The 288,358-nt window shown below is 31.6% G+C and overlaps 12 protein-coding genes, 4 long non-coding RNA genes, 2 other non-coding genes and 2 pseudogenes across 31 annotated transcripts; 10 read left to right on the top strand and 10 right to left on the bottom strand.

Annotated features, from left to right (window-relative positions):
• The first annotated feature begins 16,648 nt into the window (after positions 1-16,648).
• LOC107916870 (uncharacterized protein YnbB) lies at positions 16,649-20,794 on the top strand. Its single transcript, XR_005900059.1, has 11 exons — positions 16,649-16,847; positions 17,472-17,585; positions 17,771-17,881; positions 17,964-18,026; positions 18,128-18,241; positions 18,318-18,474; positions 18,912-19,270; positions 19,372-19,458; positions 19,693-19,812; positions 19,980-20,072; positions 20,205-20,794. It is a non-coding gene; the product is annotated as an uncharacterized protein YnbB (transcript).
• A 390-nt stretch (positions 20,795-21,184) lies between these two features.
• Positions 21,185-23,873, top strand: LOC107916915 (uncharacterized). Its single transcript, XM_016846291.2, has 6 exons — positions 21,185-21,700; positions 22,179-22,256; positions 22,672-22,706; positions 22,792-22,847; positions 22,990-23,088; positions 23,470-23,873. The coding sequence occupies exons 1-6, from the start codon at positions 21,263-21,265 to the stop codon at positions 23,526-23,528; spliced, it is 765 nt and encodes a 254-aa protein (XP_016701780.1). The 5' UTR covers positions 21,185-21,262; the 3' UTR covers positions 23,529-23,873.
• Positions 23,874-39,692: 15,819 nt separating this feature from the next.
• Positions 39,693-39,799, bottom strand: LOC121207829 (small nucleolar RNA R71). The gene has a single exon (XR_005902944.1). It is a non-coding gene; the product is annotated as a small nucleolar RNA R71 (small nucleolar RNA).
• Positions 39,800-79,008: 39,209 nt separating this feature from the next.
• Positions 79,009-80,488, top strand: LOC107917726 (uncharacterized). Its single transcript, XM_016847012.2, has 2 exons — positions 79,009-79,619; positions 79,840-80,488. Exons 1-2 carry the CDS (start codon positions 79,103-79,105, stop codon positions 80,226-80,228), a joined length of 906 nt encoding a protein of 301 aa, XP_016702501.2. The 5' UTR covers positions 79,009-79,102; the 3' UTR covers positions 80,229-80,488.
• A 1,366-nt stretch (positions 80,489-81,854) lies between these two features.
• On the bottom strand, positions 81,855-92,425 carry LOC107944196 (B3 domain-containing protein Os07g0563300). Of its 6 annotated transcripts, none has more exons than XR_001696171.2 (12): positions 92,132-92,425; positions 88,775-88,856; positions 88,526-88,621; positions 88,244-88,343; positions 87,261-87,513; positions 86,956-87,055; positions 86,430-86,604; positions 86,179-86,258; positions 85,331-85,404; positions 82,574-82,774; positions 82,184-82,284; positions 81,855-82,103 (listed from the first exon to the last, which is right to left on the bottom strand). XR_001696171.2 is itself a non-coding variant. In XM_016878023.2 (9 exons), the coding sequence occupies exons 1-9, from the start codon at positions 92,248-92,250 to the stop codon at positions 85,393-85,395; spliced, it is 1,017 nt and encodes a 338-aa protein (XP_016733512.1). In that variant the 5' UTR covers positions 92,251-92,424; the 3' UTR covers positions 85,003-85,392. The 6 variants fall into 6 exon arrangements, 1 of the variants encoding a protein (XP_016733512.1); XR_001696172.2 differs by having other exon boundaries at positions 82,574-82,779; XR_001696168.2 differs by having other exon boundaries at positions 85,284-85,404; positions 92,132-92,424.
• A 3,963-nt stretch (positions 92,426-96,388) lies between these two features.
• LOC107944195 (uncharacterized) lies at positions 96,389-97,288 on the top strand. The gene is made up of 2 exons (XM_016878022.1): positions 96,389-96,454; positions 96,626-97,288. Exons 1-2 carry the CDS (start codon positions 96,389-96,391, stop codon positions 97,286-97,288), a joined length of 729 nt encoding a protein of 242 aa, XP_016733511.1.
• Positions 97,289-103,620: 6,332 nt separating this feature from the next.
• Positions 103,621-105,789, top strand: LOC121204928 (uncharacterized). The gene is made up of 3 exons (XR_005900068.1): positions 103,621-103,961; positions 104,201-104,371; positions 105,386-105,789. It is a non-coding gene; the product is annotated as an uncharacterized lncRNA (long non-coding RNA).
• Positions 104,828-111,458, bottom strand: LOC121204929 (uncharacterized). Of its 2 annotated transcripts, none has more exons than XR_005900070.1 (4): positions 111,291-111,458; positions 109,559-111,150; positions 108,521-108,941; positions 104,828-105,455 (listed from the first exon to the last, which is right to left on the bottom strand). It is a non-coding gene; the product is annotated as an uncharacterized lncRNA (long non-coding RNA). The 2 variants fall into 2 exon arrangements; XR_005900069.1 differs by having other exon boundaries at positions 108,521-108,916; positions 111,291-111,455.
• Positions 111,459-124,879: 13,421 nt separating this feature from the next.
• On the top strand, positions 124,880-136,779 carry LOC107917722 (myosin-2). Of its 4 annotated transcripts, none has more exons than XM_041075764.1 (25): positions 124,880-124,951; positions 127,815-128,787; positions 129,593-129,694; positions 129,797-129,940; positions 130,034-130,184; positions 130,308-130,335; positions 130,440-130,608; positions 130,776-130,839; positions 130,964-130,977; positions 131,074-131,158; positions 131,253-131,356; positions 131,461-131,599; positions 131,776-131,894; positions 132,013-132,165; positions 132,251-132,340; positions 132,480-132,557; positions 132,827-132,985; positions 133,204-133,389; positions 133,746-133,951; positions 134,055-134,190; positions 134,646-134,775; positions 135,001-135,114; positions 135,199-135,335; positions 135,476-135,691; positions 135,896-136,779. In XM_041075764.1, exons 2-25 carry the CDS (start codon positions 128,368-128,370, stop codon positions 136,337-136,339), a joined length of 3,588 nt encoding a protein of 1,195 aa, XP_040931698.1. In that variant the 5' UTR covers positions 124,880-124,951; positions 127,815-128,367; the 3' UTR covers positions 136,340-136,779. The 4 variants fall into 4 exon arrangements, with proteins under 4 accessions (XP_040931698.1, XP_040931706.1, XP_016702497.2 ...); XM_041075772.1 differs by having other exon boundaries at positions 124,887-124,951; positions 135,199-135,314; XM_016847008.2 differs by lacking the exon at positions 124,880-124,951 and having other exon boundaries at positions 127,803-128,787.
• On the bottom strand, positions 136,772-137,843 carry LOC121204934 (chlorophyll a-b binding protein 13, chloroplastic-like; annotated as a pseudogene).
• On the bottom strand, positions 136,772-143,449 carry LOC121208532 (double-strand break repair protein MRE11-like; annotated as a pseudogene).
• A 5,058-nt stretch (positions 143,450-148,507) lies between these two features.
• LOC121208534 (uncharacterized) lies at positions 148,508-149,305 on the bottom strand. The gene is made up of 2 exons (XM_041079457.1): positions 149,069-149,305; positions 148,508-148,915 (listed from the first exon to the last, which is right to left on the bottom strand). Exons 1-2 carry the CDS (start codon positions 149,303-149,305, stop codon positions 148,508-148,510), a joined length of 645 nt encoding a protein of 214 aa, XP_040935391.1.
• A 9,501-nt stretch (positions 149,306-158,806) lies between these two features.
• Positions 158,807-159,841, top strand: LOC121204936 (uncharacterized). The gene is made up of 2 exons (XR_005900079.1): positions 158,807-159,290; positions 159,553-159,841. It is a non-coding gene; the product is annotated as an uncharacterized lncRNA (long non-coding RNA).
• Positions 159,842-171,374: 11,533 nt separating this feature from the next.
• LOC107917769 (cyclic nucleotide-gated ion channel 4) lies at positions 171,375-178,939 on the top strand. 2 transcript variants are annotated; one of them, XM_016847070.2, is made up of 7 exons: positions 171,375-172,232; positions 172,907-173,122; positions 174,035-174,348; positions 174,443-174,551; positions 176,332-176,568; positions 178,033-178,119; positions 178,212-178,939. In XM_016847070.2, exons 1-7 carry the CDS (start codon positions 171,582-171,584, stop codon positions 178,725-178,727), a joined length of 2,130 nt encoding a protein of 709 aa, XP_016702559.2. In that variant the 5' UTR covers positions 171,375-171,581; the 3' UTR covers positions 178,728-178,939. The 2 variants fall into 2 exon arrangements, with proteins under 2 accessions (XP_016702559.2, XP_040931717.1); XM_041075783.1 differs by lacking the exons at positions 174,035-174,348; positions 174,443-174,551 and having other exon boundaries at positions 171,435-172,232.
• Positions 178,940-179,062: 123 nt separating this feature from the next.
• On the bottom strand, positions 179,063-179,710 carry LOC121204938 (dynein light chain 2, cytoplasmic). The gene is made up of 2 exons (XM_041075790.1): positions 179,410-179,710; positions 179,063-179,338 (listed from the first exon to the last, which is right to left on the bottom strand). Exons 1-2 carry the CDS (start codon positions 179,545-179,547, stop codon positions 179,147-179,149), a joined length of 330 nt encoding a protein of 109 aa, XP_040931724.1. The 5' UTR covers positions 179,548-179,710; the 3' UTR covers positions 179,063-179,146.
• Positions 179,711-184,559: 4,849 nt separating this feature from the next.
• On the bottom strand, positions 184,560-187,543 carry LOC107917844 (vesicle-associated protein 4-1). 2 transcript variants are annotated; one of them, XM_016847195.2, is made up of 7 exons: positions 187,018-187,543; positions 186,855-186,925; positions 186,489-186,570; positions 186,284-186,402; positions 185,356-185,433; positions 185,138-185,257; positions 184,560-185,055 (listed from the first exon to the last, which is right to left on the bottom strand). In XM_016847195.2, exons 1-7 carry the CDS (start codon positions 187,268-187,270, stop codon positions 184,996-184,998), a joined length of 783 nt encoding a protein of 260 aa, XP_016702684.2. In that variant the 5' UTR covers positions 187,271-187,543; the 3' UTR covers positions 184,560-184,995. The 2 variants fall into 2 exon arrangements, with proteins under 2 accessions (XP_016702684.2, XP_016702685.2); XM_016847196.2 differs by having other exon boundaries at positions 186,284-186,387; positions 187,018-187,464.
• A 10,025-nt stretch (positions 187,544-197,568) lies between these two features.
• LOC121204942 (uncharacterized) lies at positions 197,569-198,467 on the top strand. The gene is made up of 2 exons (XR_005900087.1): positions 197,569-197,871; positions 198,172-198,467. It is a non-coding gene; the product is annotated as an uncharacterized lncRNA (long non-coding RNA).
• A 7,388-nt stretch (positions 198,468-205,855) lies between these two features.
• On the bottom strand, positions 205,856-206,592 carry LOC121204943 (uncharacterized). The gene has a single exon (XM_041075798.1). It carries the CDS (start codon positions 206,350-206,352, stop codon positions 206,053-206,055), a length of 300 nt encoding a protein of 99 aa, XP_040931732.1. The 5' UTR covers positions 206,353-206,592; the 3' UTR covers positions 205,856-206,052.
• A 34,517-nt stretch (positions 206,593-241,109) lies between these two features.
• LOC107916662 (diacylglycerol kinase 5) lies at positions 241,110-248,208 on the bottom strand. Of its 3 annotated transcripts, none has more exons than XM_016845986.2 (13): positions 247,873-248,208; positions 246,478-246,685; positions 246,270-246,392; positions 245,980-246,108; positions 245,369-245,454; positions 244,557-244,680; positions 243,944-243,992; positions 243,225-243,307; positions 242,771-242,838; positions 242,236-242,310; positions 242,054-242,141; positions 241,849-241,965; positions 241,110-241,727 (listed from the first exon to the last, which is right to left on the bottom strand). In XM_016845986.2, the coding sequence occupies exons 2-13, from the start codon at positions 246,670-246,672 to the stop codon at positions 241,398-241,400; spliced, it is 1,467 nt and encodes a 488-aa protein (XP_016701475.1). In that variant the 5' UTR covers positions 246,673-246,685; positions 247,873-248,208; the 3' UTR covers positions 241,110-241,397. The 3 variants fall into 3 exon arrangements, with proteins under 3 accessions (XP_016701475.1, XP_016701474.1, XP_016701473.1); XM_016845985.2 differs by having other exon boundaries at positions 247,900-248,207; XM_016845984.2 differs by lacking the exon at positions 247,873-248,208 and having other exon boundaries at positions 246,478-247,807.
• A 30,602-nt stretch (positions 248,209-278,810) lies between these two features.
• LOC107917547 (transcription factor MYB102) lies at positions 278,811-280,552 on the top strand. Its single transcript, XM_016846877.2, has 3 exons — positions 278,811-279,062; positions 279,141-279,276; positions 279,705-280,552. Exons 1-3 carry the CDS (start codon positions 278,930-278,932, stop codon positions 280,417-280,419), a joined length of 984 nt encoding a protein of 327 aa, XP_016702366.1. The 5' UTR covers positions 278,811-278,929; the 3' UTR covers positions 280,420-280,552.
• Positions 280,553-288,358: the final 7,806 nt, after the last annotated feature.

Raw genomic sequence — 288,358 nt, forward strand, 5'->3', positions numbered from 1 at the left:
AGCGAAGAAGAATCAACTTTCGGGTTTAAAGAATGCTACACTGAAGAATTGTGCTCATTGTCTAGCAGGAAAGCAGAAAAGAGTTTCATTTAGAAGCCATCCTCCTCATAGGAAATCAGAGTTGCTAGAGTTGGTCCATTCAGATGTTTGTGGTCCGATAAAAGTAAGATCACATGGTGGTGCACTTTACTTTGTGACTTTCATTGATGATTGTTCAAGAAAGCTATGGGTTTACACTTTAAAGTCTAAAAATCAAGTCTTTGAGGTGTTTAAACAGTTTCAAGCATCAGTTGAAAGGGAAACTGGGAAGAAGTTGAAGTGCATTCGTACTGATAATGGTGGCGAGTACACAGGGTCGTTTCATGAGTATTGTCTGCGACAGGGAATCAGACATCAGAGAACACCACCAAAGACTCCACAGTTAAATGGGTTAGCTGAAAGAATGAACCGAACATTGATTGAGAGAGTCAGATGTTTGTTGTCAGATGCAAAGTTACCAAGATCGTTTTGGGCTGAAGCTTTGAATACAGTGACACATGTGATAAATCTGTCTCCTAGTGTTCCTTTGAAAGGTGATGTGCCAGATAGAGTTTGGTTTGGTAAAGACGTGTCATATGATCACCTACGTGTGTTCGGTTGTAAAGCATTTGTTCATGTTCCAAAGGATGAAAGATCCAAGTTGGATGCCAAGGCTCGACAATGCATTTTTATTGGTTATGGTCTAGATGGTGAGTTTGGTTATAGACTCTATGATCCAGTTCAGAAGAAACTCGTGAGAAGCAGAGATGTTGTCTTCATTGAGGATCAGACCATTGATGACATTGATAAAACGGAGAAAGTGGATTCACAAGGTAGTGGTGACTTGATCGATGTGAATCCGGTTCCCCTAGACTCTTCACCAGATCCTATCCAGGATGATGTGCATGGTGATGTTAGTGGTGACCATCAGACTATAGGTGACTTTGATACTCCCATGGATGATGTTGTGAATGATCAACAACAAGCACCTATAGCTCCACCAGCAGTTCCACTTCGAAGGTCTTCTAGAGATCGACGATCTTCTGTCAGGTATTCTCCTGATGAATATGTTCTTTTGACTGACGGGGGAGAACCTGAATGTTATGAAGAGGCTATGGAGAGTGAATGCAAAGATCAGTGGGTTGAAGCGATGAAAGGCGAACTTCAATCATTGCATGAGAACCATACTTTTGAATTGGTGAAACTGCCTAAGGGCAAAAGAGCTTTGAAGAATCGGTGGGTTTACAGGTTGAAGCAAGAAGAGAAGTCTTCATCTCCACGATACAAAGCTAGATTGGTCGTCAAGGGTTATACTCAGAAAAATGGGGTTGATTTTGAAGAAATATTTTCTCCGGTTGTGAAGATGTCCTCTATCAGAACTATACTGAGTTTGGCAGCTTGTTATGACCTAGAGGTTGAACAAATGGATGTGAAAACTACTTTTCTTCATGGTGACTTGGAAGAAGAGCTTTACATGGAGCAGCCAGAGGGTTTTGTTGCACAAGGGAAAGAGGACTATGTGTGCAGATTGAAGAAGAGCTTGTATGGTTTGAAGCAAGCTCCAAGGCAATGGTACAAGAAGTTTGAGTCTGTTATGGGGGAGCAAGGCTACAAGAAGACTACTTCTGATCATTGTGTGTTTGTTAAAAGATTCTCTGGTGATGATTTTATTATTCTTTTGCTCTATGTTGATGATATGCTTATTGTTGGTCAGAATGCTTCTAGAATTGAGAAGTTGAAACAAGAGTTGAGTAAATCCTTTGCAATGAAGGATTTGGGGCCAGCAAAGCAAATTCTTGGCATAAGACTGACACGTGATAGAAAGGCCAAGAAATTATGGTTATCACAAGAGAGGTACATTGAGAAAGTACTTCAAAGGTTTAGTATGGACAAAGCTAAAGCGGTGAATACTCCCTTTGCTATGCACTTTAGATTGAGTGTTAAGCATAGTCCTTCCACAGAAAAGGAGAAGGAAGAGATGCAGAAAATTCCTTACTCTTCAGCCGTGGGTAGTTTGATGTACGCAATGGTTTGCACGAGACCAGACTTGGCTTATGCCGTTGGTACAGTTAGTCGGTTTCTTTCTAATCCAGGCAGAGAGCATTGGAATGCAGTGAAGTGGATTATGAGATATCTTCGTGGCACTTCCAACATGAAACTTTGTTTCGGCAATGAGAAACCTGTTCTTGTTGGGTATACAGATTCAGACATGGCCGGAGACATTGACTCGAGGAGATCTACTTCAGGTTACTTAATCACTTATGCAGGGGGAGTTGTGGCATGGCAATCGAGACTGCAAAAGTGTGTTGCATTGTCCACCACCGAATCAGAGTTCATTGCAGCAACCGAAGCGTGTAAGGAGATGCTTTGGATGAAGAAGTTTGTGCATGAGCTTGGTTTTACTCAGGAGAAGTATGTCCTGTACTGTGATAGCCAGAGTGCTATTCATCTTGGTAAGAACTCAACTTTTCATGCTAGATCTAAGCATATTGATGTGAGGTACCATTGGATACGAGATGTTCTTGAAGCTAAGCTGTTAGAGCTTGAGAAGATACACACTAATGATAATGGTGCTGATATGTTGACGAAGGCCTTACCAAGAGGAAAGTTTGAAGCATGTTGTTTGACCTCCGGCATGGAGGCATTCCCCACATAGTTGGAGGGGGAGATTTGTTGGGTATGGGTCCCACTATGTGGGAAACCCATATTTTCTGGCACAAATGTTTTGCCTTCCTTTTTCTTTTGGTTTTGTCAAAAGCCAATTTTTTGGCTTATTAACGGGAGTGGGCAGAAATTTTTCTGCAGAGAGCTAAAGAAAAAATAGAGAGAAAGAGAATAGAAAAAAATCAGATTTTCAAGCTTGGTGCAGCAGTGATCAACTCTTCGTTCGAAGGTCCATCCGTGGTTCGATTGAGCTGATTTTTGGACAGCAGCTAGGTGATAAGGTGTTCTTGACTTTGTACGGTCGGATTTTTCATCCGAGTCTTGTAGCGTCGGAAATACCCATTTTTCAGCAGCTACGTTTTTGGTGATGTTCTCTCATTTTTCTCTCTTTTGCTAAAGATTACATGTTGTTAGCCTTGTCGGAGTTGAATGCTTGTTGTAGGCTTGATATTGTGATCTTGTAGTTGAACATTTGATGATAGTGGAGCTCTTTATCGGACTCTAAAGTCCCGTGGTTTTTACCCTTAATTTAGAGGGGTTTTCCACGTAAAAATATCGGTGTCTCTATTTATTTTTGTTGTGGTTGCATTAGTTGATTTGTGGTTGATTAAGGTTGCTAGAGAACATATCTTGTGCTATTGTGCTTGCCATAATTTTTACAGGAGTTATAAGGAGAGAAAGAACACCGGTTGTGCTTTCGCTTTGTTTCGGTTGTTCGGTTTCTTCCCAACAATTTCTTCATCAAATTTATGTTTAATTATATATAATATATATAAAAATATAATTTCTTGGACGGTATTGATACTTGTTGGGTTTAGTAGTTAGAAGTTGAATGCGTTTTTAGATTCGAATGCGTTTTTAGATTCAAATATTGTAGATAAAAGAATAATTTCAACAAAACTTTAACCTCCATTTAAGAATTCAACTTAATTCAACTTCATATTTAATTATCAAATATTGAAGGATCTCATGAAAAAAAATCTTGTTCAACAACAATTCTTTTAGAAAGAAAATAGACTTTTATTGTATAGTTGATATATCGATTTTAATTTCTAATGATTTGATTTTAATTTTTATTATAATATTTATAATACATGAAAATATGATTTGTCTGATGACATTGACACTTGTTAGGTCCAATAGTAAGGCGATCAATGTATTTTTAAGTCTTAATCTTGTGGATGAAGGAAATGATACTAAAAAATTAAACTTCACCATCCATTTAAAAACCCAACTTATTTCAACTTCAAATTTATTTATTAAATAATGAAGGATCTCAGGGAAAAAAGAAATCATTTTCTACGACAATTATTTTAGAAGGAAAATAGACTTCTATTATATTGTTGATGTATTAATTTCTAATTTGCAGTGATTTGATTTTAGTTACAATTCAATTTTGTTAATGGAAGATAGCAACATTAACCCTAAGTCTCAAATGACTTGTTAGGCCATAATAATAAGGACAAATATGCTAATTGTTAAGCATTACTAACTTGTACAATGTTGGATCATTTCTTACACCAACAACAAATAAAAAGGAAGCTTGAGGACCAATCATAGGACCATGAGGTATTGCTTGTCTCTCATCTTTGTCTCATCTTTTACTCTCTCCATAGTCATGGATCCTTAAACTTAAGTATCGAAGAACAATCAAAGTGTTAAATTTAATACCCCTTAACCTACCCTTGAGTCGTGCAAATCGAATCAAACCCCTCGAATACCCCTTAACCTACTCTTGAGTCGTGCAAATCGAATCAAACCCCTCGAAACACTTCAACAAGCTTAATCTACACCAACCTAGGAAAGACTAATATTTAGCGCTAGCTTTGGGAACTAAGCGAAAATCCATGGATTAATCTTCCCAAATCGTTAAGCTTTAATTTTTTTTTCTCAAGTTTTTGTCTAAGCTCCTACTTTTTCATTGGAGATTTCATAAAACTTTCATTTTTTGAGTTTCAAAAAGTTTTTCAAACACATTTATCTCCATTTTATTTAGTTTATCGAAGGTTCTACTTTTTCAATGCTAGTCAACGGTGAGTCAAAGTCAAAAGTTTTTTGTTAATATTTAAATATTATAACTTTTTAATTTAAATTTAAATTTAATGTTTTTATTTTAAATAACCTAATTGTCATGTGGCATTTTTTTCATTAACCATAACATGTCACATGGCACTTTTTTATTGACCAAAGTTGCCTAACAGTTTTTTTTAACGTTTATTGCAAAATGAACTAAAAATCGAGAAAATTAATATTTTATGTACCAAATTAAAATTAAAAAAATTAGATACTAAAATTAAAAAATAGATATACTTTTTTAAGAGCTAAATTCTAAACTAAGTTTTTTTTTTAATAATCGCAGAGAAAGCACAATTTTTTTTATCATATTGTATTATTGATCCCAATTAATCTTATATCAAATTTAAAAGATAAATAAAACAATAAGTGCTATAGTTTATATCCATATTAATCTGCATAGATTTTTTGGCTATTAATTAATTAGGTATAATTCTTCTCAAATGAAAGAGTATCGGTTGACCTCAAGTCCACTATAGTGCCATTAGATGTGGCATTAATTAATACATTTGTAAGACCATTTCAAAGTTATGCTAGTTGAAACATAACTGAAAGATTATGAAATTTTGGTAGTAAAAGCAATTAATGAGTGCATTAAAATTTAGGATCTCCTTTTCCACGTAAAGGAATTATAGCTCTTATCTTTTTCCTCTTTCCCTCACTTGGAAAATTTTATACAGAAAAAAATGTCATTAGATATGCCATTGTATGTTGAATTTGATGTAGTGTTTGGTCTCTCTTTTGTTCTAATCTCATCATTGATATCTCCAATTAACATTCTCTACTAAGTGATTTTTTTTATTCTTAAATAATAGTTGGAGTTGTTCAATATTTTTATCTAAGTCATCGTTTAAATCAATAATATCAGTTTCATGAATAACAATAGGCATTTTAAAATTATTTATAATCCCTCATCAACCCTTAAATGGTAGGATAAATGCGTTTCAACGTATTCAAACTCATGTCCTCATGCACTGATAATAATGACAATACCAATAACCAAACTAAGACTCAATTGACTTTTTTAATAATGTCTTTAATGCTTGATGCAATGGCGACTAAGTCAAACACTAGTGTAAGTAATGAATTATTATCTAATTTTCATATTGATATCTAATTTTCATAATTTTTTTGCTATTAATTAATTATTATATAATTATTCTCAAATGATAGAAATATTGATTGACATCAAGTCCATTAACTAATACATTTTTATTGATCATTTCAAAGTTATCATATGCTAGTTGAAAGAAAAGTATCAAAAATGAAAAATGAATGAGTGCATTAAAATTTACGACTTATTTTTCCACACAAAGGAATTATATATCTTTTTTTTATGCTCACTAGAAATGCTCATGTACAAGGTCGGATCAGGTTCAGATTGAACCTAAACATGATATTAATATATTTTATATTTGTTCAAGTCTAACTCGACTTGTAATGATTCAGTTTTCAGTGGTGTCGAAAAATATGGTTTCGGGACCTTATTTCCATCAACTAAGTCCGTAAATATTAAATAAATATATTTACAGAGTTAGTGTATAGATGAATTGAAATTTGGTTAAGTAATTTAGCTAAAATTCAAGTTAATTAAGTCCTAAGGACTAAATTGTAAATGTTTAATCGCTATAGATTTTTAATTAATAAAATGCTTGGAGACTTGGATAGAAATTATGTAAATGACTAAAATGGTTGATAGAACAATTTAAAACAGATGATAGTGGGATATGATGTTAAAATTTCATTAGATTAATAACTAATGGTTAATTTTTAATGTAACACCCTTAACCCGTATCCGCTGCCAGAACAGGGTTTCGGAGCATTACTACCATTTGCAGATTACTTAAAAAAAATTAAAATACTTATCGATTCAATGCATCATATAAAATAAATATATTACCATTCAATCTAACAGTTTGGCACTTGTATAAGCATCAAACAACAACATTGTTAGTATACTTGCACATATCTCATATAAATTCAACATTGGTATATCTATTTTCTCGACATATCGCACTTGAGTTTAATAATAGTCTCAATTACATAATTTCCTTGTATCAACATATCAAAGACAATCATATATGTACATGTCATGAAACATATCATGCTCTTACCGTTTCTTCACAAGCATATATCATTCATTTCATTATATCAATATTTTATGCTTCATCATTTCCATATATTTTATGTATATTTATTCTGGTAATAGCTTATATCAAACTTAACATAAATTATATTCCATGTACTTATACTTATTTCGTTTATCCATTTTCATAATTATTTCATACAACGCTTTTGTACATATATTTCCATATGACCAGTTCTTGTAAACATTTCACACAACCATTTCATATAACCATTCGTCATCTGATACATTTTACCTGAATATCAATTGTTCAACAGATGTTATAGCGTCTCCCATCCACGGTCTTATTTATCTTTAACGTGATGTCATAGTGTCTTTCAACTATGGTCTTACTTATTTTCTGTCATGTTGCCATGGTATCTTTCAACCATGGTCTTATTTTTTTCATGTCACGTTGCCATGGTATCTTTCAACCATGGTCTTACACATCTCATATCAGGTTGCCATGGTATCTTTCAACCATGGTCTTATTTTTTTCATGTCACGTTGCCATGGTATCTTTCAACCATGGTCTTACACATCTCATATCAGGTTGCCATGGTATCTTTCAACCATGGTCTTACACATTTCATATCAGGTTGCCATGATATCTTTCAATCATGGTCTTACACACAGGTTGCCATGGTATCTTTCAACCATGGTCTTACACACAGGTTGCCATGGTATCTTTCAACCATGGTCTTACACATTTCATATCAGAGAGCACACTCCCGCGAACCTCATCCTTACAGTGGGATTACCAATCCAGGCTAAATCCCCTGTAATATAAACTCATAGAGTATTGTCGGGATTACCAGTCCAGGCTAAATCTCCTGCAACGACAATTACTCTAATGAGCTTGGATCTAAATTACCAGTCCAGGCTAAATTCAGACCCTAATTCGGATTACCCGTCCGGGCTAAATCCGTTTTACACATATTCTTCGGGAGGGCTATATCAGGATAGGATCACCCGTCCAGGCTAGATCCTTTTTACCGTCAATTCCTTTTCAGAGATCCATCGAATTTTCCTTTCATTCAACCGGGATTTCTTCTCCTTTTATCAAATTTATCAATGTTTCATAAATTTTCATACAATGAACATTCAAATCATATTCACATAAATAACATACAATCTCAAGCATTTAAGAATATAATTCAAGTTACACGAACTTACCTCATTGCTTGTTTATGTTTATAATTTCATTAATCTGATATCTTTTCTTTTCCACGATCAAGTCTCATATTTGAGTCGTCCGGATCTTTATAAATAAATTTGATCATCATTTTCATTCATTTCATATTCTAATGCATTTAATTAATGCTCTAGGTAAAATTACCATTTTTCCCCTAAACTTTTAATTAATGACGATTTCATCCTTAGGGTCAGGAAAATAAAATTCTTGCAATTTAATCCTTATTTCCAGCTATTATTCTCATATATATTGATAACAATCCATGAATTCTATAAAATATTAGAATTTTTCATAATTTCAACACTTTTCAATTTAATCCCTAAAACATATTTTCCCCCGATCTTGAACTAAATTAATAATTTCATTCAATTTTGTAATTTAAATAATAGAATAATCCATTTCATGCAATTTTGTCATTTCTGACATGTTTACAAAATTGCCCATAAAGTTTTACTTTTATTCAATTTAGTCCCTGAGCCTAAAATATGCAAATTAGCCATGCTAGATGAATATTCATACATATTTTTTCCTCATCCTCCTCTCCATTCCACATCCTTAATGTAGATAACACACTTGTAAGTAACATTATCCATAATTTTTATTATTTACTTTTATGAATATTCAAACTGTCTATATGCATCATAGTCACTAAATTATTTATATCTGGATCTATAGAACTCAAAATTAATATCTGATAATTTTCCCTGAATCTAGACTCATATATATTCTTACCATACAAATTTAAAAAATTTTGGTTTAGCCAATAAGTACAGTTTATTCTTTAAAGTTACCCCTGTTCTGCTGTCTGACAGTTCTGACCCCTTTTCACAAAAAATTAATTATCTCCTCATACAGGATTCAAATGATGTTATTGTTTGTTTCTCTTAAAAATAGACTCATTCAGGATTTTATAAATATAAATTTAAGCCCCTAATTATTTTTATTCAATTTTTTATGATTTTTCAAAGTCAGAACAGGGGAACCCAAATTCATTCTGACCTTGTCTCACAAAATTCATTATATCTCAAAATTTACAAATCCGTTGCTTACAATATTTCTTCTATTAGAAACTATACTCAATAATATTTAATTTCATATTTTTTCATCTTCTAATTCGATTTCTAAAATTTATGGTGATTTTTTAAATTTAGTCTACTGCTGCTGTCCAAACTGTTTTTGTGCAAGCTATTAATTACCATGTTATAACACCCTTATTTTCTTTTTCTACACCATTTCTCATCACTTTCTCTTATTTTCTCTTCACTAACATATCAAAAACATAGGACCTTATGTAAGAAAACTCTACTATAACATTATTTCCATGCTTTGTCAATAATAACAAACTTAAAAACATATTGAAATCTTGATATAGTTACCTTGTTCTATTGATACTAATCTTTAACTTGATTTTCTCTCTCCTCCAGCTTCTATTTCTTGAATCCAACTTGATATTCTAACTCCCCATGCTCTCCTTAACATTTTTGTCTCTTGGTAGCTATGGAAATTCATCTGATTTTTGAGTGAAAATGGTGAATTTTTGGTAAAAGGACCAAATTGTAAAGAAAGCAAAACTTTCTTTCTTCCTCTCTTTCTCTCACGTTAGTGCATGGGAAAATATGGATGAGAATTTCTCTTCTTTCTTTCTTTATATACTAATAAATAATAATAAAATATCTTATTAAAGTATTAATAAAATAATATTTATCTAATTAAATAATTATAAAATATCAAAATATCTCTAGCATGATTATTACTTTCTAGATTTCTCTCTCTTCCAATTGACCATTTTGCCCTTCATTATCTTTTAAAATTCCATCCTTGAGTCATCATTTAATTTGGTAAAATTGCAATTTAGTCCCTCATAGTTCTTCATCTATTCAATTTGGTCCTAATTCATCCATTTTCCTTAGTTTCTAGATCATTCCACTCTTAAATTATTTACACTATTGGTCCTTCAACTTTTTCATATTTACACTTTAACCCCTCAAATTATGAATATTTACTCTTGTGCAATAAAACTTTTCTCACTTTTACAATTTAGTCCTTTCTTGAATTAATATATCATAATATACTTCTCAATATTGACATAACTCAAAATTTCCCTTTTTGTCACTTTATTTCCTTATTTTACTATATCAAGGATAATATCTTACTGTAAAAATTTTCAGGGTATTACATTTAATTAAGTATAATTAAGTTAATTAATTAAGTTTAATTATAAATTAACCTAACCATATAAGCCAAATAAGTGGAAAAAGATGGGAAAAAGAGTCATCATCTTCAACCTCATCACCCTCCACTATTTCTAAGAAAAAAACAAAAGCTTTTGAAACTTTTATACATTTGACTATCAATAAAAACAAAAGCTTTTGAAACTTTTATACATTTGACTATCAATTACAAGTAAGTTCTTAGCCATTTTTCTTTAATTTTTTTAGATTTGAGGTCATAAGAGTTTGATTTAACTAGTCCATGTACTTATTTCTGAAACTGTTAAAGTTTTTCTAAAGTTTCCATCATTAAGAAATGGATGAATTTGGTGTAAATTTGATAGAAATTAAGCTTAGTTTATAAAAATAACTAAATTGTAAGGCTTAATTGTTAGTTTCGTACATTAGGGACCAAATTGAATAAAATGTAAAAATGTTATGAAATTTCAGTAAGAGTGAAAATTAGAAGGTCTCTAATGAATATATGTGAAATCGGATTTTAATCTGAAGCTTTAGATTGAAAGTTATGCTAAATGTAGCGATGAAAAAATTTTGCTTTGGTTGCTAGTTGAGGCGATTTATTGGAAATTTGAAAACCGACTTTCGATTTAAAAAAAAGGGAGTCGCCACCGATCCTTTTTTCTAGATGTGATCGGACACCTAATAAATCCTCTTTTTTTAAAAGAAAAATTATTTTTTAAACAAAAAGAAGACCGAGTTTAGGTCTACGTTAAAAGCCAGAGAAAAATAGGCTTCGGGAGTCGGTTACGCACGAGGAAGGTATTAGCACCCTCGCGATGCCCAAAATTGGTATCTCGTTAAACATGTGTTGTCTTAATTTTCAAAAATGCGAGTTCAATGTAACCTTTAATCATGATCCAGTCAAAACACGAGAATTTTTATAATTTCGATTTCTTTTGAGAAGAATATTCCGCTTTTAACACAAGCCGATTGATATTCACCCAACATAGCGATGAAATCGACGACTTAATATTAAATCGGTACGTTGCCTTATTTATTGAAATAAAAAAAATGAATAAGAATAAAAAGAAAACTAATATCGATGTTGAAATAAGATGTGATCTAATAGGCTAAATTCGGAACAGGCAAATAATAATAAAAGTTAAGAATATACGAAGCAAATAATAAATATGACAATAATATTAAAAACAATAACAATGCATGCGATATTAAACATAATAATAGTATTAAACATGAAATAAAAAACAATGAATATATATATACATATAATAATAGTTAGAAAAGTGACGGAAACATGATGTTAAAAACACTAATAATGTTACCTATATACATACATATATATATTAAAATATAAACATAATAATAGTATTACAAAGTATATACATAGTATTAAAAATATATACATAATATATACATATTAGAAATAATAATAATATTAAAAACAACTATTAATAATACTACATAAATATACACATATATATTAAAATATATACATAATAATGATATTAAAAGTAGGTACGTAATATAGTGTTAAAAATACATAATATAATAAAATATATGAATAATACGATATTAAAAATATATTACATAATATATAAAAATATAATATTTAAAAAAAATAATATACATAATATAATATTAATATATATATATGCGTAATATGGAATATAATATATATATATATTAAAAGAATACATATATGACATACGAGAATATACGAACAAAAACGATAATATTAAAAACTATTAATAATACTATAATATATATATATAAGTATTAAGTAAAAATAATAATAATGAAAATAAAAGTAATACTCATAATACATTATATTACGATAGTAAAGTAATAATAATAGTGATAATGATAATAATAATTGATAAGTTAAATTAATTAATAATAAAGTGATAAATAAATAAACATAAAAAGGAAAGTGTATAATATAATAATAATATTAAAATAAGGTAATAAAAAATACTACTATATAAATGCATATATATATACATATATAACAAAAACATTTACTATATTAACAATGATAATAATAATAGTAATAATATTAAAATATAAAAAAGAACAATATAATATATAAAAATAATAAAGTAATTAAAAAATAATACTATATATAAATATATATACATATACATAGATAATAAAAAATATACACTACTATATAATAATAATAATAATAATAATAATAATATTGAAATACAAAAAAAATGTAGTATAATAAAAATATTTAAATAAAGTAATAAAAAAAATACTATGTATAAAAATATATACATATACATATATAGTAAAAAATACACTAATATATAATACTAATACTAATTCATTAATAAAAATAATAAGAATATGTTAATAATAATAAATAAATGAATAAATAAATACACAAAAATAAAATATAATTATAATAGTAATATTAACAAAATAATAATAATAATAATAATAAGTTAAAGTAATAATAGTATACGTTAATTTAATACCTATTATGGAAAATAACAAAAAAGGAGTAAATTAAATCTATAATGAAAGTTTGGGGCTAATTTGCAAGTAAATAAAGAAGAAAAGACCAAATTGAACATGCTAACAATAAAGAGGGACAGAAACCGAAAATAACCCTCCCTCTAAAACGCACAGCATTTGGTAGGACTCAATTGAAGTCCAAATACAAATTCGGGGCAACATTGAAAACAAAAAAAATCCTTGATTGCAAAGTAATAAAAAAACGGAAGGGCTAAAAGAGCAATTAGCCCTTCCGTTAAAAAAACACGCGGATCCTAGGCAGGTCGGGTCGGGTCGATCCGGTCCAAGTCAAAACGACGTCGTTTTGGGTTTAAAAGGCAGCCCCCAAAACGACGTTGTTTTGGAAGGCTATATAAGGCCAATTTTTTTGAAAAAAAATCATTTGTATCATTTGAAAGGAAAAAAAAAAGAGAGAGGAGGGGGAGAGGGGGGATTTCCGGCCACAGGGCCGGTTGCCGGACCGTCGCCCGGTGGCCGAAAAAGGTAAATTTTTTTTTAATTTTCCAATTCTTTAGTTTTCTATTTTTTTATTTTTTGATATATTTTTTATACATGTATATATATAAGGAAATAGATTCGAAAATAAAACTAAAATAAAAACTAAAATCACCTTAGGTCTTTGATTATGATATTGGCATTTTGGTTGCTTGACTTGGTGCTATTCACGTGCTATAATATTGCTAGAGTTGCTGTTTTTGCTCGAAAAAATCGAATGCTTTTTGTATTTTTCCAAAAGTTGCCGAAGAAGCCAAAATGGTTTTAGATTTAGCTTTTTATAGCCATTTACAATGCCCTAATCCTATTGCTTGCGTGTTTGCTCGATTTTGCAGGTCAGTTGGTGGCCGGTGGAAGTGACTGGTGGAGCAGGTGGCGCCAGGGGGTGGTGCTGGTGGCTGGTGTCAGAAGAAAGTGGCGCCGAAAGTTGAGGCTAGTGTTAGGTTTTTTCTTTTTTTTTTGTTTTCTAATTTGGGCTATATTATTGGGCTAGGGGATTTGGGTTTCTGTTGGGTTTATTTTGGATTGTATTGGGTTTTTAGTTGTAAATAGGTTTAATTGGTTGGGTTTTGAGGATGGGTTAATGGGTTTAAAATTGGCATACAACACTAAATATGGGTTTAATGACTAAATTCAATAAATTGCAAAATATGTTTGGCTTTATAATTGAATGTGATTTGGTATGGAATTTGATATTGTGTCATTATTGATTACTTTTCGTAACTAAAGACAACGTAGGGCCATCAAGAGGGAAATGAAAGACGAGAATCGACGAATGAAACGAGCTTTCGGATTGTATTTGTATGATTAAGGATCAATTTAATTGGTGTATATTTGATGTTTTGCATGATATGATATTGAGGTGAGTTGGCAATGAATTTTTTAATAGATTTGTTGTAATTGAGATTAGTTATCGAAATAGAAGACAAAATTGAATATAATAGAAAATAACGTAACTTGATGAATGTATGATATTGGCATTGAAATATGTTATGTTATATGATGAAATGATGAATTGGTTGATGAATTGAAAATGATGAAATGTGGATTGAACTATATGATAAATTGGATAATTGGTTACCCTATTAACTGTTCGGACAAATTTGGATATAGTTGACATGCCATATGATAGATTGAGTACATGTTACTTCAATTATATGTTAATGAGCGTTGGGTGCATTTTTCTTTGGATGTTTCGATGAGGCACTGGGTGCCAAATTGGTGTGTTGGTTGGGATCCGTGTATTCGTTTGAGTCTGCGTCATATTAATAAGGATATAAATTATGAATTGGTTACATTATGCTTGGAAATGATTAAATGTTACGAAATTGTACTATAAGTACACATATACGATAATTGATTATCGATAGCATGTAGAAGATCATGCGAACCGGTTAAATGAGCCTAAGGGCTGATATGAATAAATGATGAATGAATTCGATAATGAAATGTGTTATGATCAAATGTTGAACGTTGAATAGAATAGTAAACATTAATAACATCGAAATTTTGGTGTGATAAGTTCATTTAACTTAGTTAATTGAAGTAATTTAGATAGTTTAAATGATGCATTTGGTACTTTCGTGATATATTTATATATGTACCTATACGCTAATACATTGAATGAGATATGACATGCATTATATATATATATATATCTTAGTTAGAATTCAAATTGATCGTATGCAAATTAGTGTAACTTATGTTATATTGATTTGAATCATGAAAATACTACAGAGCATTATCACTCAGCGTATGGTTTGTTTTCCTGTGTGCAAGTATAGGTATATCTCGAGGTCCAGAGCAGTGACTCCAGCATCTAGCCAAAGATTCTATGACTCGTCAATGTTTGTAAATTCTCTTTTTGTTCGTTAGACAACATGTATCTAGGTTAAATTAATTGTTGGCATGATAAATAATCATGTTTATGTTTGAAGTTTGAAATGGTAATTTGGAAATGGTCAAACGGTTGATTTGCATATGTGAATATGATACCTTGATGAATTGTATGAAAGTTTGACATATTTGAGGTTTATGTGTGAAATGTATTTGCTAAATTGGTAAATGAATGTTGAATGGCACAAGTGTCTAAGTTAACATGTTAAGTAATGTATACATATATACATATATATATATATATATGATGAGATATGTTCAAAATTTATGTTGGAAATAGCTTCAATTGTTTTGGAGATTAATATATAGTATATTTGAATTGCTTTGATTGGTTGAATATGTACTCTAATTGGATTTTGTTGTAAAATAAAGGTCATGTTGTAACGTTGATCCTTTAACTTCGCAATGAGACTAAGTCAGTATGTTGCATTGCGATGAGGAATCCTTGACGTCATGACCTCTATTTAATATTTTAAAATTTTTACAATTTGGTCCTAATTCAGTTTCAGCTTAGCAATAGAGCTTTTGTAAGCTCGTATAAAATTTAGAAATAAATGTATATCATATTGTATGCATGTATTGTTGAAATTTAATCATTTAATGGTATAAATCGAGTGTAGTTTGATCGTAGTTGCTTCGGTAACGGATGTAACACCTTGTAGCTCGGACCCGACGATTGAGTTGAGTATCAGGGTGGTACACGACTTGAAATATGGGCCTAAAATTTTGTCCAAGCCCACCCATATTTGCACAAGACTAACCCAAACCCATTTTATATCCCCCATATTATTTTTAAAATTTTAAAATATATATATTAATTTAATTTAATATTTAATAACTTTATATTTTTTATTTATTGAATTTTTTTATATAGTCATCTTATCATTATTTTAAAGTTTATATTAGAGTAGTATTATATATATACTATAAATTTATCTTTTAATTTATTATAAATTAATTTATTATAAATTAAAATAATATTAATCAACAAATCGAAAATTGGTACTTTATTCTAACACTAGTTGAAATCCAGCACAAGACCATGTCGCATGATCTCCTGCAAACCAAAGATTATTGGCATAGCACAGTTAATCCCAATTTGCTTAAATTGCTCCCACTGCTATTTATCTCCTGAGCATTTTAATACAATAATATTAATCAACAAATCAAGTGTATCTCCTTTGCTTCTAAATTTTTTACAGAAAAAAAATAATTAAATTACTCAAAATGATAAAAAAATAGGTCTTAAATTTATAATTTAATATAAAATTTTTATTTAAAATAATAATTTAAAATATCACATCAACTTTTCATGGCACCATTAACTGTGGTTAACAATTTAGTGACTAAAATTTACAAATAGATAATATTAGTGACCATTTTGTAGCAAATTAAAATTTTGTGGCCAAAACATAATTTAAACTATATATAAGTGGCTTTTCTTTTTTTTTTTACTTAAAGAAAAATGAAAGAAAAGCCAGGTTAGAGTTGAGGGAAGATACAACACTTTAAATCCAATCTTCCTCCTACTGTCCAAATTCGTGTGAAGATGTTGGTCTTATCCTGCGCTAGACCAGTTTATCCTACGCTCTCTCTCTCACCTTCAAGACCCAAATGTACAGCAATTCGTTCAAGCTTGAGTAATGTTCACCCTTTTGTACCAGAGGTACGTATATATATTCCCATAAATCCTATTTTATTTTCTTGGATTGTTTATTTTAGTTGGCGTCCCCCACCCCCAAGACCCCTTTTTTCAATGCTAGAAACCATTATATGTGTAAATGCAAAAACCCATTCTTGTGAACTTGTCAAATGATAAAGTTCTTTGCTGGTTTAGTGAGAAAAGAAGAAACTTGGTTGAGGTTCGATTTTACTAGGAAACAGGAAAACAGAAAATTTGGGTTTTGTTCATAATCCATTATTGGACCATGCTTGTGCTTTTTGGTTTTTTGACATGGACTTTGAAGGAAATTTTTTGCTGGTCAAATATTTATAGAGATTGAATGAAATGTTAGCGCATATTCAAGTATTTATAGATATTGAAGTGTTAGCACGCAATCCTAGTTTTGATTGCTGTAAAACTATGCAACCTAGCATTTGTATGAAGCTTTTAAAGATTGATGGCAAATATCAACACTTAGGAATTGATGTGAATTCCCTTGCATCTTCTATAAGCACCGAAGTTTTCATGGACTTTTACGTGTCAACACTGGTTAAAGTTTTGATTGCTGTAGAACTGTAGAATTGGTAGTGTTAACACCTAGTGTTGCTTTATTTATCTGCACTTCAGGTTGCAAAAGCTGCAGATTCTTTGAGCTCTGAATTCAGAGGTGTGGATAATTTGGTCGCTTGCAATTCCTCCCGTGTTCTTAAAGCTTTTCAAAATGCTAGGGTTGGATCTCATGTAAGTTATACCTTCACTTACAGTTGAGAAACCATGACCTGCTTAAATATGTTACTATAATCTTTGAGGTATCTTATGGCATTGTACAGAAATATCTGTGTACATAAAAGTGTTTATCTGTGCGTGGATATGCATGGCCTTTTATAATTTTTAATCTGCTACTAATATGCTTATTTTCTGACCAGCACTTTGCTGGGTGTACTGGCTATGGGCATGATGAAGCTGGTGGACGAGAAGCACTGGACCAAGCATTTGCGGAAATTGTTGGGGCTGAGTCTGCAATAGTGCGTTCACAGGTTTGCTTTATGTGCCTTTATATCTTTGGATGTTATAAGTTCTTAATAGTTACCTCTAACCTCTTGACCCTTTGACCACCAGTTCTTCTCAGGTACTCATGCTATCACTTGTGCACTGTTTGCTTTTCTAAGGCCTGGGGATGAGGTAAGCTATCTCGATTGAATGTTCTGCACTATCTTGGAAGTTATATGATATCCAAGAGCTTTTGATCGGCCAAATATGCTCGGGATTAATTTGATTGTCAGCTTTTGGCAGTGGCTGGTGCACCTTATGACACATTAGAGGAAGTTATTGGAAAGAGGGATTCTCATGGATTGGGCTCCCTGAAAGATTTTGGAGTGATGTATCGGGAACTTCCTGTATGTTGCTAATAACCATACAGAATAAGTTTCATCTTCTGGTTGTAAATGTTCTCTCAGATTGATGTTATTGCAGCTTGCTGAAGATGGTGGACTTGACTGGGACGTGCTCACCAGTGCTTTGAGACCTTATACAAAATGTGCTCTCATACAGAGGTCATGTGGTTATTCATGGCGTCGGAGTTTAAGTGTAGAAGAGATAGGAAGAGCAATAAAGATAATTAAGGTAAACTGTTCATATTCAGAAAATATGATGGGAACTCTATTCAATTTAGTCACAGAAATGACCTTGCAGTAATAAAATCTCTGATGGTCCAGGCTTGGAATGACCTAACTACAACTTGCATATTTTCCTATTATAAATGTTTAGGCAAGTTTAAACCAATGACAAATTATATTGTTTTGCTTTGCATGAATGTTGATATTAGTTCATTAAACCACTGACAAGATGTGGGATATTATTATCTTGAAATTTCTATTTGCATTAGCATCCTGTTTAGCTCCAACCTTTTCATAGAAAAAGTAGATATGGGATATTATCTTGAAATTTCTTTATACATTAGCAGCTTGTTTAATTACAACCGTTTCTGTTTTTCATTTTAGTTCATAGATCGTAATACCTTCATCTGTTTAATGTTCCTCTTATTCTGTTTTGTTTGAACAGATGCAGAACCAAACTGCTTGTCATGTGGATATTGCTATGGTGAATTTGTTGAAGCATTGAGCTCAATGGTGTATTTCACATTGCTGATTTGCTTTTCTTTTCCCCCTGAAGAAGGGTCACAATGGTTTTAAATGGTGGGGCAGGGTGCAGATTTGATTGCTGGAAGTTTGATAAAGAATCCTGGTGGAACTGTCGCACCATGTGGTGGATATGTTGCCGGGAGAAAAAAATGGGTTGATGCTGCAGCAGCTCGTCTATCAGCACCGGGCCTAGGAGTTGACTGTGGCTCAACCCCTGGCGATATCATGCGTGCCTTTTTTCAGGGTTTGTTTCTTGCACCGCAAATGGTTGGTGAGGCAATTAAGGTGCATTTAGCATGTTCTTAGCCCACTGATTTCTTTTATTGATTATTTCCTTTAGCCCCTACTTTGTGGCAATCAAAATACCTATTCTTCTTTATTTCCAGGGAACCTTTCTGGTTGCTGAAGTTATGGCTTCAAAAGGGTATAAGGTGCAGCCTCTTCCTCGAGTCCCCCGCAGTGATACAGTACAGGTTTGCTTTCTTACTGTTCATTGTTCGGTTTGTTGTTCAAAAGCTGAGATATTGAAACCCATCTGGGTTACCCTTTCATTTTCTTGTTTCGATTGTAGATGTGTTATATGTTATAAGAGTATCATTGTTTTATCAAATGGTTTGACATTCAGATTAGTTCATCAGTATTTTTGGGTTCTTTTTTTTACAAAATGATAAAAACCATATGAAAAATCAAGCGTCTCTTCTTTACAGGCAGTGCAGCTTGGAAGCCGTGAACTTCTCCTTGCTTTCTGTGAAGCTGTCCAGAGAAGCTCCCCCGTAGGTTCGTTCACCAAGCCAGTTGCTGGTACAACTCCAGGTTATGCATCAGAGGTCTGGTTATGTTTTACCTCCACCTTTATCTTGTAATGCGTAGGAAAATATTTTATAGATCTAGTTCCCTAAAGCAAAGTATTGAGTTTTTTCTGATACAGTAAAAGTGCAAATTCTTTTTTTTTCTTTTGTATTACTTATAGAGAATTGGTTGTGTCTTTTATCAGGTTATTTTTGCTGATGGAACCTTCATTGATGGAAGTACAAGTGAACTCTCATGTGACAGTCCATTAAGAGAACCATACGCAGTGTTTTGCCAGGTTTGTATTTCAATGGTTTCAATTTCCATGCCTGGTGTGTTATATTTTCAATCACAAAACTGGGAAAACTATCAGGTAACATGTTTGCATCTGTTCTGAATCATAACCATGCTTGAATTGTCTAACATATAGGGTGGTACTCACTGGACTCAATGGGGATTAGTTCTGGGTGATGTTCTGAAATCTCTCTGATATGAAAATTGATTTTTTGAGCAAATACAAGGAAGATATCTCGGCATCGGACTTTGTACATTTGGTGGCATTATCAGCAGAATTTCTTGTCAGAATTTTTGCTTGAATATGGACTCCAGGTTCGATCGATCTGGAACTTTTGAGGTATTAAAAGAATTCTTTTTCATTCTTCACCATTTTATTGTCGTTGTTTCTTATTTATTTGAGCATCTTGACTTACTATTCGAGCTACTGGAACATTCCAAAGATGAACACAGGTAACTAATGATTTTGTGACGACCTCATGAGATCACTGGTACTTCTTTTTCCGGAGTAGGTTTATGGTTTATTATTCGGAGTTCTTCTCAAAACGCAAGGGAAAAAACCAAGAAGATTTTTAGTGCAAAACATCAGGAGATGGATGTTGGACGAACTTTAAATGTTCATTCGGTGTTCATGTATGTTTTATTGTGAAACAATGAATGTAAGACTAAATTTTGACAAATGGAATTAACAAATTCTGCTTTAATAAGATTATCATATTTTTGAAAGAATGTATTTATGTAATTTAAAAAGATAATATGGAGGTAAACTTTGATCAAACTAAGATCAATTCAATCGAGAATCAATATGAAATGGTTGAAGTAGATTTTTAAAATTTTTATAATAATTTTATTATATTTATATTTAGACATTAATAAGAAAATATAATCTCTTCCTCTCGGCAGAGAAAAACATATATTCAAGTTGAAATCAACCTATTGGTCGAAATAAATGAGAAAAACATCAGTCTGGAAACTATGATATTCACTAACATGCAAAAGTACAATCGCAGGACATCATAAAAATGGATATCAACGAGAACACACACGTGGCACACTTCCAAAGGATGAAAACTAGTCCAATTAAAATAAATGGAAAAATCTAGTCGAATTTGGAAACTATGATTACTACTATATAAGCCATGAAAATTATCTATAAAACACAATCCAAAAGCAGTTGTTTTCTAAAACGGGCCAATGACAACCATTCTGCAAATTACATTCAAGTTCTCACCCTTCACTTCATCAAATGAAGAATTTTGTGAAAAACCCATTTGCTGTTACCCAGTAAGGAGTCCGAGAACTGTTTCTTTGCAGCCAAACAGATTCAAGTTGGGAGCTTTTGGGAGTCAAAGATGGAGTTTTGGGGAAGTGGGTAGGTGCAAAGATGGGATTTTTTTGAAAGAAGAAGGGTGGAAGAGGAAGAAGAAGAGGAGAGTGGTTTTGGTGGTGTTTAGTCAAGGTTTTGGGTTTAATGGTGGTGGTGGTAGTGGAGGAGGTGGTGGTGGCGGCGGTGGGAAAATTGATAGTAACACAGCTAGGCTTCTTGGAAATATCGCTTTGGCTATTGGGTTAACTTATCTTTCAGCGACTGGACAGCTTGGATGGGTTTTAGATGCTATTGTCTCAATTTGGGTACTGATCCCCTCTCCTTTTATATACATGCATGTAAAATTTAGCTTTCTACAGTCTTTGTAATAATGAATTATAAGAATTACAGTAGATATAATTAGGGTTTATAATGAGAACCTTAGTTCCCCTTCACCTTGATTGTAGAGCAATGAATGAATGAGTGCTAGTTGACTATATGAAAATCAGTAAGATAAAATTGTTGTTTAAGGGTGCTTTTGAATTGGCTTGGATTGATTGCCTGTACATGTTATTTGATAATAATGTTTTGAATTGTTGCTTATAGAAGATATTGGATGTTGTTGTTAGATACCAGTTTTCCGGTTGTTGCGAAAACCGGTAGCATTAGCTAGTATCTTATGTAGCACCATTTTGTTTTGTGAAACCATCTTTGGTATTGTTTTTGCATCACTTAAGAGTAGTTCTCTCGATATCGATGTTAGTTCATCTAGTTGCATCTAATTGCCGGTGTTGTCGTCTCCAGCTCATTGCAGTGCTTGTTCCTATTGTTGGTGTGGGAGCCTTCCTCTGGTGGGCAGGCCGGGATATTGTTCAAAGCAGCGTAAGGCTTCTTTAACTTTCGGTTCATTCTTCAGCTTATATATATAGTTTTGTCAACCTTCTTTCTATGGTTTGTATATATCTTCCACAGCAGCTGTGGCAAGATCAACAGACCCGAATGCAAAATAAACAATGTGTGCCTAAATCAAAGCTCGAAGTCTTCTAGTTGCATATCTTAGTCAATATAGTCAATATAGAATCATATTAAAACCAGATAAATATAAAAATCATAGATTTGCCCAACATAAACCCTGTAATTGCAAGAGCCTAAACATCTGACTGTTCTGATAAGCATCGAGTATCTTCCTGTTTCTTGATATGCAGCCATGTTTTACTTGGTTTCTTTATAAGGTGAATAAATGTACAGAACTGCATCTACCACTGACTGCCTTTAATACTATCTTATATAATTGCAGTGCCCGAACTGTGGAAATGATTTTCAGATTTTCAAGTAAGCACAACAAACACCTCTTGGCTAAACTTGTGGACATTTATGAGATTTTTTTAAGTATTGGATGGTAATGACGATTTCTTAGGTCTTTTCTAAATGAGGAGTTGCAGCTGTGCCCTTACTGCAGTCAACCATTTTCAGGTGAATCTATTTATGTTCATTGATACTTCTAGTATGCAGGATAATCCGGCTAAAGTTGTAGCTAGCTGGACTTTCCTTATGCCCATTTCGTTATTACTTTGAGTAGGATTCACTCACTTTTTATGTGTTTTGTTGACTGTAGTGGTGAATGACAAGTTTGTCAAGGAACCTGTAAAGTTCTCCAACCAAACCTCGAAACAGAAGCAATCATTCAACGGCTTTTCTCCTGGTTTGAAGAAAGGTGCCCTCTTTATCCCCTTCTTACATTTTCAGGCTTCGGAATTAATTTCTTTACAGGATTTAGCATTAACTGTAATGTGTTGTGATACTATGACTGGATTTAGTATGTTTTTGACTTTGCAAAGTTCATTTCATCTAACGAAATCAACTTGAATTGTTTTCCAATTGTACAAATCTGGCATAAAACAAAGCTTAAAAACCGTACAATTCAATGAAAAACAGAGCATGATATTTTGCAACACAATGAAAGTAAATTGTGATTTTGCATATTGAAAAGGATTTTTTATGTAGACGGTTATGAACATCGGTCATATATCACAAGCATGTTAAATTAAGTTCATCGAATTCATTAATTCTGAGTATTCTTGCACGGTTTGTTCAGGAAGCGATTCTTCAGGAGCAGTTGTTGATATCGAAGCAGAAGTAAAAGATGCAGATTGATAGCTACAAAAGGGGATGCAATCTTGCAACTTATGCTCATTTATCTGTATCTTACACCATTGAACCCGAGATGACTGTGGCGAAGAGGAATCATGAATCTTCATGTTGTAGATGAAGATCGAGAATGTGACCTCGCGAATGATTGATCAGTGTCGATAAAATATGTAGGTGTTGCATAGCTCTAATACTTTCTTCATTCTTACTGGTAAATGTCGAAAGAATAGGTCACTTCCATGTTACTGCACAGCGTAACTTTGTATATAATAATCTGTTGTCAGCTACTATGTAGTCTTTTATATTCTTACATTCTCTTCATATTTATGGAACCTATAATCCAAATTTCCATTTGTAGGGTAATAAATTGGTTCAAACTCAGAGTTTTACTTCAATTGATTCATATAATCACGCAACAGTGCCATGTGCATATATTACGTAGTCAGCTTGACCTTATTAAGAGAGTTTTTATTTCTTGTTTAGGGATTTGATTGGATCACAAATTTAATCCAGATACTGTTAGATAAAAAAATAAAAATTAGTATATTCTTCTCTTGAAAAAGATTAGATAATATAATCACACAAATTATATATTTTTTTGGTTTTTTTTCCCTTCCTAGTGGACATAGAAAGAAAGCCATTTTTTTTTTCATACATGAGTTTGAAAAAGGATCCAGTGTAATAGTTGAGTTGAATTATTTAGCAAACTAAGTATGCAAAGGAGAGGTGAAGTCAACGCTAGAATTGTTTGTGGGTTGGGTTCGAGTTGGGCCTTAATAAAATTTTAAGCTCGATTGATAGGTTTGAGTTTCGACCAATCCGGCCTATATTAAAGCCTATAGTATCGATACAATAGGGAATGTATTGATACTTGCTACAAGGTATCGATACGTTGGGGAGAATATCGATACTTAGACATTTTCAAACCATCAAACCTTAAAATGGTATTGATACCATACAGGATATCGATACTTTTGTGAAAGGTACCATTACTTTGTTAAGCTATCTAGGCCGGGTTGGGGCCAAAAAAGCCTATTCGAGGCTGACCCGTTTAGAAAACGGGTTTCATTTTTTGTGTAAGCCCATATTTGAGCCTATATTTTTGCTCAAACTCTCAATTTTTTAGCAGGCTCTCAAATTTGGTCATGTGACCCGACCCATAGATAACTTTAATTAACCCCTCAAACTGTCAACTTCAATTTATTTCAACATACCCTATATGCAACAATGAAGGGCAGGAGCACGTGAAGGTGAAGGTTGAGAAATACAACTTTCTCGTGCATGTGTAAGAAGTTGAAAAATTATGAGGCAACTTCACAAGAAAATAGTTTGAAAAAGGTGGAACAAGGTAGAAAGTTGAGATGATAAAACAAGGTGGAAAGAAAGTTATTTGGAGAGATGATAGAATGAGGTGGAAGACTGTTTGGAGATCATGGAACAATGCAATGTATGAGTAATAATAATGGAAAAGGTGGAGGAGACTGAAAATTGTGTATATATACCTTGCCACCAAGACAAGTAGAGTAAGTTTATTCAACTTTTTTTTTTTTTGCTTGTTGAGCATTAATGTTAGTAGCTATTATCTTTTAAATATTCTATAATTTTCATCTATATTTTTTTCATGATATTATAATTTAGGTATTTATACATTAACATCTACTAAGTATTAGTGGTAAATATACAATAGTCTGTTGAGATTGTTGTTGAACATATTTTAGTTTATAACAATTTTGAATATATATTAATGTTGAACATAAACATACACTAAAAATTGATACTTATTAGTGTTGATTATTTATTTGTGTTAAATATACAATATGGTGTTTGTAAAATTAGAATGTCGGTAATGACAATATATATCGCAAAAAAAAGAGAAATAAAAATCAAGAACACACAGATTTTACGTAGAAACCCTTTCAAGAAAAAACCACAGACAGGAAAAGAAAATTCACTACGTCGTATTCGAATCATTATAAGAGGAATAGACTATGTCTATTTATAGGCTTGTAAAACCATATTCTAATAGGAGTGTAGTAAGATTGAAACAAAATAGATGAAGTTTAATAAGGTTTAAAAAAACCTTATTCTAAAATAAAATAAAATAAGTGTAGTTCTATATGGATTTTACTTTTATTTTATTTTACCACTGTATTTAAATAAGAATTCAGGTCACTTAATTCTAACAATCTCCACCTTGACACGAATTCTCAATAAACAAGTTCTTCATTGCGAACTCTCAACGAACAAGTTCTCCACCTCTTCCATAAAATCCCTTAAAGGTTTAACTTCAACAATGAACACCAGCTAAGTCTAAGCAATGCTCAAACTTGGTTATAAGAAGTGAAGTCATCATATTTGCAGGATTTTCATGAGTACTAATTTTGCTCACAACAATATGACCATGAGCAATAATATCACGAACAAAATGATACCGAACATCAATGTGTTTTGTTCTCTCATGAAACATTTGATCTTTTAAAAGGAAGATGGCACTCTGACTGTCACAAAATACTGTATTGATTTGAAGGTCTTCATTGAGTTCACTAAAGAGTCCCTTCAACCAAATAGCTTCTTGACAAGCCTTAGTAATTGCCATGTACTCAGCTTTAATGGTAGACAAAGCGATTGTAGTTTGCAAAGTAGCTTTCCAATTGATTGCACAACCTCCGATTGTAAAGACATAACCTGTGAGAGATCTTCTTCTATCAAGGTCTCCAGCAAAATCAACATCAACATACCTAATAACTCTATTTCTAGTTCTTCCAAAACGTAAGCAAACATCAGTAGTACCTTGTAAGTATCTTAAAATCCACTGAACTGCTTTCCAACGTTCTTTACTAGGATTTGCCATGTATCTGCTAACTACACTAACTGCATATGATAAATCTAGACGTGAACAAACCATACCATACATGAGAGATCCCGCTGCACTAGAGTATGAAACATGTGACATGTACTCAATCTCATCATCTGGTTGTGGAGTCAAAGCCGATGAAAGTCTGAAATAAGCTACTAAAGGAGTACTAACAGGTTTAGCACTCTGCATATTGAACCTGCAAAAAACATTCTCAATGCACCATTTTTGACTTAGGTACAATTTACTTCATTTTCTATCTCTGAGAATCTTCATACCAAGTATCTTCTTTGTTGGTCCCAAATATTTCATCTCAAATTCTTCACTTAGTTGGGCTTTAACCTTTCTTATCTCTCATTTATCTTTCGTTGCTATCAACATGTCATCAACATAAAGGAGTAGATACACAAAAGAACCATCACTGTTCTTCTTAAAGTAAACACAACTGTCAAAGCTAGTTCTTTTGAAATCATGAGAAGTCATAAAGGAATCTAACCTCTTGTACCACTGTCTTGGTGACTGTTTCAAACTGTAGAGGGACTTTTTCAGCAAGCAAACATAGTCCTCTTTTTCTGGGACTGTAAAACCCTCTGGTTGTTGCATGTAAATATCCTCCTCAAGTTCTCCATGCAAAAATACAGTTTTTACATCTAACTGCTCAAGCTCTAAATCATGCATGGGCACAATACCAAGCAAAGTTTGAATCAAACTATGCTTCAAAATTGGGGAGAACACATCTGTGAAGTCTACTCCTGGAATTTGACTGTAACCATTTGCAACAAACATTGCTTTATGTCTGAGTTCTTCAACTCCTAGAGTCCCTTCTTTCTTTTTAAACATTCATTTACAATGAACAGTCTTTTTACTTTTAGGAAGTTTCACAAGATTCCATGTTCTGTTTTTGTGGAGTGGTTCCATCTCCTATTGCATAGCAAACATCCACTTTTCTGAGTCTTCACAACTAACCGCCTCAGATTAATTAGATGGCTCTTGGTTTGCATCTATATCTTCAGCCACATTTAAAGCATAAGCAACTAGATCAACCTCGGCATATTTCTTTGGAGGTTTGATTTCTCTACTAGTTATGTTATTGATGATAGAGTATTATGGTGAAGAAGCAACTCTATTCTGAATTTCTGTACTGGCTTGAGGAGTCGACTCTGTTGTAGATTCTAGATTAATCTAATGCTCCACTTGCTTTTGATTTTCTTTATTGGAAGAGTATTTAAGAGATAAGTTACGTAGCATAGCAGTTTCATCAAAAAACATCTCTGCTAATCACAACTTTTCTATTTTCAGGACACCAGAACTTATACTATTTTACACCAGGTTTATAACCAAGAAAAACACATTTAATGGATCTCGGTTCTAATTTTTCATTATTAACATGAGCATACGCAGGACACCTAAAGATCTTTAAATCAGAATAGTCAGCAGGACACAAGCCAGTGTTACTTCTAATGTTACTCGATATGTTGCAACACTTATATTAGATTTGGTTGAATGTTTTAGCCTACTAGAAACATTTATTTGGTTTGTTATAATCTCTTATTACAGCCTATGTGGAATGACTCTCTTTTCATGAACCCCACACTAAACAGGCTATTCAGCTGTGGCTTTAATAGTTTTTTATTTTCATATTCCAATTTTGTCCATAAAATTTCTTGTCCATAAAATTTTAGATTTTCAATTTAAAACAGAAGGGGAATTAGGTGCTAGGAGTGGCAATGTGAGATCGGGTAGGGGAAAAGAGATATGGTTAAAATTTTAGGTTAAAATATTTAAGTTGGGTTCAGACTAAAAAAATTTTATCCAAAGCTCGAATATTTTTAAAACAGGTTTTATTTTTAAGTTCAAACTCATTTTTTATTTATAATTTTATTCAAACATTTTCATATTTTGAGCAAATTTTCCTGTTGTTTTCATATATGTATGTATGCACTTTAGTCATGGTAACTTTATTCATATATGTGATCTTATGGAAAGCTTGCATCTTTTTTGTAGTAATCAAATATTTGTGTGACATTATTTTATGTAGAAGGATCGTAATCAGGATCAAAATGCAATTGTCGGAGTCGTGGCTTCAGTTTTAGCTTTTGGGGCTCTTTGGATTAAAAATTAAAGACTAGGAAGGAAATTGCTTCTCACCCTCGTGTGAATCAGATTATGAAAGAGAAAATTATATTAATAGTATTTTATATAATGGTGACCAGTACTGTATTGATGTGATAAGGATAAGACCGATTGCTTTTTTTTTAATTTGTGTGATATTCTTAGTAGGAATAATTTGTTACAGTCAACTAAATCGGTGAATATTAGGGAACAAGTAGTTATATTTTTACACATAATTGGTCATAATGTAAGGTTTCGAGTAATTGGATCTAGATATTATAGATCAACTGAGACAATTCGCCGTTACTTTAGGGTTGTATTGAGAGCTATTTTGAAATTGTATAAGCTAGTTATTAGATTACCTGACGAGTCAACTCCTAGTGAAATCAGAAACAATCCAAAGTTTTATCCTTATTTTAAAGATTGTATTGGAGCATGAGATGGAACTCATGTTCATGCATCCATTCCACTTAGCATTCAAGGAAGGTTTCGTATCCGTAAAGGGGGACGACACAAAATGTATTGGCTGCCATTACATTTGATTTGAAATTTTCCTACGTTCTAGCTGGTTGGGAAGGTAGTGCACATGATTCTTGTATTTTAAGTGATGCACTTTCACGCCCAAGAGGATTAAGAGTTCTGGAAGGTAAGAATTATAAAACATTAAATACCAAATAGTTCTAGTAAGCTCATAATTTATTAATAATAATTATGTTTTGTCAAATTGTAGGTAAATATTATCTTGTTGATGCTGGATATGGCATCCGAAATAGATATATTACCCTATATCGTGGTGCCCGATACCATTTAAAAGAGTTTAGTGCTCAGGGGCCTAAAAATGCAAAGGAGCTTGTACACCCCTAACCCGTATCCGTCGCCAGACTAGGGTTACGAGGCATTACTGAGCAAAAACAGAATTCTAAATATTCACATATTCATACAAGTCATACTCATACATATATTAAGCACATGGCTAATTAAATATTTAACATACTTTATTTATCATATTGCATTTACGAATCGTACCTCAAAATTCAACCGAATCTATACCTTTCAAATAATCATATTTTCATTAGCAAATAAAAACATACGCATATACTTTCATTATATACCCAAACCATCATTTGAATTAACAATTAAAGTACATGTATATACGTACACATAATTATCAATTTTTAAAAAATGCATATAATGCTCATTGTGTACTATTACATAAAATCACTATTCAAATGGTCATTTATCAATAATTCACCATTAATAAACTTATAACTAATTATAGTACTTATACATATCTCCATACAAACCGAACGAAACTAATCTTTGCATATTCGAATATAGGCATGCCTCATATCATGCATTTCTAATATACATAAAACATGCTAACACTTGAGCTCACGTTTATAAATGAATAAACATACATCAAAATCAAATTATCAAACCATATTTATTTATATTTATACATATCAAAATCGAGTGACCAACCACAGCCAATTCCACCTATCATCTCAAGCTATTACCAACATATATAATATCATTCACATTTACTTTTCATTCACTTCACATATCATTATAATCAAATAGAATAAACCATTACCAAGCATAACTGAAATCAAGCTTTAAAGCTAAGCCATTTTCGCATGGCTCAATATTTACATATTCGAAGTTGAACATAATATGTATTAGCCTAGACATGCCAAAAGTTTGAAAATAAACTTTTAAGAGTACCGAAAGTTGACGATAGTGTGGATGACTTCGATAACGATCCCCGAGCTCGTAACTTACAACCAAAATCTATAAAATAGAGTAACAAAAACACACAAAGTAAGCTAATTTAGCTTAGTAAGCGTTAAGCAAATTAAACAACTCAATGAATAATTAAAACATTCAAACTAAACAAATTATATCAATAATATTATACTTTTACACAATAAGATACCTTGGCCGAATGTTCAATATCAAATACATATCACCACATAAATATTTCCTATATAACCGATTATACAACATCAAATATATCATCACATAGATACTTATATAGAAGTTAAATAAAACATCACATGTAACCTATAGTTCAACTTCAATAGAACATCACGAATGGCCAAATATGCACATTCAAAATAACTTCACATAAAACTGAATATATAAGTTCAATATAATTCACATGTAATCGAATAATCAAGTTCAATATAAGCTTACATATACTTACCTATGTGGCCGAACATATACAACGTCATTTAGCTCAATTATACTTGCTCAATATCCACAATAACTTGAACTCTTATAATCATGGACTTGAAAGCAAATCACCGGTATAAAACCTGCTAGCCATACGCCTGAATTTCACACCGGCACAAGGCCTGATAGACTCAAAGTCTGATATTTATTCATCGGCACTAAGCCTGCTAGGCATAAAGCCCGATCAAAGTCACCAGCACAAGGCTTGCTAGGCTCAAGGCCCGAATATCACAGACATGAAATCATTCCACAACATTTCATATATCGAATCATATAATATTCCATGTAACACATACACACTTTCAGAGATTTTGATATTATTCAAATACAACTCGATCACATTAATTCATTGATAATCCTCATTCGGCTAACATACTAATAGATTATAAAATTTTAACCATCATAGTAAATCATTCTATGTTCAAAATAAACCATGTTTAATTATTTAAAGACTTACCTCGGATATCGACAGACGTTACGAATCGACTATTCGACTATTTTTCTTTTTCCCCGATCCAAGTCCAATTTCCTTTGTTCTTGATCTATATAATTTCAAATTAACCTCATTCAAATACAATTTCATTCAATTTAATCCAACAAATCATAAATAGGCAAATTACCATTTTACCCCTGATATTTCATATTTTACAATTTAGTCCAAATTGCACAAAACACAAAATACACCAAATCTTACAACAACATAGTTGAGCCGAATTTTCAACATACTCATACTAGTCCATATATTTCATTTATTTTTCATTTTAGTCATTCAATTTATTATTTTTGCAATTTAGTCCTATTAACTCAAAATCATCAAAAACTTCAATAAAAAAACATGTTAATCTAAAACATATTTTTGATATTTCATCATTAAACATCACAAAACACAAATATTCATCAATGGAATAACAAAAAATATTCACCAAAATCAAAAATTCAAGCATGGGTCGGGTAGTACTCGAAGCAACGATCTCAAAAACGTAAAAATTATCAAAAATCGAAGTAAAAACATACCTTGATTTAGCTTGAGAAGTAGCCGAATGCCTAACTCTTTTCTTTTCTTTTTATTTTACTAGTTTCGGTCATGCAAAGATAAAAGAACCATAGCTTTTAAATTTTTTATGTTTTCTAATATAATAACCTTTTAATTCAATTACAAATTTAACCTTTATTAATTAATATAAAACCATCATATTACATGGTCACTACCGTCCATCTAATTAAACATGGTCAAATTACCACTTAAATACTTCAACTTACAAAGCCATCAACAATTTGGCCCTTATGCTTTTAACTATCAAGTTTTCATTTTACGCAATTAAGCCCTTTTATTTAATTAAGCACACAAACAATCAAATTTTCATACGAAACTTTCACACTTGCTAATTCACATTTAATAAACATAAAAAATAATATTTAAATATTTTTTTGACTTGGATTCATGGTCCCAAAACCACCATTTTGATTAGGGTCTAAATCGGACTGTTACAGATCTCTTTAATCTTCGTCATTCATCATTGCGAATCACTATTGAACGTGTTTTTGGGATTTTGAAGAAACGGTTACGTGTATTAGATGCTGAACCATTTTGGAGTTTTCAAACTCAAATAGATATAGTTTTGGCTTGTTGTATCTTTCTTAATCATATAATGGGAGTTGATCCTAGTGATTTACTTAATCAATGATTATACGAGGAGCCTGAGTCTAATTTGATAATACAACCTCTTACGGAGCGAGAAGAAAGAGAAGAAGCAAGAGAATGGTCTGCTAAGAGAGACAAAATTGCATAAACTATGTGGATTGATTATATGGCTAGAAATATTAGGTAGTTTTAGGGCTTAGGGTTCTTGTTTCTATGTTATGTATGTTTTAGTATTAAAATTATTATTATTTTGTTAATGTTGGTTGGATAATGATATTGAAAATTTAGTTCGTTGGATTTTGAAATTATTATGTCTTGAATTTGTTACATATTGAATTTATTATGTTTTAAGCTTGTTGGATATTGAAATGATTGACAATGACAATTATTAATGTAGAATGGGTAAGGGAAACAAAGAAGGGATCTCCAAGCAATTCAGGTGGACAAAACCGATGGAACATCTTTTTCTTGAAATTCTAGCAGAGGAGGCCCAGAATGGAAATAAGCCTTCTAACTATTTCAAAGCAGTTTCTATTAATCGAGTTGCCGAAGCTATTTCAAAAAAATTTCAGGTCCAATGCGATGCGAAGAATGTGGAAAATCATTTAAGGATTGTAAAAAACCAGTGGCAGATTATATGCACAATTCGAGGTGAAAGTGGTTTTGGATGGGATGATAACATGAAAATGATCACATGTGATAGAGCGACATATGATGCAGCAGTGATGGTAATATATGTATATATATGTTAAGTATATTTCAATTGTTTTTTTACTTGTTTTTCTAATTGTGTATAATATCCAATTGTTTTTCTAATTGGTTGTTGGCAAAGATATGGCAACAGGGAGTTTTGCCAGAACATTTGCTGACATAGATTTGGATGATGATAACCAAGATTCAGTGCCTATAGACTACGACTATGAAGAGATTAAAGAGGTAAAAACAAAAGTTTCTTCATCTGGCACATCCAAACGTAAAAGAAAAAATGCTCAAGAAAGTGTCGTTGATGAACAAATTAAATTTGTGGGTGAACAACTTGGCAAAATTGCTAATGCTTTGGAACAATTTACTGCGTATAAGACACCACATCTTTACGAAGAGGTCATGTCGATGGAGGTAGAAGGATTTAATGATGACTTTCTGTGTTCTGTATTTGATTATCTAGTGGGTCATGAATCCAAGGCCAAAGATTTTTTAGTTAAAAGTAAGAAGCATAGAAAAATTTGACTTCAAAAAATTTCTCAAGGTTGAAGATATTGATACTTTTAATGTGGTGCAATATTAGTTATGCACTTGGACAATCTTGTTGTTATTATGTGGTGTACAACTAATTATGTATTTGGATAATATTATTAATTTCTAGTATTAATTGTAGTTTGGAAGCTAATTTATAATTATTTAATCCTTGTGTTTTTGTTTTTTTATAACACAATTACAAATAATTTATTTGACTTTGGTTGTCTTCAATTTATGACGGTTAATATTCTAGCTTAATAATGGAGTATTATTATATATTTAATTTGATTTATTTATTTATAAATAAATTATTGCAATATATGTAAAAACAATTTAAAATATAAACTTATTAATATATATTTATTAATATATGTAAAAACAAATTTTTTGGAAAATATTTTCAAGAAATCTGCCAAACAACAGAAAATATTTTACACAGATTCATCCAAACACCAGAAAAGTAAATCATTTTCCAAAAATAATTTTCCGGAAAACATTTTACTTGAAAAAAAAATGGAGCCTTAGTTTCGAACGAACAAGGATGTCGTCCAACATCTCTTGCACCCGTTGGTCTCTTGCATCTCGCATTATGATGCCTCTACCGTCCAATCGGTGAGCATCAGATATGTTTTGTTGAATGACAAACTATTTTAAGACGCTACCCGGTTGATGCCACTCGATTATCGAAAAACATATGAGCGGACTAGTGTAACGCCCTCACGCCCAAGACCGTCGCCAGAGTCGAGCTTGAGGTGTTACTAAACTTAATTCATCAATTTAACAGCTCAAACAATTTATTTTTAAAATTTCCAGACAAGCTGACCAACTGCATCACAGTCGCTTAAAAATTCATATCTCGAGTTCCAAAACTCAAAATTAAGATCCATAAATTTTACCTGAAACTAGACTCATATATATATTTACTAATTTTTTTTCTAGAATTTTTGGTCAAGCCAATTAGTACAGTTTATTAGTTAAAGTCTCCCCTATTTCAGGGTTCGACTACTCTGACCCCTGTGTATTACGAATCAGATATCTCCATGTAAAGAGTTTCAATAACTATTTCGTTTGTTTCTTATAAAACTAGACTCAATAAGGATTTCATACATGTAAGATAAAACTCATGATTGTTTTTTTACAATTTTTAGTGAATTTTTAAAGCCAAAACAGGGGATACAGAGATCACTCTGACCCTATTCCACCAAAACTTAAATATCTCACAAAATATAACTCATATACCTTTTTTGTTCCATCCATATGAAAATAGACTCATCAAGCTTCAATTTCATAACTTACTCATCATTTAATTCCATTTATACTGTTTTTAGTGATTTTTCAAATTTACATCACTGCTGCTGTCAGATTCTGTTTTATGGCAAATTTTACTTTACTATAGATTTTCATGGACTAAATAGCATTTTAAACATACATAACATCAAATATGACTTAGATTGGCCATTCCAATGGGTAATCATTTACAAACCCTTTTCTTGCCAAACCATAGCCATATCATAAGATCATTTACACAAAGTGAGTATTTTGCCATACATGCCACATTCAAAACACACAAGCCATTTTACCAATTTAGGCCTTCGGATAGTGTGAACGAGTCTTCGACCTATCCCAATTCTCAAGCCGGCTTGTCGACAACTACAATGAAAGAAAAGAAGGGGGTAAGCATAAATGCTTAATAAGTTCACATGCAAATAGCAAGTAACATAATCATGCAATTCCACATAAAACATCATTTGTATAAACAACACCAAGACATTCATGTTTCATTTGCATTTAATATCTTTCTACGATTTCATCATACCAAGTTCTCAACCCGAGGATTTAAGCACATACCTGTCAAATTTTCTCATTCATCACACTTACCAATATGTCACCTTCGTTTTAGGCATCCTTCTCATTCACTTAAGATTCACCTGTTGAACATATCGGAATATAATTCGAATACGCGGATTTCATGAACGTAAGTGCCATACCCGCAGCTAGACAAACTCAATAGCCTGCGGAACTTATGTAGCCAAGCTACCATGTAACCCGCCCATAAGTGAACTCGGACTCAACTCAACGAGCTCGGGCGTTCGCATCCATAAGTGAACTCAGACTCAACTCAACGAGCTCAGATGCCTAGTTACATCTCACGAACTCGGACTCAACTCAACGAGTTCGGAACTCAAATATCCTAGTGACATGTCACTTGTATCCTAATCTATTCCCAAGGTTCAAACGGGCTTTTTCCTCGATTACACATCTTTTCCCTCTTCCACGGAATGTCAAAACCGATACCGGTAGCAATTCATATTTAACAAGTAGCACACATAATTTGCATATTACTCAATAATAACCACAAAGCATAATATTTCATAATATTAATTATCATATCATATAAATAACATTAAATTACTTAAAATGAAAATTATGTTACTACATTTACACATGAACTTACCTCGTATGCGAAAATGGTCATTTTTACCATTTTGTCCACAACTTGGTATTTTGTCGATTTTAACCCGAATTTCAATTTTCCTTGCTATATCATTTCAAATATAGCCTAAATAGGACTCATATTATTCAAATCAACCCAAAATCATATTTTGGAAAAATTAAAATTTTGCCCCTAAACTTTTACATATTTGCACTTTTGCCCCAATGCTCGTAAATTAAACTTCATCCTATTTTCTTATGTTTTATGACATGCTGATCATTTTTCCCTTCTATGAAAACATCAAATTCACACTCTAACATGTACTTATGATTATTAGGTATTTTTACCGATTAAGCCCTTTTACTCGTTTTCACTTAAAACCGAGTAGTACAAGTTGTCTAACATAATTTAAAACCTCATATTCTATCATAAAACACCAAAATACACAAATTTCACCTATGGGTACTTTTCCAAATATGAATCCTAGGTTGAATTATTGCAAGCATAAGCTTAATCGAGCTACCGGGATTCCAAAAACGTAAAGAACATTAAAAACGGGGCTTGGAATCACTTACTATGAAGCTTGAAAGTTGAAGAAACCCTAGCTATGGTGGAGAGAAAAATTTGGCAGCAACATATGGAGAAGATGACCATTTTTTTGTTATTTTTCCCATTTTATTTCATTTAATATCAAAATGACCAAAATACCCTTCCTTACTAAACTTTCAAAAATTCCATCCATGTCCAAGTTTTTGTCCATAAACTTAGAAATTGGTCAAATTGCTATTTAAGACCTCTTCATTAATTCCAAAGCAATTTCATACTAAAAACTCCTAGAATGCAAGTTTTGCAAATTATTCGATTTAGTCCCTAATCTCAACTTAAGCACTTTATGCATAGAATTTTGTCACGAAATTTTCACAAAATCATGAAATCATATCATAGACCTCAAAATAATTATAAAATAATTATTTCTATCTTGGATTTGTGGTCACGAAACCACTATTTTGATTAGGCCCTAATTCAGGATATTACAATTTACAACCAGTACCACACCATTTGTGCAGTTGTTAGTACACGTCATCCGATACGCTTCAACGACATCATATGTAGAGTAAGGCATCCTAATAAACTGCATTCAAATTATCAACATATTAGATTATGCAGTCAATATATACTCTAAAACAAATGTCATTTGTAATCCTCAAAATTTTGGTTTTTAAGAAAGGACAAATATTTTAAAGATGAATTAAGTATTTGGAGAGAAAGTATGAATAATGAAATTTAGTAAGGATTAATTGAAAATTTTTGAAAGCTAGAGGACTGAAAGTGTAAATTTACCTTTTTGTAGAAAGAGAGAATTTTAATAAACAATTTCCTAGGATGTGGCATGGATATGTATTGAGTATTGACCTATGAAGTTGGAAAATCGAGGTAATGATTAAATTGAATAAATTGGAAAAGTACAGGTATTAAAGTGCAATTTTAATTAGTTTTTTTTATCTTTGTGCTATGTCTGAAACTACTAGGTCTAATTGGCACTTCAAGTTGCTTGCTACATGACAAGCAATTGTAAGATTTTTCGTATAAACCAGCTACTAAATCCAAATTGTCTAACTGATAAGTCGGAATTTATACATATTTTTATCCCATGCTTAGCAGATTTTTGGATGAATTATCATTAGATTTATGGAATTTGATGCTCCTAATCCTTTAATTTCATGTTTTATACTTAGGTGAGCATAGAAGAGTAAAAAGAGCGAGAAACGGGCCGAAAACGGAGAAAATGGGCCAACGTGGGAAATCAACACGACCTGGACTTCCTCACATGGGTATACCACACGCCCGTGCCTATTTAACAGACTTTAACATGGTTTGAAGCACTAGCACACGGGCGTGGCACAATGCCGTGTCCTTGTCGAGCCCAAGTCTAGTTCCATTCGAAAAAGGCCACTTCTAAGGGTTCTGAGGCATTCTAAAGCCTATATAAACACCCTAGAGGAGGATTAAAAGGGACACGCAGAGGAGGGGGCAAGGAATTACTCGAAGAAAGCCGATTGATCCATCTCAGAAGTCAGATTCTCCTTCTAGACTGAAGATCTCCCTTCAATTTCCTTCAGAGGTTTTTGGGATTCTTTATGTTTTGTTATTATTATTCTTCTGAGATGTTTTCTTTTACACATATGAACTAAATTCCCTAAATACCTAAGAGGGATGAAACCTAAGATGGATCTTGTTACTATTTTCTGAATTATATGATAAATACTTGATTTGTTCTTAATTATTTGTTCTTAATTCTTGTTTTAATATTCCAGAATATTGATTCAAGTGTTGATGTGCTTATTCAGAAGAGCAAAAGTCCCTGTCTAATAGTAGATCTAGCATAATTAAGTGGAGTTGATTGCAACCCTAGACATAGGGCGACATAAATCTGTCGGATTAGGGTCAAACCTAATAAGGGAATCCATAGATTGAGTTAATGCAACACTAAGGGTTTTAATTCAAAAGAGATTTCAATTAATCAACCTAGAGTTAGATGTTGTTAGTCTCGAGAGAGATAATAATATAAATTAGGGATTTCTATGAATCGAGTCAAGTGAATAAATCGTCTAATTTAGAGTCAAATAACAAGTGAAGTCTAGGTGGATTCTTCCTTGGGTATTATCTAAATCAATCAGTTTTACCAAAAGTATTTCCCCAATTTACTTCATGTGCATTCTTAGTTTAGTTAATTATTTTAGTTAAAGCAAATCCCCTTATTTTTAGGCTAGATAATAAAAAGAAGGTTAATACTAGTACTTTTAGTTCCTGTGGGTTCGACATTCCGGTCTTGCTATAAGCTATACTATTGTTTGATAGGTGCACTTGCCTTTATCATGATAAAAGTTAGTCTTCAAGTACGATCAATCATAATTATAAAACTTATCACGCATATCAAGTTTTTGGCGCCGTTGCCGGGGAACTAAGATATTAGGAATGCTTAATTTTTATTACTTTAGCCATTTATTTTATTGCAATTTAATTTTTATCACTAAATTTTCTTTTATTTACTTCTGGCAAGTTTTTATAGTTTATGACTAGAAGAAACACATCAGGACCTCTACTTTTGATAGTGAGATCGAAAGCACAGCACACAGAAATCGAAAAGAGATAAGGCGAAGCCAACGATACATAGAGGAAGGGCAAGAGGACGATATTCAAACCACAACCGAGGAGATGGCTGATAATCATAATAATAATCCGCTACCTCATGTGGCTGTTGCGAACCCAGAAAGTCAGGATCCTGCTCCTCGTACTATGTATGATTATACTAAACCTAGTTTAACAGGAGCTAAATCGAGTATAGTTAGACCTACTATTGCTGCAAATAATTTTGAACTAAAACCTAACACGATTCAAATGATACAATAGTTTGTTCAGTTTGATGGTTTGCAGGATGAGGATCCAAACACTCATTCGGAAAATTTTCTGGAGTTCTGATATACTTTTAAGATCAATGGCATTTCTGAAGATGTCATATGCCTTCAGTTGTTTCCGTTTTCGTTGAGGAATACAGCTAAACAATGGTTGAACTCGTTAACACGAGGGTCAATCACTACTTGGGAACAAATTACTGAAAATTTCTTACTTAAATATTTTTCGCCAGCTAAAATTGCTAAATTGAGGAATGATATATCTTCTTTTGTACAGATGGATCTAGAAACTCTTTATGATGCATAGGAGAGATACAATGACCTATTGAGAAGGTGCCCTTACCATGGGTTACCTCTATGGTTATAGGTTCAGACTTTTTACAATGGTGTGAACCCCTCAACAAGGCAACTTATCGATGCAGCTGCCGGTGGAACTTTAAACAACAAAACACCTGAAGAGGCTTACGAATTTATTGAAGAGATGTCATTGAATAAATATCAGTGGCAATTCATGAGAACAAAACCGACAAAAGCAGCCGGTGTTTTCAACCTCGACGCGGTTACTATGCTATCTAACCAAGTAGAACTATTAAATAAAAAGATTGACGGTTTGTATGGTTCTACTCAGGTACATCCAGTGATTCAAATGGACAAAATATCAATCCTTCAACCCTAGCATCCAGGAGGAACAAATTCAATATATGGGTAATAATAATTCTAAACTTCAAAATAACCCATATAGTAACACTTATGATGCAGGTTGGAGGAACCATCCCAACTTCTCATGGGGTGGCCAGGGAAATCAAAGGCCACAACCTCCCCCAGGTTTTCAACAACCACCTTACCAGCAGGAAAAGAAGCCAAACTATGAAGAGATGCTAATGAAATTCATCTCGGTGTCAGAAACTCATTTTCAAAATACTGAAACAGGACTTAAGAATCAACAAGCGTCAATCCAAGGGCTCGAAACTCAGATAGGTCAGCTTGGTAAACTGATTTCTAAACGACCACAAGGTAATTTTTCGAGTAATATTGCAACTAACCCAAGGGAGCAGCTTAATGCGATTGCCGTTCAAGATGAGGAAGGGTTAGTTAAACCTGAATTAGAACCGAGACAAAGAATTATGGTAAGTAAAGGTAAAAGTAAGGTGGACAACAGTGTGCAAAAACCGGTAAGTAGAGAATACGAACCTCGTGTGCCATACCCCAGAGTGACAAGGAAAGACCACACGGACGAATAATTTGGTAAATTCCTTAAATTATTAAAGAAATTACATATTAACTTACCGTTTATTGAAGCTTTTTCGCAGATGCCATACGCAGTTAAATTTTTAAAAGAGCTTTTCGCAAATAACCGAAAGTTGGATGAGGCGTCGCATGTAGAGTTGAATGTAGTTTGCTCAGCTATTCTACAGAATATGCTACCCAACAAGTTGAAAGATCCAGGGAGATTTACAATTCCTTCTTTAATTGGTAGTTTAAACATTAACAATGCTTTGGCATATTTAGGGGCTAGTATTAATGTCATACCCTATAAAATGTTTAAACAACTAGGTCTTGGGAAACCCAAACAAACTAGAATGAGCATTCAATTGGTAGATAAAACAATTAGATTTCTTAAAGGTGTTATTGAAGATGTACTTGTTAAAATTGACAAATTTATATTCCCAATTGATTTTATTGTTTTAGATAGAGGAGAGGATAGTGACGTGTCTTTAATTTTAGGATAATCCTTTTTCTTGATGTTGGTACAAGTGAACTCACACTTCGTGTGGGTGATGAAACAATCATTCTTCAAGCTCATAATTCGAGTAACACATTGAATATTTAAGGTGGTATAAATTATGCTACTAATACTGATCATGTGGTGCAACCTTCTTTACAGGAAATACATTCGAAAAGCATACATAAGCCATGTTCAAGTAACAACAAAGGACCCATCTATGAAGAACGAAGACTTCAAATCGATGAACTAGATGAATGGCGGACACAGAAATTGAGAACACACGATAAACAAAAACCACGCCATGACGGACTCAATGTTTTATCAAATCAACTTAAGGTTGGAGACAAAGTACTATTAGATGCGGCAGACCCTCATATCACCACTTCTGAAACTAATGGAGGAATCCCTTTTACGGTACTTAACATTTTCCCATACGGTACAGTCGAGGTAACTCATTCCAAATTCGACACTTTTAAAGTAAATAGTACTCGTCTAAAACCTTATTTTGATAAAATTGATAGCAGGAATGAGGACTGTAAACTCCTCGCACCACCATGACCACACAACAGAGAGGTAAGTCGAGCTTAGACTCTAAATAAGTGCTTCCCGAGAGGCAATCCGAGCTCTAACGGTGTTGATTTCTTTAAATTCTAGTTTCTAACATTTAAACCATTAATTGAGTCCTTGGACACAGGTTCTCCAAATCCACACGGCTAGGTACACGGGCATGCCTTAGGCCGTGCTAATACCACAGGAGGCAACACGACCGTGTGAAAATAGAGTAAAATTTTTCCCCAAACACGGGATTCGATACATTGCCACGGTCGTGCGACATGGCCGTGGGCAATCCTGCCAAAACAACACGAGCGTGGGATGCGGCCGTGTCTATAAACCATGGTAGAAACTGAGAAATTAACACGGGCATGCGACACGCCCGTGCCCACCACCTATGGTCGAACCTATCAAAATAACACGGGTGTGCGCATATATACACAGGCGTGGGAGAAGTGAACGAAGCAGGACACGGTCGTGTGCACCAACACACCCAAAGAACATGGGCGTGCTCCAAATTTTAGATGTGCCCAAATTTGAAAACCACGAAACACACGAGCTGAAATAAGGGTACACGGGCGTGCCCCACGGTCGTGTGCCCTAATATCTATATAAACCCCACTATTCATCACCCCCTTTCTCTAATACCCTGACCATAACCACCGCAATCTCTCCCTCTCCCACCGCCCGGCCACCCCTAGCTCTCCTTTCTTCTTCCCTTTTCTTCCTCTCCATACTGCTTTTCCCCTTTCTTTTTCATTTTCTCCCATCTTCTCACCTTTGCGCGCCCCCACTGCGAATCACATAGCCTCACTGCCCACGCCAGTGATTGACCCACATCACCATCACAAAGCCTCACTGCCCACGCCAGTGGCTGACCCACATCACCATCCTCGACGATCGCACCACCTCCTACCAGCGACCCCGTCCACCGCCAACCACTGTTTGTGGCTTCCTCTTTTACCCTCAACCATTTTATTTATTTTCATTTTTATTTACTTCTTTGTTATTTCTTGGTTGTTTTTCCATTCTAATTTTAGTTTATTTTTCTTTACTTAGTTCCTTCTAACCTTCATTATTATTGTTTTTCATTTTATGTGTTAGCATTACTTTTTTTAATTTTTATATTTTTTATTATCCCTACTTTATTCTTATTCTCTGTTTTGTTTGCTTTATTTGAGTCTTTGTTATGTTTAATATTAGGGAATTCTTTTTAGGACAATATATTTTTTTTAGATTCTAATTCTTTTTTGACTCATGGTTCAATATTAGACAATATTTATCTTCTATTATTTCGCAGGCACACTATGACAAACACTAGAGGCAAGAAGACTGCCGTCCCCGCGTCGAAGAAGTTAAAAGGAGCAGCATCTTCCTCGGGTCCTACCACCGAAATCTGGCACCCATTCCTTCAATTTCCACCGGGACCCCAAGAGGAACTATTTCAGATACTACGGGTCAGACCCCTAGGTGTGGGCTGTTGCATTGATTGGACCGTTATGACAGAGTTCGATGATTCCGAAATGGTCCAGTTCTGTCTCGGTGGTTTAGTTCCCCAATTGAGCGTGCTTGAGTTCGGTGTCGCTTTAGGACTATATATGGAGGAGTTCATGGACGACGATGACTTCGACAGTCTCCATCGCCACATCCACTATTCTTCTTCAAATTGCTGAAAGGCCCTAGTCCCTGCTTCGGCCACTTATGACCCTAGCCGCTCCGAGGCATCGGCCCTCGCCCCATCACTGAGATACTTACATGCCATCCTAGCCCACACCCTGACAAGACGGCGAGAGAGTACCGACGTCGTCAACACTAACGACGCCTATTTTTTATGGAGCATGGTGCATGGGCACATACTCGATCTCGCTTATTTCATCGCTCTCGCCATTAGACATTAGACAGAGTAGCATAGGAAGAGAGTCATTTCCATCGGCCCTTATGTGACTCGTCTGGCGTGGTACTTCGGTCTCCTCAACATGGCGGCGCAATCATCCTCCCTCACCCTCATTGGACAGATGTCCCCATAGGGCATCTCGAGTATAATCCATATGAGGATGATCGAACGACGACATGGATTTTATCCTCCTCAATACCGCCTCATCCAGTCAATCAACAGGAGGACCCAGAGGACATTACTAATGATATTCCTCCACCTCACGAGGATCCACCATCTCAACCACCACCTATTTATCGTCCAGTTCATGTGGCTGCTTCACTCTCTGACATCTCTGAGCGTCCCACTCGATTCGAGCAGTAATGTTTTCAGCGCTTCGATCACATTGATGCAACCTTACATCAAATTTGTCAGCACATTCACATCTCATCGCCACCCCCACCTCGCGAACTGTCTGGCGATGAGGATTTTTGAAGACTTTTATTTATTACTTATTATTTTTTATCTTTATTTATCTTTTTTAAATTACTTTTCATTTTATTTCTCGTTAATACTATTTTTATTTCATCTTTAGGTTTTACAATATATATTATATAATTTATGTTTTCGGCCATTTCTTTTCGAGTAATCATGCTAATTTATATTTCCTAAAGAGTTATTGATTCTATCACAGTTATAAAGAGCTCCAAAGCTCACTATTACTTAAGAACGTGCAACTCCACGCGAAAAGGTCCTCCACGACTGCCATGCCATACTCGACCACGACCATAGCTACCACCAGCTATAATATTCTTTTGGCGCAGGACTTGTGGACTAACAACCTCTACCACCAGCGGAGTATCCTCCTCCAAATCTCACCCTTGCCTTAACCGAGTACTTTCTATAACTCCAATTCAAGAAGTTTCACTTCTCTCCCTATCTTATGATCTTATATCTATATTTTTCAGTAAATCTATCTTTGTTTATTGAGGACAATATACATCTTAAATGTGGGGGGGTTATTTAAATTATTATCAGAAATATCCCTGAATTTTGTCTTATTCTCACATGACTCACTCATATCACTATTAAAATGAATTTTGATTAATTTATGATTTTTATTAATATGTCTTGAATTAAAACATAGGCATTTATGCATTGATTGTTCAAACTTTAAGTAATTAGAGAATCAAACATGATAAGTTGATTTTTGAGAATTAAAAATTTTTAGGTTATTTCCCCAAGTTCAGGTATTATCTTGAATTTGAAATTCACAGAGTTAACATCAAAAAGCCATAATTTTTGTGAGATCTTGAGCCTTTAGAGCATATATTATTTCTTTCATGCTCACTTTTATTGTTGCTATGAGTGCGTCAATATTGATTTGTTATTCTAGAACTTGCTTCGATTATGCATGTCAAGACCACACCATTGATTTGATATGTCGAGATGATAAAGGCACTTAAGTTTAACCCACTCACTCCATAAAAATCTACATTCATAATTAACCCTTAGTGAACCCCCTTGAGCCTAACAAACCATTCATTGATTCACCTTCTATATTAACCCATAACCCATTATTGTTGAAATCCCCTCAATTAATTTGATCCCTACGTTTGTCGAGATTTGATTTGAATAAATTGCTTAGCTATGTTTTATTTTTTATAGTTAGCAAAATTCTATGTTACTTGATTTGTTCTTAAAATATATATATACATACATATTAGTAGTAGTTCTTTGTTTTTGAGCTTAAGTATTTAATTCCATATTCTGAGAAGAAAAGCTCAACTCTAGGATCATCTAATTAGGAATGAAATTTATCATTTTTAGTATTTTTCTAGTTAGGTAATTTTTCAATTCAATCTCGATTCTAACCTTCTCTTTCAGCTTGTGACCACACCCCCTAACCAAAGCCACGTTACAACCCTTTAAAGACCTTTTGATTGATGTATCATCTCAATATATAGTAGTGGTGATTTGATTTTCATGCAAGCCTATGGTAATAACTTTTCATATTGACTGTTGAGTGATAAATTTGTTGTCTTAAACACCTCTAGCAATTTGAGTGAATCTTTAGTGAGGATGTTAAACTCTGTGATATTTTAGATCAAAGGTGATTACTTAAGATGAGGGGAGACACCTATGTTTTCGTGATAAAATGCTCAACTTGGAATATTTGAAACTTTGATGTTCTTCTAGTTGAATTCTCAATGTATGATTACTTATGGATTATTTTGAGATATTATTGATAGGAATTATAAGTTGAGAAAAATGAATACTTAACTGTGAATTGAGGATTTTGCTTAAGGACAAGCAAACGCTTAAGTGTAGGGGTATTTGATAAGTCATAATTTATACATATTTTTATCCCATGCTTAGCACATTTTTGGATGAATTATCATTAGATTTATGGAATTCGATGCTCTTAATCCTTTAATTTCATTTTTTATACTTAAGTGAGCATAGGAGAGTAAAAAGAGCGAGAAATGGGCCGAAAACGGAGAAAATGGGCCAACGTGGGAAATTAACACGGCCTGGACTTCCTTACACGGGTATACCACACGTCCGTGACTATTTAACAGACTTTAACACAGTTTGAAGCACTGGCACACGGCCGTGTCCCTGTCGAGCCCAAGTCTAGTTCCATTCGAAAAAGGCCACTTCTAAGGGTTTTGAGGCATTCTAAAGCCTATATAAACACCCTAGAGGAGGATTAAAGGGGGCACACGGAGGAGAAGGCAAGGAATTACTCGAAGAAAGCCGATTGATCCATCTCAGAAGCCGGATTCTCCTTCAAGATTGAAGATCTCCCTTCAATTTCCTTCAGGGGTTTTTGGGATTCTTTATGTTTTGTTATTATTATTCTTCTAAGATGTTTTCTTACACATATGAACTAAATCCCCTAAATACCTAAGGGGGATGAAACCTAAGACGGATCTTGTTACTATTTTCTAAATTATATGATAAATACTTGATTTGTTCTTAATTATGTGTTCTTAATGCTTGTTTTAATATTCCAGGATATTGATTCAAGTGTTGATGTGCTTATTCATAGGAGAAAAAGTCACTGTCTAAGAGTAAATCTAGCATAATTAAGCGGATTTGATTGCACCCCTAAACATAGGGCGACATAAATCTGCCGGATTAGGGTCAAACCTAATAAGGAAATCCATAGATTGAGTTAATGCAACATTAGGGGTTTTAATTAGACTGAAATTTCAATTAATCAACCTAGGGTTAGACATTGTTAGTCTCAAAAGAGATAATAATATAAATTAGAGATTTCTATGGATCGAGTCAAGTGAATAAATCGTCTAATTCAGAGTCAAATAACAAGTGAAGTCTAAGTGGATTCTTTCTTGGGTATTGTCTAAATCAATCAGTTTTCCCAAAAGTATTTCCCCAATTTACTTCCTGTGCATTCTTAGTTTAGTTAATCAGTTTAGATAAAGCAAATCCGCTTATTTTTAGGCTAGATAATAAAAAGAAGGTTAATACTAGTACTTTTAGTTCCTGTGGGTTCGACATTCCCGTCTTGCTATAAGCTATACTACTGTTTGATAGGTGTGATTGCCTTTATCGTGATAATAGTTAGTCTTCAAGTACGATCAATTATAATTATAAAACTTATCACGCACATCACTAACACATTGGAAGCGCTAAGGCATAGAAATTGAAAAAAATAAAAGATTACTAATGTTTATTAATAATGGATTCAAGTCTGTTGTTGGCAGCTTAAAAGTCCAAAACCTAGTAAATTAATCTTGATTTGGAAGTCCCTGTTGCTCTAGATGGCATGATGTATCTTATAACAACTCATGTTTTGACAATAAACCTTTGCAGGTTAGTTTTCAAGAGTAGCAAACTGAAGGGATGATATTGATGTGGTACCAGTCAATGATCCCTTTATTGATTCTAATTACATGCCCATTTGAACTTCTTGGTTTGGTCAATATAGAAAAAATTCAAGCTTGTGTATATTTCTAATATAGTGATCTGTCAAGAGGAACAATCAAAGGAAGCAACTTTAACCATAAGCTCAGTGTCAGGGAGACTAGTAGAATCAGAGCTGGCCAATTGATAGATGGTAAGAACTAAGATTTTAAGGGACAATGTAAAAATTAAGTTCAAGTTTCAATTATTTAATCAACTCTTCTCTTTATTTCTTTAATGAGTGTTCTATTATTTTCTCAAACTATAATTATTTTGGCTGCCTAAGTTTTCTTTGTTGGCCGTAGGAAGAAATCAAAGATGTTTTAACTCCATTGTCTCTCTCTAAACAAGGGAAGAAGCAAATTAAGGCCATGAGATATTGCAGTGTAATTTATTTAGTTTCATACTCTTGCCTTTGTTAAGTTCCTAATGATTGTAATGTTCTTGTATGAGTAATTTTTAATGTATGTTGTATTTCATTTAATTGTATACGAACTTAATTCATTTGTATAAAATATTTTATATTTTTTCATTTGTGAATTATATATAATTTTATAAATAATAATGTGAAATTATACTAGGGAATGTTAAAAAAATTAAAAAATAGATTATGTATATTTCGCAACGTTTGTAGAGTATAATGCCGCAAAAGATCATAGAGGCTTTCTTTTTTAAAATTGTCTCAAAATGACTTATATGTAATGACATTTTATGAAAAGAAACATCAATAAATGCCTTATTTTTAATAGCGTTTGTCAAGTATATATATGAATACCTATAGTGACATTTTTAAAGAATCATTGTGCTTTTTGTGATATTTGTTATGGCACCTTTTGCTGCACTTTTCCTACTATAGTTTACGCATTTTTAAACGCCACAAAAACCTCGAGTAAACACTACTAAAGACATGAATCAAATAGTAAAAAAAAATTACCTTGCCGCTAAAGGATAATCAATGAAGGCTCTCATAAGTTGGTAATGAATGGTAGTCTATACCAAGTCCAAGACTACAGCAACATTATACAACCATCCATCTCACCTACCCATCTATCGAACCTCAACACATCTCTTGATATAGGAAAGCAAGGATGGCCGCATCCCAATTGTGGTCCCTACACTCTTGCAGATCAACTATCAATAGGAGATATGCCAAATGAACTAAATTATTGAATTTATCTAGCATCAGCATTCCTTCTATAAATCGCAAAATATATGCTTTTGCAGCAAGCATAATTTCATCTAGACTTAAATGATTGTTTATTACAAAATTTTGTTCCAACCATCACTACATCAAAACAAGTTTTTAGCGGCGTTTTTTTGGCCCTATAAGCGCTGCAAAAAATGCCGCTTTAGATAGCGCCGCTAAAATTTGCGACGTTTATGTGGGAAAACGCTGCAAGAGAGTCGAGCATGTTATGGTGTTTGTAGCTAGAAGCGTCGTAAAAAACCATGTTCTTTAGTGGTGTTTGTAGTAAAAGCACCGCTAAAGATTATGTTTTATAGTGGCATTTGCAGGAAAATGCTACTAACATTAATAGATTTTACCAACCCATTTTATTTCATATAGAACCCGAATTTTCAACATATTTTCCTATAACTTCAAATCCAACAACAAACTTCAAATCTAAATGATACTATCACGAAAGAAATATGTATATGAGCTAAATTAATAACTAAAATAACAAAATATATTCAAAAGTTATATTGTTAGGATATTCTCACAATAAGAAAACAAAAGTTTAAGATGGCGGATTCTGCGATTGATTATGCTGAAACACCTTCATCATATTTTGAAGTTGTAGCTGGAGTTCATCATATATTTTTTTGCCTCTGTTTCCCTTGCTGCTGCGTCTGCTTCCCTCGCTACTGCTTTTATTGTAGCCGGAGTTCATCATATATTCTTTTAGCCTTTGCTTCTCTCAATGCAGACTCTGCTTTAAGTTGAGCAATTTGCTCAACTGAGCTCGCTTGCATCTGAGCCATCTGGTCTCTTAACCTCTGAACTTCAGCTTGAGCCTGATTCGCCGAAGGCATGTACTGCTACGAGCTGGATCCAAAATATTGGGTTGGGCTAACGAAAGATCCTTAAAATCGAACCTGACCATACCTTTCAGGACCAAAACTTTAATAATAACTCAGTTATCAATGTCGTCCACATTAACAAAACTATCACTTGAAGCCGTAGCTTCATACTCCACCATTTTATCCTTTAGTTTCTCCTAATAAATCAATTAATGAGTTAGAAACGAAATATATAATCAAGAAAATGCAATATAACTTGGTAGTATTTGCATTACAAAGGACGAATTAAACCATTATAATTAAACATGATAAATATTTAAAATAATTCAAATTTTATTAAGTAAATATATCATAATTTCTGCAGCTTTAGTAGTTATAAAAGATCCATTTTTCTTTCTATGTGTAATATCAAAAAGCTGAAGGTGTCCAACTTTTTTATTAGACGGCAGTTCCTAGGAAAAATATTATTTAGTAGAAAGTAGTTAATATTTGACACACTTAATAAATTCAAAATACCTCGTCATCAGCTAAACAAGCAAAACTTTTCGACCCGGCTATGTGCGTGAATTTTTGTTTTTGCCTACTTGTAGTTTCAACTCACTCACGATCCTATATCATGAAATTATTATTACGTATATAGTAAATACTATAAACCGAAATAATTATAAGAGTTTGGATTCCAAAATCTAATTGCATATTCCTATTGGTGCCTCAGCATTCCCGGTAGGACATTTCGCAATTTCTCTTCAAGGCTTATATTTTTCTTAAAATATTCCTTTTTTAAAGTACTTTTATGGTCTTTCCATTTCTTTTCTAATGCTTTCTTCACATAATTATCCGATACCTCTAAAGCAAATCTCTCCTGTAAATAACACAAGCTTAGAAAGTAAATATAAATGAAAATTAAACCAAAGTATTATAAATTACATTCACGTTATTACCTTAATATTACCCAGAGCATGATTTTTGTTACTATTAGGCATATGATGCCATGACTCGTAGTTGATTGGCAATAGATTGGCATTCCGTGCTATATTGCCCAAGTATCTTGCTAAAACTCAAGCTTTGAATCCAATAGGCTAACTATAACTGTTTTGAGATACTTTGACACGCTCCATAGAATTTAGATTGTATAAATCATTTAATAGCGTATGTCCTCGAGTTTTGCGCCTCCCACCATTTTTAGCTAAAAAAATTGAATATGATAATATAAGAATTTGAAATAAAAATCAGTAATAAAACTCAACATGCATGTAAATTAAAGTTAACATTACTTTGAATTTCTACAGGTTCGTCAACAATATTCAGAACATCCGAAGACCCTATAGCAGTCTGTTGATCACTATTTGTGTCTTCCAAATTTGGAAGAATTTGTATAATATTTAGATTTTGCAATCTTCTTCTAGGTATATTATCTGCAATACATATAAAATAGTTGAAATATTAGTAACTAATTACAACAATAAGACTAATGGATACATTTAACAAGATCAAGATTTAAATTATAATATTACATATAATTAAAAAAATGTAAAATCTTACTACATCATGATTCGTAAATATCTTCATCCACATCTTGGCGAACCCATTGAAATTGTGTACTAGTACTAGGGATAGTTTCACTTAAGTTTTGTTTTGGAAAAGGCAATTTTTTTTTATCTTTCATCGATATCATTTCTACTTCCATTTCCCATGTCAAACAAGTCTCTAGGGGTGTACGGAGTACAACGTACCAACCCTCATCAGTTGGATCTTTCAAGTAAAAAACTCGTTTAACTTGAAAAGAAAATATATACGACTTGTCTATCAATTGTTATCCAGTGTGAATTAATCGAGAGAATTTCACCATTGTAAAACCAAATTGATCTTCTTTTATTCCGCAGTAGTATTAACATCAACCCAATCACATCGAAATAAGACAACCTTCTGTTTGCCATAGTAATCCAACTCAATAATGTCTGTAAGAAGTCCGTAATACTCTACATTTCCCTCAATAGGATTATTGTCCCTAGCACTAGCATAACTTGTAATTGAAGAGTTAACAACTATTCCTCAATTTTGAGTCCTCCTCAATCTTTCGCGAGATTTTGTATGAAACCTGAATCCATTAATGAAGAAGGTATTATATCTTTTTACTACTCTACTCAGATATTCGAAAAGCCATTTAACTTCTTCATTGACATCCTTTCTACTCCAAACCTATTGAATTGAAAGTAAATTGATTAATTATAATGTTATACATTATTATTTGTCATTGAAAGCTTTAGTTTCGTACCTTCTGCCCTAACCATTCATGAAAAGATTCTATTAATAACTTATGAATCTCTCGATGTTGTAATCTTCGGGAGCGTGAACGAGATCTCAAGACATGTTTAAACTCACTATGTTAAAAAGTGGATTACTTGGTTAGAAAATAAAAAATTGAAAAAGAAGAATATGTATCAAATTCTAAAACTTACTTGTGTAATGGTTCAATTGAATCGTGGTGAAAAAGAACATATCGATGTGCTTGTACCCAAGATCTATCACCTAAATTTGCAATTTCAACTCTACCGATTGATTGTCCATAACTTCAAAATAGATAAGTTTCAGCTAAGTTATGATTAGTGAGCCCGACATTTCTACTTGGTCAATTTTGTCTTGTTTCAACATCTTCTAAATATCTAGAGCAGAAATTCATAAACTCCTCTGCTAAGTAACCTTCAACAATTAATCCTTTTGGATAGCGATTATTACGACAATAAGACTTCAATTTGCATAGGAACCTAAACACGATATACAACATTATCAAAAGTTGTAATTAAAGGTATATTCATAAAAGAATGAAAACTTTGCAAATAAATTAGCACATCTCTATAGGATACATCCACCTATAGAAAATTAGTCTACCAAGTTTTGCTTCATGAGGGAGATGGATTAACAAGTGCACCATAATTGTGAAAAATCTTCTCCAAGTTGCATAAAGTCAAGGCAACTCGATCTTGCACTTTCTCAAGTTCTTCAACAATTAAAACTTTGCCACAAATAGCTTTCATTATATTGGATAGTTCAATTATACAAAACATCACATTTTGTTATGTACAGCAGCGTAAAGCAACTGGCAGTAAATCTTGCATCAAGATATGATAATCATGTGAATTTAGGAATACAGTTTTCAATCTTTAAGACTCACACATCGAGATATATTTGATGCAAACGCATTTGGGACCTTTATATCCTTCAACACAGTACAAAACAGTTCTTTTTCTTTCTTTGACATTGAAAAAATAGAAGGCGGCAACCAAGATTTTCCATTCGAAAGTAATTGGCTGAATTCCCATGTTAACTAGATCAAGTCGACTCTTAAGATTGTCTTTCGATTTTCTATCGACATTGAGAATTGTCCCGATGATGTTCTCACAAACATTCTTTTCAATATGTATGACATAAAGATTCTGTCGCAAAATGTGATGCTCCCAATAAGGCAACAAAAATACTTTTTTTCACAAGTCCGCCTCATTAGGATCATCCTCTTCATCAAATTCATCATCACTCTACCGGTCAACATCGCCAACATAAGTCTCACTCGGTCTTTTTTTTGTTTGCATGTTGGGTGGTTGATTCATCTTTCCATAACTGAAATTGATATCTTTTAACATAAACAAGATTTCAGATCCAATAGTTTACTCATGAACTTCTCTGAACTCTTCAGTACCATCAAATAGAGTCCTCTGAAATCTAAATCTATGATTTCCATCTAACCATCGACGATGCCCCATATAAGATAACTTCTTCCTATTATATAACCACTTCAAACATTCAGCATAACAAGTACAAGATAACGTCTTTTGGTACTCTAACCAGATAAATTGGCATAAGCCGGGAAATCATTAATAGTCCACAACAAAGTTGCACATAAATAAAAGTTCTCCTTTCTCAAGACATCATATGTTTCAACACCTGCCCCATAGCTGTTTCAACTCTTCAATAAGTGGTTGCATATAAATTTCAATATCATTCCCGGGGTCTTTCCCTCCAAGGATAATCATATATAAGATAAAAGAAGATTGTTTCATGCAAATCCATGGAGGCAAATTGTAAGGAACAAGTACTACAAGCCAAGTACTTTACAAAGTACTCATGATTTTAAAAGGATTAAATCCATCAGATGTTAACCCAAGCCTCACATTCCGAGGATCGCTTGCAAAGCTTAAAAATTTCCTGTCAAATGATTTCCAAGGTAAAGAATCCGCTGGATGCCTTAATAATCCATTATCTGTTCGTTCATCATTATGCTATCTCATAAACTCGGTTGTCTTTGACTGTAACACCCCTCACCCGTATCCGACGCCGGGATAGGGTTCGAGGCATTACCGAAACTTTACACTTTCAGTATACTAACTCGGTCACAAAATTTCACTCAAATTTAAAACCTTTCGATCATGAAATACTCGTCCCTTGTATAGGCCTTCGAGGCCTATAACATACCAAAAGGCCTTGCGAGACAAATTCAGGCACGTTCAGTTTCCCTTGGGCTCCTCAGAATATTTTCCTTAACTAAAAGGGACACACGCCCGTGCAGGTGGGCCGTGTGGACTCACACGCCCGTGTATTTCGGGGCACGCCCATGCCCTTCAACCGTGGGCAACACTGACTTATCAACACGGCCATGGAACATGCCCGTGCTGCAGGCCTGTGGACGAAACTGTCATTTTAACACGGCCATGGCACATGCCTGTGTGTCCTACCCGTGTACAACCTTGAGCCAAAATTTTAAGTGCAGGGGACACACGACCTTAGCACACGCCCATAGGAGAAAACCGTGTGTCACACACGGCCTAGACACACGCCCGTATGTCCAACCATGTGGACTCTATTAGGCTATTTTTCAAGCCTAAAGTCACCCCTTTCTACCTCTTATGCTTAGAAATTTCCAAGTTTGAGGGAAAACACAATTTTACACTTGTAAATAATCTTAATAAAACTCATTGTATGGAAACCTCATATCATTAGATTCACACGTGATAGGTTATTTCCCATTTAGTGTTTATGGGTTCCCATGTTGCATTAATCCATTCGAAATTGGCTCGTTCAAGTAACTCATTGCCAATTGATAGCAACCCATCGTTTGTAAATAAAACCATGCATAAAATCGTAGGTCATAGCCTACTTAAATTAAGCCAACTTTCATGGCTATATACAAGGAGATAAACATATTTCTACATGTCTTTATTTGGCGAATCAAATGACACATATAACAAAATACTCAAAAATACTATACATGCCATTGAACAAAATCAATAGAGTCTTTATACCCAAGCTTGTTTAGTTGATAGCATGTTGACTCTCCGATTGTCTTCCAGTCCTTATGAGTCCACGAGCTCTGCAAAACAGGAAAAAGAGAGGGAGTAAGCATTTTCATACTTAGTAAGCTCGAATAACCGGAAAGTAAACTTACCGAGTAATTAGCATACATCCATACTTAATTAATGAAATCATCCATTATGAAATGATTTCTTATCACATGTACTCAATCAATGAGTTAGTCACATAATCATGTATCATATAATTTAACTAGATGAGCTCATCATTCAACATTTTATTCATATATGTATATTCCATGTTAACCTCGTTGAGTTTCTAGGAAATCTCGATGGAATACCCATTATCCGTCAATTCATACGAATGATCATTCAATATATACACTCCCGCGAACCTCACATCTCATGGCAGGATTACCAGTCCAGGCTAAATCCCCCATATCATAAGCTCATAAGGTGATGTCAGGATTACCAGTTCAGACTAAATCCCTTATAGCGACAAACACCTTTAATGAGCTCGGATCTGAATTACCAGTCCAGGCTAAATTCAGACCCTAATAGGATTACCCGTCCAGGCTAAATCCTCAATGCACATATATTCTTCGGGAGGCTCGATCATTCAAGGAACTCCCGTCCGGGCTAGATTCCTTTCTATACCTGAGATCACAGATTACCCATCCGAGCTAAGTCCTTACTGCAACACATGCAGAATCTCAATTCACATGTAAAACATGGTTTATCCATCGAATCCTTTTTTTAACCTCAACCGAGATAGTTGTCATCAAGTCATTACCAAAGGTGCATTTCATGCATTTTCATACCATCGATAAATGAAAATATCATGCATTCATAATTCATACAATTATGCATATTAGTGGTTTACTTTAATTTATCCAAACTTACTTGGTATTCATTTCAGAGATATGTTTCGGTTATTCCGAAACTTTGCGTTTACCTCGATCGACTTTCGGAATCTGTTCCTCGGGGTCTATATCAACAAAATTAACTCATTAATACATTACATTATGCATTTTGAGTTTAATATCTACCCCCCGTCCAAATGACCATTTTTCCCCTAACCTTTCACATTTTTATGATTTAGTCCCTAGGTTCATATAATGAAACACATGTAATTTCTATTTCACCCAAGCCTAGCCGAACACTTTTCTCTCTTATGGTAGCCCAAATTTTCCATTAATTTCTCATTTCTACCACACATTTACATCTTTTGCAAAATGGTCCCTATAAAAGTTTCTCATTAAAATCAACTAGAAAAAGATATTTAACACACATTAATCTTTCATATTCCTCCATAATCTATCAAAATACAAGCAACTCATGCATGGGTAAATTTTTAAACATGAACCCTAGCATGAAATTTGGGTAGAAATGGAGAGATCAAGCTACAGGGATTTCAAAAATACAAAGAATATTAAAAATGGGGCTTGGGAGCACTTACTATTTAGCTTGGAAAGCTTGAAAACCCTAGCTATGGTGACAAGAGAATTTCGGCAGCTATGGGAAAGAAAATGGCTGATTTTGGCTTGATTTTTCCCATTTTAATTCATTAAACAGCCAAATGACCAAAATACCCTCATGTTCTTTATTTAAAATTTTAACCATGCAAGCCTATTTTTGTCCAAAATTTTAGAATTTGGGCAAATTACTCTCCAAGACCTTATAATTCATAATCTAAAGCAATTTCATACAAATTGCTTCTAGAAACCAAGTTTTGTAATTTATTCAATTTAGTCCCTAATTTCCAATTGAACACCTTATACTTAGAATTTCTTTATGAAACTTTAACACATGCATATACTCATACTCTAGGCCTCATAATAATCATAAAATAAATATTTTGATGTCAGATTTGTGGTCCCAAAACCACTATTCCGACTAGGCTCTATTTCGGGATGTTACATTGACAACATAAAAAGCTTTTGAAGCCTTGATATTAGTAGAAAATATCGCAAAATATTTATTGGCTTATTTCTTGACTGTGCCTCGCCTTCATCCTCATTCACATCTTCTACATTCCTATTCATCCAACAAGATTTACTGTAAACATGACAAGGCTGTTGGTTTTTTCGATCACCTCAATACAACATGCAATCATTTGGGCAACTATGAATTTTGTCGTACCCAAGGCCTAAATCCTTTATCAGTTTCTTCATATTTTTGCATGAATGAGGGATTTTCGCAAACGGAAACATATTTCTCAAAAACTCTAACAGCAGCGTAAAAAAGTTTCTGGTCCACCCTTCCAAACATTTTAAGTGAAAAGACGAATGCAAAAAGACAATTTTGAAAATTCTAATCCCTCATAAAGTTCTTCATTCATTTCATTAAGTAACTTGTAGAACTTTACCGCTTCTCCATTTGACTCTTGATCAAGTGCATTTCTTCCCGTTTCTGTAAAAGCATTTCCACCAATATCACAATCATCGGATGCAATAATTTCAAGTGGAAACAATTGCAAACCATGACTGTGCATATTAAGTGTATCCCACAACAAGCCTTTCAAACTCTAACAGACTGATGGTGAGCATTATGAAGGTAAGTCAGATTAATCGTTGAAAAGGTTCTACGAGGTGTATACTCTCCATGGAAAATCTATTTTTTTATACCCCTGAATAAATCCATCAACAATTAGATGTTCGTAGACAACTTCACGAATATGCCAATTGATATTACCACACTTCTTACATGGGTAAAAAATCATATTCTCTTGGCTTGCATTTTGAAAGGACAAATTTAAAAAAGTTTGTACTCCATTTCGATAGTAGTTGCTTACCCAAATCCATCCAACTCTTATCCATTTCGCAGTTCTTAAAGTCTAAAGTTGACGATAAATTACGGTTACTTAAGTGTTTTAAAAATATTTAAATCATGTCATTATACTAAAACATATAAGTAATAGATTTACCACAACCAAATCAAATAAACAAGCAATTTCAAATTTTAATTCAATTAAATTAAAACATGTAAGTAATAAGAGGTACTTACAAATGTAATTAAGGAAAGCTTAAAATGGAGTTATTTGATTAGGAAATTCAAATGAGTCTACCAAATACTTCTTCTGTAGGTATCCATCCAATTCACTGTTTCAATAAAAAAAACATAATAAATAAATGGAGTTGCCTTTTAAGTCTTTGCCTTTGTGTCTCCTTCCTAAGTACAGACACAATCTTTATATGAAACTAAGACAGACTAGAAACACTAATAAAGATCCTTATTATAGGTTGAAAATACAGGTTTAATCAAGGAGAATCTCATCCAAAATTCATGGAAGCTTTGTTAATCAAATAAAAACTCTCACAAAGGAAATGTTAATTATGATTAAATAACAAATAAAATAAAATCAACAAATCATAGTCCAAATCTCAAACATAAATTATAAAGCAAATCACCACAAAATGCCAACTAACCAGGTTATGTTTGCGTCTAAAAGATCTAACACTAATCAATCATACAACAAAACAGTAGCATACACCAACGTCAAAATAGTAAAGAAAACAACTACTAACAAACGCTAAAGTAGCAGTACAACCGACTCCAAACAACACTAAAGCAATGACCCAAAAACACGAAAAATAGCTGCTAAACTGACATCCAGCATAACAGGAAACCAAAGATATATGGAGATTGTTAATATTTTTCAATTAAATTATAGAGTTAAAATTCAAAGGTTTTAAAAGAACTGACCTGATTTGTTGAAACCCGAACGGATCGAGCAGCGATGGACAGAGCAAAGGACTGTTAAGCTTCGAAACAAGAGTCAGACGAGCAAAGGACTATCGAGCAGCAACGGATGGAGCAACCTAAAAGAAAAAGACAGAGATTGATGGCAATTGCATTGACGACAGAGATGCAGCAAATGGATGACCAGACAAATATCCAGCAATAGACGAATGGGAAAGAAAAAACTAAGTTAGGGATTTGGGGAAAACGATTTGGAGGAATAAGGGTTGGCGGGTCAGCTATCAAAAAGGCGCCATTTCAATAAAAATTAAAAAATATTTGCGACGTTTATGGGCAAAACGCCGCTATTGCTTTACCTTTAGTGGCGTTTATGATAAAAATGTTGCTATCGTTTTTAAACTTTTGCGGCGTTTATGGGAAAAATGCCACTATTGTTGTTATACCTCTAACAGCTTTTAAGGGAAAACGTTGCTATTTCTTTACCTTTCATAGCGTTTATGAGAAAACCAGCGCTAACACTGCTCCCATTTGTGTGTACCGTTGCGGCGCGTAGCATAAACGCCACTAAATATGTACTATTTGCGATACTATTTCCACAAACGCCACTATAGAATGACTTATTGTGGCGTTTTTCAGTTAGCGCCACGAATGGTATATATTTGTGGCGTTTTCCAATACAAACGACGTTAAAAGTTCAACCTTTGCGGCATATTCGATCCAAACGCCACTAAAAACTTAATTTGCTATAGTGCATGTCATTTTCAAATAGAGACCTTTTGTGTACTTGCTCTCTAGAACATTACCTAAGTACATTTCACAGATCTCATAAACGTCATTCCCAACAATATGATTTTCAATCACAACCCTACCTTCGGTCGGAAAGTCAAATTGTAACGTCATGTCTTCTAATGTGATAGTGCATTCTCCACACAGAAAGTTGAATAAGTGCGTAGGCCTCCAATGTTCAGCCAATGCAGGAATCATTTTCCAATGCTGAGTGTGGCTCACATTATAAAATCCGACATTATTAAGATATGATTCAATGATTGTATGAGGTTTCTCGAAATCCAAAATTTTAATGCCGAATGTTACGTCTTTGTACTTGTGCATATAATTAAATAGATATGTTAATTATTTTCAGTTCTTTAAAAATTATGAAGAAAAACATCTAATATATATATATTAATCAATTTTTGGCATACGAAGAAATCTTCAATTACGAGATTTTACCAATTCATCTTAAATGTCTATCGTCAAATCTCAACAAATTTCCACACAGTGTTCATTGTCCAAATATCTATCATTTATCACCAATTAATAACAATTGGCAAACCTGGCCAAACATGGGCTATCAAATTCCTGGAATGATGATGCCATTTGCTGGCAGGCTGAACTATAGAAACTTATGCAAGTTTGCTCAATAGTACAGTCGCAATACTAGTGCTTTTGCAGAAACATGTCTACCAAGTTCCTCATTCGTGCGTTTCTTTTTCCGCCGCATAAACAATGAAAATGGGACGGACATAAGGGGGAAACTCTGTTGAAGATCCGTTATCTAGGTACATATTACTCTCTTTATCCTCGGTTTTGTTACCTGTAATACTGTTGGCCTTGCCATGAGTTTGGTCAGTTATGCAACACCCTTGATCTGCTTGTGATTCAAAATGTCCTATAAATAACTATTCCATAAATTTCACCCATAACTTACTCCATACTCCTAATGTTCACTGTATCATATGTTACAGCTTTTATGCATTGGGGCAAGCTACCCCCGCAAATGGTGTTGTGTTGACCGGAGCTAGCAAGCCTCAATCAGCTTCCCCAGTTTCATTAGCTAATTCTTCAGAGATTATGATTTTTCGGCATTGACACAAGCGATGTTTACAAAAACACTGAGTTAGGTCTAGGTTAATGATTGGTGGCATTGTCATAGTATACCAAAATAATTATTTTGCAGGAAATTATAGCTTTGGAAGGGTTTTGGGAGGGGATTGTAAACTATTGTAGACGCAGTTTCAGTTTTTTTTTTTTTTTTTTTGTATTACCTATTTCTTTCCTTTCCGTATTTGGTAATGGCTTCAGTTGTGAGTAGTTTTATGCCAATCATTTAAAAAATGAGTTTAGGCCGAAATGGATTGATCATTCCTGCCCAAACTGGGTTTTATGAGCCTATGTTTTTCCAATTCCTGATGACTGTCATATATGAGTATGTAGGGAGATATTCAATGTATTTTAAAGTTTTTCCTATATTCAAAGGACTGTGTATATATACATATACATAAAGGTGTTAGAAATCAATATTTTTGTTAAAAAAGAATCCAGCATATCTTTGAACAGCATTAACATATATATATATTCAGTTAAGATTGGTTATGACCCTAAAATCATTGCCACAAACTTCTTTGAGCCCGAATGGTCCCGGATAGTCTTGGCCGTTTGGGAAGTTTCACGATATTCGATACGAATAAATATTTAATATGGGTATTGTTAAATCTATATTTATTTTAAAAATTTTTAATTAAGTTGGTGCTATAAGTTAATTGAATATCAATTCGGTAGAAAAAATATTAATATATTTTTATTTTAAATATTAATTAATATTATTATGATAATATTTTTCTTTTTCATATTTTTATATGTTCTTTAAATAAAACAACAAAAAGTCACATATTCAAGGGTTAAACTCATGTGTAATAAGATTTATGTAGAAATTTTTTACCATTTTACTTATAATAATTGTTAAATATCTTTTTTTTAAATAATTTTTATATAAAATGTTTTCAACAGTGTAACATAATATATATTTTTTAATTCTTTTATATTTTTGAAGGATTTCTAGAGAGTAATCCTCAAATCCATGTCATAAGCACGATTGTGATATGGATATTTCAAACAAAAACAAGACTACAAATTTAGAATCAAGAACGAAGCCAGAAAAACTTTTTTAAAAAGATCAAAATTAAATTATATATTTTATGATAATAAATATAATTTCATCATCTTAATAATCTATATTTTTATAATTTTTATAATTTTTAAAAGATTATATCAAATTTTTTTATTATTTTAGAAACAAAAATATAATTTTATTATTAGTAATTTAAAATTTATAAATTTTGAAATATCTAAATGAAAAATTTTTGTTTGTGGAGGTGCGGCCCCTAGTAGTGCCCCTGGTAAGAATGTTATCTCTGTATTGGGTGCAAGTCCTGAACTCTTGGTTGTGACTTTTTATACATTGTTCAAAACACTTCGCTTTTCTCTTTTTCCCTTTTTTTTTCTTCAATTTTATTTTTCAATAAATAACTTGACTTTGATATGTAGCCCACCGGTACCACATCTTTTACCCCCAAGGATAAGTGGTCATCTCGGGAAGAATGTCTAGTCAATTCCATTGCATTTTGATTTTTGGTAAAAAGAATTTACTTTTTAAAAAAATTATTACGAGTAAAATTTTGAAAATATATATAAAGGTTTTTTATGAAGTAATTTTTAAACATGTATTTTATAATATTTTAATTAATTAAAATATTTAAAACAATTAAAATCAAATTTTAAAAAGTTTGACTTTGACATTTTTATCAAATTCCAGAAGAATTTACTATCTCTTATTGTCACCTTTTTTTCAAAAAAAAAATGGTCACCTTTTTATCTCCAGTAGTAAGTGATTTTTGTAGCATCTTTAATATTTTATAAAGTGAAAGTGATAATATTCATTGAATATAGGAACATTTCTTTTTTATAAAAGAAATCAGAACTTTTAAAAAAAAAAAGTTGAAAAAAGGAAACTTATCATTTGTTTTTTAATTGAAAAAAATACACTTATCATATATTTATGAGAATATACTCAAATAGAACATATATAGTAAAAAATAAGTAAATAATTCGATTAAACCCGAAATTCAGTCAACAAAGTAGATTAAAACATATGATCAACAAAATTTTAACATGTAAAGGAGTTGGATCGAGTGAAAGATTTTTAAATTAACCGAGTTAATGAGTCTCATTTTATCATCTTAACTCGATTGTAATTTTTTTCAAATCGAGTCAAGTTGAATTGAGTGAAACTATTCAAGTTAAATTAAAAAATTAAACATGTCAAATTAAAATCTTATTACAATATAACTAATTCCATTATAAACCATATAAATTTGAAAGCATATATATTTGAAACTCTTTCAAAGCATAATAAGGGAAGAAATAAGATACTTTAACATAATAAACTTGAATTGTTAATTTACTTATTTAGGTCTCAAAATTATTATTTTAGAAATTTTAAAAAATAATTTTATTTATATATTTTTAGAATTTTTTTAGAGTTCTTAATCTTTTACTTCTTATTAAAAATATAAATTATGGGATTTTTATAAATATTTTAATTTTTTTTAAAAAGAGATCAATTTGTTTATTTTTTAAATTGTTAATAATCAAAAAAGTATATATATCAATTTATTATTTGAGTTACTCAAATTATAAGATTCAACTCAATTTAAACTTGAACTCAAAAAATCCATTAACTCATAATTCAATTCAATTAACTTAAAATTAAAAAAAAATTCAAACTCACGTGATGAAGAACCCTAGATGAAAACAAGTGTGAAGTTGGTGACCAATCAATCTCCAGAATTTTCCTTTTGTGTCAGGATAGAGATGAGATAGCCCACAACTTGGCAGATTTTTTTTCATCACCACCCATGCCCAAATTAAGTACAAAATCATTGGGACATTTATTGAAAAACCAAACAAAAACATTGCACAAAGTACGTGAAGAATCTGTTTTTTGGACAATACCACAAGTTCAGTGGGATTGTTGAATTACTGTGTACACGTGTCCACTCTATAATCATTCGTCGGTCGCTCCATCCATTTTTGGTATCTGTTTACAAGATTTATCTTCTTTTTATTTTTAATTTCGGTATCATACACCCATATTTATTGTTTTTGTCATTTTGCTTTTCCGATGACCCAATTGGCTAATATACAAATATAATATTCACTTTATTTTATCTTATTATTTACGAAATCAAAATTTATGAATTCATTTTTCATTTTTTATTATATGCTTTCGAGAAAATTATTTTCTAGAATATTCTTTTAAAGCTATCTTTACATCTATTGATATCGAGTTTGGCAGAGACGGAATTAAAAAATTTAAATTGTTGGGTCAAATTTGAAAAAATCAAAATGTTTATAAAAGTCATATAATACTAATCATTGATAAAATAATGTATAATATGGTTAGATGTAAGATGATTAAATATTTTTTATATTAAGAAATTGGAAATTTTCGATCCACTCTTGCAATTTTTGGAAAGAAATTTGATATTGCGAGGTTGAAAAATGTACTTTTTGCAAATATGTTCATCTTGTTGGGTATGGGTCCCACTATGTGGGAAACCCATATTTTCTGGCACAAATGTTTTGCCTTCCCTTTTTCTTTTGGTTTTGTCAAAAGCCAATTCTTTTTGGCTTATTAACGGGTTGGGCAAAAATTTTAGCAGAGAGCTAAAGAAAAAATAGAGAGAAAGAGAATAGAAAAAAATCAGATTTTCAAGCTTGGTGCAGCAGTGATCAACTCTTCGATCGAAGGTCCATCCGTGGTTCGATTGAGCTGATTTTTGGACAGCAGCTAGGTGATAAGGTGTTCTTGACTTTGTACGGTCGGATTTTTCATCCGAGTCTTGTAGCGTCGGAAATACCCATTTTTCAGCAGCTACGTTTTTGGTGATGTTCTCTCATTTTTCTCTCTTTTGCTAAAGATTACATGTTGTTAGCCTTGTCGGAGTTGAATGCTTGTTGTAGGCTTGATATTGTGATCTTGTAGTTGAACATTTGATGATAGTGGAGCTCTTTATCGGACTCTAAAGTCCCGTGGTTTTTACCCTTAATTTAGAGGGGTTTTCCACGTAAAAATATTGGTGTCTCTATTTATTTTTGTTGTGGTTGCATTAGTTGATTTGTGGTTGATTAAGGTTGCTAGAGAACATATCTTGTGCTATTGTGCTTGCCATAATTTTTACAGGAGTTATAAGGAGAGAAAGAACACCGGTTGTGCTTTCGCTTTGTTTCGGTTGTTCGGTTTCTTCCCAACAAACTGGTACCAGAGCTTGGTTATTGTGTCAGATAATTATGGAAATTAATACGAGCAAGATGATTATGTTGAATGGCACAAATTATCAACTTTGGCGGAATAAAATGAAGGACTTGTTGTTTGTGAAGGCTTTGCATCTTCCGGTCTTTACTACTCAAAAACCCGATTCGAAAAGTGATGAAGAATGGGAATTTGAGCATCAACAAGTGTGTGGCTTTATTCGGCAATTTGTTGAAGAAAATGTTTACAATCACATTGATCAGGAGACACATGCTCGAACATTGTGGGAGAAGCTTGAAAGCTTGTATGCTTCGAGGTCGGGCAATAACAAGTTATTTTTGCTGAAGAAAATGATGGCGCTGAAATATAAAGAAGGAATGTCTATAGCTGACCATGTTAGTGAATTTCAGAGTATGATGAATCAGTTGCTTGGTATGGGTGTCAAATTTGATGACGAGATTTTAGGACTTTGGTTGCTTGCTACTCTACCAGACTCTTGGGAGACCTTTCGAGTCTCACTCATTAATTCTGCCCCACAGGGTATTATTACTTTGAATTTGGCTAAGAGTGGTGTGTTGAATGAAGAGGTTAGAAGAAGATCTCAGGGTTCTACATCACAGTCCGAGGTGTTGGTTATCGAGAACAGGGGGAGAAACAGAGACAAAGATGGAAAGGGTAGAGATAAAAGCCGAAGCAAGTCAAGATCGAGATATAAGAATCTTGAGTGTCATCATTGTGGTAAGAAAGGTCATATCAAGAAATATTGCTTCAAGTGGAAGAAAGAGAACAAAGGTGGTGGTGATAAACACGACCGGAATGACGATGAAAAATCCGAGCGTGTTGCTACTGTTACTCGTGAAGATTTGTTAGTTATTTGTGATCAGAATTTGGTCAACCTAGCATGCGACGAGACTAGTTGGGTGATTGATACTGGTGCATCACTTCATGTCACGTCGAGGAAGGAATTCTTCACATCTTATACTCCTGGTGATTTTGGGGTATTGAAGATGGGTAATGATGGTTTGGTTTCGGTTATTGGTATGGGAGATGTTAGCTTGGTAAGTAACAATGGAACAAAGTTAACTCTCAAGGATGTCAGACATGCACCGGATGTCCGTTTGAATTTGATTTCTGCAGGAAAGCTTGATGATGAGGGATTCTGTAACACCTTCAGTGAAGGGCAGTGGAAGCTGACTAAAGGCTCCTTAGTTGTGGCTCGAGGAAAGAAGAGCTCAAATTTGTACTTGATGCAAGCTTTGACTTCTCGAGAGACGGTGAATGTGACACTGAATGACAACTCAACTGAGTTGTGGCATAAACGACTCAGTCACATGAGTGAGAAGGGGCTTAGCTGTTTAGCGAAGAAGAATTAACTTTCGGGTTTAAAGAATGCTACACTGAAGAATTGTGCTCATTGTCTAGCAGGAAAGCAGAGAAGAGTTTCATTTAGAAGCCATCCTCCTCATAGGAAATCAGAGTTGCTAGAGTTGGTCCATTCAGATGTTTGTGGTCCGATAAAAGTAAGATCACATGGTGGTGCACTTTACTTTGTGACTTTCATTGATGATTGTTCAAGAAAGCTATGGGTTTACACTTTGAAGTCTAAAAATCAAGTCTTTGAGGTGTTTAAACAGTTTCAAGCATCAGTTGAAAGGGAAACTGGGAAAAAGTTGAAGTGCATTCGTACTGACAATGGTGGCGAGTACACAGGGTCGTTTCATGAGTATTGTCTGCGACAGGGAATCAGACATCAGAGAACACCACCAAAGACTCCACAGTTAAATGGGTTAGCTGAAAGAATGAACCGAACATTGATTGAGAGAGTCAGATGTTTGTTGTCAGATGCAAAGTTACCAAGATCATTTTGGGCTGAAGCTTTGAATACAGTGACACATGTGATAAATCTGTCTCCTAGTGTTCCTTTGAAAGGTGATGTGCCAGATAGAGTTTGGTTTGGTAAAGACGTGTCATATGATCACCTACGTGTGTTCGGTTGTAAAGCATTTGTTCATGTTCCAAAGGATGAAAGATCCAAGTTGGATGCCAAGGCTCGACAATGCATTTTTATTGGTTATGGTCTAGATGGTGAGTTTGGTTATAGACTCTATGATCCAGTTCAGAAGAAACTCGTGAGAAGCAGAGATGTTGTCTTCATTGAGGATCAGACCATTGATGACATTGATAAGACGGAGAAAGTGGATTCACAAGGTAGTGGTGACTTGATCGATGTGAATCCGGTTCCCCTAGACTCTTCACCAGATCCTATCCAGGATGTTGTGCATGGTGATGTTAGTGGTGACCATCAGACTATAGGTGACTTTGATACTCCCATGGATGATGTTGTGAATGATCAACAACAAGCACCTATAGCTCCACCAGCAGTTCCACTTCGAAGGTCTTCCAGAGACCGACGATCTTCTGTCAGGTATTCTCCTGATGAATATGTTCTTTTGACTGATGGGGGAGAACCTGAATGTTATGAAGAGGCTATGGAGAGTGAATGCAAAGATCAGTGGGTTGAAGCGATGAAAGACGAACTTCAATCCTTGCATGAGAACCATACTTTTGAATTGGTGAAACTGCCTAAAGGCAAAAGAGCTTTGAAGAATCGGTGGGTTTACAGGTTGAAGCAAGAAGAGAAGTCTTCATCTCCACGATACAAAGCTAGATTGGTCGTCAAGGGTTATACTCAGAAAAAGGGGGTTGATTTTGAAGAAATATTTTCTCCGGTTGTGAAGATGTCCTCTATCAGAACTATACTGAGTTTGGTAGCTTGTTATGACCTAGAGGTTGAACAAATGGATGTGAAAACTGCTTTTCTTCATGGTGACTTGGAAGAAGAGCTTTACATGGAGCAGCCAGAGGGTTTTGTTGCACAAGGGAAAGAGGACTATGTGTGCAGATTGAAGAAGAGCTTGTATGGTTTGAAGCAAGCTCCAAGGCAATGGTACAAGAAGTTTGAGTCTGTTATGGGGGAGCAAGGCTACAAGAAGACTACTTCTGATCATTGTGTGTTTGTTAAGAGATTCTCTGGTGATGATTTTATTATTCTTTTGCTCTATGTTGATGATATGCTTATTGTTGGTCAGAATGCTTCTAGAATTGAGAAGTTGAAACAAGAGTTGAGTAAATCCTTTGCAATGAAGGATTTGGGGCCAGCAAAGCAAATTCTTGGCATAAGACTGACACGTGATAGAAAGGCCAAGAAATTATGGTTATCACAAGAGAGGTACATTGAGAAAGTACTTCAAAGGTTTAGTATGGACAAAGCTAAAGCGGTGAATACTCCCTTTGCTATGCACTTTAGATTGAGTGTTAAGCATAGTCCTTCCACAGAAAAGGAGAAGGAAGAGATGCAGAAAATTCCTTACTCTTCAGCCGTGGGTAGTTTGATGTACGCAATGGTTTGCACGAGACCAGACTTGGCTTATGCCGTTGGTACAGTTAGTCGGTTTCTTTCTAATCTAGGCAGAGAGCATTGGAATGCAGTGAAGTGGATTATGAGATATCTTCGTGGCACTTCCAACATGAAACTTTGTTTCGGCAATGAGAAACCTGTTCTTGTTGGGTATACAGATTCAGACATGGCCGGAGACATTAACTCGAGGAGATCTACTTCAGGTTACTTAATCACTTATGCAGGGGGAGCTGTAGCATGGCAATCGAGACTGCAAAAGTGTGTTGCATTGTCCACCACCGAATCAGAGTTCATTGCAGCAACCGAAGCGTGTAAGGAGATGCTTTGGATGAAGAAGTTTGTGCATGAGCTTGGTTTTACTCAAGAGAAGTATGTCCTGTACTGTGATAGCCAGAGTGCTATTCATCTTGGTAAGAACTCAACTTTTCATGCTAGATCTAAGCATATTGATGTGAGGTACCATTGGATACGAGATGTTCTTGAAGCTAAGTTGTTAGAGCTTGAGAAGATACACACTAATGATAATGGTGCTGATATGTTGACGAAGGCCTTACCAAGAGGAAAATTTGAAGCATGTTGTTTGACCTCCGGTATGGAGGCATTCCCCACATAGTTGGAGGGGGAGATTTTTTGGGTATGGGTCCCACTATGTGGGAAACCCATATTTTCTGGCACAAATGTTTTGCCTTCCCTTTTTCTTTTGGTTTTGTCAAAAGCCAATTCTTTTTGGCTTATTAACGGGTTGGGCAAAAATTTTAGCAGAGAGCTAAAGAAAAAATAGAGAGAAAGAGAATAGAAAAAAATCAGATTTTCAAGCTTGGTGCAGCAGTGATCAACTCTTCGATCGAAGGTCCATCCGTGGTTCGATTGAGCTGATTTTTGGACAGCAGCTAGGTGATAAGGTGTTCTTGACTTTGTACGGTCGGATTTTTCATCCGAGTCTTGTAGCGTCGGAAATACCCATTTTTCAGAAGCTACGTTTTTGGTGATGTTCTCTCATTTTTCTCTCTTTTGCTAAAGATTACATGTTGTTAGCCTTGTCGGAGTTGAATGCTTGTTGTAGGCTTGATATTGTGATCTTGTAGTTGAACATTTGATGATAGTGGAGCTCTTTATCGGACTCTAAAGTCCCGTGGTTTTTACCCTTAATTTAGAGGGGTTTTCCACGTAAAAATATTGGTGTCTCTATTTATTTTTGTTGTGGTTGCATTAGTTGATTTGTGGTTGATTAAGGTTGCTAGAGAACATATCTTGTGCTATTGTGCTTGCCATAATTTTTACAGGAGTTATAAGGAGAGAAAGAACACCGGTTGTGCTTTCGCTTTGTTTCGGTTGTTCGGTTTCTTCCCAACACATCTTATATTATTTCTATCGTTTGGATTATAATTTGTAATCTTAGCCATCAAACTTAGATCGATTAGAAGGCTTTAAAGGTTAAATTTGACTCTTTTGACCAGTTTTTCATATGGGTTTGTAATTCTTCTACTTCACTAGTAGACTTTCTTTTAAATATTTTTTTCACCCATGTTAAGCATTTAGAACAAATAAATCTACGCCTTAAATACAAAAGATTTCAAGACACTAACATGCAACTTGTAATTTTCTTTTACAAAAAAAATATCACTTTAATACTTTTTAGTGTCATGAAAATGCAACATAGGCTAATCTGTATTATGCATGGGAAGAAACAATATTGTTAAGTATATGTAAAGTTCCTCAACATGTGTGGAAGCTTAGTTCTAGGGTAGGAGGTTTGATTAGGGTATTTATTTTATCATTAACCCAACCAACTAAATTAATGTCGACTTCCACTCAATAAATACCCACGTCTTCCTATCCAAAATCTTTCTTAACCCTCTTAACCTCTCGAGCTCTTGAAAAAAACTTGTTACTTTTTACTTATTTTTCAGGAGAAAATCACAAGACACATTTCCAACTACATTGCCAATACGATGAAATCTCCAACTCAATTCTTTCTAATTTTTATTTCTTGTGGAAATAGTTTTTTATGATTTTCAAAATTTAATATTATTTTTTTGAGTTTTTTTAATAGTTGGTAAATCGAGTTCTTTAGATTGGAATTTTCATTTCCTTGAGTTTGACTGTCATATCAAAGAATGCTTGAAGGATACTAGTTTATATGTTTCATCTAAGATGATAAAGTTGAAAATCATTTTGAATTTGGTTATTGTCTTGGAAGAAGGATGAAGGCCAAAAATATTTACATCCCATTATCATGCGAGGAAGCGACCATTACGCTTAAAAATGTCAATTTAATAATTGACCTTCGAATCGACGAAGTATGAGAGTGGTGATAGTTGGATGTTGCGCCATAAAAGGAGAAACTAGATAATGATTTAGATGAATGTCAAGTGAAGTGGGCATGATGGGACAGTATCGTCAAATTGGCTTCTTCATCATATGCAACTATGGAGGAGATGAATGGATACGTCTAAACTTGAATGTTCTAAATGGTCAAAGGAATGTTGTTGCTAGATAAGTTTGGTAACAAGGTTGAAACCATGTTTCTTCTCCATTCGAGAATTTTAAGTGACCAATAAATTCTGTTGGAGTTTTGCTACTCTAGCTTATCTTTATAGAGCACTTGAAGGGTGGTTCATTGATCGTATGCAAATAGTGTATATAAATTTAGTGCAAAAATAGATATTCAAGTGGGCCTCAACATGATGATAAAATGGTGAAAATGCAATATGAAAAATAATAATATGCTATGATTACTATTCGACCTCAATTTACTAACGTAGTAGTTAAGGATCACTTTTAGTTAAGGGTGAGCACTCAACCGAATCAAGTCGAATCGAGTGAAGAAATTTTGAGTTACTCAAGTTAATGAGTCATGTTACATCATTCTAATTCAATTTAAAAATTTTTCAATTGAGTCGAGTGAAATTAAATTTAAGCCAAGTGGAATAAATTTGTTTGAGTTAAATTAAAATAATTAAACGAACCATATTGAAATCTTGTTGAGAGTATGACTAAAAGCGGAGGTAAAGAACATAAATACCATATATATATATAAACTCTTTTAAAACAAAATAAGGGGAAAAATCAAGATAATTAGTATGATAAACTTGATTTGATAATTTACTTGTTTAAAGGATTAAATACGTCAATTTAGAATTTTTTAAAAATAATTTAGCATTTTATATATTTTTTAGGATTTTCTAATAATTTTAATTTTTTGAATTTATTCATATTTTTTATAAAATTTTGGGGAAAATATTTATAAATATTTTGGATTTTAGAAGATTATTTTGAATTTTTTAGAGGGACCAATTTGTGCATTTACAAAATTATCAAGGACCCAAGAGGTATTTATATCAATTTGTTATTCGAGTTATTTAAGTTGTAAAACTCAAACTCAAAAAAATCAAATTACTTATTCGAGTTGATTTGAAAATCTTGATTTAATTAACTCAAAATTTGAAAAAAAATTGATTTTTTTCAAATTAGATTAATTACTTGTATCAAATTACATCTAATTTAGGACTAATGACATGGATGCGCCTCCAAGATTACGCTAAGTGCTAAAAGCAAAAGTATTACTGTCACACCTTTTCCAACGCATCCAAGTAGCTTAATTATCTACCAACCTCGTACAAAGTGCAATATGGTCCATAGTTAGTCGTTTTTCTTGAAACTACTATTTGGTAACGGTTTGAGTTAAGCAAGGGCGAAAATATGAGCCGAGGCAAATGTTCCTAAAGGAAGAACTACTCGATAGAGTGACTAGTTGGGAATCGACCGAGGCATTGAGACAGTTCTAAGACGAGTTAAACCAATGTAATTTCGAGGACGCAATGAGGGCGTCAAAAGAATGGATGGGGGAGAATGTCATGAGCCGCAAATCAAAGTCCGTGACGAATGCACATGAAACGTCCAATAGACATCAACTAATCAAATAGGGCTTATTTAATCCACTTAAACTGACTCGAGTCGTGAAATATATGGAGAAATTCATCTTCAATCTAAATTGCTAAGGTATAATAAGAAGTCTTCTTCACCTACTTTCCTTTTAGAATTTCTATTAACTTAATGTTAACTAGAATTAATTCATAAGCACAAATAAAAAAAATTAAATCGTAATTGTCTTTTCTAAATTCGATTGTATCTTATTTTAATTATTAAGTCATTATTCTACAAATCTTCTAATCATATAAATTGATTTATCTCAAAGCAATAAAAATAATCTTCATTTGAAAACATTGCTTGTGAGAGTTTTAGACAAATATCTTCATTTGTAAATGCGTTTTATTTAAACGAAATAAAAACATTACGATGGGGGAGTCAAAAGGAGACTCCATCAATTGAGCTGATGATAATTTCATTAAACTAAAAAATGCAAATAATTATTTTTTATAAAAAAAACTTAATTTACAAAGAAAAAATTACAAGAAGTGCCACATAACCTAAAAGTGCCTTTTACCTAAGCAAAAGGATAATATTTTATTGGGTAAATTAACTATAAAAGTAGTCACTTATGTTTGAAATGTTATGTTATCGTTTTGTTACGAAGTAGTCATTCTGCCGTTAAATTCCGTTACCAGCAATCCTATGTGGCAGTCCAAATGGGTTTTAAATGCTAACTTGATTGTCCAATTAGGATAATAATACTTTTTTTAGTCAAAATGGAAAAGAAAACTAAAAGAAAAATGAGACGAACGATTTGTCTTTTCCAGTTCAAAGCGTAATTAATTTAAATTTTTTAATTAATTAAATTTATTTAATTGAAACTTATTCTTGTCTCAATTGGACATTCAATTTAGCATTTAAAACTCATTTAGATTGCCGCATAGGATTGCCGTTAGGGAGGTAACGGAGCTTAATGACAGAGTGACCACTTCGTAACAAAATGATAACGTAAATGCTAAAATATGACATTTCAAACATAAAAAACTAAAATGTAATTGAGACAAATGAAAATAACTATTTTTATAATTTATCTTATTTTATTTTGAGAAAGAAAAAAACTCCTCATACCATAATAAATTATTTGGAGATATCAGCAATTGATTATCACCGAAATTTTCCCCCTATCTATTAATTTATCACAAATTACGTGTTCAATTGCTAAACATCACGCTTTGTATCTTTCTTTTTGCATGCTAGTTTAAAATTCATGCTATCTTTTATTTATCTATTTTGAAGTGCTGAAAATTCAAAGGTCAAATATTTTGTGTGGACTGCCCATCCTTAGCTTAATCAAAAATCACAACCAATTGTTTCACATTTCATAGTTAGGTCTTGTGGCTTTCCCCCCATGTCCAATGTCGGCACTTCTGAAAGGGACACTTCCTTTTTGAGGCTTGAAAAAAATTTACATTGTAAAAATTCTAAAAATATGAAATAAAAAAAATGGGTAAAAAGAAAGAAAAAGTAATTGAAAATTAGAGGCGAATTTGAGGTGTTCAAAATGAAAAATTTTATTTGAATATATAAATTAATGTAGTGAATTTACACTTTAGATCAGGAGCAAAGTTAGAAAAAAATTTTAGGGGTTGAAATTAAATTATAATTTTTACGATAGTAAAAATTTAATTTCACTATTTTATTTTAATAGCCTATATCTTTATAATCTTTAAAAGATTAAATCCAATTTTTATCATTTTTAAAGAGGGCAAAGTACAATTTTACCTTTACTAATTTAAATTTTTGAATGCCTAAATAGAGAATTTTTCATTTTAAAGAGGGGCAGGACCTGCTAGCCCCCTAACTATGCCCCTGCTTTGGATTTCAAAATGAAAATTCTTTAATTCAATTATCTTATAAATAAAGAAATTATAAATTAATACATAATAAACTTAGATTTTAATCTATAAAAAATTATAATTATATTTCGACCTCTATTATTAAAATTTCTGGATTCATTCCTATTGAAAACATTAATATAAAAGTTACACCAATAGCATCAAGTGAACCATGAGTAAAAGACCTAAGTTAACAATAATTTCAAATCTTTTTTTTAATATCTGTTTTTATTGACATAATGCCTAGAACTATCCATAGCTCATCCTTAACTCATAAATAGGAGGATAATACGTTTTAATACACTCGAATTTACGTCTTTTTACATTAACAATAATGTACACGTTCATCAAGTTAAAACTCAATCAACGATTTCAAACAATCTTATTTTACTATCAAATTGTTTACGTAATAAAATCATTAAAAATTATTGGAGTAAATTATAAACACAAGTATTTCTTGTGATTAGGCAATTGTCGTACAATAGCTTCCAAAAAGATTAATGGTCAAATCAAAATCTATATATTTAAAATAAGTTAATAATAACCACACTATTTGGTTGAAAGGTAATAGCACCACATTTATAAAGACACGTCCCTCTTAAGCAACTTGTTCATCGTCTATATATATATGTAACAGCTTGAAAATTATAGATGGCAATTCTGGAACGGCACAAAGATACAGATGAGTAGGAAGTAATACTGTTTTGTAGATAGGTTAAAGTCAAGGATGTTCTCATTGCATGTGAGAAAATTTTGTGCTTTAATTTCCTATCTTCCAAGTTACGCATTTTATCTTCTTAAATAATTAAATTTAGATTTATATCTAATTCATTAATAATATATAAGCTGTTAAAAAATTATAACTTAATGATAAATTTGGCCATTAACGTTTGTATGTTTTGTCAAAATGGTCTTAATTGTATTTTTGAGCTTTTTTTTACCATCAATTTTTATTTTTTTTTTCAATATGCTTTTTTCTAATAGATTTAATGAAAATATCATTAAAAAAGTTAATGAGGATGGTGTGGAATTTTTTTTAATGAGATATAATTTATTACGTAGATAACCCAATAAGATGATTAGAAGTGGAAAATAATACCTTAAATTAAAAAATAACTCTTAATTTAAAGAAAATAAACGTAATTATCTAAAAAAAATTAACTCAATAGAAAAACTTCTCAATAAACAAACATATGAAAGATTGAAACATTTTGAAAGAAAAAATTTTTTGAAACCTTGAATTTATTCATTAAATCTGTTAGAAAAGCGAATTGAAAAAAAAGAACAAATGTTGATGGATAAAAAGGCTCAAAAATACAATTAAGATTATTTTGACAGAACATGCAAACATATATCATTAAGCCAAAAACTATTATTGTGTTTATTTTCAATTATCGTACATTAAATACAAATGAATTAAATTTATTAATAAATGTTATGTATAATGATAAAGCACATTATATTTTTAAAAAGAGAACAGGACTCGAAATTACGACATTATTAAAAGATATAGCCATGAAACCATTATTCCTTTACGAGGTGCAAATGTTAATTAAGATTAAAGAAATTTTGGTTATTATTTAATTAAACTTCAAATATTCAGATCTTATTATATCATGTGTAGAGTTGAAAACATATCAAACATAATCTTCTTAACAATATATGATTTCTCCTGACAAAAAAAATTATTTTTTAAAATTTTTGTATATTAGAAAAATAAGTGAAGAGAGATTGCCTCATTTATGAGTCAAGAATTGTAGCATATCAATTTCAGTAAAACCTGTATAACGAGTTGTTTAATACAAAATCTGTCCTTAAATTGTATCACATTTTTCTGTTATTTTAATTAAAAAGAAATTTAGAGTATCATTTTTTATCTTCTTTTATCAAAATATATATATCATTCAATAAAAACATATCACATGTCACGTTTTTATTAGTCACTATCAAGGGCAAAATAAGAAAATTTTTAGGTAGTGAAATTAAATTGTAATTTTCACGAGAGTAAAAATGTAATTTTTAAATGATTAAATTAAAATTTTATCATTTTTAGGGGCCAAAGTGTAATTTTATCTAGACTAATTTAAAATTTTAAAAAAATTTAAAATGGCTAAATAGAAGATTTTCCATTTTAGGAGGGACTGAACCCTTACCGGCACCCTAAATCCGCCCCTGGTTACTATCATATTTTAATGTAAAATGAAATGAAATTATAAATTAAGTACTTTAAAAAAATTTAATAACCCGAATTGAAAAAAAATATAAGATGAATTTAACCAGTGGCAAAACTAGGGGCTGACAAAGGCCCAACCCCCTAAAATGAAAATTTTTTCATATGATCCCTTTAAAATTTTTGAAATTTTAAATTAATAAAGATAAAATTACACTTTTACCTCCTAAAAATATAAAAAATTAATTTAATTCTTTAAAAATTATGAAGATATAAACCATTAAAATAGTGAAATTATATTTTTTTCTATCATAAAAATTATAATTTAATTTCGCCCCTAAAAAATTTTTCTAATTTTTCCATGATTATTTAACATCTAAAGTTAAAATCTTTTTTAAGCAACCAAATTATATCTACTAATGAATAATGATTACAAATGTTGAGTACAGTAATAAAATATATTGCAACCGTAAAGAGAAAAATAGTGTTAAAATTTTAGAGACAGTCTAACATGTAATTAAATAAATAAGTATGAATAGTTTTGGTAAACGTTGTAGGCATGAAAACAAATAAAAGCATACTAACAATAACAAGCACATGGAAACTGTTAATGTCGGCGAGACGGTCACGCCCCACTCGTCCACTTGGTGCATGGTCGTGTAATAAAAAGTAACTGATAACTTGAATGTTTGTAACCTTACCAAATTTACCCCTGGAATATGGATCTAAAATCTTAATGAAGCATGGCATCTCATAATGTGTATAAAATGTTTGGTGTTCCATACACATATAATAATAAACAGATCTATACTCGTCGGAACTACCAAATTAAAAATTACTTATATATATATATTTACTTTATACATGAATATGGTCGGTGAAGGGTTGCACCACCCTGGCTGGACAGTGGACACACATGGTTGTCCCATTCCCCAATTGACCCACCTTTCATGGCTGCCGGAAATTCAGGATCCCCATTTTGTTTTCCAATTAATTAAACTAATCATTAATTACTTGTTTAAACGCATAAAACTCATTTTATCTTGGTTTGAAGATTCTCTTTTTGGTAGATTACTATCCTAAGTAAAGTCTTACTTAGAATATAGGTATCACATTGTTTTTTGGAATAATGTTAAATTTAGTCCTTAAAGTTTATATTTTTGTCAATTTAGTTTTTTTGAATTAAATTTGATCGTTAATTTTTTTAAAAAAAATTTTGACCATCAACTTTTTAAAAATAATTAAATTGTTACTTTTAACTGAAATATTAACTAAAACATTAAAATTTTAAACACGGTAGCTTGTATTTCATGCTAATTTTTTTGAATTTTTATAAATTTTTAAAAAATTAAATATTTTTATTTTTATATTTTTAGTTAGCATTTATATTCTTATCACTAATATTGTTAAAAATTAATGTTTTAATCATTATTTCTATTTTTTTTAAAATAATAATTTGATTTTTTTTTTAAAGTTGAAGATCAAATTTAACTCAAAAAAAATAAAGAACAAATCGATAAAAATATAAATGTTTGAAAGCTAAATTTGATATTATGATTGTTTATAAGATAAGGATGGATGGAAAAGGAAGAACCTTTTTGGTGGGCAAAGTAAGGCATACAATTGGGAAGAGTGAGCTGCAAAATTTGTTTGGTTTTTGTTGGAATTGTTTAGTACCTAAATTGGTTTTTGAGACAATGTTGTCCTTAACTACCCAATTTGATAATTGCAGTTTGGTCTTTGCTCTTACAAGCTTGTCTCCTTGTTTAATTATGATTAATGCATGGCTAATATTTTATTCCTTCCATATTCACTTAAGTTGTTTATTAAATACTAAAATCTTTTCTCCAGCTATTATTTAAGTTAACAATGTAAACCTAGAATTTATTTATTTCAATTTATTTTTACATTAAAAGAAAGGTCTTGTTGAGAATTGAATTTTAAGTTATTAATTAAATAGTTTTGATTATTTGTTTTTTTAAGTTGTTGATTTATTATACTAACGTTGATTTAAATAAAAATAATATATATATTAGATTTGTTATATTATTTAAATTTTAGAAAATTTTGAGTTAAAATTATTTAAGTTTGAGAGTCGAATTTTTTTAATCCAGTCATTATAGGTTTGGATTAGTTATATCTTTACCTCTCGAACACACCCTTTAAACACCTACTCCTCAGAAAGATCCCTAAATACAAATTTTTGAAAATACTCTTCAATTACACAACCACGTGGATCTTGTACATTAATCATCATATTTAATGTTAACCATCATGTCCTGTCTGAAATGATTAACAAGGTGTCCAATTATCACCCTATTTAGATCTATGGTGATAAGCTAATGATTAACAAGGTGTCCAATTATCACCCTATTTAGATCTATGGTGATAAGCTACTTGGCCAATTTGTTTTAAGACCATCAACAGAGGAATCACACGTGGCACCTTGAGATCATGGTTGACTCTTAGCCCCATCTGTAAAAAGAGATCTCTCTCTCCACTACTTACTCACTTAAACCTATAACCACCGTCATCTAACTATCACACGCAACGGATCTTTATCTTACCCTAAACAAGATAAACCAAGCTACATCACCATTATTTTTATTTTGTCGGATTAAGGTATCAATATAATTAATTTTAGTTCTAATTATTATAAATTTATTACATTTTAAATTCAAATTATTTCGGTTATTACCCATTTTGAATTAAGTTGATTTTTAGTTTAAGGTTGAAATAAAATCGAGTTTTATAATAATTAAATTAGGTTGTGTGGAGTTTTCGAAACCGTAAGGTCTATCTCCAAGTCAAACAAATACGTCGACTGTACGCCAAATGTGCACAGTACCACGTGGAAAATGAAAGCCCATGTCACCGCCTGCCAACGTGTCGCCTCTCTAAACCGTATCTCCTGGTCCCACGTCAACCTCCAATTCGACGGCCAAGATTTCATCACAAAAACCTTCTTCCGCTTCTCCTATATAAATAGCTTTCACCATCTTCAAATTTCAATCTCCACCCCTTTCCACCTACAAGTTTTGATTTTCTCACCTTATTTTCTCGAGAAATTTTTTTAGCTCTTTTGTTCTGTTATAACTAATGGCTACTCTAATGCTCTCTCTCAAAACAGCGCTAATATCAACTGGAGTCATATCCGTAGCGATTCTGCTTAAAGTTTCAGCTCCATCGGTGACTGAGTTTGTAACGTCTGGTATTCCTTCAATTTACGGTTTAATACTCTCTTTTCTTCGGCCTCCGTACCTTTACCTTCTTATCAACGGCATCATCATCTCTATCGTCGCCTCTTCCAAGCTACAGGCTCAGAAACCAGAGTCTACTCAACAAATTAATCCTTCGCCGGAGATAGTTTCGCAGGCGCTCAAGGTTCCAAGTGAAGTATTTAGAAATGAGTACAGTTACGGAACTCCTGCAGCAACAGTCTTGGTGGCGGAGGAGATTAAGGGAACGGTGGAAGAGGAGCAAGTTAAAGTGGTGACGGAGGCGGCACCGGCACCATTGAGGACTGAATCTATGGAGCTTATTAATTTGATGGCGGATAAGCCGCCGGTGGCGAGGAGATTCGGTCAGCGGAAAGCTGTGAAAGCGGCCATGGAAGGTAAAACTACTAAAACCACTAAACCTATCGCATGAGATTTCAAAATGAAACGATTATGAATATACGTGAAAAGCCGAAATTACCCTAATATTTACATCAAATTTCATTTTAAATCAAAGTAGAAATGCGAAAATTATTAGAAGTGTACAAATTTCATTAGATTTGTAACGGTAAGGATAGAACAGTAAATTTGATGGTGGTTGGTGCGAAAATTTTGCAGGGAAAGCCTTGAGAGTGTCGAAGCCAAAACGGCACGATACATTGGAGGCAACGTGGAAAACGATCACGGAGGGTCGTCCGATGCCGTTAACACGTCACCTGAAGAAATCCGACACTTGGGAACAACGCACTCAAAAGGACCATAATACCCCTCCCCCTCCTCTCCCCAACACCATGAAGAAATCTGATACATTCAACGAACACTCCAGGGAACCGCCACTGGCTCGATCCTCCGGCTCAGGAAAACTCAAGAAAGACCCTTCGTTGAGTCAGGACGAGTTGAACCGCCGAGTGGAAGCGTTCATTAAGAAGTTCAATGAGGAAATGAGGTTGCAAAGGCAGGAGTCTTTGAATCAGTATCAGGAAATGATTAGAAGAGGGGCACAGTAGAGAATTTACTGACCTCTTGGGGTTAAAAAGTAAAAGGACTCTCTTATTTTTTACTTTTTACCTTTTTTTTAAGTGGGGGTAAATAATTCCTGCTCTGTAAAGGTCCTTTTGACTTTCCTATCCTTCTAGTTTTGTTTTCCTGTAACGTTGATCATTGGAATTCCATGATTTTGTGTAATAGCTAAAATACAGCATATGCCATATTACGGTCTGCATGTCCTTCAAATATATATCAAAGAGAAATAACATTAGATTATGCATGGATTTTCTCAAATTTTATATAATACATATATTTAATTTCTCAAATTCCATTTAAATACATTATTTATCATTTTTTTAAAATAACAAATATTTTTTGAAAATATTTTTAAAATATATATATAAATATAATTGATTTGAATTTAATACAACAAATTTTTATTATTCCATTTTTTTACCAATTCCATCAAAATTACATTTAATTTATATTTTTTTTTTAAAAATTATTAGGTAAAATTTTTCACCGATAGTATTTCATAATCTATAGCATGCATAAGATTAGGCCAATGGCGTCCCCAACATGTCAGTAAAAAACCGCTTGCAATGCATTGCATTTATTAATGGTGAGGTTGCAGTGTTACCTTGTTTTTAGGTAAGTGGACATATTGAGTTGTTGTTACGTTGATGTCATTTCATTTGCATTATTTTAGAGTTGCCAAAAATCTTATACGGTGTTGGTTTCCTGCCATTAAATTATTGTAATGTCAAAATTTTGTCAAATATTTGGTCGAGTTTGGATGAATCTGGTTCACATATCTTCAGATTTAGCATCTCAAATATATACATATTTGTTGAAATTGCTACTGTTTTTTTTTTTTTCTCTTGGAAGGTGACACATTATTTAGTGATACTAAATAGAAATTTGTTAATTATTTTGAAAACTAACTGGAAGGAAACTTGTCACAATATGATGGATTTCTTTCGGTGGAAAATCCGTTTTTATTTTTTTTAGAAATTCGTAATTATTCTTTTCAAGTGATCTCTAATATTCAAACATGAATTTTTTTTTCTTTTTTGACTACTTAATCCTACACTCAAATCGGTAAAAATATTTTTTGAAGTATTAATGTATACCCAACATGTGTCCAAAATGGTTATCAATAAGGTTTATTGGGCCTGTTGGATCGGGCACAACAAGTTTTTGCTAGTTGGGAATGACCTATGTCGGCCCGGTCAACTTCCACTTCATATGAATTCTTAAAACATTCTGACCCAACTTGTAACTGAAATTAAGACATAGTTTTGCCATTGTGTAAGGAACACACAGCCTTTCAGGACCCCTAATTGACATAGTTTTGCCATTGTGTAAAGAACACAGCCTTTCAGGACCCCTAATTGACATAGTTTTGCCACTGTGTAAGGAACAGGACCCCTAATTGACATAGTTTTGCCACTGTGTAAGGAACACAGCCTTTCAGGAACCCTAATTGACATAGTTTTGCCATTGTGTAAGGAACACACAGCCTTTCAGGACCCCTAATTGACATAGTTTTGCCATTGTGCAAGGAACACAGCCTTTCAGGACCCCTAATTTTCCCATGGAAACCAACAAATAGACGGCAACAACAACAACGATCCACAAAAAAGGAGCTTAAAAAGTTCTCATCATAAGCTGTTTTTCTTTTTTCCAAATGCTACTCTTCTCAGAAAACTGAGTTCTTTTACAGTTCAAACACGACATAAAGAGAACATTTATATATGTATATATGCAGATACATTATTCATTTCCTCATGATTTGTGCTGTTATAGATAATTGCACGGAGCCAGCAGCACTCACTTCTTTGCTGTTGGACTGTGTTTTACAAAATTCTCTTTGAAGGAAAGATAATAACAATCTGGCCAAATCCAATAAGTCCCAAGTTACAATCTTCATCAGATTAAACAAATTGTGAATACAAAAAATTGTACATCTGACCTGAATTCCAAAACATTCCCAGTCAGGATACGGAAATCCATAATGGATTGAGCAAGGTACCTACTGCATTACATGTTTACTTTGATAGCAACTGCATCCCCCTACAATACCAGAAATTGTGCAAGATTAGCATCTGTGTTACCAAATCATAAATTTGGCCTTTTTGTCGTTTAAAACCATCCTCAATTAATCGTTTCTTATAGGTATGACCTGTGAACATAATAAAAAGAACCAACAGTATTACTGCAAACACTCCATTCTTGTAAGAACATTGATAGAATACAAGATACCAGCCAGAGACAAGGAATTTGTATAAATCTCATTATTTAAATTGTAGAACATGTCTATTTATTTATCTCAGCTTTAAGAAAAAAGAAGAAAGGAAGATACCTCAGTTTTTCAGGCTATATAGATAGAATGCAGTGTGGGGTAGGAATCGGAATTGAAATCTAGCCCGACAATTGTCAACCAGTCGAACAGCTTTTCTTGTTATGTCATCAAAGTGGAAAAACGTACGAGTGTTTGACATGCCAAGGATACTTCCTCTTTTTGTCCATTACGAAGCGAGGTATCTTTCATATGTCCTTGAACCTACTCTGACACAAAAATGCAACTGCCATATAAGAATCCACATTAAATCAACAAATGGCAAAAGGCTTAATACCTGACAAAGCTATTTGTAACTCCCATAGTCATACAAATGTGACCTTTATTTTGTTCTATATGACTTTTAGGATTTTTCCTAGTTATAGGGTTCAAAAACATGACCATCAAACACGATACATACACAAAGTAATAAACTTCCAGGTCCAAAAAACAATGTAATATGACCAAATATTATCTGGTTAAAGACTGTTTTTTCATTAGTTTGCAGGAAATGTCTTAGATATCATTAAGCAATGTAATATGACCAAATATTATGAATTTACGAGACAGATTATGATGTATGCATGTACAAGCATGTGTAGCTAAATAACTGATAAATATAGAAAAAAAATCCATTAATAGACTAAAGATGTCAAAATACTCTCTGTTAACAAATTTCCATATATGATATCAGATTATAGAAATCGCAGACAGATAAGGAACTTAATAATACTTCCAAACAAAGGCATTAATTAATGCAGTGTGAAGTTTATTACTAAATATAGCTTACTGAATTAATTGCAGAATAGATTCCTGAGTTTTTACATTTAAGTATAATAATGGTTAAACTTGATAGCATTACTAATTATAGATTCGAAACAAAAGAAGCCAACTCAGTATGTCCCACTACTAGAATTTTGATGGAAAATATCTCGGATTTAGATCATTCACAAGTAACAACTCAGTTTGAACTAGCTTAATTACGATGCAAGCGACATTTTTCAGTTGCCGATAATGAAGGTTTCCATCATCATTCTGACAGAATATAAGCTTTTGTCTTCTTATCATTCATGCCAATCACTTGCATCTTCCGTGACAGGAGCTACAAAATTTACGGCAGGACGAAGGCAACATCAAACATGAGTTGCACTTCGTCTTCAATAGGTTCATGTATTATTGTTCATAAGATATCTTAACATAATGCATTTTAAAGAAACTAAAACTAGAACGAAAGGTGAAAGGAAATTAGCAAATCATGACATGAAGGAAACTAGTGGAAGGGTTCCGGCAAGCAATCCTATGAATAAAACAATCCATATTTTTGACTCAATATATCTAGAAATTTGTTATGTTATATTCATAGTCCAAATAATCAGTGAAGTATTAATGTGAATTCCAATTTCTTCAAGCTTAAAAGATGAACCGAAGAATCCCTTTTGTATTAAAATCAACCACAAGACTTGAAAAGATCTTCACTTCAATCTCTTTCCATAGGATAAGAGAGATCCATGTTGGATTTTTCAGAAAATTGTATACAGAAGTTTCCTATATGACTGCAAAACTACAAATTAAGCCACACAAGGCTACGAGGTCTTCAACAAATATACATTTACTAAAAAACTTAATTCAAAACAAACTTAGAGATCTTTCTCATACTTGATTGGTGATTTTCTATATGACTGTAAAAGTACAAATTAAGCCACACAACGCTACGAGGTCTTCAACAAATAATACATTTTCTTAAAAGCTTAATTCAAAACAAACTTAGAGATACTCTCATACTCGATTGGTGATTCTTCGGGCCCTGACTAGTCTAGATTGACCCTACCTTCTTTTTATTGAACTGCTTACATACTAAAGGTAGTGAACTTTTTGCATTCTAATCATTGTAGTTAATATGGTTTTTTACCATTAGTTTTGATGATTCTAACACTTGAGATTTTAGATTTTATTCTAGACCAAAATTAAAACATCAGCTTTCATTTCCTTTCTGAAGATCAATCATCTTACATCAAGAACATATTGTTTGAATACATACACTGTAAGATTGTGATATTTTCAAGCTTTGTACTGATTTTTGTTTCTTTTTTCTAAAATTTTTCAAGACTAAGAATTAAAGCATACTCTTCTTTCCACACGAACATCATAAAGTAAGAAGACATATTCTTCAAAGTGTTATTAGTAATAGAGCTACAGTGAATTGCTCCGTTCTTTGTTGATTACTCCTAAGGTTTGAACACCAAATACATCATTCCAATTAAAAGAACTAAGATGCTGAAAAACCTTCAAAGAACCATCACATAAATTTTTTTTTTTCTTTGGGGGGAGGGCGTTGGTAAATTGCATAAATATAGCTCAGGGCATGAACCAGTACATCTTTTAATACTTATTGGTGTCAAGTTGCATGCAATTTGAGTTCATGGCAGAGTATCACGATTTTAGGACAAGGATTATTAATATAACTACTATGGTTCAATTTTCTAACATGCAAGCAAATTGTTTGAAAACAACCCTAGGGTACTGCAAAGTAGCATACCAAGCTTATTGCAACAGTCACTCTGAAGATAGACTAAAAACAAAAGAAACATAGTTTTCCAGCCACAAAGAAACATAATAATTTTTCAGCCACAAAGAAACATAATAGTTTTCCAGCCACAAAGAAACATAATAGTTTTCCAGAAACATAATAGTTTTCCAGCCACAAAGAAACAAACTTCCTTGATTTATAACATACTAGTTCGCTGACCGATGACAGCATGTATAAAAAGGAACTTCCAACACCTTTGATGAAAAGCACCAGATTCAGACTACTGGCCTTTGAACGGTAAAGTCGCTTTCAGACATCAAGTTGAGCTCTGCAAAAGAAAGTGTGAAATCTTAGGATGGTAAAACAACCTTTTCTTGACAAACATGAAACCCATAAACACATCATATATCAAGATTATAAACCATCAGCAGACAGGCAAACTACTATTCCCTACCCATGTTGAAATTGTTCGCATCATGAGAAATACAAACTATTCTACTGAGTTGAAAGATTGAAACAAAGAAGACATAGTGACAGCATTCTACACATCAAATAATACTCAAAAGACTGAAACAAAGAAGATATCCAGTCCTTTTCTTTTCTGAAGGTAATTAGTAAATGAATGTTAATGATTTGTATTAGGATGAACTTGAAGACAATATTCATGATATAAATTCTGGATAAAGGGGCCAATACATATGTCTAACTGCATTTCAATAATTTGCATTACCTTTTGTGGATTGATACCATCATTAAGGACCTACTGTGAAGTCAATACTAAAGAAATTTAGTCTTATTTTCTTTCCTTCTGATTAAAGCTGCCAACACTAAGTAATGCTTTATGCCATTCATTTGGAAACAGGAATTATGGTTTTTGTGTTGTTTCTTTTACTATTATTACCATCAATATCAAAGCTATCATATGATAATCCTATTTTCAGCCTTACCCTAGCATATAACTGACCTTGGAATGAACTGCATCAACCATTGAACAATTGACATATTATAGATTTGAAGCAGATGTATAAATGGATACCAGCAAATGCAATTACCAGGCACGGACACTCTAAGAAAAATAAGTTGACTGAATTAGCACGCATACCTTCTGAGCAGATTCGGGAGCCTGATATTTTTTGAATCCCATGAACAGCTTTTCATCTTCCTCTCTCTTATAAAATGTAACTGAAATTTTGATCACTCAAAGTCACTAACTAGTTAGCAACATCATATTTCTCAGGTGAAACAAATAAATCTTCAAGCTTTTTTTCTAATCAAGTAAATGTGGAGAATCTTTGATTATTTGATATTATCTGTTCCATGAAAAGGGGATCATTAGACACTTATATCATTTACCTGTATCACCTGCTTCCCATTCCATCATGATCATGTAATCCTTGAGGCCTTCAAGGACATACATCTTTCCATTAGTATTTGACCAATAGCGGTAGAAAACTTCCCAGTCATTTCCTTTTGTATCTTGCACAGTGAGGAAGATTCCTTGTTGCCCCGAAATCTTTGGGAAATAAGCCTGCAGTAGTCTCTTTCAATACAAGAAATACATCTATTCTTTACCAGGAAAAAAAAATTAAATATGGTGGATATGCTGTAGCCAGATTAGATCTCATATATAATGTATTTAATATATATACATATAAAGACCAAATTGCAGCTAATATATAGCTCAAATAGTTAAATGCAAATAGCAGCAGTACTACTAATAATAATAATAATAATAATAATAGAAACTTAAATTACAGTAAATGCAAATAATGCATTAAAAAACTGCTCAATCACAATCTCCATCAAGAAACTTAATTTATTTTCCAATGCATACAAATTGAAGAAATTAAAAGAAAAAAAATAATCTGCAAAAACTTACCTCTGCACATCTCTTTGGTAACACAAGGCGCCCATTCCTGGTGTCCACATCACTAGCAGTCAATTTTTTCTCAAACAAAGGGATAAGACTTGATTTGGCCCTGAAATATGATTAAGACTCAATTTCTAAGACATCAAATTCAATATCAACAGGATATTGCATTAAAGCTATATCAAGCTAAATATTAAAGTAACACAGTAAATAAATGTTAGACTACTACAAATATCATATGGTCAGACAACCAATAATCCTTCAAAAAATAAGGTAAACAGCACAATAGATATAAAGTCAAGGTTAGGAGTTACTGTCTGCATATTTCCCTAAGCTCCTCTGGGCTGGTCTTTGGCGAGTACCTCGCTTGGATTTGGTGCTGTTTAGAGGCATCTTTCCGATTCTTGCGACCCTTCTTCTTACAGGACTTTTTGGTTCCAGCAGGTGAATTCACGGAGGACTCTCCTTCAGTTTCTGCTGCAGGAACTGCTCCGGAAGTAGGAGTGCCTATCTTATCAGGTGAGGCATTGAGTGCAACAGAATCAGGTGATGCAATTGGATCAACCCCTAGTTTTAGTTCCAGCAACATGAGTGAAGGAGTCAGTTTTCCTTCCCACTGGAAACCATATAAATGACAAGCTATATTGCTGTAAATGCTGAAGGAGTAAGATAAAATTATGCAACTTCCACAAGCAGTCCTTGATTTCTTATGAATAAAAAGGATAACAAAAATACTCTTCCTATCAAGAACACTACCCACAATCAGTTGGACTTTCAACTTTAGGATGAATTAAGCAAATCATTTTAGCCTATATTACATTTGTTTGCCATGGGAGTTTTCCACAATTAGCATTTCATTTGATTGCATAAGAAAAGAGAAAAAGACAAATTTGTGCAGAACTAAGAGCCTTAAATTTCCCACAATCAGCTGGACTCCAACTTTAGGATGGATTAAGCACATCTTTTAGCCTATATTTTCCCCAACTAAGATTTCATTTGATTGCATAAGCAAGGCGAAAAAAAAAGGATAAACTTGTGCAGATCTAAGAGCCTTAAATTTTACAAGTGCTATGAAAATTGTAATATCTCATTCCCCACCTCCTCCCGTCCCCACCTTACAACCAAAAGTGAATACTTTGGATGAGTGTTGAAAACCTTTTTCCTATTCCTAGGAGAAATTTATGAACAATCTATATCAGACTTCATATTTTCATGTACGCCAGTCCATCCCCACTATGAACAGTATTTAAAAGAAAAAATAGTTCACTCCAAAAGGTAAGATATATTGAAAATTCACCAGTCACGGTTTCCTCTGTGTCATCCGATGCCTTTGGATGCGAGTCCGATGCCTGCATCTCCTCAGGGTTCGAGAAGGTTGGTGAGTTTCTGTGCAGCGCCTGAAATAGAAAATGTTTTTTAGACTTTGATAACTTCTATTTTTATATGCTCATTTTAAGTTTGAAACATTTATTTTAAGGATAATGGCATATTATATAGACTGTAATTCAGTATAAAATATTAGTTAAACACGAAAAGGGCATGAAAACAAAGATAGAATGGCCAGATAGTTGACTCTTACGAGAGCTTCATTCAAGCAACACTCCAGACATTTCACACCACCAAAGTCCAATATTGCATATGAATGAGCAGCCATGATACATCCACAATGAATTCCCTGCAGCAAATGGAAGAAAATTTACGCATTAGAGAATAAAGTTTGCAGACTCGAAAATCTAATTAAATATAAATAACCTGGAGAGAAGTTCTTTTCAATCACCTACATACCTGGGAAAAGAAAATGCAAAATTGATAAGAATTTTCATCTTACCTTGTTACAAGAATCACATTCTCTCCAACCAGAGGCTTCAGGATGAAAAGTCTCACAGAACCTTCCTTCGACAAAAGCAGAACTGAATTTGCAAAAGACAGAGTCAGTTTGTGTATGAACACTACAGAGAAAATGAACTCAAATTCTTTTTCCAGGCTTCCCAATGTTACTTTCTTGAGAAAATAAATGATGCTAAAATAAGGATACCATAATCAACAAAACCTAGCATAAAAAATTTCTAAGAACCAAGCAGATGCATGCGCAAAAATTTAACATAGAATCCATGATGTCAAAAGCAAAGCCTAAGCTCAAGCTTTAATATTGTAAAAACACGAAGAATCACAAGTAAACCAATGTGAAAAGAAACAAACTGCCACACAAAAATGAAATGCAGCAATCAGGCGGAAGATGTCCACTGCAGCAACCTTATTAACAATTAACAACCTGTTCTAGAAAATAGGCAAGCTATTACAAATAAAAAGTATTCTATGCCATCATTAGCATGCAAGAAAATTCAGCCAAAGAAATTTAAGATAATATTGATATATTTATCACTTTCATAAATGATGCGTTTTAGTTTACAGCATTAAATGTTGAAGCATGTGGCGCACATGCACAAATTCTAACGCATGAAGAGACAGTTCACAGAGTAAGTCAGTAGTGCAAGTAAGGGAAAATGATCAACATAATATAATAACTTTTATAGCAACAGCGTGTGTAACGCTACTAAAAGCAAAAGAAATACGACGTCGTTTCATTATCTAAAGCCCGCCTTGCTGCTCAATATAACCAAACATATATTTGACAACGCACCAAAAGATTCCAGAAAGAATGCTGAAAAGGACTTTTTCTTGGTTTTTTCTAGTAAGACAAAATTAAACCAACTATGACATACAATCATCATTTTTACCGAAAACATCATACTTTTGAATCAATTTTCCTAAATGTTTAGTCACTCTTAACGGTAAATAGCATTAATGTGTTGCCAAAAGACAATTCACATTATTCAGATTGCCAACATCTGTACTCAAGCAATAAACAGATCTGAACGCATCTCAAAGTGTTTACCTTCTCATGAGAGACTACTATCGATTGGGCCTCTTAGATTATACTTAATACAAGTAAAACGGTTACCGTTTTCTTGACACCATTAATTGTTCCATCATTTTCGAATGAATACCAACTTGATCTCAATATTCGAAAAGCCATTTAAGTCAAAACCAAATACTACATTTTTATCGCCTTAAAAGATGCATACTAAAATGGAATGTATCATTACAATGAAAAGCTTTCCTAATAATCATATGGTAAACAGCTATCTACTATTTGGCAAAGAAAGAGCACGAATAATAAAGAACATTCTATAAATTTATATGTATAGAAGTCCCAAAGATGTTCGGTGCCTCTTAACAATTCAACCTATAACATCAATATTTACTGGCCACACCTAAAGAAATTTCTAGTCCAAACACTGGTAAAGCCAGAATTGTGGTTCATCGTTAGACTAGCCCATTCTATTAAATCTTTAGTGAGCTTTACAAAAAGCTCCATATAGAAGGATCTCTTCTATATGATTACGTTTTAACATAGAAATGCAACCTACATGAAAGTAGCTTCTCAAGATATGAGAGACAGTCTTCTTTATCCAATTAGTTTATGAAATAAAGAAGATTATTATGAATAGAGTGAATTATCATCATGAATCAGTGCTTGATGTCCCATATTCTATGCAAATGCCTCAATTTATATTCAAAGTTATGAAGAAATTGTTTAAAATAAACTAAATTATTTAGGCTTTGCCACATTTTATGGTGTCCTTATCTTTACTAACAAATACCATTTAATTTCCCTGTGAATTGATGATTATAATTCATAGTCAATCTAGAAGAACTGTTTTCTTTATATTATTATTGTTTAAATTATGCATGCACGGACAAGACACATCATGAGAGGGAAACTAACCATCATGTCCTGCCTTCCTGAAATGCTTATCACAAACCAACTGTTCTATTAACAAATTTCTCAAATAAATAAACAAATGTAAATGAAATAAGGAAGGCTCACACCACCAAAAGGAAAGAGAAGCGCACTGATGAAAGTATCTTATTGTAACAAAGGAATTAGATGAATGAGTTACTTAGGATGAACATAACAATAATGGAATAGAAACAGAGCTTACTCCATAAATTTGTTATGTGATATCCTATTTACAACTTATTCTAGAATTTCCTGTTACTTTCTTTGGTAGTTGAATCTCCAATTCACCTTGGTCGCCGATATGCCAAGAAGCAATAGATAGTATGTGAAGACAAAGAATGGCAGCAAACACCAGGATTTCTTGACCATTTTTCTTCAGCTTGCTCTTTGAACATAATCCGCAAAAGGGGAAAAGAAAGGCAGAATTGACAAATGGAGGGTAAAAAGCCCCCGCAAAACAATACCAAACCTTACTATAGAATTTAGATTAACAAAAAGAAACACAAAAAGAATCCATGTCACCAAAAGGCATAGCAGATCTCAGCAATTAAAATAGGCCTAAACAGCAAAGAACAAGAAAGATAAGTTGTGAGCAACCTGAGGGGGGCTACACTTCAAGCAGGGGAAGAAATAACCTCTCTATGCATCATATTCCAAGAAAACAAAAACCATATTTAAGCACAAAGCAATCAGAGAACAGTTTATGCCACAAATTTAACTTCTTTTCTTCAGATCAATCAAAGTTAATGTGGCCAATTTGTTTTAAACAACAAATCAACATGAAAATTAGGGAACCATACGCCTCTTTCATCCCAAAAAAAGCTTTAAGCTTCATTGCTTCAAATCAAGTTGAAAATGAAACAATTTCATCTTCTTTTTCACATTGTATCCTCATGTACTAACACAACTTTCAAGTTCTCACATAGTAACACCAAAAAAACTCTCAAGCTTTTAATCCTGGCGACAAACAAGGAAAAATGTAAATATGTAAGTGTATTAATTATCCATCTTCCTGTTCCTGATATGTCATATGTCTGATAAATAAATACAATACTAAAAGATAAAAATTTTAACAATAGAGATTTACGTTGGAATTCCCTATGTTATAAACAACAAATAAACAAAACAGAAAAGGAGACAAACCCAATTTTAAGTCAGGAGGCTTGGTTGAAAATCTGTATTAAAGAGTTTTAAGCTGAACTTGAAGCCACAACAATCAAAAGTGAAAACCAAAAACAAAACACAAACTTTATCTAATCCAAATAGAAAACATCAAAACCCAACAAAAAGAAACAGACACAGTCAGAAGTGAAAAGAAAAACAACATGCATTGGAAGACAAGTGAGATTCAAAGTGAAAGAAAACGTAAAAAAAGCTTACCCACAGGGATGGCAGAGCAAGGCGAAACTGCCGTCACGAAGCTGCCAACCCGAGAAGAAGACATCAGATTGAGATTGACAATGGAAACAAGTTCCGATAAAAACTGTAGGAGCAGCCATTTCACTCAAACAAACAGTAAACCAAAAGAGAGCTTTTGAAAGGATTTCTTTGCGGTTTTCTTCTCTTTTACAATGATATGACACTTACAAGAGTGAACATAAAAAAGGGTATTTGAGATAATGACAGTTTTTTAAGACTACAAATATTTGTCAGAATTTTAGTCGCACTGACATCGACATAGATACGCCCTGGCTATGCTACTCTGCTCCTCTTCCTATCATTTTTCGGTTACTCTTCCACCCTTTCTGGACCGTTGGATTAATCTAATGGTTGAGAAATTTTTATTTTATTATAAAAATTTGACTCTTTTTTTGTCTATATTATACGTGTCTTCTTTTTTTGAATTTTGTTTCAGTAACGCTTCAGGAGACCAAGTGTGAACATAAAAAAATATAAATTAGTAAAAAGAACTACTTTGGTTAATACAGATGCAAAATATCTATTAACCTTAAATACATACAAGTACAGCTAGGATAAATGATGAATACAGATAATTAAAATGAACTATTTATAGTTAATACAGATTTACAATACCTGTTAACCTTAAAAAGATACAGGTACAGGTAAGATTTTAGGTGTATAGTGTATTGCCATATATGTAATGGTTAAGGGTACAGCTAGGCATGTTTGTAGTGGATTAAACCTTTGCTGGTTTTGAAGCTTTTTAAGAGACACGGATTCCTCTTCCTACGTCAAACAGGTGTTGGCCTCGACGGTTACATGCAAAAGATGCTTCAGCCCCTTTTCGGCCACCTATTTCCACAGCACCTAATTTTTGAACTTTTCTATACAAAGCAAATACGTTACGAAAATATGACATATACACTATGAAAATACAACATGACAAATTGTATATGACATTATAATATTGTTTGTGAAATTTAAAAATCACGTAAAGTTTATGTAGAACTAATGAGAGTAAAATCAAAAATCGAACTCAAACTCAGACAAAACCATGTGTTCCAAAACATTCTTCTATTGCAATGGAATACCCCAATCCTCAACAAATACTTTTAAGCTATAAATGACAGTGCAAGCAGTTGTAATTGCAAAATTTGTAACTATTATACATGAACCTAAGCGCAGCTAAATTATAAATGACAGCAAATTCAAGTTCATTTGGCAAATAAAATTCTTTAAACACACTCAGTCATATAGAAGTTTAGCTGATTGAGTTCTTGATTTCTTGCTTTCGGTCTTGGAGCTTTTCTCGGCGTACTTCTCGTTCTTAGCGATAGCTTTTTCCACGGCCTTCATCTTCCGAACATTTTTCGATCTCTTCATCGGTCGTCCCTTCTTCGTCTTTCTGTTTCAAGATAGATAGAAAGTTAGGGGTTTGGTGAAACGGAGAACGGAGATAACAATGACACAATAGACTTAAGTTAAAAAAAACGCGTACTGATGACGGCTTTTAAACTAGTATGTTCCGTAACGGCAACAGTGTTTTGGGCTTGGGCTCGTTCGTAAATTTAACGCACGCCACGAAGATAATCATTTCAAAAATGGAAATCCCTTTCGTGCATTGGCTCGTTCGTAAATTTATAAACATGATGTAATTAATGCACGCCACGAAGATCATTTCAAAAATGGAAATCCCTTTCGGGCTTGGGCTCGTTTGTAAATTTATAAACATGATGTAATTAACGCACGCCACAAAGATAATCATTTCAAAAATGGAAATCCTTTCGGGCATTGGCTCATTCGTAAATTAATAAACATGATGTAATTAACGCACGCCACGAAGAAAATCATTTCAAAAATGGATATCCCTTTCGGGCTTGGGCTCGTTCGTAAATTTATAAACATGATGTAATTAACACACGCCACGAAGAAAATCATTTCAAAAATGGAAATCCCTTTCGGGCATTGGCTCGTTCGTAAATTTATAAACATGATGTAATTAATGCACGCCACGAAGAAAATCATTTCAAAAATAGACATCCCTTTCAGGCTTGGGCTCGTTTGTAAATTTATAAACATGATGCAATTAACGCAAGCCACGAAGAAAATCATTTCAAAAATGGAAATCCCTTTCGGGCTTCGGCTCATTCGTAAACTTATAAACATGATGTAATTAAAGCACGCAACAAAGAAAATCATTTCAAAAATGGAAATCCTCTTCAAGCTTGGGCTCGTTCGTAAATTTATAAACATGATGTAATCAACACATGCCACGAAGAAAACCATTTCAAAAATGGAAATCCCTTTCAGGCTTGGGCTCATTCGTAAATTTATAAACATGATGTAATCAACACACGCCACAAAGAAAATCACTTCAAAAATGGAAATCCGGTTAATAGGCGTACGCAATGCGACCGTAACTTTTCTATGACAATAAAAAATTTGTTATGGTGAGTATTATTATCTAGAAAAACATCACTAAGAAACCAAACTAAAGAAAGCTTTGAATTCTGAGAATCTCAATAAAGTAAAACAAGCTTGCAAGATGAGAAGATGAAGCCAATAAATAGTTACAAACCACCAAAGAGAATCAAGGTCAAGCATAAACATTACACCATGTCACCATTAACAAACTAACAATCCCTGATAAACTCAGAAATGCACATATCCAGAGCTAAATGCAAGTGTAAAGGAATCCAAAACTCTTGTTCCGTTTATCCGCTGACCAGAAATACTAATTTAACAACTCTTACTACCAACCAAAATGCAGAAATCATTGATGAAAATACTCATCTAAACAAGAAGGCATCAATTTAGAATTAACTTCACAATCATGTTTTCGGTCCAGAATTGTGCTCGATATTTGCATTTGCCCTTAAATCATACTATCTCAAATCAATAAAACATTAACAATTCACCTCCACATGCTGTTATATCCCTAGAATTTTCAACCAAATACACCTGAAAGACTTCACCCACAATCCAATCTTATATATGATATATGTATGTGAGAAACAACCATTTTAATCATTAAGTAACTAATTCCTTCTTTAATCACTAATTCTTTCTTCTTCTTTTTTTGTAAAATTAACAAACAAAAAAAATAGTAGATAAAGTAACACTTACAATTTTGCAGTAGCAGAATCAGGCTTTTGAACTTCAGTCTCTGAAGTGTCCATTGCTGCATATAAACCAAAATTTATATAAAAATTTCAACTTTTTTTTTATAGAAAGCATAAGCAACAATGCTACCTTGAGGAAGATCAGAATCATATTACTATTAATAGATTGAATTTTAATATTTTAGGGGAAAAAAGTGAAAGCTACCTTGAGGAAGATCAGGAACAGTTCCTTCGTTGACGTCCATTGAAGAAACGCCGCTTCGCTTCTTCTTGTTTCTATTTTTGGCCATGTCTTCGGGGATATCAGATATCAGACAAATTGAAAACAACAGAATATTCAGAAATTGGACTTATAAACCCTAAACTTTCTTCAGAAACCCAATAAACCGGAAGAGAAACCCCATAAGACTTTCTTTATAAATAAACCCGACCATTGAATTGAAAATTCGGCCAGAAAGGTCCAGATTTGGGTCTAAAAACAATCTTTTAATTGGTTCACTCCTTTTGAGAAATCCAATAAGGCCTAAAACCCAAAGCTCAAAATTTGCCGAAAGCAAAATACCAGGCCCGATAATTGCTAGGAAAACAATTAATTTCCCATAACAAAGCTTTAAAAAAATACCTTCTGTTATAAAATATTTATGTAGATGTCATTATCAACCCCATAAGTTATAAAACTCTTTCTATACCCCATAAGTTATGAGACTTTTCTTATGCCCATTAATATGGGAAATAAAAGGTCATGACCCTTTACATGCCTTATAATAATTAGAGAGTTACTTTTAACCCCTATATATATGGGGCTCATGTACTCATGAAAAATAATATATAAAAAAAGAAGATACACTCTCTCTTCTACATTCTCTCTACACTCTTTCTTCTATCACATTTTAGTTTATTATTTCTTTATTATTTCACAACACGTTATCAGCACGAGTCTCTAATACAAGAAATCAAGGCCAACAAATTTTTCCTTAAAGATTGTCGAAGGACGCTTAAGTGAAGTAAGGGTAACAAGTTAATCTATTTCATTTGCATATGTGTTATTTCATTTGCATATTAACATGCTTTATTTTACATTATTGACTTGTATATTTTGTCTTATAGTTTTATAATGTCAAATCTTACAAAACTCGAATTTGTGGCTCTGGACATCACTGGAAATAGCTATTTATCATGGGTACTAGATGCTGAAATTCACTTAGATGCAAAGGGTCTTGGTGAGACTATTAAGGAGGGAAATGAAGAAAGTACATAAGATAAGGCCAAGGCCATGATTTTCCTTCGCCATCACCTCCATGAAGGTCTAAAGACCGAATATTTGACTGTTAAGGACCCTCAAATTCTTTAGGCCAATCTAAAGGAAAGATATGACCACCAGAAAACTGTGATTTTGCTTAAAGCTCGTTATGAGTGGCTGAATTTAAGATTGCAAGACTTTAAGTCTGTTAATGATTATAACTCGGCCATGTTCAGAATCAATTCACAATTGAATTTATCTGGAGAGAAGATTACTGATGCAGAAATGTTAGAAAAAACATACTCAACTTTCCATGCAAATAATGTTGTCCTGCAGACACAATATCGTGAAAAAGGCTTCCAAAAATATTCTGAATTAACTTCTTGTCTCCTAGTGGCGGAGCAAAACAACGAGCTGCTAATGAAAAACCATGAATTACGCCCAACTGGCTCTGTTCCATTCCCTGAAGCGAATGTGAGTTTACACCATGGGCAAGAATTAAAAGAAACACCCCATGCAAATAGTAGTGTGCGTGGCCATGGTCATGGCCGAGGGCGTGACCGCAGACATAGATATGGATATAGTCGAGGTGGTCGTTTTAAAAATTCACATTCCTACCAGAAGTGGGATCGGAAAAATGGTAACAGGGAAGAGAAAGAAAAATGTGAAAATGTGACTAATGTATGCTATCGTTGTGGAGGAAAAGGACATTGGTCTCGTGTGTGTCGCACACAAAAGCATCTAGTTGATCTTTATCAGCAGTCCATAAAATAGAAGGGAAAGAAAGTAGAAACCAATCTTGTGTATAAAGATGGCGAAGGTGATTTTGATGATGGCAATGTAACCCACTTAGAAGTGGTTGATTTTCTTTCTACCCCTGAAGGAAATTATTAAGGCCACAAATTTCAATAAATAATAAAATAAACCTCTACTACTCTATGTTTCATTCAGCAACTTTAATAATGATGTTATGACATTTACTAGTGCTATGTTTTATGTGATAATTTTGTTTTATAGACCTTTTTAGTAATTTGAACTTTGAATACCTGTTTTCACCATTATGTGTGACATTTTGTGGTTATTTTGTTTCTTTGAAGAACATTATCTCGCAAAGGCAATCAGTTATGAATGGTGAAAATATATGTCTAGCAGACAGTGCAACTACTCATTCCATATTGAAAGACAAGAGATATTTTTCTCATTTAATAATGAAAAAAGAAAGTGTGAGCACTATATCTGGTAGTACAACTATTACAGAAGGCTCCGGAAGAGCAATTATTTTATTACCAAGGAGAACAAAAATTGAAATTATTAATGCATTATACTCCCCTAAGTCTCAAAGAAATTTATTGAGTTTTAAAGATATTCGCCAAAATGGATATCATATTGAGACTTTAAACAAAGGAAATTGTGAATTCCTTCAAATTACGAGTATTGCTCAAGGCAATAAACAAATTGTTGAGAAATTGCCTGCATTCTTTACTGGTTTGTACTACACAAAGATCAGTTCTATAGAAACACATGCTATAGTAAACCAGAAGTTTACTAATGACTTTGTTCTTTGGCATGACCGGTTAGGCCATCCCGGTTCAATAATGATGCGAAAAATAATTGAAAATTCATGTGGACATTCATTGAAGAGCCAGCAGATTCTTCAAAACATTACATGTGCTGCATGTTCACTGGGGAAATTAATAATCCGACCATCACCAGCTAAGATAAATAACGAACCACTTACTTTTCTGGAGCGATTCAAGGGGATATATGTGGGTCTATACATCCCCCATTGACCATTTAGGTACTTTATGGTTTTAATCGATACATCGAGTAGATGGTCTCATGTATCTTTGTTATCAACTCGCAACGTGGCGTTTGCGAGATTGCTTGCTCAATTGATTCGATTACGAGCCCATTTCCCAGATTTTCCTATTAAGACCATCCGTCTTGATAATGCTGGTGAATTTACTTCTCGGTCTTTTAATAACTATTGCATGTCCATTCGAATACGTGTTGAACATCCTGTAGCTCATGTTCACACACAAAATGGTCTAGCAGAATCTTTAATAAAACGACTTTAATTGATAGCAAGGCCATTACTTATGAAGTCAAAACTCTCAATCACTGCTTAGGGGCATGCAATTTTACATGCAGCTGCATTAATTCACATCAGGCCAACAAGTTATCATAAAGTCTCCCCCTTACAAATAGTTCATGGTCAGGAACAAAATATTTCCCATCTAAGAACATTTGGATGTGCCGTTTATGTTCCAATTGCTCCACCACATAGAACTAAGATGGGATCTCAAAGAAGGTTGGGTATATATGTTGGATTTGAATCCCTATCCATAACTAAATATCTAGAACCATCTACAGGAAATCTATTTACGGCTCGTTTTGCAGATTGTCATTTTGAAGAGTCAATTTTTCCAACATTAGGGGGAGAAATTAAACAGCCGGATAAGAAAATTAGTTGGAAAGAGTTGTCATTAGCTCATCTTGATCCTCGAACTAAGTAATGTGATTTAAAAGTTCAAAAGATTATTCATTTACAAAGTTTAGCTAATGAATTGCCAGACGCATTTTCTGACCCAAAGAAAGTGACTAAGTCACATATACCAGCTGTGAATGCTCCAATAAACTTGATATCCTAGAAGGACAAAATCTAGTTGCTACTGAGTCTAATACACGCCTGAAGCGTGGTAGACCAATTGGTTCCAAAGATAAGAATCCTCGAAAAAAAGAAAGGAGCAAAGATTAATGATGGCGAAATCAAAGAAAAAATGATTATACCGGGATCTCCTAAAGAGACTATAGACATGACTGGAAGAATAGTTTCAGAAGAAAATCAGGTACCTGACAATGAAGAGATTTCTATTGATTATGTCATGTCCGGTATAAAATGGAACCGAAATCAAATCGACGTCGATGATATTTTTGCATGCAATGTAGCACTAGATGTTATAAATAATAAAGAGGATTATGTACCAAAATCGATTGAGGAATGTAAACAAAGAGAAAGATTGGCCAAAGTGGAAAGAAGCAATTGAAAATGAATTGAAATCGCTAGCGAAAAGAAGTGTTTGGACCTATAGTCCATATACCTACAGGTGTGAAACCAATGGGATACAAATGGGTTTTTGTGTGTAAAAGAAATGAAAAGAGTGAAATTGTAAGGTATAAAGCACGTTTAGTTACACAAGGATTCTCACAAAGACCTGGAATTTATTATGAGAAAACATATTCTCCTATGGTGGATACAACTACATTTAGATTTTTGATAAGTCTAGCTATAAGAGAAGGGCTTGATTTACGCCTAATGGATGTAGTAACAGCTTATTTGTATGGCCCATTGGATACTAACATTTATATGAAACTCCCTGAAAGATTTAAACTGCCTGAAGCAGTGAGTTCAGGTTCTAGAGAACATTATTCGATCAAATTGCACAAATCCCTCTATGGATTGAAACAATCCGGACGCATGTGGTATAATCGCCTAAGCGAGTATTTGTTGAAAGAAGGATACAAGAATAATCCAATTTACCCATGCATTTTCATTAAGAAGTTTGGATCTGGATATGTAATTATTGCAGTATATGTTGATGATTTGAATATCATTGGAACTCCTGAAGAGATCCAAAAAACTGTTGAGTGCTTGAAGAAAGAATTTGAAATGAAAGACCTTGGAAGAACGAAATTTTGTTTGGGGTTACAAATTGAGCACCTAAAAGAAGGAATCCTTGTGCATCAATCAACGTATATTGAAAAGGTGCTAAAGAGATTTTATATGGATAAGGCACATCCAATAACTACCCTGATGGTTGTAAGATCACTTAATCCAAGTAAAGACCCTTTCCGTCCTCGGGAAGATAGTGAAGATTTTCTTGGTCCTGAAGTGTCATACCTTAGTGCAATTGGGGCATTAATGTATCTTTCTAGCCATACCCGACCTGATATATCTTTTTCTATAAATTTGCTAGCAAGATTTAGCTCATGCCCAACTCAGAGACATTGGACTGGAGTAAAACAGATATTTCGTTATCTCCAAGGCACAAAGAATATGGGTCTATTTTTCCCTAATAAATCCAAAACAGAGTTGATTGGTTTTGCAGATGCAGGATTTATGTCAGACCCCTCATAATGGAAAATCTCAAATTGGATATGTTTTTATAGATGGAGGTACTGCAATCTCTTGGCGCTTAATGAAGCAAACAATTGCAACAACCTCGTCTAATCATGCAGAAATCTTAGCAATCCATGAAGCAAGTCGTGAATGTGTATGGCTAAGATCTATGATCAAGCATATAAGAAATAATTGTTGTTTATCATCTGGAAAAGAAGCTACAACTGTCTTGTTTGAAGACAACACAGCATGCATTGATCAGCTCAATAGTGGATACATCAAAGGTGACAGAACAAAACACATTGCACCAAAATTCTTCTTCACTCATGACCTCCAGAAGATTAAGGAGATAAAACTTAAGCAGATCAGTACAAGTGAGAATTTAGCAGATTTATTCACTAAGGCGCTTCCTACATCAGTGTTTCAGAAGCTTGTTTACTACATTGGAATGCGTCACCTTCGAGATCTCAAGTGATGTAGCCATTAGGGGGATTTAATACGTGCTGTACTCTTTTTCCCTTAACCTTGGTTTTATCCCACTGGGTTTTCCAGGCAAGGTTTTTAATGAGGCAGCATATCAAGCGTATAATTATGTACTCTTTTTCCTTCACTAAATTTTTGTCCTACTGAGTTTTTCTTAGTAAGGTTTTAACGAGGCATAATTATATAACTAGATAATTAGATAATGAACATCCAAAGGGGAGTGTTATGAAATATTTATGTGGATGTCATTATCAACCCCGTAAGTTATAAAACTCTTCCTATACCCCATAAGTTATAAGACTTTTCCTATACCCCATTAATATGGGAGATAAAAGGTCATGACCCTTTACATGCCCTATAATAATTAGAGAGTTACTTTTAACCCCTATATATATGGGGCTCATGTACTCATGAAAAATAATATATAAAAAAATAAGATACACTCTCTCTTCTACATTCTCTCTACACTCTTTCTTCTATCACATTTTAGTTTATTCTTTCTTTATTATTTCATAACACCTTCATTCATTCTTATATGCTTGTGATTCCGCTCCAAATTTGATAGTATAATTAGAGGTGTAAATGAACAGAACATTTGATGAATTATTCGTGAATTATTTGTATAATGTTTGTTTATGTTTGTTTATTAAGCTAAATAAATAAGTATAAACAAAATTTTTATGTTCGTTTAATAAACAAATGAACACGAACAGTGATGTATTCGGTTCGTTTATGTCACGAATAAACTTATTTATTGGCTCGTTTATGACTTGTTTATTATAAAAATTTCATTAATATATATTAATAAAATTATCTTAAAACTCGTTTATTGTTCCATTAGTATATATTAATAAAATTATCTTGGTTTGTATTTTTTTTCATTTATAATATAATTATTTATATTTATATTTGGCTATTTTATATCTAAATAATATATGTGTGTGTATTTATTTATTATTTGTTTGTTTATTACTTATTAACATTTTTCACGAACATGTTTAATTATTTGTTCGTGAATATGTTCGATTAAGTTAAATGAACATGTTCGTGACCATTAAACAAACGAACATGAACAAAAATTTAAAATTTTTAACGAACAGAAATTAAACACAAACAAACTTTAAAATAAGCAAACGAACATAAACAGAGATTTATTCATTCAAGCTCGATTTATTTACGACCCTAAGCAAAATAACCGAACCTTTAAAATTTTGTTCTACTTCAGACAAAATTATTGATGTCAGCTATTTCAACTATCATTAATCAGACATAGTGAAGAAACAGCTGAGCTGAGTTTGGATTTTCTTTTAGACCTTAATATAAACTTAAATAAATAATTTTATAAAAACGAACTCCATCGTACCAATTAGGTGGGGCGATAATCATTTGTAGAGATGCCACCATTAATGGGACCAATTTACTGTAATATAATTATTAGAGGTACATCTTTATATTTTTTTTAAATATTCTTTTAAAAAAAATTATCTAGATTAATTTTAAAATTATACATAAACTATGATTTAATATGTAATTGTGTATATGAATTTTGATTTTGTGTATTTTTTACTTTGATCTAAATCTTATAATTTATTAATACAATTATTGATATAATATCATTTTATGTTTATATATTACATGCATAAATAATTATATTTATCTAATATTAAAATAAATTGATATATTTATTTCTTTAAATGTGTATAATTAAATCAAAATTAAAACTCAAGTATACATTTAAATCACAATTAGAGTTTCACGTATATAATTGCATTAAATTAAAATTTATGTATACAATTACACAATAAATTTAAACTCGTATATAATTTTGAGATTCATTATTTTTGTTCGTAACACTTTTTACAATAAATAATTAAAAATTGAAGAAAGAAAACTAAACTCTAAAATATCATTAATTAAACTTTTAAGGAGATCAATGGATATTATACATAAAATTTAGGAAGAAAAAAATACAAGCTTAACATTAGTTATTCTTTTATATAGGAAACATAATAACACATTTGAACATGTATTAAATGGGTGTTTAATAAGAGTTTTAATCAATGCTTTGTTTAAGTTCAAACATTAGTGTGTTTTTTATGGGATAATTTTTTATGCACGATACATAAACTCTATACACCATTAATGAACAAAATATTAAAAAATTGAACAATACTTAAATTTTACTTAAAATCAATTATATTTCTCCCTTTATAATTTTCTCATCTTCCTCCTTCTGTATGGTCATAAAAACCAAAATATTTTAGGATTCATTAAATTTTAAAATATTTATTAAAATTTATACAATTAATAGTTAGGTTTGGACTTAAAATTGAATTGAGGTGAAGAATTATTTAAAATCCTAAAAATTTATTGAAATTTATATGAAATTACATATTAGAGGTAGTTATTTTAAACAATTCGTTTTTTTCAAAGTCGACATTTTCTTTCAAAGAAGCTCACTAATAATGTAAATATTAGAAGTTTTTTTTAATGTTGTTGCCTCATCAAATTTAACACTTATTGGGAGGAAAACATTTTCCGGAAAAGCTTTTCAGCCTTTTCCAGCATTTGTTTGGGAGGAAAATATTTTCCCAAGTAAAATGAATTACAAAACACAGGAAAACAAAGCCAATACTTTAGGAAAATATCTTACCATTTTTATTTCGGTAAAACATTTTCAGGAAAAGAAGCAATACGATCTTCCCTTTCCCTTCCCCTTCCCCCACCATTTTCGGTAAGAGTTTGCTTTGATTCGTGATAAATTCCCCCAAGTTTCTCATCAAAATTGAAAATTTTCAATCGTCTTCTCTTTTAATCTTCTCGATTCCGAATCTCTCCCAAAAGGTAATTTTCTCTTTACAGCTTCTTTTTCTATTTCGGTTTTTATTTCTTTATTATGATTTCTTTGTCTGTTTCTTTATTTTTATGCTTCTCTGTTTCTTTATTTTTAACTTTTTTTCCTAGGTTTGGGATTAAATTTTATTATTGTGCTTGTTGTTTTTGTAAATGATGCACCTTTTAGTTTTCCCCAGAACATGAGCTGCATGTCTCACACTCTATTTTGGTCTACTTTGACTCAATAGGTGAATGCTGAAAAATTTGTTGTATCTGGAAAGAAAAGGACACAAAAGCTCTACAGGAGGCATTCAGGAAGACCAGGTGGCATGAAAGTGGAAACATTCAACCAGCTGCAGCAGAGAATTCCTGAAAGAATTATTGAGCACGCTGTTCGTGGTATGCTTCCTAAAGGAAGGGTAAGTTTATTGGTTTCAAACTAAAGACTAATAATATGTAGATCTATGTTATCCTGACTTGGTTTCTGTATCAAACATAGGTATGTGCTAGTTATACTTAACCTTTTCTAAGTATTTTCCATATATTTGGAATGCTATATCTCTATATCCATGTTTGAATGTGTTAGACATAAGTGTAGGACACAAGAACTTTCAAGAAAACGAAGAATCTGGAACATATAACTTTAAATATGAATTGGTAGATGGATATAATTTTTTCCATCCCTTATATCATTAATTTAGCTCGCTTATTAAAGGGATAGTAAATCCTCATAACCCTTTGGAATTTATCTATTTGTATCATCGTGTGCCTGGTTTCTTTGCATGTCTGACTCTCATTCTACTGCTAAGCTTTTTATGCTGTTTAAGCTTACTAGAAATTTTCCAAATATGACTGGACTTCTGGTATTACGTTTTCACTGACTAGGTGTTATCAAGAATGAGAAAAAAACTTACTGTGGGCTTTCTATCCCCACTACCTTGAACTTGGTGATTTAGGTACTCTACAAATAGCTTTACATTTGTAATAAAAACAGCAAAAAGGCCCGTTACAGTCATAGATGATGGAGGAGTCTAAAATGTACAAGTGCTGAAAGAATATTAACCCTGAAATCTGAGGAACGCTGTTAATGGTCTATGTAATGTGCAAAGTTCCATGTGCCAACCTTTGAAATGAAGAAAATAGGATATGGTAAACAATTTGACATCAGCTAAGCAACCTCAGTTTGTGAATACAATCATGATAATTCTTAGTAGAGTGCATTTGTTAAGGTTTATAAAAGTGAATAAATCTAATTCAAGCCAATAATTACAATGACTTGTATTGGCTTCTACATTGAATCCATTGGTTGCAATTTGTTCCAGAAGTTTACTCTAGGAAACAATATGTTGTTTCTTTTGTATACTGCGTACATGATGTTCAACATCAATTATTGCCTAACCCAACACTAATATTTGCCTTCCTTAACTTGGTAGAGCATTCTTTAACCACCTAAAGGTTTACAAGGGTCCAGACCATCCACACGATGCTTAGAAGCCTATTGAGCTGCCAATACAAAACAAGAGGGTTCAAAAGCAGAGATAATCAAAATATAAAGCAGGGTCTGGCTTGAGGGTGCGCAGGCAATGCTTCACATCCTGCTTGCCATTTACTCATGTTTCTGAAAATAAATCATGTGACTGGTTAAAAATTAATACTAGCTATTAGACGGTATTTGTAATCATAATATACTTTATTTATGTAATTGATGAAAAATATTTTCATTTCTAAATTTTTGACATTTACTATCCCTAATTTTGTTGAAATTTGATGATAGGTTCAATGGAAATCAAATTGTATATGAAAGCTTTTTCTATGCAGTGATATTGTGCTTGTCTTAGATTGGAGATAAAGTAGATATAATGTGTAGACATGCAGTTATACCCTTCAAATTTTGTAATGATGTATGATTGTTCGTTATTGAGTGGGATGCATTTGAGCAGATTTGCTGAAATTACGGAGTGGTCCGATCAACCATCGGTGAAGGTGGCGGTCACAATTGATGCACCTGCTGATCTCAAATTGGTTATGGAGAGGTTGATGGAATGATGATAAGGATGGTTGTATTGTGTAATCAGTGTAAATGTTTAAGATTGTATAAGCTTTGTCAGTGGACTAATTTGTTCTGTTACGGTAGCTGTTATTGTTTCAATAAAAGGTAATAATTTTATGCTATTTTTAGTTACTATTGTAATAATTTTATGTTATTTAACACATGTTTTATAATTTTTAGATATAAAATAAAGAATAATTAGTACAAATTTAAATATGCAATAATAAAGATAAGTAAGAACTTTTGAAAAAAATAAGACTTCTTCAAAATAAGTGAAAATTTTTCCTTTTTTTGCCTCAAGCAAGTCGTATGAATAGCTAAAAGTTACCAATTGTGATTAATTTATAATTAATCAATAATTAAAACATGTGAAAAAAATAATATTCCATGTGAAAAAAGAACTTGAATAGCTAAAGGTTAAGAAGATTTAATAATAAATTATTAAATATATATTTGTTTCATTTAAAATAGCTTTTATAAAATATTTTCAGGAAATCTGTTAAACAGCAGAAAATATTTTACACAGATTCATCGAAATATCAGAAAAGTAAATCATTTTCAGAAAAGTAAATCATTTTTCAAAAATTATTTTCCGGAAAATATTTTACTGACAAACAAACGGAGCCTAAGTTAAACGGAGCCTAACTATATTTTAAACTTCAAAACAATTCACAAATTTCTCAAAATTCGTAATCATATAAACTAATTTTAAACAGAATAATAAAATCAGACCTTCAAATTTATTCCGCAAATAAAATTGAATTGCACCAATATTAATAAAGAACAAGAAAAAGAACCATCTTCATTTTTTTTCAAAACTTTTAGAACCCTAAGTTAAAACTTCAATATTGTAATTAAGAGATGAAGAGAATAAGTTTTAATTACATTTAAACAAAATTTGCAGTATTTATTCGAAAGCCCTTCAATTTTTTAATATTTTGCTCATTAATGATATGGTGAATTGTAATGTATTGATGGTACACATGACTCGTACACCAACATTGCATCAAATATTATCCCTTTTTTTAAATTATCTTTATTTAGATATACGTAAAAAAAATTGTTAATATGGGAAATAATTTTTTTAAATTATCTTTATTTAGATATATATTATTCTTTTATATTATGTTAAGGTGATGTTAATATGGGAAATAATTTTTTAAAACAAGAAATGCCTTCTCAATCCTATTTCAAAACCTTAAATACCTAAAAAAAAAAAAGAGTGAGTTATTTATAAAGCTTATGTCTAACACTATTCTCTTAAATTATATCATACCTACAATATAATGCAAGAAATTTTTATTTTTTATTTTTGTATTTGTATAATTAACATCAATTTTATAATATTTAAGTTTATAATAAAAAATCTATTACTTTAATTATAAAAACTTATATAAACTTAATTTGAGAAAAAACCTATTCTAAGTTATATCCTTTTCATAATATATATATTAAGAAAAAATAATATAAAATTTATAAAATACATCCTTTATTAATAAGGTTTCATGAATTGAATGATTTTTATAATACTTCTTATAAATAATATAATTTTTTATCATAATTTTAGAAAGTTATTTTTTATAAATAAGTTATAAAAAAATTTATAACATTTTTTGTAAATAACTATATTGTACAAATACCATTTAGGTTAGAGGTAAAGTGATCAATCGAATAAAAAATTTCTGAGTTAATCAAAGTTGACAAATCTTATTTTATTGTCCTAACTCGATTTTAAATATTCTCGAACCTAGTCCAATGAGATAAAATTCAAATTGAATCAAACATATTTGTTTAAATTAAATTTAAAAAATGACTTTAGGTCCTTGTAATTCCTAGCACACTGTAATCAAATTTGTCCATCGTAATTAAATTTGTTATTAACGTTCATCCCCTTATAATTTATTAATATTTTATATACTAGTTTCTTTACTTGCTTAGTAGCTTCAATGATCTTCTGATTCTGTTATTATGTATTTTGAAATTAAAAAATATATATTAAATCTAAAAAGTTTAATTTTTAAAATTTAGCACGAATATTTTATGACATCATCAACTATATCATTAATAATTCAATTTTAATAAAAATTGATAAAGATTCAACATAATCAAACAATTCAATAATATAAATAGTACAAAATATGAAATTTAATTCAATAATATAAATAATAGACATAAATTCGAAAAAGAAATCTTAGAGATTTAAAGGGAAGTAAAAACTTTGGGGAGAAGTAAAAGGAAAAAAAAATTGGAGATTTGGGGAAGTAATATTTTTTAGGGGAAAATAAAAATTTCGGGGAAAGTACAAAGAAAAAAGTATTTGGTGTAAAGTAAAATCTTGAAAAGATTTGAGGGGAGGAAGTAAAGGGTTTAATATTTTGCTTGTTCAAATTTAAAATTCGAAAAAGAAAATCAAGTTGATTCGAATAATTTGAAATTCAAACTTTTTATTTTTATTTTTTCGAGTCGAACCAAATTTTGCTCACCCTTAATTCTATTAAAGTAGAGAGGTAAATCTTACCGTTCTCCCTCGAAATTTAAGTCACATTGACATAGACATCGATACGCCCCAGCCAAACTACTCTCTTCCTCTTCCTATCATTTTTTTAGTTACTCTTCCACCCTTTCTGGACAGTTGGATTGATCCAAAGCCAACCAAAATTTTAATCCACTACAAACATGCCTAACGGCATCTTAAACATTATTTTCTATTGCTATATGCTATACACCTATAACTCCTAGGTGTATATAGCAACAAATGTAATGTTTAAGATACTGTAGTGGATTAAAACTTTGGGTGGTTTTGGAACTTTCTAAGTGATAAAAATTCCTCTCCGTGCTTCAAACAAGTGTTGGCTTCAACAGTTACACGCAAAAGATGCTCCAGCCCCTTGTCAGCCACCTATTTCCACAGCACCTAATTTGTCGTATCATTTTTTGAACTTTAATAAACACAGCAAATAAGATAAGAAAATATTACATATACGATATGAAAAACACAACATGACAACTTGTATACAACATTCTAATCCTATTTGTGAAATTTAAAAACCAATTGAATCAGAGTAACTCAACAAACAATATTGAAGCTTGAAACTCGAGAAAACTGCGCTTCAAAACATTCTTCTATTGCAGATATGATATGAAAAAACGATATAAAAAAACAGACATGACAACAAAATACGACATGACAACTTGTATATGGCATTCTAATCTTATTTGTGAAAATTAAAAACCAATGGAGGGTATAAAGTTCGTGTAGAACTAATGAGAGTAATTCAACAAACAAAATCAACGCTTGAACTTGAACTCAAACCCGAACTCAAAAAAACCGTGATTCAAAAAATGATCTATTTATAGTTAATACTGATTCAAAATGCCTGTTAACCTTAAATATATACAGGCACAGCTAAGACAAATATAAATAATTAAAAATGAACTATTTATAGTTAATACTAATTCAAAATACCTGTTAACCTTAAATACATACAGGCACAGGTAGGATTTGTAGGTGTATACTGTATAGCAATATATGTAATGGTTAAGGGTGGATTAAAACCTTGGGTGTTATCGAAGCTTTTTAAGAGACACAGATTCCTCTTCCTGCTTCAAACAGGTGTTGGCCTTGACAGTTACATGCAAAAGATGCTTCAGCCCCTTGTCAGCCACTTATTTCCACATCACCTAATTTGTCATCTCATTTTTGAACTGTAGTATACACAGCAAATACGTTACGAAAACATGACATATACACTTTTGATCTTGGAGCTTTTCTCCGCATACTTCTCATTCATAGCAATAGCTTTTTCCACCGTCTTCATCTTCTGAACATTTTTCAATCTCTTCATCAGTCGTCCCTTCTTCGTCTTTCTGTTTCAAGATAGGTAGAGAGTTAGTGGTTTGGTGAAACAGAATAAGGAGATAACAATGACACAATAGAATGAAGTTGAACAAAGACGCGTTAAGATTACGGCTTTTAAAGAAGTATGTTCCGTAACGGCAACAGTGTTTCGGGCTTGGGCTCATTTGTAAATTTATAAACATGATGTAATTAACGCATGCCACAAAGAAAATCATTTCAAAAATGGAAATACCTTTCGGGCTTGGCCCCGTTCGTAAATTTATAAACATGATGTAATTAAAACATGCCACGAAGAAAATCATTTCAAAAATGGAAATCCGTTTGAGGCTTGGGCTTGTTCAAAAATTTATAAACATGATGTAATTATCACATGCCACGAAGAAAATCATTTCAAAAGTGGAAATTCCTCTCGGGCTTGGCCTCATTTGTAAATTTATAAACATGATGTAAGTTATGCACGCCATGAAGAAAATCATTTCAAAAATGGGAATCAGATTAACAGGAGTCCGCGAAGTGGCCATAACTTTTCTATGTGAATAAAACTTTGTTATGGTGGGTTTTATTATCTAGAAAAACAACATCACTAAAAAAACAAAACTAAAAAGCCTTGAATTCCGAGAATCGCAATAAAGTGAAACAAGCTTGCAAGAAGAGAAGATGAAGCCGATAAGAGTCACAAACTGCCAAAGAGAAACAAGGCCAAGCATAAACATTACAGCATGTCATCACTAACAAACTAACAATCCCTGATAAACTCAGAAGTACACATATCCAGAACTAAATGCGAGCTTAGAAGAATCCAAAGAACACGTTCCAATCATGCTACCAATCAAAATGCAGAGATCATTAATGAAAATACTCATCTAAACAAGAAGGCATCAATGTAAAATTCACTTCTCAATCATGTTCTCTGTCCAGAATTGTGCTCGATATTTGCATTTGCCCTTAAATCATGCTATCCCCGAATATGCTATCGTATCAAATCCATAGAACATTAACAATTCACCTCCCACATGCTATTATATCCCTAGAACTTTCAACCAAATACAAGTAAAAGACTTCAACTACAATCCAATCTTACACATACGTAAGCCTATGTCTATATGATATATGCATGTGAGAAACAACCATTTTCATCATTAAGTAATTAATTCCTTCTTTAAATAACTAATTCTTTCTTTTTTTGTAGAAGCAAACAAACAAACAAAAATATAGTAGATAAAGTAACACTTCCAGTTTTGCACTAGCAGAATCAGGCTTTTGAACTCCAGTCTCTGAAGCAGCCATTGCTGCATACAAACCAAAATTTACATAAAATTTTCTAATTTTTTATAAAAGGCATAAGCAACAATTCTATGTTCTGACTTCTGAATTAAATTACTATTTATAGATTGAATTTTAATATTTTAAAAGAAAAGTGAAAGCTAACTTGAGGAAGATCGGGAACAGTTCCATCGTTGACGCACATCGAAGCGACGCCATTTCTCTTCTTCTTGTTTCTATTTTTCGCCAAGTCTTCCGGAATTTCAGAAATCGGACAAACTAAAAACGAAGAGAATATTCAGAAATGGGAGGATTGAACTTATAAACCCTAGAATTTCTTTAGAAATAAACAGGAAGAGAGCCGCCGTCCCGCCCATTGAATTGAAAATTGGGCCAGAAAGGTCCAGATTTGGGTCCAAAATTCAATCTTTTAATTGGTTCATTCCTTTAGAGAAACCCAATTATCCTAAAACCCAAAGCTCAAAAATTGCCGAAAGCAAAATACCACGCCCGATAATTGCAGACCAAATTTGATAGCAAAAAGACCAAACTAGAAAGATATTGTTCTAGTTCTGACAAAATTATTGATATCAGCTATTTCAATTATCATTAATCAGACATAATGAAGAAATAGCTGAGTTGAGTTTGGATATTCTTTTTGGCCTTAACATAAACTTAAATAAATAATTTTATAAAAATGACCTGCATCATACCCATTAGGTGTGGTGTTAATCATTCGCAGACGCCACCATTAATGAGGCCAATTTATATTTAGATCTTTTCTTTGAATACTTTTTTAGAAAAGTGTGTTTTTTTTTTCCTTCGAAATACTTTTTAACAGTAAATAAAAAATAAAAAATAAAAAAATAAAACCCTAAATTTAAATTTGAGTAAAGCATAAAAATAGTCACTTTTATTTATTTCAAATTATATTTTAGTCATTTATATTTGAAATTTATGTTTTAGTCGCTTACGTTATTGTTTTGTTACAAAGTGGCCACTCTATTGTTAAGCTCCGTTACCTCCCTAACAACGGTCCTATGTGGCAGTCCAAATGGGTTTTAAATGCAACTTGGATGTCCTACGTAAGAGTCCAAATTAAATTTATTTAATTAAGAACCTATTTTTATCTCAGTAACTGAACATCCAAGTTGACATTAAAAAGTTATTTAGACTACCACGTAGGACTGTCGTTAGGGAGGTAACAGAGTTTAACAGTATAGTGACCACTTTGTAACAAAACGATAACATAAATGACTAAAACGTAACATTTAAAATATAAATGATTAAAATACAAAATGAAACAAAGTAAATAGTTTACTGTTTAAACCTTTAGGGAAATCGATGTTGTACATAAAATTTAGAAAATGGTTATCTTTATTGATATATTTCCTTCAATTATGACTAAGAATACTAAAGTTGCAGGCTTAATTTGGGTCTTTTTCACCAAAGGAAAGAAAGGGAAAAAGAGGACTTTGGGTCTTAAAAATGTTGATAAAGTTATAAAATGACACTTACATATAAGGCATGGCCATGATCCACATGCCATAAAAAATAATATAATCATTTACTTCCTCCAAAGATATTATATTACTTGGATGGGAGAAAAAGAATGTTACATATACATATTCGTATCTAATTTTTTTTAATGAAATTATCTTTATTTAAATATGTATTAAAAAATTATATTATTAATAGTTTTTACATAGTTATATCTCGTTTAGGAGTTAAGACCAACTTTTCATTTTGTCTGGTTACAGTCATTTATCTTTTGTATGTCTTGCACGCAACTTTTCACATTGGTCACATCACTTATCTAGTTAGACGAGCTTACAAAGGCAAAACTCTCATAGTTCTAAAGCATATGTGTGATAGACCTCTTGTAGCACAGACTCCTCAAGAACTAATTTAGAATTGATTTTGGTAAGTGTTGTGAAAAAGTATTTTTGAAGAGTTTAGTATTGTTATAAAAAAATATTTTAGAAAAATAAAATGTATATTTTAAATATGTTGTAAAGTAAAAAAGTATATATTTAAATAACATTTAGATTCATTAATATTATGATATTTCAACAAAAACGCTCATTGTCATTTTTTTATATAGGAAATATAAATTTTTAAAGCAAGTAATATTAATTATCTATAAAATTTAATTTGAATATATAAATTATATTTAAATATTAAAATACAACCAATACAAATTTAAATATTTAATATTTAAATATATACATTTGCATATTTGAAATAAATTACCCATTAAAATATTAATTTAGAGTACATCATAATAATAACAAATTTCAATGTATATCCTATATATAATTTTATATATTTGAAGCTAAAAATTATAGCTTTTGTATTTAGATTGAAAAATATTTTTTTTATTTCAAAAACAATCTATTTAATTATGAAAATGCTTTGTACAAAAAATTGCTTTTAAAATTTAATAAAATTAAACCAAGAAAGCATAGACACAAAAAAACTCATATTTGAAGTTATCTTTTATCTAAGGTTTAGCTTAGCAGTATTTCTCAATAATGTTTCTAAGTTAAAATATGTTTTTGAGCAAAAGTTAAAATTTTTTACTTTTACTTTTTGCTAAAAAAATATTTATACAAAGCATTTTTAATCTTAAAAGCATACTATTTAATAATATTTTTATCTTAAAAATATTTTTTTATTCCAGAAATAATTTTTAAAAGTAATACTAAAATGACCTTAAACATCTTTACGTGACTTTCAACTCAATAAATGAATCATTTTCGATTTTCAATCAATTTATTTATATAAAGAGTAACCTTGAGATTTATAGGTATATGATTTTTAAATTCACAAAGTAATAAATTACATCCTTTCCCTTATAAAAATTGTACAATATAATAACAAAGATCCATTAACTTGGCAGCTACTCAATCTGAGAAAAAACCAAAGACAGAAGACAAGAATTAGCTGAGAAACATTAGCATATACTTTATAAAAAAGAAAACGAAAATTGAAAAATAAAAGAGGAGTTGGACTGAAGGTAGCTATCACTCAACTCCTTTTGGGGACATACCCTCGTAAGGTGTCAGAAATATCATATTGCCTTCCATTATGTTCAATGATTAAAGCTTGTCCAATCACATGACTCAACCAAATAAAGAAAAACAAAAATTAAAAAAGTTGCAAGCCATCAACTTTTGGGGAATGGGAGAACATATACGCATATAATAATAACAATGGTCCAAAATATTATCTCGTATTGTTCAATGTAATTGCTCAAATTTAATAAGCATTGGATTGTGTCACACGAGTGGGAACTCAAAGTTGTACCTCAACTCAGCCAATGTGTGTTCAGCATTTAAGTAGCTGCTAATTAAGCTTAGCAAACTAAAGTGTGGGTGACAGTAAAAAATAAGATCAGCAATGCCTCTCTTATAGTATGTTGACGTGCGAATGAGTCTCAAAGGTTCCTGACCCTTGTGCCTAGGGGCGTGTGCTTGGGGAGCTTCTAAAGATCTTCATACCTAATAAGTCAATGCGTGGGAGGTGCCGCCCCCGATGCGCGCCTAGTGGCGCCCGTCCTCAAGTCCCGATTGCGCGCTTTGGGACTCGATTTCGTGTGCGCCTTGAGGTCAAGTTGGTGCTCTTGTTTTCCCAAATCTACTCGTTACTTGGATAGAGACTACTAGTAGCCTCCAGCAGCCTACTAGGGTCTGAACCGGTGTGCTACACGTGACATTATTGACCATCTGTTGTAGAGATAATATTTTAAACAGCATCACAGAGACAAAATGTAATGTAATTATTATTTTTTCTTATGTTACTTGAAAAATATATTAAATAATACTAAAAAATGGTTCATTAATTGTTTTTATTATTCAAGTAAATGAAATAAAATCATTAAAATGGGGTAAAATTGTCAACAACAACACATTATCAGAAGAATGTAAGTTTATTTAGTGAATATATATAATGATATTAAAATTGCCTATATTTTGAAATTTTAATAATGTTACAAAATGTTGGATCCACCTAATCAATAACCAATTTTACATAAATTTCAAGATAAAAAATTTATCATTCTTTTACGTTTTATTCCTCTCAATTATTATTTATAAGCTGCTCGATTTTGTTTTCTTGAACCTAGAAGTTTGTAGAACTTATTTCTTCCATTAAGATAAAGTTTTATCATATTTAGTAATATTACAATAATTTTAGTAAATACTTATGTACTATTATTAAAGAAATCTCCTCAAATTATATTCACATATATTTCTTCTAAAAAACAAGTTAAAATTCAAAACATACACAATACGACCTAAAATTCTCTCACAAGGAGCAGCATTAAGGAGATGTGTGAGGATTGATTATCCTACTATTAATTTTAAAAAATGATATAATGATTATTTGGCCTTTCAATTTTATATATATAAGTTATTTTAGGCTTACATTTATATTTTCGTCTTTTATAACATTTAAATTTGTATTTTTTATTAAATCATCTCAAAATAAATGAAAAAAATAATATTTGTTAATTTTCTTAATGTGACATACACGCATGTAGATCACATGTAAGCATTTAATTAAATTTTTGAAATTTAAGAATATTTTGAAAAATTATTAATTGATATAATAAATTCAACTTTTAAAGTTTACACATTCTATTAAATCGTTCATGGTTTAAGAAATTTAGTCCCCAGCATTTTTGTTAACGTGTAGATGTTGAAGTTAAATTTGTCAAATTCTTTAGAATCACTATCAAATTGATAAAATATGTAAATATTGAAGGCTAAATTAATATTATACTAATATAAATTATGAACAATTGATAAAAGAAATTAATGTCATTATTAATTATCATTAGTTGCTTAATTTCAGAATTGATAGAAATTAAATTACTTAATTTACGGAGTCTTAGATTAAAAAAAGTGGTGCTTGAAACACATAATAAAAAAACTATTCAAGCAATTCAAGAATCTGGAAAGGAGCAATGTGAATCTTCTATGATCCGTTCCATTAAAAAGATCTCCAATGAGATTAAACTATTCACTTACTACATATTTTTAGAGAAGACAACAGATAGTTTGGCAAAAATGATATTTTCAACACCTTTGGGTAAGGTTACGTATATACAACCTTCGAATGAAATCATTCAATCTCTACACGATGATCTTCCTGATATGATATGATTTTATTTTATATTGATTAGAGTTAATTTTTTTTATAAAAAATATATATATTGAAAGGAAAAAAATAGTAAATTTAATCCCCGGAAAGAAAATTTGATAAACTTTTTTTTTTTGAAAACGGGAATATTGGTAAACCTAATTATTAATATTGCAGACAAACTCGATAATACATGGTCTTGTGTTCCATTTGTGAGAGACATGTTCGTGAAAATTATTTCCATTTTTAATTCTATTTTAATGATGTTGGTAAATACTAATCTCTAGCATAAATTGACAAAGTTTATAAAAATATATATAATAAAGTTTTTTAAAGAATATTTAATGTATTATTTTAATTAATCATTTTAACAGCTCATCTAGTTATTATATGATTAAATTATAATAATTTTATCTTTGAGTCTCAAGCTCAATACCTCCTATAAGCATGTTATACTTTTTATTTTATATTATTTCAAGTTTTTCTTTTAATTAATTTTTTAATTAATAAATATATTGTTTCAAATTTTTTTAGTTTTATTAATAAATTTTTATTTATAAAATTAAATAATAAATATGTGACTATATAATAAAAATATATTTTATATATATCATTATGTTATAAATATTTAAAATTAATTAACTCTTTTATTTATATAAATAAATTAATAAGTATATAATAAAAAATAAGTTTTTTATATTTATCATTATGTTAAATATATTTTAATTTTTATAACATTAACTAATTTTTTTGATATATTTTTCTTATATATAATATTTATATGTCAAATATTTATTTTATCTACCTATATTGTGGGTATGGTAATTTTTAATATTATAAAATGAAAAAATTATTTAAAAAAATTATTTTTTTATATGTAAAATATTTCAAATATCATTGTTTTTTCATCTACTTATTTTTTTATATGTAAAATATTTCAAATATCATTGTTTTTTCATCTACATTGTGGGTATGATATTTCAAATATTTTTATATGTGAAATATTTCAATTAATTATTTCAAATATCATTATTATATGTGAAATATTTTAAATGCATATACAAAAATATATAATATTAAAATTTACTACACGCATGATATGGATTGAAAAATAAATATTACACATATAAAAATTATATTTACTAAAAAAATAATATTTCAAACAATTATTTGATTTTATAAATAAAAGATTTATTAATTAAAAAGTTGAATTAAAAAATCTTGAAAGCAATATATTTATTAATTAAAAAACTTGAAACAACATCGTTACCATTTAGCGATCTGACTAAATAAACTAATATATTGAAAAAGTTAGAAGCACTCTATAGGATGCACTTTTTGTTTCTCTTCTTAAAATCGAACTATTTCTTTAAATATCACAAAATTCAGTCCAAAACCCTAATTTTTTAAAACTGACATATATCTAAAATTTAATTGATGTTATTATTCACTGATAATGCATGAAACTTATAGATTGACGATGCATTAAATATTATTTTATTTTCTTTCTATTTCTCTTCCCAAAATCGGCCTATTTATCAAAATATCACAAAATTCAGCCTAAAACCTTAATTTTTTAAAACTGGCATGTATCTAAAATTTAATTAATGTTATTATTCACTAATAATGCATTAAACTTATGCCTTGACGATGCATTAAATATTATTTTATTTTTATTTTTTTTCCAAAATTGGTCTATTTCTCTAAATATTACAAAATTCAACCAAAAGTTTTAATTTTTTAAATCTGACATATATTTAAAATTTAACTGATGTTATTATTCACTTGTAATGCATGAAGTTTATGTACCGACAATACATAAAGTTCATTTTCTTCCCTTGAAATATGTTAGTTTCTAGATGAATAAAATGTCTTTATATTATTTGATCAATCTCGAATTTGATTTGAATTTGAATTTTCTTTGATGAATTTTAAAGTATTTTCTTTCGTAATAAAAAAAAGTTTTTTCAGATTGATTAGAATAATTTTGTTGCCAGTTTTTTAATATAAATTCTAATGTTTCTTTTAAGACATCAAAACAACGTTAAACCGCTACACGCCTTGGACGGGAGCAACCCAAATTGCAATACTTTTTTTTATTTTTATTTTTCATAATAGATTTTGGGTTAATATTTGATGGATTATAATTTTACACACGCTATATTACCTGATATTTTATCACTAAAAATAGGGTAAATTATAATCATAGTGACTAAATTATTAGTAAATTTAAGTTTTAGTTATTTGACTTTAAAAAATTATAAAATAGTCATTGAATTATTTAAAAATTTGTATTTAAATCAGTAGATTGTTAAGTTTTTTTTTTTAAGTTTGACTAGCAATCTCTAAACAATTATTTGATTATTAGTATGGTGAATCAATACACATTGACAAGTAAAAGATCATATCTCAAATCCAAGATGATCTAACAATCAGTATTGAAGATCGAAGAAAAAATATGTTTAGATTTCAATTTATAAATTCGCGACATTTAAAGACGTTTCACACACACACACACACAAAAAAGGAAATCTAGAATAGAAAGAGAAGAAAAGCTTCCAATTAGTACAGATGGTGCGAAAGAGAATGTCTTACAACAATTATTTTTAACAACTTAATAACTTAAACGAATAATTTTAAATAATTCAGTAACTATTTTATTTTTTTTTAAATTAAGAGACTAAAACGTAAACTTACAAATACTTTAATAACTTTAGATGTAGTTTACTCTTAAAAATAAAACTAGGTGATTTCAATTTTAAAATTCTTTTATATGTCATTCACAAATTATGCATAAAATTACAAGATATCAATACATCAAAAACTAATTCATAAATTTTTTAAATAATAAAATTAGTAGCCTCTTAATTTAATATTAGATTTTTTTCACACCTATAACTTAGGTAAAAAAAATTATTTTAACAATGAATATAGGTGAGGTGGTAATAATTTGTATTTTAATATTATTGTACATGTGTTCTCTAATTGTATCTGTAATTTTTTATTTTTAATTTTAAAATTATATAAAAAATGAAAAAGACAAAAAATATAACATAATAATATTAATTATAATTCAAAACAAATAATTTTTTTATAATTTTATATCTAAATTGATCAGGTGATTAAGGGTAATACAAATTTAATAAAATACTTAAATATAGGAATTAGATTAAATTAGATATTGTATTAGGTGAAAATAAAAAATAAACAATTGTACTATAGTTTTTTTTAACAGTAAAAATAGTTATAAATATATTATATTTACTTTTATATTTTTAATTAATTTAATAACTAAGTTGATATTAATTAAATTGTGACTGATATTAAACTCAAGTTTAAATCTATTTCATAAAATGATTTTAAAACTGTGAAAATTGAACGTTGATAATGATAATGATAATGAATTGCAAATAAAGAGAGAAAATAGAACCCACCAAATTTTACATGGAAACTCTTTCGGAGAAAAATCACGGACAGAAAAGAATAAAATTCACTATGTCAAATTTAAATAATATAAGATGAGAGTCAATTACGTCTATTTATAGGTTTAAAAATTTTATTCTAATTAAAGTCTAATAGATTTAATGTAATAATGTTAAAACACCTTATTCTAATCAAATATCAAATAGAAAATATAAATTTTTATAAGGACTCCACTTGTGCACCCTGTACCATACTACAAGCCTGGTTGCAACCCTAGCCCGATATTTTACTCATTAGGGATCTGCGATGATCCTTACAAATCCTCCTATTTTCCTACTTGTATTTTATTTTAACAGAAATTTGAGTTATACAACTCTAATAAAAATATTATCTTTTACATTTTTATATTTTTAAAGAGAAAAATTAAAAAAAGAAAGTTATATATCCTCGATAATCACATCTAACTTCAACTAAAATTTTGTATTTTATTTAAAAAATATTAAAATTATAATTACAGGAACTACCAGAAAATAGAAATAATTGGGAACAGTTGAGAATGTCGAGAAAGCAACGTAATAGGGAAGCAGCAAAGCTGCAGAGTGCAGAGAAAATGAAAACTATCTCACAGTCTCAAATTTCGACAACTTATCGTACTTTGAGACATGCTTTGGTTTTCGCCCTGCCAATTCCAACCTTGCCACACAAATAAATAAATATTTTTATATAATAAAAAATGTGAACTCTAAGCAAGTTTTCTTCATCATTATAGAGGTCTCTATACAATCACCCGTATTCATAATTCCAATCTGAAAATATAAAATAAATGTTCAGAAAAAAAGATTTTGAAATTAAAAATTAAAAAGAAATTTTGTTAATTTACCATGAATTAGATCATACAAGTCAGGAAAAAAAGAATAAACACCTATCCTCGATGGTAAATGATCCATCAACTCAATCGCAATATGTTTGAAGTGATTACAAATATTTAACATGATAAAAAAATCAATTCGAATGGTCTAAAGCAACAAGTAAAATCAACAAAAGAATCGAGTATCACCAATTGGAAAGTATGACGACAAAATCATCCCTAAAATCACTTACAAACTCAATACTATTTGCATAAATAAAACTACAAAATTACAAAACCTTGTACTAGATAAGACAAAAACTTGTAAAATTGAAGATTTATTAAACAATTGAAATGAAAAAAAGAAATATATAATATTTAAGACAATATGAGTCCAAATTAACTTATGAAATAATTTATTATTCTGAATTACTGTCAAAATATGAATAGATTAAAAAGTTAATGAAGAGCTACCATTCGAATATTTACGATCAACTCACTTTTCAAGAGCTGCTAGTGGCCAGTAAATGTTTAATGATGATAGACACCATCTTTTGTTCATCACAAACTTGTAAAGATAGTAAAGATGCCCACAAAACAAATCTATAAATTGAAAAGAGAAAATGTATATGGAGTGAATGAAGAGAATAAATAACGAGCAAGAGGGTGGGAGAGAGAAAAAGGGAGGCACTATCACTCAGCAAAAGAAGGGAGAAGAAGTAACCAGTTTAGGAGAAAAAGAGAAATTTTTAGGGCTTTACCTCAACCATAAAAAAAATACTTAAAATTGAAATTAAAATATTATTGATCATGTTTAACTATAAAAACATGTTTAAATATTAAAATTTACATTTAATTGTTCTTTTTAAAGTTTATAAGTACAGACAGATTAAAAATTTGAATAATTCAAACTAAAATTGATTAATCGAATCAAAACTCACACATGACAATTGTACATAATGAGACTTAAAGATTAGCATATATGATTACACATAGTGGATCTTGAATCTATGTATTTAAAACTCATAACCTTGGCCTTTGTCAATTATGCTAATGCCTTATTGGCCTTAACTGATTCCTACAATAAATTTAAAAATGAAATTTATTTTCTAGCTGAATCATAAATAAAATAATAAAATATTTATATTTAAATATTGAATAAACATTAATTTCAAATTTGATCTTTAAATAATTTTTACTTTTATTTTATTATAAAAGTATTTTTTAATAAAAAAGATATTAATAATTAGAAATGGGTTGAATCAAAATGTGTCCCTATGTCCTTTTAGAACATAAATTAAGGGAAAGAAACAAGCAATAAAGTTCCAACCTCGACGGGATTAGGTGGTCTTTTTCTCCATTCAAATTTTATTACAAAAATTGCAGATGTTTGGCTTTGCCTTTATCACAATATTAGTAGGGGCCACGTTACCGTTATGATTAATCTCCCTCCACTTATTATATAAATTTATTCAAAGAACACCACTATTTTTTTCTATGGATTAGGGAAAATTAGAATTACTTACATGCCATTGTAAAGGACATCAATTTTCAGTTATTAATGGATGGTTTTGGCAATAGATTTAATCACACATCTACCCTTTTAAATTACCAAAATTTATTAATAAAACATAAATCAAATAAATTATTATATTAGTCATATAAGCAACCATTTTCCATCCTTCTATTCTTACCCATCTCACCTTGAATGCCAAGAATAAAATTCAATTATTTATAATTATTTTTTTAAACCCAAAAAACCCCAATATTTTAATTGTATTTTTCTAGGCAAGTAAACTTCAAATTACTATTTTTATTGAAAATGTTAATTAACTATGTTATTGGGACTTGAATTTAAATATAAAATAGAATAAAAAAATTATTTTATTTAGGGTATTTAAATTTTTGTTAAAATTAAATTAATCGATCAAACTAATCTAATTCGATTAATCGGTCGGTTAATCAATTTAATTCAATCGGAAATTGATAAATTATTTTTTGGAAGTTTGGTTATTGAGTAATTAACTGAACTTAATAATTAATAATACAAATTATATGTAGTTTTAATTTGGATAATTCGGTCAAATGAATATTATCAATTTAATTTAATTTTTATATATTTTATACTTGGTTTAACAAAAAATTTAAAAAAATATATAAATTTTGTTAAATTCAGTTAACCGACTGACAAACCGAAATATTTTGGTTCGGTTATTTTTTTTTTAATTTTGATTCAGTTAATAGTTAAAAGCTTAAAAAATTTGATTAATTCAATTAATACTAATCCGATTTGGTTAACTGGTTGAACGCCCCTATGAAAAAATATTCATAAATAGGATCTAAAAACATAAAATATAATTTTATATGTGTATGTATTTGAGCCCGCTCATAAAATTAAAACATTTTTCATCGATTATGTATCAAATATTAATTTCACAAGTCAAAAATAATAATTTAATTGTTAATCCTAAAAGTTCCTTATTATAAGTTGTAAACTTCTAATTATTTGAATTTTCCTCCAATATTCCAACAAACTTTGACTCGCAAAGTACCTAATCATACTACAACTTGTAATCAAACACATTATTAAAAAAAATCAAAAACAACTTTGAATTTTAATCAAACAACCGAATTTAAAAAAAAAAACGAAAGAAAAAAAACTGTCTCAAAGGACAAAATTTGTTTGCATTTCATTTTCAATCCCATTATCTTCATAACAAGTCAAGAAACATACCCTTCAAGTAAAGAATCCTAACGTTTTGGGCAAAATCAAAGCAAATGTGTAAACCTAATTATTGCAAAAAAAGAAAAAAGAAAAAGGAGGACCACAATTACTCAATATTTCATGCACCCATAATCTTTAATTGCCTTATCATTAAATTTTTAACCATCAGCATTAAATTTGGCTAATTAATTCTCGTTATTCATGGTTTTCTAAATCAAAGCTTAAAATATTTAATTGTTTTTTTTATTTAGTCCTCCGAAAGCTTGGATTTGTTACAATTTGATAATAAAAAATAAGGGTTTAATGAAAATGAAAAATGGGTAATCTAAAAGAATTGATCTACCTACCTACCAAAGAGTATTCTAATGAAAGCTGTATTGGTAAGTGGTAAGTAGGCCATTTATTCATTGGATGCAATGGAATTTGCATTATAATTTGTAAACAAAATAAATAAATAAATAATTGAATATATACAAGAAAAAAAAAGGGGAAGAAAAAAATAAGGGTAAACTATCAAAATAGTCATTTTTATTTGCCTCAGGTTACATTTTAGTCACTTATGTTTCAAATGTTACGTTTTAGTCATTTACGTGATTGTATTATAATATTTTAGTTACTGAGCTGTTAATTACCGTCAACGGTATAATGGTAAGCTGATGTGGTATATTAAATCATCATTTCAAATAAAAATATTAGGTTAAATTATACATTTAGTCCTTATATTTTTTCATTTTGAGCAATTTAATTTTTTTCTTTTAAGTTCTTTTAACTTTTTTTTTAAATTTTTCATTTTCTTCTGCTTCTCCCTCTATTTTTCTCCCTTATTCATTTCTTTTAGCATAGTTTTTTTTAGGGTTTCTATTTGTTAAAACTAGTCCACAAACTCACCTCACTTGAAAAAAAATAAATTGTTCAAAAAAATAAAAATATAGGAACTAGTTTCAACAAATGGAAAATATAAAAAAACTATGTTAAAAGAAATTGAGAAGGGAGGGAAATAGATGAACAAGCAGAAGAGAATGAAAAAAAAGGAAAAAAAACATAAAAGAAAAGAAATACTCAAAATAAAAAAAAAATATGGGGATTGATTGTAAATTTGTAACAGCCAAATTTTTCAGTGGTATCGGAAAACAGTGATTCGAGATTACAAAATCCAATGAGTAAGTTTAGAAATTTTAATAAATAATAATTATGGGCCAAGCGCGAATTTAAAAGAATTTTTGAATTAGTAAATTTTGCGATTTTAAAAGAATTAATCAAGTAAATTGGATTGAAAACGAGGTATCGAGACCTCAAATTCATAAAACGAGCCATAAATATTTTAGAAATATTTATGGAGTGTTAGTAAGTCAGTATTAAAGTTTCGTCAAGAAATTTTAAGATTTTGGTAGTCAATTGGGTAAAAAGGATTAAATTGAATTAAGTGTAAAATTATGAAATGTGATTAAATAGCTCTAGTAATAATTAAAGGAGGACCAAATAAGCAATTAAACACCCATATTGGGCTGAACGGCATGTGTGTGCAGGAAAAATAAAAACCAAGTGTGAACAAGGGGCAAAATTGGAAATTTTTGCAAATTAAGCATATAAAACAAGACAATTGAAAAATTTAGAGATATCATCATTCTTCTTCAGCAAAAACGCCATGGGAGGTCTGAAAGTTGCTGTTTTTCATAGTTTTACATATGTGAGTTCAATTCTTGCCCTTTTCTTTGAGATTTTTATGTTTTTGTGACTTTTACAATTAGGTCCAAGTGTTTAATTCATTAGTTTTTGATTTTATGGATAAGTGTTGGCTGTTTATTATGAACTAAAATAGATTTGAAGCTTTTACTTTGTTGTTTGATGATTTTATCAAGTAATTTCAATAGAAATTGATTTTAGAACCTAATTGTGAAAAAGTTGTGAATTAAGGTTTAGTGCTAAAATTCTGATTTTTAAAGGTTGTGTAATAGTTTAGAATGATGGAATAAAATGTTAATTGAGAAAAATTAGCTTAAGTGATGGGCTAATTCAGCAAGGACTGAATTGTATGACCAGTGAAATTTAGAGGAAAAATGGTAATAAACATCTTGAACTAAAACAGTTTTGGACAGCAGCAGTAGGTTAACTTTGAAAAATCACCATAAATTTTAGAAATTGAATCAGAGGATGAAAAAAATATTGAATTAAAGCTTATTGAGTCTAATTTCTTATAGAATAAACGGTGTAAGCAATTGAATTGTAAGTTATGAGATATAATAAATTTTGTGAGACAAGGTCAGAATGAATTTGGGTTCCCCTGTTCTGACTTTGGAAAATTACAAAAATTTGGATAAAAATAATTAGAGGCTCAAAATTATATTTTTAGAATCCTTAATGAGTCTATTTTCAAGATAAACCAACAAGAACATTCTCTGAGTTTTGTAATGTGAGATAATTAATTTTAAAGAAGAGAGGTTAGAACTGTCAGATAGTGAAACAGGGGAAACTTTAATGAATAAACTGTACTAATTGGCTAAAGCAAAAATTCTAAAAATTTTATGGTAGAAATATATGTGAGTCAAGTTTCAAGGAAAATTTACAGATCTTAATTTGGATCTCTGTAGCTCAAATTAAAAATAATTTAGTGATTATGACACGAATGGACAGCTTTAAACAAATTTATAAGTAAATAGTGAGATCATAGATAATGTTACTTATAAGAATGCTATATACATTTAGGATGTGGAATGGAGAGGAGGAGGAGAAAAATAAACATATGAATTTTCAGCTAGCAAGGGTTTTGTTGGGTTTTTCACACAGGAAGAAAAACATAACTAAGTTATCCGGATAAAACATGAAACTCTTGTTGAAGCTAGAGCAACAAAGTAATTATTCCGGATGAAATATGAAGCTCTTGTTGAAGTTAGAGCAACAAGGTAATAATTCCGGATGAAGTATGAAGTAAGTTTGGGATTCAAAGACTTAGGAGTTGTAACCAAACGAACAGAAGCAAATGGGATAAAAAATTTAGAGAAGTATTTCATATTTCATCCGGGTAACATACATACTGTTGTTTGTTGCCACCCTTAATAGGTTTACTTTTAAAATGGATAATTTGTATGTTTTAGACTCAGGGACTAAATTGAATAAAGAAAAATTGTACGGGCAATTTTGTAAAAATATCAAAAATGACCAAAATGAAGGAAATGAATTGTTTTAGTATTTAAATTATAAAATTAAATGAAACTATTAATTAAGATCAAGATCGGGTGAAAACATGTTTTAGGGATTAAATTAAAAAGTGTTGAAATTGTGGAAAATTTTGTTATTTTATAGAATTTATGGGTTTTTATCAATATATATAAGAATAATTAGGTTCGAAACAAGGATTTAATTACAAGAACTTTATTTTTCTTTGTCTATGGATGAAATCGTCATTAATCAAAAGTTTATGGGTAAAATGATAATTTTGCCTAGAGATTAATTGAATGTATTAGAATATGAAATAAATAAAAATGATGATCAAATTTATTTATAAAGATCCGGGTGGCTCAAATATGAGACTTGAACGTGAAAAAGAAAAAGTTTTTGGATTAGTAAAACTATAAATACAAATAAGCAATGAAGTAAGTTCGTGCAACTTGAATTGAGTTATTGAATGTTTAAATTATACATTTATGTGACATGAATGTGAATTGAATGTTTAAATGTATGTTTTGGGCTTTTAAGGGCCCAATAGAGGGACATTATGATTATTTTCAGAATATGAATAATAAATTATTCAGAATTATCTAAAAATGCTCAGTAAACTCTGGTAATGCCTCGTACCCTATTCCGGCAACGGATACGGGTAGAAGGTGTTACAAAATTAACCTAAAATTTTTGTTTAAAATGATGATTTAACATGCCACTTTAGCTTACTGTTACACCGTTAACTGCAATTAACGGCTCAATGACTAAAATGTTAGAATACAATAACGTAAGTAACTAAAATATAATATGAGGTAAATAAAAGTGACATTTTTATAGTTTATCTCATAAAATAAATTTTATTATTATTAAGTGGATTATCATTTTATAGAAAGCGTTTAATTTGCATTTTTTTATATAATATAAATAACGAATAGTAATCTTAAATACTTTTATTTCCACTCAAGTTAAGCTTACATATTTATTTTTTATTTAAATATATTAAAACATTGAAAATTCAATTTTATAGTTTTCATTATTTTCATAATTAAATTAAATAATTTTATAATTAATAATTTATTACAAAATCTTTGATTTATTTCAATCAAATTGTTTTCTACCAACCTATATAAAAAAAACATTTTTTTTCCAAAATATATTCTTTGAATATACATTATAACTACCATTTTTGAAAGCTAGTAAATAACTAATAAAACAATAAAATGGTACCTTTTTTCTATGAACTGTGTAAGAATTAAATAAAAAAAAGGGAATAAAAGAAATTTAATAAAAAATCAAAAAAGAAAAGAAAAAAGGATCAATAACTGTAATTTTATCTAATTCTCTTTTTTTTTTCCTTCTTCTTCTTCTTCTCTTCAATTGAGTTTTTCTTTCAGGTCCCTTGAGTAACGCCTGTATTTCAATTCAACCAGCACCAAGCCGCTTTGTTTCTACTTTCTATTTTTATTTTTCTTTCCCAGTAATAAATTAATTAAAATATATTTTCAAAAATATTATTTAAACCTTCTTCATTAGATCCGAACGTTTTTTTTTCTTTTAATTTTTGATAAAACCTAAAGTAAAATAGGGAAAAAAGAACAAACCATAAGTTTAGTTGTTTCTAAAACAGTTTTGTATTTTTTTTTGGTTGAAAGCTTTGTTTCTGAACAACCTTAATCTTTCTGTAAGAACTTTTTTTATTTTCCTAAATATTATCGCTGCGTTTTTTTGCTATTTTTATGTCTTTCAGTTTTTTAACTGATGCTAGTTCCCTTGCAGTTGTTCTGTTTCTTTTAACGAAGTATTAAACGTTTTGATTCACTGTTTTTCATTCTCCGTTCATTTTATACGGTCTTACGATCTTCTTTTCAAAAAAATTCAATGCAAGTTTAGCGAAGAAATTAGTTTGAATTTATACGAGAAAAAAAGTTACTTTTCTTGTCCAAAAAAATGATGTTATCGGCGTCGCCAACCAGTATAGCAAAAAGTTCGCTAGAAGAGATGTTAGAGTCTCTACGATGGCAAGATGAGGACGAGAAGCCTAAAGACTTGCCACCGGCTTTACCGTCTCGGCCAACATCCAAGGCTAGACTTCCCTCGGCTCGCCGCTCCCTTCCGACGAACTTCAGAGTCGATTCTAACGGCGAAAGCGGTGGAATTTCAAGTGAAGTGGAACGAAAAGAGGAAGATAAAAGGAAGGAAGAAGAGTTGGGAGTGAAGAGACATGTTTTTGGGAGCAGAAAGATGAGGAAATTTGTGAATGTGGATTCGCCCTATAATTTGGAGGCAGTTGAAGGGAAGAAAGGGGAAGATAGGGTTTCGGATGCTAAAGTTGAGGTGAATGATAATATTGGGCATTTTTTAAAAAAAGTAAGTGTTAAAGTCGAAAATTGTTTTTTTCAATTGCTTTGTTCTATAAGATTGTTATTCGTGTTTTAATACCATTTAGCTGGGCATTTAATAATTCCTGGGGAAATTTGAAGAAAATTTTAGTTTTATTTAACTTTGATCCTTGTTTTAATACCATTTAGGAGGCATCTAATTAGAAGCTGGAGGGGAAAATATGTGTTCTTTTATGAAATGAGAACCTGCAGATTAGTTTAGCCTCCTTTTTTTCTTTTAATATTTAAGTAAATCATTTTAATAGTTTTCTTCGACAATTACTAAATACTAATGTGTGTCAAAGAAGTATTTTTCTTAATGAACAAGGAATGCTTTTGATGAAATGGGTTTGGGGGTGCTATGCTACAAATTGCGTACAATAACCTAATGGAGTCTAACTTTATAATTATAAAAATATGGTTTCATGACAACGAATTTGCAATGTTAGAAAATAGGCAGTATGGTTCATTTTTTATACTGCACTAGGGTTTATAACCCAGGATGTGTGTGATTGTCGAACATACTAGGATGTTGGTTTCAATTTTATGTAAATGTGATTTTTTCCAAACAGACAATGATATAAATTGTTGTTCAAAGGTTGTAAAGAGTGTGTTCGCTTCAAAAAAAAAAGGTCTATACGAAATTTCGACTAGTACTTAATTTTTCTTTTGTTGAAACATAAGAAATGGGAAGCATGTGCTTGAACATTCGTCTTCTGTGAAAATGATTACTAGTTTAGGTAAATGTATTCAATTTAAATAAATTGTATTTACTGTGAGAGGATTGGTTACAGAAACTTCGTGTTTGGTGCCGGCTATCAAATGGGCTGTGGGGATCTGGAACTATACAATCTACATCAGGAGAAGAATCATTTGTCTCCCTTTCCAATGGAAATGTAAGTTTGGATTGGTCATGGTTTTTAAAAGATTGGATAATTAGTATTCAGTATTCATTTTAGCATGTTTTTATTTCGATTTACATTGTATTGTTGGTATAGGTTGTAAAAGTCTCAAACAACGAGCTCTTACCTACAAACCCAGAAATTTTGGAGGGTGTGAATGATCTCATACAGCTTAGTTATTTGAACGAGCCATCAGTTCTTCAGAATCTTAAGTACATATATTCTCGTGATATGATATATGTAAGCAGGATATAACCCTTACTTATGCACTTACTAAAGAGGATTATCTCTGCTTCCGAGCTTCATTTATACTCTTTTTTTTTCTTTATGTAGAGTAAAGCAGGTCTAGTTTTGATTGCAGTCAACCCGTACAAAGATGTCCAAATTTATGGGGAAGAGTTTGTCACAAGTTATAGGCAGAAGGCTACTGACAACCCTCATGTTTTTGCTACAGCAGACACTGCTTATAATGAGATGATGAATGGTGAACGAAGCCATTCTTTCTTTTTCTTTCTGAAGTTAGCGTAAACAAGTGATAGTTTGTTTGTGTTGTTGTAATAACATGTTTCTGATTCTCTATCAATTGCCTATTTTTAAAATTTTGCAGATGGAATAAGTCAGTCTATAATCATAAGGTTAGTTGGAAATTTAATATTTGTTGTAATATGAGTACTGTAGCTTTTAAGCACAGGTTTTTGTTTACAAACCATAGAATCAAATAAATAAATTTATCTTGCAGTGGGGAAAGTGGAGCTGGGAAAACTGAGACAGCAAAAATGGCAATGCGGTACCTAGCTGCCCTTGGAGGTGGCAATGGCAGGATAGGACGTAAAATCCTTGAGACACATTGCATACTTGAAGCATTCGGGAATGCAAAGACATCCAAGAATGACAATTCTAGCCGATTTGTGAGTTCTTTTTTCCTTCACTCTCTATTACTATAAATTATTCTCATGGCTAAAAGAATCCTTGCTGATTGTATAAACCCCAGAGGACCAATTTCTACTTTGGTTTGTGTTTTTCACATTTGCTATAGCTCAGTAAAGTACTTCTTTATTACTCTGTTATGATGCAGGGCAAGCTTACAGAAATTTATTTTACTGAAACGGGGAAGATATCCGGTGCCAAAATTCAAACTTGTAAGCATATTGAATTTAAAAATTGCTATTATAACTTTGTAGTAATAAAATAACATAGATTAATCCTGGCCACTGACTTGATTTTTGTGCTAATGTTGATTCATCAACTAATAATCGTGGATAGTTCTTCTGGAAAAGGTGAGTTCCTGACCCAGTTACACTTTATATTGGATTTTATCTCTGTTATCATGTATGATATCTGATGTTGATGTTTTTTATGTCACCTTTGAGCAGTCAAGAGTAGTTCAGTTGGCTGCTGGTGAACGGTCTTACCATATCTTTTATCAACTTTGTGTTGGTGCTCCACCAACTCTAAGAGGTACTATTTCATTTTACAGCATTTCACGGTCTAGTTCAGAAAAGTTTAGGCTCTGGGAAATATATTTATGATCCTTGGAATCATTTCTTTGCAGAGAAAATGAATCTTAAAATGGCCAGTGAGTACAACTATCTTATCCAGAGTGACAGCTTGGTGATTAATGGTGTTGATGATGCTAAGAAATTCCAGAAGCTTGTGGTAATTTGAAAGGCTAGATTTAATGTCACCATAATAGTGTAGGCATTTGTTTACCATTTAATTTGTCACATGTCTTTTAAGCAATAGTTTCCCCTTTTCTGCAGGAAGCCTTAGACATTGTTCAAATGTGCAAAGAAGAGCAAGAGCAAGCATTTGCAATGATTGCTGCAGTGCTGTGGCTGGGAAATATATCATTTCAATCAATTGACAATGAACATTACGTGGAGGCATCTGCTGATGAAGGTAATAATATTTGTGCACAGAGAGAGAGAAACTGGATTCCTTCTTTGTTGTAGAATTTTTCAATTAACTGGATTTGCTTGCGCCTTACATAAAACAATGAATATAATGCCTGTTAGCTAGCCCTTTGTTTTGCTTGCAAGTATAAGTGAGATCTTTTTCTTTTCCCCTTGTTGCAGCTTTAACCAGTGCTGCCAGGCTGATGGGTTGTACACCCCATGAACTGAATCAAGTTTTATCTACCCATAGAGTCCAAGCTGGCAAAGATATTTTTGTTAAGAAATTGACATTGCAACAGGTTCGTTCAGTTTTTATTAGCAAAAGTATTCTTCCTCAATTCTCCCATCATAAGTCATATTCTATATTAGCTGTTGCGCACACATTAATGACATGATAATGTTCTTTTTGTAATATAGGCGATTGACTCGAGAGATGCATTGGCAAAATTCATCTATGCAAGCTTGTTTGACTGGCTTGTGGAACAAATCAACAAGTCACTTGGAGTTCATAAAAAATACATAGGCAGGTCCATAAGCATCCTTGACATTTATGGGTTTGAATCATTTAAGGTAAGTAGTTTATAGTTGGCTGTTTAGATATTATAATTTTGTAGAAAGTTTGTTCAACTAATAATATTTCTTTTCTGATTTTCAGAAAAATAGCTTTGAACAGTTTTGTATAAATTATGCAAATGAGAGGCTGCAACAACACTTCAACCGGTATCTATTTAAGCTTGGGCAAGAGGTAAGCAACTCAAACCTTAAGTTGGATTTCCATAACTCTGCCCTTATTTTACTTGGCTTACAGATTGATTTTTAGTAGTCAAATTTCTATATGATCTGTTTCCCACTATCAAGAGTCTCTTCCTTTTTTTGTATTTCAGGAGTATGGGTTGGATGGGATTGATTGGACCAAAGTTGATTTTGAAGACAACCAAGAGTGCTTGGACTTATTTGAGAAGGTAACTTGGTTAAATAGTTTCTTTGTCAGCAAAGCTCATTTAAAATCCATTAGAATGACTCTTTTCAAAATATATTGCGCGGCATGTGGTTCATGTGTATTTTGTGGTTTTCCTTCTATTTAGAAATTGAGCTTGGTTTTACTGAAGTATGTTATCTTAGCTTCGGTGCTGATGCAGGCTGAAGTTTTTATTTCCTTATCTCGTTTTATTACAAAGCAAAATGTTTCAGGTTAATCTGTTATTCTTCTTTTTAATTGTTTATTTTGCAGAAACCATTGGGGATATTTTCTTTGTTGGATGAGGAATCAAATTTCCCCAATTCAACTGATTTTACCCTTGCTAATAAGTTGAAGCAGCATCTGCATTCTAGTTCTTACTTCAAAGGAGATAGAGGCAGGGCCTTTAGTGTACGACATTTTGCGGGAGAGGTCAGTCACTGCTCTTTCGAGGACAGTTAGAAATTCATTTTAAGATTTCCTTTCATTCAATTTCAAAGGAAACATAGTCAAACCCTGAGTTGCAATTAAGAAAGTGTAATTTTTGGAAATGTTGAATTTGTTTACAAATAGGTTCAAAGGTATTGCATACTAGTAAAATTGTAATGCAAGAAGCATGCATGAAATTACTGATTTTTGGACTTCTGCAGGTATTATATGATACTAATGGCTTTTTGGAAAAGAACAGAGATTCTCTGAACTCTGACTTAGTCCAACATCTATCATCCTGTAATAGCGAGTTGCCACGATTGTTTGCCAAAAAAAGAATTAATCAATCTCTAAAACCAACAATTTCATCGGACACTCCAAAGCAAAGTGTTGGTACAAATTTTAAGGTAAAATTACTTCCTTAATTGTTTTGATCCAACTATATCTGGTGGTTGTAATGTAGTTCAAACTGATTGATAAAACTACAAAGCTTTTTATGGTCTCCATTCTAATAGAGAAGGTTTTTTAACATTAATCTTCATCATAAAGCATTTGTACATTTTCCAATCCTTTGAATGTCATATATTATTAAGTGTTTTTGGTTCTTGTGTCTTTTTCTTGGGTATTTGACATGAATTTCCCTTTGAAATCTTTTACATTACTTTGGCAATGCCGGAGTATCTAATGTAGTAGTATGAATATTGGTGTTTACTGCACAATGGCATACTTTGTAGATGTTTAGGCTTTTCTTCTGTACTCGCAGGGCCAACTCTTCAAACTAATGCACCAGTTGGAAAATACAAAACCTCACTTTATTCGCTGCATAAAGCCAAATTGCAAGCAGCTCCCTGACATGTATGAAGAGGAGCTTGTCTTGCAGCAGCTTAGATATTGTGGAATTTTGGAGGTTGTTAAAATCTCAAGGGCAGGATATCCCACTCGAATGACACACCTGGAGTTTGCAGAAAGGTATCAGCTAATACCTTCTGTAGTTAATAGCTTGTTTTAATTAAATTTTTTTTAAAAGTATTCTCTCTTCAGCATACTTCTCATATATTCATGCATTTCATAGGTATGGGTTCTTACTGTTGGAGACCAATGCTTATCAAGATCCATTAAGTATTTCAGTTGCTGTTCTGAAACAATTTAATGTCCTCCCTGACATGTATCGAGTTGGCTATACAAAACTGTATCTTCGAACTGGGCAGGTAAGTTCTATACTCCTGTTTTTCATGTTTCTTTTAATTTTTGTGCTGTGATTTCCAATATTGGTACGTCTTTCCCCAAAGACTTCCAGTACCTATATGACACTATAGATGATTGGAAGAGCCAACCAACACAACTCTTGATCCATGTAAGGTGGTTCCACTTGAACTGGGAGAAATGACTCCTTTTTATGGCTAAAAATCATGTTAGCCAAATTGGTCACAAACCTTTTTCAAGTGAAGCATAAATAACCAGATTGATATATAAATGTAAATGGATCGTTGTATGGCGAATAAAAACCTGAAATATCTCTTGATGCTCAGAGTTTGACATTATAGTTAAAATACTGAAATTTGGAACATAGAGATGCCATGCCAACTTATTTCATTCTGTTCATAATTAAATTACATAACAATTTCTTTGATGCTGTTATTGTCTTGCTGTGGCTGGTATACAGATTGGTGCTTTGGAGGATAGAAGAAAACAAGTGTTGCAAGGAGTAATTCAGGTTCAGAAATACTTCCGTGGTCACCGAGCTCGTCGCCTTTTCCATGAGTTCAACAAAGGAGCAAAAACCATACAATCATGTAATAACTTCTCCCAATCAAACCTCCTTTCCAATAAAAATTAAGCTTTCTGCTGGATATTTTAGACTTTAGTCTTTAATAACCAGCACCCTTTTTACACTTCAGAGGCTTGAAGTATAGATTTATTTATGTTTGTGGCACTAGTCCTTTTCTAGATTATAGGCATCCAACTTTGATTTTTTATTTATTTTCAATAGATTGACGGATATTTCCTTTGTGATGCAGTTGTTTGTGGTGAAAATATCCGAAGGAAGTATGCTATTGAGGCAAATAGGTGCTCATCGTATGCTTCTCATTTACTTGATGAGCAGTTGGCGTCAGTCATATATTTACAATCCGGTAAAATCTTTGTTTGCTAGTTAAATTTGTGGCTTTCAGGTGTCTACAATTCTCTTATCATTATCTTGTTTTTCTCCATTGCAGTAATCCGCGGGTGGTTGGCCCGCAGAGATTTCAATAACATGCATAATTTGAAACAGTTGAACCTTGAAAGTGTAAAATGTAGAAGAAAGGTGGGTAGGAAGATTTCTGAAGCAAAGGTATTCGCTACACTTGACACGGTAACATTCTAAAAGTACTCCTTTTTCAAAGAAATTTTCTAAATCATTTTTATTCTCTTAGTTGCATGCTTCTGAGCATGTTTTACTTTCTCAATGGTCTGTAGTCTATTCTTTAGGTCTGACAATTTTTGCTTAACCAGGACATGCCACATGAGCAACAAATTCAAGTTGTACCTTCCGTAATGGTAGAACTTCAGAGAAAGGTTCTCAAGGCAGAAGCAATCTTGGGGCAAAAAGAACAGGAAAATGCCACTTTACGTGAGCAACTACAACAGTATGAAGCAAGGCAGTTGGAGTATGAGGCAAAGATGAAATCAATGGAGGATATGTGGCAAAAGCAAATGGCATCGCTACAGGTGAGTTTTATGTTTATACATAAATATAAAAACATGTTTGCGTGAAGGTGATTGTTGTTGACCAACACAAAAGGTCTTGATAATTGTTGGAAGTAACTGAAAAACCATTATGATCCTGATGGTTGCAGCTATTAACTTAGAATAAATGCATGTTTAATAATTTAATAACTTGATATCTACTAATTGTGATTGCATTTATTGCAGACAAGTCTTGCTGCAGCCAGAAAGAGTCTTGCTGCTGACAGTAATGCTGGTCAGCGAAGAGGTGATGTGGTATCACCTCGGTATTATGATTCTGAAGATAATGTGTCCATGGGATCTCGAACTCCTGTTGGGAATATGCCTGATGTTGTTAGGGGTAGAGAGAATGGATCTTTGAATGCAGTGGGCAATCTGCTAAAGGAATTTGAACAGCGGAGACAAACCTTTGATGATGATGCAAAATCCTTGGCTGAAATCAGAATGGCACAGCCAACTTCTAACGTGAATCCTGATGATGAATTTCGAAGATTAAAATGCAGGTTCGAGACTTGGAAGAAAGAGTACAAGTTGCGATTGAAGGAAACCAAGGCAAGACTACATAAGCGTGGATATGAATCAGACAAAACTCGAAGAAAATGGTGGGAGAAGCTAGGTTCAAGATCCTGATTGAATCCCAGTTTGAAATGATCATCTCCATTGATTGGAGAATTGTTGCCAAAATTACCTGTATCAGTTCTCAGGTACGGTTAGTTAACATTTATGGCAACGAACATAAATGTTTCTGGCAGTCCATGGACAGGGAGGGAGACATTGTATTTGTATATCTCACCAATTTTTGCTACTTGGGAGGAATTATCATGTGCATAGACAAATAGGGATTCCTCGCGTTGATACTGCTTTCCTCTTCGAGTAGTTTGGTTTAGTTTATGTATATTATGTTGTCAAGTTATGTAAGATCCAACTTTCTAGGTTCTTGTATACAAACGAAATGATAATTGTTCATATGTTTTTCCCTAAATTATTTTGTCATGTAATCTGCATTTGACAGAATTAAAATTTGGTTAATCATTCTCATGAATGGAAATCCCAGCCATCATGGAACCCTACACCGAACTTGATCATGAATTTCATTGACTTCTCAGTGACACAGGTTTCAAATTTCAGAGTGATGCGAAATCTACAGGTACATAGAGGATAGATACAAGAAAATAATGAAACAAGTTCGATCCGGGGCTGTTAATTTACGATCCAGGCACAAACTTATTAGCATAGACCCAAGCATTGTTGGCAACAGGGTTGTCAAGGTGGTCCAAAAGATTTTCCAGTGGACCTTTGCTAATGACAATGGCTTGAACGAAGAAACCAAACATAGAGAACATGGCTAGCCTGCCATTCTTGATTTCCTTAACCTTAAGTTCAGCAAATGTGACAGGGTTTATCAGCAAGACCAAGAGCGTCAAACTATTGGCCACCAGGGTAAAGGTCATTGCCTTCCCCGACTTCAGGGAGACCATTGATGCGGAATCCTTCGACTAGTCCCATGAGGACCACCTGGAACCCAGGGATAGCGAGAATGCTTTGAGCATGAACAAGGTTGGGGTTGCCCAGGTAGTCCAAGCCACCTTCTGAAAAAATTTCAGCTCCTGCCTTGAACCATACTGGTTCCTTGAAGTCAACTCTAAGCCATTTCTCAAGGACTTCTGGGGTGATGCAGCCTAGTGCTCCCAACATTGCCCATCTTCTATGGATTACCTATAAAACAAGGAAAAATGACATTGGATCCAGCTTTAAAGGAGGCAACCAGTTTCAATTGCTAAGAAGGTTTACCTCAAGAGCCCTGTTCCTAGCAAAGGCCTCAGGGTCACCTGACAAACCAGCAGTTCCCATCCGTAGTCACCAGGGAACTCGCTGTTGAAGTAGGATGGAATCTGAGCTGAAAAGGGTCCCAAGTACTTCACTCTGTCTGGTCCATACCACAGTTCATTTCCCTACACATTACATTACATTACACACCAAATGCTTAAGAAAAGATAAAAGAAAAAAAAAACCTTACTATTGTGTATTTGGTAGTGCCCACGGAGACAACATCTCTGAGAGGGTTAGCATTTCTGTTTTGGCCAAGAAATGGGGTTGGCCTAAGGACGGTTCCTGAGCTAAGCATTGAAGCCATTGTCTTTCAGAGTTAGAAGGGGGCAACCCTCTTCTTTTTTTTAAAATATTCAGTTGATTTTAGCTGGATAGGAAAATGCAGAGAAAAGGAAGTGAATGTTTTATATAGAAATATGTAGAGACGAAGAAAGAAAGAAGAGAAAGAAATGGGTTGGTAATGAAAATGAGATCAGCCAATTAAAACGTTGCAAAGGATTTGAAGTATCTCCAACTTTTATCCTTATATCCACATATATTATCTTTTTTTTTCTTATTAGTCCACCCCTCCCCCAAATAATAAACGAAGCGAAACATGGTTATGGTTTGGGCTTGGGCTTCTGCGTGTAGGAAAGAAAAATTTTAAATTTATGCAGTGAGTGTGGATCGAACACGTGACCTTTAGATCTTCAATCTGACGCTCTCCCAACTGAGCTATCCCCGTGAATTGACTCTGTTCATCTGCACAACTTATTTCAATACAAAAGAAACCAACCTTTCTGAAATAAAGTTGTTTTACTGAATTAGCAAACGCCAATACACCCATTATTTGTTACATTTGGACATTCTTAAAATTTAAACTAAATTTATACTCTGCTAATGCTAAACTTTTCCCAATATAGACTTTGCATGAGGAAAAAATAAAAATCGACCAACATTCATTATGTGTAAAAACAGCCACAGATCATTTACTGCCTACCACTTAAAAATATCATCTGTACCTATTTCTCCCTTAAAAATTATTCACGTCTCAAGGTTGCTGCTGGATTTGTGTTGCTTTTCAATTTATCATCATAATCATCTAGGTTGGTGTTATGATGCTCAAAGGTTGGGGAAGCGTGATGAGACTTTATCTTCTCAAGGCACCATAACTTTTTGTTACCTAAGAAACATGAAGGAAGAGGTTCAAACTTCGGTTGGCGAGTCCAACAACACGGTGAAGTTTCGAGTGGAAATATTTGTAATTTAGAAGTAGAAATTGCGGAAAGTGACACTGTCAAAAACAAAGAATAGAAGAACAATCACTAACTCGAGGTTGAGGCTTGTTAAATCTCCTTATAATCTCTTCAGTATCGTCTTCTTCATCATCATCATGCTTGTTCATGAGCGCTTTGTGAACTAAAGAGTCTTCAGATTTCCTTCCTCGCTTAGATGTAGACCCTCTACCTCTTCCCCTAGGACCGGCTCTCTTGCGCCCTTTACCCTGAACGGTTTCATCATTTTCCTTCAAAATATATAGAGCATTTGTTCAGATTGTATTTACATTATTCTTGAAACTGTGATTTCTGTGTACAGTCGCATAGAGAAGCAATAGAGTGGCAACATAGGATTGAAATGGACTGGGAGGTATTTCATACCAAATTGTTGTCAACCTTATTAATCCCATGATCTTCACTTGAAACAGAGTTAACGTTCTCCTCGTCATTAGCAATACTTTGGACTGCAGCTGATGCGGAAACTGATGCAGACCTGCATTAGGAAAATCACCCATGAAATTTACCCAGTGATGCAAATTTCCATACTTATAAGGAATTAATAAATAAAACTTGAGTGAAATAGAGAATATGCATACTTCAAATAACAATTAATATTGTTGTGGTAAACACAGTAGTTTTATTTTCAAGTAGCAGCAACATTGACAGCCCCAGTATTACAAAACAAAAAGGATTCAAGCGATAAAAGAAGAGGGTTTGCAGTTAGAAAAGGTTGAATTTTTCTACAATTGATATTGTATTGTACCCGATACTTATTTCTCTAGTCATAAATCAAATTACTTGTCAACAAGTTAAATCGAAGTATCACCTTTGAGAATGGTGAAACCCCAACGTAGCATCAAGAGTTGTCTGCTTTAAGCCACTAGAGCCTCTGCCTCTTGCCTCTGCCTCTACCTCTACCCCTTCCTCTAGTAGAATTTTTACCTTTAACAAGTTCTGAAGCATCCCCAGATGATCGAGAAGCTGTTAGTGGCCCTTTCCGGCCTCTATTGGCAGAGCTTAGTATCTGTGCTGTATCTTCATCATCACTAAAGGAGGCTGCACTTCCTATTCCTTTATCGTTTTTACTCCAGACATTCTATAATATTGAAGAACCAATAGTTTAGATGCAAAGAATGTTATATAAGAAAACATAACATTTAAACAAATAGAAAGTGGAACATATGGAATATTCGTAAGATTACCTCAAAGGATTGCACGCTGGAGGTGAATTGAAGGGTATCCTTAGAGTGTGAGGACCTTTCCTTAACACGTTCCTGCAAAATTAATATATGAATTGAAGGTATAGTGTACTATTTCCATCCATTAAAGGCACTCAGTAAAGAATGATTGACTAAGGAACATTTTTGCTATTGGGAATATAGCATTAAAAGTTTGCAGTAATATTTATATCAATCAACTTGAAATTCTTGCCTCCAAGCATTCCTCAACTTTAAGAACTAAATCTTCTTCTTCACATTTCAAAGCATCTGAATCCTTTCCAATTTTGTTCTGTCAATAAAAAGAGTGAAGAAAACAGGAAAAAGATGAAATAAGAAAGTGTCAAACTAATACGAGCAATTGAGCAAACCATAAGATTCTATCATAATATATTACCCAAAAGGACTTTATAACAGGAAGCTTCAATCGACATAAAATAAAACAAGAATTGAAAGTTAAAGTTAAAACAACACGAAGCCTTTAACCAAAATGCAAGGTTGACTATATGGATCAGATAAAGCCATTTAGCTCTATTTAGGACCATATCTGCAGTTAAACCAGTAAAAGTAAGGTCCTTTATAGTACTTTCTGCTCATGTCATCTTTGGTCTTCCCCTCCTCATTCTAACATTATAGTTTACACTGTTTTAACTACATATTTCTAACCTATAAAATACTGACTCGAGTTTCTTCAAAATTGTATTGCACACAGTTATAGAAAGCCAATTTTTCATCCTTATTAACAAAATTGTGCAGTGCAACATCCAAGTCATTGACCGGAAGGATCTCCATTTTCTGCAACATGATAAGGATGGGGCTAAAGGTGAAAAAACTTCATTATAAATATTTGATCCCAGCATGAGAGTCCCCATTCAGTCTAATAACTGAAAGAAAACAGGAATCTGATACAATTTTCATGTCCAGAAGCACTCGATCAAAGCTTAGTTATCATGCAAAATTTTGTTTTGCATTGAAAATATAGTATTTGCAAAATAAAAAATAAAAAATATCACATTCTGTGAGAACAATATTTTAAAATCATTACACAAGTTGTGTAGTACCCTCCGGACTACACTAAAATAAGAATTAAGTGACATATGTAAAATAATCAAGACGAGAAGGAAACAGTGAATGCTGATACCAAATTGTTTTCAGCGACTAATGCTTATATATTCTGTTGATTCAGTTCTTCTGGATGAAGTCTTTTAGAATCATCAATTTTGGCTACAATCATAAAGACAGTTAAATTAAACTTTTGTTCAACCATGTTTCTAGAAGCTAACATCAAGCAGATAAAATTAAGAAAATAAAGGAGCTTCGACAATCCAGATGCTGCTATTATGTTTATAGTAAAATATTACTCCAAATAGCATCTATTATGCAATAGCTTTCAAAAGTGAAAATAAACTTCCAAGCCAACAGCTGTTTCAGTATATATTTGTGAGTTCTGCCCTGTGAACCTCGTAACAGAATATTTCACTGGCCACCTATTCTTATCTTTTCATTTCCTAAAAAAGTTAGGGGGTTTATGCGATTAATTTCAGCAGGCAAAAGCTTATTTATATTTGCAAATAGAGCAACCAATGTTGCATGTTGTACAAATTCTTGTTTGCGACTCCCCCCTCCAAAAACAAAAAAATAATTTCCTTTTCTTTTTTATTTTTTTAAAAAGTATGGCTGAGAAGTAAACAGTTAAATTTTCTGGAAGCAGTCAGAGTTGAGTGCATTATAAAGCCTGGATGATTAAATTACCTTCTTTCTGACTCCTTCTAGAAGCCTTTGAAAATATAAGAATATCTTGGGGATTTGCAACCTAGATTCATTGAATTCTAGTTATTTTGCGTCTGAATGAGAAAAAAAAATACATATACCCATTCCTCATACAATATGAACAATAACCTTAAGATACCTTCCCAACATACTTCTGTCCCAACCTTTGAGGATTTATTGTCATGAATCCAGAGTAATCCACCTATAATGTCAAATGGAACATTGAAATAGTTATCTCCAGATGCTAGAGACACTCTCTTGGGAAATGAATGACTTACATTCTCAAGATAAGAATAGAGTAAAATTTTTTCAAAAAAAAAATTGCACACTAGATCAGTACAGAAAATTTCAAATGATAAAGCTACTAGGTAAAGAAAGATTAAATTCATGAAAGAGAAAAAGACAAAATAAAAGGTCTCATTAAAAGCGAAGGCAAGGATGCTTTACATCCAACATACTAGATGGATGATTTCAGACAAAAGGTTTAACAAGATGTGTAAGCAATTTCCAAAAGACAACTTGCTAGCAACAAAGATCCATGTTGAAAACATTCCCAATGTAGTAGAGATTTTAGAAATATGACTCATTAGATAGCATGGGAGTTTCCAAGTGAAATCCTTAATACTAGTCACCACATCACCATCACACACTTCTGTCAATAAAACTTTAAAAGAAAAAAATATTATTTTTTATTTTGAAAAAGGCAATTTGATGTAAAGATTTGAAAAAAAAAAGGCAGGAGGGAAAAAAAGAGGACAGAGGTGATTAAAAAGACAAATGCATGAAAGGAATCATGGCTGAAGATAAAACTAAGGATGAAAAGGATTTGTCAGCCTTAGTTAGGTTAGAGATCTGTAGCAGTCTTTCTTCGATTTCCTTTGAAAATGACATAGAAACATAAGAATGCAGGGGAAAGGGGCAGGCTGCTATACCTCTAAAAAGTGAAACATGTATGCAATAATCAGCTTTCATAGTAGCATTAGCATTGTTAACAAAGCAGAGGCTGAAATCACCTTAACTCGGACTAATGGAAGTTTGGGCTTTGATCCATTGACAGCCTTCCTATTAGACTTCTCTATTAGATCACAAACCTAAAACGGAATTTTAATTATTACGATAAAGGCAATAAAGGATTTTGTTCTCACCATAAATGCTTAAAAGATTTAATCATTAGACTTCTCTATTAGATAAAGTTTAAAATCATCTCATGCAAGAAAGAGACTTGCCACTTTGTCCAAATGTTCAAGAATTGAATTTCAATCATTGGGATCAATGTCAGGTTCATCCTTCAACACAACCTAAATCATGAACATTGAATAAGACAAAAGAATTCTTCTCAATTTCTTGCCTTATATAAATAGTTTCAAAAGTATTTAACAATGATACTGCTTTACCTCTATATATTCAAAAGGTCTCACTGCTGTCAAAGGTATTTTGGTTGGACGATATTGATTGCCCTAAACAATAGTAGCAAGCCATGGTGTGAAAATATATATAAGAAACCGATACTGCTTGATTAAATGACAAATCCAATCTTTCAGGTGTAGAACCCTAATTTCTAAAAGCACATGCTTTGGCTTTGATTCTCCATCAATCAGGGATGTTGCAACTGAGGAACCTGGCTGAGTAATGTGAAATCCCATCCCTGGCACGCGTTGTAAAACCATATTTTCGAAACCATTTTTTGAAAATGGGAATCGACTTTTGAAAACGAAAGTTGGGGTCGCCACCAATCCTTTTTTGAGGTATAATTGGGCCATCTTATAAAACATTTTGGTCCACGAATTTTAAGAAAACAGGTTCGGGAGTCGGTTACGAATGAGGAATGATTAGCACCCTCGACACGCCCAAAATTGGTACTTAATCGATTAATTAGTGTCTTAAATGTCAAAAATTAAATATTTGGACAGGGTTCAAAATGCGATCCTCCTTTTATTGGCTTTTAAAAAATTTAGGTAAGTCAAATGTGTATTAAAGACCATCTCACCTTGAGGTAAAACATTACATCCAGTACGTTAGGACACAACATTTTTGACCCTCAAATGTGATATTGCCTTTAAAGCGTGTGTTTTAGCTTTAAGAGGATATTCGAATATCCAAAACAAACAAAGAAAGCAAAACCCAGTACGTTAGGGCACGATCTTTTGAATTCTTTAAATACCGAACATTACCTTTATTTTGAAAAATTTTAAGAGTGAACTGGTAAAAGGATATTCTGATATTCAAAACAAACAAAGAAAGTAAAACCCAGTACGTTAGGGCACGATCTTTTGAATTCTTTAAATACCGAACATTGCCTTTATTTTGAAAAATTTTAAGAGTGAACCGGTAAAAGGATATTCTGATATTCAAAACAAACAAAGAAAGCAAAACCCAGTACGTTAGGGCACGATCCTTTGAATTCTTTAAATACCGAACGTTGTCATTATTTTAAAAATAATTAAGAATAAATCTGTGAATAAATGAATTTGGGCAATTGAAATTTAAAAAAATGAAAATAATGATATGTCACATGCAAATGACATTATTGTAATAAACTAAATGATGCATATTAAAAAATAAAACATAGTAGCAAAAAAAGGTTTAATGACAAATAATAAAATGGTAGTGGTAACATATTAATAATAGTACAAACAAAAGAAATAAAAATAATTATATAAATATATAAAACAGTAGATAATAGGAAAAAGGATTCCTAATAATATAAATATTAATAACAAGAAAATAGTCGAAACAAACAAAGTATAATTTTAAAACGGGATCTTCAAAAAATAATAGCTGTATACGTATAATTAGGAAAAATAATTTAAAAATAATAATAATAAATACACAATATACAAGTAGAATAATATGGAATCAATAATAAAATATATATATGAAACAATTAATAACGTTGTGCGTACATATATAAAAATAATTTTAGAAGTATTTGAATTTAATATTGTAGTGATTTTAAAACAAAGAAATATAAGTATATGGTAAAACTCTAGGAAATTATATACATAAGAAAAAATATTTGTTTAATATATTAATAAAAACAAATATTACGAACTATTATAATAGTAGAATATAATAAATAATATTAGTAATAAAATAATATTATTCTTAACAGTCAAGTATAATAAAATAGTAATAATAAAAATAATAATACTAAAAATAATTAATTTTATGGTAAAAAAGTCCAAAATAATCGAAATAGGGCTTAATTGAATTAAAAAAGGAAATTCTGAGGTAAAAACATAATAAAAGGAGATAAGGAGACCAAAATGCATACGCGAGTAAGGAGGGAGGGGTCTGAGCGCAAATTTCAGGGGCAATTTGAAAGCATTTAAAGAAAACAAAAAAAGGACTTGATTGAACGTAGGTGCAGAGGAAAGGGACTGGTCGCGAAAATTGCCCATTTAAAAGAAATATGCGCAGTTCCAGCCTATATTCAATGCACGGCCTGCTTTTGCCCTTCCCCAAGCTCTGCTTTGGAGAATAAAAAATAAAAACAAATGAAGCATTCCTTTTAATTTTTTTTTAAAACATTGAAGAACCTTTTAGAAAACTCCCCAAAAATTTATCCATCATTTCTCTTATTTTTCCTAAAAAACAAAGAGAAAGCTCTCAAATCTTTTCCTTTTCGACCAGCGCCGCCTTCATCGGAGATCCGGCGCGCCGAGGCAGCCGACCTCGCGAGTTCACCGATAAGTCCCCTCTCTCCCTCTCTTGTTTTTTTTAAAACCGTTTGAAAAATAATGGAAAAGAAAAAGAACAAACGAAATCTGAATCAAGAGACAATTCCAAAAAAGAATGAAAAATCACCTTTCGAACCTTAGTCCCGATTCTCGATTTACTCTTGACTTTGTATATTCTCTATTATATTCGAAAAAAAGATCCCCCTTTATAGTGTTTTTCGAGGGCTTTTATAGCCCTTTTTACAAATGTTTTGCTGCTGTACGTTTGTAGTTATGGCGAGGATCACGGAGGCCGTGGATTGCACGAGTAACGGCGTACGTACGGAGGTGGGTAGCAGCGTGTCGGAGGGGGCTGCTTCGGGTGTGTAGCGCTGAAAAGATGTTGCTGCTAGGGTTTTTTCATTAGGTTTAGGTGGGTTTTGGGGTATTGGGTTATTAGGTGTATTGGGCTTAGAGATTGGGTTAGGTTTAATTAGTTAATTGTTTTGGTTTTTAAAAGTATTGGGCCCTGGGCATAAATTGGGCTTAACAACTGCCCCTTTTTGCTATTTGTCATGTAATGGGAACGAAACAAAGATTACAAAGGCCAATTTTGCCTGGTCCTGTCAGATATTGGCTTCTTAGTGTAACCTTATCGCAACCCACTGCATCCTATTGCTTCCACATGCCTCATAGCTGTTTCATGAAGATACGATTTGTTGAAACTTTATCTGTTCCGCTCCTGCTTAGCGAAGATAAAATCTGTAATTTTAGCCTGTTACCTTACTGCTTAAGGGGTTTAGGCGGGTCTTCGACCTGCTCCACCACTGCTCGGTGAGCCCAGATCTGTAAATTTTAGACAGTTATCCTACTGCATAGGGGGTTAAGGCTTGTATCTTTGATCTGCTCAACTATTGCTTAGGGAGATAAGATCTATAATCTTCAGCTTGTTACCATATTGCCTAGGAGTTAAAGCCTGCAATCTTTAGCTTGTTACCCTATTCCTTAGGGAGTTAAAGCTTGCTGTTTTCGATCTACCCACTATTGCTTAGGGAGATAGGATCTGTAATTTTCAGCTTGTTACCCTATTGCTTAGGGAGTTAAAGCCTGCTGTTTTCGATCTGCCCCACTATTGCTTAGGGAGATAAGATCTGTAATTTTTAGCTTGTTACCCTATTGCTTAGGGAGTTAAAGCCTCTGAAATTTTAGTCAATCCTGCTACGTTGTCCACTGGGGAATCTACCTGTAAAAGTGATTTCCTAGGGCCTATGCTTATGTCAAATGATTAGGATGCCATTATCAGAATGAATCAAATACTCCTAACTAAATGTATTATGAATGTTTAGATGAAAGAATGCAAGATGACATGAGAATGATTCATTTTAACGCTTGATTTGTCTTTTCTTCCTGTTTGGTAAGGTAATATCCTTGACGTATGCTTTTTCGTTCAACTAATAGCAGAGAACCTGGAGAGGTGGTCAGACCTTTAGCTCTCCTACGTTTCCAGCCCTTTGAGCCTGGTGAATTCTAAATAATTGTCCTATTTCAGGTTCTTGTATTATTCAGAGACCTTTCAGAGTTATATGCAAAACTTCTTTTGTAAAAGCATTATTAGTTCATTAATCATTATTTCAATATGAAATGCTTGAAAAAGATTATAGAACATGGATAAGACTGAAGTTTATTATGAACAAAATCCGTAAAAAATGGATTGAGCAAAGAAAACAAATATTGTTAAAATACAAAGAATGGGAAAGTGAAACTGGTGTCCCAGATATCTCAGGCTGAGCTTCTCTGTACGAAATTCTTGAAGACCACTCTAAGTTCAACATGTGTCTAGGAGATCTGTAGTATTTTGTCGATGCCCTTAAGATGTAGCATATCTCATTATTGTTAACTCAGGTACATGATGGCTAGCGCATGCCCCATTTCTCATCAAACATTTGAATTGCCCTTTTATGGGTTTTCAATTCAAAGCCCCTTTGGTCTCAAAGTGCCCTTTGCGGGTTTTCGCCTTGGCCTCTCTGTTTTTTTTTTTGAACTCAAGGCGACCTTCGCGGGTTTTCACCTTGGTCCCTTTCCTCCTCAGGAGAAGTACTTCTTGACTTAGTCCGCATTCACTGGGTTAGGCTGACTCTTGCCATCCATTTTGGCTAACATTAATGCTCCTCCAGAAAAGGCCTTTTTCACTACATAATATCCTTCCCAGTTTGACATCCATTTCCCTCTGAAATCCTTTTGCATGGGGAGAATCTTTTTCAATACCAAGTCCCCCTCATGGAATGCCCTGGGGCGAACTATTTTGTTGTAAGCTCGCATCATTCTATTTTGGTACATTTAACTATGACGAATAGCCATCAGCCTCTTTTCTTCAATCAAATTTAGTTGATCATAATGGGATTGGATCCATTCTGTTTCGTCCAATTTTAGCTCTGATAAAACCTGAAGAGAAGGGATTTTGACTTCAATAGGTAAAACTGTCTCCATCCCATAAACCAATGAGAAAGGTGTTGCCCCCGTAGAAGTCCTAACAGAAGTTCGATAGGCAAAAAGGGCAAACAACAACTTTTCATGCAAATCCTTGTAGGTTTCAGCCATTTTTCCCATAATTTTCTTGATATTTTTATTAGCCGCCTCAACCGCACCATTTATTTTCGAGCGGTATGGTGACCAGTTGTGGTGCTTAATGTTGAACTGGCTGCAGATTTCCACTATCGCATTATTGTTCAAATTCAACGCATTGTTAGATACGATTCTTTCTGACATACCATAGCGATAGATGATCTCCTTCTTTAAGAACTTGCTAACTGCCGACTTTGTGACATTAGAGTATGAAGCGGCCTCAACCCATTTGGTAAAATAATCAATGACCACAAAAATAAATCGATGACCATTAGAAGCCTTTAGTGAAATTGGCCCAATGACGTCCATGCCCCACATTGAGAAAGGCCATGGGGAAGTCATAACATGGAGAGGTGACGGAGGCATATGGATCTTGTCTCCATAAATTTGGCACTTATGGCACTTCTTGGCGTAACGGATGCAATCTCCCTCCATCGTGGACTACTAATACCCGAATCTCATGATTTGTCGGGCCATTGTAAAACCTTTGGCATGCATCCCACAAACATCCTCATGAACTTCTTCTACGATTTTCTTCGCTTCGACAGCATCAACGTATCTTAACAACATCTGATCATTCCTCCTTTTATACAAGATCTCCCCATCTAAAACATAGTCATTGGCGAGCCTTCTCAACGTTCTTTTGTCATTTTTAGTTGCTTGCTCTAGGTATTCACGGTTCTTTACATATTGTAGAATGTCATGATACCAAGGATGATCATCTCTCTCATCTTCTTCATCTATATTGCAGCAATGAGCCGGAGACTCACAAATACTCATCTGGATTGGCTTCATATCTTCTTGTTCATTTATTCTAATTATAGAAGCTAATATAGCCAGGGCATCGGCCATCTGATTTTCATTACATGGGAGATAAAATAAGTTGATGTCACCAAACTACTCAATTAACTCCAGAACTAACTTTCGATAACTGATCAGCTTGGGATCTCGCGTCTCCCATGCACCTTTAAATTGATAGATCACCAATGCAGAGTCTCCATATACCTCTAGCACCCTGATTTTGTGGTCTATGGCTGCTCGAATTCCCATGATACATGCTTCGTATTCTGCCATATTATTTGTGTAGTCAAAATCCAGCTTACAAGTGAATGGATAATGATCTCCGTTTGGGGATATCAAGACTGCCCCAACTCCGTTACCAACGGCATTTGATGCTCCATCAAAATTCAGTTTCCAAGAATAATCTTCGGGCGTGCCTTCTTCAGCAGTCGCCACATACATTAGATCCTCATTGGGGAAATCAAATTTCAAGGGCTAATAGTCTTCTAGAGCTGTGCTGGCTAGAAAATCTGCTATTGCGCTCCCCTTCACAGCCTTCTAGTTCACATAGATTATGTCAAATTCGGAGAGCAGAATTTGCCATCGGGTCATTCTCCCATTTAAGGCGGTCGACTGCATCATGTACTTGAGAGGGTCTAGTTTCGAGATTAACCAAGTCGTGTGGTACAACATGTCCTGCCTCAACCTCCGAGTCGTCTAGACCAAGGCGTAACACACTCTCTCAATTGGCGAGTATCTCATTTCACACTCTGTAAATTTCTTGCTGAGGTAATATATTGCCTTTTCCTTCTTTCCTGTCTTATCATATTGGCCCAACACACATTCCATTGAATTGTCAAACACAGTCAAATATAGAATCAAAGGCTTATCAGGCTGGGTGGTATTAGCACCGGAGTATTAGCCAAGTACTGTTTAATTTTGTCAAAAGCCATTTGACATTCGTTGTTTCACATGCCTGGATTATGTTTCTTGAGAAGACGAAATACGGGATCACATTTCTCTGTTAGCTGTGAAATAAATTGGGTGATGTAGTTTAACCTTCCCAGGAAACCTCGCACTTCTCTTTGAGTGCAGGGCGGAGGCAGCTCTTGTATAGCCTTGACTTTATCTGGGTCGACCTCAATTCCCTTTTCACTGACCATGAAACCAAGTAGTTTTCCTGACCTGGCTCCGAAAGTGCATTTGGTTGGATTAAGCTTTAGCTGAAATTTTTTCAATCTCGAGAACAATTTCCTCAAAGCTTGAACGTGCTCCCTCTCTGTCCAGGATTTTGCGATCATGTCGTCTACATAGACCTTGATCTCTTTATGCATCATGTCATGGAATAAGGTTACCATGGCTCTTTGGTGTGTCGCTTCCGCATTCTTTAACCCAAAAGGCATCACCTTATAACAGAACATTCCCCATAGGGTTATGAACGTGGTTTTTTCCATATCTTCAGGGTTTATCTTAATCTGATTGTATCCAGAAAACCCATCCATAAAAGAAAACAGTGAATACCCTGTCGTATTGTCTACTAGGGTGTCAATGTGAGGCAACAAGAAATTATCCTTTGGGCTAGCCTTGTTTAGATCTCTATAATCTACGCACATTCGTACCTTTCCACCCTTCTTAGGAATAAGGACAATGTTGGCTACCCATCTGAGTAGTTAACCGCTTGTAAGAAACCAGCATCAAATTGTTTCTTGACCTCTTCCCTTATCTTTACTGCCACATCGGGTCTCATCCTTCGGAGCTTCTGTTGAACTGGCTTACACTCCTCTCTTATGGGGATGCGATGCACCGCAATATCAGCACTTAACCCTGGTATGTTTTGATACGACCATGCAAAAACATATTTGAATTCTTGCAATAGCTTAATGAGATTCTGCTTGGTTTCCTTCTTAATACAAGTGCCAATTTTCACCTCCTTCCCTCATTCCAAGGTCACAATCTCAATTGTCTCTCTGTGAGGCAAAATTTACTTATCTTCCCGTTCTACCATCCTTAGAAAATCCAAAGATAAACCATTATCTTCGTCATCTTCAAAAACCTGTGATCCACGTAGGCACATGTCTTGCTCGAAAGAGAATTCTGGATTCATAGCAGTATTGCTCATGACATCGACATCTGGGTACCTATTGTAGGTATGAAAGAATATCTAAGAACTTTATTTGTGTGGTATAAACAGAATGAAGAGGGGAAAAAATTGCTTGATGAGGTATGAAAAATGAATCTTTATTGAAAGCATAAATGATTTGAACATGGGCCTATTTCACAGAAGATTTCTTATTGTTCCTAGGCTAAAAACAATAAGGGTGTTTTGAACATTACTCTGTATTAGTTCTAAAAACTACAGGAAGTTTCTCTACAGTCCAGTTGTTCAGGACTCTTTCAGGCTCATAGGGGCAAACGCCCACTAGGTTTGCTTCTCTCGATCCTTCTTCTAACACAGCATTGATGCTCAGAATCTTCATTATTCCCTCAGCTGTTCCTTTATCTGCGAATTTCAATTCAGGATGTACAACTCCTCCTGCCACAAATGTACTGGATATTTAGAGAAAGGTCATTGGCTCCCATTTGATCTCTGCCTCGCTTAATCTTGCTCTTCTCTTTTCCTGCTTCCTCTCCAGCTCTTTCTTTCTCTGTTGTGCATCTGGCTCATACACCAAGCCAAAATGGTTCCACTTGCTTGCTAAAATTGGCACTTCTACTCGTCCGTGGAGATATTTCCCGAATCCCCTTTCGGGCAATGCTCCTCTTCCTACTGTCAGTTGTAAACTCATCTTTGTAGCTTTAGAGAGTCTGGGCACCAAGATCCTGCCTCCTTCAGTGATGAATGTTGCATTCACGAACTCTAATGATCAAAACGAACATTCAACCCCTTCGCTATCACTGTCAATGTACGGTGCATCACTAGCAACGAATGTGATAATGTCCTCTTCAGCGTTTATTATTATTAGCCAGCCCTCCATCACCAACTTTAATTTCTGATGCAATGATGATGGTACTACCCCTGCTGAATGAATCCACGGCCTCCCCAATAAACAATTATAGGAAGGTTTAAAGTCCATTACTAGGAAATCTACCTCGTAAGTATTTGGCCCGATCAGAAGATGTATCTCTATCCTTCCCATTACCTTCCTTTCAGTGCCATCAAATGCTCTCACTATATTTTGGCATGTCATCATATGAGAGCTATCTATAGGCAATCAGTTTAATGTAGACAGAGGCAGGACGTTCAGTGCCAAACCATTGCCAATCAACACCTCCGGTAACGTATACCCCTTGTAGCGAGTAGTAATGTGCAAAGCTTTGGTAGATCCTATGCCCTCGGTGGTATTTCATCGTCACTAAAGGAAATGAAGTTGTCGGCGCTTATGCTACTGACAAGACGATCTAGTTTTTTTTACCAAAATGTCGTCAGCGACATAAGTTTCGTTCAACACCTTCATTAGTGCATCACGGTGCGTCTCCAAGCTCAAAAGCAAAGTCAATATTGATATGTGAGCCGGCTGCTTGTGTAATTATTCTATAACACTTCAAAAATTCTTGGGTTCATTCTCCATTACTGGTTCATTAACCTGTGGTTCTGTCATCCTTTCTCCTTGTCTGATCACAAAGGACTTCTTCTTTACAGGTTCGGCTTCTATGCTTAGTGTATCGACCGAACTCTCCTTTTCCAGAACTGTACACTACCGTTATAATTTCAAGGCACCCTTTTGCTATCCTTAAAATAGAAAGCCCTAGGCTTTTGGATAACGATCCTTGGTGTCACCCTTGCTTCAGCTTCACTGATTTTTTGCCTTGAAATGATGACCACTGGGTGACTAGCCCCCTCTATCGACTTCTCTTCAGAAGCACATACGTCTTTTTCTCCTGTAAGCTCAAAGAACTCTAACTCTTTATTGTCCATTAAGCCCCAGACTAAGGCTCTAAATTTCTTGCAACTCTGGATTTCATGGCCCTTCTCGCTATGGAATTCGCAATAGTCCCTCACTTCTAGAGAGTTGCTCTTTGAACTTTGCGTGATTAGCCCCACTTTCAGTATTTTCTTCCAAACTCCCCTGAATGAAGTCTTTACCTCATCCACGTTCAATTTAACTCTCCTCCCCACATTCTCGATTATTTCATTTACCCTACCATCAGTATGGCTGGGTAATGGCTTACCTACCACAGGTGCGTCATCAAACTTCATAACACCCATGTTGATGAGCTTCTCGACTAACTTCTTAAACGAGATGCAGCTTTCTATTAAACGCCCCACAGTCCCCGCATGGCATTGACACTGAGCATTTGCGTTATACCACTTGGGATATGAGGGCTACAACGGGTTTAGATAAGATGGTGCTACAACATGTGCATCGAATAGGCTTTTGTACAGGTCCTTATATGTCACTAGATAGGGGTAAACTGTATCTTCTCCGTATCTCTCCTGGTGCTTGACTCTTGCCTTGGTGAAGCTTGTTGTCCTGTGACTACCGTTCTCGATTGATTAACGGTGACAGGCTTTGAATCGCCTGAGCTCACATTGCTTACCTCGTTTTTCTTTTTCCTCGGGGCTGACCTTCTCGTACTTTCCCCCGTTTCTATCTTCCCGCACCTTATTGCATTTTCTATCATTTCGCTAGACATCACTATGTCTGCGAAACTCTTAATTGCGCTCCCCAACATATGATTAATGAAAGGGCCTTCAAGGTATTAATAAATAGCATAGTCGTTTCTTTTTCCAGCAGTGGTGGTTGGACTTGCGTAGCGACTTCCCTCCACCTCTGGGCCTATTTCCTGAAGCTTTCACCTAACCTTTTCTCCATGTTCTGTAATGTAATCCAGTCAGGTGCTATATCGGTCACATGGCCATACTGTTTCATAAAGGCCTGCGCCAAATCCTTCCATGATTTGACCTGAGCACGGCTCAACTGATTGTACCATTTGGCTGTAGCCCATGTCAAGCTATCCTGAAAGTAGTGAATCAACAATTGGTCATTGTTGACATATCCCATTATTCTCTGACAGAACATTGTAATGTGAGCCTCTGGGCAGCTGGTTCCATTATATCTTTCAAATTCTGGCATCTTGAACTTCGGAGGAAGTATTAAGTCCGGGACCAAACTGAGTTCCTTTGGGTCAACTCCGCACTAATGATCAGCACTTTCTAGCTCCTTGAACTTTTCCTCTATCCATTTACACCGATCTTCGAGTTACTTTGGGAGCTCCGCCCTTACTTTTTCCTCTTCAACCTTATCGAAATTCGGGACCGTGGGATTTGCCATATTGTCTCTAAGGTTAGAGGACGAGCCCGTTGGGAAGTTTACCGGTGCTGAAGTGCCAGTTTGATACAGATGTTTAACATTAACAGACACCCTTGGTGGCTGTGCTTAAATGTTCACTGGGGCAAAGCTTGTAGGACAAGCAGAGTCATCGTTGTCATTCTCAGTATCAACCATAGGGCCTTTTCCTTTGTCAGACCCTCCCTTAAACAGCTATGTCAGCTGGCTTATCATGTCATTCTGTGATTCCAGCATGTTTTTCTGGGACTCCAGCATTTGATCCCTCATCTCCTGCTGGATCATAGCCAGCTGCTCTTGCATCTGATCTTGCAGTTGCTCCTGCATCTCCTTTTGCATTTGTTCTGACTTTTCTAACCTCTGATCCATATCCTTTGTTTTTCTTCGTGTATAGCAGCGATGTTCCAGGGTAACTAGATAAATTATCGCTAATTAATAGGGTTCTTTTATGCAAATTAATGTTTAATATGCTATGCAATGCAAATGCATGACATGAATGCAAAAAGGAGACGTCGATTCGAATTCAATTCCATTTAGAAAACTTCACTAAAAAACAAAATCTTTTACATAAAATGAACTACATCTATGGTATTGCCCTAACACCCAAAGCTTTTACTTTCCTAAGAAAGCAGGCTAACTCTCGCCTCTGATCTGACTCTAACTCATATTTGACTCTTAGCACATCTGCTTGGACCGCCAAGGTCTGTAAATGATCAGCCGCCTCTCGTATCTGAGCTATAGCTTCCCCTATGAGGTAATCTTTATCTCGGACCTGATTTTGAGATCGGTGAAGTTGCTCCCCTAGTTGCTCATTATTTACTTCCAATGACTCAATTTGATACTCACAGTTCTGAAGTGTAGTCTCAAGTTCTTCTACTTTCCCCTTCAAATGCTCGATCTTACTTAGGCTAGCCCTTAATTTAATCACTGAGTTACGACTCCGATGTTGCTGTAGTGCCGTTTCTAACTCTGTCAGCTCTTAACATCTATTTTTCATCATGGAACTTTCTCTCCCACTAATCAGTCCTAGCCTTTTCCTCTTGGATTTCTTGCCTCCACTGTTCAGACGTTTTACCCAAGACAGCATTTCTCATTGACTTATGCAGCTGTTTGTAATTAGTCTTCAGACTGTCCAGGTCCTCCTCAACCTCTCTCTTTCTCTTTCTCAAATTCTCAGCCTCGAATTTTTTAACATCAACATCCAGCTTTAAGTACACTTTTTCCTCCTCCAACTGCTCTATTTTCTTTTCTAACTTTAAGGTTTTCTTTTCGAAGTCTTGCTTTATTATTTCCAATTCGGAGGGGACCACCCGCAGATATTCCTCTATCGGTCGAGCTTCTTCTAAATTTGGCCTCGGGATATTATCGTTAACCCTTCTACTCCACCATTCATTATACTCAAGAATCACCATTGAATTCACAACAACTCCCTTTATCCGGCAGGTTTGGTTCTAGGCATTATAAATCTCGCAGCTCTTTTTCTTGGAGTCTTTCTCCCCATACGAGTACCCACTCTAAGCTAGCCCATGTGTTATCGGTATAGATTGTCTCGATTTATATTGCCTCAATACAAGCAGAGGGGCGTATCCAACGGCTCCCCAAATCCCCAACAAAGGGACCCAATTATAACTCCCACATCGATAAAGAATCTTCTCGGAAACCATCCAAGGGGCTTTCTATTCGATATCCTCCTCTTGGAGATTTTGAAGTATCGCTATCCATTTTTCCTTTGTTATGTCATCTCTTCTTGATATGGTCACTATCACATTCAAAGGTGAGTAATCTCTGAGAAAAGGTCGGTAAGAGGCCTTTTCTACCTTCCAAAAGTGGCTATGAAACCATACTAACAAGAGTTGTGCACACCCAATAAATCTACCTTCACCTGCCCTTCGATATGCACTCAAAGATCTGAAAGTCTCGGCCAAGATTGCAGGAACAGGAGTGACTCCTTTACCAAGTCGGTCAAATAGATCGGCGACTGCTTCATCTAAATGCTTTAAAGCCTTAGGGAAAATAACCAAACCATAAACGCTCAAGGCGAACACATCAACTCTTTTCTTCATATCAGGGTGTGTCAGGATCAGATCTCTTAAATTTTCCCAAGAGATGTATTTTCCATTGCCTTTCTGCTGGACTCGAGCTGCAATCCACTGCTCACTTATCACAGTGATGTTCATCAACTTCTTTACAAAGGTTAGGATATTGACAGTTCTTGAATAAATCTTATCAACTTGAAACCTCGGACAACGAAACAAGGTTGTATATTCCTCGACAATAGGTGCTAGATCCATCTTTCCGAAAGTAAAACAACTGTAAACGAAATTCCAAAATTGAGCCATGGCTTGGAACAAATACCTATCTACCTTAATATCGAGGAGATAAGAAATATCACCATAATTACAGTAGAGGAGCTGCTTCATCTCCTCATCCTAGTGACTCCATAATTCTTTCAACTCTTGAAGATCATTCTGAACCACACTAATACAGGTAAAGTCCCATAACTCTGACATGTACCCCTCTGTCAAACTGTCACCTTTCTCTAACTGTGCATTCTCTGACCATCTTTAGACAAACGCGTTGTCTTTCACTTCATCAAGGAATTCGTTCTTCATGGCAAAAATTTCTATTAGTAACCGAACCGTATATCAACACCTCCTTTTATGATGAAAATGTTATGCAATCACTATTAAAGAAAGAAGGAAAAACACAAGTCAGAACCATGCATAAGCATATAAATCAAAGCAATCAAGAAATTATCAAATGCCTGTTCGGGCAACCACTAGGGTTAGGTGTAATTCTACGTAAGACGGGTTCCTACATCTCACTATATGTGGTTTAGTTCTAGAGTAAAGGTACCTGAACCAGCAGATTCCTAGATCCTCGCCCATTATAGGTTCATATGGATCAAGTTCGGTTCAGGGGAATACATTTCCCTATGCCCATGCGGAGGTGAAAACCTCACGAAGGCATAAGTACGGATGTATTCCGGAAGCGATCCCCTAGCCCATGCAGAGGTGAAAACCTCACGAAGGCATAGTTTCTCACTCCCACTTAAGAGGTGTGACGACAACGGTCATGCGATATGATGCGAGAGTATATAGAGAAATTCAACGGAAAAAACCAAACTCAACAATGACACAGAAAATGCAAAGCGAGGATCGTGTATTTTTAGAAAAATCGAATTTCTAAATTACGACAAGAAGACAGAAAATAATCAATTTACAGCTCGACTCTCTTATTGTCCCCAGTGGAGTCGCCAAGCTGTCGAAACCATTTTTTGAAAACGGGAATCGACTTTTGAAAACGAAAGTTGGGAGTCGCCACCAATCCTTTTTTGAGGTGTAATTAGGCCACATTATACAACATTTTGGTCCACGAATTTTAAGAAAAAGGGTTCGGGAGTCGGTTACGTACGAGGAATGATTAGCACCCTCGACACGCCCAAAATTGGTACTTAATCGATTAATTAGTATCTTAAATGTCGAAAATTAAAGATTTGGACAGGGTTCAAAACGCGATCCTCCTTTTATTGGCTTTTAAAACATTTAGGTAAGTCAAATGTGTATTAAAGACCATTTCACCTTGAGGTAAAACATTGCATCCAGTACGTTAGGACACAATATTTTTTACCCTCAAATGTGATATTGCCTTTAAAACGTGTGTTTTAGCTTTAAGAGGATATTCGAATATCCAAAACAAACAAACAAATCAAAACCCAGTACGTTAGGGCATGATCCTTTGAATTCTTTAAATACCGAACATTGCCTTTATTTTGAAAAATTTTGAGAGTGAATTGGTAAAAAGATATTCTGATATTCAAAACAAACAAACAAAGCGAAACCCAGTACGTTAGGGCACAATCCTTTGAATTCTTTAAATACCGAACATTGCCATTATTTTAAAAACAATTGAGAATAAATCTGTGAATAAATGAATTTGGGCAATTAAAATTTAAAAAAATGAAAATAATGGTATGTCACATGCAAATAACATTACCGTAAAAACTAAACGATGCATATTAAAAATAAAACATAGTAGCAAAAAAAGGTTTAATGACAAATAATAAAATGGTAGTGGTAACATATTAATAATAGTACAAACAAAAGAAATAAAAACAATTATATAAATATATAAAACAGAAGATAATAGGAAAAAGGATTCCTAATAATATACATATTAATAATAAGAAAATAGTCGAAACAAACAAAGTATAATTTTAAAACGGGATCTTCAAAAAATAATAGTTGTATACGTATAATTAGGAAAAATAATTTAAAAATAATAATAAATAAATAATAAATACACAATATACAAGTAGAATAATATGGAATCAATAATAAAATATATATATGAAACAATTAATAACGTTGTGCGTACATATATAAAAATAATTTTAGAAGTATTTGAACTTAATATTGTAGTGATTTTAAAACAAAGAAATATAAGTATATGGTAAAACTCTAAGAAATTATATACATAAGAAAAAATATTTATTTAATATATTAATAAAAACAAATAGTACGAACTATTATAATAGTAGAATATAATAAATAATATTAGTAATAAAATAATATTATTATTAACAGTAAAGTATAAGAAAATAGTAATAATAAAAATTCTAATACTAAAAATAATTAATTTTATGGTAAAAAAGTCCAAAATAATCGAAATAGGGCTTAATTGAATTAAAAAATGAAATTCTGGGGTGAAAACATAATAAAAGGAGATAAGGAGACCAAAATGCACACGCGAGTAAGGAGGGAGGGGTCTGAGCGCAAATTTCAGGAGCAATTTGAAAGCATTTAAAGTAAACAAAAAAAGGACTTGATTGAACGTAGGCGCAGAGGAAAGGGACTGGTCACGAAAATTGCCCATTTAAAAGAAATATGCGCAGTTCCAGCCTATATTCAATGCACTGCTTTTCCCCTTCCCCAGGCTCTGCTTTGGAGAATAAAAAATAAAAACAAATGAAGCATTCCTTTTAAATTTTTTTTAAAACATTGAAGAACCTTTTAGAAAACCCTAAAAAAATTTATCCATCATTTCTCTTATTTTTCCTAAAAAACAAAGAGAACGCTCTCAAATCTTTTCCTTTTCAACCAGTGCCACCTTCATCGGAGATCTGGCGTGCCGAGGCAGCCGACGTCGCGAGTTCACCGGTAAGTCCCCTCTCTCCCTCTTATTTTTTTTTAAAACCGTTTGAAAAATAATGGAAAAGAAAAAGAACAAACGAAATCTGAATCAAGAGAAAATTCCAAAAAAAGAATGAAAAATCACCTTTCGAACCTTAGTCCCGATTCTCGATTTACTCTTGACTTTGTATATTCTCTATTATATTCGAAAAAAAGATCCCCCTTTATAGTGTTTTTCGAGGGCTTTTATAGCCCTTTTTACAAATGTTTTGCTGCTGTACGTTTGTAGTTATGGCGAGGATCACGGAGGCCGTGGATTGCACGAGTAACGGCGTACGTACGGAGGTGGGTAGCAGCGTGTCGGAGGGGGGCTGCTTCGGGTGTGTAGCGCTGAAAAGATGTTGCTGCTAGGGTTTTTTCATTAGGTTTAGGTAGGTTTTGGGGTATTGGGTTATTGGGTGTATTGGGCTTAGAGATTAGGTTAGGTTTAATTAGGTAATTGTTTTGGGTGTTAAAAGTATTGGGCCCTGGGTATAAATTGGGCTTAACACATATTATAAGAAAATTGAATTTATTTATAATAAGGGTATAATGATGAATTTATTTATTTATTTATTTAGTATTCTCATTAAAGAAAGATTATTTTGACTTTTTTTTTAATTTAATAGTTAAATTTAACTCTTTTTAAAAAATTAAAGATCAATTTTAATTAAAAAAATAGGAACAAAATTGATTAAAAAAAGTAAATATTAACATTATGCCAAAATTAATTGACCGACAAAGGGAACATCAAAATTGTAATGGATAGTCTTTCTTTTTTGGGTAAAATATAATCTCTCCTCTTTTTTATTCAAGTTTTTATCAGATGCTAATTAGCTCCAGTTAATAAAGTCTTACGCCACACACTCCTCATTTTTTTTCGTTTAAATCATTATAAGCAAACAAAAATATCCACCTTTTAAAACAGAGATTTATTTTATTACTATTATTTTTTAAATAATTTTATTATAGGTCTTGATTATAAATGTATTTTTTGACACAATCTCAAGAATTATTTATAGTCCCTCTCCAATTAATAAATAGAAGAATAATGCGCTTTAACGCACTTGAACTCATATCTATCTACATTTACAACAATACCCATATCAATTAAGTTGAGAGATATTTTCTTTAATTTAGCATGGTAGGCTTAATTACCCCTAAGTTAACCTACAAAGATTATGTTTAAAAATTTGACTCTAAAAGTACCGACATTTGTAATGGAAAAACCCTATTTTCCTTTTTATCCCATCAATATCACTTATTTGATCATTGGATGCTTAGAAAATCAATTGTCAAAAATAAAAAACGAAAATGATTTTTTAAAATTTTAAATCCACAAATTTTCGTTTCTAAAATAATAAAAAATAAAAAATGTTGGATTAAGTAATGGGAGAAGCCTTGTGGGATTTGTCTTCTTTATACGATTGAAAACTTGTACGGATGTTAAAGGCAACACTTCCCATATTCGAAGAATTAAAGATGAAATAAGAGTAGCACCAACTTTTGAAAGCGATTTTCCAGAGCATTTTCCGAGAAAATTCAGAGGAAGTAAAAGCCAAATTGCGTAACTATTGGGTAGCTGTAACCCCCCCCCCTAAAAAAAAAAAAAAACCTCCAACTCAAGCTTTTAATTAGGTGGTCCTCCATATCTCACATGTTACAGTTTAATTACCTGTCCCTTTCTTTTGAAACATATGAATATATGTTTATATACATACATAAGTTTTTGGCATCCATGGTTAGGGTTTAGGTATACTTATTATGGATCGAGTTATTCGTTTAGTCTTGAATGTTTGTTTGAAATTTGGAAGAGTTTGAACAAAAATATAAGTCTGAAAAATGGACTTTGACAAAAAGTTAGGATCGTTTAAAATATGGGTTAGGTTCGGGCTTTAATATTTAAGGTCTGAGCCTAGCCTGACTCGACCTGATCCATTTTAAGTTTACAATACTTTATATTATGTTATTTTTATATAATATATCATTTAGAACACATTAAAGAAATAAACCTATATTAAATATATAATATTACTCTAATGTAAACATTAAAATAATGTTAAGATGACTATATAAAAATTTTCAATAAATAAAAGATGTATTAACTTATTAAATATTAAAATAATATAATATAGATGTTATAAAAAAAATTAAAAAATAATATGGGTAGGTCTAAAATGGACTAAGGTTAGTCTTTTACAAATATGGAGGGGTTTTGATAAAATTTTAGATCTAAAATTCAGGCCAGGCCAAACTTGGACAACTATGAAACATATTAATATCATGTTTAGACCTAACCTATGAACACCTCTAGACTTAGCTACCTAATAATTCAATTATACAAGTTCATATATTTATCTATTTATTGAATTAGAAAACTAAGATTCAAGGGAAAAAACGTGTGCCTATATGGATTGGGTTTTATCGTGTAACTATTTTATTCGATGAATCGAAAAACAATAGGATTTCTTTTACATTTTCTTTATGTTATCTTTCTTTGAGTGTGAACCTTGTATTTAAGCTTTTTTGTTTATTTATTTTAGGGTTAGAGATGACAATGGAACATGAGGGAAGCAGATATTATTAAAATTATCATTGCTTTATAATCATCCTGCTTTATTTCAATTACTTGCCTCGCTTCATTATGGATATATAATTTTAAAAATTATTATCACTTCTTTAAATATTAGATGTATCCATCTCTATCCTACCCGACTTCGTTTTAATTTCATTTTTACTACTTATCTTTTAACATTTTCAATATTTTTAAAATTAAGTTGAATAAATATTTAAACATAAAATATATTATATATTTTTACCTTTTAATAAATATAAATATAAAGATAAAAATATAATTTCATATAATTGAGTAGCACGAAGTAAAGTAAACAATTATCATATGTTTAAAAGAAGAAAAAAAATCTTATCCTGTATCCGGTTTTTAAAGAGGAATAACTCGATCTAAAATCTCATCATCCTTATCTTTGAAAGGATTATTGGCGGTTGTTTCAAGATCTCATGTCAAGAGATGAATCCTGCGGTAGTCTTTCAAAGAAAAGAAATAAAGTATTATGGATGACCTAAGTATTTTTAATGAAATAGAAATCTTCCAACGAAACTTTTCATTGGAAAAAATGTCCTTCCTTTCATTATGGATAGGGATATGCAAGTACAATCTTTTAAATATACAATAAAATTTTAATATATTAATATAAAAAATATAGCTTTCACGAATTAGGGAATTACTTCCATTATTTTACACAAGAAAAGTAATAAAATTCACTTAAACAACTTTATATTTATTAAAAATTCATATAAAAACCAATGAATACTTTGGTTTTAACTATAAAATTAATTGCTTATCCTTTATCCTTTATCATATATAGTTTTATGGAAAAGTTATTTTATAAGCCTTTCTCATCATATTATTTATTGTCATTTTCTAATTATTTAATTATATTTTAATAATTTTTTTATATCATTGATATATAATTTTAGTAATTTTTTTTACTTAAAATCCTTCAAACTTGAACCTCGAACCCTAAACTAGTTTGGATTTTGAGTTCAGAGTTTGAGATTTAAGTTTAGAGTTGAGGTATGGAGTTCAAAGTAAAAATATTACCAAAATTATGTATCAATGACTTGGAAAAAATTATTGAAATGACATTAAATAATTAAAAAATGACCATAAAAGATGGTAGGAATGGCCCATAAAATAATTTTTAAGTATTATGGGTTTAAATCTTATTATAGTTAAAATTTTATTGATTTATTACGTAAAAAAATAAAAAACACACACGTATAATTTAAAATTAATATCTAATTGATATTGACTTAATAAAACACTTTAAAATAAATATAAATAACATAAAAAAATATTAAATTATTGTTCTGAACATCAAGAACAAAATATCAAATATTTTCATAATAAATAGTATCAAGCATATATACTTTCACAAGATTTTATGTGTGTTAGTGTATATATAAACTACCAAACATTCTCCAAAATATAATATGTATATATTTATGATTGTTTTTATTTGAAAGAGATAAGAATAAGGAGAATCCTTGCCTCAATCATGCAAGTGGAACGTGAAGGATTTCACATGGGAGGATTAATGGCTCGCGGCAATAGTCAGATATACAGCCAAAACTTGTACAAATGATAATGCTCTTACCCCCAATAAATACATACTACATATATACATATATATGACATACCCATTATTATTATTTTTGTGCAACACTATTTAAGAAGGTTTAGGGGGGGAAATATTGTACATGAAAAATGAATTTATATAAAAAATGTCATATAAATAAAAACATATATTATTCTTGAATATTATTTAGAATGATAATATATTAGATATAAATAAAAACATGTATTATTCTTCAATATTATTTAGAATAAAATTCTTTGAGATTTTATTTTGAATATAAATATGGCTCTTCAATAACAGTAATATTCCTATGTATGTATACAATGTATATTTTGTTGCTATGAATTTAAGTTAAAATTGAATTAATCAATCGAATTAATTTTATTTGGTTAATTAATTGGTGATTGAATTTAGTTTGATTGGAGGTCAGTTAATAATGTTTTAGAATTTCAGTTATCGATTAATTCGATTCGAAACCGAGTAATTAACCAAAATAAATAATATATATTAAGACTTCTTCTATGCTGTTATTATTAACTTTTTGTTTGGTTGTTAACTTTCAAGATTTATATAGTGTTTTTAATGTATTATTTATTGTTTTCATATTTATTTTAAGTTTTTTGAATTATTAAAAATATGAACATTAACAATATATATTTTATATGTTTTATACTTATTTTAACCAAAAGATAAAAGTATATAAATTTCGATTAATTTAGTTAACCTACCGAATTAATCGAAATATTTTGATTCGATGAATGCATTTGAAAAAAAATCAATTCGATTAATAGTTAAAATTTTTTATACTTTAATTAATTCAATTAATGATAATTCGATTTGAATATTAACTAAACCGACCATCTGAAACCCATACTGAATCACTCACGTGAACATCAAGATTTGGAAATATATAACCATAAAAAAGTATTTGCAAAAAGACTTTAAATTGGGTACAATAATTTATATTAATGACCTTTACTCACATAATGCATGCCTTTGACTTGTTCGTGATTTGGTCGTACATTAAATTAGTGATTTGGGTCTTAGATACAATTTTGTTTCAAGCAATGATGATTATATTAATAGAATTCCATTTACCGAAAAATATGTATATAAAATTATTTAAATAGTAAAATTATAATAATTGTTGGCATAATTGCTTTTTTAGCTCTCCAACTTTACTAAAAATGTCATTTTAACATTTTATTTAATTTTTTATTTTTTTAGCTCAAACTTATGTTGTTTGTCAAATTATCTCAATGGATAGAAAAGTTAACATTTATTAACTTTACTGACATGACATACACGTGGATTGCCATATGGATATCACATCGACAATTAATTAACTTTTTAAAACTTTTTAAAACTTTAAAAAATTCAAAAAAAATTATAAATTTTATTTTAAAAATAAATATGTATTAAAAAGTATAAAATTATAAAAAGAAATAATATTTTTTTTTATTTTTTTAAAAATTAACTAAGTGCTAACGTAGCATATACATGGCAATCCATGTGTATTCCACGTAAGCAAAATTAAAAAATGTTAATTTTTTTGATTTGACAAACAATGCAGTTCAATAACAAAAAAAGGGCGAAAAATAGAGTGCTAAAATAACTTTTTTGTAGAGTTGGAGGGCTAAAAAAGTCATTATACTATAAATGTTTGATATTTTATTATTAATTTAAGGGAAAATATTTGGTACATTGCGAATAAAATTTTTAGACATCACAAATAAAGTTAAAATGATAATAAGTGTCTTATAAAAGTACATAAATATTTTGATTTAATTTCTAGGATTGAGGTCGAGGAGGTCTCACTTAGGTGGTCTTCCTCTTTCCATTCTTTAGCTTTCAAAGACACTTTTCTATACTTTCTCCCCTCATTTTCACTATTAACGAACGACTCTCTATCTCTACCTTATAAAGATGAATCATTCCAACCCCTACGACCTTCTCTTTCTTATCTCTTGTTGATTTATTATATCAACAAAAATATTTAAAAAATAAAATATCTTTATTCTTTCAGAAACAAATAAAACAACAATGATTGATAGCAAGAACCTAGATAGCTATAGCTAGCTAGAGGGTTAAATCAAGAACCTTCCTTTCCTGTTGATTGCCTTAGTTTAAAATAATCAACTTTACTAATCATCACTAAACTCCATACTTTTTGTAAAAAACATATGTATAACAAGGAGGATTATTTATACATTATTATTTTTGTTTCTTTGCTAATAATCATTAGAAAAGAAATTAAAGGGAGAAAAAGAAAAGAAAGAGAGGAGACTGGAGAGGATATGAAGTGTTGAAGTAACTAATTTCCCTTTGCAGAATACAGATATTTGAGAAGCTTATAAAATATTAAATTATGAAAAAACTGAAGAAAAAAACAAAAGATAGGAAGTTGCATGGAAACTCTGATTCTTGGACTTACATGTGAATACTACCAAATGCTCTCTCTCTCCTCCACCCCCTATCTCTTATGTCTTTTTCTTTCTCTCTCTTAAAATTACCTTTCCAAGTGTTCAAATCCAAATCCACCCTTCCTAGTCATATAATTTTTAGTTTTGTTTGTTTCTCTAGAAAATTTCCCTTATTTTTCTACACCTATTGTTTTTTTTTATTTTAACTTTGATTTTTTTGTTACATAATTAGAGATAAGTCTATACATATCATTTCATAATCCCATCATCATCATTTCAGAATTTGAGGGGCTTTTGTTTTTTTGTAATTTTTAATTAAAAATTTGTGAGAGTAGGTTATATTTATAATATCATAAATTAATTCCACATTAATTTTTTTATTTAAATGAATAGTATTATGAGAATTTTTTATTTTTTTTATATTTCTATAGAAATTATAAAAATAATTTAAGTTTAGAACAAATTGTAGATATATCAAATTTGATTTATATTTGTTAACCAAGTTTAATTAGAATTTGATTTAAATTAAATATATTTATTTAATAATATATCAACACAAAGCATAAATGAACGAACAACTTAAATATAATCCATCTATGATGGTTACATATAATAAAATTGGAGATCAATACATTATCATAACAATTATGCATGATATAATTTTGCCGACCGTTAAATCAAAATTTTATTGAAATAAATTACAATTATTTATAAAAATATTATATATTTATATGGAATTTCATACGTTAATATATGAGATGTATATCAACACATTATCTCTTTGACATGTTAAATGTATTAATCATTCAAGAGTTGAGAATGATAGAGGAAAGAGCTAGGAAGCTCAACCAAATGCCAGATCAGAATTATTATTATTATTTTTAATATTTAAAATTCCAATAAAGAGAAAAAAAAAAAGGAAGAAGAAGTTAATTGCATTGAATATTGAAAGCAATATGTAATGTTGTAAGGACAACAATTTAGGTGTGGCAAATAATTCTCTATTCTGAAAATCCAATCCTACAAAATACTCTTATACCATGCAATGGCCATATCTTGATATTCCAGACCAGTATATGTTTGACAGACAGTATGAGGACAATAAATGTTGATAAAAGTACTCCCTACTTAAATGTTCTCTTTCATTGTTTTATAAAACATATTTTCATTCCTATTAGTATTTGGTGGTTGATGTTAAATTTCACTTTTTAAAAGGATATTTAATGTTGTTGATTGATTCTTAGTTTGATTGGTATCGACATTGTTGTCAGTGCAGGAGTATGTAAGTTCGAGTGTGCTGAAGCGTACTATCCTCCTATTCAAAGGTTAGAGAGAGACTATGTGTAGTTCTAAGCATTATATAAAAAGGAACAAATATGATAACATAACTATTGTTTTGTTAATAATTTATCTATTTACATCTGTACTTGTATAAAATCTTTAACTCAAATAGTGTCATGAGTTAAATTAGTATCATATTAATTAACCACATATTAAAAAGCTACTTTTTTTAAAATAATAAATGTTAATGTAAAAAGGTATTTATGTCTTTCAATATTTTTTATATAATATTTTTTTGAAAAAATAAACTTTTTTTTGACAATTTTATTATAAATTTTGATCATATATGCTCTTTTTAAGACAATACCTAGAATAACCCATAACCAATCATCAACACAAAATTAGGAGGATAATACGCTTCAGCGTAGTCGAACCTACATCCTTCTGCATTGACAACAAAACAATGCCCATGCCAATCGAGCTAAAAAACATAACTTGCAATAAAAAAAGCAATAATAATTTAAATATTTTGTATGTATATATTAAGAAGTTGATTTTGTGCACGTTTAACTACAGCTAGATTAATTAACTAGGAATTATAAAATTACAGATATCCACAAAAGTTTGATTATATTATTCAAATTTTTTTACGACTTTGTGGCCTTACCATGAGATTAATCCACTATAAATTAATATATACAATATGTGATTTAAGCCCAGCTTGCTAGATCACTTTTTCCACTAAAACTTTCCTCTTAACAGCTTAGTTGTAAACTGATCAACAATAATATATTTCCATTAAAATAAGTTCTTTCTCAATCTCATATATATAATAATGACAAGCCTTCTCTTAAATAAACATGGCTTGTACAATTGCAATTAATATGAATATTTAATTCCCTTGAAATCAGCTCGAAAAAACTCTTCAATATAGAATGGAATAAATAAAAATTACCTTTATGTAGTCTTCTAAAGAATACGAATATCTTTAAAAAAGAAAACCCACATTGGAAGCCTTCAAAACATCATTACTTAACTTAATATTCTTCGTGATGGAAAAAATCTTGAACAATAAACTTTTTAAAAACTCAACCGTTTTAATAGAAAAATGTCAATCAAATATGACAAGTTAAATTGGTCCGTTAAATACAAAGATGAGTTGTAATTAGAATTGCAATTGACCATATAAATGGCAATAATATATATTGGATTATAGGTGTGAGGCAAAGACTTTTTTAGTCACACACATAATAAGTATAAGGTAATATAATTCTAATATTTTATAAATTATGAGAATTTGATTACTTTATATTTGTATTACCATTCATGTCTGACCACATTTATTTGATCTTATGTAACGTTATATATTACAAATTTTAAAATGTGGGTCCTCAATAATTTTTATATTTAGCGAGATGCCCCATGGATGGTACCTGAAATTACGTTAACAAAATTAAAAATTAAAATAAATAATAATAATAATAAAGTTAAAAAGGGAATATTATTATATATTGGATATATTGTAACAACAAAGATATGCATACACAAAAGAACTAAGTTCTCAACGTTCACTTTACACTTCTTACTACTTGTGTTTTGTTTTTTTGTTACTCACTTTCTTGTCTTGTTGAGCTTTTGCGTGGCCTTTGGTGAATGGATTTAGTAAATTAGATTTCAAAAGAGTTGTTAAAGCAATAGAATTTAGACAAAATTAAGAACCTTCATATGATAGTGCCCCATATATATAAGTGTAAAATATTGTTTCAAGATATTTTAGGTTCAGCACACTAACATGCTCTAAATTCAAACCACGTAGCAAGTAGTAAATATTCCTAAATTATGAATCTCACTTTTCTAATTACAATTTTTAAGTATTGAGGTTACGTAAATTAGATTCTTTCGTCATCGAAATCGTTAATTTAATTGTTAAATAATGACACATCAGATGTTAAAATAACGCAATCTCACATTTAAAAAATACAAAGTTGTGAAGTGTTTGCACTACTATAGATAGAAGAGGTTTCTCCACTTTTTAAATCATCCCAAAAGTAGTCATTTTCTGCGTTAACGCAAAATTTCTCTCCTATTATTTGTAATTTTTTGCTTGTATCTTTTGCAGTGAAATATATTTAGTAGCGTCTGAGGATGTAAGCGTATTTTGTTGAATTTCGTTAAATTTATGGTGTTCTCTATTGTTTTATTTATCTTTTAATATTTTGTAGGGTACAATTATAGTAATATATTGTGCGTGCTATTAAATTATATTGTATGGAGATTCTGCCTAGGAGATTGGGTTTTAAGCGGGATCATTTGCGATCCCTTCAATTTTCTCGAGAATTGAATAGAGTGTGGTTTTCTAGTACAATAATTTACTCTCTTTTACTCTATTTGCACAACATCAAATCTTATATGACATAATTTGAAAATGAAAAATTTAAAAAAAATGAATGTTTTTACATATATTAGTTTTAAAGTTTTTAAAGCTTTAATAGAAGTTTTATCGTTCATTCTATATTTTTTGCTTGTACGTTGTATTTTTCTTTAAAAATTTTATTTTAAATTTAGCTACATAAAATTTGAAATGTTATTTAATGACTAAATTAATGATTTTAATAAACACCAAATTAAAGTAAAAGTCATAATTTAGAAATATGAATTGTGGTCCAATTTTTTTTAGTTTGAATTTGTTAACTTTATAAATAATAGTTTATATTAGATAAATTTGAATTGAAAAGTTTTGTCCTAATCGAATCTCATGCCTAACTTGTTAGGTCAAAATGTTTATTTACATGAAATCAAATTTAATTTTATTATGAATTAATATTTGCTATACTCTCTTATCCATAGTGAGTTAACCACAAACTTACACTTCATTAATGAGATAATTTCTAACTTCTAAAATTTAAAATTTTCATTTTAGTCCTAAATTTAAAAATAAGTTAAAACATTTTAGTATGTGTAATTCAAACTATAAATTTAATTTTTTTTAAACAATTATACAAAATTCCCATTTTAAAATTGTGATAGGTTTTGATTATGGAAGATCTTCCTTTTTATTTCTAATTTTTTTACAGAATATGTTTTCCAAGCATTAAAAAAAACATGACATATGCTTTGATCTTCTAGGACATTCAAGTAGTTTTAGGGTTTATTCCCCCATGCAAAATCATTGAAAATAAAAAGAAAGCAAAAAACCCTCAATCATTTGAACCACAGTCCCTGGATATCATTGATTCAAACCTTTAATTATTCTAAAAATTCACCAATGGCGAATCGTGTAATTATTATATATTTACCTGCATTTTCACTAACTAAAACTTGCATGTGGACCACCTAAGGTCTTAAATGTATGAAACAAAAAAGCGCAAGTTGTAAATATATTAGGACAATCACAAATAGTTTTTACTCGTATTTTAGCAGAGCGGAGGGAAAAGTTTTTCTTATTTTTTTATAAGACTTTTTATTTATATTTTATGTTTTAAGTTTAAATTTATACCATCTATATTTTATTTGGGTAAACTGTTAAAATAGTCACTATTGTTTACCTTATATTACATTTTAGTTACTTATGTTTGAAATGTTATGTTTTAGTCACTTATGTTAATGTGTTGTAACATTTTAGTCACCAAGCATTAATTGCTATTAACGGTGTAACGGTAAGCTGACGTTAACTCATCGTTGCAAACAAAAATTTTAGGTTAAATTATACAATTGGTCATCATATTTTTTTTCGTTTTGAGTAATTTAATTTTTTTCTCTTTATTTTCCATTCTTTTCTGCTTCTCTCTTTGTTTTCCTCCCTTCTCCATATTTTTTAACGTAGTCTTTCTATGTTTTCATTTGTTTAAACTAGTCCCTATACTTTTATTTTTTTGAACAATTTAATTTTTATTTTTGTTTCTTTATTTTCCTTTTCTTCTTCTCTTTTAGTTTTAACGAATGGAAAATATAGAAAAAAAAACTACATTAAAAGAGATTATTTAATAGCTTACTTTTTTTTTTATTTTATGTTTAACTATTACAATACATATATAATAAATAAAATTTTCCTTCGTATTATTACACTAATAACCAATACAAAGTACAAATATGCTAGAATTTATATCCTATTATCAATTGAATTAGAAAAAAAATTGAATATTTTGGTTCAACCAACTCTCTCTATTAGGAGAGTGAAATTTAATTCCAAAAATGGTGAAGGGCATTAATGTACATTCAATAATTTGTCAGTACATATATTATTGTCTTTCCCTACTAGCTTCCTATCGTCTCCAATTATTATGTCCTTTCTACATATTTCATCAATCTTTGCCTCTTAAACAATTCTAACTTATATTCCCCTTCTTCTTCAAACCTTTAATGGCCATCCCTCCTTAGCCCCCAAAAATACCAATCAAACTTTTTTTTCTTTTGCGATGGCAAGTGAACATGAATTTTATCCTTCACGTGCAACGCCCATGCAATACTTTACGGATGAAGACGGAGGAGAAGAAGAAGGAGGAGAAATAGAAGAAGAATCGACGGACGACGAAGTTTGCAAAGAAGAAGAGAAAGAGAATTCAAGTGACTGGAGGAGTTTGTATTTGATGTGCGGCGGTCGCCGCGGCGGTGGGCGTCGCCGTAAAAGTTGGTCACTGGGGCAAGTTTTTTTCGACCCGAGGGCCAAATGGGTTCAAGAATGGAATAGGGTTTTCCTCCTGGTATGCGCGACGGGACTGTTCGTGGACCCATTGTTCTTTTACGCCCTGTCCATTAGCGACACGTGCATGTGCCTCTTCGTGGACGGGTGGTTCGCCATCACCGTGACGGCGCTCCGGTGCATGACTGACGCGTTGCACGTGTGGAACATGTGCCTCCAGCTCAAAATGATCAAGAGATCATCGTCGTCGTACAGTCGCGGCAATGACAAGAGGAGTGGGAGTGAGAGTGAAGGCGAAGGGGGTGACGGCGGAGAAGGAAGCAGCAACCGACCCCGTGCTGCGAATGGCCGCCACCTGGCCTTCCAATGCTTGAAAGCCAAAAAGGGACTCTTCTTTGACCTATTGGTAATTCTCCCTCTGCCACAGGTAATTTGTTTTTTCAATCATTTCCACGTCATTATCCTAATTTACATTGATTATAATACGCTTTTTTAATTTTTGGACTTACATATATTTAATTCAATGATAGTGTTATTAGTGAACCAGATTTGAAGAAAAATAAAGTGAGTTTTTTTAAAAAAAATTAAATAATGTGTGAAATTATGGAAAGTTGATATTGTTATTATCTACATATAAGTGTTTTAGAAGAGATGAGAAGAGAATGTTATCATTAGTCATTTTGTTGCATGCAAAGGATACCCTTTCGACAGTGTAACAAACATGTGATGAAACCATGTCGTTTTTAGCATTTTCAGGAAAAGGGGTATAATGGGAAGATTCAAAAGTTGAAAGGATTTTATCATCTTTTGTTGTTATATTTTGTCAGTTTTTATTTATGGTTTTGGATCGTAATTCACTGGACATTATTGTAATTAGTAAGGCTAGAAATTAAACACTCAAAAGGAATATAGCCCTTTATAGAATCCAATTTCCATCATAAACACCAAACACCTTAATTATGATTATGATATAATAAATTATACAAATATGATTTAAACAAATAAAAACATGATCATTGAGTCTATATATATTAAAAAATTATATTTAATACATGGAATATTGTTGATGGGCTAACCTGAATCTTTTGATTTGGAACCAAGATTGTACTATGGGTGGCAATTCCATCATTATTGGAAAAAGGATCGGTAACGCTAGTAATGACGGTGTTCTTGATCATCTTCCTCTTCCAATACCTCCCCAAGATCTACCACTCCGTCTGCCTTTTACGTCGAATGCAGAACCTTTCCGGCTACATTTTCGGCACTGTTTGGTGGGGGATTGCTCTCAATTTGATTGCTTATTTCGTCGCCTCACACGTAAGTTTGTTTAATATATTTATATTTGATGCACTGATTATTTATACATATATGATTCTGCACAGCGATGAAACTACAAATTTTTTTAGGAGTCGAAATTAATTTTTTTATTTTAATATTTTATATATTTATAATTTTTAAATAATTAAATTAAAATTTTATTATTTTTAAAGGGTTCAAGTGTAATTTTAATTTTAATAATTTAAAATTTTAAAAATTTTAAAAGGATTAAATAAAAGTTTTCTATTTTAGGGGAAGCTGCCCCTACATACGCCCAGATTCTGCATGTTGTTTCGTTAAAATTTAAGAAAAATACAAATAAACACACAGAAAAACAACCATTGAACTTCTAAAAGCACCAAAGAGCTGAAAAGAAAACCCCATAAAGAACCTCAAAATCTTATTCCTCACATTGATATTAACGAACCAAATTTTGACACAATAATAATGTCACTTTAATTCATTTTTAAATATTTTCTATAATATATTATTATCTGGTTCACCTTTTTTTGGGTCACTAATTACAAAAAGTAGGGAAAAAGAAAAAAGATAAACATAAATCGTTGAAGTGACTGTGAAAGGAATATTCTCAAAAACTCATATAGTGCTTTTTAAGATGAACAGTGATATATACAAAAAGTAATTTGAAGCCTAATGGGTCGAAGGTCGATAAAGTCTTTGTGTAGTCAAGACTTGCAGCAGTGACAGATTAATTTTTGGATTATTCCAAAAGATAGAAGAAAAAAAGGTTAAAGAGACAAAAGGAAGTGAAAAAAAAAAAGTTTCATAAAGGTTAAAAAAATCTTATGACTAATACTTTAAAAAATATATATATTTTAATTGTCCTCAGCTATTTCGTGATTCATGCGGTAGGTAAATGGTTTTAGGTAAAGATTGCTCTTATTTTGACAGGCGGCGGGGGCGTGTTGGTACTTGTTAGGGATTCAAAGATCGGCTAAGTGCTTGAAAGAGCAATGTAGAGGGATAGAGAATTGTGACCTGAGATTATTGGCTTGCAAAGACCCAATTTACTATGGAACAAGAAGTATGGTAAGGGATAGAGCAAGGTTGGTTTGGGCAGAAACCAATCGAGCAAGGAGTACTTGCATTGATAACCCTGATAACTATGATTATGGAGCTTATAAATGGACCGTTCAGCTAGTTACCAACGATAGTCGTCTCGAGAAAATACTTTTTCCTATCTTTTGGGGTCTTATGACTCTCAGGTTTCACTCCTGTCATTCCTTTTAAATTAATTTTTCAAATGGTAAAATTTGCTTCTTATCCCCCCCCTTTTGGTGTGTGTGTATATATTATCAGCACATTTGGGAACTTGGAGAGCACAACAGAATGGCTGGAGGTTGTTTTCAACATCATTGTTCTTACCAGTGGACTTCTTCTTGTCACAATGTTGATTGGTAACATCAAGGTATACTAATGTTATACTATATATATATTGACTTACCAATTATAAAAGTTCAAAATAATAATTAATTTTAAACCTAAATTAAAACCAAAATAATAATATAAAGGGAAGGATGTTTAGATCTTTTGATCTGTTAAAAAAAATTCTTTTTATTTTATTTAAAAAATAAGTTTTATATTATTTTTTAGCTAATAAAATAAATACTCAAAATATTAATTTTTTAAAAATTTGATTTATTTTTAAAATAAAAAAAAAATTAAAAAAAATTCACTCAACACTTGGTGTCATGAATTCTAATATTAAATGAAATTTTATCCTTTAAAATTTTACTATAAGTTAATAGGTCGAATTCTATGAAAAGGTCCCTTTACTATATGTTTTTAATGGATTTAATCTGTCTATTATAATTTGATTGTCTTATTTTTCAATCCTAATGCAATTTTTTTTCTTTATCAAATAATTAAACGTAACTTTTTTTAAACATGTAATAAAATTATATATATCTTGAAAAAAATTAAAAAGTAAAAAAAAACATTATTATGAAAGGACATATTAACTCGGTTAAATTGTATATATAATCTTATATTTTCTGGATTTAATGGATTTAGTTTCTCTATTGTAATTTAATTAGTTTCGCCTTTACTTTTTAAAATGAGCACTTTTAATCATGATATGACTTATTTTAAATTAATAAATATGATAATGTAAGATTACACTTTGACATTTTTGTATAGTTTGATAAATATCTCATTCTTTTTAATATAGGATTCTACACACAATTTAAATGAGTTAATATGTCGTTTCACAATAATGTGACCAAATCATTAATAACATAGGTATATGAATGTGTTATTATTATTCATGTTTGCCAACTATAATAGAGGGATTTTAAAGATTATTGACTCATATAAATGATTATATTTCATATAGTGACTGTACAACTTTTTTTCTAATATCATAAGAAAATTTTAAAATTTATCATATGTCACATTATATTATTTTATTTTTTTAGTAGAATTTACAATCATATTTCACCTTTTTAAATCTTGTTTGATTTTATTTTTAAGTGCTAAAATGTAATCTCAAAATTTCAATAGTTTATATATTTATAATTTATAAATGATTCATTTTAGAAGGTTAAAAAGTATAATTTAATTTTTTACTAAATTAAAATTTTATAAAATTTAAAGTATCAAAATAAAATTTTATATTTTACAAAGTTCAAACCCCTATTAGTTTCCATTAGTGCTGCCCTTTTTTAAAACCAGTAAATTGATGAATAATACGTGATTAAGCACAACTTATGTGCTCATTAGTTATAATTTTTTTTTCATACCGAAAATCATTGAAAGGGTTAACACAAAAAGTAATGTTAATAGTGATTGATTCTGGCATGGAACAGTAGTGAGTGAAGTTGAAAGTGGATGTAGCACTCACTAACACCTTGTGAAAAATGTTGATTCCCAAAGGGTTGGGGTTGGGGGAGTGGAACCCATCAAAGGTTCTCTGTCCATCACATATATTTATTTATTCATTCAATAAGTCTCGTGTTCATGTCATACAACTTACACGACAAACTTCGTTTGGTTTTTTCCTCTTTTCGCACCAATATGTCTGACGTAAATCCTGCCACTGACCCAAAACTGAAATATAATTATCACCTTTACCATACCCATAATCTTTGCTGCTTTTAATGTTGTAATGAAAAAGAAGAACAAAGATATATAAATATTGTTGTGTTTGATGTTTCTTTTTTCTTTTTTTCTTTTGGGTGGGTATGAAGGTGTTTTTGCATGCAACAACGTCCAAGAAACAAGCAATGCAATTGAAGATGAGGAACATAGAGTGGTGGATGAGGAAGAGGCGCCTGCCTTCTGGATTCAAGCAAAGGGTCCGCAATTATGAGCGGCAACGGTGGGCGGCCATGCGCGGTGTCGATGAATGCCAGATGATCAGAAACCTCCCCGAGGGGCTCCGGAGAGATATCAAGTACCATCTTTGCCTGGATTTAGTTAGACAGGTACCAGTTTACCACTATAAATTACTATTATACTTTTAGTTAGGTTTCAATTATTATAAACAAAATTCAAGAACTCAAATGCAAGGAAAAGTAAAAGACATGAACCCTAAATGAGAAAAATAAAAACTTTTTGCACAAAAGTCCAATCTTTGATAGGGCCAAAGGAATAAGATTTTGAGAGGTACTAGACCATGTGTATTTGAGACATATAATCCTTTGAAATAGCTATATCATAAAAAGAAAAGTTAAAAGAATTTATTTTTTGATATATAATTTAAGAACTAGGACCCCAGCTATATAACAGCCAAAGTAATGGATGTAAAAGAATATTTCCCCTTTTAATAGGTGAAATTCTACTATTAGTCCCTATATTTTGTGTAAGTTGTAGGTTTAATAATTACATTTTAATTTGATCAATTTTAATCTTTATACATTTCGAAATTTAAAATTACAATCCTAAGCCAAATGGTAACAATAAAATCTATTTGGTTAGATTCTATTTTTAGTCATAGATATACGTAAAGTTGTAGATTTAATCTATGTTCTTAGCTTGGAACATTCTTACTTTCTTAGTCTTTCTATCTTTTTGAATTTCGAAATTTAAAAAAGAATAGGACTTAATGAATTTAATAGTTATCGTTGATTTAGTAAGGATTGAAATTTTAAAGTTCGAAAAGTACAATGGCTAAAAATGATCAAAATAAGCTACATGGACCAAATCCACAACTTATGCATAATACAAGATCTAAATACTTGAACATAAATCCATTGCCATTTCATCTATAAGTTTTCATGGATCGAGTTGAATCGAATCTAACCCAACCCCATAAATATGCTATTTATTATTTAAAAATATAATTTATAATTTTGTATAAACTGAGTTTTTACTTTTTGTTTTATTTTATTTGCCTAAATTATACTTTTCTTTATATAACTTTAAATCATACTTAAACTACTATTTTATTTTTCAATAGTAATTAGCTTACTGGTACAGATTAAATACTTTTTTTTAAATGTAGATTAAACAGTTAAACTTTCATCGTATTATCAAATATATTGGGCCGACAGTCCATAGCCCAACAAATCTACTAAAATAGTTTCAAAACAAACCAATTTACAACTAAAATAAATGGTAAATTATAAAAATAGTTATTTTAGTTTATCTCAAATTATATTTTAGTCACTCAAATTATATTTTAGTCACTTATGTTTGAAATGTTACATTTTAGTCGCATACGTTATCGTTTTATTACGAAGTGGTCACTCTACCGTTAAGCTCCGCTACTTCCCTAACTGTGATCTTACGTGATAGTCCAAATTAAATTTATTTAATTAAAAACCTATTTTCATTTTAGCAACTGGATGATTAATTTAAAACTAAACTATAATTTGAGGATATATTGTGGTATTAATTTAAATATTATGAATTTGTTAGTTCCTAATATAATTCTAAGTTGGTTTCAGGTACCATTGTTTCAACACATGGATGATTTGGTCCTAGAGAACATTTGTGATCGTGTCAAATCTCTAATTTTTACCAAAGGAGAAACTGTAAGTATTAATTTCTATTTTCTTTATCAATTCAGTATTGAGGATAAATATTTCAAGAAAAATAAAAAAGATCAAAACTATTCTCATTGTAGATAACAAGGGAAGGCGACCCAGTACAAAGAATGCTATTTGTAGTAAGGGGACATCTCCAAAGCAGCCAAGTTCTTAGAGATGGTGTGAAAAGTTGCTGCATGTTAGGGCCCGGAAATTTCAGTGGCGATGAGCTCTTGTCATGGTGTCTTCGAAGACCCTTCATTGAGAGGCTCCCACCATCGACTTCCACCCTCGTAACGCTTGAAACTACCGAGGCATTTGGCCTCGATGCTGAGGATGTCAAATATGTCACACAACATTTCCGTTACACATTTGTTAACGAAAGGGTCAAGAGGAGTGCTCGGTATTATTCTCCCGGATGGCGGACTTGGGCTGCGGTGGCGATTCAATTGGCTTGGAGGCGGTACAAACACCGGTTAACCCTTACGTCGTTGTCATTCATTAGGCCTCGGAGGCCGTTGTCGAGAAGTAATTCATTGGGGGAGGACAGACTCAGGCTTTATACAGCTATGTTAACTTCACCAAAACCAAATCAAGATGATTTTGATTTTTGAAAATAAAAAAAATTAAAATGATGCTACATGGAATTCCCATGGTCCTTAAGTTTGAGTTTTCTGAATTAATGTTCGCTCTAATACCATTTGTAAGTACCTCGTATTTGGTACGAGAGCATTATTCTTTACTTCGACTCAGCCTGTAGTTTTGTTTTTAAAAGAAAAAAAAAAGTTTGTATCTACAGCTATATATATATTATCTTTCATGTGAATTAGGAGTTATTTTATTGCAATAATGATGAATTAGGTTCATTTATCTATATTGAATGCACATTTAGATACTAAATATAAGATAAATTATATCGGATCGTATGTTTATATTCGACACTCTCTCATATCCAAATTTTGTTATTTTCATTAAATTTGAGGACTAAAACTAAAGTTGGTACAAAAAAAGTAGAGAAAATGAAAGTAAAATGCTAAGCTTTGAGTGTCTCTAAAGCAGAAAGGGGGTGTGGGTCAGGTTCAGTGGCAGCAGAGCCCCTGAAAAGCAAAATAGCAAGGCTGCCAATGCAAAAATATATGAAGCAACCAGAGCAGTGTGTCACAAATGAACCAAAATCAGTCCCCACAATGCATTGCCACCCACTTCCATATGCTCTATCAAATTCCTGAATGAAATACAAAACATCAACACACAAACATTGTGGATTACATCATTAAACAATTCGAAACTTGTTACCTTCTTTATGAAGCGTGCGATCTCGGTAGCCTCGGTGACATCGAAGAAATCGAGGGCTTTAGCAGCTACATCCAGAGCAACCTGCTGCATGGTTTCAAGCATATCGGTTTCTCCGACGACTGCCTTGCCTTCCAGCATGCCTGAACCTGCAACAGAAAAAAAAAAAAAAAGAAGAAGAAAGCTTCGAGCTGATAGAATGAAGCAAAGTAAAGCTCTCTTTATACTGCGATATATGGATTAAATACAAGTGGTGGTGGAGAAAATTTTGAGTTGGGAATAAAAGGGTAACCACGCAATGGAACTTACGCTGACGAGTCATTTGGTAGTGCAGAACCAGAAACTAGTGGACCCTTTTGATTGTAGATTTTGTTATAGTGTGCCACTACTATGGAGAACAGCTCATGGAATACAAGGGAATAGGGAGGTTTGGTTTTAGGTTAGTCATGCTAAAATACAACACCATGGTGGTCCAATTTAGTGCATACACATGGAGTTCTCCTTGTGGCTAGGAGATACTATTTATTTGTCTACTTATGGAAAGAGTTTAGAGGATGGGATTGTAAGTGATGTGAACCAGAAGATTAATCCATTTATGAACAGTTAATGAGATACTGGGTTTATTGGTTAAGCATGATTTAAAGTAAATAAGGTAATCTTTGTTGAACTAGTCTGCAGAAAAATGCAGAAGATAATTTTTTTTGAGTTCATCAGCCATTTAGGGATTTCTTTGGTTGTCAGAAGTATGAAGTCTAAGGTAATTTTGTTGTTTGACATTATACATTAGGTTTAATTATCAAGATTTTAGCCATTGGTTTGGGAATATTCATCTGTATATACGTTGCTGATTCATGTCTTTTTCATAAGGAAACAAATCAAAAGTGTAAGGAAGAAAAAAAAAACCATTTGATTATGAAAGGACCATAAAAAGATACTCCTAGTTCCACTGATTGTGTAGTTTGAAAGAGAAAGAAATTAGAGGGGCCATCAGTTCATTAACTGTCAATGCCACAAATACAAAACTTCAATTATGGTCGAATGGTAAAAAAATTGATGTTTGTTAAATAAAATATTCATAAAGTTGAAAATTTTTTCTCTCCTCTAAAAATCTAACCTGACTTGACTTCGAATATTTTACAAAATGGGGAAAAAATCCAAGCCATTTGCATCCAACAATATAGAGTAAAGGATTGATTAACTTCACAAAAATGAAACATGCTAATATCCATCATGTCAAAGTTTCTGGAAACAAAATGGAGAAGGAAAAAAGGCCAAATTTCACCGACCAAAGCCTCGAGAAGATGTCTGAAAAAGACACAACCTCATAAATTTGGGTTAGAGCCTTAGAAATCAAGTTAATCGCACGTTTTTTTTATTTTATTTTTTAAAAAATAAAAGTGAAAAAATACACCAATCCAGAAGAGAGTACAACAAAGTTATGTTGAAGTTGTAATGATACCGATTAATTTAAGGCTCGATAAATTTAATTGATAATAATTTTTTTATTAGACAATTTTGAGATAGGAGGATGAAAGTAACACGGTTTAAATTTGTGTTAAATAGATATCTTATAATAAATTTAACCACTATAAATTAAGACTTTATTGATAATAATTATTTCTTTATATTTGTTATTTTGTTATCATTATATTTCTATTTTTAATCAAATTTTTTTATCATTAAAGCTCTTTAAAAATTATTATTAATTGTTTTAAATGTAAATAATTTAATGTTAATACATAAATGAATCACATATAATTTTTAAAATGTTCAAATTTTACTTGAATTAAAATATAATTTCTATAATGAGGTTATTATTCAATCGGACAATTCTGAGAATGTAATTTCTATTAGTGGCAACAAGCACGGTGGTCCAAAAAACTTTTTAATAAGGAGTATTCAACAAATTCTAGCCTTTGAAGAGAATTGGTCCTTGAACTATGTACCCAGAGAGATCAATCGGGTAGATGATGCTTTGGCTAAAATGGCTCTGTGAAGTGCTGTATCATTGAACTTATTCGAGGATCCCCTTTGGAGATTAAAGAGATCTTAAAGGATGATAACTCTTTTGATAATATGCTTATGATATTCTCTACGTAAATTTCTTTGTTTATTTTATAAAAATATATATAATTTAATTTGTTGATTGAATCTTAATTCGATTGGCATGAACATTGTTGTCAATGCAGAAGGATAAGGGTTCGAGTGCGCTGAAGCGTATTATTCTACTATTTATGAGTTGGGGAGAGATTATATGTAATTCTAGATAGTGTATCAAAGATGATTAAAACTTATAATGAGAATATTAAAAAATATATATAATTTAATTTTATAGTAATTACAAATAATTCTGAAGCAATTAAAATTTTATTTTTTATTAAAAATTGAGAAAAATAATATAAATAAATAAAAATACATGCTTAATAAGAGTATAATTATTATTATACTTAAAATGTATTTAGTAAATAAACCTTGGGAGACTTTAAGTGCTTCTTTCCAACTTTCAAAAGGGTGAGTGGTGTTCTATATATATTATTTGAACCCATGATATATGGGTGATTTGAAGCTAATCCCTATAAAATAAAAATAATCTTTTATGTGAGTTTTATTAGATTTAATTTTATGTTTTTACGTTTATAAAAGAAAACATTCAAGTTGATTGATACAGATATAAAAACCATTAATAAATAGGGGTAAGCATTTGATTGAGTCGAGTCAATTCAAGTTAAAAAATTTTGAGTCAGTCGAGTTGACGAATCTTATTTTAGCAATTGAATTCAATTTAAAATTTTTTCGAATCGAGTCAAAAACTTTCGAGTCAAGTTGAGTGGAGTTAATGAATCCTATTATTTATACTCAATGTTGCATTTACATGAATCGATTATTTAACTAATAGATGAAGTACAAGATTATTTAATTACATAAGTATGGTTGATTATTTAATTACATAAGTATGGTTGATGGGTAAACATTTATCAAAACGACATAATTTTGCCTTTTAACTTAATGATTTTGACTTTTAACTTTAGAAAAGGTAAACATTTATCAAAACGGCATACTTTTATCTTTTCTTATTTAGATTTTTAAATAACTCGAATTGTGTAATTCATATTCCAGTTAAACCAAAAAGTTTAATTTTTTTTATTAGAGTTGATTCGAATAACTTAACTATTTAATTCAAAATTTAAATTTTTATCAAAATTTTCAAATTAATCGAATTTTGCTGGATTAATAACAAAAACAAGCTGCAGCAATTTCATAGGAAAAGGGAGGCAATCACTATCTGAATACAAAGCTTTAGTGGTAAGCAATGAGAGCACAAAGAATAAGGAGTTATTCCTTTACAAATTTCAGTGAGTATAAATGACCAAAACTTGGGATAAATTTTTTATTTAATCATAAGGTTTTCTTTTTCAGATTAATTATGTTTAGATGGAAATGATATTCCAATAAAATTAAATTTCTTTCAAATGACAAAATAAAAAATTCCAAATATTCCCCATGAAACAAATAATTGTACACAAAATAAAAATAAAATCTTGTAATCATAATATCAAACAAGATTTATGCTCATATTCTGCACACTCCTTTTCCAATTAGGAAGTATAAAAGAATCTTACAACCCCCCACATGGAACTGTTGAAACCCTATCTTCTTTAATAGAAAATTGCATCCTTATCCCTAACACGCATGAATACCGAAGAAAAAGGAAGAAAAACTTGCAGGTTTTGTTTGGTGATAAACGCTAAAAAGGAAGTTTTGTTCAATTTTGATGCGATGATTTGATGAAAGATTTTCCTTTTTGAAACTGACATGAACAACGAAGGCCAAGTAAAGGAATTTTAGCAATGCAGTGAACATGGACTAAATCGATTCTGTCTCTTTTCGTGTCAATATCCCACTTTTTGTCACCTTGTTTTTTTCTACCTTAGTAACTTTAGCAGTGTCCTAGAAACTGGTCCCTATCAGTTCCACTAATTTCACTTTTGATGTTATCAATTATTTTCCCATTTCCCCAAATCAGTTTTTTAACTTTTTTTTATTAAGTGTTCTCATGACATGAGATTAATAGGCACTACTGAACTAAGATTAGAATTTCGTTTTTCTTTTTAGGGTTCTCAAAATTTATGAGAATGGAATTTAATTAGTTTCTTTTGGATTGAAGAAGATGATCAGATATAAGGGTGGCAGGCCCTTTCCAATATTTGAAACAGCACATTTTTAAACTGATCTCACTAAAGAAAATAAAGAGCCAATTCACTTATTTTGATTTTACCCATGTTATCTGATCTTTATATAAATTTGAACAAATCTTTTTATCTCATTTTATAAAACCCAACACTATGGATTCTCGATCGATAGCTCAGATTTCATGTTAATTATAATTATCAATCTCTGTTTAGTAAAATTTCGGTTTTACAATCTAAAAATAATTTTGTTTGAACTAAAATAGTATCTAAATAAAACTCCTTCAATAATGATAAATTCAAAATTCGAAATCAATTCAAATATCTAAAATAAAAAATTCATTTTCACTTCTTCCATCTACCTACCCGTAACTAAAACTTGTTTTATAAGGAAGAGAGAGAGAGATAATTCGAAATTTGAAATGCAAGACTAGACAACGTAATTTTTATGCCATTACATTAGTGGCTAGTTGATGTTGACAAACTATGTTGAAATGCCTCAAGTACAGTAACTTGAAAAAGGGAAAAAGTAAATGAACTTTGGCTGCTTCTTTTTTCTTTTTCTTTTCTTTCTCAAACATGTGTTTCTCAAAAAGGTAGTTTGGATGTGACAAAAAGAAACAGTAATCTAAATCCTAGATCCGATGAATATGACTTCCTCATCAAAACCATAAAATTTTAGCCCCAAATTATTTAAATCGTTTGCTTTTATCCCTTCAATTAAGTTCCATTTCCACACTAAGTAAATGTACACTCATTTCTGCACATCCAAGGAAAAAATAAATAAAAGAATCAAACATGAATGAGATAAACCCCGCAATTGCTCTATGAATCTATGAGGTGTGAGTTCAGAAAAAGGATGCCGGCTGAGCGGCCGGAAATTACTGGAGGTAACCAATGTCATAGTGTCATACAAGTAAATCTGACACCATTACCTTTTCATGGTAAGAACAGGTGATCATTCAATAAAGAAAAAACATAAACCACTTCAAACCAGAGCAAAATTCATGCTTGTTCATCTACAGTAGCAGTGTAAAGTACAACCCTAGTGAATTCAATGGCTATAATCAAATATTTCAACAGGATAACAAGGCTAAACATATATATAAGCACTCCAACCTCGAAAAGAACACCAAATAGGATCATGCATTGTGCCTTGCATTTATTTTCATGACAAAACCAAACCCATTATCTACAAGTAAGATGGCATTAGCCCAAGAGTTGGGTACCTGGCCATTACATTGTTCATAATGCTGAGTAATGGCATGAGAACACACGGTTCTCCTCTACATGAACTGCTCCGTCAACTCATCTCTTCACCTTCCCTCCTCTCAAGAAGTCATAAATTGAGCGATTCAACCAAAGAAGAAAGAAAGCACTCACAGCAAGATCAAACACCGCTTCATGTTGAATCTACCGCTTCAACTTGCTGACGTGCCAGGTATTTTTCCCTTCGCTCTTTCTGAATTCATTTAATACAAGTAAAATATGAAGGAAGAAAAGGAAAAAGGAGCATGGTTTCAGACATAAAGACAGCCAATTACCCATTCATCGATTACAAGACCTTCGCCAACAACACGGGGACCTGTATCAGGGGCAGGTTTCTTGCATGCTTCAAAAGCAGCCTCGGCCTCAGCTAACTGACGCTTAAGTTTGTCCAATGCCTTAAGGAACAAGAGGAAAAATTAAACCATTGAAGGGCTAAACCATGGACCCCTTAAGTGCAGAAAGAAAAACAATATTAGTAGAATTTGCCACTTACAGGGCTAGGCCGCCCTATATCTAGAAATACAACCCGCAAAATTCTTTCTACAGTCACTTGATCCCTTTGTTCATCAAACTGTAAAAGAGAAGGCATAATCAAAAGCTCTGTGTTGGCATCAGCATCTCAAGTTTAGCAGGGATTTACATCCAATAATAGTACACAATCAAATTATAATAAAAATAACATTAACCAACAAGCAAGTAAGCATTAAATAAAACGTAATATTAGGAAACTTTAAATAGTCTAAGGAATATCTTATATTTTGAAGGATCAATTGCACATGCCTACACCAAGCTCACATGGCATTCTACTAATGATTATCTAATTTTTATTTCAGACAAAACCAGAAGAATTAAATGTCTGGCACTTCACATGAATGAACTCTAACCTATAACTACACAATCAATTAAATACTACCAAAAACCACATTATTCTGCAATAATTTGTGACTAAATTCATATTAGAAAGCCCTTACAAAAAAAAGCTATAATATGAATACACATAACGCTTCTCCCAAGTAGGCTCTAGTCCAGCAACGGTAAGGAGATAAGGGCAATGGCGTCCACAAAGAGAGAAAATTCATCAGGTAATAGGATCCCAAACAGACAAGTTGTTGAAGTTTGTGTTTTCTAACCACAATTCCTCACCGCATGTCAAACCGCCACGTAAGATTACAGAACAATTACTGAACTGAAAAACCCTTAAAGCGAATTTCATTTTACCCAAATATGAACAATCAACTTCAGTACCAACTTTACAAGTATTTCCTTTTCAATGTTTTCAAATATAGGAAAATTCGCATTCAAATTCATTCGACATCCATCCATACTAATGGAATCCTATAAAAAAACAAAAACATCGACTGAACTGAACTTTAAGATAAAACATCAAATATACAAGGAATAAGTAACATTACTAAACTTACAAGCTCAGGCAAGTAATCCACTCCAGCTGTTACCTTCAAACTCATTATCTTAAATTTAACTTTACTCTTTAAATCCACCTGCACCTCATTATTCTCCGGACGCTCTACAAATTTAAACACTGTCAAAACAAAAACATTAAACAAACCAAATCAAACAAACATTATCATAATAAAATCTCAAAATCAAGGGCGGAAATTTTATTACCGGTTGCGATAATGCTTTCCCCTGGCGCCAAAATACCACCAGGTGGACGCATAAAACAACTCTTCGGCGCAGTAGTTTGAAACTATAAATAATAAACAAAATTTTTTAGTTAATTAAATTAATAAAAACAGCCATATGATTCAAAGTAATTAACAAATGTTATGATATTAATTGTAAATATTGATAATTTCAGAAAATAACCGTTATAACTGTCGCATGAAGCCTCATTTCAATGGACATTAAGAAATTGTAAACAAAATTAGTATAATTCATTGACAAATCATGACTTTAAACGAAAAGAAATTGCAAATTGTAGTAAATTTTGAGACAAGAGAAGTAAATAAAAATTAGAAATTCAATTGTTACCTTGAAAGCTACGTGAGATTTACTAGTGTTCTTCAACCTGATCGCACTTCTCGCCTGAGTTCCAGGCTCATCTACAATTAGAAAATATATATAAAAGACAAATTAAAAGGTACACCAATTTAGCTCTACGAAAGTCAAAGGATAAGCAAAGTGAGGTTAGTACAAGGGAAATAGAGTTTATTAGAAGGATCGAGGCGCAGCCGGCGCCGTGGAGGGAGAAGCGATCTAGCAATGGATGAGACGGATTTAGAGCGCTTGGCGGCAACCGTCTCCGAGTGTCGACTGCCATTGTGGTTGAGATTTTTAGTGGAAGAAGAAGAGGAAGAGTTGTTCATCGTGGTCGAAGTCTGCCAAAAGGGACAAAGACTAAACATCTTTCTTTCGGAGCTCCGCTGATGCCGGTCGACGATCGCCATGGGCCGCCGCAAAGTCAGCCCGTCGACTGTGGATGGAAAGTAACCGTGGCTTTTTTATCGTCGCAGAAAAAAGAAAATAAAAAAATACTCGAGGGATTGAATATTTATATTTTAAAAAGTATTTTAATTTTTAAATTTCTTCCTCTCTTTTTTTTTCTTCTTGTCTGTGGATTTTAGGCATGCAAAATGGCTACATTCTCGGCGAATTTAAACGCAGGTCGGATTTGATATCTTTACCTAGTTGCAACTAATTGCAATTTGGCATCCGTCGCTGACGTGACTGTACCATGGGGGGCATTCATGTAATTAAGTTAAAGTTTCAAGGGTATTCTTCACTTCAGAGTACAAACTATTATTCCATTTCGAAGGTCATTAATTATGGATTAATTAAATTAGGTGAAAGTAAAAAAAAAAAAAAAAAAAAAGAAGGAAAAAGATGTGCATTTACAAACGTCGGCTTGTTTGTTGGATAGGTTAGTTGGGAAGTTAGGAATTAATTAGGTGAATAAATTATTAAATTAATTTATTTCTAAATAAAAAAAAACATAGAAATACTTGTAAAATAAACCATAGTTGTCCATCATAAGTTCTCAAATTAAAAGTAAAACAGAAAATTTTAGTATAATAATATTTTTTATAATTTGTTTTAACTTTTTTTCCTAACATAGTTTTGTACTTATTACACAAAGTCAATGAAACATGGGAACTGTTTTAATGTTTTTTAGGGATTAGTTGAATAGCTGACCTTTTTTAATATACTAATTTTAAAATTTGATTTTATGGACTAAATTATCAAAAAATAGTCATTTTTTAAATTACAAAAATAGATCGATTTTTCAAAAATTTACGAGAATGGGTCAATTTTGATAAAAAGTTCCTAGCTAGAAGAATTTTTAGTATATTGACAAAACAACACTTCTAATCATCAGCACTAAGGTGGCAGCACCAAAAATTTTTTTATTTATTTTTTGTGTCAATTATTGATGTGGGAATAAAACTTACCAAAAAGCTTATATAGACTTAAAGTCTCATTTCTCTTGTTTTCTTAAGTAATGTTGAATATGAGATATATGTATATATAGACTCATAAATATATTTGTAATTTATTCTTAAACAATGTGAGATTATTTCCTTAAATTGGGATATTAGAGTTTCTTTTTCTCATGGTTTTGATATTAGAGTTATGCAAACAAATTATTACAAAAAAAAAATATAGTGTAAATTGAAATGTGCAATTTTAAAGTATATCATATTATGGCATAATGATGTAAATATTTAAGTAATAATTTTAAAAAATATATAAAAAAACTAAATATAATTTTAATTAAAATAGTAAAAATGAATTATTAAAGATGTTTTGAGTCGAAATTCTATTTTTCTTTAGATTTTATATGATAATTTTTTATAATTTTATAATTGAATATAAATTCATGAGTGATGCGAATTTAACTAATATTAAATTGAGAAATTACTCTAAAGTCAAAACAAAATTGCGAATTTTTATTTATTTCATCTTTTAATTTTTGAATTAGAAAATACATTTTTTATAAAAAATCCATAATAAAAAGGCTATTTATTTATAGGTTTAGGACTTAGAAGCACTCATTTTGTAGGTGTATTAATAATTATATCATAAATAAATTACAAATAAAACACATATTATAAAAAAAATAAATGAGTTTTGGTTTAGTTTTAATTAAAACAGCTTAAAATGATTCACAAACAAGTTTGTCTGTGAACAAAAAAGGAAAAGAATTGAACATATCTCATTCATTTTTGTTTTTGTTTAATAAATGAATCTTTAAATTTATTTTGTATTATTGTATTTAACTTGATAAATGAATATAAATAAGCCGTAATTATTTATAGCTATTTTACACATGGAAAAAAAAGCCCTCAAATACACGTTATACATATTAAAATTTAAAGTCATAATAATTTATTTAATACTCTAACTTTACAAAAAAAATCTTTTTAGCCTTTTATTTAATATTTTATTTTTTTTTCAACCTTTGAACTTACTTTCTTGTCAAATCACTTGAAAATTAATAGAAAAGTTAATGTTTTTTAACTTGCTAGCATGGCATTCACATGGATTGTCACATGAATGACACAACATTTCAATAATATTTTGAAGATTTTAAAATTAAAAAGATATTTTTTTAAAATATTTTTAAATTTTTAAAAATTTAATTAATTGCTGACATGTCATCCATGTGTATGCCACATCAAAAAAGTTAACAAAAATTAATTTTTTCATCCATTTTGAGGTGAATTGATAAAAAATACAAGTTCAAGAGTTAAAATATACGAAAAATTAAATAAAGGACTAAATTAATTTTTTTATAAAATTAGAACTCCAAATAAATTATTATCACAACTTTAAATAAGGTATATCCAATCCAAAAATTAAAAGTTTCTCAAAATCTTGATTTCACATTTAGTAAAATCCACCGTCATCCCTTAATAGTCTCTACTTAGATTGAATGCAATTCAGCATTGACCCCTTGTCAAGTGGGAAATTTTCATTAATAGTCCCTCTTAGTATTAATCATTTAATTGAAGTTTTTCAATCATTTCAATATATGAAAAAAAATATTCTTGACGCTTCTCAAAGTTAATTATATGATCTAAACTTTTTTTAAATAATTTTTTTAGCTTGAACCCCCTTAAAATTTTAGAATTTTATTTTAGTCCTTTTAGACAGAGTTTTTGGATTCATCCCTAAATTCAACTATATTTCTTTACAAAATTCTATTTATTAAATCACATTAGAAAAGAAGAGAAACTCAGTTAGATGGAATAGTTGTAGGTTTGAGGCTGCCTACCTGGCAATGGAACATTTTGTTGGCCAACAAATTGGCCAGCGAACAAAGATAAGATATGCCGCTTGTCTCTACTGTACGGGATAATTCACAATTATTCCAAAAGTAAATTAATAAATGCTATACCTTATACCAGTTTTCATATACTTCTTTTCTTATTCAATAATATAATGAAAAATGTTAATTGAGTCTCAACTCAATTTACATAAGAATTTTTGTTAATGTAAGAGAATGCAAGTTTGAATGCGTTGAAGTACATCGTATTCTTATTTATTAGTAATTTTAAACATTATCTAAAAAATATATAATCTAAATTGAATAATAAAGCAAAAATAATTTCGATGAATGATTTCTGTAATAAAATAAAAATATTATTGAGAAAATATTTTTTTCCTGAATTAAAAAATATTAATGAATAAAAAGATTATGCATTGGTTAAAAAAAAAAACACATTATGCATTATCATTGCATTACCAGTATTCTCATGCTTTATTTTTACTCTTCCATATACACGCACCTAACTGAAGTTAACTTGAAAATTATATGACCAAGAAAATTAAATTATTGTACTAAAAAATACCTTATGGTTAAGACCATAATTAATAACTGATATGGAATTTCATTTATTTCAGTTGAACTGTCACTGATTTTTTTAGCACAACTATTTATTATTAATCAAATATTAAGATATTTTATTCTTTAAATTAGAGGTGTTTATCAATCGGATCGGATTCATACAAGGTATTTAATTTAATTTTTTAGTCTGGGCTTGATTAAAAAAATAAGTTTACTTTTTTATTCAAGTCCAACTCTATTTAAGAAAGATAAATCCGAACCTGACCCAACTTGTCTATATTTGATTTTTATACTTTAATGTTTGATATAATTTTATATTTGTATTTTTTTATGATGTCACTAATAGTCTAAACAATCAATAATGTTAACTATTTTGATTAAATATTGATTCCAATTTTTTTTAAAAAAATATTATTCTAATAAAAATTATTTTATCAAGATAAATTTGAGTGAATATTTTTTAGAACAAATCCACTTTAACATTTTAATCAAAATAATTAATAGTGTTAATTATTTAGAGAAACTAATATCATTATAATAATATAGAAATCAAATTTTGACCCCAAAAGTATGAGAATTAAATCTCAAAATTATACATAGAAAAGAATCAAAACTATAATATGACTGAAAACACTCTATACCTAACACAAATTATACCAAAATAAAAGTAAAATAATTAAATATCAAATTTAACCATGGTAAAATTATTAGAACCATAATATAATTGAAAACGATAACACAATCATCCCTAATTTATAGTGTAATAAAAAAAATCAAATATTCCATAATATTCGATCTATATTTACAGATTTATATATTGCAAATTCAAGTATTAGATTTATTATTTGATATTGATTCATAATGCATATGAATTTAAGCCAAAAAAATTCATTACCCAAATTAGCTTTCATTTTAAACAAAATTTTATTATAAAAAATTTGAGTTAATTAAAAGAATAAAAATTTTGTTATACATCGGTGATCACCAACTCGAGTCCTAGATAGGATTTGGGTCGCCTACTCGTGATCCAGATAGGTCCCACCAGATGGTTGAGTGTAAGGCGAATCGCAAAAGAACAACAAAGTGTGTTCATGGACCCAGCTCTTGGATCTAGCTCGTACGAACCAAGAGAAGGTCACGGTCTTAATTCGCATGTGTTCAAGGAGCTCGCAGAAGAGAGACCACGTGCTTTGCAGGCGACCTAGGGTGAAACACGTGTCCAGAAGGCTTCAAGCCTGCACGTAATGTCAATATTAGGAACCAAAAGTGAGACACGTGTTTAGTAGGCCTGAAGCCCGCACGAAGTGTCAGTATTAGGAACAGCTAGCATGTATAAATATCCAAATACTCTATTAATAAGATACAAAACAAAACTACTCAACAAATTTTGATGTCATATCAACAAACTTAATAGAAGTAAATTTAATGGTATTAACAATTGAATATTGATTTAATTTAAGGGAGTTAAATAAAAAACTATAAAAAAATTAACATTTAAATTTTTACACAAATAATCAATTGATGCAATGGGAAGAGTGAAAAACTAGTTACACATCATAAATCTCTTCAATTATCAGACCGAACAATAAAGATATCAATTGGTTTCTTTATTTATGATAGTTTTCTTCAATAAATTTTATGTTTGGGTTGTTGGGTCCTTATTGTGTTGAATGTCAGCATGGGCTTATGTACTTTCATATACATAAATAATAATTACTAAAGGCTTTGGACCACTCAGACTATAGCACATAATATTTTATACCTTCTATCACTATATAATATTTCTCACTTCCTTATTCGGTACCCAAACCTATATGTTTATAACTTATTTCAAATTAAGATTTGTTATAATTAAAAAGTTATATTAGGTTTTGAGATAGAAAATGATGATGGTTCACGTGGTGTAAAGAGTCATTAAAAATAGTAATGATATATATTATAGAGGGTGTAGAAAGTCATTAAGGATAGTGGTTATTTGAGCTACGACAATAGTTGAGTAGCGTGCAATATTATTAATCTCTTCTATTCTCATTGTATGAATACGTCATTGATAAAGTGCAGTTTAATTAGGGTATGGTTTAGAGGTGCCTTGATGTGATCATTTTCAAAAATAATGAGTTTAGGAAGTTGAAAATATTAATGAGATTAAATTTAATAAATTGGTTGTCCTTGATGACATCCTGATACCCTCACTTCATATGGACACTCTGTTCATGGCATGAGAAGTATCCATTTGCGGGGATACAACAATTGGTCCTCATTAAACAGAAATTTATGAAGTAAACTTGTTTAAGATTGTGTTTTCTAGGGCAATGGAATGTCACTTTGTGAACGAGAAGCCTTTATCATTTGAACTATTCATAGTGAAATTACTTAATATTTCGTGGTTGTTTCAAAATTTTAAATTATCATCTCTAAAAGGTGTGACTACTCAATTTTGACATGGCATCAGTCTATTGGCCCATAGTTACAACACTTTGAGAACCTTTTTCGCTATTTTTCCATCGCTTCGCAAGCCCAAATCTTCTTCTATAAATAGGGATCTTAGGGGTTTTGTAGGGAATTTCACTTTTGCATTTATTGAGTAAATTTTAGCCATTTTTGCTTTCCAATGTTCTTCTATTTCTTTTCAGAATTTATCAAGTTTCTTTCTTTTGTAAGTTTCTTGTTGCATTTTCAATGTTTCTTTACTTATTGTCAACTTTTCATTCCCTCTTTTGCTTTGTTCTATGTAAGCACTTAATTTTGTTCCGGATTTTTAACTGCATACTTATTAAGCTTTGATTTTATTAGGATAGAGGCTTATGTGAGCTTTTTGTGCTAAACCAACTATTTAATTTGATTTTAGAATTGAATTGGATATTAATCGAATTTTGTTTAAATTTTTGGGAGTCAAAATAGAATTTTATATTTTTGAATTATGGGCCAAATTGAATTTTTATTTAAAAATGTTTAATTTTGTTCCCAAAAATCAAGTCTAGAAGATCCCTGAAGCAAACCACATTAATTTTAGGTCAGGTCTAGAAGACTCTTGGATCAAATCTCCATCACTCGTTTTTAAGATTAAGTCTCCACGACCCTTGAAACAAAATTCAACAATTCAAGATCAAGTTTCAAAAGCCATTAAATCTAAATCAAATTAAATTCTCAAACAAGCATCACTTTAAATCTAATTTTAAGATCAAATCTCAACTACCTTTAAAGTAATATGCATCTATCCAAGATTAAATCTAGACAAAACTTGAATCGAAGCTCAATTGAAAAGATGCTGTGGGATAATTTTTTTTAATTTTTTTTTTACATGTGTATAATATATTCAAACTAATGGATGTTATGAATTTGGATGTCTCTAGGTTTACTTTGTACGTGTATTTTTAGTAGTTGAGGTTAAAAGATGGAATAATTTTATCTTTGGTCATATTAACTTGCACAGTTTTCTATTTAATCCTCTCTCTTCTTCTTTCTTTGGATTCAGTGATTTATATGGAAATTTGTCTATTCCATGACTCTGATTTTCATAGGTGATTAATTTTTCCCTTGCTAATAATCAGGTTATAAGCACGTCGTCTTGAAGAAAGAAAGAAAGAAATAATATTCCTCTACATGGGATTTTAAATAACTTCTTCAAAAATGAAATAAAGTGGGTTGGATATTATAAATCCATAATCGTTCTATTATCAACATGATCTGTTTCGCTCCTATTTGAATTTTTCGGCTCCACCCATTTTATATTTATTAATAATTTTAATGTTCATTTGATATAGAAATACAAAGAATAATTTAGGAAGATCTCACTTAAATATCTTAGGGTTCATGGTAAAGATATTATTTCATTTCATTTAAAAAAATATAAATATAAAAGATAAAATAATAATTTTAAAACATCAAATTTGAGTGATAAACAAATGTCATATTTACTAAATGACTGTTAAATTAAAGAGTAAAATAATATTTTTTAATAAAAAAAATCATCTATTTTTACTTTTAGAAATTAGGTTAACAAGTTAACTAGATAGATACATGTGATGTGTTATATGTGCCTCATTTTGACGTATAATGACTAATTTTTAACTTCAAAAACAAATGAAATTTTTTAACAAAGAGATTAATTTGCTATTTGATCAATGTATAGAGACTAATTTGTCTTTTTTTTAGTGAAAATAGTAAAATGTGATCTAACACCTAATACAAAGACCTCCATAATACTTTTGTCGAAACCATCTTTTTATTTTAAAATTTTAAATTTAATGAAAAACAGGGAATCGATTTTTTGAAAATAGAACATGGAGTCGCCACCGATACTTTTCTTTTGGTGTGATCGGGTCACCTAAGAATTTGGTTATTTTTAATAAAACATTTTTGGTTTACCAAAAATAACGATTTTGGTCTACGAATTTTTTGAAAAAACGGGTTCGGGAGTCGGTTACGCATGAGAAAGGATTAGCACCCTCACTACACCCAAAATTGGTACCAAATCAATTAAATACTGTCCTTATGTCTAAGATTTAAAAATGTTTTTGAAATGTGGCTCTTTGAACAAAGATTTGAAAAGCCCGAGTTGGCCGTTGAAATCCTCTTGTTTCAGAGGAATACAGCATCACATCCAGTACGATAGGACACTATCCGTTACCCTCGGAAACACGATAAACTTCGACTTCCAAAAATTTATAAGTGGAAATTACAAAAGGATGCCCAATTATTTAGTCCAACGAAAAATCGAAACCCAGCACAGTAGGGCACGATTCCTCGAATTTCCTAAACATTGAACATTGCTTCGCCTTGGAAAACACGAGTGAAATTCTAAAGGAATATTTGATCGTTTTGAACAAACGGGAAACCGCAACCCAGCACAATAGGGCACGATTCCCCGAATTGTCAAACATCGAACATTACCTTCGTTTTGGAGAATTTTTAAAAGCATGAGTGAAATCCTAAAGGAATATTCGATTTTTTTGAACAAACGAGAAATCACAACCCAGCACGATAGGGCATGATTCCCGAATTGCCAAACACCGAGTATTGCCTTCGTTTTAAGTAATTTTTAAATGAATAATTATAAAAATAGCTTAAAACATATTAATACGACTCGAAATAAGACGAAATTAATCAAAAAGGTTGGATTTTATAAAACTACATTTCGTAAACCAAGTGGAAAACAATGATATGGGATAAAATATGTATGCATAGAGGTACGAGAATGGAAGAATGAAGATAATGCAATTTATTTAATCAACTAACAAACATTTAAGCAACTAAGTATAACTAACTTGAAAATATAACTCAACTTCAATTATGCATGGAGAATAATTAACATGACAATATAAAACAATGAACAAATAATATACTACAACAACATGCATGACATAATATAAAATGATTACTACTAGATGCACAAAACGAAATGCAAATCAAAGAAGCAATATGGTATAAAATTATTTTAAAATAATGATAAGTACGCGATACACACTATAAGAATCGATGGATTTAAAAAACATTTGTAAAGACAAGCTTAATATCCACATGCAATTATTAAAATATATATTGTAGAATGAATATTTTTAAAACACATAATGTATAAGTTGACAAATTTGCATAGAAAATAAGAATATATAATTATTGAAATAGATATTATAGAATAAAACTTTGAATCAAATTGCATGTAAATATTTTAAACACAAACTCCTTTAAAGGTTTACAAAGTACATGATAATTTAAATAATATATGTATAGAAGAATAATAAAAATACATGACAAGACATAACACCCAAAATAGATTTATATATAAAAAATGTACATGTAAATTTATAAAAAAGAATGAGATTAATAATAATATATATATATATAAATTTTAAGTTAGTCTAAAAATTATACATACCCTTATATCAAACGTTTAAATAATAGGCTATATAAAACATCAAAAAGCAATATAATATAAAGATATATTCAAAAATAATAATTTTACAATTGCAAAAAAATGAAGTTTCTAAAATTATTTCATATATGCACATAAAGAAAATACTTGACACATCATAAAACAAAGACTGTTTTTTTTTAAAAAAAAGAATCTATTAAAATAATAAGTGTATTAATATATATACATATAAATCTAAAAGTAAGTATGTGTAAATTAGCATAGAAACGATAATATGTATAGGGCTAAATTAATTACACAATAGATTTAAGAACATACTTATATACGTAAAAAGAAAAATATATGTATAAAATATGAGGGTTTAGTAACTTATAGATTAAATACGAATATCCATAAACGTATATACATATATGTTAATAGCTAAAAAATATTACATACGATTATATAATAAAGTACAAGAATAAATTTAAAAGAAATTATGTGCGTAAATTAATATAAGGTTAATAATATATACATGCAATAAAATTAACTTCAATACAAAGTATACTTATATATAATAGCGTATGTAAAAAAAACATTACAAAAGTGATTTTAAAAAAAAAAACGAAATCAAATCATCAAAATATCTTATAATACAGAAAAAAAATAAGTGAACACGGATAAAAAAATATTGAATGTGTCTTAAAAAACTATAATAAGCCATAAAATGAATAAATAAAGAAAAGAGACTCAATTAAAAAGAATTAAAATAAGAGGGGCAAAGTATAAATGAAAACAACTGCCAAAATAACAAAGGGGACTAGAATGTAACAAGTGCGAATGCACATGGACTAGATGTGAAAATAATCCAGACCTCCAAAACGCAACACTGCACTGCGGACTAAAGTGCAAACGCGCACAAATTAATGAGCTAATTTAAGAAAACAAAACGGATCAGCTAAGGCGCGATTGAATGCGCACGGGAACGGGGAGGACCCAGCTCGAAAATAACCTATTTTTTGCGTAAAGCTACGGGTTCGGGTCCTGGAGCGGGTTGACGCGGGGACCCTCCCCCTTTGAAACGGCGCCGTTTCGTATTTTGCTTAAAACAATAAAAAAAATGGCAATCAGCCATTTTACCAGCCACAAAACCGAGCACCCAATTGCTAGGGTTTCGGCGCCGCAGCTCTGTGGCTTTTCCAGTCCCCTTTGCCCTTTTGGTTGACTTGCAGGCTACCACGGCACCACGCGCGCCTTCATCATCCGTCGTAGCTCTGACCGGATCCCCAAGGATCCGTTTGGCCTTGGACGGAGAGGCAACTGTCGATTAAGTCGGCGTCGATCGACAGGTAAGAGATCCTCCCCCTTCTTTATACTCGTATCACAGATAAAGAAAAATAAATAGGAGATAAATAAAAAAGAAAAACGATGAATGAACAACCTTGAAATCTTTGCTTTCTCTATTTGATTGCTTGATATTCGTTTGTTTTTTGGTGCGTATCTCTGTGTTTATGTTGCGTTCGTAAATGTGCGTAACCAAATACAATCGATCAATTCCTGGCTTTATAGCCGAAACTAAAAGGAAAAATAAAAAATCAAAATACAATCTTTTTGCTTTTTGCTGCTGTCGTTTGTCCATTTCTTCGCAGGTACAGGGGTACGGGGCCAGCTGTGGGGATATGTGGCACTCGACGTGGGGTGTACGGAGGCGTTGAAGGCGGTCGTACGGCGCGAAGGCTGGGGCTCGCCTGCGGTTGCGGCGCAAATGTGAGGAGGAAACCCTAGGGTTTCTTTTCTAAAAACATTGGGCCTATCGGGCTTGTAATCTGGGTTGGTCTTTGATATTGGGCTGTAAGGTATTAGTTTGTATTGGGTCTGGGACTTGGGTTATGTATTTGGACATTTTAATGGACTATCATAATAATAGTTTTTATTTTTGTAATAATTCTTGGTTTTGTATTTGCACGGGCCCGGGCCAAAATTGGTCCTTACAACTTTTACTGGCATTCTTCTCATTGCAAGGGGCGAAGGTAGAAAAAATTTTTAGAGGCGAAATTAAATTATAAATTTTATAATAGTAAAAATATAATTTTTAAAGGACTAAATAAAAAATTATTATTTTTAAAAAGGTCAAATTATAATTTTACTATTATTAATTTAAAATTTTAAAAATTTTAAAAGATAAAAAATAAAAATTTCTCCATGTGCAGAGTACATACTAGCCCGACAGATTCCCCCTTGCTCAGAGCTTGCAACTGCAATAAGAAACTTTTTTCCTATATGATCACAGGTTATATTGAGTTGAAGATAAATCTTTGTCATATTCATTAAAACTCTCCATTAGAATTTCGCCCTTGTAAAGAGAGCAGAGCCACTAGAGCAAAGGAAGGGGATTGAGAAGAATCCTACCCCATAAAATGAAAAATTATTTATTTTATATTTTCAAAATTCATAAGTTTTAAATTAATATATAATAAAATTATAATTTGTCTTTCCCAAAAATGTTAGAATGTTGATTTAATTCTTTTTAAAATTTATAAAAATATAAAATATAAAAATAAGATTATATTTTAAAATATATAGCTACACCCTGCTATCACCTCAACCTCAACCATTTTGGCAATTGAAATTTGGGGTGTTTTCAATGGAATGAAGAACAACTTGGAGATATTATTTCTTGAAACCCAATCTGCAACTCAAATTGCTGATTTGGGAATAAGATTTATGTAAATGCCTTTGGAAATAAAACATTTTCCTTATGAATAGTATTATTGATTCATGCCTGCAACCTTAGAAACTAGATCAAATGAAAATAGTAACTCAGAAAAATCTTAGATTTGCAAACATGTTTATCATCCACAACTATATTCAATTTGATTTCATCTCTGGCAAAAATCTTTAAACATGTTTTGCATCAAAAAGTTGAGAATATTCCAAAGCTCAACCATAAAAAATAAATTGGAGAGGGAAAGAAATACTCTGTTAAACATTTTATTTATAGAACGTCAAAATCTAGTTGTATTAGGACCAAAACAGCTCAAATCCATTACTTTTCTCATATTCTCTTCAGATTTATTATTCACCAGTTTATAAGAAGCAGGTGAAGAAAGGATGTTGGAATGACGAGCAAATGATCTGATATTGGTCCTTGCATGTTGATGAAGCGACCTTATTGTGTAATTCCACCTGCAAATCCCTTGGTCCTTAAGGGCCTCCACTGCACCTATTCTTGCTGCCACAATCCATGCTCTACTCATTGTTGATTTATTTTTTAATTGAGGTTGAGAAAGTGAAATGGAGGTTGGGGTTTTTTATAGGTGAAAAGAGTGGGGAAAATCCCAAAATCAAGAGGCGACTGAAGCCAGATATGCGGATCGAAATTCCCCGGTTTTGGCGACGAAAACCAAATGCTAACTTTTTCACTCACTTTCGGTTTTTGCCGACGAAAACAAGAAATCTGAGGGCTGTTTCCGGTTTTGCTGACAAAATAAAATGTTAGATGTTAAATTTTGATTTAATGTGTAATTTGATAACTGAAATGTGATTTTATTTTAAATATACATATAATATTTTGATTTTAATGTGTAATTTTAAGATTTATCTTCAAAATAAAAATTATGTACTTTTACATATGACCCCTCCTAACCTTTAAATCAGAAAGAAAATATGCTTAAAACGCAGGTTGTAGGTTTGGCAACTTTAGTTTTTATTTTTATTGGGATATTTTATTGTTTATTTATTTCTTATTTCTTTTTGATTTATTATATAGATTAATCTATGAACTTGATAATTATTTTTAAGTTCGTACTTTAAATTTTTTTTTAAAAAAGGTTGATACTTATAAATTTTTGAAAATTTTGATCACATGGATGAATAATACATAAAGAGGTAATACGTTGATTACTCTTTAATTATTACAAAATTAAAAAAAAGAGCTTGAAATTAAATATAAATAAGTTATAATATTATTTTAAATAAATAAAATTCAAAAAGTTGAATATATATTTTACTCAAAAAATATAAAAATAAAAAGCTTTTAGCTAAAAATTTTATGGAACTACAAACAAAATTGAAAAAAAAATAAAGAGTTAAAAAAATCAAAATATTTTAAAATAAAAAAATTGATCAGTCAATTTCCGTCAACATTTGATCTAATGCTTGTCCTCTTTTGTCTACCACTTGTAAAAAAGAAAAGATAATAAATAATAAAAAAAATATTGTAACAAGGCTATAAAAGCCATCATAAAATCAAATGTAAAGGAGAAGGAGAGATAAAAAAATATTGTATTTTCACATAGAGATCAAAAATCCAAAGCAAAAAAAGGTTGATTTTAATTTCTTGTATTCCCTTTGTTCATTTTTCATTTTTGTTATTTTATTTTATTTTCTTTATTATATATATACATAATTTAATTGAATTACTTATTTGAATTCCCTTGCAAACATGTTTATATTTTTCCCTTTAAATCTATTTATGTATACCATTTATTCCCCCAATTTTAAATTATACTTTGTTTTTTTCAAACACTTGTCTATATTACTATTTTTTTTATATACAATGTTTATATTAAGTTTTATGCTTTATGTATCTTGTTAATTGTTGGTAAGTAAATCTTGTTTCAAATTATTTTGTATAATTATTGATTTATATTATATAGTATGTCATTCTTATATTCTTTTGTATATTCTTACATGGTTGCATTTATATAATTCATCTATGTTACAACTTGTTAATATGTATATTATTCGTTTTAAAATTTTATATAGGTACACATTACTATTGCTATGCACATAATATATATTATATACATATATACATTTTTTGAATCTTGGTTTTTAAATTATTTTGCATAACACTAACTTTAAATTTCCTCATATAATACTTATTTTGAAGCTCATTTATATGTTAAACTTTATATACTTTATGTATTATTTATTTTTATTTATTATTTATTTTACGATCTATTGTAAATTTTTTGCATGTATTATCTGTTTATGCATATATATATAATTTAGCTACTTTTAAATTGTTCATTCCAAGTTTATTTGTTTTAACATTTTTTATTACCTTTTAAAATATTTTTCTTAAAATGGATTTTTATTTAACCATTAGTTAAAAATGTTAAATAGTGTATGTGGTAAGATTATTATCATTGGGCATGTTTCAATTTTCGTGTTTGTACTTTTCAAAAAATTGTATAATATATTATTGATATATGTTTTCCATATTTGTTACTTTGTTTTGCATCCCCATGTATTATATTATGATTTAGATTGCCAACCTATTTGCTTGAAATCAACCTATTTGCCTGAAATTATTCATTTCATTTTCTTTGCTTCAAATGAATCGAATAAATACGTTGCAAGTTTGTTTCCATAATCACTCCCTTTTAAAAAAAATAAAAAAAATAAAATTTCAAATCGAGGTAATATTTCGTCTTTGGTAATTCGAGAAATTGTGCCCTAACGTGTTGGGTTTCGATTTTCTGTTTGACCAAATAAATATTCTCTCGAGATTTCGTCCATGTTTTTTTCAAATTAAAAATAAGGCAATATTCCGAATTTAGGAAATTCAAGAAAATAGTACCCTAACTTACTAGGTTTCAATTTTTCTTGTTTAACCTAAATAACTAAATATCCTTTTGAAATTTCAAAATCATGAGTTTTGGAAATTATAAAATGATCTTGTATCGAGGATTTGAAATGTTGTGTTCTATCGTGCTGGGTTGCGCTTTTTCATTTGTTCAAAACAATCGAAGATCCCTTTGGAATTTCACTCACGTTTTCTAAAAACTCTTTAAAATGAAAGAAATGTTCGATGTTTGGCAATTCGGGGAATAGTGCCCTATCGTGTTAGGTTGCAATCTCCCGTTTGTTCAAAATAATCGAATGTCTCTTCAGAATTTCACTCATATCTTCCAAGGTGAGACAATGGTCAATATTTGGAAATTCGAGGAATTGTGCCCTACTGAGCTGGGTATCGATTTTTCGTTGGACCAAATAGTTGGGCATCCTTTTGTTATTTTCGAATTATAAATTTTCGAACGTCGAAACAAGAAGATTTTTGGCAAAGGACTCGGGTTATTCAAATGTTATTAACAAGAACCACATTTCAAAAACATTTTTAATTTTAGACAAAAGGACAGTATTTAATCGATTTGGTACCAATTTTGGGCGTAATGAGGGTGCTAATCCTTCCTCATACGTAACCGACTTCCGAGCCTATTTTCTCATATTTTCGTAGACCAAAATCATTGTTTTAGTAAACCAAAATGTTTTATTAAAACAACCCAAATTTCTAGGTGATCCGATCACACCTAAACAAGAAAAGATTGGTGACGACTCCATTTTCGCTTTCCAAAAAGTCGATCCATCATTTTTAAATAAAAAAAGGAAAAAAAAATGGTTTCGACTGTTATTTTTTTTCAATTGTTTAAAATTGTAACTATTTATATATATTTATTTTTTTATGTATTTTGAATTTTTATATTTTAAAACTATTATAATTAAAAAAAAAGAATAAATCTTGAGAGCTGATTTTGCTTTGAAGCAAGGATATCAAAAAATTATTTTAGTTACAAACTCACTGATTGTGTATAAGAAGATTTTGAAGAGGGATAATCGCAGTAGTTAGAAACTCAAGCTTATCTTGTAGAAATTGGGCTCTGTCTTGGCCAGGATTTCCATGTTCATTTTGAGTTTGTAAGAAGATCCGTTAATTTGGTTGTTGATTGGGTGGTTTCTTATTATAAGAAGAAGATATGTATTTTTTACTAGTTGCGCCAATCATCATCTTCTTTGGCTCATATTCTGGACAAGGATGGTCTACCAGCCCTGTTTGGTTAAGTTTTTTTGGTTTCTGTTCTGTGTTTAATTGCTATGTATAGTGATTGAGTTTTTTTTTTTCCTTTTTCCTTCAATGAATTGTTATTTGACAAAAAAAAAAGAATAATTCAAACGTTACTCTCTTAGATCATGTCACCCAAAATTTTCAAAAAGAAAAATAGATGTTAGTCATAAGTATCAACTTGTGTAATAATAGTCAACCTTAAGTACCAATGTGATCTAAAATAACATGCGAAGTCCCAAAATGAGAAACATTACCACATTCAAGAGTAAATTTATATATCAAACCTTTTTTCTTTTTTTTGGAGTTGAAGAAGTGACTCCTATTATTTAGATTTTGTACTCAATTTTTTGGTTAAAATATGGCATAAGTTTTTATACTTTTTAAAAATTGAAATTTAGTTTTTATATGTTTGTTTTTAAGAATTTAGTATCTCTACTTTTTAGATTTTAAAATTTATATTCTACTGTTAACATAGTTAATTTTTTAGTTAAATTTGTGTTAATTACAATATCATATTTTTAGTTACATAGTGTATTGTTTTTATTTCAAAATCTTACACCAACAAATTTAACCAAAAATATTTAGTAATGTTAACAATTAGACTTAAATTTTAAAATCTAAAAAATATAAAAATTAAATTTCAAACTTTTAAAAAATAGAGGGACTTATGACATATTTTAACCTTTACATTTTCAAGTTTATTATATTCAAGAAAAGAAAGTCATGGTTAAGGCATTAGCATAGATTATTGACATTAAAATTGACATTATGAGATGTTAATAATGTTTGGCCAACCCTATGACCTCCTTCGAGTGGGTTTGGTACTTCATCCCTGCAAACGACCCCAAAAAATTTAATTAAAATAACTAATTATGTTTATATGAAAATGTTATAATAAATGTTCATAATTGCAATAGAATGATTATAAAATAATAAGACAATAAAATAAGAATACACATATTATATTTTACATGGAAACATTTTCGGGAAAAAAATCACGGGCAGAGAAGAAGAAATTCACTAATGTTGAAAAACGAATTATATAAAAAGAGTTTCGACTATATCTATTTAAGGGTTGAAAAACCTGTTCTAATCAAAGTCAAATATTAGAAGTATAGTTCTATATGAACTCAACTTGTGTGATATGGCCTTCGATCTCTTGACCCCACAAATCACTTTATTTTGCTACTGTATTTATTTATTCAACAAGTGATGGGATTCAAGTCACATAAACTCTAACAAAAAAAAAATGGGATGAACCAAATATGAAATATCAAAATTTTTAAGATTATATGATTAAATATTTTGTTAAATACCAAAATTTTAAGGATATTAAAAATTTTAAGGAATTACTAAAATTTCTAAGCGTAACTTTTTTAGATATTTTGAATTATATTACAAATTTTAAGAAAATATCAATAGTTATATGGAAGGTGATTAGACATTTTGATATACCAAAATCATGTTACACAAGTTTTTATCAAAACTTTTAAGAGTTTAACCTTAGATATTTTGATATATCCATAATTTCTAAGGGAATACTAATATTTTTAAGAAACCTCGTTGGAAATTCTGGTACACCAAAATCCGGATTTACAAGCATTTACCAAGATTTCTAACAAAATATTAATATTTATCATAGCATACTTTGATATATACCAAAATTTCTAATGGAGTCCAATATTTCTATAAAACTTTGTTAGAAATTTTGGTATACTAATATTTGGATTTACAACTTTATATCAAAATTTCTAGCAGAGTACCAATATTTCTATGAAATTTCATTAAAATTTTTGGTGTACCAAAATCCGTATTTACAAGCTTTTGTCTAAATTTTCAATGAAATATTAAAATTTCTAAGAGCTTATCCTTAGATATTTTGATAGATACATAAAAATTTTGGTTGGATCCGAAATTGATATTTGTAAAAGTTAGACATTTTTAAAAAACTATTTTAAGAACAGTTATTTCTCCTCCATGTGCAGACAAATCAAGAAATATTATTCTCCAGATATAAAACGTTTACTCGAACAAAATAAATTTAAAAATTATTCTAAATAAGAATGAAATCCAATTACATACAAAAAAAAAATACTTTAATAGTTTCCTTCTCTTATAATTCAATTTCATATTTCAATTCTCATTTTTAGTGTTTATATATATAAAATATCAATAGATATCTATGGCTGTATTATGTCTATTTACATAGTTATCATGTCTATTTACATATAGAGACACCTATTTTCAATTACTTTCTTTCTTCCATTTTATATATACATAGTATGTATATATGATTGATGTAATAATATAAAACTTTAATAGTATATAATATACAACAGTTACCATAGTTTCTAATGGAGTACTAATATTGCTAATGGAGTACAAAACTGTATCCTCAACTAACAAAGAAAAATAAAAGATTTTAGAGATTCAATCTGTATAAAATCCAACCAAAAGAATGGAAATTCAGAGAAAAGAAAGTGTTTACAACCCAACTTTAGATGTATTTCATAAATTTTTTTCATATGATAATCCCCAATACAACAAGATCCAACATAATATGAAAAAAATTTGAAAAGGCTGATTTACACCAATTCAGATCATCTCTCTCTATAAATTTTTTTCTCTAACAAAAAGGATAAAAGCTGTAGTAATTTGTATGAACCAAATGCATAGAACATTAAAATCTAACAGTATTAGGACCCCAACAGTTCAAATCCATAACTTTCTTCATAGTCTGCTCAGCTTTCCTCATCTTTTCCTCCCTCAACTTATTTGAAACAGCAGCAGCAGCAGAAGAAGATGAAGAAGAAGAAGAAGAAAAGAAAGAAGAAGATCTGATATTGTTCTTGGCATGTTGATGCAGTGACCTAATGGTGTAATTCCACCTGCAAATGCCTTGGTCTTTCAATGCCTCAACTGCTCCGATTGTGGCTGCCACAATCCAGGCTTTGCTTGCTGAAACTGCTCCACTGCTCATTCTTCAAAAATGGGTCTTTGATGGGATTTTGCTTGGAGGTTTAGATTGAGATTTTTGGTTGGTGAAAGGGAAGTTGGTTTGGTTTTATATAGGAAAGTGGGTTTGGTTTTACATATAAAGGTGGGGGGAAGAACAGGACCCATGGTTTTGGGAGACAAAACCAAGGGGCTTGAAGGGTGGGTGGGTTATGCCATAGGAGATTCTTGAGTTTTACGCGTTGGAAAATATAAACTGATGGCTTGAACATGTGACTGTCTTGGAATCGACTTTATAGAAAGATTCTAGGAACCATCCTCACTTGGCGTCCCTATTTAAATTTTATTACATGTATTTCGACCTCATCATGTGACGGCTGTCTCTGTTTAAGTTCCAGGATTTCGTTGGAAAGTTGGAAGGGTTTTAGATTAAATATTAGGACTAAAAAAATTATTAAAATACGAATTGAGTTTGAGTAAAACTGTTTATAAGTTAGGTTGAGTTGAGCTTAGTAACATATTTTGTGATTGTTCAAGTCTGATTCGATTCGAAATATGTATATAAAATTTTGTCTAAATTCATTTATATTTGTAATAGATTAATCTAAACCTATTTTAGGCTCGTCCATATTATTTTTAAAATTTTTTAAAAATTATATTATATTATTTTAATATTTAATAAAAAATTTATATTTTTTTATTTATTGAAAGTTTTTATAAAGTCATCTTAATTATTTTAATGTTTATATTAGAGTAATGTTATATATTTAGTATAAGTTTATTTCTTATTGTGTTCTAAATTATAAAATATATAAAAATAATATAATATAAAGTATTATAAACTTAAAAGCGGGTTGGCTAGGCTCAATTCTTGAATGTTTAAGTTTGAGCTCGAACTATATTTTAAATGAGCCTAATTTTTTCCCAAGCCCTCGGACTTGATATTTTTGTCAAGCCTTCTCAAATTTCAGGCGGGTCATTGGGCCTAGACAAGTAACCCGACCCATAAACAGGTCTCAGTTTGAGTTTTAATATTTAAATTTTTAATTTGATTTGGTCGTTTTTTAAAGTTTGTACAATATTATATTATGTTATTTTTATATAATATACAATTTCGAACACATGAAATTTAAATTTATGATAATATATAATATTATGATCTAAACATTAAAAATGTCAAATTGATTATATATAAAATTTCAATAACTGAAAAATATATAAAAAGATTAAATTATAAATTATAAATAATATAAATATAAATATTTTTTTAAATTTTAAAAAATAATATAGGCTTAGATTAGTTATTGTACAAATATGAGTGAATTTAGATAAAAATTTTCCACAATATTGGTTATAATTTTGTGCCTTATATTGAGTCTAATTGTAGTTATATGTATTACTTGTAATTATGGGTTCTACATCTACCTTCAACAACAACAATAACATTAAATTCAACGTGTAATAATTTTTTTTAATTTTAAAAATATGATATTAATTATTTTAATAAAAAATAATAAGCTTATTTAATTAAAAGGGTATTACAACTTTTGGCCTTTGAATTTGGTAAGTAGGTTTACATTGGTTCTTGAATTTTTTTTATCCATTTTCACCTTTGAACTTGAAACTAGTTATTAATTTAAACCCATTCTGTTAATGACAGTGAAAAAACAGGGGATAATGTAACTTTTGGCCCCTAAACTTGGCAAGTAGGTCTATATTGGCCCATTAACTAGACAATTAGGTTCATTTTGGTACATGTACCTTTTTTTTGGTCCATTTTGAACTTGACAATTAAGTTCATTTTGATCCTTAAACTTGAAAAATCTAAAAGGTTAGTGATGTGGCACTTTGAGTTTGAAAAAAAAATTAGATGATGATGATATGGTACAATCTCAAAGTGTCATATTTAGTGTTTTAATAATTGAACCCATGGTTGAATAGGATAGACAACCAGTTCTCGATTCAACCAGTTCGATCAATTCAATCGTTGGTCTAACAATAATTAAATAAATAATTAAAATTCTTAAAAAATTTAAAAAAAGAAAAAAAGAAAGATAAAACCAGATTTGGTTAAAATTCTCATAAATGCTAATTTTATAAAAAAAATGACCGGATTAGGCCGGTTTTTGAAAAATTATTGGATTAGGCTGAAAAGACAAAAACACTTCCAATTGGAAGTATTTTTCTTCTGTTAGGATTATTTTATTTTAGGGTTAGAGTTTTGCTTTTTGTTAAGGTAGGGTTAGGGTCTTGTATGTTTTAGTGTTTTAGAGTTTATGGGTTTAGGGTTTTTTTATATTTTTTATTTTTTTATATAATTTTTTGACTTTTTATAATTTTTTAGTTATTTTAAAATATATATTTTAAAATATCTAATATTATATTTTAAAATTTGAAATTATCTATTGCCAAATTTGGTGTAATTTTAAAAAATGACAGGTACTAAAAGAGTATTTACAACAATCGTATATTCGAATTGTGAAATTTAATTCAATTCAAAATCGAAACTCGAACTAATCAAAACTCTTAGTTTGTAATTTTTTTTGATTTTTTAATGCAACTGAGTTTTGATCACTCGCAACTTACGATAAGTTAAAGTCCACCAGATTTTTCAAAAAAAATTATCTCGGGATACCTAATGGGTGAGTGGGAAATTGTAGGAGTTGAAAATGGTAATGAGAAAACGCTCCACGTAGGGCGCGTTTTCAATGAATATTTCTGACATGTCACTAAAAATGCGCCCTATGTGGAGTGTTTTCCCTCTACCAAATTCAACACGTGCAAACTTCCCACTCACCCGAGAAAGTTTTCTGAATCAATTGCCACTCACCCCGACTTTATAAAAGGATGACTTTTAGCATTGTGTGCTATAAGACAATTTCGAGCAAACAAAATGGCAAGAAGAATCGCAAGAAGAGGAACCGCAAGGCATTTTCTAAGGCATAATTTGGAGCAAACACGTAATTACATCAAGTAAGGTTTGATTTTTTTTATTCATATATAATTACAACTCTATTTTTTTGCATAATGCTTTTGTTTTGAACATGTGAAACAAGTTATTTCATTGAAAATGAGTGGACGAATTAATGTTGTTTATTACGACAGTGAAGTCTGTGACATCGATAATGGGGTTTTTTTTAATCAGAAAACACAATGTGGTTGCATTTCAACCCTAACGTACAATTTTCGGAGCTACATGTAAGAATTAGGTAAAAAATCATCGGATCCAACCAGATGAGAGTATTTTTATTAAAATATCGATTCTGTGCTTCGGTTGACCTTGTCAAATATGACGCTTTCGAAATTAGAGGCGCAAGGGGGATGGAGGCGATAGTGCAAGTGCATATTGCTAGTGGATCACCAATACTCAAGTTATATGTGAAGTTTGAAATCACAGATGAAGGCGATTAAAGGTTGACATAAGTTCCAGTTTGAGAGGTCGGAATAGAAGAACAAGTTAAGAGTCTAACAACGTAGTTGTGAGGTGGCTCACTTCTTTGTTAGAAAGTTTCTATTATGATATCTCATAATCATCAATGGGAAGACACTCATCGGTTTAGCCTTAGATTTCAACTGCGACAGGCAACACATCCAACAGTCAGGTTTTGGTAGTAACCCAAAATATTGGATCCCAGTACGACACTCAGTTGTGGTTTTGATTTGAACTTCGGTCAACCGATGTTCATGCTGGGAACATTTACAGGGGAATGACATCAAGTTCCAGCGGTTGACAATCAGCAGATGATTTTGGTTGTTTTGACAAATATACTATAAGGGATGATGTACTCCTAATAACGTCCATCGGTGAAGGGATATCCAACCCTAAAGGTTTTGGTGGAGTTAAGAATGAAGAGGGTACTGAATTGAAGTTGGTCCAATCTTGGAGCCAAGGGTTGATGGTTCAACAATTGCATTATTTTCTAAACAAAAGCCGATTTCAACTGAACCAGAAAATGAAGGTTCAGGCGGTGAAGGTCCAAGCAAAGATTCTGAATAAGATCTGCTGTTCAAGGATTACTCACCTCCGACCCACCATGTGGATTTTTTAGCAGAATGAGAGTTGAAAGTTGTAGAATTCCTACACAAAAGATCATACCATGTGAGTTCTTCATTGGATTAAGGCCTCATTTGGTTTGACTTTTAGCACCAGTGAAGTGCAGTTGGGGTAGGTTTATGCTTTTAATCTCATTGATATGCTGTTTAGTTCAGTATTACAGTTCAGTGAAAATTAATTTCAACCTCACTGCTGTGCTGAAAAGGGGCTGGAGATTTCAACAGCAATTAAGGGCATTGGGGCAGTGGGTATTTTTAACAGACAAAAATACCCATACTTTTATTTATTATTTTATCATTTTATCCTTGAAAGTTAAACTGATTTCTTTCCCAACCTCATTTGTTTTTAGATTTGGGAAGAAAACAACTGTTTATTTTACCATTGTATGGGGTGTTTGTGCTGGTTCTTCTTTTTCATATCTGCGATTTCTTTTTCTTTTTCTCTTCAGTTATCAGCCACCACTGTGTCCACCATTTTGTTCAGGATCTGATCTGTATCCCGTGTCGAAATCCGTCGAAACTGCCGAGTCCAGGTAATGAATTAGTTCTTTCCTCTTTCTTTGAGATTGGTATAATCTATAAGTATAGAATGAAGCCTCTGTAACAAAAGAAATATATGAAACAACAAATCTAGAAAGGTATATATTTATGATCTCCTTTAGTTGCGGGTTTAACGCATGCACAAAAGATCATACCATGTGAGTTCTTCATTGGATTAAGGCCTCATTTGGTTTGACTTTTAGCACCAGTGAGGTGCAGTTGGGGTAGGTTTATGCTTTTAATCTCATTGATATGCTGTTTAGTTCAGTATTACAGTTCAGTGAAAATTAATTTCAACCTCACTGCTGTGCTGAAAAGGGGCTGGAGATTTCAACAGCAATTAAGGGCATTGGGGCAGTGGGTATTTTTAACAGACAAAAATACTCATACTTTTATTTATTATTTTATCATTTTATCCTTGAAAGTTAAACTGATTTCTTTCCCAACCTCATTTGTTTTAGATTTGGGAAGAAAACAACTGTTTATTTTACCATTGTATGGGGTGTTTGTGCTGGTTCTTCTTTTTCATATCTGCGATTTCTTTTTCTTTTTCTCTTCAGTTATCAGCCACCACTGTGTCCACCATTTTGTTTAGGATCTGATCTGTATCCCGTGTCGAAATTCGTCGAAACTGCCGAGTCCAGGTAATGAATTAGTTCTTTCCTCTTTCTTTGAGATTGGTATAATCTATAAGTATAGAATGAAGCCTCTGTAACAAAAGAAATATATGAAACAACAAATCTAGAAAGGTATATATTTATGATCTCCTTTAGTTGCGGGTTTAACGCATGCACAAAAGGGTGATTTCTTCTTCTTCTGCATGTTTCTTACCCCACCGTAAAGATGATGCACCAATAGCTTATTTTAATATTGAAGAAAATATTGACAAAAAAAAGCAGACTTTTCTCAAACTTGGAAGTTGATAGGGAGCATTTGAAACAAAGTGAGATTCTGGAAGGTGAGAATTCCAATTGGCATTTTCTAAGACTTGGAATATTTATGGCCAAAGGAGTCCTTTCTTTTCAAATCATATCTCCATGTTATTCCTCCATTACTATTTATTATATTATTCCTCCATATATGCTATTTAGATTTTCAAAGATTATGAATTTAAAGTGGGTTTTTTTAACCAAAATAATTAATTTATATTTCATATAGTTATGAAGCCCCTTGCTGCTGAAGTTTGAAGCAGAGTAGGCTTCCCTACTATTGACGGATTGGCTCAAAAGTTTGAAAGTCATATCCAACATAAGACTTGCCATCTCATATTAATTTCTTGAACTATAAATTCAACTTAGCAAACCCTTTTTTTTTCTTTTTGCAGAAAATGACAAGTACATGCATGCACATGCAATTTCTTTTTCCAATAAAAATGCTTTCCTTGTACAATATTAACACTGCTTCAACACTACTGAATCTTATTCATGTTTCTCCTTAGCCGAATGCTTAATTTGATTCATCAAGTCTTTTTATGCTTTCTCAAACTCATTTATTACCTTCCAAAATTTTCAGAGCTGATCCAATTTAAGTAAGCAATGAGGAAATTAGAATTAATAAATATTCTTTTGAAAAAAAAAACCAAAGAGTATCATAACTTGTAATTGTAGTGGTCATATGTTGTTAAATCTATTATTGTTACATGGTACATCTGTTAGTGATTTTTGTCTCTTCTTTATTTATCCTAATGTTTCTCCTTTTTGATTTTAATGTCTGCAGCGACAAGAGCAACTATCTAAATTCATCCAAAAGTAAGAGGTAATTTAATGTCTTTAAAAATGCCTTTATTCATTTTGAAAAGATAGTCATAATCAATTATCCTTTCTATATCCTCGTTATTGTTTACCACAGATCTTTGAGAATTTTTTCTTTAGTGCTCATCTTTTGGCTTTCATCCATTTGTGATGTATTATCTTATTTTTTATGAAACTATATTATTATATCTAATTATATATTTATGGTTTTATATCGTTTGACATTAAAAATCAAAATAATAATAATAAATGGTAAAGACATGAAATTTTGTGGAGGGAGATAGTACATTAACAACAAAAGCTATTTGGGATGATGATCTGACGTTGATATTTTGTGAACTTTGCGTGAATGAAGTCAATGCTGGTAATAGACCGACAACTCATCTAAACTCAAAAGGATGGGAAAATGTCATTGCTCTTTTTCAAGTAAAAACACAAAAAAATTATGGAAAACCTCAATTGAAAAATAAGTGGGATACAATAAAAAAGGAATGGAGGTTATGGAGGGAGTTGCTTAAGGAATCTACAGGTATTGGATGGTGTCCATCTAAGAAGACGGTCGATGCTGCCGAAGAATGATGGTCTGAAAAAATACAGGTTAGTGTTAAATTTATCATTATTTTAATGCATAAAGTTTATTGAAATTAATAATTTAGAATTATAAAATTATTAGTATAACATTTAACATTTAACATGTTATGTAGGAAAATCCTTATTTTAAAGGATTTAGAAGAAATGAATTGAACCACGATTGAATAAGTTAATGTGGCAAATGTTTGGTGGCATTGTAGCCACCGAAGAGAATGCATGGGCACCTTCGTCTGGTGTTCTTCCAAGTGGGGTTCCTATGGGAGATGATACACCTAATGAGGGATTTGGTGATTCAGATGAACATAGTAATGAGAATGAAGGTATTCCTCCTAATGAGGTGCCATAAAACCCTTCTCAAGAAACTCCTAATCAAAGAAAACAAACACTTGGGGTTGTACACGGTAAAGGAAAAAAATCAAGTTCAAGTAAAAAATCATCAAGAAATACATTAACTACTCAGATCGAGAAATTGTGTGACAGTATGGCTAGTCCAAGGAAGTCTGTGAATGAAATTATTTTTCTTCACTCTCAATATACTATTTCAAATGCAATGGATGCTTTGCGTGCTTTGGGAGATGAAATTCCAAAAAAAGATGAACTGTACTATTTTGCCATCAAAATGTTCCAAATATCGGTGAAACGAGAAGTGTTTTTGAACTTAGATCCAGATGTTAGGGTTTGGTGGCTTCAACGTGAGTATACAAAATCCAATTGCATTGTTACAGGCCAATTTTGGGCCCTTTACAAGATACCCGAAGCCCACTAACCATTACTCACTTATATCAAACCCACTTGCATTTACAACATTAACCCATTAATCCCAAAACAACCTACCAAGCTAACCCAAAACCCAATTACAACCCTTACCTACTAACCTTACAAAACCATTACCCATAAATATCCTCAACCCAATACAAACTTATCAGACCCACTTAAACCCCTAAAACCCACTAACCCATCAAACCCAACAAATTACATAGCCCAATACATTTAAACCCCAACCCGTTAGCCCAACGAGACCTAAGCCCGAGTCAGAAAATAGAAACCCTAGCCGAACCTACCCCCCCACTTGCCCGCTTGCGCCGCAACCACTAACACCACCGGCCAACCACCCTCTGACTCACCTGCTCCACCATTTGCCCATCCCCTGCAAGGACAAAAAAGAAGACATGACAGAAACAGTAAAAATGGATGTAAAAGAGTTATAAAACCCGATTCAAAAACATTGTAGAGGGTTCGGCAGTTTTGAAAACACAAAAAATAAGAAAATCATTTCAAATACAGAATCAAAATAGCAGTCCATTGAGCATTTAGATTCAATAACAACGTTCAAAGAAAACGAAATATCAATGATCAACAAATCAGAAGCTAAAAGACCAAAATGTGATTTTTTTTATATTTCTATTTCGTTTTAAAACCTATTTTAATCACCTATACATATTGAAATACAATAAAATAATAAGATAAACAAGTGAAATAAAAAAAAGAGAAAAAAATTGAAATTTTACCTCTCCGGCCACCGTGTACGATGGCCGGCGCTGGCGCCGCCGACGATCCAGCGACCAGACCGGTGACCGGTCCATGGTCGAATTTCGCCCCCTCCCCTCTCTTCCTCTTTTTTTTTCCTTCCTACCAACACAATTGATTTTTTTTTTAGGATTTAGGCTTTTTATAGCCATCCAAAACGACGTTGTTTTGGGGGCTGCCTTTTAACCCAAAAACGACGTCGTTTTGAGCATGACCCAAACCGTCCGACCCGACCCGCTAGAGGATCCGCGTGTTTTTGATTGAATGGGATATTTATGTGTGTGGTCCTTCTGCTTTTTAGGCGTTTTACAATTCAGTTTCTATTTATTTATAAATTGGCCCTGAAATTTGTTATGATTCTCAAATTGATCCTCTATGATGCGCATCGTTTTAAAGGCTTTGGAAAATTGCTCTTTTGGCCCCCTCACCGTTTTATGCGCATTCAAATGAGTCCTTTCCTCTTTGCTTTCCTTTAAAATTAGCCCCAAACTTTGTTTTTTAATTCGATTTAGTCCTCTTTGTTATATTACTGCTTTATTTTTAAATTATTTGTTTTTTCATTTTCTGTTATTTATTATTATTAATTATAATCTTTATATATTCATTATATTTACTATATTTTATGTATGTAGTGGTGTATATTGTATTTTGTACATATATGTGTATATATTTAGTATATTTATATATTTATGAAACATTATTATTAGTTCTTTTTAAAATGTATATTATGTAAATATTTTAATATTGTATTCTATATATATATTTCTCATATATTAAAAACATATGATCTCAATAAAATTATGTGCATTTTAGTGTATACCTATATATTTTTGAAATATTGTCAATAGTTTTTATTATTTTTTTAATACGTATATATTATGTATATTTACTACATTATATTTTTTATGCATATATTTCAAATAATATATATTAAGTATTTCTTACGTCATTATTATATATGTACGTATTTATGTATCGTACGAGCATTTTATCACTTCTAATATGTATATAGTATGTATTTATATATCATATATTTTTCTTATTTATTTAATATTTTTACTATTAGTTGCATATTTTGATGTTACTTCATGTATATATTTTTAATAACTATCATGTACATTTTTAATGCCATATATATATTGTATATTTTTCAATAACTATATTATATGCATATACTATGTAAATATCTTAATGCAATATTTTGTATATACCACTACTCTACGTCTATTTATGTTGCATTGTTAATGGTTTTCTTTTACTATTATTATCCCTAATATATGTATGCATTTTCTAATACTTTATCATATATATATGTATATGTATTTTTGTTGTATTATGTACATATATATATATAGTATTATCTTAATTACTTTATTTTAATATTGTTATTATATTATATTTGTTTTTTTATATATTATATCATCATTTTAGTATTGCTGTTATATAATATTAGTGTATATTTTTATTATATATGTATACATATATATATTTGCACATAGTATCACTTTCAACTTTATTGTAATATTTTTATATATTATGGTTATGTATGTGAATTTAATATACTTATGTATCATATTACATATATCTTTTATACACGTTATGTATGCTTTCAATACAATACTTATATATATTGTTACGTATATAATCTTAATGTCATTTTTTTACATATGTATATTCGTTGTGTTCTCGTGTTTGATAATATAATTACATTTAATCTTGCATGCATTTGTTAGTGTTTTTAATATTATTGTCATATTTGTTACTTGCTTCAATATATTTCTAGTTCTTCCATTTATTTCATCTCAATTTGTTTTACATTACTTCGAAAATCTCATTCGTATTTTCTAACTAATTTCAATAATCAAGGCAATGTACCGATTTAACATTAAGTCATCGAATTTCATCGCTATGTAACATTAAGTCATCGAATTTCATCACTATGTTGGATGGAATTTGTCGGCTCGTGTTAAAGACGAAATACCCTTCTAAAAAACCAAAAACTAAAATTTCTTGTCTTTCCAATTGGATCATGACTAAATGTTACATTAAACTCGTATTTTTGAAAATCAAGACAACACATGTTTATAAGATACCAATTTTGGGCGTCGCGAGGGTGCTAGTACCTTCCTCGTGCGTAGCCGACTCCCGAACCCTAATTTTTCTCTGGATTTTCACGTAGACCTAAATTTGGCCTTCATTTTTTTAAAGCAAATGTCTTTTCAAAAAAAAAGATTATTTATTAGGTGTCCGATCACACTTAGGAAAAAGGATCGGTGACGACTCCCCTTTTTTTATTTATTTCAAATCAAACTTCAGTTTTCAAGTTTTCACTAAATCGCCACAATTAGCGACCAAGTTAAAAATTTTCACGTCTGTACATGCATCATTTTCATCCTTGGTAGCAACATCTTCATTTCCCTTCCAACCATACCATCAACCACCTCCACCATAAGCTTCTTAGAATTATTTTTGTAATATAACTATACTACTTTTTTATATGTAAAACTAATGTATGATATTTTTTATGTTTGGTATTTTTATGCTATGCTTTTATTCAAGTTTCTGTGTTGTATAGAATGTCACAAAATATTAATTTATTTTCATTTGATTACTTTTTCAGGTTATGGATGAATTTAATAATATGTATAATTGTTTTTATATGAATTGTGATACCCCTGAATTAAGTGAAGAAGCTCAACGAAGAATAGCCACAATTGTTAACCAAGTTGAGAACAACAATTATCATGAAGAGGAAGAATATGTGTTAAGCAGTGTATTGGTATATCGTGAAACTTATTTCACTATGCAACTGCGTATGGATTCAAATTATATAGGTCAAATGTGGGTGGACGAAGTATTAAATGGGCATGATGATCGTTGCATAAATAGTTTTAGGATGCCAAAAAATGTATTTCACAGCTTCATGATTGCAAACAAATTATGGCTTAAAGCATGGGAAAGTATCGGCGATGGAGAAATTATCATTATCATTGTATATTCTTGGAAATAGAGAATCAAATTCAAATGCAACAGAGAGATTTCAACGATCTGGGGAAACTGTTAGTCGAATTTTTACTGATATATTATATATATTTTCTCGAATGGGAATAGACACGATTTAACCCACTGAAGGTTAATTCGAGGAAGTACCGAACCATATTCGACATGATACAAGATATTGGCTTCACTTTAAGGTAAAATTTACACAATCTTTATATATTTAAAATATAAATTATTTCTAACTTTTATCTCATTACTTGTATTTATTTTAAAGGATTGTATTGGGGCCGTAGATGGAACATACATAAAAGCATGCATTTTGCCTTTTTGTCAAATACCTTATATCGGACGGAAAGGTGAACCAACTCAAAATATTATGGCAGTTTGTGACTTCAACATGTGCTTTATTTTTGCATTTCCTGGTTGGGAAGGAACAGCACATGATAGTAGAATTTTTTTGCCAGCACTTAGAAAACAAGAGTTAAAGTTTCCACACCCTCCACCAAGTTAAACTTTAATTTTTTAATTAATCTTTACATAAAAAAATATTAAAATTTTTAATTTATTTTTAAACTTGATATTATGTTTTACTTTTTTGTAAGAAAATATTATCTTGTGGATTTAGGATATCCACAAATGGCAGGTTTTCTAGGTCCATATAGGGGGGAACGATATTATTTACCTGATTTTGATCGAGGTAATCATTAAGTATCTGGAAAAAAAAATCTTTAATCATGCCCATTCTTCATTACGCTCTGTGATTGAACGAACATTTGGAGTGTGGAAAAAATTGGCCAATATTAAGAGATATTCCAAGTTATTCATTCAACAAGCAAGTTTGAATAGTTATTGCAACAATGGTTTTGCATAATTACATTCGAAGACATGCTTGGTCAAATGATGAGGATTTTCGAGAATTTGAGAATATTCCAGACATACCAGTCTTTTCAGGCCATTTTGATAGAGGTGAATCGAGTTCTTCTAACAGTGAAAGTGACCTTGAAATCGCGATGTTAAGGGAAACCATTGCAATTAGTTTAATGAATCCATATTTGTAATAATATTTTGTATCATAACCTAATTTCTAGTAATAATGAAACTTGTTATGTCTTATGTTACTATATTTTTTAATTAAAAATCATCCGTTTAAATATTTTAAAATTTGATCCAAGTATAATGTTACTATTTGTGAAAATAATATTTATCATTGTTATAAAAGAATATTTAACTATAAAAAATTAAAATTAAAAATAATTATCATTTTATCTAATTCATTAAAATATTTATAATAAAATGTTGGACGATACATTTCAATATTTTATTAAATGAATTTATAAATTCACATATTTTAATAATTTTAAAAAAGTAAAATAATTTAAAAAAACTTCTATTTTATATCACTAGCACCGCTGTTTTTAACCTCACCGGAGGTAAACACACTATCCATCCAAACTAAGCCTAAGATGATTTAGAAGTGGGGAATGAGTTTTCCTCTAAAAATGGTTTTGTCGTTGTAGTGAAGTGATACAACATAAAGAATGGGGTAAACTTCCACGTTGTTAAATCTCGACTTGACAAATTCGAGGCTAAATGCGAGACAATAAATGTGCATGGAAAATCATGGCTTCTGTTACAAAGAAGATGAGTTTGTAGACTATAAAGAAATATATCGCTCCAGCATACGTGATGAGTCGTTGAGAGCACAAAAAATATTCTATCCTTATAAAATAATGAAAAGAATAGTATAAGGGAAGTGGAGTCAAATCCTCAGGGATTGGATCTGCACAAGTTCTTGTTCCTAGAAATCCCGGACAGAGTCGTGCCTAAGACAACCTACGTACCTGGGAAAAAAATAAAAAAATAGAATTTAAAGTTTGATTGAATTGAAATTACAAAAATTAAAATTAAAATTGTAAAGAAAGACAGAGTTGAGTAAGAGAGTTTTTATTATGGAGAGATTCCAGCCTCTGGTTGCCTCGATTTGCCTTAGGTTCAATCCTCGAGTTTTAGGTAATCCTTCTCAAATAGAATAAGCCAGTTCTAGTGGAAAAGGACGCATATGACCACCAGCTCCAAGATTTTAGACTTACGATTTAGAGGAACCCGACTCTAGCCAACAATTGCTTTTGTGGGACCATCTTGTGCTAGATCATCACTTCTCAATGGCAAATGCCACGCCATTTTGTCTCTTGAGCTCGCCAACCTCTGACGCAATAAGCTAATGAATCGACTGTGCAACCTTCCCAAAACATACAAAGCGAATGCCTTTGCATAAGATGAAAAGATCACCTTTGAAAAGACATGGACGGAAGCGTCAGTCCCGTAGCGTGGAGAAGCGATAAATACTCATTGAGAAGGCTAAGTGCGGATTCTAAACCTCATGAACCCTTTTTTGGGATTTTCGTCAACCTTTGGTGAGATAAATTTAGTGATTCATGATTTTTGGGGAAAAATGAAATAAATGTAATAAAATTGAAATTTTATTGAGTAAAGAAAAGAATAAAGGCTAGAGCTTTTTGGGAGAGGGATTGTTTACAGAAAAAGATTAGTGAAATTTGTGTTACTCTATCCCCTATTTATAGTACTAGGAAACCTAGTCTATTCCTAATTAAATTCTAAAAGATAAATACAAATAAATAAAGATAAATAAAGATTAAAGCTAGGATAAATAAAGATAAAAACGAAAATTAAATCTAAATAATAATCCTTAATAATTATCCTAACATAATTGGAATTTAAATAGAGTATTGTGCTATAAAATCTCTTCTTTGCACTTTTGCCCCAAATATTCCACAATTTGTATTTTTGGCACCACCTCTTGTATGCTGGCCAGTTTTATCTTTAAATTCACGCTTTTAACCCCCAAATTTTTTTTTACCTTCAATTTAGTTCCTATAAGATAAAAAGCAATAAATAGCTTAAATTAGTAAGATCATACTCACAAATAAACATATAATTAATACATAAAAATATGTCATTCTAGAGTATTATCAATATGTGTGTTGTTGCGGGTAATGCATCAAAACTATCTTATATTTGGGGTATTAAATTCCTAATTTTAACGTACTCGTGTTGTTACAGGTATTTCACAGGGTCATCTACAATTGGATTTAGATATGATCACGAACATAATACTACTTATGGCGAAAGCGAGTCCAACAATTGCTATGACAGTTTTAATTGCAAAAATCCGTAGCCAATACAATTACACACTGTCGTATTGCAAGGTGTGGATTGCAACGCAAAAAACATTGGAAAAGATGCATAATGGGTAGGACGCATTGTACAATGGTTTTCGGTAGTGGTGTCAGGTACTTGAGATGTACGTTTCAGGTTGCATTATTGATCTGGAAATGATGCCTACGTACTACAACGATCGGTTGGTCCATAGATGCTGAGTGTTCTGTCGTTTCTTCTGGACTTTCAAGCAATATCGACAGGCATTCTAGTATTGTAAGCCACTAGTACAAATTGACGACACCTTTATGTATGGGATATATACACATCGGTTGTTGTTGGCTGTGGCAAATGTGAAAATCGAAAAATCCTACCAATTGTCTTTGCAATAATGCCAAGAAAAAAATAGATAATTGAGATTTTTTCTTGTCTAGGTTAAGGAGACATATTTTCCCCTAACCCGATATATGTGTCATTTTCGACAGGGGACCTGGAATACTAGCTGCAATTGAACGATAAGGGATCCTTTGGGACCATACACACCATAGGTATTATTTAAGACATGTTGCGGTGAACTACCATGGGCAGCATGAATCTGAAGCACAGTGCACACTAGTGATTAACATAGGTATGTATTCGCCACTATTTCAATTGTCTAATATTTAACCGGTCAAAAAATGTTGGGATTAATGGATAAACTATTCATTTTTCTTGATAAGGTACAAGCTTGTCAAACATCGTTTCCATGAAATGATGGAAAACTTGTGGGTCATTAGCGAGGAAGGTGCAAACTACCTCTCTAACACACCCTTTGACCAGTTGACACAATCGTATAATGGGGGTCTATGATATAGGCACATGATGACAAACCTGACGGAATGCATCAATTTTGTATTAAAGGGGACGCATCATTTACCGATAACCTCAGTTGTGAAATAAACATATTTTCATTTAGCAACACAATTTCCAAAGCAAGCGGAAAAATATGTTGAACAGATAAGGGTGACCACATTTGGTGTAAAGAGAGATGAAGGAAGGCTACAACACGAGTCAACTGCATGCATCCAGTGTGTTATTCACTCGAAGACTTATCATTTCAGGTTACGAAGTTCGATAGACCCTGTCGAAATCATTTTTTTGAAATCGACTTTTTGTTTTAAAAAAACAAAAATGGGAGTTGCCATCAATCCTTTTTTTGATCGGATCACCTCATACTTTAATCTTTTTAATAAAAGATTTGATTTATTAAAACAATATTTTTCGGTCTACAAAAATTCGAAAAAGGTTTCGGTAGTCAGTTACGTACGAGGAAGGATTAGCACTCTCGTAACACCCAAAATTGGTACCTAATTAATTAATTAATGTCTTAATGTCGAAAGTTGAAAATTCAAAAAGAATTTAAAATACGATCCATCTTTGTATTAATGTTATTTTTACTTTAAAAATTTCTTGAATAAATCAAAACGTACGTTAAACACCCTCTCATCTCGAGATAACAAAATGTCACATCCCGTAAGTTAAGACACGACACCTTGAACCCTTGAGAATAAGCTTGCCTTTTATTTTTTTAATCTCATGTATTTTAATTTTAAAAGGGTATTCAGTCATTTAGGTTCAACGAGACAAATCGAAACCCCGTAAGTTAGGATACGATTCTCGAATCTCCAAGTACGGAGTATTGCCTTATTTTGAAGATTTTTGAATAATAACAAGTGTAATATTTAAACGATATGTATTTAAAACGATAAAGTAACTTAAAACAAATATGAAAATGGGAAATGCATGTTTAAAAAGGATAAATAAAATAACATGAAATGTAACACCCCCTTACCCGAGACCGTCGCCGGAGTCGAGCATGAGATATTACTAAACTTATTTTAGCACTTAAACAATTCTCGTAGTAAACTATCCATCTGCATCACGGTCGCTAAAAATCATATCTCGAGTTACAAAACTCAAAATCCAATTCCGTAAATCTTCCCTAAAACTACACTCATATATCTACTTTCTAATATTTTTCTATAATTTTTGGTCAGGCCAATTAGTACAGTTTATTAGTAAAAGTCTCCCCTGTTTCAGGGTTCGGCTACTCTGACCCCTGTGCACTACGAATCAAATTTATTTCCTATACAGAAGTCCAATGACTATGCCGTTTATTTCAGTTAAAAATAGACTCAATAAGGAATCCATACATATAAAGTATGAGTTCTAATTATTTATACACAATTTATGGTGAATTTATAAAAGCAGAACAGGGAATCTAGAAATTGCTCTAACCCTGTTTCACCAAAACGTAAATATCTCATAAAATACAACTCTTTTACCTATTTTGTTTCTTCCATATAAAAATAGATTCATTACGATTCAATTACATATTTTATTCATCATATAATTCACTTTCTACTATTTTTGGTGTATTTTCAAAGTTGGACTACTGCTACTGTCCAAATCTGTTTTAGTATAAAATGTTGATAACTAAGTTTATAACATCTTCATTTCTTCTCTCTACAATATTTACCACCACTTCCTCTTATTTCTCTTCACTAACATATCAAAAACATACCATACTTAAGGTTTTGGTAACATTTACAAAACATACCAAAATATTACTTAACAACTTAGGTACTTTCAAAATGACCAAAAGACATCCTAAGTACAATGCCATTTTCCAAAAAGATAGAAACTTCACCAATTTGAGTTCGGGGATCGGCTTGTATGCTAAGTCCTTATACTTTCGTACCTAGCCTATGCACGGAAACAAACCGTACGCTGAGAATACTCTCAGTGGTATTTCTATAAACAATAGCTTAATCAACTTTAAAACATGGTAATTCAAACACATTTCAATAACAGTCAATCAATTAGTACTTTAATAATCTTTATTTTATTTACCCTTATTAACATAACTCGGACACTGACGGATACACGAATCCAACTCACACTCCGGGATAAGCACATAGTGCTTCATCGGAACAAATCCGGAACTTTAACATTGTAGTACACAAAGTACTTCATCGGAACAAATCCGGAACTTTAACATTATAGTTCACAAAGTACTTCATCGGAACAAATCCGGAACTTTAACAGTAGTCGACACAGTGTCTCAACAACTTAATGTCGGAATATTCCAATACTTCCAATTCCTATGACATGTCAACTATATCCGACTAGCCCGACACTGTTAATAGGGTATTCAAAATCACATTCATTTCAATATGGTAAGAATACTTACCTCATTTACATTTTCACACAATATAATTATCAAATATAGCAATAACGATTAAGCTTGGTTTATAGAAATACAAACCACTATTTATCGAATTTAATCGATATCTTCGTTCACTTTCTCTTTTCCCTTCTTTGATGACGTATCCGGTGCTACGTTAGCTACAAACAACCATACAATTAAAAATCATCAATATACTAATTCATTAAACACATTTTCACTTTCTATCAAACTTTTACAAAAATTCTAATTTCGTCCTTTTCCCATTACTAATCTTTTTTTAACTAAATCATCATATTTTCATTTAATCAACTCATTAACAATTTCAAGCTCATAAAAAAAATCATCATAAAACATAAATTTTGAGCTCTATACAACTTAGTCCCTAGTTAAACCTAACTTAAAAATTCCTTTAACAAATCACTTCTAACTTAAAATTCTACCATTTTAACCCATAATCCTCAATTTAATCAACTTAATAAACATCTAAAAATTCACTATTTTTCTTCATTTTAACCTCATACATGTAGAACTTTGAATTAGGCATCCATAAACATAAAAATCACAAAAAAATGAGCTAAAACAACTTACCAATCAAGCTTTAGGGCCTTAATCCTCAAATTTTCTCTTTTCTTTTTCTTTCTTTCTTTCTCACGTTTACTCTCTGTAACTCTTTCTATCTTTCTTTCTTTTTTTTTCCTTTATTCATAAATCTATATTCAATATAATAATATTAATAATATAATATTATTCTAATAAAATAACTTAATCTATAAGAAAAACTACTTTAACACATTTAATATTTTTACCAACTATTACACATGTTATACAATATTAACACACACATGTCACTTAGGGTCTAATTGCTAGATTAGTCCCTTTACTAATCTTTAATCTATAATTAAACTTTTATACCTTATGCAATTTAGTCCTTATTCTAAATTCAAGCTACTTAACTTAATAAAACATTAATCAACCACTCAACTATAATTCATAAATATTTCTAATAAAATATTCATGAATTAATTTCACGGAAACAGTACTCAAGACTCGATTTCCGATACCGTAACTTTCGGTTCATTACGTGAAAATATTAACAATAATAATAAAATAATAAAATAACAAGTGCACAAGAAAAAAAATAAAATCAACAATAAATAACAAATGCACAAAAATAAAAAAAAAAGGTATAAACACTTTGATTTTTAAGAGAAAAAAAGTAAATAAAGAAATAATAAATAAATAAATAAAATAGTTTGTAAGAAAAAAATTTGAAGTTCAATAAACCAAGGATCGAATTGAAATCGAAATAAAAATGAGGGGTATAAATTGTAAATAAAAAATAATTAAAAAAAGAGTAAATGATTAAAATGAAGCAAGTGAAAAGAAATAGGGACTAAAAGGGAAATTATCCCAAACCCTTGGGACACATGTCATTCCCGGGAGGGCCAGACGAATGAGGACTAAATTGAAACAAGCAAAAAATTAAACAATATAATTTTTGAAGGAAAAAAAAGAATTGGGATCTAAATAAAATAACTAAGAAGGCAGAAGGACCGTAAGCGTGAATATCCCTTCTTAAAAAAACACACGGATCCTAGGTCAGGTGGTCGGGTTGGATTGGGTCGGCCTCCCAAACAATATCGTTTTGGGGTCTAAGGTTTCAGGCCAAAACGACGTCGTTTTAGCCCTCTATTTAAGTAAAAATAACTTCAAAAAAATTCATTTTAACAACTTTCAGAAAGAAAAAAAAACCAAAATCCCTCTTTTTTCTTTGAAATGACCTAAGGTTCGGCCATCGGCGCCGCCGAGGCGGTCCACAGTGGCAGCGGTCGTCCATGGTGGCCAGAAAACTCAAAATTTCCCTCTATTTTTTTCGGTCTCTCGAACCCAGATCTAGCGATCACCGACCAAAAAAAAGGTAAAAAGCTTCTAACTTTCTTCTCTTTATATTCAGTTAGTATATATATTTATATTTATATTCAAAAAAGAAAAAATCACCTCTTGTTGTTGATTTCTTGTATTTTTTTCTTTTTCTTTATTTTTTTCCCAAAAAAAAAGTCCTCTCCAATACATTTAGATTTGACTTTTATAGCCGATTTCTGCATATTTTTTAATACTTGTCTACTGTTTTAATCTTTGTAGGAGCAGTTAGTGGAGTAGGTGGAGGAGTGGCAGTGGCAGAGGCTAGAGATTTAGGGTGCGATAGCTAGGGTTTCTGTTCTTTTTTTTTTAAACAGTTTAGGTTTTGGGCTTGTTGGGCCATTAAGGTTTTTTTTTATTTGGGCTGTTGGGGGTTTGTAATTTTGGGCCTGCAATTTAGGCTAGTATTGTTACCGGACTGGACTTTTAATATTTTGGAATTTTTATTTATTTTTTGTTTGGTTTTTTGTTTGGGTTCGGACTCGTATAAAATTGGCCCATAATAGACCCAACTAAGGAATTGTCGAGAAAGCGTACAAAAATTGCTTATTTTTCGAGATCCCACTATAAATTCTATCTATATATTCTGATCGCCAACTTATACATACTAGATCCAGTTGCATTTTATTCGAATTGAGAGAATAACCAAAAAAATTCGACTTTACTTTTTTTGTTTCCGGAGTAACTCTCATCAACTAGTACTATTTTGATATGAACTTTTTGAAGGAATTCATCAAATTGCTTAGATCTAAAATCATCCTCTTTATATGATAGCCTATACGGATCTACTAGATATATAGACTTTAATTTCATACATTCGTTCGGCACCGATCCGCTTGCTATAATTCATTTAACCCTATACCATATACACTTGAAAACTAAACCTACGACTGTGGGAGATTTGACACACTTCGTTTTCCATGTGCTCTTGCAATTATAGTATGTTCTTCCGTTTGTTTGGATAACATGAGCTTTGTTGACGAAATGTACAAACTACAACACATGTATAACATTCGAAGATATGAATTCCCATCGGTCCCAGATGAACATATTAACCATTGGTATCGAGTGCTCCATTCAAGTTGTTACCCAATAGTTCATTGAGCCGCAAATCAAAAGGTCGATCGGAATCTACTCAGATACACGACAACATGGATATTCGAGAGAAGACAAACCATTCGAGGTCATGCGGGTTTTGTAGGAACCCAGGGCATACAATGTTGTTATGTTTACACCAAGATACTACAAGGACAACACCTTATTAACTTATTTATTAAGTTTTTAACTAAAATCCATTTGTTGATTCTTTCATTCATACTTAAATTTTTTGTAATTTGTAAATATAAGTTTTTAATATAAAACTTTGTTCCATTTTTCTAGTGCAAACCGAATTTAATTTGGTTTAACAATATAAAATGACAACGAATATCAATTTTGATTCAAAAACATTATTTATTTAAAAACATTTCATATCCAATATCGGTACAATCTTATCGACTGCAACTTAGCTAAACAATTAAGATTTACATGAGAAGTAAAAAAAAAAAATCATATCATCGACCAGAATGTGTGCCATAACGGGGTGGTCGTCAATTGCAAGATAGATTTCTTCTTCGTTTAAGTTGTATATCGACCTCATCGTCTTTATTGTTACATCTGCCTTCGGGTATAGGTTGTGGTCTCGGCCTTTAATCTTTTTCGCCTTCATTCATGGTTGATTGCAATGTGCTAATTCGTTGTTATAGGAATAGGCAATTGCAAAGATAGTCCACATTGTCAGAACAATGATCCCAGAGGTGTTTACAACACCATCGTCGTAGGCGTATCACCATATTATGTCTCATATGCCGATGATAAAATAACTAGACTTCCAATCGATGCCCCAAACATAGAAGACCTATATGCCATCGTCATCTGAAACGACGATGGCATCAGCATGTAATATGCTAGGGATGGAGGTGGCAGTCTGAAAATAATACCTAGAGTCGATGTAGAAATAGAAAAATGTGGTTCAAGATGTGGTGGTTGTGTAAAAATAACGGTGTTAGTGAAAGCACCAGAATAAGTCAAGCCGTACTGATCGGAGGTTGGTTGTATTGACCTAAGATTCACGGGCACCAAAAAAGTAAAGTATCGAGCCTCCGTCTTAATAAACCGGGTTTGTAAATAATTATTAGGAGTAATTATGAGCCTAGTAGTGTGTTTCATTAAGTTTTAATTAGGTGAATTTAGCTTAAATTAGAATAATTAGCAAAAAGAACTAAATTGAATAAAGGGTAAAAGTTTATTATAGATTAAAAGAAAGTATAAAGGGCCAAAAAAGGAATTAAGCCAAATTACTATAAATAAGGCGGCAAACTTAGATAAAATCTAATATTTTTATTAGATTTTTATATGTTTAATGTTTTAAATTAATTTATAAATTATATTAATTATTATTATATTATGAAATAAGTTAAATAAAGATAAATGTATGGTAGTGATTTAATACAAGTGTATTAATAGAAATATATACATTTGTTATATTTTTTTATTTAATTAGTAAAAGTTTTATTAGATAAAATAATTAAATTGTAAGATTTTTGTGTAATGAATAAAATAGATAGTAACACTTGTAATAATGTGAATATATACATTTGTATTATATTTATTTATTTACTTGAAAATTAAGTAAAAGATAATTACTAATTAAATAATTATAGTAGGAGATTTTTATTAGTAAATAAATTAAAAGTATAACAATTGTATGGTATTGATGGTGTACAAATGTAGTAAAAATATATATGTGTGTGTGTATTTGTATGTATATGATTAATTATATAAAATATATTTAATGTTATTATAATATAATATAATAAGTTAATTAATAAAATAAAAGAATAAATATATATATTAAACATAAAAGAAAAGAAACAAAGAAGGAAAGAACAGAATAGCAAACAAAAAAGAAAGAAAGAAAAGAGAAAAAGAAAAGAAAAAGGAAAAACTAGGGATTTGAAGCTTTAAGTTTTGAAAAGGTAAGTCAATTAAGTTCTTTTTACTTAATTTTGATTTTTTTGAATTTTTAAAATAAGGTTTTGATAAAATTAAGTTAATATTTTGGAAGTTCATAGGTTTTCAAATATAGTTCATGTTGAACAAAAATATGAATTAGGGGTTTAATTGAATGAATTTCAAGTTAAAAGTGATAAAGGGATTAAATTGTAAAAAAAAACTATAAGTTTTGTGATAAAGGGATTAAATTGAAAGAAGTTTAGATTAGGGTTTTATTGTGAAAATTGAATAGTTGAGTTGAATATAGCAAGAAATTAAATAGAAAAGAAGTATGAATTGAGTTAGAAAAGTAAGTGAATTTAGTTAGGATTAAATTGGGAATAAGTATGAATTGAATAAAAATTAAATTATCTGTCATAATTTAATGCTGTAATTGATAGTGAAAATTATTATTATTTTCGTAGCTAACAAGGAACCCGGGGCATCGGCATCGAAAGGAAAGGACAAAGTTGTCGAGGAGTAACCGAATAAATTCAGGTTTGTATTACTATAATTCAAATTATTTATTATTAAATGTTAAATTTTAATTTATGTGTATGGTAAATGAAATATGAGGTAAATATTATTATTATTATTATTATTATTATTATTATTATTATTATTATTATTATTGAGATGAGTGGGAATTAAATTGAATAGTTGATATGAATTGGTATTTGAATTGTATATTGATTGAAAGCTGGAGTGAATTTGAATCAAATTGTGACTGATATTAAATTGAATGAAAATGTATTGAGTTGTGAAAATGTGTGAATTTGTGAATTGAATATTGGTTGAAAGGTGGAAAATAATTGAATTGAAAATGTGAGAAATTGTGATTGAATTGAGGTATATATGTGATTTGAATACCCTATTAACTACTCAGACTAGGTCGGATATAGGTGGCATGCCATAGGATTGGAAGAGTTCAGAGATGCTTCGACCTCGAGTCGATGAGACACTGGGTGTCACTATATTACTTCGGATAGATTCGATGAGGTACTGGGTACCAACTTACTTCGGCTTGGCCGATGAGACATTGGGTGTCAATTATTAGCTTCGAACTATCCGATGAGGCACTGGGTGCCATACTGAAGTGTTTGGTTGGATCTATGTATACGCTAAAGTTTGAGTCTGTTAATAGGGGTAATTAAAGGAAATGTTAAACTGAATAAACTGAATTGATTGAGCCATTGAAAGAAATGTGAAAATGGAACGTGAAATAAAAAAAAAAGTTATATGATTTAACGATATGATTATTATGTTTATAATTTGAATTATGGTAATACCACTGAGTATAAAATACTCAGTGTACGGTTATTTTCGTGCGTAGGTTAATAGGTGTTTAGAGTCTCGGTTCAGCATTCAGGCGATCCCGACTCCAGTGCAAAACTCAGTGATGTATTCTTCTTTTGGAAAAAGTGGCATGTACATAGGTGTTATTTTGGTCACTTTAAAATGCTATATGATTTTTGTTGTAAAGAATGGCATTTGGTATTTTGGTGTTTAAACTGAAGAAATGGTATGAAATTTTATATGATGTACATGGTATAATTGGTGCTAAATTTAGAATGGAATGAATGAAATTCTAATTTAATTATTAATGGTAATATAAATGTTCATAAAGTAAATTATCAAATTAATGTTATAGGTATGATTTTAATAAGATTAAACATGAAATTGCATTCGTTGAAATATTGGTTTTGGATTTCTGGTTTGAAATTGCAGGGAAGGTTAGATGTTTATAAAGGGGTTATATTGAGTTCAAAAAAAAAAATCCTCGGAGCACCCGAACAAGTCCCGATTCCCCTCTAATATGTATTTTGGGCCTTGAGGGTCCAATTAAGAGACTTTGTAATTATTTTATAATATAATATGTTCGATTAATCATAAATTGTTTGATTATTCGGTAATGCCTTGTAACTCTGTTCCAGCGACGGTTTAGGGTTAGGGGGTGTTACATTGGTACAACCATTGATGTCTGTTCTAGTATTGGTGTAAATGATAGACCTGCCTTGCCAGCTGCTATAGACCTTGGATGTTTAAGCACCCGTCATGGCTTCCTCATATAACGTTGTCTACCCCTCGCCTCTTCCGCTAGTAGATATGGCTTGCCATGGTGTCTAAACCATGGCAAGTACTACGAATCGTAGGTTAACTCCAGAGCGATAATGCGTTCGTGATTAGGTAAAAACTCGTACCTATGGTTCCAAATGTTGATATATTCTACATGGAATGTAGGTTAATTTTCATCGGTTCTCCCCTGTAAGTCAATATGTTGTAGATCTTCGATGTCTTGGGGTACCGACAGAATTGTTTGCCTAAACCCAAACTGCCGCTTAACTCTATCTGATTTGTGCATCTCCTCAGTAGCATACACTACTAATGGAACCTTCACGTGCCAGATGTTGGGATTCATCAAGAATTCGGATAGGATACATTTTTGAATTCTCAGATAGAAGTATGACGTCCATTCAAACTATATTAAAATAATAAAAAATTTAATTATATATACTATTAATATTTAAATCAATTGTGTTTATATTATATAATTCAAATTTAAAAAATACATACATCCACTTTCAATCATTGATCTAACAGAAGTCGTATATTTTGAAGCTCTTCTAGTAGTCCCACATAACTTGGCTCATGGTTCCACCTATTAAAATAATATGTTAACACAATAATTTAAATTTTAAATAATTTTATTATGATAAATATATTATATAATGAATTTTACATTTTTACGAGTGAGAATGTATAAGGGTAGTTCGCTCAAGGACGTAAAAATAACAGTTGATACCATGCCCATGATTGCAACAGTAGCATGCAACCACCAATTTTAATTTTCTATGGTTTTGTAGCCTAACACATCTCTCGGTACCACGTCGCCAACACGACTAACCCCAATTGAGTTTGCCTACTTCTCTAAAGTCTATGAGTTTTAGGAGCCACCTTAAATGGATAAGATTTTGTGATTTATCGAGCATTAAGAGACACATAATGATCATAAGGATGTACGCCCAAATGTGTTGTTCTCTTTCAACTTCACTCAATTCCACATCTAGCCCACCAAAATTTCTTTTCAACCAATTCATATCTATTCAGGCTCCATAAATCGTGTCCAGAACCTTCATAAAAGTTGCTCGCATACATCTCTCCAATCAGCTACAACAACTGACCCAGTCATTACCAGCCCATCCACCGGTAACTTGAGCTGTAACTGCGCGTCCTCGAGTATGGTAGTACACTTGTTACATGGAAGATGGAATGTGTGCGTATCATATTTCCACCTTTCCACCAACACGATTACAAGTATAGGGTCCAATTTACACCCCTTACCCATACGGGCCACGTGCAAAAATCTTGTATTTATCAAGTATGGTTTGATTAAAGACAATGGAGGAGCGAGTAGATTACAAATATACGTCTCTAAAATCTGATCTTCCGACTATATATAAAAAACATAAAAAAAATTAAATTTCAGTATAATAAGAAAATATTTAAATTAAATTAGATTAAATATAATAAAAAAATCTTACCATTTGCAATTGATCGATCGAAATGTGCTTGCCATCCAAACGAATTAAAGATTTTGCCATTACTAATTTCAATAAATACGAAATAAATTGTAATATAAAAATTAATTTAAAAACCTTAATACAAATTTAATAAAAAAAAGAGTTGAGAGGAATAAAAATTGAGTGAGAAATTAAGAGGGAATTAAGAGTAATTTGAAAGAGATTTGAGAATAAGAGAGAGAGATGAGTTGAAATTTGAATTGAAAAATGGATGGAATTAGGGGTTTGAACAGGAAAAAATAATTTAGCCATTGGGGGGGTTTAAACGACGATTTAAATAGCTGTTGGGTTGGGAAAGCCGTTGGATGGGGTAGCCGTAATGAAAAATGTTTCTAGTTGGAAGCGTTTTTATTTTTTCGACCTAATCCCATAATTTTTTGAAAAATCGATCTAATCTGATAATTTCTTTCTAAAATGACTGTTGGGATCGACCCAATTAAGCAACAGGTAAAAAAAATAGAATAATAAATTGAGAAATTGAACACACAGATTTAACGTAGAAAAACTCTTCCAAAGAGGATAAAAAACCATGGGCAAAGATAATTTTACTATAATGGCAAAAGAGCGAAGAGTACAAAAGATGGAGATAAAAACTAAACCCTGAAAACCTGAAAGAAAATAACCCTTAAAACGTAAACACAAAATTCTCTAAATGTGTTATAAATTCTAATCTCTAATAGGTGTATTTCTAAGGTTGTAAAAGAGCCTATTTATAGACTAATTTCATAAGTCAAATAATAATAAAATAATCTACACTAATCAGAGTTTGATTGAAACAAATAAACATAGTTTAACTGAAATATTATTTCTCAAATTTGACTGAAATAGGAGTCATACTCAACAAATCTCCACCTTGACTCATATTTCTACAATGCCATCTTTACCGAAGCTCGCCACGAGCCTATCTTGAACTATGCAGGGAATTAACTGAGTCAAATTTGTGCTTAGAAACTGGAAGACTTCTAGCCTTCGACTTGTATACTGCCAAATCAAAATTAACCAGGTCTGATTTTTACGAACACAGTGCCCTAACTTTTCAAAACCTGCATCCAAAAGAGAACCTCTCTTCAACGAAATAGTCATACCATTTTCCCTCCTATGACCAAGTTGCCTCCCCTCTAAACGAATTGACTTTGACTCCGTAACAGACGAGGGACATCCGATTTCACCGGTCACTGTAGAACCTTCCAGAATATAAAGATTTTTGGTTCTTTTACCTTTTAACAAAACGAGAGCTCTATAAGATACTTTAATGTTGCTCGACTCAATGTTGATTCTGCATCCCTTCAAGTCTAAAATACTCAAGGAGATGAGATTCTTTCGTAAATCAGGTACATACCTGACATCTGAGAGTGTCCTAATCGTCCCATTGTGTATCCTAATTTTAACAGTACTGATACCAATTACCTTACTAGATGAATCGTTTCCCATGCGCACAATTCCACTTTCAACCGAACTGTATGTGGAGAACCATTCTCTATTGGGATACATGTGGAAAGAACATCCCGAATCTAGGATCCACTCGGACTTGAGCTTGGAGTTATCGCTCTTTGACACTAATAAGAAATCATCACTGCTTTCATCGGCCAAATTAGCACTAGCTATATCTTCCTTGATACTCTCAAAAACTCTTTTATTTCGCAGTTTATAACAATCTACTTTAACGTGACCTAACTTTTTACAATAGCGACACCTTTTGTCTTGTTTCTTTGATGCTACCAAAATGGAAGCTTGCTTATTTGCCTTGCTATCCAAACCAAACTCATTGTCAAGTTTGTCTCTACTCAACAATGACCCTTCACATTTTCGAACGAGATTTTGTTTCTGACATAAATCAGAGTCTCCCTAAAAGACTTGTATGAATGGGGTAAAGAGCACAATAATAGCATAGCCTGATTTTCATCGTTGATGGGTTGTGAAACTAAATAAAAATTCAACTAAGGTAAGTGTACCTATTGAATAGTAGTATAGTTATGGTGAGACCAGAAATATCGTATCCACGAGGACTAAAAGTACTAGTAATTACTATCTTTTTATTATCTAGCGTAATAATTAAGAGAATTTTTAATCTAAAACTAATTATCTAATTACTAAGATTACGACAGAGATTAAAGTTGGAAAATACTTTTGGAAAACCGATGGAGAAGATAATACCCAAGGAAGAATTCACCTAGACTTCACTTATTAGCTCTGAATTAGACGATTTATTCACTTAACTTAATCTGTAGGAATCACTGATTTATGTTAATATCTCTCTCGACACTTAAAACAACTGACTCTAGGTTGATTAATCGAAATCTCTTTCTAATTAAAACCCTTATTGTCGCATTAACTCGATTTATGGATTTCTTTATTAGATTTGACTCTAATCCGGAAGATTTATGTCGTCCTATCTCTAGAATTGCATGAAACTCCGCTTAATTATGAACGATCTACTCTTAAACAGGGACATTGAATAAGCACATCAAAAACTTGAATTAATATCCTAGAATATTAAAGCAAGGGTTAAATCTCACAATTAAGAATAAGAACAAGTATTTATTATATAATTTGATAAATTGTAATTTATACATATTTTTATCCCATGCTTAGCATATTTTTGGATGAATTATCCTTAGATTTGGTGAATTCGATGCTCCTAATCCTTTAATTTCATGTTTTATACTTAGGTGAGCATAAAAGAGTAAAAAGAGTGAGAAACGGGCCAAAAACAGAGAAAATGGGCCAACATGGAAAATCAAAACGGCCTACACTTCCTTACACGGGTAGACCACACGCCCGTGTTTATTTAACAGCCTTGAACACAGATTGAAGAAATTGCATACGGGCGTGTCACACGAGCGTGTCCCTGTCGAGCCCAAGTTGAGTTTTATTCGGAAAAGGCCACCTTGGAGGGCTTTTAGGCATTCTAAAGCCTATATAAACACACTAGAGGAGGATTAAAGGACACACATGGAGTAGGAGCCAAGGAATTACTCGAAAAAAGTCGATTGATCCATCTTAGAAGCCGAATTCACCTTCAAGACTAAAGATCTCCCTTCAATTCCCTTCAAGAGTTCTTGGGTTTTCTTTATGTTTTGTTTTCATTATTCTTTTGAGATGTTTTCTTTCATAAATATGAACTAAACCCCCTAAATACCTAAGGGGAATGAAACCTAAAATGAATCTTGTTATTATTATTTGAATTATATGATAAATATTTGACTTGTTCTTAATTACGAGTTCTTAATTCTTATTTTAATATTCCAGGATATTGATTCAAGTACTGATGTGCTTATTCAGAGGAGCAAAAGTCCCTATCTAAGAGTAGATCTAACATAATTAAGCGGAATTGATTGCACGCCTAGAGATAGGGTGACATAATTTTGCCAGAATAAGGGAATTTATAGATCGAGTTAATGCAACACTAGGGGTTTTAATTAGAAAGAGATTTCAATTAATTAACCTAGGGTTAGATGTTGTTAGTCTCGAGAGAGATAATAATATAAATTAGGGATTTCTATGGATCAAGTTAAGTGAATAAATTGTCTGATTCAGAGTCAATAACAAGTGAAGTCTAGGTGGATTTTTCCCTTAGGTATTGTCCAAATCATTCAGTTTTTCCAAAAGTTATTTCCCCAATTTACTTTTTGTGCATTCTTGGTTTAGTAATTAGTTTAGATAAAACAAACCCCTTTATTTTTAGGCTAGATAATAAAAAGAAAGTTAATACTAGTACTTTTAGTTTCTTTGGGTTCGACATCCCGGTCTTGCCATAAGCTATACTATTGTTCGATAAGGTGCGCTTGCCTTTGTCGTGATAATAGTTAGTTTTCAAGAACAGACATTCATAAATTATAAAACTTATTGCATGTATCACATCACACGATCATAATTCAAAGAGTAATAAGATTCGCCTTAGGTTTTATCTCCCTTAGGTATTTAGGGAGTTTAGTTCATAATAATGGAAAATATCTCAAAACTTGGGAAACAACAAAACATAAAGAAACCTAAAGAACTTTTAAAAATTGGATGGAAATCTTCAGTCTTGATGTAGATCCTCCTTCTGAGCTGACTCCGATGGATGTTCTCGAGTATTTTCTGCCTTCTATTCTCCGTGTCTGCCTTCAATCCTCTTCTAGCATGTTTATATAGACTTTATGTGCTCAGGCCGTGTATAATTTTGACTTGGTTTTGTGTCAACACGGTCATGACACACGGGCGTGTGATCTTCCCGTGTGTCACACACAGACGTGTGGATCACCCATGTGGAAGTGCCTAGGCCGTGTGAAACACTGAATTAGTCACCATTTGTCCGTTTTTGGCCCGTTTCTCGCACTTTTTGCTATCCTAAGCTCTCCTGAGTATAAAACATGAAATTAAAGGATTATGAGCATCAAATTCACTAAAACCAAGGAAAAATCATCCATAAATATGCCAAGCATGGGGTAAAATATGTATATATTATGGTTTATCAATCGTCGTCAATATAAACCTTAATGTTTTTTAAATCATTTAAAAGAGTAATGAATTAACTGATGTGATCTCTAATAGGCTCACATTCGTTCATGCGAAACATAAGACGTTGTTTCAACACTAAACGGCCGGTTAGCTAGAGACTTAGTAGCATAAAGAGCTTCTAACCTTTTCCACAAGGCGGATGAGGTATTTTCCATCAATAACTCCCGCAATACCATATTCGCGAGGCACAACTAGATTGCAGACAATACCTTTTCATCTAGATCTTCCCATCCTGTTTGATTTAGATTCTCAAGCTTTTTCCCGGTAACAATCTTTTTCAAGCTGGTTTGAACTAGAATTGCCATCATCTGAACTTGCCACAGATTAAAATTTGTCTCACCATCAAACTTTTCAATTTCAAACCTTGTTGTTGCCATATCTGAATGGGTTGATCTATGAAAATTGAACTAGATCTTATACCACTTGTTGAGATCAACCCGATTAAGCAACAAGTATAAAAAATAGCGGAACAAATTGAGAAATTGAACATACAAATTTAACGTGGAAAAACTCCTCTAAAGAAGATAAAAAACCACGGGCAAAGATAATTTTACTATAATGGAAAAAGAATGAAGAGTACAAAAGATGGAGATAAAAACTAAACCCCAAAAATCTGAAAACAAAGAACCCTCAAAACGTAAACACAAAATTCTTTAAATGTGTTATGAGTTCTAATTTCTAATGGGTGTATTTTCTAAGGTTGTAAAATAGCCTATTTATAGGCTAAATTCATAGCTCAAATAGTAATAAAATAATCTAGACTAATTAGAGTTTGATTGAAACAAATTAACATAGTTTAACTGAAAGATTATTTCTCAAATTTGATTGAAATAAGAGTCATACTCAACAATGATATTTTTCTATTTTTTATAGATCGATTTTACTTGAGTTTTTAAATTTTTATGATATAACTGAACCCATAGTGACGATGAGTCAAATTAAATTTGAAAACGGGAGAGGTGGATAAGGGTTTCTTATATAGAGGTAAATGTTAGGGAAACCAGAGATGGTTTTGCCCAAACTAAAGGAAACAACCTATGGTTTCAAAGCAAATTTGTTCATTATTCGACTAATGAAATGAGTTAAAAATGTAAGCAAATAAATCAACCTTGAATAGTGTAGTATATTGGGATTTGGTTAGTGGTATTATATAATACTAAACAATGAAAAGAAAGGACAAAAATGATTTTGGTTTAGCTTTTCTGCTTCCTTTGTATACGAGGATGAACCCTTCACATCCAATTCACAACCGTCTCAATTAAGGGATGTGCAAATATCGGGTAAAATTGAAATTAAATTCGGTCGGTTAATCAAGTTAATTTATTTAGAGTCGGTTAATAATTTTTTATAAATTCAGTTAATGGTTAATTCGGTTTAAAATTGGTCGGTTAATTGAATTAACTGAACTTAATAAATAATATTATAATATATAAGTGAATCGGGGGTTGGTCAATTCGGTTAATTTTTTAGAAGTATAAATTAATCGGTCGATTAATTCGGTTAATTTTTTTTATATGTTTTATACTTGTTTTAACAAAAAAAAAGTTCAGTTAATTCGGTTAATTATTTTTGAAAAAAATTCTATTCGGTTAACAATTGAAGGTTTAAAAAGACTGATTAATTTGGTTAATGGTAGTTCGAATCAGTTAATCGACTAAACACTCTTAATGTCAATTACATCATTGATTTCTTTTTCTTTTATCCTCTTGCAAGAAAAAAGAAATGGTAATGCAACTAGGAAATGAGATGTTCAATTATTGCTCCTACATTCACATAAAGAGGTGTTGAGCCGTTAAAAGTAAATTCAGTTCTTTAAGAGAAAGAGAAGATAAATAATATAGTGTGGATTATAAAAAAATGTGTTTTAAAACGATATAATAAATAAAAAAGGTTTAAAGTGAATCCTTAGAATGGCGTCTTATGAGAGCGAGCTTGTGGTTGAATCATGATGTCTCACATATACACATAGATGTGATAAGGAGGCTTATGGTCCTGGATGAGTGTTTATATGCCAAACTTGCAAGAAATACATGTTGATGGAAGAGGTAGCTGGGGCATGGTGGTCATGCAAATTTTACCGAGTACTTTTGACTGAGGCAGCCCCTCAATTATAAGTAGAGTGAGCTAGTCTTTATTTTTATTTTTTTACAGTCAAAATAGTTGACTTGAACTTGAGTGAGTTGATCATATATAACAATTTCAAGAATTTATTTATATTTTTTTGTTCCTCTTATTTTCTTACTAACTTAGATTTATTTTACAACGAAGTTAAAATATTATTATCTATGTTTTTTTTATTCTTCACATTCATTTATTATATTTCAAATATATTTTAATGGTTTTTTAATGAAATATAATAATTAATTTTTAAATTAAAATAATGTTAAATTTGATCCTCAACATTTATAATTTTTATCAATTTGAACCTTATTCTTTTTTGAGCTAAATTTGACACTTAATTTTTAAAAAAAATTAAATTTGGCCATCAACGTATCGAAAGAGTTGAATTGTTTCTTTTTGAACAAAAATACTAACTAAAATGTTAAATTTTTAAACAGGTAGCTTGAATGACAATTCACATGTACTTCGTGTTAATTTATTTTGAATTTTTATGAACTTTTTGTATATTTTTTGAATTTTAAATATTTTATTTTTTATTTTTAAAATTATTTGTTGACATTGCATATAAGACAAATAGTATCATGTCAACATGAAAGTACACGTGGGCTACCATATAGGTTGCGACACTAACATCGTTAAAAAATTAATATTTTACTTAACATTTTGGTTAAAAAAGTAATTTGACTTTTTTTTTTAAATGTTAATGCTCAAATTTAGCTAAAAAAATAGAATAAGGGTCAAATTGACTTAAGATGTAAACATTAAAGGCTAAATTTAACATTATACCTTTTAAATTTTCATATTCTTATTATATTATATCCTAATTAAAATAGTTGAGAACAAACAAACTCTGAGCAATAATGAGATATATTAAGTGATCTTACAGGTCATATATCCATCAATTAACGTACTCTCAAACATTAACTTTTGGCAAAGTATAGGGGACAAACCTCCCATTAGGGGTCAATACTTGACACTGTTTGAGTTCAATTGACTATCTAATGGATAATACTTTAAAAAACTTTTTTCTGAAAAACTAGGCCTACATAATGTTATTATAATAGATATTTACATATTACAAATGCTTCACAATTCAAAACACTTACCAATTTGCTTTACCATGAATACACTTGATTATGAGTCGGGCTAAATTTGAGCCGGGTCGATGTAATATTTAAGCCAATTTTCTAGGCTTGACCCAACAAAAAAAATGAGCCTCAAATTCTACACAAGTCAAACCCAAATTAAAAATGCTAAACTCGAGCCCAACCCGGTCCGTCAGTATTAATTTTTTTTAGATTATTATTTTTTATATAAAAACATTTTAAAAATATAATACATCAAATACTCCAAAAATATTAAAATACATATTTACCAACAAATTGAAAATACATTGCAAAAAAAATTTATACTTGAATAACACTAAGCAAATGCCTCTAAAATAGTAGGAAAATTAACAATAAAACAAGAGTTATATAATATCCAAATAATAACAACAAAATAGTAGTAACGTAATGGCAAAATATTAGTAAAATAGCAACAGAAAAAGAAGTTTATAATGATTTGAGCTAGGACAGACTTGAGTAAAAAAAAATCCTACTTGAGGCCCAGCCTGTCAAGAAAATGGACATTATTTTTTTATTTAAACCTATTTTTTAAACTTATATTTTTGTTCAAATCCTTGTCTTTTGAAGAGGCATTTGAGCTTGGACTGTGTACTAGCTGATTATCAGTTCTAATCTAATCATGAATCAAAGAATAAAGTTTCAAACTTAAGTAGGGTTTTTCATTTACATTAGAATTGGTTAAAAGTCACTCCACTATTAACAAAAAAAAAAAAGCTATCAAGCTTTTTAATAGTTGAAAATTGAAATTTATGGAAATTTAATTTCCTTAACAAAACATCACTCACTTTGATGATCTGATAAAACGATCTATTCTAAGGGCAAGAGATCTATGATTGCAGCATTGAGATGCAACTCGAGAATAGAATGGCTAATATCAAACAAGGTAAAAAAGCAAGGCAGAATTGGATATAGGAAGGAGCTTAACTGAGGTAAGATATATCAAATTCATCTGGGAATTTAAAACTGTCAGCTGCACCGAACTTCCGTTTTTCTTCCAAATCATCAGGAGAGTCTCCTTCGTCGCTACTATTGTTATCCTCGTTGTAGCAAGCAGTTGGCGAAGAGGGATCGTGCATGCTTCGGGAGCGGCATAATGGGGTAGCAAGCATGCATACTTGACCAAAGTGTGATATTTCCACAACAACTGTCTCATCGTCTGCCGGGAGAGGTTGTTTCCATGGTTCTCCGTCTATCCTCATAAATGTGTGATTGGCTGCACCCTTTTTAAACTCAAATCGGACTGCATTGGCCTGAAATTGCAGACAGAAACATCGGGATCGAATCGGGAAATAATACAAGGATATGAGAAGAGATATCTAAAATGGTTTAAACTGTTTTTATGTCATAAAGTCGTGAACCTTCTTGTTCTACCTGTGCTAAACGAGTCCCATGTCCATTTGGAGCAAGCAAAACAAGACCATGCAGGACATTTCTAAATCCGACTATCTCAATTAGGCCATCATCTACAAAAGGAGGAGTCAAGCCTCTCTGTAAACCAGAATCCCCAATCAAAATCTTCTGGTTAGAAATCAGTTTGTTACAGCAGAAAAAAATGAAGAAGGAAATAAGAACGGACATCAAGAAATTTCTTCCTATACGGTGTTCCCCAAGGATTGAATCCACCGGAGAAACTAGGCAAGTTGAGGCAGACGATAGATCCTATGCTGTATTAAGAAGAAAGTGCAATTATAATGAGAAAGTCAAAGTTTAGATTATATGATCTTTTAAATATGCATCCAGGTTATAGATGATTTCGACCTTCTAGGTATTTTGAGGTCTTCCCATTGGCCTTGTTTCCTCATAACCTTAACCTTTGCTATTTGAGCTATGTTCCTGTATTGGCACCGAGACATTCTCATATACAGTGGCAACCAGATGGCTCAACAAGCTTTACTCAGGAAATAAAACATAATATAACGATCCATTTGGAATCAGGCATATGAAAATAGAGCTCTAAGAAAATGAGGATATGACTAACGAGCTAGAAAACCACAAATCTATAACATATAAGCAAAATTCATGGAGCAAATCTACCAGGTTTTTGTTTACTAGATAAGTAGTTAGTCTAACATTAAAAAATGGATAGCTTGAGACTGAAGCACAAATTGATACCCATCATACATGTTCCTATGAATTTTATACGATATGATTAATTTCCCTAATCAAAGCACTACCAAAAAATTTAAAGAAAATATAATTAGCCAGCTGAGGTGTGTGAAAGATGAAGTCATCATACATATTCGTCTAAATAGGACAGGAATTTATATTACCAAACATCAATAAGTAGACTCACGTTGGAGATGGACGAAAAAGAGAACCAAACATCCATCCTTGAGTACATCCAAGCTTTATGTAAGTACCCTGCTTCACCATAAATAAAGAAACACTCGTGTAAGTTGCATAACAAACTTAAGAATGATCATACAAGTGAAAGGAACCATGGAGACAACTTAACAAAAGATTATGTAAAACAGTATATTGTTAGCAGACAAGTACATTTTCGGTAATAGTGCATGAAAGGTAACGTACTTGTATAAACACCTATGAAGCTATATCCAATCCAATACATGAACATATAGGGAGAGGAAGAAGGGAATTTGTACAATCAGTATGGATTTTTTTATTTCCAGATAGGAACTTCCAACTCAAAATAGGATTAAATATGGCTGAAACACAATTAAAATTCTGGACAACTTTAAGATTATTTCACATTTCAGCCATTATCACAGCAGAAAAGATATATTTACCTGATTAATTAACTGATTTCTGAATTTTTCTGGATGCAATTTCCTCTCAGAGTGAAATGCATATGATACTTGAGCATCCATTCCTGACCAAAACAAATCTTATTGGTGAATTGAAAAGTTACTGCACTAAGATCTCATTATAGCATTCAGAATAAAGGTTACTTCACTAAGATCTAGATCTAGATATCGAGATAACCAACTACTAACAATCATATGTAAATGCAAAACAGCTATTAGGCTTACTTCCAGTTCTATGGAAAAATCTGCATTAAAAAATCTAAATAAGAACGGCAAAACATGGTTCAATTAAGTGAGCATAATTTTTCGATCACTTTCTCTCCCATTAGCACCTTAACTACAAAAATGTGCCTCAAACGACCAACTGCACCAAATATATGGTGGGGAAACCATTTCAATATAATTAACAGGCCAGGCAACATTTGACCATCATGTCAGGAACAAAATGATATGTGATGGATCTTTATCAGGTTAACTTGGAAAACTGCTATGTTTGGACTCAAGAGCTATCTTGAAGATATTAACAGATAGGTAATCACGGTGACGCTGCTATGTTTCTACTCGTTAAATGCTTGAGTGAGTAATAATACGGAGATACTTATCTTTGTATCTACATATCATAAACAAATAAGAAAGTAGTTCTTTTATAAAAAAAAAATGCTGCAAATTGTGAAATTCTTGCACGGAACTATATTTCGTACCCATGCTGAAGTAATTCCAAAATCCTCCACGAAATGAGTGATAACCATCCTGAGAAGAGAGAACACCCATTTAAATTTTTGCCAATAAGCATATAAAGCAACCCCAATTCATATGAAGCAAGTAAACATTAAATCGGAACCCAAACATGTAAATGGTGATTTGAACCCCCATATTAGCAGCTTGAACCTTTGACTGGCAATATTACCACTTCCATAGATCTCGCTATAAATTTTATACAAAATGATTTTATGTAAAATGGCAAGAAGAATGCACCAATTATCTTAAAATAAAAATGATTTAAACTGACAACTAGAGGATCAGGGCAAATGATGAGATGTAAACCTCATTTGATGAGGCCATCACGCAACAAAATAAAAATGCCTTTCAGGATTGCTCGTTTTTAGAATTTCATCATCCACCAAATATCAAAGAAGTCAAGAATAGTTTGAAGAAAAAGAAACCAACAGGTACAGAAGCAGTATTACCATACAACTGACCTATCTAAAAACTCCTCAGGAATTACTGTAGGCAGAATATATACAGATGGGAGAAGACAAAAAGAAAAAGTAGTTCAGCAAAAAAATGGCAATAAAGGAGAAAACTGAAACATACCATACCCAGTTTGTCTGTTTGAGAGATGCGATGAAATGCATGCAAAGAATGGGGTAATTCAAGAGGCCCAATGGGATCACAAGAACCTTCCTTCGGAGCCCTCATTCGCATGATAATATGCCAGCTGAAATTTCATCGAACGAGTCGTAGCATTAATAATCTAAAGCAAATTAAAACTTACAACACATAAGCAACTGAATTTCTTTTCCATTACAACATGATAAAAGTGAACCAGATCAAAACGCAAGGAAAAGAAGAAATGCTAGTATAAATGACTCCATCATTTAAGTCTAGTTTCAACAAGAAAAAAATCCTTTCCATGTTCATCTTGAATATAGACAAGTTCTTGCAGACATGAACTTCTTGTCAGGCTCATAGCACCGCACACCAGTGTAGAGCACTAAGGCTTGAGAGGACTATAAGAGAAGTCTAAAAGGGTAAGAGATTAAAGTGTGACAAAAACCATTAGGGAGATAGTTTGGTGGAAAATTTTTGAGTGGTCCAGTAAACATAGTTTAGGGAGATTGCAAACAAGAAGAATAAAGCTCATAACAACTAACAACTGTAGCACTAGCAACACAACAACAATCTCCAGTAATCAAGTTCTGTGAACAAGCAAACCAATGCCATCAAAAACTATCTCTTTCATTTAGGAGGAGGCACAGTCTCGCACCTTCCTGAACCTTAATTAATATAAAGCACTATGACTTGCTTGCTTATCAGGAAGTAAAAGATAGGTAAATAGAAGCGTGTGTCTATGTTTCTAATTAGCTTCATAAAAACAAAGAGACGGCTGTTGAATAGTATATTACCTATCTATTTTCATTTCGGTTGCATTCTTCACTTGTTCCAAGAATGAGAATACGGATTGTCTGTCTGTGCCGGGATTTTTCTTTCCCTGCAAATTAACCGAACAAAAGGCATGAAAATCTAACTCAATTGAACCAATTCTTCTAGTACTGTTTGTCAAATGTGGAACAAACATTTTGGAAACAATAAATACTAGTAATGATCACTAAAACATATGGCAACCACTTATACTAATCCTTTCTTTTAAGGGGATTGAAAAGACAGTTTGGCATCACTGACAACGATTAAGTGAACAAAATTAGCAGTATAGATGTAAAATTTTCAGCTTCAAAATATTATGGATTGTAAATTTTGTTGTTTTTTCCGCCAATACGGCAATAACAATTGATGAGAGATTGAGAACAAAACAGGGAAAGAAGCAGAAAAGAAAACCAGCATTCTTGTTCATGGAAAAGAGATATGACAACAACCAGAAACAGTTCGTGATTCACATGTCAAATGATATCATTAGAACGAAAGGCAACAACAGATAAAGAAAAAAACAATCTTCAAGACCGATGTGAACTAACAATTAATAAAATAAACTAGACGAGTCAAGTAAGCATCATCCTACCCAACCAAAAGAAAAAGGCAGGTTGTTTCCAGTTCCCAGAGGCACTGTAGCAACTGGAGGTGGATGAGGCAGTTTAAGATCGGATATTACACCAAGAAGCCAGCCAGCTGTGCCATCGCCACCTGCAACCTAGCAAACAGCCTAAGCAATTTAGACATCAACTGCGCCATGTATAACATAGACACACTCTACATATACACATGTATGTATGTGATGTAACATGTAAATTAGTAAAGGCAGACAAAAAACCTGACAGTAAACATAAACATATACTTAAGATGTCAACTCACGATTATTCTCAAGCTACTCTCAATAGCTGAAGCAAAACCATCTCCACGCTGCTTAAGTGATCCCAAAGTGGCATAAATTTGGTGTAGCACCTTATCAGGTTTCGTCTCTCCCAAATCAAAAACCTGAAGATCAATCAGTCGAGTTTAATTCAAAAGGTGGATCTTTATAGTCACACTTGCATTATCCTTTAAGGCAGGAAGATAATACCTGGTTGGTGTTAAGAACAGAACGATATGTAGAAAGAAGATTCCCTCCAAGCTGTCCACCACTTTTGGAGTTGATAAAGACTAAGACTGGACAAGAAGGTACACACGGTGGTTTCTTTGCTTCTGATTCAGGAACAAGTATATAATTTGGGATGTAGTATTCACTCAATATATGGTTCAACATACTATCGCCCATGATTGTGTCCCAACTGCAGGTCATATATGTAAGGAAAGATAAAAAAGTTAGAATACTGCTACAAGTACACAGTTATCATGCTGGTGTATCAACCCTGTGCATCAGTATCAAAAGCTATGCAACATAAACTTGCTGAAAAACATATCGATAGGCCAAAAAAACTTAAGCCACTCTTTGAGCACCTTAGAACTGCCATGAAAATCCTTTCTCCTTTTAGCTTAGATAGAATTATGGTGGGAAAGATAAATGCATAAAAACTAGAAAACAAATATAGCTAAGCATGCAATTCTTATTGCATTGCACCAAAGATAATGACATAATCAACTAAATTTGGGAATTCAATCGAACAGGGAGAAGATTCCAATATGCGCTGATCTAAACAATGGAATGAGCAGAAGCTAAACCCGACTATCACTTTAACTTAATTAAACTAAATTAAATTAAACCATATGCATTAATAATTAGCAACAAACAACAGTTAAACCTTCTAGAAAAAAAACTACGAATATCTCTAGCCATGAGCTGCGATTCCAAGGACAATTCTACCAAGCCCTTTCCAGGGAAAAATGACAAATTTCTAATCAATGCCATTCTTCTCAAACAAAAAAAGGATCAGAGAAAACAAAACTATAATATGCAACACAAGTTAAACGTAAATCATTAAATTTATGCTTAGTTCCACTTCGTTGACCCTCAGTTTTCTCTCTATCATACACTGAACCAGCTGATATAAGCTAAAGAGAACACATAAATGAACTGAAAATCTTCAAAACAAAGAAAAAAAGAAAAACTAAATTCAAATAAGCATTTCTTTTTCGCTCATTTCGCTCGCTCTTTAACTCCTCCTTCAGAAAACAATTAAAGAAAGCTCAAATCTCTCAAAATTCAAAATTCTTTGTTTCTCTTGGCTTTTCCTTCACTTCCCTCTCTTCTATCATGAAACATATACGAAAACTAGCTCAAAATTCTCAAATGCGTGCTTCCCCTGTTTTTCCCTCCTTTTTTTTTTCTCTCTTCAACAATAGTAATAATAACGCAAAAAAAGAGAGGAAAATATCTAATACACGTCTTCTTTTGGCTCTAACTTTTGGTTTTAAATAAATCAAACAGAATCAAAGCAAGAAATATCTACGTTCTTCATACAAATAAATGTACACAAGTTTAAATTATAAAAAGAAAAAAGAAGCAATGATGCTTTACTTGATGAAGAAAGAAACAGTAACGTACTGCAGAGGAAGATAAGGAAGATAACCCGTAGGAATCAATCAAAGCTGGAGATTGAAAAAGCAAATCAACAAGTCTTCATCGTCTTTTTGAAACTTTTTTTAATCGCAAATATTCGAAACGCGGATCGGTTGGGAGATGAGATCAAGTGTGAATCAGAAGACAAATAACTAAAGTGCAAATAAATAAGAAATTACAAACAAAGAAGGGAGAAGCTTCGGTTTTCCCTATCGTTCCAGTGGCAGCCGTCGTCCTTTTTTGTCTTAAATTGTCGTCGTTTTAGACGTTTTACCATTTCAAATGTGTTTGGCCAACTGACAAAATGGAACGACCCCGGGGTACGACCATTTAAGTCGTTAACCAACGCTTAGTGATTCGATGCGGCCGGGTCCAGTACTTACTGAAAAGGAAGAGAACGGGAGAGTGACGCGTCATCTAAGGGCGGAAATCGGGAAAGATGATTGGTTGATTTAGTTTGGGACAGTAACGAGTAGGCAGAGTGAATTGGAAAAAACATCCAATGAAGTCGTTAGGATATATCAGATATGCCATTTTCCTATTCAAAAAATTTATTTATATTCTTAAGAAAAGTCATAAAAAAAAGAAAGAGTCTTAACTATTTATTGAGTTTTTTAAATATATTATTTTATTTTAAGGTTAATATTTGATATATTATTATCGAATTTTTTTAATTTTACAAATAAAATAAAAATATTATCACATGTCTTATTCCTTTTGTAATTTTAGTATGAGTATGTGTTACATTTTAAATTTTATCTGTGGAATTTAAGATTTTCAAAATAAATAATAAAATGATTTAAACAAATTTTTGGGATTTTAAAAATTCATTAATAATTTTTATAAGAAATAAATGATATTTTGTGAAGATAATGCAATGATTTCATACAACATTTTCTGGTAGTGTAGTTTTGAGTTGATTTTAACCGAAAATCTGAAATGAGGGAATGAAGTGGCGACTTCGTTCTTGTTATTACATTTTCTTTTTTTTGTTTATGGTTGTCACTTTCAAGATCCCTTCAATTTGAGCCAACGATGGGCCCATAAATTTGTTAGATAAGCCTCTTTTCTCTATCTAAGAAATGGCCCAATCTATTTGTTTCCAAACTTTTGGATAAAAGTGTTCATATATTGAATTTGACAGTCATCTTGAAATTTTGGACTTAACTAGGGATAAAAACAAAACAAATTCGATGGGTTTTTTTCGAAATCGGATTCCGATGGGTGAAATTTTAAAAAAAGATTTTGTTGGGTTTTGATGAAAGTTGGATTTGAGGTGATATCCAAGTTATTTATAAAAATGCCCTTAAAATCTATCTACTTATATTTAAGGAGTTAATAAGTTAGTGTCACCCTTCAATCATATTTCAATTCAATTGAGCAATTATTAAAATCATTCTTTCATAAAATAATAACCATTATTGTAGGGATATTTTTGTTTTTTTTAAATCATGTGAAATCTAGAAAATGTGCTTTATGGGATCTACATTCAAAACATCATATTTTTCATTGTCTTTTATCATTTCAACTAAAACTTTATTGGAAAATATTTGGTACCAATGGATCTTTTAGACTCCACAAACAAGGTCAAAGGATTGACAAGTGTCCGATAGAGTTATAGTAAAATATTAAAAATAATAAATATTTAAAAAAAGAATACACGTGACATTTTTTTAATGAAAGAAATATGAAAAAAAAATCACTGGGATTAGGTGATATGGTAAATGTCTCTCTTACCTTAACCAGTGGTCATGATTCAATTTTCACCCTAAATATGAAGCAACTTTAAAACTCGTAGTCAATGTCTATTCTTTTAAAAGACTTACAAAATGCTGATAATTAATCATTAAGCTCACTCCAATAAATACCTAACAATATAGTAACCATCATGTTGAAAGTATTGACATGCTTAAGATTCAAGCACTATGAAAACCATTCTCTATTTTTGAAGTTAGAGGTATAAACTCGGTTTACAGCGGAGAACACTTCTAAATTTGGACTACATACCTTCCATTACACTTCATTCAAGGAGCCAAGTAATTCATTGTTATTCCTTATCTATTATTGGTAATAATAGTTTTTAATGATAATTTTTTTTGGTACATTCAAAATTTTCCTTGGATCAATCAAGTCTTGATATCTTTTATCCAAAATCCAATAATCTCAGTTGAATTATTATATTGATACTAAAATCCCAGTTGAATTATTAGAATAATGCTAAAATCCCACCAACACAATTTGAAATTATTTTTTTGAAGGACAATATATACAGTGGAAAGACAAAATATATATATATTTCTCTTGAATAATTGGCCAATGTGCATCAGCAAGTCTTTGTTTACAAATGGGAATGATAAGGAAGCAAGTTCCATGCATTGGACTAATCTTTACCTAATGAATATAATATTACAAATAATTAAAAGGAATAAACTCCTTTTTCTAACCAATAATTAATATTTTCTGTATGTGCCAAAATTTAGATACATAAAGGTAGGATTATTATTGTTTAAAAAAATTTTGAGTTAATTGTTTTGGTAAATTATTATAATCATACACTAAAGTCTCAGTTAAAGACAAGCTTTAAGCTTGCTTAGTCTTAAAGGAAATAGCTAGGTTTAACAGTTTGATATTGACATTTTTTTCTTTATAAAATATAATATTTTTTTCTTTGAAAATAAATTACAATTAATCGATATCCTCCATTTCATTAATGAAAATTTATTTTTTCGAGGCTCATGTCTAATTTTCGTAACAATGTTATTTTTAGAATTTAAATTTGAATTCTTTCATTGCAATTGCAATTTATCTTAATACTGCACTCAATATTTTGTTGTTGTTGATGTTGTTATACATCTTGTTAAAATTCACTAAATTTCGCCTCGCCTCATCTCATTGAAAGACTAACCATTAGACTACAAGTAAAAACATTGTCTAACTTTACACGCCACATGTAAGGCTGATTGATCCACCATCATGCTGAATGAAAGATCTTGACGAGGTGACATATAACTTCAGAAGTACATGTCAATTTATGTGTTTGCAGGAGCCCATGACTCATCCCATGAACATCCAAAAAGAGGACATATGTTTAGAGTAAGTCTATTCATGGATCTTATTACCTATCCAGGCTTGAAGGCTTGCTCAAATTTTGGGTGAATTTAGACAAAAATCTTAAATTTAAAAAATTAGCTTGGATAAAAAAATAGGCTCATTCAAAACAGGGACCCTACTTGTTTTTTTAAAGTTTTTTATATTATATATTATGTAATTTATAACTCGTAAAATTAAGTTTATAATATATAATATTAATATAATGTAAACATTAAAAAATGTTAAAATAACTATACATAAAATTATTAAATTAAAAATTAAAAATAATATAAATTAAACTAAACCCACCTTTTAAACAATAATTAACAATAATTGGGTATTAAAGTTGAATTTAGAATTTTTATTAATTTAATTGAGAGTCTTAGAATGTCAACTTACAGACATAGACTTACATACATACATATTTAATAAGGAGGTTAAAGGTAACCATCAACCCCTAAATTTTTAGTCAATGGGATTTTAATAATAAATACAAATAACACATTCATTGAGTGAAAATTGGAAGGAGACAAAATATAGGGTGGTCAAACATGGATGGTTAAAATTAAAATAGGTAGAATTTTTAGATAAACTAATTTTAAAATAATGAAATAAATAAATATTGTTATAATTATATTTTTTTATTTTAAGTTTTGAGATTTTTTTTAGTTTCACTTATTAGTGTATAATAATAATAATAATAATAATAATAATAATGGGAGGATTCCACTTACACTATCTAAAACTAAATTAGTTTTACACCATTTCATATATTTTTATACGATTAATATTTTAACGATTCAACTGTTATATTTTATATTCCATCCATACTAAATCATGTATGTCAAATGTGACATAAATTAAAACTTTCTAAATATTTGTTTCATGTAAAAAGCTTTCAACCATTTAATAAATATTAAAATATACAATTTTTTAGATCGATATGATAAATATATTAGATTAATTAAAAAATTTGCATGTATAATAAATACAATTATATTTGATAAATTCTTAGTCCCTTATTGAAATGAACTGTGTGGACCAGTAATGTTTTTAGAAAAGCTTGTGGTATTTATTTTTATTTATCAATAATCATTGTAAAAAAATAAAATAATATTGTGGAAATGTATTCAAAAAATTTATCTAATTTGGTCCTTAAATTTGAATTCTATTAATGTGTGATGATGAAACACTCTGAGATTATTCCTAAATTTGTGATTATGCCTAATTTTTAAATTGAATTAATCGAGAAAGTCACCCAAACAATTGAAAATCTACAATTCAGAAAATAAAGAGGCTAATTTTAAATAAATAAAAGTAAATAAACTAATTCTAAACAATAAGAAATAATTTGTGTCGAGAAACTCAATTTCCATGTGACTAGAGGTGCTCATGGGCCGGATTGAGCCTAACCATGATATTAACATACTTTATGCTTGCCCGAGCCCGGCCCGACCTAAAATATGGGTTTAAAATTCTACCAAAACCCACCCATATTTGCAAAAGACTAGCCCAAACCCATTTTAGGTCCACCCAAATTATTTTTAATTTTTTTTAAAAATATTTATATTATAATATATTAATATTTAATAATTTTATGCATATTTTATTTATTGAAAATTTTTATATAGTCATCTTAACATTATTTTAATGTTTATGTAGAGACCAAATTTTGCCCGGGCCCAACAAGCAGAGCCCAAAACACCAACCATCCAATTAGCACCCCACTAAACCGACTACTAACTCCATCACCCCACTAAACCACCCTACTAACTCCATTACTCCACTTGCTTACAAAAAGAAAGAGACAATCAGTTGTAAAATTTGGCTATAAAAGCCATTCAAAACTATTGTAATGGGGGCTTTTTTTTGGAGGAAAAAGGAGGAGATACTAAATACGAATACAAAAACAGCGATTGAATATCGGTTTTTATTTAGAAGGATTTGCGCATCGTTTCAAATTGCTCCTCATTTAAATACTGTCTTTTGTGAGTTGGAATATTTGTATTTTAAATCCCTATTCATTTGGGCGCATTTCATTCTAGTTCTTGTCTACGCTTTAGAAATTCTATTTGTTTACAAATTATCCCCTTAATTTTGTTTTTATTTCCATTGAGTTCTTTAAAATTCATCTTTTTATATTCTTTATAATTCAGTCATCATTTCTTTAAATTTATTTGGCATTCATTTTTTTTATGTATACATTTTGAATTACCTTGATAAGTTGCGTTGTTATTTATTTTTGTTTTAGTTATAAAATTATTATTTTAAAATTTCCTTTTATATAATATTGTTTAAAAATTTTGTATGATATTATATATTCTTATATATGTTACATGCATATAATTTATGAAAATTAGTTCTATTCTATATACATCATCGTTTTCATATTATTGTATGTAAATATTTTCTTTTAGATTTATTATATATATTTTCTTTAAAATTTATTTATGTACAATTTGGCTTTCTTTTAGGAATCTTTTTTTATTGTATATTTTTTTTATTTTAAATACTTTCATATATTAGTATTTCTGTATATACGTTATTTACCTTATTTTTTTCATTTTTACATATATATCACTAGTCAAATTAATTGGTTTTATTGGAAATTATGTTGTATGTTATTTATTTCGAATTTCTTCTTGCATATTATATAATTTAATAATCGTTTATATATTATCGGTTTTATGTACATATGAGGTATTTTGAATTCTAGCGTGTGTTATTCCTTTGTAAATTTTTCATATAGGTTTTAAATTGTTTTGTGTTATGTCGGTTCCAAATTTTCATATTGTTTTGTGTATTATGTGTCATTTTTGGTTTTTATATTATAGTTACATATTTGTTTCATGCAAGTAATTATGTTTGTATTTCTTGTTAATGCATCATGATTATGATTCTCATATTCTCTAAATGTTGATTGTCTTTTATTTCCAAACAAACCGAACAAGTATATTTTGATACGGTTTTTATAATTGTTAACTTGAGCCCCCCACAACATAAGGAAATCTTTCGTGTTTGGAAGTTTGAGAGATCGTGCCCAATCGTGCTGGGTTTCGATTTTTCATTCGACTAAAATACAGAATATCCTTTTGAAATTTCGTCTATGTTCTCTTAAATTAAAGCGAGGCAATATTTCGTATTTGGAAGTTCGATAAATAGTGTCGAATCATGCTGGGTTTCGATTTTTTATTCGACTAAAATACGGAATATCCTTTTGGAATTTCATTCATGTTTTCTTAAATTAAAATGAGGCAATATTTCGTATTTGAAAGTTCGATAAATCATGCCCAATCGTGTTGGGTTTCGATTTACCGTTTGGCCAAATAGCTAAATATCCTTTTTGAAATTTCAAATGCATGAGTTTTAGAAATTATGGGATGATCTCGTATTGAGGGTTTGAAATGTTGTATCCAATCGTGCTGGACATGATATGTTATTCCTTCTGAGAGAATCTCGACATTCAGTTCAAGTTATCTAAACGCTTTTAAAGGAATTGTATTTTAAAATCATTTCCAAAATTTCAACATTATGACGTTAATTGATCAATACGGTATCGATTTTGGACGTTACGACGGTGCTAATCCTTCCTCGCACGTAAACGACTCCCGAACCCATTTTCTAGTTTTTCATAGACCAAAAATATTGTTTTAATAAACCAAAATGCTTTATTAGAATGATTGATCACAAGGTGACCCGATCACACCTAAATAAAAAGGATTTGTGGCGACTCCATACCATGTTTTAAAGTCAATCCCCGTTTTCCAAAATAAAAATGGTTTTAACAGCTTGGCGACTCCACTGGGGACCAATAAAAGAGTCAAGCCGTAAAATTGATTATTTTCTGTCCTTTTGTCGAAAATTGAAAATTGATTTAAAAATCGTGATTCTTTTGTCACATTTTCTTGTGATCCCTATGTTTGCTAGAATACTCTTGCATTGCATATTGCATGACCATTTTGGTCACACCTTTTAAGTGGGAGTGAGAAACTATGCCTTCTGAGGTTTTCACCTCCACATGGACTAGTGGACTGCTTCTGGGATACATCCGTACCTATGTCTTCGTGAGGTTTTCACCTCCGCATGACCATAGGAAAATGTATTCCTTTGAACTGAACTTGATTCATATGAGCCTATAATAAGTGAGGATTGAGGAATCTGTTGGTTCAGGTACCCTTTCTCAAGAACTGAACCGCATATAGAGAGACTTAGGAACCCACCTTAGGTAAAGCCATGCCTAAATTTAGTGGTCACCCGAATAGGTGCTTTATTTGTTATTTATTCCTTCTGTACTAACGTGCTTTGTTTTTGTTTTGTTTATGACTGCATTGCATTACATCATCATAGAAAAGAGGTGTTGATTCATATTTGATTGCTAAATAGAACAGTTTGTCATGAGAAAACGGATTTCTTGATAAAGTGGACTATAATACGGTTTTCTGAATATGGTCCAAATAAGCACAACGAAAGAAAGCTGATAGTTCGTGGAGGAAAATAAGACTTTGCCTGAAGATTCAAGCTGATAAAGATTGTTCGAGAGCCATTGAATCCCTACTTTCTTAAAGGAGCTAATCAACATCGTGAGGATAATAAGTCGCGGTCTGGATCAAGCAAAAAGGAGTTAGTGGAGGCATCTATTGGAAGTTCGTGAGATTTGACTTTTACAAAGAAAGAAAATCGGTGTCTTCGCTTGGAACATGAAGGAAAGGCCACATATGTAATCCTTTTTATGTAAAGGAATTTGTTTTCTAGAAAATTTGTTCCAATAGAATTGAATTTAGAATCAACACCTTTTTTCTTTTGCATTCATTCCATGCATTTGCATTGCATTGCATCATTGCATCATTTGCATTTGATTTTCACAAAAAAAGACCTTAATTAATTGAAATCATTTTAGTTAATCTGGAAACCGATAAGAACTTATCAACCAAGTGTCGTTACGGTACCCGTGCTAAGATAAAAGATATGGACCAAAGATTGGAAAGACTTAAACAACTTCAAAGAGAGATGCAAGACCAATTACAAAGGCAAATGCAAGAGCAACTAGCGAGGGTACGACAAGATATGAGAGACCAAGTGCTAGAGTCTCAAAAGAATATGATTAATCAGTTGTCCCAACTGTTGATTAAGAGGCTAGAAAAAAGGAAAAGCTCCATGATCAATGTTGGAGAAGACAATGAGAAGCTTCCTTACCCCGCGGATTTTACCCTGACAAATTATCAGACACAACCTGAGGTGTACACATGAAGGCCATCTATTACAATCAGGCCCCAACAATTTTAGGCTGGTGATTCAGCGCCTCTAAATTACCAAGACGGCTCAGGCTCTAACCCGAGAAATAACTCAATTAATCCCATTGTCTCCGATCTCGATGAATAAATAGAAAAGACAATGGTGGAGCTCTCGAAATAGTTAAAATACCGATGCAAGTGGTTAGAGGAAAAGTTCAAGACAATGGAAAGTGTTGACTATTACTATGAAATTGATGCTAAGAATTTGAGTTTAGTTCCATACTTGGGGCTTCCCCCCAAATTCAAAACTCCAGAGTTTGAGAAGTACAACGGGACTAGTAGTCCCGAAGCTTATATCACTATGTTCTTCAGACGAATGGCAGGCTATGTCAACAATGAGAAAGTTTGGTCGGGGCAACATCCAAATGGTACAACCAATTGAGCCGTACTCAAATCAATTCATAGAAAGATCTAGCACAAGCTTTCATGAAACAATATAGTCATATGACTCCTGATAGGATCACTTTACAGAATATGGAAAAGAAGCAAAGTGAGAGCTTCAGGCAATATGCCCAAAGATGGAGAGAGATAGCAACACAAGTCCAACCGCCTCTCTTGGAAAATGAGACCTCAATACTTTTCATTTATACCCTGAAAGCCCCGTTCATTAACTAGATGTTGGGAAGCACTACTTTGAGCTTTTCAAATATAATAATGTCCCGTGAGATGATTGAAAATGCGGTAAAAGGGAGGATAGATGTGGCAGAAAGCATTACAAGGTCAACCCCGAGAAATAAAGAGAATGAAGTGAACCTCATGAGCATGCCTTTCAAATTAGTTAACATAGACCAGTCAAGGGCTATAACCACTAGTTATCGAGGCTCTTCAAGGCAAAAATTTAACTCAAGGCCAAATACAGAAAAGCTCCGATTTACACCTATCCCGATGTCATATAAGGAGTTGTATTAGAACTTTTTTAATGTGCATGTGGTGTCTCCGTTCTACTCGGAAACCATGCAACCTCCATTCCCAAAATGGTATAATGAGAATGCTCAATGTGAGTACCATGCGAGAATAATGGAGCACTCAATCGAAAACTGCACTACATTTAAAAAGTTGGTCGAAAGGTTCATTGAAATGGGAATTATGAAGTTCGACGATTCCTCAGAACCCAATTGCTCTCACAATAAAGAAATGCAATATTTGAAAGTGGGGGTGAAAGAGTTGCGATGCCTTTAACAAGTCCAAAACCTAGAAGGAATATCAGGGAATTTGAATGATATATCTAAAGAGGAAACCAGGGAATAGAAGTTTCCAAACCCTTATGTAATTAGGGGTGTTTTGAATAATGGGATTATGGAAGAGATCCTTGTATTTTTAGAGCTAATCTAGAGTAATATTCAAGACACGCTTGTTGTTTTAAGCCTAAGGGCAATAAGAACCCTTTTGTGAAATAGGCTTGTGTTCAAAATCTTTATTTCAATCAAAATGCATCCTTTTTAGTAAATGTTCTTTCATTCGTGACATATTCTTTTGTTCTTTCGACTATCTTTTAAATATGCTTTTATTCTTCATTCATAATCATATCATACAAATAATCATCCTTAGAATCATTTATTCTTTGGAAATATGCCTATGTATCTACAATAGGTCCCTAGATATCAACGACATGAGCAGCGCTATAACTGACTCCCTTTTGGGGTAAGATATGTGTTTAAGCGGATCTGAAGACTTTGAAGATGACAGAGATTGTAGCTTATTTCCTGATTTGTTAAGGATGGTAAAACAAAATGAAAAACAGATCCTACTCCACAAAGAGTCAGTGGACATTGTGAACAAAAGGTAAAGATCGGATTATGCAAAGTGAATCGTCATTGAGTTACTCCATGAATTCAAAGATGTTTTTGTATAATCATGTTAGGATATGTCTGGGCTACTAATATTTGGGGATGTTAAAAAGGGTCTGTACGAGTGTTATAAGGGCACATGCTAATATGTTAGCCAAGCTAATCATGAGGTTCGGATACTGATAATCCACCAAGGAAGAGGATTGTATCAGTTATGCCGTAAATGACAAATAGAGGAAGACAAGACTTACGTGACACCTCCATTTCCTCACAGATTTTCTATATGTGGGGTAGGGATGTTATCAGGCCATTCTCGACTAATATACATCGTTTCATCTTGGCAATTGTCGATTACTTTAGAAAGAGGGTGAAGGTCACTTCATATGCCAATGTTACAAAGTCATCAAACCCCCCCTAAAAAAATAAAACAAAAAAAAGAGAAAAAAATAAAACGAAGGCCATAGTGAAAGGCGACCAGACTTGTAAAGATTGGCATAAAGAAGTTACAATTTACCCTCTATGCTTATCGAACATAGACCAGGACTTGTTGGGGCAACACATTGCTCATTAGTTTATAGGATAAAAATGATTTTGGAATCAAGATTCCTTCTCTCCAAGCTTTGATTGAATCAAGAATTGGATGAAACAGAAGGAATCAATGAACTTAATTGAAGAGAAGAGGTTGAAAGTTACTCGTCATGGTTAAAACATACCAAAAACGAATGATGTGAGCTTATGACAGAAAGGTTAGTCCTAGAGAATTCCACGAGGGCGACCTGGCATTAAAGATTTCTATACAAAAGGACTTCAAAGGAAGAAATATGCCAAACCAGGAGGGATCTTACGTAGTAAAGAAGGCCTGTTTTGGAGGAGCATTGATACTGACCAAGATGGATGGCAAAGACCTGCCCAATCCGGTGAATTCAGATTTAGTCACAGTTAGTAGTTGTAAAAAAAAGAAGAAGGGAAAAACACACACAAAAAAAAAGAAAAAGAAACAGGAGAAGCCAAAGTGAAAACTCGCAAAAGGTGCCTTGAGATCAAAGGGATTTTGAGTTGAAAACTTGAAAAGGTGGCTCAAATTTGGATCAAAGTGGGGCAGGCAGTAATCTTGCTATGCCTGAATTAACAATGAAGAAGTATGCTACATCTTGGGGGATTGACAAAGTATTCCAGACCCCTTAAGCACAGATTGAGCTCAAAATGGTTCTCAAGAAGTTGGTACAGAGAAGCTTAAGCTGGATATCTCGGGCACCTAGTTTTTTATTTTACCCACTTTTGAATTTTCTATCTTTGATTATCTTACTCTTTTCAAGATACGTTCCAATAAATTTCCTTCTTAAGTTGCATTTGCTTACATGCTTCGAGCTATGCTCCTAATTTCCTTCTGGTCTATTTTGATATTCTTTTTCAAGCATTTCCTATTGAAATATTTGGTTAATAGACTAATAACACTTTCATAAAAGGAGTTTCGCGTATTACTCTGGAAGTTTCTAAATAATACAAGAACCTAAAATAAGACTATTGTTTAAAACTCACCAAGCTCAAGGGTTGGAAATATTTAAGCCCAAATTGAAATGATCTCTTTTAGGTTTTCTGTCAAAGATATTGGTTTAGCAAAAAGAAAATTGCATTGGTGTTATAATTCCGGTAAAAAATGAGCAATGAGATTATTCTCGAGAAAAGGAAAATGGTATTCTGTATTCATGCAGATATCAGGCATATACATCTATTCATTACATGAAGGGAATGGTGTAATATATCAAATTGATTGAAGATGATGCAAATCCTATACCTCTGAGTTGCAGCAGGATGGATAGAAGAAATCAAATAACTATTTCCCTGAAATTGCAGTGGGAAGTATAAACTTTACGTTCCAGAAGGTACAATAGAAGAAGCCAGTTGAGCAAAATGGGTTGTTTCTATGGGTTTTCGTTGAAAATGCTAGTTGAGCAAGAAGGCAGCATAATACGACAGTAATAAAACTTTGATGAATAACGAGTAATGACACTTTAAGATTTTAAAAAGGAATCATTCACATGACATTTCTACATTCATATAATAACACATCTAGTTAGGAGTATTTGATTCATTTCGATCATAGCATCTAATCATTTAGCATAAACATAGACATGAAACCGAGTCTATAGGGCATGTTCCCTAGAGGACAATGTAGCGACATTGGTGAAATTACATATCTTATCTCCATGTATCGGCTATGGAGCAAATTTTAGCCACCAACCTTATCTCTCTGAGGTAGCAAGAGAGCAGATTGAAGATAAAAGTCTTATCTTCCTGATGTAGCAAGGAAACAGACTGAAAATTACAGATCTTATCTTCATGTATCGGCTATGGAGCAGATTTTAGGCACTGGCCTTATCTCTCTGAGGTAGCAAGAGAGTAGGTTGAAGATACGAGCCTTAACCCCCTAAGCAGTAGGGTAACAGGCTAAAAATTACAAATCTTATCTCCATGTATCAGCTATGGAGCAGATAAAAAATGGTGAGTCTTATCTCCATGTATCGGCTATGGATCAGATTTTAGCCACCGGCCAGATCTCCTCTAAACAGTAGTGGAGCAGATCGAAGATAGCAAGCTTTAATCCTCTAAGCAGTAGGGTAACAGGCTGGAAAATACAGATCTCCCTTAAATAGTAGTGGAGCAGATCGAAGTCAGTGAACCTTAAACCCCTAAGCAGTAGGGTAACAGGCAGAAGATTACAAATCTTATCTCCCTAAGCAGTAGTGGAGTAGATCGAAGATGGTAAGCCTTAATCCCTAAGCAGTAGGGTAACAGGCAGAAGATTACAGATCTTGTCTCTCTAAGAAGTAGTGGAGCAGATCAAAGACAGTGAGCCTTGACCCCCTAAGCAGTAGGGAAACAGGCTGAAAATTACAGATCTTATCTCCCTAAGTAGTAGTGGAGTAGATTGAAATGAAAATTCCTATACCCCTGAAGACGCAGTGGGTTAAAGTGAGGCTACCTGAAGAAAGGAAGCATCAAGAAATCAAGACTCAACAAGACCGGCAAAATTGGCCCTTTTAAAGTCTTTGCCCCATTTTTGTTACACGACAACGAGCAAAGAGGGGCAGCTGTAGAGCCCAAATTTTTCCCGAGCCCAACAAGTAAAGCCCAAAACACCAACCATCCAATTAGCACCCTACTAAACCGACCACTAACTCCATCACCCCACTTGCCACTAACTCTATCACCCCACTAAACCACCCCACTAACTCCATTACCCCACTTGCCTGCAAAAAGAAAGAGGCAATCGGTTGTAAAATTTGGCTATAACAGCCATTCAAAACTATTGTAAAGGGGGCGGTTTTTTTTGGAGAAAAAGGGAGGAGATACTAAATACGAACACAAAAACAGCGATTGAATATCAATTTTTATTTTGAAGGATTTGCGCATCATTTCAATTTGCTCCTCATTTAAATACTACCTTTTGTGAGTTGGAATATTTGTATTTTAAATCCCTATTCATTTGGGCGCATTTCATTCTAGTTCTTGTCTACGCTTTGGGAATTCTATTTGTTTACAAATTATTCCCTTAATTTTGTTTTTATTTCCATTGGGTTCTTTAAAATTCATGTTTTTATATTATTTATAATTCATTCATTATTTCTTTAAATTCATTTGGCATTCATTTTTTTTATGTATACATTTTGAATTATCTTGATAAGTTGCGTTGTTATTTATTTTTGTTTTAGTTATAAAATTATTATTTTAAAATTTCCTTTTATATAATATTGTTTAAAAATTTTGTATGATATTATATACTCTTATATATGTTACATGCATATAATTTATGAAAATTAACTCTATTCTATATACATTATCGTTTTCATATTATTGTATGTAAATATTTTCTTTTAGATTTATTATATATATTTTCTTTAAAATTTATTTATGTACAATTTGACTTTCTTTTAGGAATCTTTTTTTATTGTATATTTTGTTTGTTTTAAATACTTTCTTATATTAGTATTTCTGTATATACGTTATTTACCTTTTTTTTTCATTTTTACATATATATCGCTAGTCAAATTAATTGGTTTTATTTGAAATTATGTTGTATGTTATTTATTTCGAATTTCTTCTTGCATATTATATAATTTAATAATCGTTTATATATTATCGGTTTTATGTACATATGAGGTATTTCGAATTCTAGCGTGTGTTATTCTTTTGTAAATTTTTTCATATAGGTTTTAAATTGTTTTGTGTTATGTCGGTTCCAAATTTTCATATTGTTTTGTGTATTATGTGTCATTTTTGGTTTTCATATAATAGTTACATATTATTGTTTCATGCAAGTAATTATGTTTGTATTTCTTGTTAATGCATCATGATTATGATCCTCATATTCTCTAAATGTTGATTGTCTTTTATTTCCAAACAAACCGAACAAGTATATTTTGATACGGTTTTTATAATTGTTAACTTGAGCCCCCCTCAACATAAAGAAATCTTTCGTGTTTGGAAGTTTGAGAGATCGTGCCCAATCGTGCTGGGTTTCGATTTTTCATTTGACTAAAATACAGAATATCCTTTTGAAATTTCGTCTATGTTCTCTTAAATTAAAGTGAGGCAATATTTCGTATTTGGAAGTTCGATAAATCGTGCCCAATTGAGCTAGGTTTCGATTGTTCATTCGACTAAAATATGGAATATCTTTTTGGAATTTCATCCATATTTTTTGAAATTAAAATGAGACAATATTTCGTATTTGGAAGTTCGATAAATCGTGCCCAATCGTGCTGGGTTTCGATTTACCGTTTGGCCAAATAGCCAAATATCCTTTTTGAAATTTCAAATGCATGAGTTTTGGAAATTATGGGTTGATCTCGTATTAAGGGTTTGAAATGTTGTATCCAATCGTGCTGGACATGAAATTTTATTCGTTCTGAGAGAATCTCGACATCCAGTTCAAGTTATCTAAACGCTTTTAAAGGAATTGTATTTTAAAATCTTTTCCAAATTTTCAACATTAGGACGTTAATTGATCAATACGGTACTGATTTTGGGTGTTGTAAGGGTGCTAATCCTTTCTCGCGCGTAACCGACTCCCGAACCCGTTTTCTAGTTTTTCATAGACCAAAAATATTTTTTTAATAAACCAAAATGCTTTATTAGAATGACTGATCACAAGGTGACCCGATCACACCTAAATAAAAAGGATTGGTGGCGACTCCATATCATGTTTTAAAGTCAATCCCTATTTTCCAAAATAAAAATGGTTTCGACAGTTTACGTTAGAGTAGTATTATATATTTAGTAATTAGAATAGCATTATATATTTAGCATAAGTTTATTTTTTAATGTGTTCTAAATTATATAATATATAAAAATAATATAATATAAGAGTATTATAAACTTAAAAACGGGTCGAGACGAGCCAAACTCAGGCCTTGAATATCCAATCCTAAGCTTGGCCCATGTTTTAAACGAGCTTAATTTTTTGCCCAAGCCCATTTTTCGAGTATAATATTTTTATTAAAACCCTCTTAAATTTCGAGTGAACCTTTGAGTCTGGACAAGTAACTCAACCCATGAATAAGTCTACATGTGACCCAACAAAAATAGGAAGGGGCAAATACAAAACCACCATGTAAGAGACTTGCAAAAAAATATTTATAATTCAATTCAGTCCTGTTAACTTAAAATTATTGTCTTTGATTTTAAAAGTTCAAAATTTTAAATATACATTGGTTAATGATAAAATTTGATGCTTTTATTTTTGTTGATTTAAAATTAATAATTGTACATTTAATTATACATTGTCCAAAAAAGTTTGTATTTTTCTTTGCCAAAACAAAATGAAGCTAGCTTCAATAATATTCATTTTGGATAAACCCAAAACTCAATATAATGTTTCCAAATTTTGCAGCAAAAATTAGGTAAATTCACATGAAGTTACATTTAATTTGGTTATCAAAGTCTTCACACTTATAGCTAGACTTTATCTGCAGCAACAATTATAGGTTTCAATAAATATGCAAAAATTATGTGATTAATTTCTAGATAATCAATTCTAAAGCTTGCTTTCATTTGCAAAATCTGATGCCATAACCACGCAATGCTCACGAAACAGAAGCATTATTATTGTTCTCAAGAAACTTGATGAAATATTGCAGCTGCTTAGCCATGTGTCTTCATTCTAAACTATGCTTCTATTTTATAATTAAAAAAAATTTCTAAATTTGATTGTTGAGTTGGGTTTGATAGTCGGATATCTAATTAAATCAAGAAAAAAAATAATCAACTGCCAAATCATTCTCCTTCATACATATACTTTTTCTCTAGAAAGTTTGCAATCATTTTTCTTAAGGCCACACATGACCTCTTATTTTGTTTATGTCACATGATTTAACACTCAATTATTTCATAATATATGTTGAGTGTATACAGATTACGATCCACAAGGACCAGAGCTAGTCCAAATCTGGCATACGTAATTGCATGTTTTATAAAACCCTAAAATTCGTGAACCATGCACGTATGTTAGGAGAGCAAAATCTAGAAAATTTATAATTTAAGTTTCTTTTATAGTTAATTATTATAAAATTTCACATTATTTTTAGCCTTTAGGTAAGTCCACCCAAAATTCAGTCAACTTTACACCGGTGGATGATTTGTGGGGAAAACTTGGTGCAAGCAACCAACACTGAAATTTTCTTTTAAAACAACACCTTTAAAATATATTAAAAATATGATTATTAAGACAAAATTTGTTTTATTAAAAAAATATATCTAGATATAGCTACTTTAGTTGAATGATATGAAGGGATATTGTTATCCAATCAAATAACATTGAATATTCCGATTTCTTTTTTTATCATAAATCTACCACAAAGATAGTACTAACGTCTACAAATTTTTTTCAATATTCCATCTATTAGGATAAAACTTAATTGAGGTTGGGTGTGCAAGAAAATAAATATTTATGCTAATTAACAAATGAATTTCATACTGTTTAGGTAGGCTACCCATTATTAACATGACTTTAAGACGTCATATATTAGTTAACATTTTAAACCCTAAATTGATAGATCTAAGAAATTCTTTAAGCATTATTATTTGGAGTTACATTCTAAAGAGAAAATTAAGGCAATATTTTAGTAATGGAGTGAGAAGGTTTAGCAAGCAAATGAGGTAGTACCACTAGTTGACAATGTTGTTTTATTCTCAAAGCCACTTTTTTGAAACTTTATGAGATCATTGGGAAACTCAGACACTTGAAATCTCATGTTTGCCCTTCCCAATTCTAATTGGAAAATATTGAATTTCTCTTCTTCAATGGACTGAAGTCCACAAAAGCTAATTTAAGTTGTATTTATGTATAATTATTTCTTTTCAACATAATTAGGCTGAGTTTAATTAGTAATTATTCTTAAAAAGCCTTATCAAAGACTCCAAGGTTATGTAAAGGAAGAGTTCTACAATTGTATAGTATTCTTTATTATCAACACGTGTCTCTTACGTATTTAGTGTTTGGATAACACTTTAGAACTTCTCTAAATATATTTCCAAGAGATCCATTATGATTCAACTATCTGTCTTTATTCACAAAACATGTCTAAAAGACCCATAGATTATATGAACTCTTTTTACTATAAAATCACTGACATCACTTTTATACTCCATACTCTACTAAATTTGCAAGTGAAATTTCTATTACTTTCTTGTAGCATTTAAATATCTTTCGATGACTCTCAAAATGTGATCATCAAATCTTGTATAAACAAAAATATTAAAATCTTTAATAATGAATAAGCTAAAACCTTAACTGGGAAACAAAAATTGGGTAAATTCTTCTTTGTTAGAAGAAAGGTTTGTTGAAACTTCTGTCACAATGGCTGCGAAATGAAAGAAAAAGAAGAAGAAACAAAGAAAAAAAATAGTGCAAATCTTACTTGATGGGGGATTAAATAACGTTTGACCAAACGATTGTCGTTTTGTATTTGAGGGGGGACCTTTTGGTACATTTGTAGTTATACTTTTAATGCTAGGCGTGTCTGTTTAGTAAATATTATTTGATTAATATATACACTATGATTTAAATTAAATTTGGACCACACAAAGTGACTGCGAATTTTGCCAAATTTTTCTATTTTGTTGACAAAACGATCCACTTTATTTAATTTATTACCAATGTTGTGTGAGTACAATTACGTATTTACCAAAGCCAAGAAAGAGCCACACCATCAGCTAAATATACTTGCTCAAGTCACGGCTTTGTTCATATATATATATATGTTCATTTTATTTATTTATTTTAAAAAAGCTCCTTTATGTTTTTTGGTAGGGTAAGTATTTGATTAAATTGAGTGAAAAAGTTTCGAATTAATCGAATTCACGAGTCTTATTTTATCATTTTAAACGAGTCTTATTTTATCATTCTAACTCAATTTAAAAATTTTTTTAAATCAATTCGAATGAAATAAAATTTGAGTCGAGAGTAAAATTGTTCGAGTTAAATTAAAAAAATTAAAAATGTCAAATAAAAAATAATATATATTTGAAAAATTTTCAAAGAAAAATAATAATAAAAAATAAGATACTTAAGTATGATAAATTTAAATCATTAATTAGGTCTAAAAAATATTATTTTAGAAAATTTTTAAAATATAAATTTTAAAATTTTTATTCATATTTTGAATTCTGAAAATTATTTTGAATTTTTTTCGTAATTTTTGTTGAGAAGGAGACCAAATTGCTTATTTTCAAAGTTGACAGGGACCAATTATATCAATCTGTTATTTAATTGTAAAATTTAACTCGATTCGAACTCGAACTCGAAATTTAAAATTTTTTTCGATTTTTTCGAACTGAATCGAGTTTAATTATTGTAAATTATGGTTAGTTTTATTAAGGTTATTAGTTTTGCATTTTTTATGCTTATAAAAAATACCGAATGATTTGTAATCATTTGCTATTTAATTTACTTGTTTGATTTGATGAAAGGGCTGACCTAAATAGGAACCTAAAAATTAATCCCATCCAATGGTCCATTTTTCTCATTGTCTTCCTCAATGATGAGTTGATAATTGAAAAAGGGCCTACCTTTATTTAATAAAAAAATTTGTAGTAATATTTATGTTACTACTATACCTAATTCTTGGTGATTTGCCATCACCTCAGTACCTCACCTTTCAAAAGAAAAAGTAAGTAAATAAAGAATGGGGAATTGCCTTCTCACTTCCTTTTCTTAATTTCACTTCTATCACTTCGTTTTTGACTTGGAAAACCCATTGTTTGAATTCTTCAAATGCAAGTTAAAATTTCAATATTTCAATATCAACATTCAATTTTAGAATTTAAATTTAAATTATTTAATTAATTTAATTCATACAGATATGATATTTAATATATTTAAAATTCAAATATTTATATTTACGCTCTTTTAAAAAATTATGTAGAGTAAAATAATCATAAGTAGTAAAACCGACATTCATGTATATATCAATTCCTTCTTTTGCAATTGCTCCGTTATCAGCCCCCATCCGTTGGATTCCACCGAATCATAATGAAATCTAGCTGCCTTTCAATGTACAAAATTGTTTGCAAGTACGTGGGTAGTGTTGAATTGATTTTTACAAGCTTTTTTTCATAATTGTCAAAATATGAACTAATAAATTAATATCCATAAATTAAAGTATGGTTGAAATTAAGATAAAAGAGAAATTTATCCTTATTATAAACAATATTTTATTTATTATGGATGGCGCCGAATAACATAAATGATTGGTTGTAACATGTGAAAAAACTTAAAAAGGAGAGAAATTAAGGGGGTTCCAAATTGGGTGTAATATACACTGTTTGAACAAGAGGAAAAAAAGACAAGAGTGGATTATGGGGAAAATGGGCACATGAAGGCATGGCGGCCAAATTTAATAAAAATTCAAAAACATAGTTTTACAGTGGAAAATTCAACACAGCTCATTAATTACTAAAGATAAAATGATGTGCGGGGGACCTAACCATGCATGAATAAGAACAATTTTCAGTCCACATAACCTGGACGTAATAACTAGTTTCTATGGGCATCAGAGCGTCAAACAGCAGCAATTCACATTTCTACTGTTTAACATTTTTTTTTCTTGGCGACGTTATGGTGTATTATAATATTATGTCAAACTAACACACAAACATCATAAAAAAATATTTATATTAGTGAAAATTTTAAGTAATTTTACATATTTTTATAATTTTTTTACAATTAATATTTTAACAATACAATCGTTATATTACACTTGTTGCATCTACGCTTGCCAGTGAGCACTTTTCCCTATCCGGATAAGTTGCTTTGGCATTACGAGAAGTATGGGACATATACTATTAAATCCGCTTATCTGGTTGCATTTAGTATGCAGAACAATACATGCCATTTTAGTATCGAGGGCCCCTGGCTGAATGTTTGGAATGCTTCCTTCTCACCTAAAGTCAAGGATTTTATTTGATGTTGGTTGTTGAATTTTGTTCCAACTTGTTGTGACCTAAATATACGAATTTTCCAATCGATATCTCCACAACTAGTATGCTTCTCGATTGATTTACCATCGAGTGCAACAACAACCTTCTTCTCGGCCAAGTAGGCCTGCTGCATGGTCTCCTCCTTCAACCCATGTTATCAAATGCAATGTGGATGCAGTAGTCCCCTCTGAGCACTAATTGACTAAGTTTGCAGCCATTGTTTGCGATGAGCATGATGCCTTCGTACGAGCATTTTCAGGTTATATGAACAATTCATATTGTGCTTGTTTGGCTAAAATTGTGTCCATTTGGGAAGCTCTCTCATGGCTTTAGCCTATGGGTATGGATAACATCATTGTGGAAATTGACTGTAGGGAAGTTGTCCATGCCTTTCGGTCAAACAAGAATTTAGTCTTGTGGTTGATGACTACCGCATTTTGTTAGCTACTTTCCAGTGCCTTACTTTTTCTTAGGTCCGATGAGTTGCTAATAAGGTTGCTTATTAGTTGGCTCGAGCGACTGCTTTCTATGCAAACTCGTTTACGCATGCTACTATTCATTCTAGTTCATGTGATATTGTTATGGTTGATACGCATGGTGGTAGAAGGGCTCTAAGAGTTGGGCGTATAAGATTGAATTGTTGGCTAGGGGTTAGTTTGGCCTTTCTCATTGGTATCCGTGTCTCTTTCACCTGTTAATGAAGTTTGTTTTATTAAAAAAAATCTAACTATATGTTTTACATGAAAAAATGGTCAACCGTTAAATATATATTGATAAAGATAATATTTTGAATCGATATGATAGAGACATCAGATCAATATAATCGAACTAATAGAAATAATCAGTAATAATAGATTCAATGCCCAACTCAGAACTAACCTCAAGACCATTATCATCCAAGGAGAAAGATCTTTACCCATCTCCTCTAATCTCACATCCATCTACCCCACTTTATGCGCCCAACTCAATCACTGTCTCTGCAATCCACCTCATCAACCCAACACTTGAAGCTACCTGTTTGCTCATATGATATAGTCATGCACTCTGTAAAATCTATATCTAACCTTATATCATGATGATCAAACATTACCTAGTGTAGAACCTCAACCCTCAAATTCAAACAAGGTTATAACCAATCTATAGAAGTAGGAAATATAACACCTCTTGTTCAACTCGATCACCGAGCCTAAGCTATACGATGAAACATCCATTGCTAGAGCAACTATTGTCAAAATACAATAAATATATCATTCAAACATACATTCATGACTTAAACATATTCATAATATGATACACAAACTTTTTTGAGTTTTAATTGAGCTTATGAAAGCTCTTTTGCTTACCTGAGCATGAATTAGGACAAAATTGTAAAATTTTAAAATTTCAAGGTCGACGTAGAGACATCATCATTTCCATGTTATGACATTGCCAAATAGTTTGGCACATTACAACGTCAAGCCACTCGACGTCGCAACGTCACATACTGTCGTCCGGCATTATGGCTAGGAGATATGGTCATCAGGACAAAGACTCTATTTTTGGCAAAACTTGGGCCTTTTGGTACCTATTTCATTTTAAGCTTTCAAACTCTAAATTTGGTGCATAATTACACAATCTTATTTGCATAGAATCATCCCAAACACATACCAAAACATTGTATTTAACCATTTCAAATCAACCGATCCAATATACTTACAGTTGACATCAAAACATATCAAATTAACTAATTCAAACTCAACCTATTCAATCATGCATTTTGCCATTCATTGCCATTATCTTCGTTATACCATTTCATACTCAAACATACGCCATTCAAAATGCCACAACATGTTATTAAAAACATATTGTACCAGCAAGGCTTTATCATTACCAGAAATTAATCATTTGAAAAGGTTCAACCAGATCAACTTCTAAGTTAAAAAAAGTATAAAACTATATACATGCCTCAAAACCGAGTTTCAATACGATTAAAAGACTACCAAATCAATAACGGGATAGTGTGAGATTCTCGACGATCTGATAGATATGTTCCGTAAGTTGGTAATCTACAAGGAAAAAAGGGAAAACAATAGAGTAAACATAATGAATTTTACTTAACTTACATTGACATTTCAACACATTAGTAGTTAAAACACATTTATACATAACTTGACATCCTTTTACATTTCAACAAATACTACTAATAGGTTAGTTTACTTATACATCAAGCACTTAATTATAAATCATTCGAGCCTGAATTGCATATGTCCAATCAGTCCTTTACTAGCTCGTTGAAACCAGAAATGAATTACATATTAAATCTAATGAACAAAAATGGTGAAAATGAAGAAATGAGAAACAATTGGAAATGATTATGATTTTCTCCAAAATGAAAATGAAAATGGAGAAATGGAATATTTGGAAATGAATGTGGTTTTCTTCAAAATGAAAAATAAAAATAAAAATGGCCTGGAAATGAATTTATGTTTTTCGAATTAAATAAAGTTCAAAAATGGAAATAAATTATTTGGTTATAGTGAACCATGGAATGTGGAAATATTAACTATATTTTCTCATGGATTATTTTACAGTAAAGTCTCCATGATTTTAATGAAATTAGATTTGAGTTTAGAAGATTATTTAATTGGAAATATATTGAGAAGTTTAGTTTGAGAAATAAAAAATAAATATTGGGTTGGATTAAATTATAAAGTATTGAGTTAGAAGCCCGAGAAATACTTGTAATCGAACTCGATATGGGAGAGGCCCAAAAGCCTTTCATGTTAAAGGGGTAGACGGCAAACCCTAGTAATATTAACTAGTGTTGCCGCCACCTATACTTCGAGATAGGCTAGGAGTTCGTTTTTCTAGTTGAAATAAACTTCTCTCCCTATAAATAGATGGCATCGATAGGGTATTGACACAATTTAAAGATATCGTTATTCTACCAAAAAATAGAGAGACTTATATTCTCTAAGAATTAAATATATTTTCTAGAATAACGATTCTGTCAATTTCTATTTGATAAGATATTTTTGTTAAAATTATTTCTAGTTTTGTGTTTGATTTGATTCGTTCAAGCCTAAACTTGAAATAGTTTGTGGTACAAGAATAACAGAGAAAATCATTTGGTTAAAAGTTGAGAACGATAAGGATCTATCTATTTGAAAACATAGGTGCAAATTATTTCCCGTTGTATAAGAAAATTGTTTTCGAATTGGATTTTTTCCAACAATTGGTATTAGAGTGCTAGGTTGTGTGTGCTATGTTTATAGTGTAAACTGAGATTGAAATTTTTTCTCTTCTTCATGTATGATTATATTTGATAAGATGTGACATTCTTATAATTGTATACATGTTTGGGGAATATATGCAAATGTATGTATATAATTATTTTATTGTTATGGTTGACAAAGTAATTTTGCCAAAGTTGTGATTCATAGAAAATTAATTGTAATTTATTATTATCTCGGGCATGTATATTTTAGATCGTCGACTATCATCTTCAAACGAGGTTTATTTTATTTTATTATTTATTTATAATAAAATATGTAATTCAAAAAAGAACATAAGAGTTTTGTAATATTTTATTCGGTAAAACTCAGAGAATTGAGACAAATATAGACTGATTGAAATGATGCAAACCTGACTCAACTAAACTGGCATGAAACTGACAGTGATTCGACGGTTATGATCGACAGCAAGAGGCCATCCGGTGGTGGTCCGACGATGATAACTTATGGCAAGGGTTCTACCTTCACTCCCTATAAATAGATGGCACCGATAGGGCTATTGACACAATATTAAGATATCATTATTCTGCCTGAAAATAGAGAGACTTTTATCCTCTAAGAATTAAATATATTTTTCGGAATAACGATTTTGCTGGTTTCTATTTGAAAAGAGATTTTCATTTTCACACTAAAAAAAAAAGATAACTATTTGTAGTTTTGTATTTGATTCAATTTGTTCGAGCGCACACTCAAAGCAATTCATGATACAATGATAGTGAAGAAGATCGTTTGGTTGAAAGTTAGGAACAAAAAGGATCCGTCTATTCGAAAACATAGGTACTAAGTCTAGGATTTATTGCTATAAATATTACAAACCGGGTCAATTTTCAAAATTTTTATTTTCCATTATGCAAGAAAACCATTTTCGAATTGGATTTTTTCGAACAGTAAATCCTTGATCGTTTTTATATTTGACCCTAATGACATGTAATACGTATCCTAATCCTTTACTAAGTTCATACGAGCATTATTACTGTAATCGTATCATTTCAATCCTTGTAACAACATATACATATAATTCAATCGTATAAACATTTCATTTTCATTCAGTACCTTGTACCTATTCGTAATCACCATATATTTCATACTTTATGATTTAGTCCATTTTATGCCAAAAATCAACCAGTTCACATTTATATAACTAATGAACTAATCAAAATCAAAACATGAATACAACAGTAAGTTCTATATGAACTTACTTGAAAAAAAACAAACGAGCAATTCTTTAAGGAATGTTCAACAAATTTGCCTTTTCCCTAATTATTTTTGGTTTGGTTCAATTCTCAATCTATACAATAATTCAGTTCAATTTATCAATTCCAAACATCTTATAAAATTCTATTATAAGCATGTATTAGTTCAATTTCATTATTCGAGTACCTCCTAAAATTTTGCATTTTATTCAATTTAGTCCCTAAAACTGAATTTGCCTTAACTTTCAATTTTGAGCTTTTATTTTGAAATTGATCTCAATTAAATCCTTTTAAGACTCTCTATTGTCCATAATTACAAAAAAATTACATCAATTTTGAAATTTATGAACTTTAGTCCCTATATTCAAATATTAACAATTAAACTTTATAAACTAGTCATTTTTCACTTCTAAGCTTAAAACCTAACAATTTAGTATCAATTTCTTCAAGCATCCAATAATGGAAATTTTTAAAAACTTCAACAGTTTTGCAAATTGGTACATGGGTTAGCTAAATCAAGCTCTCATGACCTCAAAAACATAAAAATTACAAGAAAATGACTAAATTGAACATGCTAATTCAAGGCTGAAAGTTTGAAGCTCGTAGAACCTATTTTCTCTTCTTTACTACGGGTGGAGAAGAAAGAGATAAGCAATTTTTGTTTTCATTTCATTTTTATCTTTTATACTATAATTAACTTAATAAATTAATGTTTATTTTAACTAAACATGATTAGCAAAATTAGTGGATTACAATTAACATCCAACACCATTTGGCGATTTAAGAATGGTCAAATTGCTTAATTGGTCATTCGATTAAGTAAAAATCCATAATGATTAACTTTTACAATTTAGTATTTGCACCTTAATTAGCTACAATATAACAAAATAAATGACCAAACTTTAATATTTAATATTTACAGACTTAAACATTGAAAATGGGGTTTCGAAACTAACGTTTCTGAAACCATTGAAAAATGAGTTGTTACAAGAACAATCTTGTTTCACTAAAGTAGTTACCTTTCAGTTGTTCGCCCAAGTAAACTAGTCTACGTTCGAATTTATGTCCACTAGGATTGCCTCTTCTAGTGCATCATGGAACTTGTCCATTTCCACTTGCGGCTTCCTCCTACCACTATTATTCTCACAGTCAGCCAAGATCTTATTAAAATCACTACAAGCCACCCAAGGGAAATTACAGTGTCCCTTAAGTAACTTAAGTAGCTGCCAAGATTCTTCCCTACGATTAGCAACAACTTGTCTATAAAATCCAATAAATTGAAAATTATAAAACTATTATTACCGACATACGTATCAATATAGTTCTTTTAGTAGCTCAACAAGTTAAGAACCCACCTATCTTTCCACATAACTATTAAACCACCACTTTTTCAAAGACAATCAATTACAAAAAAGCTAGATACATCACAATGCTTTTGGATATGGTCCATCTCATTAGTCTTCAAACTTATCTAAAAAAGGAATACAATATCAAAATCTTTAAAGGACACCCTTCTCCTTAGCACTTGAACTATTCGAAGCTTCCCAAGCCCCCAACAATTCCAACTCAACAATCTTGTGGCTCTCAACGAGATTGATCATTAGTCGCCATCTCTTCATCATTCGAACTAGAGTTTTCAAATATTCTTCTCACTATATTTTTTCACTACTTAGACACAACTTCATTAATCATTGGTCTCAACAGTTTCCTCCCCTATTCCTAATTCTTACAAAATAGCCAACATTGTCTCGTTTCAACTTCACTAACTTTCTTTGTCTAATTTTCTTGCTAGTGTTTGAGTCTCCCTTCCTAGATGACCTCCAATACAACACAAATCCAACCAAATACATTAGTAACCCCCAATTCAGTACCGAGATGAGACTCAAAGCAAACCTCAGTCAAATCACCCTATCCTGCTACTAACATTGGCTTACCCTTAGCCGCCATTCGAATAAGGATATTCTTAGAATGCGCCTTCAAACTAGTGATGTCCTCCTCCAAAACCTCAATCTTGCGCTTAACCATAGGTTTTAAGAGTTTTGTTTGTTCATTTTAGGGAACATTTTCTTGGATAAAACTACATTGTTATTTTAGGTATTCAATAGGGAGTTTATTCACTTGTAAGTGAAGATAAATAATTATACGACAATGAGGCTATTATTATCATTGTAAAAGTTGGGTAGATAAGACTTAAATCATTATTTGTATTGGGGATTTTTTTTAACGATTCTTTCTCTAAGTAAGTCTTCGTAGAAATAGGATTGCTAATTGAACTGAGTAAACAATCTCAATCTTCTTATTGCAGTTTTGATTTTTTTTTGTTTAGATTTATAATATAATTCTATTGCAACCATTATTACAACATCAATTTTAAAAGAACATTCGATAATAACAAACCAATGTGCTTTTTCATTAACATATAAAAATATGAATTGAAGAAAAAAAATAAGGGGATCAGTGCCACTAATGTAAAGGCTTTGACCACATTCAAGCATAATGTGCAAATACTCTAAAGAAGCAGTCATTTAACATTGAGAGTGAAGAAAGAGAAAATGAATAATACATAAGCTAATATGTTGCATTTAAGACAAAGAAAAAGGTTGTTAATCCATCTGTTGTGTCAAATTTAAAAGAGACAATGGTAGTGAAGATAATGATGCAATTGTCCAATGTGAAGAAATACATAGAGCAATGTTGGACAAGTGGGAGTTAGTATGCAAGGTGAGAGTTCCTTTGAGAAGAAATCATAGGTTTGAAGAAAGAAGAAGAAGAATAAGAAGAAGAAGAAGAGAAGGCCAATATGACATTATTGTGGTTTGATTGGTCAAATAATTTTTAGATGCTACAAGTTCCTCAATTATCGAAAAAAGAATTAGTTTGTTGTAGTTCATGTTACAACAAAGCAAATAACAAGAAGAGACATGCAAGTTTGGGAAAGGAGGACAAAAAATGATTTATTGTTGCTCCCACATCACTGAAAGCCACTGTTAATAATGTGTGGTATTTGGACATTGGATGTTCGAGGTATGACTAGTGAGAAGGGATTTTTGAAAGATATTCAAAATAGTGATAAAGGCTTGGTTAATTTTGGTGATGAAAAGGAGAATTATTGAGAAAGGAGTTGTCAATGTTGAAGGATTTCATGATTTTATAAATGTTTCTTTGTTTAGAGTTTAAACAATCTTCGATAAAGAGGCTAATTAACGGAGTGAGTTCACATTAAGCGGAGCTTTAGTTACTAATTGTACTATTACTTAATTGGTTGATTCACCTTCAATAAAGTCCACTCAAAATAAATGATTCAATGAATTATATAAATATTTTTTTAATATAATTATGATTCGAACTCAAATTACTTTTAGGAGAAATGAACATACAACTACTTGTTTCACTGTATAAACATCTTTAATGCAATAACCTTGCAACCAAATATTTTGAGGGTTCATGCACTTTGTTCCAATTTTTGTTACAAAAAATAAATCAAGACAATGTACCATAAAACAAGGGCCAAAACACAAAGAATTGAATCAGTTCCCATTCATAATAAGTCAATTAAAGCTGATTTTCTTCTTGCTTGAATTTGAATGTCACTATTGCCAATCAAAATCGTAAATTGGATATGGGAGAATTGAGATTTTATCACTTTATAGATGAAATGACCATATAGTCCAAATTTTGGTCAATATCAATCAGTTTAGTACCAACAAATGAAACAGTAGTATTAAAGAGCTTTTTCTTTGAATATTACTGCTTTGAACCATTGTTCGTGATAGTCTTTATATTATAGATTGTGAAAAAAAGCTAATTTCATTTCTGAATTCAATGTTTTTATTTATTTATTTACCTAACTCATTTTCTCTCTTTCCACGTCATGATAGCAAAATCGCCATTCTTGGCCTTTATAAAATCTTTGACTCTCTCATTATCACTGCATCAAACTCACTTTTCAATCAACTCATAATTTAATCACCATCTTCTTCAATTTTTAGTTACATATTAAAAAGAATAATGATGTTTTCTCTTAAAAATTATGTAAAAGTCGAAACTAATTAATGTACATCATCTTGATAAAAGAAAAGTTAGGTTATATGCACATGCTATACAAATATGTGATTTTGAAAGGATTTATATTTCATACATTAAATACATACCTTATCAATGAAGAAGGTGATATGTTATTAAAAATAAAATTATATAATTTTAATTTTAATTTTTTTTATCAAATATAAGCTCTCTTTGTATATTCAAACAGTAAGGAAGGAAATATTTGTTTTCTTAGAGCAAATATAATATGTGTAGAGTAGAGGTAAGATACTTTTGTGAGTCCATAGATGATATTTCGAAAATATTTTACTGAGAGAGTATGATCTTTCTTCAACAAAAAGGAGCTAACTCAAGTAATATCATTCTTATCCGCTAATGCCATATAAAAGTATGAGCTTGAACTTATCAAAGCCAAATACTCACAATTTTTTTTGATGGACGAGATATTTTCATTGCCTCAACCCGTCAAAAACTCTCTGTAGAGTTGATACCTCAAATATAATATTTTTACTATCAAAAGATTCGACAAATGATACCTCAAATACTTGTGTTAAAACAGTCCAACCTCTTACCAACAATAACATAAGCGGCTCGAGGAAATTAGCCATGCAATGAGTGACGAGAGTCTCTGTTCACCCATCCTCCTATATGTAGCATGTGGCAATGGAATGTTGGATACAGCTATAATATTTGACTAAAAGTAATCTAATAAATAAATAATCAAATCGGGAGAAAAATTGTTTATTTATTTATTTTCTTTTGACATCTGTCTACCTGTTTTAGGATCGGAGACAAAAACAAGGACTCTAGACCAAATTTAGAAGAGACAAAAATCTACTGTTTACAACTTATTAATATTTTAATATTTATTTTTCTTGTCTTAAAACATCTATATTATCCTACCAATTGATACTCCTTTATCGGTTTTAATTAATTGTGTTGAGCAATATTTTTCCGTATCCTTAAGATGGTGTAGTCTATCTATAGGATATTATTCATCCATTACATAAATTAGATAAGCTTCATATATATACACATGTTCTTTACTCTAATTTAAACACGTGTCTATATAATTTCAAATTCATGTAACTTTATAGTACAAAAACTCGTAATACATAGATCAAATCTAGCTCGTCAACTTGCAAACTTACCTCGCGGACTTAGCTCTTGAGTTAAGCCTACGAGCTTATTAAAATTCAACCTAGGTCCAAACTTAAAACAGATTTGAGCCAATAATAATAATTATCCTAACAAGTTACATAATATATGTTAGAAATTATATATTTTTTTGAATATTTATAGGTGATTCAAGGTTGAAATTGGAACCCATTTTACAATAGGCAAATGAATATAATTTGATTAAAAAGGAAAATTTTGAATTATAGTAGCACAACACGGCCCAATGAATTAGGTCGAAACATTTATTTTATGATTTATTATAATAATAAAAATCATAACATAGGTAAAGGATTTCGAAATACCCATTAAGTTAAAATGCTTAGTTAATAAAAATTTAAAGGTTTGTTCTTAGGTTGTACAAAGCTAAGGTTTTTTTTTTTAGTTAAAAAAAGACAGTTTGAATGTTTTTACGTGCCATGTTTTGTTCTTCGTAAGAAGACACGTTTCAATTGGGCGGTACCAAATCCCATTGACTTCTCCCGGTATTTCCCATAGCTTTGTTCCATTTCTTCTCTATTTATATCCCCTTTCTCCATGCATTACATGACTTCGTTTCCCAAGGTTTTTTTTTCTTTTGCATCCAACTTCACCTTCCTTCTTATCTTTCTCGAAAAAGGCAAATTTTAAGATTGTCTTAAAGAAGTGTATATCTATCTATCTATATATATATATATTTAGAAATGGGTAAACCTCCAGGTTGTGACAAAAATGGATTGAAGAAAGGTCCATGGACTGCAGAAGAAGATCAAAAATTGATTGATTATATTCAAAAACATGGCCATGGGAGATGGCGTACCCTCCCCAAAAATGCAGGTATATACTCCGATTCAGAACTTGTATATACTTAAAATCATTGAGTCAAATATTCGAGTTTATCGATTTTCTTTGTAGGGTTGAAGAGATGTGGAAAGAGTTGCAGGCTTCGCTGGACTAATTACTTAAGGCCTGATATCAAGAGGGGGAAGTTCTCAATCGAAGAAGATGAAGTTAAAGTTATAATACAATTACACAGTGTGTTAGGAAACAAGTAAGTTTTTAGCATTAATAGTATTTGGTCTAATTGTGAATTTTACCCTTTTCTTTAGAAAAATTAAGAAATGAGTCCCTCCACTTTAACTTACCGGAATATTTATGAAAATGAGAAGTTAATCCAACTACTAAACCTTACCGTTAATTCAACCAATAACTTGGATTTATATGCATGAGATTAACAAAAATTATCACTTTAGTAATTTATATGCAATAAATTAATTAAAATCAGCAATTTATGTGTTAATCGAAGAACCAAATTCTAATGTAGATGATTAACTTTTTAAGTTTTATAAAGTGGAAGGAGAAAATTTAGAATTATACGTATTTCTTAATTTATAATTATATTAGTAAAGTCAATGAAACAGATGTTGTCTTATGGTGTTACCATGTCTGATTCACTACTGTTTTTTCTTTGAAACTTAGGTGGTCAGCCATTGCTGCTCGACTGCCAGGAAGAACAGATAACGAGATAAAAAACTATTGGAACACTCATATCAAGAAGAAACTATTGAGAATGGGGATCGATCCTGTAACTCATGCTCCTCGACTTGATCTGCTCGAACTCTCTTCACTTCTCAGTTCATCTCTTTACAATTCTTCCTTAAATCCAGCAGGTTTTGTCGGATCAATGTTTAACCCTAGTTTCCTCAGCTTAGCCACTGCTTTCTTATCATCAAACCAAACCAAAAACCTGGAAATTAATAACCTTGCAGGAGATATCCAACAAATACAGAACCCTTATGAACCTTACCAGGGAAACCAGGTTCCTGTTATAACCCAGGTTTCACAAGCTGATTTGAACCAGTTTTCTGCAAATCCTGGTCTGCCAAATTTGTGGCAAATAGACAATAATGTTAGTGATTCAAAGGGCTTTTTGCCGACCACCATGCAAAACATTAATGGCTACAACCATGGGTTTAATTTAGGTGATCAAAACCTGCAACAGGTATGTACTTTTTCTGAGAAAATACCAAATTTGGTGCCTTTTGGATCGCTTTTATCCACACCATCTTCAAGCTCGACTCCTTTGAACAATGGTAGCAGTACTGAAGATATTGAAAGGGATAGTTATTGCAGCAGCAACAACCTGTTGATCTTTGATGTTCCTAAGGGATTAAATGTCAATGGAAGCATGTAATGTTTTTGAAATAAAAAAGTTCGATTTTGAAGTGTTTTTAATTGTGGGGATTTTGACTAGGGTTATTGCATATTTGTAACATCTATGTGAAATCTTTAATTATTATTATTATTTTTTAGAAGTTTTTGTTGAATTCTTTGCATTGCTTAATTCCTATTTAAATTTTTTTCTTTCTGATTTTATTGATACGAATTTCTCAAGGGTTAAGGGGTTGAGGTTGAGGTTGAGGTTGAAGTTATGCTGTTTAAATTGACATTTGCCAATATACATATATAAATATAAAGGGAAGTATATTGACAAGATGGCTTAGGCAGAATTACTTGCTGTTAGGTGTCCATCATTTCATGGGACCCAAAACTATTTTAAATTATGTCAATAATATAAACTATATTATATGCTGCCTATTGGCCAAGCTTCTTCTTTTCTTTACTATTTATTTATTTTACTTTGAAGAAGAAAATAAGAATAAATAATTTTTTTTCTAAAATTCCATCAATATTTAAATATTTTTCTAAATAAAATTTCTTAGCATTAAAAAGTGATATACTAATCTCAACATACAATCCAAGATTTTATATGCAAATTTATTACTGTCTCTATAGTATCCCTTTCTGACAATAATGTATCAACTGAAATAAGATTGACAATAATGTATCAACTGAAATAAGATTCAATTAATAATTTATTATTGAAAAAAATAATTATTTTTGTTAAATGGATATTTTTAAAAAAAGTTTTATTGAATAACTTTCCTATGTTTAATTGATTCTCGTTTCTTTTTTTATTTTTTTTCCTTTTATAAGGATGCTCAATGATTTTGCTTTTCAAATGAAAATTTTGATCATATTGTTATTTTTATTTTTTGATCATATTATTTTTATTTTTTAAAATTAAAATATATATGAATATAAGTGGCGAATTTAGAGGTTGACAGAGGTCCTGGTTTCTTAAAATAAATTTTTTTATATGGTCCTTTTAAAATTTTAAATTCATAAAGATAAAATTATACTTTAACCCCCTAAAACTATAAAAATTTAATTTAATCTTTTAAAATTTATAAAAATATAATTTATTAAAATAATAAAATTATATTTTTTTATTGTAAAAATTACAATTTAATTTTTGGTTTCCCATGGAAATGTCAAACTTTTTAAAGCTGAATCAATGGATGGCTGCTTTACAGTATTGAGAATAGTTAATTATTCTTTTTCACATTTTATTCCATTATCATCGAAAAATAATTGTCTACTGTCGGGTTCTCGTGAAACCAGGGCAGTCCAATTTAAAACGTGAACGCAACTTCAATATACTAATAAAAGAAAATAATGAAAAATGGCAGCTCATTTACATTTATAACTCGTGACTTAAATTTACATATTTCCACATTTTAGTCCAATTGAACAATATTAATAAAAATTATGTTTAAAAAATAAGAAAAAGAAAAAGTGGATCAGAAATTTATTTTTAGACCTTTCATAATACATTGTTTATAGTGAAAATACTCTCTCATATAAAATTAAATTCTTTAACTCTCTTGCTAAAGTTGATCCATTAAATTACTTATTTTATTATTAAAAAAATATTTAACTATTACTACATTTTAATTCATTAATTAAATTAAAATATGAATTTTATCATTAAAATTTAATTCAGACAAAATTGGCCCAATTTAAAATAATTTGTCTAAGCCCAAAAGTTTAACCTTTGCTAAAATCCAAATCCTATAGCCCACCCTTCGAGGATAGATTGATAGGATTAAGTCCAAATTCTAATTATTTTTATTCTTCTTACTGCAAATATAATTTATTTTTAATTTTTTAATACTATCCTTAAAATATTTATTATTATTAAATAAAAGAATCTCTTTTAACTTAGAAATTCTAACTCTTTTTTTCCCTTTTGTTTTCAACATTTATTTATAGAGAAAATATTTAATGTAATGAAATTTTTAGATTCCACAAGTAAAGTTAGAGTAATGATAAATGTTAGAATTAAGTGACCCAAATTCTTATTTAAATAAAATACGATGCAAAATAAAATAAAAGTAAAATCCATATAGAACTAGACTTCTTTTATTTTATTTTAGAATAAGGTTTTTAAACCTTATTAAACTCCATCTATTTTATATTGATTAAGATAAGGTGTTTCAATCCTACTAGAATATGGCTTTGCAAGCCTATAAATAGACATAGTCTATTCCTCTTGTATTTGATTCAAATTTTTTGACATAGTGAATTTTCTTCTCCTTTGCCCGTGGTTTTTTACCCGAAAGGGTTTCCACGTAAAATTTGTGTGTTCTTTATTTTATTTATTTTATTTTATTTTATTTTTCACAAATTGGTATCATAGCTTCTAGGTTATTCATCTTGATCACGGTAATGACTTCTTTGAAGTATGAAATTCCTCTGTTGGATCGCAACACCAGATTTGCGTTGTGGCAAATTAAGATACAAGCAGTTCTTGCACAGATGGATCTAGAGGATGCCCTGCTAGGGATAGATAAGATGCCTTCGACATTAACAGATGAAGAGAAGAAGCGTAAGGATCGAAAGGCATTAACACAATTACATCTGCATTTGTCCAACGAAATTTTGCAAGATGTGATGAAAGAGAAAACTGTCGCTGCATTATGGAAGAGGCTAGAACAAATATGTATGTCGAAAACTCTAACAAGCAAGTTGCATATGAAGCAGCGTCTTTATGCTCATCGTTTGAAGGAAGGTGCATCTGTACACGAACACTTAACAGTGTTTAAAGAAATTCTTTCAAACTTGGAGGCCATGGAGGTTCAGTATGATAAGGAAGATCTAGGGTTGATTCTACTTTGTTCGTTGCCCCCGTCTTATTCAACCTTTAGAGACACGATTTTATATAACCGCGAGTCTCTCACAGTTGATGAGGTTTATGATTCTTTAACCTCGTATGATAAGATGAAGCATCTTGTGGTTAAACCCGACTCTCAAGGAGAGGGTCTCATTGTTCATGGGAGACAAGATCGGAATGCTGATGATGATCGTGGTAGGACACAGGAACGGAATACTCGTGGTAAATCTAAGGGTAGATCGAAGTCTTCAAACAGAGGTAAAACTTGCAACTTCTGCAAGAAGAAAGGGCACATTAAATCTGAGTGCTATAAGCTACAAAATAAGATTAAAAGGGAGGCTGCGAATCAAAAGGGAAAACAACCAGAAAATTCTGGTGAAGCTGATGTTGTAGAAGACTATAGAGATGGTGAACTTCTAGTCACTTTTGTCAATGATTCTAAAGTAAGCGAGGAGTGGATACTTGATTCAGGCTGCACCTTCCACATGAGTCCCAATCGGGATTGGTTTACAACTTACGAAACAGTATCTGAATGTGTTGTTTTGATGGGAAATAATGCTTCATGTAAAATCGCAGGTGTTGGAACAATTAAAGTTAAGATGTTTGATGGAGTTGTCAGAACACTTAGTGACGTGCGTCATGTTCCAGAATTGAAAAGAAATTTAATTTCGTTGAGTACTCTTGATTCAAAAGGGTACAGATACACAGCTGAAAGTGGGGTTTTAAAGATTTCCAAAGGGTCCCTTGTTGTGATGAAAGGGCAAAGAAAGATTGCCAAGTTATATGTTTTACAGGGTTCTACTGTTACTGGTGATGCAACTGTCGCTTCCTCTTCCTTGTCAGATGATGATATTACTAAACTTTGGCATATGCGCCTAAGGCATATGAGTGAGAATGGCATGGCAGGATTAAGTAAAAGAGGACTTCTTAATGGGCAAGGAATTTGCAAACTGAATTTCTGTGAGCAATGTGTTTTTGGGAAGCAAAAGAGAGTTCGATTCAATAGAGGAATCCATAACACGAAGGGAACGTTGGAGTATATTCATTCTGATCTGTGGGGGCCATCCAGAGTGCCTTCGAGAGGTGGAGCTAATTATATGCTAACATTTATTGATGATTTTTCCAAAAAAGTTTGGGCATTTTTCCTGAAGCAGAAAAGCGATGTGTTTTCCGCATTTAAGTCTTGGAAAATTATGATTGAAAAATAGAAGGAAAACAGATAAAATACCTTCACACAGACAATGGCTTAGAGTTTTATTCTGATGAGTTTAATAGATTGTGCAAGTCAGAAGGGATCATGAGACACTTGACAGTTCGTCATACTCCACAGCAAAACGGTGTTGCAGAACGAATGAACTGAACGATCATGGAGAAGGTTAGATGTATGTTGTCAAATGCCAACTTACCGAAGACATTTTGGGCAGAAGCGGCCTCTACTGCATGTTTTTTGATCAACCGATCTCCATCCGTTGCCATTGAGAAAAAGACTCCACAAGAGATATGGTCTGGTAATCATGCTAATTATTCTGATTTAAAGATTTTTGGGTGTCCTGCGTATGCTCATGTTGATAATGGAAAATTGGAACCGAGATCTATTAAATGCATTTTTCTTGGTTATAAAGCTGGTGTAAAAGGATATAAGTTATGGTGTCCTGAAAATAGAAAAGTTGTGATTAGCAAAGATGTTTTTTTTATGAAACTGCTATGCTACCTAACTTATCTCTTAAAGACTCTTCCAATAAAGAAAATCAAAAGCAGGTGGAGCATCAGATTAATACAGAGTCAACTCCTCAAGCCAGAACAAAAATTGAGAATAGAATTGCTTCTTCACCACAATACTCTATCGCCAAAAATAGAACTAGAAGAGAAATTAAACCTCCAAAGAAGTATGCCGAGGTTGATCTAGTTGCTTATGCTTTAAATGTAGCTGAAGATATAGATGCGAATCAAGAGCCATCTAATTATTCTGAGGCGGTTAGCTGTGAAGACTCAGAAAAGTGGATGTTTGCTATGCAAGAAGAGATGGAATCACTCCACAAAAACAGAACATGGGACCTTGTAAAACTTCCTAAAGGTAAAAAGGTTGTTCGTTGTAAATGGGTGTTTAAAAAGAAAGAAGGGACTCTAGGAGTTGAAGAACCCAGATATAAAGCAAGGCTTGTTGCAAAGGGTTACAGTCAAATTCCAGGAGTGGACTTCACAGATGTGTTCTTTCCAGTTGTTAAGCATAGTTCGATTCGAGCTTTGCTTGGTATTGTGGCCATGCATGATTTGGAGCTTGAGCAATTAGATGTAAAAACTGTATTTCTACATGGAGAACTTGAGGAAGATATTTACATGCAACAACCAGAGGGTTTTATAGTCTCAGAAAAAGAGGACTATGTTTGCTTGCTGAGAAAGTCCCTTTACGGTTTGAAACAGTCACCAAGACAGTGGTACAAGAGGTTTGATTCCTTTATGACTTCTCATGATTTCAAAAGTAGTTTAGACAGTTGTGTTTACTTTAAGAAAAACTGTGATGGTTCTTTTGTGTATCTACTTCTTTATGTTGATGACATGTTGATAGCAGCAAAAGATAACGGAGAGATAAGAAAGGTTAAAGCCCAACTAAGTGAAGAATTTGAGATGAAAGATTTAGGACCAGCAAAGAAGATACTTGGTAAGGAGATTCTCAGAGATAGAAAAGCAAGTAAATTGTACCTAAGTCAGAAGGGGTACATTGAGAAAGTTCTTCGCAGGTTCAATATGCAGAGTGTTAAGCCTGTTAGTACTCCTTTAGCAGCCTATTTCAGACTTTCATCGACCTTGTCTCCTCAATCAGATGATGAGATTGAGTACATGTCACATGTTCCATACTCTAGTGCAGTGGGATCTCTCATGTATGCTATGGTTTGTTCACGTCCAGATTTATCATATGCAGTCAGTGCGGTTAGCAGATATATGGCAAATCCCAGTAAAGAACATTGGAAAGCAGTTCAGTGGATTTTAAGATACTTACGAGGCACTACTGATGTTTGCTTACAGTTTGGAAGAACTAAAGATGGAGTTATAGGGTATGTTGATGCTGATTTTGCTGGAGACCTTGATAGAAGAAGATCTCTCACAGGTTACGTCTTTACAATCGGAGGTTGTGCAATTAGTTGGAAAGCCACTTTGCAAACTACAGTCGCTTTGTCTACCACTGAAGCTGAGTACATGGCGATTACTGAGGCTTGTAAAGAAGCTATTTGGTTGAAATGACTATTTAGTGAACTCAATGAAGACCTTCAAATCAGAACAGTATTTTGTGACAGTCAGAGTGCCATCTTTCTTACAAAAGATCAAATGTTTCATGAGAGATCAAAACACATTGATATTCGGTATCATTTTGTTCGTGATATTATTGCTCATGGTGATATTGTTATGAGCAAAATTAGTACTCATGAAAATCCTGCAGATATGATGACTAAGTCACTTCCTATAACCAAGTTTGAGCATTGCTTAGACTTGGTTGGTGTTCATTGTTGAAGTTAAACCCTTAAGGGGTTTTATGGAAGAGGTGGAGAACTTGTTTATTGAAAGTTCGCGATGAAGAACTTGTTCATTGAGAATTTGTGTTAAGGTGGAGATTGTTAGAATTAAGTGACCCAAATTCTTATTTAAATAAAATACGATGGAAAATAAAATAAAAGTAAAATCCATATAGAACTAGACTTCTTTTATTTTATTTTAGAATAAGGTTTTTAAACCTTACTAAACTCCATCTATTTTATATTGATTAGGATAAGGTGTTTCAATCCTACTAGAATATGGTTTTGCAAGCCTATAAATAGACGTAGTCTATTCCTCTTGTATTTGATTCAAATTTTTCGATATAGTGAATTTTCTTCTCCTCTGCCCGTGGTTTTTTTCCTGAAAGGGTTTCCACATAAAATTTGTGTTTTCTTTATTTTCTTTATTTTATTTTATTTTATTTTTCACAATAAATGTTCTATAAGTTAAAATAAAATATTAAAATAAATAAATATATACAAAAAAATAAAACATATGGCGATTTTTTAAATATGCTTGTGAAATTAAAAATATATATATTATCAATTTAACGAATACTAATACTTATTTATAATAGACAAAAATATCTTTCAAATGTCACACAAGTAAAGCATCAAATATGGTAAAATATAAAAAAAATCATTATTCAAAAAACAATGAAAAAAGTACACCTATGCATTATTAGCATAAAACAAGTGACAAATACAAGCAAATGGATAATACCACCAAAAAAAATTGCTCACACTAGTACGATTTCAAAATAGGTTCTACTCAGTGCTGGTTACACTTATGCCAAAGGTGCCTTGTCCATCATCCATTCATGACTTTAAGCAAATTAGTTTGGTGGGGAGCTTTTATTAAAATTTTGTCTAGTCTCTATCTACGATGATTAGTAAGGTGGTCGAAGACAACCAATTTGTTTTTATTTGGAGTTGGCAAATCTTGGATTGTTTGATGATAGCAAACGAGACTATAGACCATGTTTGTAGAGGAGGTTTTAAAGGAATTGTGTTCAAGGCCAATTTTTGGAAGGCTTAAAATATATTTGACTAGGAACTTCTAAATTTTGTTATGATTTATATTGGTTTTGGTGTAATGGAGGTCATGAATAAGTAAATGCTTGGTCATTGCCTCATTCTTTAACATTGTGGACTTCAAGGCATGTAACCATGCCACATTTTCTTTAAGATTCTATTTATCCCCACTTATATTTTGGTGTGCAGTTACTTCCAAATAAACCTATAGAATGAAATGAAGTTTAATGGTTGTCGACGTTTTGCATTGACAGTCCAATGAGTATTAAATTCTATAAGGAACTTCTATGGTAATTCTTTATAGAACAATTTTTGAATGTTAGAAGATAGAAGAGAATAGAGAAACTTTTGTTTTTGAATTTACGGTGCGGTTTGGTATATCTATCCAAGTGAATGTTAAGTCCTATTTATAATAATTCTCATGTCTCTTCATACAAACACAACTATCGAAATGGAAAGTCACATCGTTTAAAAGTAAATATAATTATTCAATAGATTTCTACTTAAATATTTTGAAAATGTTCCAACATTTGTGGGCTTTTGTAAAGGTA

This window comes from Gossypium hirsutum, chromosome A01 (genome assembly GCF_007990345.1).
Source record: "Gossypium hirsutum isolate 1008001.06 chromosome A01, Gossypium_hirsutum_v2.1, whole genome shotgun sequence".
NCBI classification, from domain to species: Eukaryota; Viridiplantae; Streptophyta; class Magnoliopsida; order Malvales; family Malvaceae; genus Gossypium; species Gossypium hirsutum.

What these genes read in the sequence shown, in the direction of transcription:
- LOC107916915 (XM_016846291.2), top strand. Translation starts at nt 21,263, where the DNA reads ATGACAACCATTCTGCAAATTACATTCAAGTTCTCACCCTTCACTTCA. An exon ending in AATGATTTTCAGATTTTCAA is followed by an intron (nt 22,707 to 22,791) that starts GTAAGCACAACA and finishes ACGATTTCTTAG; the next exon opens with GTCTTTTCTAAATGAGGAGT. An exon ending in CTGCAGTCAACCATTTTCAG is followed by an intron (nt 22,848 to 22,989) that starts GTGAATCTATTT and finishes TGTTGACTGTAG; the next exon opens with TGGTGAATGACAAGTTTGTC.
- LOC107917726 (XM_016847012.2), top strand. Translation starts at nt 79,103, where the DNA reads ATGGCTACTCTAATGCTCTCTCTCAAAACAGCGCTAATATCAACTGGA. An exon ending in TGTGAAAGCGGCCATGGAAG is followed by an intron (nt 79,620 to 79,839) that starts GTAAAACTACTA and finishes AAAATTTTGCAG; the next exon opens with GGAAAGCCTTGAGAGTGTCG.
- LOC107944196 (XM_016878023.2), bottom strand. Translation starts at nt 92,250, where the DNA reads ATGGCTGCTCCTACAGTTTTTATCGGAACTTGTTTCCATTGTCAATCT. An exon ending in CACAGAGGAAACCGTGACTG is followed by an intron (nt 87,514 to 88,243) that starts GTGAATTTTCAA and finishes AACTAAAACTAG; the next exon opens with GGGTTGATCCAATTGCATCA. An exon ending in ATGGGAAGCAGGTGATACAG is followed by an intron (nt 86,259 to 86,429) that starts GTAAATGATATA and finishes TCAAAATTTCAG; the next exon opens with TTACATTTTATAAGAGAGAG.
- LOC107944195 (XM_016878022.1), top strand. Translation starts at nt 96,389, where the DNA reads ATGTCAAATCTTACAAAACTCGAATTTGTGGCTCTGGACATCACTGGA. An exon ending in GAAATAGCTATTTATCATGG is followed by an intron (nt 96,455 to 96,625) that starts GTACTAGATGCT and finishes CAAATTCTTTAG; the next exon opens with GCCAATCTAAAGGAAAGATA.
- LOC107917722 (XM_041075764.1), top strand. Translation starts at nt 128,368, where the DNA reads ATGATGTTATCGGCGTCGCCAACCAGTATAGCAAAAAGTTCGCTAGAA. An exon ending in TATTCGCTACACTTGACACG is followed by an intron (nt 135,336 to 135,475) that starts GTAACATTCTAA and finishes TTGCTTAACCAG; the next exon opens with GACATGCCACATGAGCAACA. An exon ending in AGCAAATGGCATCGCTACAG is followed by an intron (nt 135,692 to 135,895) that starts GTGAGTTTTATG and finishes CATTTATTGCAG; the next exon opens with ACAAGTCTTGCTGCAGCCAG.
- LOC121208534 (XM_041079457.1), bottom strand. Translation starts at nt 149,305, where the DNA reads ATGTATGTGGCGACTGCTGAAGAAGGCACGCCCGAAGATTATTCTTGG. An exon ending in ACAAAATCAGGGTGCTAGAG is followed by an intron (nt 148,916 to 149,068) that starts GTATATGGAGAC and finishes AATGAAAATCAG; the next exon opens with ATGGCCGATGCCCTGGCTAT.
- LOC107917769 (XM_016847070.2), top strand. Translation starts at nt 171,582, where the DNA reads ATGGCAAGTGAACATGAATTTTATCCTTCACGTGCAACGCCCATGCAA. An exon ending in TGGGGTCTTATGACTCTCAG is followed by an intron (nt 174,349 to 174,442) that starts GTTTCACTCCTG and finishes ATATATTATCAG; the next exon opens with CACATTTGGGAACTTGGAGA. An exon ending in TTTTTACCAAAGGAGAAACT is followed by an intron (nt 178,120 to 178,211) that starts GTAAGTATTAAT and finishes TTCTCATTGTAG; the next exon opens with ATAACAAGGGAAGGCGACCC.
- LOC121204938 (XM_041075790.1), bottom strand. Translation starts at nt 179,547, where the DNA reads ATGCTGGAAGGCAAGGCAGTCGTCGGAGAAACCGATATGCTTGAAACC. An exon ending in TCGCACGCTTCATAAAGAAG is followed by an intron (nt 179,339 to 179,409) that starts GTAACAAGTTTC and finishes TATTTCATTCAG; the next exon opens with GAATTTGATAGAGCATATGG.
- LOC107917844 (XM_016847195.2), bottom strand. Translation starts at nt 187,270, where the DNA reads ATGGCGATCGTCGACCGGCATCAGCGGAGCTCCGAAAGAAAGATGTTT. An exon ending in AATCTCACGTAGCTTTCAAG is followed by an intron (nt 186,571 to 186,854) that starts GTAACAATTGAA and finishes TATTATTTATAG; the next exon opens with TTTCAAACTACTGCGCCGAA. An exon ending in GTCTTGTAATCGATGAATGG is followed by an intron (nt 185,056 to 185,137) that starts GTAATTGGCTGT and finishes AAATGAATTCAG; the next exon opens with AAAGAGCGAAGGGAAAAATA.
- LOC121204943 (XM_041075798.1), bottom strand. Translation starts at nt 206,352, where the DNA reads ATGAGCAGTGGAGCAGTTTCAGCAAGCAAAGCCTGGATTGTGGCAGCC.
- LOC107916662 (XM_016845984.2), bottom strand. Translation starts at nt 246,696, where the DNA reads ATGACCTGCAGTTGGGACACAATCATGGGCGATAGTATGTTGAACCAT. An exon ending in CTTTTTCGTCCATCTCCAAC is followed by an intron (nt 242,311 to 242,770) that starts GTGAGTCTACTT and finishes GTGCCAATACAG; the next exon opens with GAACATAGCTCAAATAGCAA. An exon ending in GACCTCAAAATACCTAGAAG is followed by an intron (nt 242,142 to 242,235) that starts GTCGAAATCATC and finishes TTCTTAATACAG; the next exon opens with CATAGGATCTATCGTCTGCC.
- LOC107917547 (XM_016846877.2), top strand. Translation starts at nt 278,930, where the DNA reads ATGGGTAAACCTCCAGGTTGTGACAAAAATGGATTGAAGAAAGGTCCA. An exon ending in TACCCTCCCCAAAAATGCAG is followed by an intron (nt 279,063 to 279,140) that starts GTATATACTCCG and finishes TTTTCTTTGTAG; the next exon opens with GGTTGAAGAGATGTGGAAAG. An exon ending in CACAGTGTGTTAGGAAACAA is followed by an intron (nt 279,277 to 279,704) that starts GTAAGTTTTTAG and finishes TTTGAAACTTAG; the next exon opens with GTGGTCAGCCATTGCTGCTC.